The sequence below is a fragment of the Amblyomma maculatum genome, chromosome 2 (assembly GCF_055883805.1).
Source record: "Amblyomma maculatum isolate TAMU_Amacu chromosome 2, ASM5588380v1, whole genome shotgun sequence".
Taxonomy (NCBI): Eukaryota; Metazoa; Arthropoda; class Arachnida; order Ixodida; family Ixodidae; genus Amblyomma; species Amblyomma maculatum.
The window spans coordinates 573,133-825,000 of NC_139345.1; the positions used below are offsets into that span (position 1 = coordinate 573,133).

The following is a 251,868-nucleotide window of genomic DNA, read 5'->3' on the forward strand; positions in this document are numbered from 1 at the left end:
TTCAGACGCGTTTCCGAATGACAAGAACCCAGGCAATATAGCGCGTGCGCCGTGTACTCCGTAAGGCACGCGATAACTTGAGTGCACACCTTGAGCGCAGGCGGTGGGCGCCGCACCTGTTTCTAGAGCTGTGTTCCCGTGTTTATCTGTCCCCTGACACCGCGCCGCAGGTATTGTACGCACTGAAGATAGTGAACTTTAATGCAGCTGTGCTTTATTCATCAACAAGTTAAAATTAGGAGGATAAAAATATTCGTCACATTCCCTCTTAGAATATTATTTGACATTTAATGCGCGCCCAGGTCTTCCAAACTGCATCCAATGGATGATGTGAGCGCTTTCGTCGCCGTCGTAGGTAAAGCGAAACATGTTTTACAGTAAAGTAGTACAATAGAAAAGCTACAATTGACACGCGTAAACGTAAGAACTGCGCAACCAAATCAAAATTATCGTCCTAACCGCCACAGCCCGCGTTTCGACTTTAGGGTGCGAACGACATGCCGCTTTTCATTTTCATCCCACGCGTCGATCCTCTCCCGCCGCTCCCCAAATTTCCCGAAAGGGAGAGACGAAACCGGCTTCTTGGCATCCAAACATCTCGCGCTGGTGTTTGGCAACACATCGTCGCGCCAGCACTCCGGCAAGTCGGCCGCGCCTGAGAGGGGGAATCGCGCAGCTCGCGCGGTTTGTTGTTAGGCCTAGGAGACAGCAAAACCCAAATCGAAACTAACTTACCTGTAACGCAGAGAAGCGACATGTTGTAGTTTGGCTAACCATGGATGATGCCGTTGGGATTTGGAGGCCTCGACGCGGGTTGGAGGAGGGTCAGAGAGGGGAACGGCGCACACAGCGGAGTACTTGAAAGCTTGCTTCGTGACACGAACTACATTGCCGTCTATGCGTGGGCGAAAAGAAGCAGTCATCTGTAGCCGCCACCATGCCGCCCATGCGCTGCGGTCGGGCGTGACGTAACCATGACGTCAATGGAGCGGCCGCTCTCATTTTCGCAGCTGCGGGGGTGGACGCGCGTCGGCGCTCAGGCGCGCGCGCGACACTTGCGCTGTACTTGCGCAGTTGGGTAACCGCAGGTTACTGATGCTCATTAGTGAAAAGTTATTTAATATCGCTTACATTTGACAACTATCTAATTCATGCTGTCATCTTTCTCGCTTCAATAATCTAAGTGGAGTAGCCGGTGACGCAGCGTGCGAGATCGAAGTTAATCACAAAATGTGTGAAGCACCAAAGGAAAATAAAGTTTCTTCAAGAGGAGGAGTGGCGGGAGAGTGTGATAACGAAAAGGCGAAAAAGACTGCAGCCCGCAGGTGCAGCAAACGTAATCATTATTTATTGTTATGTAGAAACCGGAAGAAGAAAAAAATCAGGCTGGAAGTATATGACCGATCTTCTTCATTCGGATGCTGGCCGTTAACTGTGTTCGCAAGAATGTTTTCGGTGCTTATTAAAGGTTGCAGTTAGCCATACAAGCACTAGCATATGGTTTACAACAAACTCGTTAGGTCATCTCTAGCTCCCACAAATAAGTGAATGAATGGTGCGATTCACTTTTATATTCGCAATGCGTGATCAGAACAAGCTATAAGGGTATAGAATATTTCTGAGTCCGTTATTTGCCCAGCCCTGAATTTAATCTGCGGGGCTGGCAGTATGATGCCCTCGCATGGAACGTCCGTTGAAAACAGTGGCCTCTGTGAAACAGCTAGCCGGGAAATCCCATTCGGATATCGATTCCTAAGAAAACACGGCACGGTATCTCAAGGCTTTCCAGTGAGGAATCATAGGGGTAACAGTTTACTTAGTGGACGCTGCCGAGAAAAGCCTGAAATCTCAGTAGGATCCATGATTTTGAAGCATACGACTTCTATTTAGAAGGCATGTAGACGTGCTCCTTAATTCCAGTGTTTCTTCTCGTATATTGAGGCAAACTAACGGCAGAAGCGCAAATATGCGATTTTGGTGCTTCATATGTTCATTAGCCAGTAGTGTATGGGGAGTATCGCTGAATTGTGCAGCGAAGCCACTCTGCCCTCGTGCACTCTGCACCCTTTTATCGCCTATTTCCAGTTCATTTGAAGCTGGGGCTTGATTCGAAATCAAATCATTTGGCTGATTTTTTAATGGCTCCTCTAAAAGTAGCCTAATATTGCATATCATTGTATTCGCTTAGTTAAGTTCTGCATTAGGAGCGTTGTATAAAAAAATGAGTCATTCTGCCGCCATCATACGGTAAAACCCGATGCTTGTTCATTCAACACGAGATCAATTACGATCTTCCGGCGTTTCACCATCTTCGCAGCCACTCCAAATCTGCATTTGTTTCCCACCGAAAGTAGCCTTTGTGTCAATTTAGGCCGATCATGTTGACGGCATGGGCGACTAGTCGACAATGATCTTCTTCCCTTCCATGTGCCAAGCCAGTTGGACCAGATTGGAATGGAAGGGGAGAAATGGGGACCCGAATCTTTGCGCAGCCGGGCTGTCAAAGAGACATTGGGATAAACTTGCATATATGGGTGAAGGAACAGTTGCACGAATTACATGCAGCATATTTCAAGATTGTCCGGAAATTCGCCTAAACTTTTGCTCTGATTCTAAATGCATCAGAGAAAAACAGCTCACGCAGATGAGCGCAGATGATCAGTGGCACGGCCGCTCAATGGAGGCGCACTCAGTGCACTTATACTGAGTAGCTGTGTCAGTGGGTTCCATTCATCTAAATCAGATAGCTTCTTGCTTGAGAGAAAGTGTCACTGTAGTGATTGTACATAGATACTGACGAGAAGAGACCAAGTGACCTTGCAAAGCTATTACGCTAGCACTCAAGTTCCTGGTATAGAGTATTGGTATATTTATGCCGACAACACGATTAGCTGTTTTTCGTGGCTCTTATTCTCTTCAATAAAAAAAAATCTATTTCACAGTTGTCAATGGTCTTTCAAAGACCTGCACTCGCTTCAACTGTTCCCAGCAAGCGTTAGCCAGGAAAGTTGGCTTTGCTGCAAGCTGAGGACTGACGCGGGAAAGCTCACTTCTAGTGGCGTGCACAAAGTACAGATGCGTATCCATTCCTCTTCCTACAGCAGAATATAGAACCTGCAGCAGACACACAGAATGCTCATGCAGAATTTTAGCTGCGGCGTGAAGGTGTATCTATTTACTTGAAGCGGGCTCTCTGTCAACACGAAAATAACGATGGGCTATATGCAAATCAAAAGAGTCAGAAAAGTTCTTTCAAACGGCATAAGCGATACGAAGAAACATTCTACGCCGACAAGGCTAAATTCCTGTGGTATCGATCAGCCCCGAAACGAAGATATGAGTGAAACACGCGCCAGCAATATCACACCAGTAAAACGCAAACATGGAACTGTAGTAAGCTGTTCAGTTTTATGATTATCACACAAAGGCGACTAATTCTATATACTGAACCCCCAAGCAGTTTCGCGGCAAAAAATAAAAGTCTACTTTGTGCAAAGTGCTACGCCTCTGCTACAATGATGAAAACCGCGCATTGGCACACAGCAGCACATAGAAGGAAAACTTAAAAGCAAGATGCTTTTTGCCAAATACGGATATCGAGGTGCGACGAATGGGAGTCCGTTATGTTTGCCTCTTTGAACAAGTGACCTAATAACGAACCTCAAAGTTCAAATATTGTCATGCAGAATGGGGAGTTTTCAGAGGAAACTCCGCTGTAGCCGAGCTGCGAATGCGCTCTGAGTTGAAGTGGAGAGGAGAAAGAACAAAATAAACAAGCGAAACCAGCGTGACGCCTTTGTGTAAGCATTCTTCGTGGTAACGTTGCGCAAAGCCGAAGTGAAGAAAGGAGCGTAGAGAAAGTGCAGGAACATCACAAAACGCTTTCGCGTACGTTTTTTGCTTTTAACTTTCTTTAGCCTCTCTATGTGCGTCTCTTTTAGGAGACAGAACTCGAAGCCTTTCCGCGTGTCACTCAGTCTTGTACCCTTTCGCTCTTTTTCTTTTTTTCCCCCCAGAACACTCAGAGACTACGGCACGGCCTGAAATACACTTGACTCCGTAGAAACCAGAGCAGCCGTAGGGCGTCATCTGTCTCGACGGACGGCAAAGCGCGGCCAGTATTTGTGAGCCTCCGTTGCCACTGGCCTCAGTGGCATTTAAAGCGGTGGTTACACATATTGCACAGAAAACATTGTGGATGGAAAAGACTATTTGCGGCAAAGACGGCGCGAAGCAGTGCGGGGTTTCAGGTCCATTGATAGGGTACTCGCTTCTTTTCACTTACACAGCGGAGTCCATATCCGCAACCTTGGTATACCAGCAGTTTCACAGACCGTGCCGATAGCATGTCCACATGTCGTGGCCGCCAGAGAGAGATAATAGGAAATAAAGGTCCGGATGTCGGAACGCAATATTATGTACGTCTTTATTTTCTTTTTTTTTTCCCTACATAATAGACCATTCTCGTCTTTTTTTATTTTTATTTTCGATTTTTATGCTATCAGATTGAGACTGGCTATTACATCGGGTACATAACTCATTAGTTTGAGAATAATGTAATAATGCGCGAGGCCAAGGCGAAATAATACGTATGATACTTTCTCGCGACATAGCAGATGAACGTCTATTGGGGATGCTATCAAGAAAGCACGTGTTTATTCCCCAAACATCGTCGGAAAACAAATTTGTGATATAAAGTTATTCATAAGCATTAAATATTAGCATTAATCGTTTGATACGTGAAGAAACCTTTGTATATTTCATGCGAAAACACCGTGAAACCTATCGGTGCGGTTTTCTTCTTTTAAACCTTATTCTCGACGGAACTTGTCTTTGTTCTGATGAGTGCATGCGAATTTATAAGCATAAAGTGATGATTCGCTAGAACACGCCGCTAATAAGGTTAAAGCGTAACTCCACCAATCTTATTTTTCGGGTAAACTATGGTATCTAAGCGCCACATTTTAGTGCTAAGGATGCCTTTAAACATACAATAAGCTGCATTGTATTGCATTGTATTATTTGTGCTATATGTTATATGATGATCTAAGAATGGTTTCGTGTAAATAATAAATATGCGAAAAAAATAACTGTGACTTAGCCTGTGGTTAAACTTGGAGTTACGCGAGAGCTATCTGCATGGCTACGCTTAGGTTCGGCTTGAAAATAAAGACATGGCTTTTGCACATAGTAGTTTACTCTATGGTTTCAGCTTTATTTATGCCATAGGGGGCACTTTTGACCAATAAAGTAAAATAAAGTAAGTTAGCAGCCAACATATAAAGCCCCGCTTTAACCGAGCCGCATGAGCGTGCCTGCAAAGTACACACCTGCACATCACTGTTCGTGTACGAATATCATGGTCACGTTTTCAGTTAATTTCAATTGGTGTTCGAACCCAGAATCGTGAATAACCACAGCATGGTGCAATTTTACAGCATATACAAACACATACAGTTTCAACATATTTTCACTTACCGGATCCGATGTTGTCTTTGATCTCGTGGTTGGTCCAGATTTCCTCTATGCTGTTATAGACCATGTTCTCCGACGCCTCGTGGATGGTGTCTTATTATTTATGGAGGTCGACTGTACGCTCTGGCTCTCCTTCTCGTTCAACGCAGGTTATACTGGCGTTATGAACATTATGTGTTGTATTAAACAGAAGAATGCGTTGAAGTGACACGTGATGCGCCAATTCCTGAAGCCCGTGTACGCGTGTTCGTGCGTATGGGTACGATGACGAGGAATGAATCCGAGGTCAACGGAGGCTAGTTATTTGTCTATCTCGATCGTATCGGGCGCATGTCTTCTCAAAGTTCCTCACCCGGTGCTTCGTTAAATCAGAGGAGAATGTGGGCGCTGCCACTCTATCCGTACGAATCAGTCTTCCGCGTAGTACTTGCCGAATGGCGAGATATTCTTGTTACAAAGTACTGACATTATAACTCGAACTTCGTGATCTGAGCAGAGCGCGCACGTGATGGGATCTTCACTGACTAATTCGGCGCATTCTGTGACCGTTAAACTTTCTGTGGCCGATGCAACTCTGGACGGCCCGTCCAGAGTTGCAGAGTTAACCATCCAGAGTTAACCTTGCAGAAGTTCTAGAAGGCCAGTGCAGTGTACTCCTGAAGCCGAGGTAGTAAGGAACGCAGTTTGTTTCGATAGTTAATTTATCAAAGAGAGGACGTCTTGCTTACGTTGGTGCCGGTAAGTTACCGTCTTTGGTATGCTTCCCATCTAGGCCACGTCATTGTGCATTGCTTCCTCGGCGAATCTGTGATCCTGTAGGTCAACTCCGGTTTATTCTGTTCACTCTTTCCTGCGTCCTTACGCTAGACAAGGAGAATTGTGGACACATTCTCATGAAGCCAGCTTAAAGTAGCAGTTAGCTCGCTCGGCCGGAGTACGGAGGGCGATGGTTTGGCATGGACGCGATTTTTTTTTTCTTAGTTAACTTTATGATTGACAGCAAAGTGTGAACACGCTCTGCCCACACATAATGACCACTGCTCGTAGTGGCGCGCTCTGACGACGCTACTCGTGAGGCAAGAATTAAATATGTACTCATTAAAACCCTGCTTTAAGCATGGCATACAAACTGATCTGTGTGACCAAGAAGCAAATCTGGCTCGCAATTCAATGGTCCCGATGAGTTCGATTGCTGTTTTAAAGGAACAACTCCAGTTAGCAGCTCTTGTCATGTAGTGCGTATTCCTTCTGTCACACGACCCGCCGACCAACAGTGCCCTGTCATGTCACATATGTCATGTCATGCCCTGTCATGTCACCAACTGCACGAGCCGTACTTGTGACTCCTTGCTCACAGCGCCGACAATGCCTGATTTTCTGCAGAGCCTTTAACGCTGTCGAATTAGATGATGCTGTAGACGCAGATACTGAGAAAAATTATGGACGTCGCTAGGAAGTTTATGATGTGCTCGGGTGTTTGTACAAGTTCAGGATGCATGCATACATGATTATGTATACAATACATTGTGCCGTTAGTGCAGACATGCTCGCACGTTAGGAAAATGAACTGGACTCGATTTACAGATAGACGATAGTTAGCTCCAAACTGGACTTTATTCAGAAAAAGGAGTTAAATACAAGGTGAAAACATTGCACCGCGGCCGTTTCATGTTTAGTTACCTCGAAACACCACGGCAAAGAAATGCTGACGCGTGCCAGTTTGATGCTTCCATACCGTGCCCCCGAGGGCGATGAAAAGCGATAGGCTGCTGTGCAACATCTTTCTACAGTCTGATGTGACGTATTCACGTATTTGTTCGATCGTCGGAAATAAGAGCAGCAGGGTTGCTCAACGCCTGCGCTGCGGCTCAGATGTCCGCGCGCTGATGACCGCCAAGCGGAGTGCCCCGCAGGCCCTGCGGGGGCATCGGGGGATACATAAACGTGTTGTCGATAGCGGAGACTGCGGCTGACGAGAACAACAGGAAGATACAACGATTGGCGCAACTTCCAGGAGGAGACGGGAGCAACCGAGCAATATCCGCGGGAAGCGATGCAACGAACGCGGGAGTCGCTTTCTCTTCGTCTGCTGGAAATTGCCTCTTCCTCGGTGGTTGTTCGGTTCCAAGCAGGCCCACTCACGACGCTCGCTTTGTATTTCATATCTAATTCAGCGTCCGGTCCGGTTGCCCCGAATCATTCATGGCGAGAACTGTTACCGATATATACACAACAAAAAAAAAAAAATAAAAAAATAAAAATAAAGAAAGAAAGAAAGAAAGAGGAGAGTACAGAGAGCATTGCATTTTGGTTGTGGTGAAAACTACGAACGCGCATACTTATAAACATATACAGGAAGATGAGCAACAAATTCATGTGGAGCTAGGATAGCCATGTCTTAAAGACTAGGAAAACGATAGAGCCAATGCTACGGTCTATTACAGTGACTATTTTAATGGATGTAAACTTTGGAGAATACGGCCGTTACGCTTGCAGCCGTGCGCTGCAGCTTCCACTTGGAGAAAAGGAAAGGAAAATAACAGAGTACAAGAATGGAGGAAATGAGTACAAGAAACGGTTCAGAGATTTTCGCCGCAGGTTCAGAGTACTGTCACAGTGTGGCTCCCAAACGCGTGCCCAGAAAAAGGAGGAAACATCCTTTTTTATTGCAGATTTCCTCTTTCAGTGAACATTGGGCCTGATTTGAATTTTGGCTAGTTTTCAAGCTGCGTGAGGAAAAGAAACGTCTATCAGTCTAGAGCTACAAAGCTTGCATAAAATGAAGAACATGGCCTGCAAAATATAGTGAAAACGTTGTAGTGGCAACGCCTCATTACATCGTGCCGAAATATAGCGCATCGCTGCAGGGGTAATATTTGCGATTTGGTTTTTAAAAAATAAAAAAAAGAATCATATTATAGACCTGCTGAAAAGAAAAATTGCATAGATTTATAGAGAAAAAATTATGTACAACTAAACTGTAAACTTTGCAACTTTTTGAAATGGCAACAAAGAACAAAAGTTTTTCACCTCCTGGGATAGACAATTTTTTCCCCCGAAATCTACTGCGTATCTTGCCACACTAAGGGTTCATTCTTCTGCTTTGACACATTTTCCCAGCACATCAAAATTTTATTGAAAACAAGGAATGGTCATGGACACAGTATTATGTATGTATGTATGTATGTATGTATGTATGTATGTATGTATGTATGTATGTATGTATGTATGTATGTATGTATGTATGTATGTATGTATGTATGTATGTATGTATGTATGTATGTATGTATGTATGTATGTATGTATGTATGTATGTATGTATGTATGTATGTATGCATGTATGCATGTATGCATGCATGCATGCATGCATGCATGTATGTATGTATGTATGTATGTATGTATGTATGTATGTATGTATGTATGTATGTATGTATGTATGTATGTATGTATGCATGTATGCATGTATGCATGCATGCATGCATGCATGCATGTATGTATGTATGTATGTATGTATGTATGTATGTATGTATGTATGTATGTATGTATGTATGTATGTATGTATGTATGTATGTATGTATGTATGTATGTATGTATGCATGTATGCATGCATGCATGCATGCATGCATGTATGTATGTATGTATGTATGTATGTATGTATGTATGTATGTATGTATGTATGTATGTATGTATGCATGCATGCATGTATGTATGTATGTATGTATGTATGTATGTATGTATGTATGTATGTATGTATGTATGTATGTATGTATGTATGTATGTATGTATGTATGTATGTATGTGGGGATTGTGTTACAGGAGCGACGCGAAAAGTGCAGACGGGGCTGCTGTTTTGCCAGCTAGAGAACCCCTGTGGGGTCACTGCGAGAGGGAAGGGACGGAAGCCGCGCAGCTGACCCCTCCCGAAGGGAGCTCTTCCGAGAACTGTTGCCATAACATCCGTTCCGCTCTTCCTTTGTCGGTCTCGCGTCCCGATTGAGCCACCTCCTGGTGACGTAATAAGCTCGACGCGAGGCTGCGCGCGGAATACCATAGCGCGAAAAGCGAATGGGGAGACCGCCATTGATTCGGGCACCGGCACGTTCCCCTGGACTGCGGGTTGTGAACACGCGCGCACCTTGTATACTTGCTCGAGACCAGGCCCGAAAGGAGACCGGCGCTCGTCTGTGCGGCACAGATGCTTCTGAATCGGGAAGGCCTGGTTTGGCGCGATTCTCCGTCACCGCCGGCCAGTGCCGGTGGCGACGCGCGTCGATCAACCGTCATGCGACCTGTACCGACGAGATGTGCTCCGCGCATCCCTCATCCTCCCTCATCATGTGTCGCGCGCGCTTTGACCCTTTGGTTAGCCGTGCGGCCTGCGAGCGCCCTTAGCTCCGCCACGTACGCGTGAGTAGCTTTTGCCTTGTGCGCGCGGTGCCGCGGCCCCGCTTTCGTGTGCTGTCATTTTTGCTCACCTTCCTCCCTTTCCCTCAGACTTCATGCCACTTTCCGCACATGACAGCGCTTGTGGCAGCTAAACTATCAAACTAAAGGAGGCTATGACTACGCACAGTAAAAAAAATATCGAGAGCAATTTTGATGGGCTATCGATAGCATTATCAACAGTTTGAAATCAACAGCGTCAACTGATTGCGGCATAAACTTGGCTCCCTGGGTGCAGAGTATGCTGGTGGGGTTAACTCCGACAGCACTCTAGATTATCGCAGTCTACGCATCACTTAGACCTGCTGATGTACAGGCGTGCTGAAAAAGATTAGCACTAGTGATGTGTTTCCGGAGCGGCCGACAACGCTCGGCGTAGCGGTTACGAATGCGCCGATAACAATAGTGTCAATCTTGCTCACAAAGCACGGCGCCACGCCAACAGCGCGGTGAAATTTTCGCCCCTTATGACGTCATTACGGCAATCTTTTTTCTACCCAACTATACAGTAAGTAGCGTTGCTGGATGAAGTGTTAAGTGTGGTGAATGTCCTATTTGTGCAGGCAACAGCGACCCAAGACTCATCGTTTGGCGCGCCACAGCTCATGAGCTGTGAATCCGAATTAACAGAGCCGGTATGCTTGCAGAGATCAAGGCTGTCTGTATTATATTCAAAACAGTACAAACAGCTGGTTGCGTCCATCTTCTACAGAGCATTCAGCATCAGGACGTAGACGATATAGATAACGGTAGTCAAATAATTGCCAACTCTTCGGAACTCATAACAGGAGCATTGTTCAAAACCGGTTCTAATTTATTAGCTGATATTTCAGCCTGTGTTGATCTAGGGCGTTTACAGCTTAGGAGATTCCTCAAAAAGAAGAAATCGATATTCCGAATGCAGCTTAGAGTGAGTATTTTTTGCTGGATGTGGCTGGCGGGAAGCTAACGGATGTCACTTCGGCTCGGGTGAAGATACAAATAATATATATATATATATATATATATATATATATATATATATATATATATATATATATATATATATATATATATATATATATATGAAACCTTTAGTGCAATACAGTAGTGGTGCATGAAAGGCTATCTTTTCATTTCTTCTTGGAACTGGAGCCTCAGTGCACTCACTGTAAACGCATATATCCATTAATACACCGGTGGTGCGGGAGAGGCCTCCCTTCCTCATTCTACTTTGGCTATGTGTAAGAAACGGCAAGAGAAGTATATGCAAGTTAAAAGTCACAACATGGTCGCCTTTCAAAGGCTTTATCACTTGCGCAATCGAGAATTTCATTGTGGAATTAAATCATTTATTTTATTCCCCTAAAAATTGTCCTTAAATTACACGAACTGAGTAGTGCTGACAGTAATTTATCGCAAATGTTTTGGTCATATCGCTGGCCGAAACCTCAAAATTATTCAGAGCATTATAGGTAGTAATACTACCTATTATACTAGTAACACTATCGATTGTCCTATCAATGGTGCTATAAATAGTTTATAGATACCACTATCTATAGTTTAGCGATAGTAATACAATCGATAGATCGATATCTATCGATAGTTAAAAAAACTGTTTATACTATCGATAGTTATTTACCTATAGTTTTGCATCACTAGCGTGCAGGTCGAGCACTCTCCTCGTATTTAGTCATTATCTCACATCAGCCAGTTTGTTATATACCGGAATCGGTCAGCCTTCGGCTTTCAAATTCTTAAGCACAAAATACTTTTCCGTCCTCTCACACTAATATGCGCCATTTTCAACTTATGGGCACAAACAAAAACAAGCATGACCCACGGCTTCCTTCGTGCCATTGGCTAAGGTGAAAATTTGCTCAGATGTGTGCCATATACCTTGCGTTTGCGGCACCTGATGGCTTGGAAATGCACTGTGTAAACGAATTCACTTAGAAATCTCGGTGTATCGGGTGATAAATTCTCTTTGCTTCTTCTCTGCACGAAGGAGAGTGAGTGAGTGTTCGTTAGCGGCGCCTTTTGCATATGGTGTGTCTTAATCGTCAGTGCGCTTTGAGCCCAACTCTGCGCACAGGCGCTGCTTGACACCTGCTTTGTCTATAGTTGAAATTTTATTCGTGAGCCAAGATCTGCAGCGTTGTTTTTATCGAAGTGATCAGCATAGCGGCGCTTTGCGGAGCATGAACGCTTTCCCTCCGGGTAAAGCGCAAGCATTCGCATAAAAATATTTGACGTATTTTCTAAATCACTGTATCCTAGTTGCATACCTTGACATACCTAGGTGGATCACCTGCGGCAAGCACTGACTCAGCGCAATACTCCCTCGATCTTTTTACCTAACCACGGCAGCAGTAGTGATTATTGTCAAGAGAACACCACTTCTCAGTGCTCTTACCCTACCGTATACGCGCTTAAAAAGTATTCCCTTTTGATTTATATTGCCATTTCTAACGTACTGACGCTAGCCACCAAAAAAGGCCAAACTTCTTTATGGAACCACTAAGCCCACTGGTTTATGCTGATCGTCGAAGAAGGGAGAAAAAAAAAAAAAAACTGGCCTTGAAAGCGAATCTTTCGTAAATCTCGCATTAAGCAAGAGACCACGTGCTAGTCTACACTCTTTCTCTCTCTACATATATATACGTGTATATGTGTATATATATATATATATATTTGCTTTCAGAGTGCCTGTCGAAAGCTATATATGTCTGTCTGCGCTCTGGCGCACATGTCTTTTTGAATATACAATATAAAGACGCGACGTACTTTGACCCTTTTGAACCCTGCTCCTTGCATGGGCGCTACTGCATCTGGGTAAGATGTCCGGCCTTGTTCAGTTTTATGGCGCTCTCGAAAGACACTCGGAAAAAGAAAGAGAGAAAACCAACAAAAAATATGCAGCGCAAGGGGCCACTACAGCGTTAAACGTTCGAGACGTTGGCCTTCCCTGAGCAGCCAAGTATACTACCTCTCGCCGCCGTCGCTTACCGTGCTGCGTGTTCGTATCAACGTATTAATCGGTGCTCAAATTTATGGTGTTGGACGAGATGAAGCCAGGCGTATCTGCTTGCAACGACGATTTAATGTTACTGGCGGGGCTTTTTGTGCGCGTGTGCCATGTGAAACTCGGCCATGTTGTTTTGTTTGTTACCTTTTTTCCCCACTGCGAAGAATGGGCGATATCGCTGCAAAGAATAAAAGGGTAAGGAATATTGACCGGACTGAAGGAACAAAGACGTGACTTCTATGCCCACGCAGTTTCACAAGCATTTATATATACGAGGAAGGGTGCTATACACTGCAGATAAAATGAGGACAGTCGGCTTCAGCGCGCGCGACACACAGAAGCTTCATTTCTTTTATTCTTTTTAAAGCTGACAGACTGGCTGTTTTTCAGCGGGGAATTTGCATTACACGCGCCTGGATCGTCCGTTTTCTGTGCACATAGCCCATAACTGGCGCCGCACAGCTCGTCCACAGACGGTGCCTCTACAGTGGGCAACTATGGGGACTCGAATGATCGCGAGTGCGCGCATGCGGTAACGCTGCCGTTTATAAGTACAGGCACTGCAGAAAGGACCCTGCGGGTAAACACAGAGAGACAACGCTGGAAAGAAGGGGAAGAGCTGTAAAGAACGCTTCTCTAATGCTTTAAACTGGGCTTACTTTTTGTGCACTCATCCACCATTTCGCGCAGTCATTTATCGCATCATACTGCGGATAGGTACCGCCACTGAGAGTTTCTAATTTTACTTAGAGAGAGAGAGAGTAAAGAGGAGAAGGGCAGGCATAGGTGCCATCAGGGTAATGAACTGGGCCACTCTGATCCCACTTAATAAGTGGTAGAACAAAAACAACGGTGGAAGAAAGCACTTACACAGGCGCCTTTATCAAGGAGTACAAGAAAATAACTATGATTCTGGCTGAGAAATGAAGCTAGTTTCGCGTCGCCAGCGCTTCAGACTTCTTTAAGGAGATAGAAAGTCTGCTCCACCCTCTTCTGAAGATCAGGATCCGCAAGATCTCCGCTAGCTACAATGGCCCTTGTAGGTGACATGAGGTCCTGTTTATTTTGACGAATGTTGACGTCACTCACTCACTCACTCACTCACTCACTCACTCACTCACTCACTCACTCACTCACTCACTCACTCACTCACTCACTCACTCACTCACTCACTCACTCACTCACTCACTCACTCACTCCACTCACTCACTCACTCACTCACTCACTCACTCACTCACTCACTCACTCACTCACTCACTCACTCACTCACTCACTCACTCACTCACTCACTCACTCACTCACTCACTCACTCACTCACTCACTATTAGTCTATGCTACTATATATAAAAATTTGCCGCTCCCTCTGCGAAGAGAGCAGCCATTAGAGAGCATGGCAGCCAATTTACCCAGTAATCAAACCGAAGAAATCATTAGGCACTCTCTGATTCGTACTGAAAACTATATAGTGAATATCTTCATACACTCATCGGGCATACACACTGGCGCTCGTCTTAGAAAATGGAACCACTGCTTGCAGCAATATCCCGCGCCTATCGAAATGGCGCTCTCTAATGCGGCAATAGTAATGACCGCGCACGAAGTCTAAATGCGCTGTCGGCGGCTCTGGCGGCATCAGTAATGAGAAAGCGATGGCGGGGCCGCAGGAAACACGGGTGAGTTAAATCTGTGGCGTCGATTCGTGACCATGAGTGCATACGTGTTTGAAATTGAATGCACGGCAGGCGGAAGCAGCTCCACTTAGGCCAGGCTTGTGTCGGAGACAGTAGCGTGCCTCGTTATGCCACGGGCGAGAGATCTCCGGCGATGTGCCTCAATTCCTTGAGTATAGGTAAATTAAAAAAGAATGAAAGAAATTCGAATAATGCAAGAAGTGTCAAGTTTGCGGTTTCATTGATCCTAAAATGTAGGCCGAAATATAACCAGCTCGCTTATGCTCTTTATCATTTGGAAATTAATCTTACGTCAGTAACCTTTCTGTGTGTGTGTGTGTGTGTGTGTGTGTGTGTGTGTGTGTGTGTGTGTGTGTGTGTGTGTGTGTGTGTGTGTGTGTGTGTGTGTGTGTGTGTGTGTGTGTGTGTGTGTGTGTGTGTGTGTGTGTGTGTGTGTGTATATCTAGGAACCAACCTAGACAATCAATCAATCAATCAATCAATCAATCAATCAATCAATCAATCAATCAAAGTTCAGTAAAACGCAACGGGAGGAAAACAGCTCGAACACAGCCGCAACAGCGAACCATTCCCGCAATACAAGGCACACTGGTTGCAACAGCGTGGCCGGATGGCGGTACTAAGCGATGTCTGTCTACGCCGCAGCTGCTGCGCGTGTGTGCGAGAAAGGCGGGCGAGCGAGAAGCTGCCCGCTATCTCTGCTTGCTCAGACTCCCTGGCTTCCGCTACGGCGTGTGCACTGGGTGCAAAGCCAATAAGGGAACGTGACTCGCCGGGGTCTGCGGTCGGCTATCAGTGCTGCGCGAACGGCGACCTCGCCGAGCTGCTAAATCGAGTCCACCGCGCGCGGCGAAACGACGCGGACGGCTATGACGATCGTTGCTTTAGAGGTGTGCGCTTGAAAGCGACCATCCCATTCTTTGCTGCGGCAATAGTATAAGTGATGTGGCATTGCTCTTACAGAGATGGGCACCGAATGTAAGGTCACAGATGATGAGCTTACCCTTACAAAATATTACAACACAGGGAACTTTTAGGTGTTCATCAGGCGTTGATGAATCACGGAGGGGTGCTTTCGACGATAGCTTGTATTCAAGAAAAAAAGATTACGTCCGTTGCAGAACGTCGTCTCTCCAGTGCATCTTTGTATGCTATAGCACAGCTTGGAACAGCTCCTTACTGTCACCTTTAAAATTTGGTTGATACTCAATTTGTTTAATTTAACTTCAAGAGTATACACTCGCTTCAAGCTTTTCCGGTTCTTTATTATTATCGTTTAATATGCATTGCACCCGCAATATGTCAAGAGTAGAACATGTTAACCTCTCTCATGACGGAACGATGAAGCGAATTCGTATTCAAAGACGCAATGGGAAGGCGATCAATGCACAAGTAAAGCCTGCACCCAATGTTGCTAACAAGGATTTTTTAGGTCATATAAGCAGATTGCATTTTATTTCTGCTGAGAACAATTCCCATGCTAAATGATATTGCAGTAATCACGAAGGGAAAAGAATCACTTTCACGTAATCTCCGCAATTTCATGTGTACTTGCCGCTGATTCCGCGACGCAAGTGGGGCATGCGAGTTTAGTCCAAACCTCTTGGTATGAGCTTCTTTCCCGTCTGTGTCTGGGCAAAATGGCCGCTGCCGCCTGAGATGACCTAACCTGCCCGGATCCTGCCCTTTAAATATCTACAGGTTATTTAACGGACAGGATCCGTTTAATAATAATAATAATAATAATAATAATAATAATAATAATAATAATAATAATAATAATAATAATAATAATAATAATAATAATAATAATAATAATAATAATAATAATAATAATAATAATAATAATAACTGGTGCACAGGAAGCGAAAGGCGCAGTATCTGTCACACTTGCTCTGTGGACACCTGAACCGCGCCGTAAAGGAAGGAAGGTGGGAGTTAAAGTGGAAAGAGAGAAAGGGGAGCCGTAGTGGAGGGCTCCGGAGTGATTTCGACCACCTGGGGTTATGTCGAGTAATGTAATTGTTGAATTAAAATAAAAAAAATGAAAGTATTAAAAAGTGGGTTCAAACGCGTCAACATTCCCAGGATGAGAAGCAAATGCTTAACGATGCTAATTCACGGAATGAAAATTTTCATTCCGCGAATGTTAAAGGCGCTATATCGGCATCCCCTCTTAAGGCAAAACTTGAGCGTTCCCCTAATTTTTAGGTACCTAAACACTGCGTGACGCACTACGTCTTCAGTCCAAGTTGGTTTTTTGCAGTGGAAGTTAACAATTTGATCCCATAAAAATAAGAGCTGCAATATTTTCTCTTCTGCCTGCTGACGAATATACTGCAGATCACCAAAATTGCAGTATTTTTTTAAGCTCTATTTTGTAGTGGTCTAAAGCTTTTCAACCTGTTTTTTTTTTTTTTTTTTTTTTTTTCAGATCCCTTTCTTTGCGTTTCCATCTTGCTCTTTCGGTTGCAAGTAAGCTGGACACTACAACATTCACTTGTGTTGCTTGGTGCGAAAAATTCGCATGTCGCTTCCGAGCGCTCAAAGATCCAAACCAGATACGCACCGAGACGCAGAAATACTTGCAGAGAGCAATACACGAATTTCAAGGAAATACAGCCCAGCTAGCGCTGAAGCTCCGAGACCAGTACTTGAGCACCACCCAAGACCCAAGGGGAGAAGCTTACAGGTACAGTGGAGACGAAAATGTTGAGCTAGATTAACCTTTCAAACTATACGAGCTCAAGGCGGCCCTAGCGAGAATGAAACGCGGGACTGGGGAGGGAAGGGATCACGGTAAAACTCCTAGCAAACCTACCAGAGCACGCGTACCAATCCCTTCTGGAACAATTTAATTCGATCTGGACGGGCGAAGTTCCTCTTCCCACCGAAAGGAAGACGCCACTCATAAATTTCATCCCAAAGGCGGGCAAAGCCATAGATACAGACAACCTCAGGCCCATTTCTCTCACGTCGCGCGTGGGCAAACTGATGGAAGAGACAATGGTCAGAGACAGACTCTCCGAGTATCTAGAAAACAAGCGAGTTTTCGCCGACTGGATGTACGGCTTCAGGCCAACTAAATCGTCTCAGTATACTACAGCTCAGCTGAGAGATACTAAATTCGATAGAACATCCGAAAGAGGATATGATACTGGTGGCCCTAGATCTGAAGGAAACCTTCGATAATGTGACGCACGAGGCAATCCTGACACATGCTTCGGAGACGGGGTGTAGAAAGAACGCGTTCGAGTATATAAAACGCTTCCTCTCACACAGACAGGCCTACGTAAGAATTCAGAACGCAGAACACAGTCCCTTTCTATTAGGAACGAGAGGAACACTACAGGTAGCGGTGCTATCCCCGCTGTTTTTCAAGATGGCAATGAAGAATTTCCCGGCCCACCTGGATAATGTCTCGGGTGTGCAGCACGCGATGTACGTGGACAACATCTCCATATGGGCCACGTAGGGCTCTTGGGAGAAATGGAGGCCAGCTTGAAGGAGGCAGCCACCGCTGTGAATGAGTACGCGAAAAAATGCGGCCTTCATTGTCACCAGAAAAATCCGAATTCGTCCATATTCGCTCCTCCAAAAAATGCATAGACAAGATAGAATTGCGACTTGGATCAGAACTGATACTCGAGAGAGAGGAAATTAAGAGTCCTGCGTCTTTTCATTCACCAGCGTAAGCTAGCGACGACCAGGCTCGACAGCTAAAAATGTTGGGAGACCAGGAGGGCCGAATCGTCCGCAGAGTCTCAAACAAGAAAGGAGGACTGAGAAGCAAAGATGTTCTACGACTGGCCATTGCCTTTGTAACAAGCAAAATTCTGTACTGGACCCCCTATCTCCATCTCAAGAAACATGACGAAAACATTCTCGAGGTGATCACGCGCAAAATAGCGAAGAAGGCCCTCGACCTTCCTATAACCACGTCGCACCCAAGGTCTGGTCATGACGAACTCGTTCTAGCAGCTAAGAAAAGACCACCTCACCAGCCAATAAACGCGATTATCGCAGACACAGTCGGGGTGTCGCCTGTTAACCCATCTACACATACAACACGTACACGACTGCAACAGAGGAAAGAGTAGGACTTCCCCCAGGAGCGGCGATACGCCCTGCACGTAAAGCCACTCCCCACTAACATGTTCAAGGACGACCACGAGGGTAGGCGCATGGCCAGGGCAGAGACCTTAGCTCACCACTACGGAGGGAAACCCGGAGTGTACTATGTGGACGCGTCCGTCCTGCACCAAAGCGGGGAGTACACGGCGGCAGTGATCCACGAGTCCAAAACGGGGAACAGGCTCACATTTAATTCCGAAACGTAACACAGGATGAGGAGCTTGCCATCGCGTTAATAGCAACACACTCTGATTCCAAAACAATCATAACGGACGGGCGTGTAGGAACGTTCAACAGGGCTGGGTCCCGTACCTGGCTATACCGGCTGCTGAAAAACAGCTCGGACCTGGCCTACCGACTGCTGCAAAACAGCTCGTACGTAGGAAGTCCATCCCGCCGCTTAATAGTCTGGGCTCCGGCGCACTCAGGGCTAGGAGGAAACGAGGCAGCAGATGCCACCGCCCGTGCGCTTTCTAACCGGGCAACATCGTCCCCCTCCTCCTCCTCAGAAGAATTCACACCAGCCTACATTTTCAGACAAATTACTCAGCTGTACCAAACCAAACACAATCTTTACACCCGTGTAAAGGATTAACGAGAGCGGAGGAATGCGTGTTTCTTTGCCTCCTTACGAACACCATGATGTACATTTTGACAATGTCTTCTCCGGAGAGTGCCCGCACTGTGAAGAAATGTCCTTGGACCTCTTCCATATGGTGTGGGCGTGCCCCTCTAACCCTGCCTTTGCACCTAACCCAAACCCCACCCAGGAGTATTGGGAGGCGACCCTACTTGCCTGCTCCGACCTGAAAGCCCAAAAGGCTCTGGTCAAACGAGCAATGGCGGCAGCGGAAGCCACTGGGGTCCCGTATCAGGGACTACACCTATTGTTTGTGAGGGGAAGGGCACTAAGCCTGACCCCAGAGCAACCTCCATGGAACTCTCTTTTTATTAAACCTTTTCACCCCCACCACCTCCGCATTTAGATGCGCAGGGTGCCTATAAGAGAGAAGTGAGTGTCAGATCATTCCTAAGTTACAGGCAGGATTTCGACGCCGTGTAAAAGAAAAGTGTACTGTCGTTGCCAGCGTCAAACTGTGGCACTTGAACTCTATCGAAGTCGTTCGGATTGAGCTAGTGGGATGGAAGCAAAGAATAATCGGTGTAGCTTTAGGAGGAGTAGAAGGCGGACAAGAAAGCACAGAGGCTTCGTGTGACGGCTGAAATTAACTTAAGCAGTACGTGCGATGCTTAGAACAAATTGAAGGTTTCGTTTATTATTTATTTTTAAATACTGCGAGCCAATACATTGGCCCAAGCAGAGGCACTGAACAAAATCAGAAGTGAGTAAAAAGACGTATACACCAAAAACAAGTTCAAACATCAAAAAGAAAAACAATTAGGTTGGGCTTAGCTTTAGTTAAGCCCGGTAGGTTGCAAAATCAATAGTAGCATGGCTACGCTATGGCTCAGCTCGTAGTGTAGCCAATTGTTGTGTACCATGTTGACCGTACTATTAACACAGGATATACATTGGAGTTTAGTATTGTTTAGTTTTATTGTTTATACCTATGAAGACACATAGGTGATCACTGAAGTAGTGAGACTTTGTCTCCACACGAGTAATCACATAGCCATCGGGCTGTAAAGGGGGACCGTCCGGTCTTTAAGGCTCACTCGACATGTTCTACACACCACAGCACTTCTCATAGTCTCCTCGTCCCATTCTGGATAAGCTAGGCGAAAAGTAGGATACCTGAGCTCGCTTACCGGAGTGAAGCAGTCTTTATGCCATAGGCGATCACACACCGAGCACACACTTCCGAAGGGGTTATCCGTGAATCGACTATGAAATTCACGCGTAGCCGAGTCAAATTCACTAACTCTTCTCGCATACTCTGAACGTCGTTGCTCTTACAAGTCCTCCGTTGACACACTGAATCCAGCCCTCTCAAATGACGCTTCCCCGTCTCTTTTTCAAACGTACAACTCGTTCTTGCGACGTCTCTTCTGCACGCCGTTTCCTCCGGGTCTCGTTATACTTTACTTGTCGAGCAGCGCAACCAACACGCTCCTTTTCAAGCCGTTGTTGTCGTTCTTCTTCTGTTTCCTGAACGCATCGTTGCCGCCTTGTTGCATTCCAATGTTCTTGACTGCTGCATGAACACGTCGACAAAGAGTCTTCCCTGTTCAAACCGTCCATTGCGGTGTCGTTTTCCTCCTCTTCCTCTAACCTTTGAGAGAAGAGGTGCAGCAGCGCCTCCACTCAGTAGCAGCGCGGCTCCAGCTGCAGCGCGCCGTTCCTACCGACCGCCGCCACCACCCGACGGCTCGACTTAACTTGGTAGCCCATCTCGCAGTGGTATGACGTCACAGCCATCACGTGACTACGCCTTGGCTATGCGAAGGGCTGAAAATGGGAGTAGTATTGCTTTCGCAATAAAAACAACAAACAATCGTGATAAATAATGATCAGACGAACGCACGTCCCAGCTCACTACTAAAATAATCGGACCCTACAATGGTGTCCGGAAGAGAATTCTATTCTTCTATTGTTCTTGCAACGAAACTGTACTTGTGTGTTTTAGGTATGGTAAATATTCGAGTTAACGAAATGTACTTAGTATGTCTCATTTACTTGAAGCTAATCTGCTTAGAAGGAACGTAGTAGATACACTAAGTTTTCTACAAACAAATTTATTTATGAAGCAGTGTTAAGGTGCTAATCTAGAAGCATATTACTTGCACTGTTCGCTGCCCCTGTTGTGACAGTCATAATCATAATTTTACTGGAAGCACGAGTCATAGATCAGTGCACATAATATGTTGTGTTGCAAGTTCTTCAAGTTTGTCGCCGTAAGGGCTTTGATGATTAGCACCACATCGTATGGTCTGGATATGCACAGAAACTTGGGCTTCTATGCAGCTCTGACTTACCTTGGGCCTCCGGCTGCGCGCTCACCGGGTTCCGAGTCGGGTTGCGCGTGGCGGCCTCCGTGTGCTGACGTAGCCTTTCTTTGCGCGACGGCTTGGAGTTTCTGAGCTCGCTTTTCAAAAGCCCGGATCACATTTTCACTGCAGGCTTGCTCTCGGCTGGTCTGCGCCAAGGTTATCCATGTCATGCCTTCCGGGTCGTAGCCGCTTTGCTGGTTGACGTTTGCCATCTTCGCCGGGAGCGGCGTTCCCGCCGTGGAACGTCGGCGTTCAGCCAATAGGCTGAGCCACGGCTCCACAATGGATTGGAGGAAAAGTGCCCCAAAAGTCTAAAACTCGGCGCACCGGGTTGAGAGGGGTCTTCCTGCATGCCGGATGACTTGATGGTTCTTCAAGGTTCAATAGTTTTGGGATTCAACGCGTTGTTCCACCGCTATGGTCGAAAATCGCCGGAGCCGGTGTTCCTTGAGTCCGCTCGCTACGCGCGCTAGCAACGCGACGTGCGCGCCACTCGCGGCGGCGAGCGCGTCCCTGTCATGAAGGCTAAACGATGGCGTCAGCAGTGCTCTGCGCGTCGTCACAAATGAGCTCTGCGCCCCTTTCTCGGTCACAAATGCAGCATAAAACAGCCGGACACATTACTGTGTTGTTGGCTGTAGCAATATACTTACATGAATTCACTTGCTGGAGCACAATTTTACGGCTTCCCTACGCAGCTTTAGGAGACGGAACGACAGGCAGCGTTGGATTTGCCTTGTTTGTCGTGAAAAATAAGTTTAAGCACCGTTTTATTTACGAACATCATGCTGTAGAAGTAGGCACTTGTTGAAGTCTAAAAATGCGCAGAAGGGACGTTTCTTGGCATCTGCCGTGTAGCTGCACATGCATGACGTTGGATAAAGGCGCCGTAGATCGTTCATTGCATGCGCGTCGCAGAGTATACTGCTTATTTGTTTTTAAATTTACCTCTTCAGCGAAGATGGCACGAATTGGGTGCCTTCGGCGAAATCCAAGATATATGCAGCAGCCATTTTGTGGGAAATTAAAAATCGAATGAAGAAGGGCACCCGCCCTACGACACAAGTATTTCCCCTTCAGCCTACAAAAGAGAAAATTCCCCTAAAGCATGGAACAAAACAAGCGGACGTCACACAAACGAGCAAATACCGTAGCGCGGCGGGCGTACACTGCGAGACATTACAATGCAAGAATGGCTTAAAAAAAACAACGTGCTGGACACAGAGCCGCGCTCACACAGGAGGACCTTGCTGGAATCATATAGTAGGCGCAAGGAAACATAAACCTGTACCCAAGATTCCTCTACGCCCCCCCCCCTCTCCCCATTTCATCATCTTACATCCACGGGCTACATTCGGTGACCCGGCGTATGATCGCGGGATAAAAAAAAAAGATAAGCTGCAACTCTCCTGCATCCTGTCCCTTTTCTTTCCGCCGTCCGCAGCTCGGGTGCTTAAGATATTAGATACCAAATGGCCGCTGCCAGCAACATTCCTTTACTTTTTTTTTATTATGTTTAATAAATCACCACCCCCGCCACCACCACCACCACCACCAAGAACTCATTTGCAGTTACACCTGATAAAGGAACCGAGTAACTTCCGAAACGTCGTGTTTTTCTTCCCTTTTCTGTTGCCGTTGCTCTCTGTCACAGTTTAAGTTGCAAGAATATAGCGGTACTATGGGCCGGTAGTTACATTGCCTTAAAGCTAGCAGCGCAACAGTCAGCATGCTAAAGGCCAGCAGATAAATATACTTCTAATGGTTTTAATGGCGCTCTGATGCTTGTCTGCGCAACGCACTCGACTGTTACTTCGACCTCATTAGACAAAATTATCTCATTCACGTCGTGCACATTGCCTTCTTCAAAGTGCTTCGTTTGTTTCCTGATGTTTGCGCCTCGAAAGAATTTTCAACCCCATTAGCAGCGCCAAATCCCGCCTCTGCCCCGCCGGGGTGGTGCAGTGGTAAGACGCCCGACTACTGTGCCGGAGTTCCCGGGATCGAATCCCGGCCTCGGCGGCTGCGTTTCGATGGAGGCGAAACGAAGAGGCGTCCGTGTGCTGTGCGATGTCAGCGCACGTTAAAGATCCCCAGGTGGTCGAAATTACTCCGTAGCCATCCACTACGGCCCCCCTTTCTCTCTATCCACTTTCACTCCCACCTTCCTCCCTTTCCTTACGGCGCGGTTCAGGTGTCCACAGAGCAAGTGTGACAGATACTGCGCCTTTCCCTTCCTATGAACCAACCAACCAACCATCAGCGGCACACCGATAGCAGAAGACATCCCTGCGGAGACGCGGAGGGACCCTTCATGACAGGGACGAGGAACCGACCGCATGGGGCGCTGAACTCAGCTTCTGCGGTGGCAGTATCCATCTAGATATCAATGCGGACATATTCACTCTAGCCAATGCCCTGGGGTTTTGATGTAACAAAGGAAGCGTGAACGAATCGGCGGTAGAGGTAAACAAGAGAAGCTTCGAAGGTTGGTGGGTAAATAGCAGGGAGGGGACGCATGGAAGCTAAGTCGAAATTAAACACGGGTATTAAGACGAAAGCCTATATTGCCTCATTGTTGTCGTCAGCAAAAGCGTCACTTTTTTGCGGCGGCTCTGACAGGTCGAGACGGGACGATGTCATGGAGGTTTCGACCAATCACAGAACACCATCACAGTATGCACGAACGCGTGCCTTATATGGCCATATGCCAATCAATGATCAGTTACCAATGAATGACTAAATAAATAATGAGTAATTAATTAATAATTACTGTATAATGGTCACTAATTAATAATTACTAAATGAATAATTATTTAAGAATTACTAATTTGCGACAGTTGCGTAAATAATTACTTACTAATTCATGTCGCGCACCCGGTAAAATTAACCACACAACTGCGAATATACAAGGAGCGCGATCTCGTCGCTGCCAAACAGAATTGACTGAATAAATGCACTCGCAACGTGAAAGCGTAGTCGCTCGCTACTAGTAGCAGCATTCATCGCTACATGCGCCACAGTCACATAGCAGTATGCAGCACTACGCTTTCGCCTTTCATCACCTAGTCGCCAAAGTGTCCTCGAAGTTTTTAAAGATAACCCGGGGCTAAAAGGGCAGTCGTTAAAGTTGACGGATTATCTAAATTAAAAAAACCTACAAAAGAGTTTGAGCGTGGTGATGACTATCACCACTCTGTTTCAACGGGGACGCTCCATCTATCCGTCCATCCGTCCATTTCACCCCAAACATTCAACGCCAACATTTCACCCCAAAGAGCCGAGTACCAGGCCAGGGAAACGCTTGTACCCATTAAAAACCGGTGGGTACCCGGCGGCACTAGGGATCGAACCTGGTACCTCCCGAACGCGAGGCGGATGCTCTACGGGTACAGGCTGCCTATAGCGTAATGTTGCTTCCTCCTCACGGATACTATAATTGGCTTCAAGTCAAGCGTTGCTGTTTTCCCGTTCAGGCATTAATCAGAAAAGGAGGAATTGCCCTTTGGAATCCATATAAAGGGACCCAGGAGATACATAACAGGAACAGCCAAAAAAAAAAAAAACATTATCCTTCTATTTCTTGCTTCTACAGGATTTACAGCTATTTGTGTAAATAAGATGCGATGATGGATGCCCTTCTCAAGCTCACTTAATTTCTAACTTCTCCTCTAGCAGAGGAGATGCTGGTATATGCCGACACCTTTCATTTTTTTCGCCCACTTCTCTCACTTTCGTAAACGCTTCAATCAGCGCTGCCTTGATGCAGATAATACCCGCTTATACTGGCAGCACCATGTCATGTGCCACCATAATGCGCATCCTCAAACCGCTCGCGAATCGCGCACTGCTGTACATCGTGTCGGTGCCTTTCGAAGCAGCACAAATTGCGGCGGTGAATAGGGTTCGACGAACGGCGCTCACCGGCGACGCCAGCTGCAACGCTGCCGGAGCCAATCGGTCAGGCGCGTTGCACTGTCGCTGCGTTACACCTGACACGCGAACAACGGCCCCGCATTTCACTCACAAGAAAAAAAAATAGAGGCCCAAACGTGCGCGCGTCAAGAGAGCACGCACTGCACTCCAGCGGTTTATCTCCTCTGTCAGGAGCTGCCTGTTGTCATTTTCGCTTTCGCTTGCTCTTTCGCTTCATCTCTCTCTCTCTCTCTCTCTCTCTGTTACTATCATTCTATTTTCTTTCTCCTCCTGGGTGCTGACTCACTCTACTACGGGGCGCTTTGATTAACACGAACCAAAATCATACCGCGAAGCTAAGGGCAGCAAGCTTAAAAACAAAAGGAAGAATAAGCTAACATTCGGGGCAGGGGCGGGCTTCATAGCAGCGGCGCACTGCATAGCGCGTCGCTCTCGGGCGTGCATTTAAAGGAGGCCCCCACTGTATAGGAGTCACCGGCAGGGCACACCACCGTAAGGGGTCAATAACCCGTCCGAGAGGGAAAAGCGAGCGCGGGAAGACCTGCGGGTAAGAGGGACTGCACGGAGAGAAAGCCCGGAGGCCAGCGATGGTGACGCGCTGCTTGCCCGGGCATATCCCGGGCATTCCCGGCCGCAGGCTCACGAATCAGGGGTCTTCGCTTCCTTCTTTTCCTCTTTTTTCTCACTTCCTCCCCTTTTTCTTGCTTCCTTTTGCCTTAAGGCCAGAACGAACGCTACCCCGTTCCCTTCCTTTAGCTCAATTTCCTGGTTGGCACTTTTTATTTGCGCGCTTATTCGGATGGCCCATTCTTCGTTTCTTCAATATCTTTTCAAATTTTCGAGCCAGCCGGGCCTTCGGTCGGAGACTCCGTAAGGCGCGTGGTGTGTTTAGGTACTACAGAGTGAGCTGAGCGTCGACTCGGACAAGATTTGTTTTCGGGAAGATTTATCGGAATACCCAAATAGTGAAAGAATAACATCGCTCAAAAACGTCCGCGACGTCATTATTAGATGCACCCGCTGTCGCTCGGGAGCGCTGCAAGAACAACCAATTAATTTCGCGCTGAGGATGAGATCTTTCTCTTTATTATTTTTTTTTTTTTTCACATGCCTCTGGAGGGATGCGCGTAGTCACGTCTCTCTTCGAGGACACATTGGTGGTCTATCAGGGGACTGTTGCTTTATGCTTTATAGAAGGCACAAAAGGGTTACTTCGAAGACTTTTTTTTTTTTTTTTTTTTACCCCGTTTAGTTCGCGCGTTTGTTTGAGAGGGCACCAGAGTTTGGCGAGCATGTGTTTCGTTTTATCTGTTTGTTTTTTCACCGTCATCTCGAGTAGCCTGACAGGTACACTAACCCAGGAGATTAAAACGGCAGAACCCCGTCAAAAATATAAAATGTTTCGCAGTTCTTTTGCAACGTCAAGGTTTTCAGTTGTTCTGTACCATTTTTCTTATTCTGCAGTTTTTCTTCTCTGTGGTGCTTTTCTGCAGTCTGTAGTTCTGTAGCACTTCTCTGTGATGACAACAAAAAAGTTCTGTTGCTACTAGATATTCCTGTTGTCCTTTAATATCACGGCTAAAATCCGCGCAGAAATTCCGATATGACAATTTTTCTTCTAGTCCTTTTATGATTGCGCTATGGTGAACTAAACGATGGTTTGGTTTGGTTTGGTTTGTGGAGTTTAACGTCCCAAAGCGACCCAGGCTATGAGAGACGCCGTAGTGGAGGACTCCGGAAATTTCGACCGCCTGGGGTTCTTTAACGTGCACTGACATCGCACAGCACAGGGGCACCTTGCTTTTCGCCTCCATATAACTAAATGAGTGGCCATTGAAGCGTATCAGCTCCTTGTGCTGAGTATGTTATACGTACTGTACTGATAATTCGGCTTTTGATAAAGGAAAAGAGAGATGTATGCCAGAATACCGGCAAGATAGAAAACGCTGCAGAAAAAAAAAAAAAAAGGATTCAAGCAAAGAGTGCGCAAAGCGACACGGCTGTTTAATACCAGTGCACGAATGATTGTGCGACGTACAGGGACCTGTTTGCATTTTTACAACGTGCTCGCATGCATGTTTAGTGCTCAGCAGCAACATGAGCAAAACAGTTCATGTGGAGCCCCCGTAAGATAATTTGCTTGCTCACATTAATGGCGCATAGTTCTAGCGATCATCCGTTTATTCGAATAACAAACATTCTTCGAACATTACTTTTCCACGGCAGTCACGCATCCTTTGAATGCGGGTAATCAACTGTATAGCGAATGCACACCCAAGGTACCAAAAGAGCTTAAGATGTTCCAGTGTACGGCCTGCGCATTGGTCTGTGTTCGCCTATGCGCTCACACAACATATTTGTTGATTTATAGGACTGCGGCATTAATTTCGCCCAGACAGCTATCGGTACCGATCCTTCGATGGAAGCTTCGCCTTTCCGAATTTCTCGGCCTAAGCATTGCAGCCGGGATGCATAGTCTATAGGAGAAGCATCAACGGTGAAGCTATTGGTCAAACAGAATGAGATAAGAGATACTCTAGGCTTGTGAAGACAAAGTTCTCAGCCAGGCTTACATTTCTTTCTGCCTTGAGCAGAGAGTCAAGGGCGGAGAGAGAAATGCTTGACAATGTGTAGAGAGCGACAACGGATGCAATTCTAATAGATCGGCGAATTAGTCTGAATTTGAGAAAGATGCTCAAAAGATGATTGGTTCAAATGAAAAAAAAAAAAAACCCGATTATTCAAAGCTTCAACTGCAAGTGCGTGCTCTAAATGGATAGCTTTATATAGATTTTGGATGAATATTTTAGTTTCAGTTTGATGTTAGAACAAACAAGCTTATATGTATAAGGCACTTTCATCAAAGTTCGTCACGAGTGAGCGCTTAAATTGCGCCCTTATTTTTAACCTTGTATATTATAGAAGGTAAGCTGCTGCGCCGCGTGAAGATGCCATGCGAAGCCTGGGTGACTTGGCACGCATACTTCTGTCGCGGGCTTTTTTGTGGCGTGAGTGCTGGTGCTTCGGTAAGTTGCGGCGTGCAAGGAAGACCGGTAGTCCGTATGAATTCAGTGAGGACAGGACTATCACCACAAGTCTGACTCAAAAACGGCTCCAACCTTCTATAATTCGACATTTGCATGTAGACACGGATACAGCGCGAAATAATTTATTTTACCGGGCATCGCGAGCTTGTGCCGTTGCTTACGCACCCAAGGAAGCTGTTAATGACAGAGACATTGACAAAGCAGCTTGAGAGCGTCCAGCGAACAAAATGTAATAAAGCGGCGCAAAGAGGAGCTTGCGTCTGCGGTTCAGTTCTGTATTAGCGCTCCAGGCAGGGAGGGTATACTCATTTAAAATTCTGAGGCGGAATACTAGTTCACCCGTCTTGTCACTCGTCTGACGATCTGAATTCTGAATAAAAGCAAAAATAATGTAAAACGTACACGTGCTTGTCGACTTAAAACAACTCGCTCAAATAAAAGTTTGGTTTGGCTTGTGGGGTTTAACGTCCCAAAGCGGCTCAGGCTATGAATGACGTCGTAGTGGAGGACTCCGGAAATTTTGACCACCTGGGGTTGTTCAACGTTCACTGACATCGCACAGCACACGGGCGCCTTGCTTTTCGCCTCCATGGAAAAGCGGTCGCCAAGGTCAAATAAAGCGCTTGCACAAAGTTTATACAATGGCTTAGTGCCCAGAAATGGGTCATATCGGAGTAAACACTATTTTCAGATAAACGATACCTTAAGCGCTACGAACAAATACTGTGTATGAAGCAGGAGTCGTAGTTTGTTGAACACTATGAAAATATAGCTTTGGGAACGATTTTGGCAAAAATAACAGCAATCAATAATATTCAATTATGGCTCCTTTAGTGATGCCTGCTGCGTAGCTTTCTAGTTAAAGCGCTGTTTTTGATGTCGTTTAAATGGCAGTTCGACGTTGTTGAACGCTTTAATGTCTCACTTCCACAAAGCCACCACTTGCGTTCTCCGAGAGATACCACTGGAAGCAGGCTAAGCATGTGTGCACACTGCGCTCAATGACCTGCCCATGTTGGCAAATCACACTGCCACAGTTGGTTAAGGATATATTTAAGGCCTCATTTTAACCACATTGTTCCTGGATATCCTATTACCTCTTGGCGGTATCCAAGAGGGGTGGGTCGTCTGCAGTTTGAACCGACTTCATTTGTCTACGCTTCTTCTAATTATCAGCCATAATTATCTTCTATTGAGAAGACACTCATACGATCGCCAGAGCCAAGCGAATATTATGTTTGTGCCGCGTCCGTTGCCACGACTCTACGACACCACTAACGGACCTCCACGCGATGCCAGATTTGCCAGCCTTTCTATAAGAATTGTGACGCAACCGGCTAATTTTATACGCGAACGCTGTAACTGCTTCGCAGCAGTCGCGTAACCCGAGTGGGAAGGAGGAATACATCGCACAACGAAGTGTCGGCTGGGAGAGGAGAGCAGCCAAGTGCGAAGTTGGTACCGTCTTTGCCAAAAGTAACCAGGCTGCATGCTTTGCTTCTCGCTTCTACTGTAAAAGCAATAAGTATTCTCAGAGGATCACAACTTGCTAAGAAGTAAGGACAGGAGCTCGCCTTACTTTGCACAGATTTACAGTTCCAGAAGTGGTACGAATTCTCTACTACTCGTCTGAGAAGCGGAATATACACAGCCTGGTTACTTTTGGCAAAGACGGTGCATAGCGCTCACGGTATCGAAATTGCGGACAGCCGTATGGCGGTGAAGGCGTGGTGCTGGCGGCCCGCATTTTTGTTAAGTTTGACTTGTAGCGGCCGTGGAAAGTGAACCGAAACCCGACGGCTGCAGGGCTGCATCCTGCTTACCATTTTGCTCCCGTCTCTCTTTTTTGCTGTTTTTGCGTTCTATACGTCTGTCTATCTCCCCGAACGTTTTTTGTCATTTTTTGTGTATCACTTATTTTGCTGCTGTTCTTTGCTTCTCCGATTCTGTTTCCTGTTTTTGTCTTGTTTCCAGGTCTGAATGCTACCTTCTGTTTGTTTTTTTTTCTTCTTTAGGCCAGCGTGGACCACACTGCGACTCGGACCTCGTCTTTCTTTCTTTTTTTTTTATCATGATTATTTTTATTTCGCTGTTTTAAAACGTTTTTGTTCTTTTAATGTTGAGCGTTTGCTCATTTTTATTTATCTTTAGTTGACTTTGCGCCCGGAAAATTTTTTTTTTCTGGTCCAGGCTCAATCTCCTTTTATTAGTATTATTATTTTTTGTTCGAGAGGACAAATAAAATGAGGTGCATATGATTTCGAACCTCTCCATAGTTTTACCCATTACTCTTCTTTTTTAATTCTCACCATTTTGTTTTTAATTTTAGCTTTCTTGCGTTCCCTCGTGGAGAAGTTAGACTGCGCTATTTCCTTTCCTCAAAATCAGTTTAAAGAGGAGCGCTGGCAGTTTAGTGTCATTTGTACTCGCACTTACGATGCTTTCGAAACGCGCAGTGGGATTTCTGTGTTCTCAGTTGCGTTCGAGCATGAGTTCCGTAGCCGCCCTTGATCGTACTCGCAGGTGCTACAGTAGAGTTCGCATTTCCCTCTTCATGAGTGGCATGTTTGAGGTTGGCTCATCACTGCATCAAATGTCTATCAATGCGCTATAGCGCTGCTTTACTTGTTGCTTGCAAAGTCAATCTGACCTGCCCGGAATAAGATTCTGCCAAAGATCGCAAAAAAAAAAAAAAAAGGCCTTGTGTGCATGTTGCCACAGAAATACCAAAACATGTCTTGAAGACACATTAGTGGGAATTCTCCCCTGGCATACCCAACCCGTTAGTAGCCAATGAAATTACAAAACAGGCCAGCCAACACACACCTATCGGTAGCTAACACCAACCGGCTCTAGCCGATTAATGCCCGCGTAGCCTGTGAATTTAGCTCTGCCATTTTCTTAAATGTCCGCAGAGAGCGGAAATGAAATCCCATTTGACCTCGTTGGTTGCCATGGTAACTGCGGTGGGAGGAGTGACAAGGCCGGCGTCAAAGAAGCAGAAAGATTGCATTGCGCTACTGGTCGCCTGGTGGCGCGCTGCGTACAATGTTTCTAAGAGCTTTTACCTTCATAGACGTATAGCTGGTCCGAAGCGTCTCTGCTGATCTCTTACCCTTGCAGCTTTCTGTAGTTTTCTGGGCCATTTTACGTTTCCACTAGCTTCCTAAGGTACATTCGAAGCAGGGTGTGCTGTTTATAGCAAAGTGTTTGCAGGTATTAACTACCGCTCTGTATATTGAGTTAAAGGCCCCGTTCATCTGAAAATACCTCATCTGCGTTGCCAGCATCGGAATAGTTCGCGTCTCGCGCCTGCTTCTGGCAGGTGGTATAGCAGGGGACATGACTGAACACCGACTGGTCGCCGCGAGGTGCGACGTCACAAGACCGCACGAATAGCCTAGTTGGCAGGGACTGTCAACTCGGGCAGATAGTTTGAAATGGGTGACTGAGATGTAGATGGAACCCTGCACGACTCTTACATACCGATTCTGGCATGCTTTATACCTGTGTCGAATGGTCTTTAACATAATGTGACAGCTTACGACTGCAAGTTAATGAGTATGTGCGAGGATATAGTGACACAGAATAATAGATCAGCGAGTGATTAAGCGAGTGACAAAGTACGTGTATGTGAATGAGGGTACGCAAGGGGAGCCGCAGAAGGTAGCCACTGACGTTGCAGCGTGGTGCCTAAGATGAAGCTTAGGAGTCTCAAATTTTCAGACGTTGATAGCGGTACATCACTGATCCCGATTATAATTGCGAAATGAAAACTATGCAAATGAAAGCAGAACTCATTAATGTCTCCTTCGTAGGGTGCAAAATGAAATTGAAAGAAAAATGTAACGGCCAATGACAACAATAAATGTGCACGAAAGAAGTGCAAGAAAACGTTTCGCTCACTGCATAGACCGAGAACATGAATACAAGCATTCATACGAATAACTTTCATTTAAGCAACATAAATGTTACATTTATACCAGACATTTATACCGCAATGTAACAAGCATTTCGAAGAAGGCTTCCTAATTACTTTTAAAGTCTATAATTTAGTCAGTCAGTGCAAGTGTAGAAATAATTGTCCTGACGAAAAAAACAATGAACTTGCGACCATAATTCAGGTTATAAAGCAATTGATTTGACAAAATTTTCCCTCCATTAGTCCGAGCAGAACTGCACAAGCACGACTCTAGCTGCGGTATAAGGCCGGGACGAAGTCAACAAACTTAATTGCACGTCGATCTAATCAAGTAATAAGCAACGAAGAAAAATGAAGAATTATGCAGCATGAACGTCTGCCTCTAAGAGCAGGCTAAGCGCTACTCTGGGAAAAAATAGCTGCACTGAGGGAGTGCTCATAATTGGAGCCTCACGAATTTCTCATAGCTGACTGGATGGGAAGGCAGAACGTACCTTCGAGGTCTCTCTTCTTTAGAAGCGCTTTGCAGAGTTCCATTGGGAAAACGATTATGTATCCAAAGAAATTCTCATAGTTTTTTTTCCTTTTTTTCCCGGCTTATCGTTCGGTTTCCAGCCCATTCATCGAGCAAATCGACATGGAGTTGCGTACCTGGCTTTACCTGGCGTAGTCACGTGAAGCTATCGTGACATACAGTACTCGGTCCAAAGCTAAACCACAGCTATATTTCTTTCTTCTTCGATTAAGAGACACTTTAACACTTTCTGATCACTTTCAATATTTTATTCGGCTTACTCATGTCGAAACAGGTCCACTTCCGGTTTTTTCGATTCATTCATGTCGAAACACGGCCACTTCCAGCTTTGTGACGTCACGCAGGGACGCCATATCCCGACATCGGCATCATAACGTCTCTATTCCGACGTCCTCATAGGTCATGTGACCGGAAGTAAAGTACCACGCGACAGGAAGTGAGGTATCGCATGATCACTTTGGACGTCGCCATTACTCCGGTTGGCTATTTCGACGTTCGATTGAATTACTTGGCTGTAATTAATTAAAAATCACTTCACGTGCACTAATTATTTCCTCTGGCGACATTTTTTTTCGTCCTTTATCGACTACAATAAAGCAATTCACTTTTTGCAGTCGCCCCTCACTTCGACACAATCCTGCTGATAAAGTTCTGGTGACAAACTCCTCAAACATAGCCACTTAATGCTTTCGAATTAAAAACTCTAATAATCCGTCGTGGTAATGCAGAGTATATGGCGCTTGACTACTGTTCCCAAGGATGCGGGATCGAATTCCGGCCGCGGCAGCCGCTTTTTGATGGAGGAGGAAACAAGGTGCCCGGGTGGTACGCAATGTCAGTGCACGTTGAAGAACCACAGGCGGTCGAAAATTCTGCAGTCCTCTCTTAGCCTTAACCGCTTTGGGACGTTAAACCACGTAAATCAAACCAAACTTTGAAAAATCAGAACTCACTTTCCAAAGGGAGCAAATGAAAGCAATATGTACATGGTTAGCAAGAACTTATAACCTACGAGACCGCGTCGTATATAGTTTCAACAAAGGAAGGCTATCGTACTTGGCACCAAACTGGTCGATTCAGCATATTGGATACATACCCTTACTTTGGAAATTGGAAATGTAAATTTGGAGGGACACCTAAGCGCCGCATTTAAGGACACAAGATAACGTTAGTGGTTCCCCTTTGCTAAGTCTCCTTGCGGGTCCTTATTCCTGCACATGGACATTTACACTCGCATAGTTAGTAACGCATTTTTTTCCCTCCAGTATTTCGCGTATCCTCTTTATCGTGTGAGAAAGGCCATCCAAAACACACACACACACACACACACACACACACACACACACACACACACACACACACACACACACACACACACACACACACACACACACACACACACACACACACACACACACACACACACACACACACACACACACACACACACACACACACACACACACACACACACACACACACACACACACACACACACACACACACACACACACACACACACACACACACACACACACACACACACACACACACACACACACACACACACACACACACACACACACACACACACACACACACACACACACACACACACACACACACACACACACACACACACACACACACACACACACACACACACACACACACACACACACACAAAGGGCATTGCATACTGCTATGCTGTCGCTCATTCTTTCAGATGAGCTGTCGACGCTCAGCGTGTGTTGATAGAGGTGGAATCTGCGTCTTGCCGGCGACCTACCTGGCACGCTTTCCTCCCTCACCCATTGCACTTCAACATTCTACCCATTCCCTGCCCCTATTAATTTCGCGGGTGACAATTCAGGTTTTTCATTATAAGGTGTGAATTGCTGTGGCTAGTAAATATTTTTTTTTTCAGTCACAGTTGTGATATTGGTTTCCGCCCTTAGTTACTACTTCTTTTTTATCAATATTTACAAAGCGCCCGTCGTCAAACAGATGGCGGCAAAGTGCGAGCTTTCAACGAAAATGTTTAGGAACGCCACACAGCTGCACTTTAATAATGGTACATGGAGCGAAGTGGCCAGCACAGTATTTGATGTGACCTCCTCGAGCTCCGCACTTTCAACGGAGCGCTGCGGGTAAAGAGTAGCTGTTCTTGCTTCGCTGAATATCGCCGCTGATCACACTTGGATACACCAGGCTCCAGGAGTTGCGCTCACAAATTTAATTCCTGCTATAGGCTAAAATTCAGGGGCACTTTCGCTCACTGAAGTGCTTCAAGGCGGAAGCCTTCCCCGCCGCGCAGCTTAGGAATTGACTGCGAGACCGTTTGGGATTGACTAGAATTGTGACAGATATCGCACATTTTCTTTGTTGTCAACCAATTTTAAACCAATAAGTACTTTCTTCTGGGCGAGTTGGTTCATATAGAACGTTTTGCGCTCTGTCTTGTTGTCACGTCTCTTTCTTTTTCATCTACTTTTTGCGCAAGTCTTTTACCTTTTGCCAATTTTAAACGCCGCTGATGCCTGCTGTACTGCATCTATTTCTATATATACCCTGTGGTGCGGCGTTCGAGTAAGCACCAAAAGAAATGTTCCGCACGGACGCCGGGATGGAACGCCCGGCGGGGTCAGCTTTGTATATGCGTGGTTGGTTGGTTGCACAACATTTATTTCCATCGGAAATGGGCGGCATCTTCCCTGCCCCCGGCACGCGTGCCGGGGAAGACGGGGAGTCGTGCGCTCGCGGATTAGAGGCAAGCAGGTAGCCCTTGGCTTTTTGCGGCCTCTTCTGCCAGATGGACGGTGCGGTGCTGGATCGTAGGGTCCGCGCTTCGCAGTAGGGTATCCCAGGCTTCTCTACATGTTATATTTAGTCCTATCCCTGGAGATTGTGGGCACTCCCAAATTATGTGGTCGATGGTCCCTCTCGCCCCACAGTGTCGTTGTTGTTGTGGCCGTAAGAAGAAGGAAAAGAAAATACACGGGCCTGCTACTGGCTCTGTAGCTGAGCCACCTCCGCTGCCTCGTGTGGACAGAAGGGAAAACAGAGAAGAAAGGCTTGCACAGATCATTGTCCCTAAGGTCTGGTAGCGCGTGAAACGCCCAGACCGGGTTCATGAAGGTATTAGTTTGTAGCCGCCTCCACGCGACAGCTTCTGTTTTGTTTAGGCTAACATCTGGCAGGGGTACTAGTCTACGTCCCAATTTATAATGGTCGTATACACGTGAATCTTCTGGCGACGTCATCACTAGTCATAACGTCATAGCCGAATAGGACGTCATTGTCACTTCCGGTTATTAGACATGCCCGGAAGGGACGTCATGATGGCTTCGCATCCGGTCATGACTTCACGGTCGATCACGTCACTTTGTGACGGCTGTGGACGCCTCGAAACGTCTAACCACTACTATTGGTTAGTGATAGTTAACCATGACGCACTTTCTGAGTACTAGTTAATGTCTGGTTAGTGTAAACACCCCTTAACTAGTAAGTGATGGTTAGTGATAGTTACGATGACCTCCAAATGCATGGGTTCCTATGGAAATCTGCTTAACTATTTTATTATTAGTCGTAAATTATCATGAAATTATCTGGAAAATGCCTCAAATCATGTTCCGATATCATCCTGCGCCTTTCCTTTCCTGTGAACCAATTATTATTATTATTATATCATCCGACTGCTATTGATTAAGTATCGATACAATGGTGATTGGTCTTAGCCCATATAAGGCATGCACCCGAAACGCGGACACATTTGCGGACACATTTGCATTGGGCGTTAAAGGCTTTAACCTTAAAAATTCCCTGCAGTTACTGGTCGGTGCACGACTGCGGGCGAGCCACCGCGAGCAGCTAGGAAGGCACCTTCTGCACTATCATGTACACCTCAGCTCAGATTCGCTTAGCAGAGAGAATTCATGAGCACTTTTTAGCCGTGAATAGCTCTACTTTAATTGTACCATCAAAGTAGCGCATGCAGGAAGCCAGCACGGCGAGGTGCTGCAGATGGCAAGCTGCGCAGGTCACGCGAAAATATTTCACAGTAGCGCACGCGCAATCTTAGAGCGGTACTTATTTACCAAATTTTGTCAACGCCCCATATGTGTTGCCATCGTGCAGCACCTGCTTGCAAAAGGGGCGTGGGTTTTAAGTATTCCGCTCTGAGGCGTTGGATGCGTATGTCCGACTTATGTGAGGGTAGCTTCCAAAAGTGTTGTAATTCACTGTGCTCTTCCTTGCGTATGGCGGGCCAATACGCCAGCAATTATTTTAGTGATTTCTTTTTTAACCCCCTTTTCCCTCTCTTTATGGTTTGTGGCGTATCTCATTAAAAGAAAAAAAAAAACAGTGTATAAGCTGGATTCACCAATATTTAGCGGTATACAGGTTCCGAAATATTTGTGAACCCGCTTTCGGATTATCTTTTCGGGATTATCCGCAGCCAGGGTTAGCGTATGGGTATAATTACAACTAATAATCGGTCAGAGCGTAGGTAATGACTACGGACAGAGTATATCCACACCGACCCTGAAGCGATGCTCGTTACTATCCCCTTTCTGATCCCCCAGTCCCTACTGCGCGGCCACCGTCCCGCTTTTGGTCGGTGCAAGGCAGCGCGTGCTTATTTCGGGACAATTTTGTTTTCTCTAGCGTGGAGAGAAGGTGTAACTGAATCTTGGCAGGCTAGCATTAGACGCTCGAGTAGCAATGTGGGCACAATGATTGCGAGGAGGATGGGAACGAAAGCAGGGACTCTAAAACAGCAGCGGGTCGTTAGCAGTTAACCTTTAGTGAGAGCAGGCGGGCCGAGATTAATGACGCGCACCGCACAAGGCTCGGCTATGAATAGTGCGTACCCTCTCCATAGAGGCTGCTTCGGTCGTCTGGCGCGATAAGAAACAAACGCTCCATCTGTACGAGGTCTGAGCACATACAATTTCGACCCCTGAATCGAAGGACATCCAGTCAATCGTTGAAATGCGTCACTAGACTCCGGTCGAGCTATTCCAAGAGTAGTCGCTGCGTTGACGGGACCATTTCATGCGCACATTGACTATCGTGACACGGTGCTTTCTTGATCGCCATGAATAAAAATATAGTTGAAGAGCAAGAAGCTGCGAAAAAAAGAAAAACAGCTCTATAATAAAGATCTAAGGGCACAACAATTCTTCCAAGAAGGATTGTCGAAAGGAGGGAAAATAAGTTCTGATCTCGGTTCATTCACGTAAAAGATTAGTTTGGTGTGCTAGGTGCCATGTACACGCCTTAAATTTCGGTCACCCTTTTAACGGAGGCAACCAAATGATAAAAAAAACTGGAACATCCACTAAAGAGGGGGGGGGGGGGGGGTTACAGCCTTTGCTTCCAAAAAGCGGGGGCTGTGCAGGCTAGTATCCACTGAGCAGCGCAGTGTGGTTTTGAAAATATATGTTGAATATGCAGTTTTTGGCACTGGGTTTCCAGTAGGTAAGGGATGGTATATATCACGCACTAGTGGATGACAGCATTCGTGATTGGCAGTTCCTGTTCATTTATTATGTTTCATTTTTCTGCGGCCCAGAGGGGGATATGGACAAGTTAAGAGGAGCTCTTGCTAACTAGCTTGATGATGACGTGTGAAGCTTTGCTGTTTATTTGGGAGATACGATCGAGAATATTACTAGTTTGTACAGTGCTGCGCCCTTACTGCAAGCTCATAACATCCTTGGAGTGTCATCCATGTTTCATTATTCTATTGGCATCCTCATATTTAAATTCATAAATGGATCACTTCTCATTTCAATAATAACAGTACCCAGTTCCTGCGACGTAATTTCACTCGGGTCTCATGCCAAAACAATGTTTTACTCCCAAAACCCAGAACCAATTACTGCAAATCCACAGTTCATTTCTCTGCCTCATTTTGTGGAATTCATTACCATTCGGAATAAAGCAATCATCTAACATTCATGCATTTAAGCGTAGTTTTCGTACTTTTCTGCTATTGCGCTAAATATTTTTTTTTAATTGATAAGAAATACGTATCCCACATTCAATTGTTTCCTCTGTTTTACATTTTATAACATGTTACAAATTTACCCTCCGTTTATATTTACGACATCTTGTATTTCTTTGTGTTCTACATTTATATTACATAACAGTTGTAGGTTTCACCCGCTGTTGTTTGTAGTGAATCATTTTTGTTTTGCATGCTTGTAAAATGAGGTCCCCTGTGCAGCCATTGGCTTTGGGACCTCCTCCTGTATTTACCAAATCTTTGTATTCAGTCATTGCATTGAATAAATTCTGATTCTGAAATTCTGATTCTGACTCTGAAAGAGAAAGGCCAGATAGTTAGCGGAGCAAAGCTAGATTGTGAAGTTCAAGTTCGGATTTTAGTTGGGTTGCACTGGTGCAATATGAATAATTTGAAAGAACGAATCGGAAAGCACGATTTTGAATAGATCCCATTAAATTGGTCAGATTAGTCTGGTAGTGATCGAAAACAGAATGGGCTTACTCTAGTTTAGATCGTACAAGTAATGTGTAAGCAATTAGTTTGACAGAAGGAAGATGCTAATGCAATGTTGCGCCGTAAGTAGCCAAAAACACGATTCGTAGATTTAGTTATACAATGACTTGATCAGGATAGATCACTGGAGATATAAATATATCTAGATATTCGACCGTGTCGGTTTGAGTTATAGGAAAAGCGTAAAAGTGGCAGGTAGGATATGAGTAGTTACATACATACATTATAGGTATTACTTTTCTATTTATTGAGAAGCCTTGAGAGGTTCTCAAGCCGTGCTCCGCGTGATCTATGGCAGCCCTGACACTCTGAGGTGCGATGCGACAGCAGCGTCCCGGAAACTGACGGGAACGACGGTGGTGGCCGGGAGCCCCGATAAAACATCGCACAAATGATGCGCAACGGCAGAGTGGCGGCCGTGTATATGCAGTGATTTCACACATCCGACAATAGAGAGATTTAGCTTACCGTGATCCGTGATCCGCGATCCGCCACCGTGACTCTCTACCGCTCGTGGGCGGGGCGCTCAAGCTGATTGGTCCCGACGCGGCAGGTCTATGTGCCGACATCAAGTATGTGGCGCCATCTATCGGCGTTAAGGGTATCTGGGCATGCGCAGTGGAACGCGCTGTGGCGGATCACGGTAGCGGATCGCGAATCACGGTAAGCTAAAACTCTCTAATATTACAGATACGGTCACCGGCGTTGGATCTCTTAAAGTTAATTTCACAGGGCAGAGGTGTAAGAAAGCCGCTCGAAGTGCCCGTTGCTTATGCGGAGCTAGACCGCCTCTGCGCCCGACCACAAGAAGAAATGCCGGAACTGATGAGATCCGCGAGCAAGTCGGGTGCCGCCGGTTTCCTGCCACACGCGCTTGCTTCATGCGTTGCTTGCGCGGCGCGTGCGACATAAATAGCTCGCAATTGGAAGCGGCGGCCGGCGCGTCGACTACGGACGTACATTGACCGCCCCACTACCCTGTTTACTGGCTACGCAGCCAACTTAGGACACGTGTGCGAAGTGGTTAGCGGGGAAAAAGTAACTGTAAATAAGCTGAGCGGGAAGGCGATTTTAGCTTCCGTACTCGCCGGAGAGTGCAGTGCAATAGCCCGACGCACACTTTTCTTTTCTGGCTGCGCAAAAATCTGGAAACAGGATGAGATCATAAATAATGGATAGGAGAATTAGAAGCGCCATTCACAAATATTTTCGCTCTTCTTGTGTGCCACATCATTACCCTATCATAGCCTGGAACGTACATATCATACTATAGGTAACTAGATAGCAGTGTAATACAAATCATACGTCTCGTAAAAAGACGCGAAGATTGCTCTCTAAACCCGGCTCTCGGCAGTTAACTTTAAGGTGAAAACCTTACGTGCCTACTCAAGCAGGAAGTATAGCAAGTGTGGACACGAACTAGCAACCGAAATATAAAGTGATTTCAAATCGGAATTATCACCCAAACGTTCCCCGCGGAACTTCGAGTGTTGTGTTCTATCATTTGGTCTACCATTTAATATCCAACTGCTAGTTGTAGGCTAGTGTGCATGCGATAGGTACTCGAACAGACAGCGTGTGTATCTCGAATCGTATGCTGTTAATGGAAGTTTAGGTGTCCACAGAGAACTGAGACAGATATGGTGCTTTCTATTACCTCAAAAACCAAACAAAGTAAAGACGCTTAACACTTTGGCAAACTACGTACCAGTATCTCAACGCTATGAACCGCCAAGCAAAACCACGCCAAAAAGCCAAACCAGTTTAAGAGAAATTAGACCCCGGGTTATCTTTTTTTCTGAGCTAGTTGCTGACTCATTTTGAAGCTGATCAGATTACATATACTAGACTGAAGGGCGCTGAAGCATCGCCTTTAAGAGTTGAACGCGATAGCATTTAAACCTTGTTGCTTTGAATACGATGGATGGATGTACAAGGCTTTGAATCGGGTGACGGCTGAAGCCATCTGTTGCCCCGTATGATCGAAAGGATTTGACAATACAATATGTTGGACGAGTTGGTTTCGGACGAGAAGAGATGACCCAACAGCGCTCTTCTCTCCTCTTATCATTTGTGCTGTCAAGTGTGCTGTTATTATGGATGACGAAGGAATTTTCCAGTGAGCACCGCATCGCAGGTAAGCAAAGCGGAAATGTTCTTTGATACTCGCTTAAGCATTACTTCCGTAATTAGTTACTTTCTAATGACGCACGTAAGCATCAGCTGGCAGTCATAAGGCAATGCATACATTAGGTCCACCTTCATTCGGAGAGAAGCAATGGGGTTCTGTGGCGGAGTGGTTGCGTGCTCTCCTCCCACTGCGAACGAACCGTGTAAGTTCACGGGTTTCCGCAAAACGTTTGTAGTTTCTTTCCTTTTTTCTGATTTTCGCGTTACAACCACAACGCCGACACCGGCGTTGCTGCGACATGGAGCTTTTAACGCTATCGCGTAAAAACAAAAACAAAAACAGAGTAGATTCGTGACGTGCTGTAGCAGGGCCAATGCGAAAGTTTGAGGCCTACAGAGTGTCGCTATTAACGATCCTTTGCTTCCAAGAAATATGGTCGAGAGCGACACTATCTCCAATTGTTCTGGCCAATTTTCTTTTTAAATCTTACTTTTCAGCAGGGCTGATCCCTTTTGCCGGTGCTCGATAATCGATCGATTCCTTTCAGTTATCGACATTCTTACAACAGTTTTCAAAGTTAAAAGTAACTTCAATCCCTATGAAAGAGCGGGTAAATGCAATTCAGGTGACTGCTGCGTTCCGCGTGATCGCTTTGGGTGCCTCGAAGATTTAAATAAAAATAAAATTTCATTAAGGAAAAGGCACAAGCAGGAGCTTCGCCTCATATATGAGTCAGGGAAACATTGACGCTCAGAAAAAAAAAAGAAAAAATATGTTTAAAAACATTGAAATAGCGATAAAATATTGGATCCTTTGCGGTGCCGAAAATACTACACTAATATGTATAGAATCAAAAATGTTTCCCCCCTAGAATGCCGCAGGCTTTCAAAATAAGAATACGTTCTTCATTGTTGAAAGATGCGAAGAAACGCTGGTTATTTTCGACAGCTGTAACTTCATACGAGTTTCTGAATCCATCGCGTGTTGTGAGACCTGGTTTGCTGATGCGATCAGAATAGTGCAGCACAAAATAGAAAAGATGGGAAATAATGTGAGACCTCCAGAACCGGTCTCTCCGCACTGCTGATACATCGCGGATGAGTACATATTTGGCCAGCATCAATTTATCCCATTGAAGGCTCCTAACACACAAGAAAAAGGCCGCGAAGTTTTGACAGAAAGACAGCGGTGATCTGCTCCTGCGAAAACTTCCACGTCGTAACTGCCCTTCTATAAACGAACAAAGGAGCGCTTTTTTTTTCTAACATTCATTCGTGCATGCAGCGAAAGTTGCCAATTTGTTCCTTAGAATGAAAAAGGCTAGACTTAATTGTGACAAATCTACCATACAGTCACCTTGGTTTATTTTTTGCTATTACCTACAACAAAGATTGTTGAAGACACTAAAGTTCCGCCTTAAAGGATATCACGCGCGAATGTCTTAATGGCTTTCCGCCAGCGGCTTCTCATGAGGATTCCTGCTCGCGTACATGCAATTTGGTACTCGCATAATCATCAATCCCTTGATTTGTGCTTGTATTATTCCACGAATACACATTAGCCTGAAGTCGTACGATACCGCATTGTTAAAACACTCCCGACATATATATTTCACCCTCCCAACTCAAATGAGCTGCCTGATTTGGCAAATGCTGCCATCCTATAGTGACGTCACACAGGTGCCGACCAATCAATTTCCAGCCATGACTCCTGCTAACAGCATCTGTCAGAGATTTTTCGCTCGCAACGCTACTGTGGACAACACTGACGCCGGATTTTCTGGAGAATGGGGCTCTTAATATTGTACGAGCGATGAAGAAGAAGCGGGCAATGGCATGGGCAGGCGCGCTCGAGCTAGGTCAGCCATCTATCATTAAACATTTACCATCGCCATCGGTCATATGTTCCGTCTCCTTTCTACATCGGCTTGTCGCCCCGTAGCATTTGGTTGGAGGCGCGGGGTACGTCATCATCACTCATCAGCTTGGCCCGGAGCTTCGGCGCCCTTTGTTTCTTGCGCCGCCTTCAGCGGGTTTCTGGGACGACGCATCACCTGGCGGTTCCCCAGCCTGCCAGACCCGACGCGACATCGCCGTTATCCACCCCTCGCCCAGTTCCCCGCTCGGACCACAAGACACGAAAAATGACAAGTAGCCCGACGTTAAGACCCCACCAACCCGAGACGCCACGAACATTCGATTATACACCGAAAGACACAACGCACGACAGACCCGACCAAAGGACCCGACAGACCCGAGACGCCGACTAGACGACGAGCCCACTGACCCAGTACTACACGTGAAGACATCACCCCCGACTGGTACCCAGTGGTCAAATCCTGACGACCATTGTAGCAAAGGCTTCCTGGGCCAGGCTTCATCGGTCATCATGGCGGCAAGCCGCCATCCTTTTTTTCTTCTGTCTTCACCGATCCACACATCATCGTCCTCTCATAAATCTGATCGACTTTGACTTCTTCGTCCACCGATCGGGGCGATCGCTCGGTGGCCCCGAGTAGTGTTACGGGCGATGAAGAAGAAGCGAGTACTGGCGTGGGCAGGTGCGCTCGTGCTAGGTCAGCCATCTTCATTAAACGTCATCTACCATCGCCATCAGTCATGTTCCGCCTCCTTTCTACATCGGCTTGCCACCCCGTAATAATATTATCTGGTCAAAATGGTAAAGGTGATAAGAAGCGGCCAAAGCCTAAAAAATGGTGTTCGCGCTTACGAGAGTGAACTTACAGCATCCTTCTGAGCATTGAGGAGTTGCCTAGGGTGGACTCGAGTGAAGCGACGAGAAGGAGCACTCGCCCATTATGAGAATCGGTCATGCGGCAACAGCGAAAAGGTACGCAGCTATGTGGTACCTTTGATAGCCAAAAGTGAGTTAGTTAAAGTAGTGTTTTTTTAAACGAGAAAAAAACAATACAAGGCCGTGCAGGTGGTCTTGGGTTGGTATTGAGTATTTAGATGTCAAACTGATGAAAAGAAAGAGCGCGAGATATAGTATCGGGTAATTAAGAAAAACAAAAACAGCGCAGTGTTTGTAATGCTTCTGCCATCGTCAGTTTGTTTGCGCTGTTTTGGGTCTTCGTTTCCCAAAACGTTTGTACTGCACCATGGAACTGAAGCTGGCAGAAAAGTAGGCATAGATTGCCTGGTACATTAAATCACTCAGCTTGAAATATCAAATCGTAATGATTAACCTATGGTCAGTGGCTCGTTAAGCAAAGGGACAGAAGAGATACTTCAGTTCAGTTCAGGCGTTCAGTCGTGTCCGACTCTTCGTGACCCTATGGACCATGTCACGCCACGCTTTCCGGTCTCTTACTATCTTCTTAACATCACATAGCTTCATCTGCAATGCCTCGAGAATGCCATCTAACCATCGCGTTCGCTGCCTACCCTTTCTCCGGCGACCCTCAACCTTTCCCAACATCAAATCTTTCTCCAGCGACTCCTCTCTTCTCATCAGATGACCAAAGTAGCTGAGCTTTAACTTTAGAATTTGACCCTCCAATGAGCAGTCAGGGTTTATGGTCGACAATATCGACTGATTTGATCTTCTGGCAGTCCAAGGAACTCTTAAGAGTCTTCGCCAGCACCACAATTCAAACGCGTCAATTCTTCGGCGGTCAGCCTTTTTCACAGTCCAACTCTCGCATCCATACATCACAACTGGAAAGACCATAGCACGGGTTATACGGATCTTGGTTGGCAGACTAATGTCTCTGCTCTTTACTAGGCGGTCAAGGCTAACCATTGCTCTCTTTCCCAGAAGCAGGCGTCTCCTAATTTCATGGCTGCAGTCTCCTTCCGAGGTAATCTTGGCGTCCAAGAACAGAAAATCTGTCAGAGCTTCCACTTCTTGTTCATTGATGCTCCAGGACTTGATAGGGCAAGACGCCATGATCTTCGTCTTTTTAATGTTCATTTTAAGCCCAAACTTCTCACTCTCTTCTTGTACGCGCATCAGAAATCTCTTGAGACTTCTGAAGAGATACTTACGCTTTGTCTATGAAAGCTTTGTTGCTGGGTGGCATATAACTATTTTGAGTAACAAACCACTAGCGACAGCGGCTTGGACGAGGTCATTGCTATATATTCATTCTGAGGTGGTTGTAACGAGATATGGTAGTCGCGAATACAAAGCTGTGTTCTGACGCCAGTAAAAGGAGTGTGGTATAAACTGAACGCTATCACACAAAGACGTACCTGGTAGAAGAAAATGCTGCAAACAAAACACATCAATGCCGAACGGGCGCTATCGAGTAGCCCAGCATTGAGCTGCCCTGTGGTTCACTGAGGTATTGCTTTTCATCATCATCAGCAGCAGCAGCCACTGCTGCTGCTGCTGATGCTATAGCCACTGCAGGGCAAAGGCCTTTCCTATTTTGTCCAATTAATCCGGTCATGTGCTAGCTGCATCCACCTGAGCCCTGCGAATTTCTTATTCTCGTCCACCTACCTAATCTTCTGCCGCCCCCTGCTCCACTTACCTTCCCTCGGAATCCAATTGGTTACTATTAGAGACCATCGGTTATCCCCTCTTCGAACTACATGTCTTGCCCATGCCCATTTCTTCTTCTTAATTTCCACTAGAATGTCAGTAACCTGAGTTATTTCTCTGACCCACTCTGCACGCTACCTATCTCTTAACGTTACACCTACCATATTCCGCTCCATGGCCCTCTGCGTTGTTCACAACTTAAGTAGAACCTTCTTGGTTAGCCTCCACGTTTCAGCCCCATAGGTGAGTACCGGTAGGATGCAACTGTTATACGCTTTCCTTTTGAGAGCTGCCAGTAAGCTGCTAGTCATAATGTTTGAGTACCTTCCAAATGCGCTACATTCCAATCTTATTCTCCTAGTTATTCACTTTCGTGGACCACTAAGTAAACGTATCCTAAGTAGACATATTCACCTACCACTTCCAACGCTTCGCTACCTATGTTAAACTGCTGTTCCTTTCCCAGGCTGTTCAGCATTACCTTAGTATTCTGCATATTAATCTTCAGGATCGTCGTTCTTCTTCTGTCTATATCATTTATCAGTATTTGCTGTCGGTCCCCTGAGTTGCTTAACAAGGCAATGTTATAAGCAAATCCCAGATTACTGAGATATTCTCCATCGACCCTGATGCCTAGTTGCTCCCATCACATGCCTTTGAATATACTCTCTAACCAAGCTGTAAAAAGCGCTGTGGAGATCGTGTCTCCTTGCCTGTCACCTTCCTTAATTGGAATTTTATCACTTTCTTATTCAGAACTATGGTTGCTGTGAAGCCACTTTAGATATCTTTCAGTACTTTCATATATAGCTCACATACACCCTGATTTCGCAACGGTTGCATGGCCGCTGGAGTTTCGACCGACTCAAATGCTTTCTCGTAGTAAATGAACGCTATGTATGGTTATATTCCGAGCATATTTCTATCATCTGTTTATAGTGTGGATATGATTTATGGTAGAGTACTCTTTCCGAAATACTGCTTGATCATTTGGTTGATTAAAGTCTAAGGTTGTCCTTATCCTATGAGCGATTACCTTGGTAAATACCTTGTACGTAACTGGTATACTGAATGGTCTCTAATTTTTCAAGTCTTCAGCATCCATTTTCTTATGAATCAAGATAATGATAGCGCTCTTACATGATTCTGGTACTTTTGATGTCACCAGGCATTGCGTATACAGGGTGGTCAGGTTTTCTAGCCCGATATTCTCTTCGTCTTTCAACAACTTTCTAGTTAATTGATCCCCTCCAGCTGCTTTCTCCCTTTTCATAACTTCGTCCTTCGTTACTGGCGGGACGTCTGATTGCTCTTCTTTACAGCCAGTTTCATTCTTGTCTTGACTACTATGGCTACTGTAGAGGTCCGTATGGAACTCCTCTGCTACCTTGATTATCTTGTCCACGTTAGTAACGACACTGCCTGCCTTGTCCCTCAGTGCATAAATCAGATATTTGCCTATGCCTAATTTTCTCCTTACCGCTTTCAGGCTACAACCATTCTTTAGAGCATGCTCAATTTTCCCCGTGTTATACTTCCTAATGTCGGCTACCTTGCGCCTATTGATTAGCTTTGATATCTCTGCCGGCTCTATCCGGTCTGCTGGGTTGGAGGCATTTATACTTTGACGTTACTATATCAAATCTTTCTTCTCCTTAGACAGTTTACCGGTATTCTTTCTAACAATACCATCTACTCTATCACGCAGTCAGTAATGATATCTCTAAAAGTATTGTCCATTGCTTCTAGGCACTTTTTTCATACAAAGTGCCACTAACCGGCGCTGGCAGGGATACACGAAACCTCGATGGAGGCGAGTTGAACGTTCCCAAGATAGGACCGTGAATGTGGAGGGCTCAGTCCAGCGAGAGTCAACAACGACCCTAAGAGAAACAGAACACTCGCTATCAGGGCTCACTGCACTCGCGCCTATACGGCAGCATGCACTACGGCTCTTTTTATTTCTTGCTGTCGTTCGCGAACTCTGGGATGGACGCCCACGTGCGCGAGAAAGCAAAGTCACAGCGCCAACGAAAAGACAACGCTCTGAGAACACAATAGCCGCACATTTCCCCAAAGGGGGTCAATGGCGTGACCTTTTTTTGCTCCTGGGTCGGTTTTGTTTCCTTCACGAGGACAGGCGCGTTGTATATTCGATCCGCTTTTGCTCGCACGTGTAGTTTTCGGCTGCTGCGGGTAAGGGCGGAGCGGTAGTTATTGCGAAAACTATGCAGCTCTATGAGAGTTGCAGAACTGCGCGGCTGCAATGCGAGGTCGGAAACCAGGAAGCTGCCAACAGACACTCACCATTTGCGGTCAATAGACACACACCATCAGACATTACGAACCAGCGGCGGTTATGAGTCACTTCCGATGGAGAGGTCTAGAAATTGCAGAGCGTATAGCGTGGTTTTCAGGGATAGCCGGTATAGTACGCACAACATGCTTCCAATTTTAGTTATCCTACAGATGGTCAGAAAGAAAGTCAGTGAGTAAATACAATCACTCTCCTTGAGACAAAGCCAATTTCGAGCGAGAGAAGTAATGTAATCACTGCCGCGCTCGCGACTGCGTTGTTCTCATCACCATGCCTGTGGAAGCGTCACTCTTCAAACCTCGGAGCAGCCGCCGTTCAGGATCATTCATTTTATTCACTATCCTTACCCCTCGTGATCCTAAATAAATGTATGCGCATGTGCCGAAATCAATTTTTTCTGTGTCATGACTCATTATTGCGCGTAGTCGTTACTTTAAGCAAAGAACGTGCGTTTGACTAGCCCATTTGATAGCTTTACTCTTTGGGTTTTGAATTATTTGCGCTACAGGGAAAGCTAAGCTGCAGCAGAATATTGATAGCTTTATACAAGCGATGTTAGGAATAAATTACTAAATTACCGCCATGAAGTTTTTGGCGAAAACCTGCCTGGTAGCAGTACTCGACAGAAAGAAAAATACGAGTTATTTCTATGCTGTAGATCCTGCTTTCGAACTTACTTCTATTCCCTTACTTATTACTTACTTCTATTCCCAAATTTCCCTAAACAACGGTCCTTTTTCTCGGGAGACGTGGGTACAGTCTGTAATGCATGTTTTTACTGAGAGAGAGTGACAGAGATAGGGTGAGACTGAAGCCCATGGGCAGAGTACTCCGACCTCGAAAAAATCAAGAGGTTGTGAGTGTTCACGGCTCTTCTGGTTAGCGGACTGGCTCGTGTTATTTGTAAGTTAAGCCAAATTTAATCGTCTGCATACAGCACTATTGTGGGAGCTAATTTCGAGAGTAGTCGGACGGTTTTCAGCAGGGAATTGCTTAACCGAGGAGCCCCGATATTTGCGCGCGCAGTTTAATGACCCCCCTCCAGATGTATGTATGTATGTATGTATGTATGTATGTATGTATGTATGTATGTATGTATGTATGTATGTATGTATGTATGTATGTATGTATGTATGTATGTATGTATGTATGTATGTATGTATGTATGTATGTATGTATGTATGTATGTATGTATGTATGTATGTATGTATGTATGTATGTATGTATGTATGTATGTATGTATGTATGCATGCATGCATGTATGTATGTATGTATGTATGTATGTATGTATGTATGTATGTATGTATGTATGTATGTATGCATGTATGTATGTATGTATGTATGTATGTATGTATGTATGTATGTATGTATGTATGTATGTATGTATGTATGTATGTATGTATGTATGTATGTATGTATGTATGTATGTATGTATGTATGTATGTATGTATGTATGTAACTGAAGATGGTCACGGCGAAAAACACTTTAATAGCGACGTGAGGCCGGACCACGGCCGAAACGTCAGTATTAAAGTGTTTTTCGCCCTGACCATCTTCATTTATTTGCTTACCCTGGATCCAACAGCTTTTCCCTTCGGATATATATATATATAGTTCTCACTTTGCTCTAAACGATCTAGGAGAGGGGGAGGGGAAGGCGCGGCAGCGCCAGCGACGCAGCAGCTACATTTCCCTGACGTCATTTTCACTCGCCTTTGCCTTGTCGGCGCCGGCCGTCGGCTCCTTTGTTGGCTCTGCCGCTTATCTCGCTGCGGTCCGTATTTTGACACCACGGAGGCCCGCTTATCATTCTACACGGTCGTATACGCGGCGTCGGACATCGGCGATGCGGCTGTCCCTAATAGAAACAATTGCAGCAAAGCGTTGAGACGGCAAAAACAGGTAAAAAAGGCAAGATAACGCAATTAATAAACGTCAGGAGGTGTACCGTGTGGAGAAAAACAATGAACGACATAAAAATGGCAATATTATGAGAGGGGGGGGGAGGGGCAGAAATTCACGCGTAGCGTGGCTGGCGACGCTGAATGGTTGCAGAAAATGCCGGAGCGCGAGTGAAAGAGTTGGGCAGGCAGCATAGAGAGCGAGAAAGGATCGGGAAAGGATGGAGACGAAGGGTGAAGGAGGGGAGGATAAACAGAATAAAAGAAACGCAAGGGAACTAAGCATGCGCCATGTCTTGTTGGCTACGCTGTTTTTTTTTCTTTTTTTTGGGGGGGGGGGCGTGTAAACAATGAACGAGGTGAAGAAAGGTTGGCAGTGTGCTCTCAGCGAGAGTGTATATTGAGCGTCGATTCAAGGAAATAATCTAAGAAACTATGCTCGAACAAACTTGCCGGTAATGACTAGGGCTGCTTACCGTAAGCGCCACCATTCTACCAAATTGCGCTGATGTTTGAACTGAAGAATTGATGAGCGCGACAGACGACTAGTGAACACTTTACAAGCTTTAAAGCAGCTTCCACGCAAAAGTATGGGGCGTTAGCGTTAAAACGGAACGCACAGTGCTGTAGGAGGGTGGGGTTGCTTTTGCAAACTAGTTGAGGAAATAACGATGAGATTGAGCAGATGTGGAGAAAAATATCAATTATGCTTTCTGCATCAACAAATTGGTGTCAATATAGAAATGGCAAAAGTTTGAACTAGACATCCACCAAAGAACGAACGTGTTGAAAATGAAGATATCAGAAGGCTTTGTCCTCACTCGGTTTCTTTGCATTCCACGGTGACCCCGGCTTCGCATTGAACGAATTCTCATTGCGCATCGAAAGTGCCTCGGAGGAGATGGAGAGGAGCGTCATATCCTTTTCCGTACTCCCGTCTTTAGAAGGAGGTCGGTTGGTCACGTTATGAAACCTAGAGATGCTGGGATGCAGTCGAAGCGCCTACATACCCCCCTTTCTCTCCTCTGCCTCTACAACCCACTCTCTACGCTCCCTTCTCTTCCTTTTGAACTTCAATTTGGCTCCTTTTAATCCTCTCTGAAAGAAGCGTCGAAGAATGCAGAACTCCTCGTGGTGGAATGCGTGGAGAAATAATGGAGTGCAGTTTCACCGTTCTCTCTTACTGTGCCCCTTCCTTTATATAGTTTGCTCGGCTTCCTGCGAACCTTTCTCCCCCCCCCCCCCACACACACACACGCGCGCGCACACGCATGCACACACGCACGCACAGATATATATATATATATATATATATATATATATATATATATATATATATATATATATATATAGTTCTATCCTTTGGCAACAACGGCCAGCTTTTTTGTTTGTATTTGCTCAGCTCAGTACGCCCAGCAACCGGTTAGTCATCTACAACTCGCGGAACGCCACGCGACAGAAGTGCCGATGTACCGTCCATGTTAAAAAAACATTTATTGGGGGAACCAGGGTAGATTACAAGGATTGTGATGGTTCCTGATCCCGGTTGATGCCTGTCAGGCCCTGCCTGGAAGTAACCGTTTCAGCCGAATCAACAAGCATCTGCTGGGAGCCTCGGCTCCGAGCTGGAGGCCGTGATCTCCAAACCCTCTTGATTCGAGCGGCCCCAATGGGGCGATGGCTGGAAATCACACAGCACCCACTGGGAAGTGATCACTACATCATTAACATTTAGCTCCCCTTTAAGCAACCCCGTCACACGTACATACCCCACAAACTGGTGAACTGTAACGCCATCCGCGCATTGCGGAAGGACGGCCCAAACACACATCTATGAATGGGTAGAACTACGACTGACCTCCAACGAAATACCCAGCACATCACAACCATATAGGACACCACCATCTTAAATTCGCGCCTCGCCTACCTCTGGCAGGCGTACCACAACCTCCTCGAGCGCTGGAAACGCACAAGTTAAACAGAACGGCCAAAAAGCGGCTGGCCGCACTGCAGAAGCAGATACAACAACACACAGAGGAGCTCTGCCGCTCTGAGGGCAAGTTTGCGACGGACTTGCCAACAAACTGTATCAAGCGAGCTTGGCAACTTCTGAGGCATCTCATATATCCCACACAGTCCAAATCTGCTGCACAATACCATGTTGCACGCGTCGTACACGCACACAACAGCGACCCGGACGCTCTTCTTGACACCACTCACCGGACATGCACTTCACCCGGCACGTCCGATCCCATGCCCCCCTACTCAAGTTACCCTAATCCGGAACTAGACGCCGATATTTCGGACGCGGAAGAGCTGCCCTCCTGACTCTCCGGACGAATTCAGCACCGGGACTTGACAAAATCTCCAATTCTATACTCCGCAACCTGGATTACAAATCAATCGCCGAGATTAGAGTGCTTCAACAAACGGTGTGCGGAGGGCACCCTTCCCCAATACTAGCGAAACGCAGAAGTGATATTTATACCAAAACCGAACCAGCCTCTTACACTGAAAAATCTGCTCCAAATCTCGCTCACCTCGTGTCTCAGGAAACTTTTCAAGCACGTGGCACTCACGAGATTGACACTTCATATGGCGGAGAACGACCTTACTCGCACAGCATGATGGGCTTCCGTCCCCGCCTCTTTGCTCCGGACGTCACGCTGCAACTCACGCACGACATCTTCGACCCGGTTATTCAGGTCCTGGCTTTGGATCGGTCCAAAGACTTTGATCGCGTCGAACATCAGGCGATCATGACTGCCCTCTCTCGCGTGAATATATGTGTATGAATGTACACTTATATTCCTGCTTTCCTCACAAACTGCACGAATGAGGATCATTTTGGCCCCCTTGACTCACCATCCTATACCCTCAGGATCGTCGGTATTGCGCAGGGGTCCGTCCTCTCTCCTTTCCTTCCTCCTCTCCTCTCTCCCCCCTCATTCCCCATCGCCTGGAAACTGTCCACAATACCTCATCCAACTTCATCTTAGACACTCCTTTTATGCGGACATCACACCATGAAGCAACCCCGTAGTCATGGCGACATAGAGGATACATGACAGAACGCCGCTTCATTCACACAAGAACACGCCCAAGCCATCGGAATCTCATGCCCTCCGAGACGTCTGAGCTCCTTATACTTCGCCCTACGACCCGCAGGTGCCACATCACATCCATTGTCATTGAACTCGATGGCCGTCCCGTCCCAGAGGTATACCCTCCGGGTTCTGGGACTTCACGTCCAGAACATTGGAAAAACTATGTAACCCTCAAGAAACTAAAGCAGGTGACAGCTAGGCGCGATATCGCACCTCATACACCGCGTTTCGGGCCACCACAGAGGTATGAAGGAGAACGATCAATGTCGTCTCATTCACGCCTTTATCCTCAGCGTTTCTTATATACAATTCCCTTTCTGACGCAACAGGCAGGAAACGGATTCCTTGGACGTCATATTACGCACGGCGTTCAAAACGGCCCTACACCTGCCAATCAACACTTCCACACAAACGCCTTCTACAGCTGCGTGCGCCTCCACAGCACAGTTGCAGAGGTTATGGAGGCCCATCGCCACGCTCAATACTTGCATCTCCCCTAGACCTCCATCGATCGACATATCCTGGACTATACTGAAGTCGCCCGCCGCCGACCTGACACGCCATGTGGGACTGATATGGGTGCGTCCACAATCTGGGAGTCCCGGTAACAAGTGCACCAATGCGTTAGCCCGAAGGTCTTTAAACCGAGCGCCGGCGGGCTCGGGATTCACACGGTATCGCAAGCACTCCTTCAGTGAGCTAACGGACTCCTATCGGGCTGAACGACTGCTCTAACCCCCATTCCACCCACTTCTAGATCACCAGACGCTCTGGCGACGACTCCAGACGCGCACCCTCCCGTCCCTTTATAGTACGTCTCGCTATCACTGGACGCTCACGGATCCCTCCTGCATCCTGTGCAATCACCCCTGCGCCACCATCACCCACATCCTCTTCCAATGCCCGGTGGATCCTCCCCCTGGATGGTCTGGAGCACTTCAACACCTGGGAGGACTGGGAGACCCTGCTGCACTCTGAGGACCTGGTGCGGCAGAAGATCGCGACAGACAGGGCTGTCGACGTCATGAACCATAGGAACATGAAGGTTTGAGTGTAGTTGGATCGTGCGGGGGCCCTGGGGCATGCATGCCCCAAACTCATTTGTTTTAATAAAGTTATTGCTACTACTACTACTTTGGATATAAACATGATATGATCGAAGGTGGCTCTAGGTGCGCCGCATAGAAAGCATGTGGGGCCATACCGGCCCGTGGCCAATCATGCTGGGGAGGGAAAGGTTTTGGCTTGTAGCAGTCGCCAGATTATTTGATAGGGTTTTTAGAGAGGTATGAGGCGGGGGACAGATGAATCGTTTTTCTTGGTAGTGAAGAGTTATATCATGATAGGTGAGAAGTCTGTCCCGCGGGCTTCCACAGTCTTCTCTATGTCCCGCTCGGTGTACGTGCGCTAGAGCAGTTGAGTGGGCTGCCTCGTTGCCGAGGTTGCATGAATGGCCTATCACCTAGACGATGTGAATCGGTCGGGGAGCTTTGGGGCCAGAGGTTAAGATTTGATGGGCGACTAGGTGTATCTGCCCTTCTGCGAAATTTTGGATGGCTGGTTTAGAAGCACTGAAAATTAGTGTGGCAGTGGAAGGGGAGATGGTTAGCGCTATGGCTGCCTCTTCGGCCTCTGCCGACATTTTCGTTTTGACAGAGGCAGAAACGGTGTGACGGAAGTTATCGAAAGTATACTGATGGCAAATGACGTGGGTGACTATTCGGCCGCGTCTACGTAGACCGCTTCGGTGTCAGTTGTGTGGGCTTTGTGTAACGCCTTAGCTCGAGCCTTTCGTCGTGTCTTGTGGTGAGCAGGATGTATATTCTTAGATAATGGTTGTAAAGTTGTCCCGGTTGTTTTGGAGGAATAGGAGCTGTTATCAGAGGGTGGACAGATTGGTTGAAGTTTTACTGCGGCGAGGATGAACCTGCCCGTTTTTGTGGAGGAAAGCTATTGATTTGAGCGGTAAGATGAACTTCCACTAGTTCTTGGAGTGCGTTGTGGACTCCTATGTTTAGGAGGCGTGTGGTCCAAACACGCACTTGACGAATAAAGTGTGACAAATACCACGCCTTTCCTTTCCTTTAAACCAATTATAATCATATGGAGCACTGCAACGTAAGCACGCCAAGGAAAGGAAATTTCCACAGTGTGGCACGAGCCCTGGCCTTCCTACCAAACGATCTACAAGGGCGCGCGATATACCGTGTGCAGTAGCAACGCTCAGGCTTTCGCATTTCTCCACTGCAGATTCTGCAGTGCTCTCCGAAGTTTTGTTCCCTTGACGTCAACGCCCCCCCCCCCCCCCCCACACCTATTCCCCCTTTAATCAATGTACTACTTTCCCACGTCGTTCAATGAATGCCGGAAAGCCATGCGGGGGCTTCAACAATAAAGCAACAAATTTCTCCTTCCAGATGGTGGCAACGGATCATTAGGCATATGGTCGTGTTGAAATACGCAAGCCAGCAGTTTCTTCTCGGTTTCCAATGCCGAAGACCGCACCATAATTTACCCTGGCCCAGCCTCGTTCTTGCTTTCCCTTTCTTTCTTAATTGAATTTTTTATCATTTAATAACATTACAGTTTTCTTAATACCGAGCGAACTACCCGATGTAATAATACTCTTGTAGTGTCTTTCGAAATTGCAGGCTCCACTCATGTATTTCGTTCAGTTCAAACGGCTTTATCTCGGAGAGGGACTCTACTAGATTCCTCAGGAAAGGGTACTCTAGACACGTGGACGGAAAAATCGGAAACCATGATAATTCGCTCGACAAAATGGCTGCGCACGCAATCTATGCACCCCTACTTGCTTCCGGTTTATTCGACGAAACATGAATCAAGACGCATACAATTGACGCAGTGTTTGCACTGGTTTGTATTTCTCTTGGCAATAAATCTATTATAGTCGAGGAATCAAATGCATGCTTCACTGACCGAGTTGTTAGGTAATGATTGAATAGGGCCGCTCGAACGGCTGTTATCAGGTGAGAGCTGATGGCAGTCAGTCAACAGGTGGGATCCATTTATTGCGGGGGACACTTGCGATGTCAGTGCACGTTAAAGAACCCCAGGTGGTCGAAATTTCCGGAGTCCTCTACTACGGCGTCTCTCATAGCCTGAGTCGCTTTGAGACGTTAAACCCTACAAAACAAAACAAAACAAAACAAATCAAGACTTGCGGGACACAAACGCTTTGTTGTTGGGAGTATGACACGATAATATTAATAGCTACCGTATGCCGGGTCCTCTTGCGGACCCTTGTTCAGGCATACGTGTACTTTGCTATTCGCGTAATCACCGATATCGTAATTTGTATCTAATATCTCAGACATACTCATTAACATGCTGATGTATGCTGCCAGATTGTAATAATGAAATACAAATACAATGAACACTCGCAACTGCTGCTCCATTGACATGACATTCTAATAATGAGTTCGGTTCCGAGGTCGTGAGTTCAATTCTGGTTAAACCAACCACGTTTTCGAGTAATGCCGTGTCCCCGCATTGCACAAACCGAGAGTGTTACAACTTTACAACGTTAGTTCTGCTCCTTCCGTGCACTACCCAGACAGCACATTTCATCGGCCCAATAACGGGGATTGATTGGGGATTACTGGCCCACAAGTGGCCCAATGGTGCCATTGAGCTACCAATAATGTGCAGCCACGCTATACCATAATCATTATTGGCCCAGTGAACTTCACCCATATCCGTTATTGGCATTCAACCGGCTAAGAGCGGTCAATAATGCCCATTCATATTGAACAGTTTGCCATTATTGTATACACAATGAGGCAGCCTGGTCATTATTGGCCCACCAGCTGCAATTGTTTGCCAATATCTTCCACACCATGGTATAACCTGGTAAATATTGTCCGGTCAATAACAACGGCTTCTCAATATTGAATATATCTAGGCATACAGTGGTCAATAATGTCCAACCAACTTTGGCGGCTTCCTAACATTGTAATATTTTGGTTTCTAGTGGTCGATATTGTCTAATGAGCCTTGATGGCTGACCAGCATTGCACATATCATGGCATAGCTTGGCTAATATTGTCCAGCCGTTATGGTTGCCTCGTCAACATTGAATATATCTTGGCATACATTGGTCAATATTGCCCCACCAGCTTTGGTGGCATCCTAACATTGTATATATCTTGTATTATAGCGGTCAATATTGCCTAATGAGGTCTGATGGCTGGCCAGCATTGCATATATAATGGCATAAATAGGTTAATATTGTCCGGCCATTATGGTTGTCTTGTTAGCAATAAATAAATCATGGCATATATTGGTCAATAGTGACCCGCCTGTCATGGCGGCCTTGCAACAATGTATACATATGCATTATATTGTTCAATATTGTTCGATGGACTGTGATGGCTAGCCAGCATTGCACCCTAATGGCATAGGTTGGGCAATAATGTTCTGCCAACATGGATAGCTTGTCAACATTGCATATATCTTGACATAGATTGGTCAATATTGTCCCATCAGCTTTGATGGCATCCCAACATTGTATATATCATGGTTTCTAGTGGTCGATATTGTCTAACGAGCTTTGATGGCTGGCCACCTTTGCACATTTCAGGCTGCGGCGGCGCTAAAAAAACAGTAGAGGCAGCTCGGACAGACAGAGACATTTCTAATACTTGCATCTCAATATGACAGTGTGTTGGTGCTAATTTCGTCGCAACTAAATTTTTCGCTGTCCCGGACGTCAGTTTACGTTCAACTGTAGAAGATATTCATATGCCATACGTAATTTGGGCCACCATATATATAACGTTTATTGGGATTAATGTATAGATTGTCCTAAAGTTGTTTGACTGAGCTGACCAGACAAAATGAACAGAAGTGCCCATCACGGGAAACGTAGAATATATTTTTCTGAGTACATTTTTCGTGATTCGCTAATTGTTGTGGATGACCTGCGAATATACTTGACAATTTTGGTAGAGAACCCTTTTATTTACGACTTTAGGCACGATTAATTTTTATGTAAAATTCTGCATGTAATATCTTCGAGACAATTCCTGCAGACTAGAGGCCCGGATGTCGATCACGCGTGGACGTAGCTAACACAGATAGCGTTCCAAACTTTAGCCAAGTGTTGAAAAAATTCTGACAGCACGTGGAATCTGCACTGCAGAAATTAGCGAAGGCGAAATTAATGCTACGGCATACGGTGCATTACGTATTATTATCGTTATCAACTAAACGCAGTGTCATTACCATTGATTCTGTCACCATTGTGATTTTCACTAATTGCAGCGTCATTCTCGTCGCTATCCTCACGGTAGACAATGAGAATTACGTATGGTGCTAGTTTCGCGATCCAGGGTTTAGCGCTGTTGGTTAAAGCGTTAACTAGGCTAGGAATTAGATTCCCGGTGGAGACGATTTGTTTTTCTGATCTCGTCAAATCAGGATGATTGAAAGTGATTGACACATCAATGCACAGATCCGATGCACAGATATATCCATGCACAGATCTCGAACACATCTCGCGCACAACTCTCGCGCACGGGATTTCGTTCCATGGGCCTATTTATACGCATACGAGTACAAGCATATGCGCGCGCTCAAGCACACATCTGATCTGACAAGCAAATGTTTAATAGATGCGTGTCCGCGAAAAAATCCTGCGCAGTCAAGAAACGCAAGGTACTCAAATGCAAAGAACGCAACAGAACGTGTGTGTCGCTTGAACAAGCACCAGGGGTTACGTTTGGATAGTAAACGCAGAAACGATCGAATATATCCGGTGAATCCACATCCTATAAACGTTTGCCCATGATTGGAAACACGCACGCGTAGCATCATTATTTCCGCCTTTTTTTTACGTGATGGAAAGAAACCCAACATGTTCAAGCTAAGCAGAGGTGGGAGAGATCGATCGCGCTAGCCAATCAAACACGCACTGCATGATTCGCCATTACCCTAGCTGTTTCCGGCATTCAGCATAAGCACCGACTATACCACGCCTCAGTACTAGCTGTTCTTATAGACAGGGCTGCTTTCAGGGCCTTCGAGTTCTAATATCTACTAAACACAAATTTGTACTGTACTCTTTTGCGCTCTGCTGCGGGCTTCAGCAACAACTACTGAACGACTTTGGCCATCGGTGCAGCAGCGCATAAAATATTTCAGCTCAACGAAAAAATACAAGCAACGTTATGTCTAGCTAATTCACTTGACAAGAAAACAAATCTGAACTGTCCTGGAATGGTTCGTATTCTAATGCGACGTAAATCGCACACTGCCAAAAAGTAGTGTACATGTAAAAGATAATAAAAAAAATCAACAGCACTGCATGGGGCAAGGCAAAGGAAAAAAAATAAAAATTTAAAACAATTACCTACAGTGTAATGAATGCGCGCACATGTGTCGCCAGCATATATGGTAACAAAATTGAAATTGCATAATAACGATGTTCTTTACGGAAGATATTTTTGTTCGAAAGCTGTAATATACGGCTCATAATGATGCATTTGACCACAGCGTTTGACAGCGCTCTCCTAAGCATTGTTCAGAAACTGTTCTTCAAACATTCATTGCCTTATTATCCAACCATATAATCACCGCACCGAAGGCGTTTCCTTTCAGAGAACTAAATTCTACCCCATCATGTCAACCAGGCAGCTAATTGCAATTCATATATATTAAAAGTAATGCGAGTGCGTTACTTTAGCAGTTTTGAGGCATTTTTAGAGAACACCACTCTCGAAGAATTTAACACATGATTGAGAATTAGGGTTCCTTTGTGAAATATTCTGCCGCTTTCACAAGTCCTGCTTCCGCGGGCTGAAAGATGATTATACCGCGCTTCTTTCTGAGGACAACCTTGTCCCAAGTTCGTAGATATAGTTTCAATGTTGACCCTTGCTTTCTTTCTATTTTTTCTTTACTGCAAATTTAGTTCTTCAGATCTTAGCTCGTCGAGTATTTTGTATTTCTTGATATGCCCACGGTTAGTTCTACGCGGATTTTTTCTTGCTCTAAATGTCCACCTGATTTGAAAAAAAAAAAAATGAATAACATGAGAATTTTTAACCTTGAAGTGCTCGTAGTTATGGTCGTTTTCGCTTTTCTTTTCCTTAATAGGAATACAGCAAGTATACGGGCTGTTGAATCGCTCAGTTGCGCGTGATGACGTTTCAAGAGCACTCCGTCATGAACAGCGACCTGTGTGCCATCTTTAATAAAAAAAGATATGTCCATTTGTTCGAACCGAGGACGATTCCGTGAAAACTGAAGATTGTTTTACGTATGTGATTATTCTTTAAAACTATGAGGTAAAACGTATTTTTCATTAACAAAAAAAAATACAGCGAAATTATCATTCCACTGAAAATGTTACCGAGCCAACAGTCGAGGCGACCAAAGAGCTCCGAACGCACTCCTCGTTGTTTTAGCGAAGCTAAGGGTAAAACTCTGCGCATTTCTCCTCACAAGCTTGGCGCAAAGAACATATGGTTTTCATTCTCTCGTCCTTTTGTCGCCTCTCCGCCCGAGGGCCTTGACTAAAGCAGTTCTCAAACCGTTTTCAACTTCCCGTCTTGTAGCCTTTTCTCCCCGTAAAGCAGTCATCCCAGAGGGGCAGCGACCTTCACTGCCCTCTCTTTCCTCCCGGCTAGGCAGGCGTTGCTCACAATGCCCCCCACTCTACTCCTCCTCACTCTTCCCTTCCTTCCCGCCAACTTTCCTGGCCGGCAGCCTTCTGGGCTCACGTGGTCCTGCGAGACCTGTTTCATTTCTCTCACCCCCTTTCGAGCTTTATGCCTACTCTTTCGACAGATCTCAAGCAAAAAAAAAAAAAAAAAGAGGGAGAAAAAACACAACCATCTTCTGCCCTCTTCCAACCGTGCCTCAAAACTCGACACAAGCCTCTGATTCAGAGGCGTCTGGTTGGCCACAGAATCCCCACCCGCTCGAGCCCGCAGCTTTGGACAGCAGAACCGAAAAACCAAGCCTTGTGAAAGTTCCGATTCGTCTTAATGGCCATGCCTGAAAGAGGATATTTGTGAGTACCACTAGCATTTTAAGTTGTTTGTTCATAACTGAGCTCTCTGAGATTATTTCTTGCTTTGTCTCCTTGTAATTGATTGATTGAATGTCCTTTATTGAATGGGAAGGCTCATGGCCATGGATGGGGATAAAGGGGAGTAGACATAATCTTCATTGTTTATTTAGGTCGTCACTCGAATCACATTGCTCTAACCAGGCCACTAAGCGAGCCATACTTGGCAAATATCATCTGTGTGTTTGCATCAGTTTCTAGAAGGGAACGGTAGTTCAGGCGGTAGGGTTCGATCTCGGGGCGTCCAGTAGAAAAAGCAGGGCATTCCCAAAGTAAATGAGATATGCCGCCGCAGGTTAGAGTCGTACAGTGGGGGCACGTAATCATTTTCTCTTTATACTGACGCCAGCGGGCCATAATACGTGGCGTGTAAGCCGCATGGGCGATGAGCTTATTCAAAAAGACTTCTTGACTTCGGGTGAGGTGGGTTCTTCTCGTAAAAGGTGGGTCTGGTGTGGCCACCTGCATGCGATGCTGACTGAGGCTACGAAGACTGGTCCGATTATAGTGCATAAGGGCAAGAGAAGGGGTGAGTTGCCCGCCCAAGGTCGAATAAGGATGAAGCAAGGGGGGTGGGGAAGTAAATGTGGACATCCCACCTGCCAAGGCAGCCGCGGCGTGTGCCGCCGCATTGCCCCCTGATTCGTCCGAGTGACCTGGGGTCCAGTGAATAGCGACAGTTCTGGTCGCGAGTTGGTGGCGTTTAAGGAGGCGCTGTATAGCCGTAGCTGTTGCATCTTGTGAACCCGGAGTAGCGATTTCCTTGTAAGCTTCAAAGGAATCAGTAAGAATACGTAGTGACCCAGTTCCGGTGCAAGGCACTCCTGACAAGGCTCCCCAAATCGCGAGGAGTTCAGCGTGAAGAGGGGTACCCTGAGGTAGATGGCAGGCATAAGCGCCTGAAAGGGAAGGGTTGTCATCGCATACCCAGGCCATAGATGCAAATTCGCTTGTAATGGATGCGTCGGTGTATATGTCAGTCGTATCGGGGATTCGCTCTTGTCGGTGATGGGCAGCTAGGAGCTCCCGGGGAATGACAAAATCGCGGTTTATAGGTCGGCGATGGACGCGTGTGACTACTGGCATCTCCCAAGGGGGAAGTGATGCATATAGGGCTGGTGTTTTGTCGTTACGCTGTTCATCCCAGGCCAGCAGGCGACGCCCCTGGACAGTGTTCTCTAGACGTATTCGATGACGCGTCTGTGACTCGGTAACGATGGTAGTGAGCGGTGGAAGAGCGGCCAGACGCTCAAGTTCGGCTATAGGAGTGTGCTTAGGTAGACCGGTAATAGTGCGTAGTGTAGCGCGATGAAGGCGTTCGACCTTAGCGAAGTCAGTCTTCGACAGTTGGAGGACCGGTGTACCATAGAGGATTTTTCCGACCGCCGCTGCTCTGGCCATCGCACGGCAGGCATGCTGCCGCGCACCGCCGTGCCGGTTGGACAGGCGACGAATAGTATGTAGCAGTGCTGGCCAAAGGCGTTGTAACTGACGAACCCATTTCTGGGGGCTGTTGCAGCTTGATATGGGCAGGCCAAGAATGCGGATTTGCCCATTTGAGGAGGTGATGGTGTTGCCTCCGATGTGAAGATGGATCTGCATACTGGGGTTGGTTTTATGTTTTCCGTCGATACTAATCAATTCTGTTTTATGTGGTGCGAGTTCGAGGCCAATTTTGGTTAGTGTATCTTCAAGACAAAGAAGGGCCGCCTGAAGTTCAGTCTCCATAGAATATTTGTCTACGTAATCCGCTGCCTCAGTCCAGACGGTAATATCATCGGCATAAATAGCGAATCTTGCGCTTGTGCTGATTTCCAGATTCTCGGCGACGCGTGTCATGGCCAAGTTGAACAATATGGGTCCGAGAATGGAGCCCTGAGGTACACCCCTATCCAAGTAATAGGTTTTGGGCACCCATCCCGGAGCTTTGCCATGTAGCTGAATGGGTCTAGATGTCAAAAAATTGCGGATCCAGATTTGGGCACGATTACTAGGAAAGCGTTTGGCGAGTTCCTCCAGGATAACCTCATGGCGAACATTGTCAAAAGCTTTGTGTATATCGACAGCCAGGAGATAGTCAGGTAGCGTTTTACGATGAGCTCTATTCAGAACTCTTCGCAAAAGCCATGACTCCTTGTAAGATCGCTACTTTTTCTTACCAGGTGTATAAAGCGTCAGATGCCTGGGATGAACTTTGCGTGGCAGCATTCATTTTGGATTGTTGCAACTGAGGTCTGCAAATTTGCGCTAGCCGTATGGTAAGATACTTTTTTTTTGCATTATTTGGTGCAGTATGTTGTCAGCCTTGATGATCATGTCAATAACCGATATGCTTGCGAGAACGGAAAGTCATTTATTTCGACCGCACCACGCCAGTCAGTTCTGAACTGTATTTTCAGCGCACTATTTTGTATGCATAAACTCTGGTCATAATGACAAAATTTACGGCGCAGAGGTGGCCAATTTGTATTGCAAAAGAAAAACGTGGTCCTGTAAAACATGACGCGTGTTTTGTGTGATTATCAGGTTACAACTTCATCGCTCGTGTGTTGTGTGTCTGAAGTGGTCAGTTTCTTTTACAAACTGTATACAAAACTCAGAGTTAAGTCTAGCTTTCTGGGACATGATTTTTAGTTGCGAGCGAATATTTAATATTGTAATTTGCCGTTATGAATGCGCTATTGGAATGGTCTAAACGACGCGTAGCTTATTCACGTGTTTGATCTTTCTCTTGCGCTAATTCCGAGTAGTAGAAGTGTCATAAAATAGCCGCTTAAAATAGGTTATTTGCAGTTGCTACCATAGTTCTTATACTTTACCACACGTACAAAGTTGTTCCCACAACAAACGTGATGCTAAGTTACGGATTTCTTTATTTTTTTCAGTTCGAGTGTATCATACAAACCCCAAAGCATCTGTGTCGTACGTTGTTTTGGCTGCAGCTTTGACAACTTTTAAAACGATCTGTTTGCAGTAATGATGCGGTGCACACTAAATTTAGTAGCCGCGGTCGGAGTGCGACTGCCATTTTTTGTGTCTGTTTTTTTCTTTGTAGTTTCTTTTTAGTTCTTGCGGCAGTCTATTCAAAGGAAAGCTATTGATTTGAAGCTTCCAGTTATGACGACGTCTTTCTTCTACAGGTGTTCGATCACAAAGGCACTACAAGTATAAGGGGGCAAGCACTGACTACCGTTTAACGAATAGATAACGGCAAATGTCATTTTGTTTCATGTCTCCAGCGTCAACAACACATCCCCGTGGGAAGTCGTGCACGGCCAGATGTCGCAACCAATGTAACCAAGTTAATATGGCCGGCCTCACTGAGCATGCAGCTTATTTCAACCTGAGAAAATCAGACAAGAAAGTTGCCTGAGGGCCAACAGGTAGTGATTTATTTTGCATTTTTACTCCACGGTCAAGCTGCACTTACTTTCCAAAAGTTTTCTGTCTTAATGGGATTTATGAATGTTGCTTTTATTTCCAGGTGCCATCTGCGAAAGGAAATACATTGTTATGCACGCTGCTCAAGTCCTATATCTTTCAAGGCTGCATGGAGCTGCTGCCCCTACAACCGACCACAAAAGAAGCTGCGATGAACGCAGCGCCTTCCTCCAACCTGGGACCTGAGAACACCTTGCCAAGGGACGCAAACACAGGAGGAGCACTGAAGTCTAAGAGTTCTGCCTAAATGTTTCCATGCCCTGTAACACGTGCACACCTAATAAATCACCATGCTGTGAACCTTTCAGCTGTATTATTTTCTGTGCATGGATATTCTCAGCATGCTTTATTTAAATGAAAAGCTGCATGAAAAATATCTTCACTGCATAAGTAGGGGATGGCTTTGCAGGTGCCTATTAGTCATAGCACGAAAAAAAGCAACTAGCCGGATTGCCAATTGATCTGGCTGGATGCCAATAATCAAAACCACTGAGCAAGATTGGATTGGAAATATTGGGTAGCCGATAAATCTGGCTGGATGCCAGTTGTGAATATCCAGTGAATAAGCATGGATACAAGATATTGGATGGCCAGTGAGCTTGGCGGGATGGCCGTGGTATAACAACCAGTGAGTGAGCTTGGGTGGAAGATATTGAGTAGCCATTGAGTGCCGTTGAATGCCAGTAAACAAGGTAGTATGCCAATACTGGTTTTGATAGGAGAGCCGATCAAATTGGTTGGCATATATCTTGGCTCTTTGTGCGCCCCAATCAGACGCCAATATTGACCAATATTTGGACCAATATACCCCAATATTGGACCATTGGCAGTCCATTGACGGCGTGCTGCTTGGGTAACCCTAAGGCCAGTGGACAGTGCAATTTTGACCTTGGACTCTCGTGCTGCGCAGCAAACATCGCCATCTTCATCGCCATGCCCAGGCACGAGAGCACTATGCCATCGCCGCAGCCGTTCAGGTCTCGTGTAAAACTGAAGTACATAATCGCGCTGTGCACTGAACATTGTCATACACAGGAAGTTCCATCTGCGCCGATCCTTCACTTAACCTACGTAAATACGCCGTACACATACGCAATCTCGCTAGAAAGAGGCAACGCCGCCATGAGCCTGAGAGGCTAGTCTATCAAACAATGACAAAATAGGCTAATCGATTGCCCTAGAAGCTTATCAAGCACGAAAGCGTGCCAAGGTCGAAGCGGCAGCAGCGACTGCGGCTCTGGCCGATAGCTAACGCTCGTGAAACTTGGTTCAAGGATAGTTGAACCTCTACAATTTTTTCTTGAACAGTGCACTACATAAGCTTCCTTCAAGGGCGCCTTTACATTTGTACGTAAAATACAAGCATTAGTGAACCACAGGAATAATTATCAAGGCATACGCATGCATACATATATGCCGGAGACAGGCGCGGAACCATGACATGGAGACTCCAGTAGACTGCCTTATGCAACGAGCGTAAGCGGCTTAGCAATATCAGACGGCTGGGGAGCCTACTCTTTGATTGGATGTTGCATGGACAGTGTTTCTGGCCAGAGGGATGAAAAAAAGTATTGGGTATGACGGGAAGTACCCTTGATTAATCGATAAAGAAAGGGGCATCCCATACTTTGAATGCGTTCTGTCAAGAACCTGACGGAAACTGTGCCGCCGTAGCCGCCTGCGAAGAAGTAAATAATCAGTGGCGATGAGACAGCGCTAGTGAACGAAGGCTCTCCGGCAGCGTCGTTCCCAAGCAAGCACACACAAGTAAGTTCCAGGTCGAGTTGGGATTCTAGTAGATGAGTTTCGGGTAAGCGTCGCTAGTCACTACTGCACATGCGCTGTAACCGTAACTAGTTGCTCCGAGCTACAGAAGAAGGGAAGAGAGAAGAGGGAGGAGAAGAAGAAGCTGACCAAATGGAGCGAGAAGACTCGGAAGACGCCAAGAAGAAGGAGAAAAAGAAGTAGTAGAAGAAAAAGAAGCAGGCCAAATGGAGGAAGATTTGGAAGATGCCAAGAAGAAGAAAAAAAAAGACAAAAGAAGGGAGGTAGAAGAAGAGTGCGGGAAAGGAAAGAAGATGGAGAAGAAGGAGATGGGAAGGGAAAGAAAAGGGAGAAGAAGAAGAAGCCGGTCAATTGAAGCAAGAATAACAGGAAGACGCCAAGAAGACACGCCGAATCGCCGATCACACCATGCGGTTTGCATCCAGTGCATCGGCGACTAGCATATTCGAGTCGTACTTTGTGAACAATCTGTGTGGTAGCTGTCGCTACGCATATCCATGTTTACTCGAATTGAACCGCCAATGTTTTTCATAGCCCCGTTCCTAAGCTCTAAAATCTGGCGCCTGGTATCTCGTAGGTTTATCTACGAATTTGAGTCCTTCCAGTTTTCTGCAAGGAAAAATAAAGTTTACCTAATCCCTCCACATCGTCGTTGCAGCTGGAGGTAATATGCAACTGGACCCATTCTGCCTACTTGGCCCCATTAACCTCAACAGACTCCTCTTACGCGCCCCATCTTCCTCTACTGCTTCTGCTCTTTCTCTGCATGAATGCCGAATGACGTCTGCATGAATAAGCAGACGTCTTCTGTCGCGTGCTCTGACCATGCAGCTCACCTCGCTCAAGCGTTCCACGCGCCTCGGAACGGCCTTTTCCAATTAAAGATTTATTTATTTATTATTTATTTCTTTATTACATACTGTCAGCCTGAGTGTCAGGCATTAGGCAGGAATGTGTGGTACGTTGCAAAAAGCTCTACAGCAATACATTGTTCATTCGGTCGAGCGAAGTAGAATGGCGTAATATCGCAAGACGTAGAAAGCAAAAATGAAAGAATAAACATTTATGGCAATGGGAAACAGGTTGGTTTGTGTTATAGAATGCATTCAGAAAAGAAGACACGGTAGAACACTAAGGCTTTAAACACATTTGTTTTACAAGAAAAATCTTACTTTCTTTGAATGAAAAGAACAGGTTTGACGTGGGTGGATCACATTTTCCATGTCATTGCCAGCACTTGAGCCGCTGAAGCAGTGACATGCTATGGGGACTCAAGCACTAGCTTCACTCGGATTGCTGCGCAGCAATGCATGCTACTCTATATCTTTCTTACACTCGATTGAGACGACTAACTTATCGAAGATTATGACACTTGCGTCTTTGTCTTGCGCGAGACTTAAGTGGAAGCCACTGATGAATATAGGTGGCGAATTTCAAAGTTCTTCAAACGTTACAATTGCTATAGGTTCTTACCGAGGGAGCGGAGGGGTCTCTACATGGACGGCAATAAAGTACCTTGAACTTGAATTTCATGCGATGTAAGCAACTTGAAGTGGAAATGCGGCGCTGATATTATTCGTGGCGTCTAAAATCTGATAGGCACCCGAATAATTTTCCACGTCACGCAAAGCAGCTAGTGTTAACCAAGTAACTGAGAAGCGCGAACTAACCTGCCAGGCAATGCACCTTGTCGATTGTTTTCTTCTTCATGCTTCTCTGCCGCTGGTTAGCCACGCTTGCAATGACGCCAAGCCTAGCGACTGTGCTGCTCGCGAATGAACAGCTGTGATGTCCCATGGCGGCTGCTATACCAATAGGAGCTCTGCAAAATGTAAAAACTGGAAATAACTGATAAGAATACTGTCTGTGTGCAACAAAAACCTCATCTGTTATTTTTATGCGATGATTTCGCATGCGAGCATTCGTACCCAACAATTTTCTAAAGTAAGAAAATATAAATTGTCGGATGTGAATTTCGTACTGAGCGAAGATCATTCGCATCGCATGCGCTGGCCACGAAACAAGAACCAGTGGAATCTATTTATTTCGGCATACCCTGGGACCTGGAAATCGCAGCATTATGAAATCGCGATCTTTAATTGCGAGAGCGCGCTCAGGAAATCCTGCCCGCTCTAGACTCATGAAAGATTCGCTGAGCAGTAGGTATGGTTGGTAGATGGATGCAGGCCAACTTTTTGCACTATTTTTTGTTGCGGTCGCAATGACGAAAATGGGTTGTGGAAGGAAGCCTTAATGACTGGGGTCGATCATTACCGCAAACTTTATTCCTACACCCCTAACATGGTTACACCGTTCGTGTTTTTCAGAATTACCTTACAACAGTGATTTTATAAGAGGCTTCCGACTTTTTGTCCGCTTTTTTTCGAAAAAATAACATAATAATTTCTTTTAAAGCTAAGAACAGGCCGGATAAAAAGTTACGCCAAATGAATTATTGCAAAGGTACTAAGAAGTAGTGCGCTGCAAAAAAAAAAAAAAAAACAACAAAAAACATTGGGTTCAGTTTTAACCATGCGCTGTTTTCGAGCTTCGACCACTATAATCACTATAGGACTCACAGGGCATTGCGTTAAATAGTCAACTCCTGGAATACTATTATAAAATGTTAGCAGGGTGGAGCGGACTTTGGTCTTACAGCTGAGGGCGAAACGTGTGATTTTTTTCTCCTCTGCTTCAAGCTGCGTATCATGATCCATATATGACGGCAGCCTAGCGCTAAAAAATCGCCATGGAGTGCAAAAAAGCACTGATTAAGTGCTTTGGTCAGCAAACATTTGTAGTCGTTTGAGTAAGGGCTCACTTGCGACATATTGAGAGGCTGGAGCGATTGTTTTTTTTTTTTTTTTTCGTACAGTACCGCGAGTAGTTGCCGGCGGCATTTGCAAGCCTAAAGTTATTTTTGTGTGTGCGCGCAAACAAATGTCGAGGCAAGTGAGCGACCGGACAGTGTGCAAGTATTACGAAAACATGCAAACATTGCAGAGGAAAACAAGAACGGAAAGGAAAAGCTGACAAAAAGCACGACGAATGGATGGAGACAGGCAAAAAAAAGAGGAGAAACGCATTAAAAACCAACGGGTGCTAGTGGACGAAGAGGCCGAGCAGGCCCGCCTGCTTCGCGAGTGTCGACCAAGAGCGAACGATGCGCACCAACAATGGGGAGCTCCGGGAAACGGAGTCTGGAGGGGAGGGAGGCGCGGCGGCCATTGTGGAGCCGGGGCAGTATTGGTTTCGGAAGCACCTGTCGACAGCATCGAGAGAGAAAGAACGCCCCATCTCCAGGCAAAATCAGGCGGCAGCGGAGACGGTTTGGTGGCCGGGCGAAGAGGAGCGCGTAACGGCTCGCACTTGGAGCCGCTTGCACGCCGACTGCCGCTGGTGCTGGCGCGAGGCCTCTTTACGCATGCATCGCCCGCTGCATGACTGGTTGGCACGTTCAGGAAAGCTGTGCCGTTACACACGCGCTGTACAGTATCGAGTGCGCAGACACTGACTTCACTACTCGAACTGGGAAGGCAAATGGGCGCCAAAAAGTCCCCTTTCATTCCAGGAGATTGCCTCTGTCTTTGTAAGATGGAACTCTATCTGTTGAGACGGAAATGAAAGGCAAGAAACACTCCGCTTTGGCAACCGGCACATGTCTATTCAAGAAGCAACGTGTACGGCTTTGGCTCTGAAGAAATTGAAGATTGCGCAAGGCGTTGCAGCACGAGGCCGCTGGTAAGACGGCGTGCAGCTACGGAATCGGGCCGAATGCTGTTTTGTAGTAGTATATGTATTCAGTGCCTTCAGTGCGACCAATGCACGGTCGAAGTGAAATTAACAGAATAGGGCGAGCGTTGAGGCAGCCTAAAGAAGCTGACCTCCACAGTGCAGTGAGAGTGCATTCTTACTTGATAGGAATTTGCGTTAAATGGAAATGAAAGGAGTCGTCTTTTCGGCCTCCTTTTAACGACAACGTGAATATTTGCAAGCGTTGTTGTTCTGAAACACAGTGTTCAGGACTGAAACTTGATGTTAAACGAACAAAACAAAAGTTTCTAGCGCTCTTGTCGTCTTCATTGATATTTGCGTCAAAGAGGACATGTTACGTACCGAGAAAGAGTTTCGGTTGCAGTTTGTCACAGAACTACAGCGAGCTCAATAATCACCCCATTGTTCTCTCACTGTTGTTCTCATCACGCAGAAACAGTCGTCTCAGTAACAAACGCGTGCTTATACGTCTGCATGTGTCGTTTAAATAAGTATTTCAACAAAAGCGCGCTAAATTTAAACAGTGAAGCATATCTTGCTGCACAATGCGCCTCATTCCGATGAAGCAGTAGGCTTTTCGGCGCCGCAAATTGTGGCGGGAAATGCACTGGCTGTAAAACATTCGGCAAACATCATTGAATACGTAGAAAAAGCTAGAATATCTAAACCAATGACTAGTTGCGTTTAGTGACTTGTCCCATGCAGCACCACTAGCTTTTGAACTTTTTCTTCGGATCGCTAGGATATTCCTTTTTTCGGCAAATGCTGGAGTCAGTTTCCATCGCCTTTAGAATTATTCTTCTGCGCCATTGCATTGCCATATAGTTTCTCGAGAAAGCTTCTCGCAACTTCCTTATCAAGCATATTTCCTCACGAACCCATTTCTCATACCCCGACTATATGATGTCGGCGGTTAAGCACGGTTGAAGAAAAAAAAGTAAATCTATGCTGTCCATTAAAGAGTTTCCTCATTCTCATCAAAACGCCGTTCATGGAAGATTAACTATCTGTGTAACAAGTGCAGTAAGTTATTATCTAGCTGCAAGTACGGCTGAAATAAAAACAAGCTAGCCGAGCTCAGAAAGGCCATGGACGAGCTTGCCCGTTTCTTTTGTTTTGACAATGAAAAACGTTTTAGGCGGAACAATGTACGCAGGCGCAAGCAAGAAGAACGCTGCCTCGCGAGTAATAAAATGAATTGGAAGATTGATGTTAGGTAGAAACTGGTCAAAACCGCTGTTAAGGGTGACGTGTTTTGACATCTTCACAACTTTAGCGAGTAATGCATGTATGCGGATTGTCGAGGGCTACGAATGAAGAGAAAACCCTGCGCATCACCTTTGGTTTCTCTGATAATCGCGATTGTGCTTCTGAATGAAACTTTGCTGCGGAAAAGGCCCCGAAAACAGACAAAAATGCGCAACCTTTTCTGATGCCCTCTGGCCTTTCAATTCGTAGAACCGGCAACCGGATCTCACATTAAAAGGCTTTTGTCTGCCTTTTGTTTTTCCCCCCTTTCTGCCTTTTGTTTACATGTTAAGGGTTGCTACACCAACTTTCAAAAATATTTTTCTTACGATCTTCATTGTACACCTCATATAAAATGCGAACCCATGGGCAGCAAATCTGCCAGTTCTCGCAACACTGCCCTCTAACATTTCCGCGTGCACTCCAAGAAGCCTTCGGTTTCACTTCATAAAAAAAAAAAAAAAAGAGCCAAATAGCTGTTCATCCCTATCACGTGCTCTTTTTCCTTGGTTCTATGCAACAGTAGCAAGTGTGTTATAATTCCTTTATTTATATCTTGAGCAAGATGAAACTAACATAAGGACAAAATTAGGCCATGCTCAACTACATCATCTCATTCCCTACTAGCTTAAGCGCTGCGCATCTGCGAATATATTAACTTCTTTTACTCGTGTTTAATCCTGAGCATTCCGCGATGCGGCGCCGAAGGACACGGCGTATAAGAAATAAGGCGCCATGAATGCCATTGAAAAGAAGTGCTGAACTTTAACGAGCGTGGAGGTGGTGAGCAGATTTTATTTGGTTAAATCCAACTTTAACGGGCTGAAGGGGAGATATATTCAAAGCTTACTAATACGCGCTACGTCCGGTGAATTTATCGTTTCATTTAAATGCTGAGTTACTGCCAACATGTACCCTGGTTTAAGAGCCCGTACTGCATTAATAGGAGTGACAAGGGCTTTAATTAGTTCTGCAGCGAGGACAGGGTACAGCTGCCGCTGTTGATGAGCGACCGCCGGTGATAGACTCGCAGGGTGTCCGATAATTTGTTTGCCATAAATAAAAATATTGAAATAACAAAGTGCAAACACGGTGGATTGAGCTTGGAAGGCGCCTTTCTTAACCTATTGCCTAACACCGAAGACGCTCTATCCCATTCGCACATTCTATGCTATGTTGCCTACGTACAAAGGCCTTCATTGCAGCCGCCACCGCTTAGGTGTTGGACGACGGCTGTTGCGGCGCGCGTCTTTCTTTCCCTCTACTTTCTGTCTTCTGTTCGCACGAGACAGCGGAGGTGGCTCATCAACAGAGCCAGTAGCAGGCCCGTGCATTCTCTTTTCCTTTTTCCTACAGCCACAATAACTTCTCCGCTGGGTGAGTCATCGCCGCCACCAAGTGATGAGGAGGATGTCACGTCGATGCGCGCAAGGCTACGTGCGGAAAAGGGGAGGTTTCTCTAATCTTCTCGACGCGTCTACGCGACTCCGTGCGCGCGTTGACTTAACAAATATGTGCGGCGATTTTCGTGACAGTCCATAAAAATCAGCTTCAAAATCGTCTTTATCTCCTGCTGCATTCATCACCTTATCTTCGCTACCGTTGGACACTCGGCCACGTATGCGGGTCTGAAAACGTGTCTCTTAGATGTCTCTTCAGAGGAAAATGGCGAAAGCCTACCCTTCCTATCCTATAATTTGCCTCCCATCGTTAGCTTCTTGTCGGCATTCGTTGCATTGCTTTACAGGAAAGGAAAGGCGCAGTATCTATCGCACTTCCTCCGGTAAGTGTGAGTTTAGATGGTACACCATCGCTCCTGTCGCGTGGCGTTCCTTGGCGCACGTTCATGTGTACATGGCATTGCAGATAGAAGGGACGTATCCCGCCTCGGCCAATCACAACACCGCAAGCGCGACACACTTTGTCCACGACAGCATGAGCCGCTAAAGGCTTCCGCCTTAAAAAAAAAAAACACTGCCATACATCAGTGTTTTCCCTGGAGAGACTCGTCTTTAAACGCGACAATTGCACAGCAAAATTTCTGCTATGTCTACCGGAGCCCGCTTCAGAAGACGAAGTGCACACACGCCACGTATTGTCCCGGCCCTAAGCGTGCGGTAATGATGTAAGGCCATTCGAATTTCGCAGCGAGCTTTCTGCCCGCTCCCCCAGGCTCCGCACGTACATCTCTTGCCAATTTTGTAGCAGGGTGCTGGACGCTCTCTCCCATGCTACGGGCTTCCCGTCCTGCCACATGAGTTCCAATGTTCACTGGAATTTTCAATTTGAACGCTGCTGTCAACCTCATAACGCGTAATGCCGGTAGAGCTTTGTAGGTTGGAGATGCTGGTCCAATGGGGGCTGCAATTAGGTTAGTCTGCTTCGTGAGGTCATTTGCTTGCGGATTGTACGCCGATGCAAAATGATACTGAGCCGTTTCATACCCCCTTTAAGGTGCCTGTAATATATATATATATATATATATATATATATATATATATATATATATATATATATATATATATATATATATATATATATATATATATATATATATATATATATATATATATATATATATATATATATATATATTACAGGCAGCTTCCCCTACAAAACGGTATGCTTGCAGCAGAGCACGCTTTACAGGCAACTTAAAGGGGGTATGAAACGGCTAGAAAGGTACCCGCATACCAACGTCTGCCAACTCGGCATCGTTGCTTCGCCAGAGATTTGAAGAGCAAGATACTCACCTGCCTCAAGGGTCCATTTTAGTGTACGTGGATGCAAGCCTGTAACGCTGTGGAGCCAAAACAGCAATCTACTGTCCATGAAGACCTAGCCTGAATCAGACCTCTATGTTTCAGCTTTCTGCGCTGAGCTCGTGGCAGCTCAGGAGGCATTCTGCTCCGCGGCAACCATAACCATGCTCCCTGTAGCCGACGTTGTCATCCGCACTGTCGCACTTCAAGCAGTTCGTTTGCTCCGACGTGTCAGCCATTGCCCTAAAATATGCCAAGACATCCACCAGCTTGCGGCACGCATACCGCAGTCAGTACACATTGAGTGGGTCTCACGGGACCTGCAGCCTTTCCAAAGTCAAGCAGATTTAACGACCCGCCTCGAACCAAGACGCATCAATGCCACGGCTCCTTGAAGTGGACCACGCTACCCTCCTTTTATCAAGAAAGGAACACCTCCGGCGCCGCACACGTGCACTTATGCCTGTGTGCGGTATTCCTTTCCCGCGGTCTCACCCGTGCAGAGGAGGTTGCGCTTAGGAGGATCCTGGTCGGTGTTGCTTTCACACCAGCTGTCACTAGGACGTGGTCTCATTTTCTACTTTTATATCCCTACCCAGGGTGCCCGATCTGTAAAAACGAAAATGTTGAAGCCGACATTCACCACTTGTTGTGGGACTGCCCAGCACTGAAACGAACACGAATCCGGCACCTGACGATTGCTGGCCTTTCAGCAACCAATCCTGCCTCATATACCGCTTGGACGCAGGGACCTCATCATCGCTCACTCGTAAACTTCATGAAATTAGCCAACCTTTTTCCATTCATTTAATCATTCACTCATCCTTTTTCTCATACCCTACTGATGCCCTGAAGCAATAAATATCGTTAAAAAAAACTCACTAGGCCGCTGAGGCAGGAGGCACCTCTTTGGATGCTGGAAGGTAGCTCTTGTGTCCAGGCGGCCTCTTCAGCCAGTTGGACGAGGCGGAGCTAGAGCTCAGTTTTCGAACTACGCGGCAGGGTTTCCAGAAATTCTTTAGAATCGATATCTACTGCCCTCACAGGATAATTTAGTCATTCGTTATAGGGTCGCTCTCAACCCGCTATGTGTGTACACTCGCCTGATCTCACATCCGGATATATGTGTTTTGCTAGGATCGGGTATGGGTACGCGTAAGGTTTGAGTCATGCTCACACTACTGCCACTGTGTTAACTATGGGTCTGGGGGGGGGGGGGGGGGGGGGCACTAGTCTACACTTCAATCTGTAATGCTGAATAATTTACCCCATATTTTGCAATGCATTCACCGCTCCCTTGACCAAGCGGATCATCATTATCCCGGTGGTATAAACTTCAAGCTAGCTCGTGAGCCTCCTCGTGGCTGGGGACGGCGGCATGCGTTGATGTTAAGACCAGCATATTTTCCCTCGAACTTTGTCGCTGGTGGAGGTTTTTACCGCTGCGGGTGAGATTCTACCTGCACCTAAATTTTGGATAGCAATTTCACTGTTTCCTTTGATGAATTTGCTTCCTGTGCTGACGCAAGCCAATGCAACCACAAACTCCTTCGCCACTGCAGTGGAGCGCACCTTTAGGGAGGCAGCCGTAACCGCATTTCCGGGGCCCCCTACTACAGCGGCTACCGCTCGTCCGTCGTAGCCACTCACGGCGTCCACATAAGTTACCTGCTCCAAGGACATCTTACTATAACGGAGACTAAATAACCTCCGCTCTCTTATGATCTCATTATGATCGAGGTGCGTATTCTTAGGTAAAAGGGAATTAGTTAAAGGGGTCGCTACCTGTACCCTTCTTTCAATTTCCGAGTCACTACACAGGTTAATGTCGTCCGCGCAGAGACTGAATTTTATCCTTTCAATATGCTTCAACTGCCCGGGGAGCGCACCACATCGAAGAATCAGTGCTCGACCATGTCAGTTGCCAGCTCCCACCCGACAATGCCATACTCGCAATTTTTTGCTTACAACGCAGACGCCGGATCTCCTGGGTGACGAGGCCTTTAAGGCTACCGAGCTAGTAAAGCATGTCGCTGGTCATCGATGATGATGCGGATGATGATACTTCGTCAGGGTCACGAATATTCTCGTATTTCAGCGCATGCGCACAAGCAAAGATCAGGCGCCGGCGAATGTACCCGCCTCGGCTACGGGAGGTAGTGGGTTCGACTCCCACTGCCGGCCGGACACCCACCGGTTTTCTCAAATGGGTACAAGCCACGGCCCGGCCTGGTGCTCGGCTTACTAGGGCTCGTGACTTGGAAAAGGAGCCCGCGCCTTATAAGCCCAACTCTGTGAGCCCCATCCTGTCAAAGACGACGATAACGAGGCCAACAGCCTCAAGTGGCGCCAGGGCAGAGCAGCACGTGCCCTGCCGTCGCCCGCGCCAGTCGCTGCATGCCAGCGTTCTTCTCGACTACTATCGGCCGACCTGTGACTTGAAAATGGTTGCAGGCGTCCCGAGCAGCGACAGGAAGCCAGTGGCAACAGCGGCACAAGCGGCGCCAGCCGTCTACAGGCCGCCCGCGACTCGCGTGGCTCCCGCGGCTCCCGTGGCAGCAGCAGCATGGCCCAAGCCGCCCGCCGCTGTGCCCCGGGCGCCCGCCCCGGCGGCAGTGGCCACGGCCCCCGCACTGCCACCCAAGGCTGCGGTGGTGACTCCCACTTCAACCTACACAGCACCCACGAGGGCGTCGCCTATGACAGATGCGTCCAAGATGTACAGCGACACGCAGGTAGGCCTAGCAAAAACGCCGCAATGCATGGCGGCAATAGACGAAGGTCCGTTGTTTGAAACCAGCACCAGCCCGAACAAGTTGACGCGTACCTACTCGTCGTTTGGTGCACGCGCCTCCACAAATAGTGCTACGGCGCTTGTGTGGCTCAGTGGAGGAGGCTTGGGTATACTGGCCGGAGTGTACACCTAGGTTTGAACCCGACCGCGGCAGCCGAGTTTCGATGGAGGCGAAAGCGAAAATTAGCCGGGGTTTAACTCCGCTCAAACCGATCAATACGGGGTTTGCTTGTGAAACATTTGATTTCCTACAATCAAAGAGGACGCGTGCCGGCGAAGATGGACGCCATCGGGACGACCGTGCACGTAAATTCGAGAAAAGCTTCAGCGGACGTCCGGACGCGTATTGCCAAACCATATCCCGTAGGCGCACTGGAGCAGACGACGCTTTCAGCGAGTTAAACGGCGATTATGCCTGGTGGCGATGCTCAGAGGAATCACGCGCCAGAGCGTCGTCTGCTCGAGTGCTATCCCCCCCTCACCCCAACCCAACCCGGGAGGACTGGGAGGCGACCCTGCTCGGCTGCTCCGACCTGCACGCCCAACGGGCCTTAGTCGGGCGAGCCCGAGCGGCGGCAGACGCCACTGGGGTCCCGAACTAGGGACCTCCACCTAGTGTTTGTGAGGGTTGGCCCCTTCAGGGTCAGCTCATGCGTAACCTTCTGTATTTGTATCCTATATAAATGTTTTCGACCACCACCACCGGACGCCACGAATAAGAACGCCTCTTACCGCCACTCGAAGCCAGCGACGGTGACGGTAGCTCTCTGCCTTCACCGCAGCTGGTACACAGCCTGCAGCATTCGCAATGTGGAAACAGTCACCGTAGCAGAGGAAATTGCCATTGCGCTAGCGCTAGTCGACCCTAATAACGAGAAAAGTGTTGTTGTGTTTACATGTGTTTCTGCGGGTCGCCTTCCCAACTCGCACCCCCATACGTTTCACGGTGTTTTAAAAAACACTTCGCCTCGGGGAAGTTTTAGAATGTTGTAGAATGTTTTAGAATGTTCATGGTTGCTCTGTGCCGAATAACGATATCATAGGTACTTCGTGAAATGAGAAACTGCTCTGGAATCTTTCGGTTGCACGGGCGCTAACCCTACTTTTCGTCCCCAGCTGGCTGCGGCGCCATGGGCGCCCCCTTTGTTTGTAAACTCGATGTTGGACTTTTAGAGATGATGTGATGTGATAACAACTTTATTTTTCCGCCAGATAAGGAGGCCCCCTAGTGCCCGCCTCCGGCACGCAGGCCTCTGGGACGGGAGCTAGGACCTCCGCGATCAGAAGCAGGCAAAGAGGTCTTGGTTCTTCGTGGCTTCATCCGTCAGGCGGATGGCTTGTTGCTGTGAAGCAGGGACCTCGCTCCGCAGCAGGGCTTCCCAGGATTTTCTACAATTTATATTTGTTTTAGCCCCTGGGGAGCTAGCACATTCCCAGATTATGTGCTCGAGGGCCCCTCTCTACCCACATTGCTTGTACGTATCGCTTTTCCTATCGTCCATCTGGACATAATATGCCCAGACCGAGTTTGCGAAATTACTAGCTTGCGGGCTCCGCCATGCGACTGCCTCCTTATGGTTCAAGCTTTTATTCGATGGTGGCACAAGTCTCCTGCTTAACCTGCAATATTCGAGAATCTTCGTGTAATTTTGCAGACGCTCGTCAATGTTCCGGCAGTCGAGCGGCTCCACAGTTACCCAGAAGTAGAGAGCTCGGGCTAACTCGCGGGCCGCTTCGTTGTCAGGAACGGACGCGTGTGCAGGGGTCTGAATTCGGCTAACTTTCCTGTTTAGTCGTCTACTGACGAGAATCCTTGCCGCTTTCGGCGAGACCCTTCCCTTTCCAAAATTCCAGATGGTCGTTTTGCTTTCGTTAATTATGAATTTGGCTTGCGTTCCGACGCAAGCGACCGCGATTGCGACTTCAGCCGTATTCGTGTTGCAGCTTCTAATGCTGGCGGCCGATACCGGGGCACCTCGGCTGTCGACCACTGAGGCGACCGCCACCCCCGTTTTGCCATTTGCCGCGTCTACATACGCAACCACTTTGCTGTCCATCGAATCGAAGCATCTGATTAGTGCTCCTGCTCTCTTCTCCCTCCTCTGAGTGTGAGGGGGGGATCATTAGATTTTCTCTACAGTCCTGCGGGATGCTTGATTTTTCTCGTAGTCCCCTATCGGTCGGCAGGCCTACAATTTCGAGTGTAGTTCTGCCGGTGGTCGTTCGACGTAAATTTCCAGCTGCGAAATTCTGACAGCCTCCGCTATTTCGTCCCAGCTATTGACCAGATGTGACGTCATGATGGCGTTACAACCTGATCATGACGTCGCGTCAAAGCTGATGTCACCATGTGTTGGCGTCACAATCATCTCTGCCATTATCATCACTGTCACTATCACTAAATACCACTATCATTATCGGTCATTATCTACTACTGGTTAAAATTCTGCACTGACAGATTTAAAGGTAAAAAGCGGCAGTGGTCTTCATGATTGATTGATTGATTTATAGGAAGCGAAAGGCGCGGTAACTGTTTCACTTGTTTTCTGTGGACACCTCACCCGCACCGTACGGGAAAGGAGTACGGTGGGAGTGAAAGTAGAAAGAGAGAAAGAGGAGCCGTAGTGGAGGGCTACGGAGTAATTTTTACTACCTGGAGATCTTTAACGTGCGCTGACATCGCACAGCACACGGACGCCTCTTCGTTTCGCCTCCACCGAAACGCAGCCGCCGAGGTCGGGTTCGAAGCCGGGTACTCCAGCACAGTAGTCGGGCGTCTTACCACTGCACCACACCGGCGGGGCGCAGTGGTCTTCATGACAGCCGCGTTGGCGTGACGCTAGACAAGAACTATAAGATACGTTGCTGATGTGCCCGGCGGTGCTGTGAGAATGATCGACAGCTATAGTGTGACCGGGTGGACACCGACTTAAGCCATTAAAAGCTGTCGCCTTAAAATACCGTCTACGACATTTGGACTCTATGTTACCCCAAAAAGACTTAAAGGTCCCCAGAAAGGGTCACAAAGAAGGGTAAACAACGCCATAACACTGATAGTTATTGAACCACCCATCATTCTCCCGCAAAAATTTTCGATCTAGCTTCTGCAACACCAGAGATATCGGCGATTAAAAATGACCCTTCCAATTTTCCCTCTCAACTCGTACACCGAAGGGAGCCATAAAAAAACAAAGAATACAAGCAAGTTCAAAGCTCCGCCCAGACATACGTCACTTCGACGAACTTCCAGTTGCCGCGCGCTCGCTCGCTGGCGTAGTCGCGCCAACCCGTCCTCGCTCGCACATGCCTCAGTTCGCGCAGCGACGGTTAGTGTAACCGCGAACCCGTGGTTATCCTATGTTACACGGCGGACCAAACCATGGTTGCACCACTAACCGCGGTTACCGCAAACCGAGCTTGACGACCTCGGTTTGCGGCGTTAACCGAGGTTATGACGGCGTCTGTTGACGGAAGCTACTCGTCGGCGCCCGAGTGCGCGAAACGTACGAGCGGGTCTGCTTCACAAAGTTATTCATTTGCCCACTGTATCACGTTTAAAGATCGATATATAGATTATGGTGCCGCCCGACGTCTTCGATTACGGCCGACAGCGCAGCGACTGCGTACTGAAGCCTTGTCTTGCCTGCAGTATCGTTTGAACGGCTTGTTGCTGAGCAGAACGTCAAAAAATACGCGGCCTTATAGCTATGAAAGTACACGAGTTTGCAACGGTTGCAGCACGGGATGCCGCGAGCAGGCTGAGCGTTACACAATTACCGCGGGGGTGGAACGTGCGAGCGCGGCGAACGCCGGCGCCGTGCGTGACCGTCCCTAGTCGTCGCTAGGCCTACATTGTTTCGCTTCGAAGCCGCGGCGGTCGGCGCTTTGGAACATGATCAACGCTGTCGTAAATCGTCTACTTATGAAACTGCCTTATAGTGATTCCTATCCTGCCATAGTAAAATAATTATAGGATTAACTCTGCCGACGCATTAATCGCAGAGCTAGTACGAGCAGATCGGATCAGCCGAAATGCACCAGCGGCAGCTGGCTTGAGCAGAAACGGCTATCGCTCTTACCAGCAATTTGCTGCTGGTCAGCGATCCTCACGAGGGCTTCATACTTGATATTCGGCTCAGTATTCCAGACGCCAACAAATTTTAGCACGCTTTATTTCGGACATCGGTGCTAACGATCCGCCGTGTCGTTCGCGAACGGTATGCGGGAGGAGGGGCCACAGCGGCGGTGTTTACGGCGGTCGAGGAGGTGCTGCCATCGTGCGGTGCTTGACCGTGCTGTTGACGCCTCGTCGGACGACACTCCGATACTCCTGAAACCACGTTATATAAATAAGATATTTGTAAATGCAGCTTCGTTCTGCCGATCCCTGCGTCGCTTCGGTTGTTGCACTTATTGGGCAATGGCCACCTAACCGATAAGGGCGGTGAGCTGTGTAACAGTCCGCACAGAGTTCGAGCAGCGCACGAGCAGACGACTTTCGCAGCTACCGGAAGTGTGTCCGTGACGTCATGGTTGCAGTGACCGCAGCGAATGGCAGCTTCTAGCAAGCCTTGCCAGTCAACCGACCCGTGAAGTCACGGGACTAGGAAATAGTTCCATGCGACACCGCCAAGCGACAATCTCTCTGCCCGCGAATTTCAAAAAACGCTGTTTTTAAAAATTAATAATAAATCGCTGGCTTTGTTCCAAGGAGTTATACTTTGCGTTATTGCTCAAAAGGAGGTGTTCTACACACTGAACACGTTTATCAGTGGTTTCTTGGGGGCCGTTTCCGTGGACCTTTAAGTGTCCACAGAAACAAGTGTGATAGATACTACGCCGTTACCTTCTTGTGAACCAATTAAGTCGAAAGCCTTTCTATCGCTCATGGTGATCTGGCGTCGGTGATATTTGTCCTTTTCTTCCGGGCGTGGCTACGAGTCAAGCTACGCAGTTGTTATGGCTGTAGGAAGAAGGAAAAGGAAATGCACGGGCCTGCTACTGGCTCTGTAGCTGAGCCACCTCCGCTGCCTCGTGCAGACAGAATATTAATAATTGGTTCACTGGAAGGGAAAGGCGCGGTAACTGTCTCACTCGTTTTCTGTGGACACCTGAACCGCGCCGTGAGGGAAGGGAGGAAGGTGGGAGTTAAAGTGGAAAGCGAGAAAGAGGAGCCGTAGTGGAGGGCTACGGAGTAATTTCGACCACCTGGGGATCTTTAACGTGCGCTGACATCGCACAGCACACGGAAGCCTCTTCGTTTCGCCTCCATCGAAACGCAGCCGCCGAGGTCGGGTTCGAACCCGGGAATTCGGGACAGTAGTCGGGCGTCTTACCACTGTTCCAGATATGCCTCTGTGAAGGTCGCGAGGCAGGACACGGACGCTTGGTGTTCGCATCAGCTCCTCCAATTTTCGACTGTGAGTGCGGAATTCTTGACTGTTCATGTTTCGAATAGCCGCAATCGACGCATGAAGGTGTTAAGCACCTGTCCACCCTCTCTTCGGGTCCGTCTTCCCGAATTTGCGGATAAACTTTGAGATTGCTCTGGGAGCCGGCCACCGCCACATTAGGCCTAGGCCTAACCCTTCACTCCCCCGACTTCACGGCCCACCAACAGCGGCATGGTGCGCACTGAAGATGGGACTACTGATACTGCATCAAGATGGGACCGAGCCATGGAGGCTCGACGTATGGCTCACCCCGATGTCCTCTCTGCCCAGCAAGCCGCCACGAGCTCGACTCATCAGCCCCCGGCCGGCACAGCCACACCAACGCAGCCCACGCAAGGCAAGACTTCCACCGTTCTAAAGCGTCCGCCACCGTTGCCCAAGCTCCCGACACGAGACCTTAAAATCGTGTTCCGCCCCGGTGGAGGCCTCGACCTAAGTAAACACAACGGGGGCTATATACTGTCTCTAGTCACCAGCGCTCTGCAGCTACCGATAGACGCAGTGCGAACACAAGACGCCATCCGAATCAACCCCAGGCACAATTCTTTCACTATCAGCACGCCAGCCGAAGACCGCGCCCGCAGATATGTACAACTAGAATCTATAAAGATAATCGACCAAGTCTACCCAATGAAAACGTATATCGCTCCTCCGGACAACGCCATTCGAGGCATCATTTATAATGCTATCTACGACCAGACATCTGAAGAAATTTTTACAGAGCTAAAAACGTTCAACCAAAGCCCCTCCTATCTCATCACCGATGCACGCCGACTCGGCCACACCAAATCAATTCTGGTCACCTTCATAAATACCAAATCAGTACCTAAACAGCTGCGCTTCTATGGAGCGGTCTACCACTGCCATCCATTCATCGCCAAAGCAGAAGCCTGCTTCAACTGCCGTCGTCCGGGACATCGCAGCGACGTGTGCACGGCACCCAAAAAGGACTTATGCCAACGATGTGGGGAGACCCATGTACCGACCGACCCTCCAACGTGTCCACCCCAGTGCATTCTATGCGGCGGCCCCCATTTTACGGGCTCCCGCGATTGCTCGGAGCGATTCAACAGACCGGGCAACAAGAGACTGACACGCTCGACAACTGGTGCAGATGCCGAGCAAACAATCCGGCAATCCCGAAGCAAGCACCGGACGAGTTCCACTAACCGCGTCCGCTCCCGGTCCGCCGCGTCCGCCGCTTCCACCAACGCCAGGAACCGCTCGCCATCTTTCCCGCCCCTGACCGACCAGCCTCCGCCGGAAAATAAGGTGAGCTGGGGCCCACGATCTTCCTCCCTTGTCCGAGAAAATAAGCAACTTAAAGAAAAGCTAGAAACTCAGGGCAAGCAAATTCAGCAACAGAATGATCAAATAAAAAAACTCAATGATCATATTGCAAAGCTCACTCAGCAAATGCAAACGCTAATTCACAGGCTCTCCCCCGCAGAGGGAATGGAAAGTTCTTCAACTCCCCTCCCAGGTCGTTCCACCCCACTTCCGCCTCCTCCTCCCACATGCAACAACACAGCATCTACTACTAAAACTCACACACCCGCCAAACGGAAGGCACCTCACCAAGACATTCCTACAGCGGTCGACTCCCAAAAGCCTGATCTGGTCGCCTCCATAGCTTTACTCGAAGAGAAGCTTGCGGAAAAATTTGAATCTATGACCACCAGCACGAACGCATGGGCAGCTGGAGTAGACGCGCGGATAGCGATGCTCGAGCAGCAGATGCAGCAGCAACAGATCCAGATTCAAACTGCTCTAGAAAAGCTACTCTCTACCACAGTATCTCAAATGATCCCACCCGAATCTCAGCCCCAAGATGGCAGGACGTCGACAGGACATTAAGGTGTGGCAGTGGAACTGCAGAGGCTTTCGTTCCAAGCGTAGTAATCTGCAGCTCTACATTCAATCCCTTCCGGCCGATGAAACACCAGTGGTAATCGCACTGCAGGAAACAAACTCCCCTGTAAAACTGCTCAATTGCACTCCTCATACACCAACAAACTGTACTCAGTACAGAGTGGCGACGTTGGTTCACCGCAACTACACAGCAACTGATCATAACATGGACGTTGCAGATATCGACTTCCATTTTATAGAGCTGCTTCCCAAAGAGCGGAAAGGAACGAGTCTATTCATTCTGAATATCTACAGCCCCCCGAAAGGAAAAACTGCTCCTCTAATGGCGGCCATGAAAAAAGCCCTTCAAATCAGCGCTAACCAACCATTGATAGTTGCAGGAGACTTTAATGCCCGCCATATCACATGGGGATACAAAACGACTTGCAGTAAAGGCGCCCGACTCTGGACACTTCTCCAAAATGAGGGCATAACCCTTGTCAATGATACACAACAGTACACGCGCATCGGCAACAGTGTACAGAACAACACCACCCCCGATCTTACACTCACGAAAAACATAACACAATGCTATTGGACAAACACGCAAACCTCTCTTGGTAGCGATCACTATATAATTGAGACCTCTTTCTCACTATCCTCCATAACCCCCCGTGTAAAGAGGAAGCTCAAAATCACCAACTGGGATCGCTTTCGCGATCTGCGTACCGCGGCCCCGAAGCAAATAGACCACCTTACAAATTGGCTGGCTAACCTCAACAAGGACGTGAACATGGCCACATCGGAAATGCCGTGCACACAATCCTCGGAGGTGATTGACAGCCGATTACTCCATATGTGGGAAGCTCACTCGAGCTTACAGAAGCGATGGCTTAAAAACAAACACAATCGCGCCCTGAAGCTCCGCATCTCCGCTCTCATAAGGGAAATGGAGACGCATGCGGCACAGCTCAGTCACCAGCAATGGGGTCAAGTATGCGACCGCCTTGCTGGAAACCTAGGACTTAAGGACACGTGGCGGTTGCTACGATGCCTTCTTGAACCCGATCACGCCAAGAATGTACAGCAGAAAAATGTGACGCGTCTTATCCATGGCATAGACATGGACAACGACAACATTATTCAATCCTTAAAAGATACATACCTCACAACCACACCGAAGACACCCTTACCACAGTACCTTGGAACCCAAAACCATGAACTAGACGAAGACATCACAAAGTATGAAGTCAGAGCAGCCATGCTCCAACTCCGCACTACGTCTGCTCCAGGAGCCGATCAGGTCACGAACAAAACACTTAGAAACCTCGATGAAAACTCCATCCAGGCAATAACAGAACTCTTTAACAAACACTGGCAAGAGGGAACGCTTCCCTCAGAGTGGACACACGCTCAGGTTACCTTTATACCTAAACCCGGCAAACCGCTCACTCTTTCAAACCTTAGGCCCATTTCGCTAACTTCATGTCTTGGTAAACTTTTTGAACACGTTGTCTTGAATCGGCTACATACACACATGCAAACCCGCGACCTTTTTCCTCACACAATGCTGGGTTTCCGCAGCCACCTATGCACCCAAGATGTCATGCTACAGATATCAGAAGAAATTCTCCATCCCCGACACTGCAAACGCACAAGAGCATTGCTGGCTCTAGACTTGCAAAAGGCATTTGACAATGTCTATCACTCCTCTATATTGGATGCACTATCCACTCTGAATGTGGGAAACCGAACACATGCCTACATTTCAGCATTTCTCCGGGATCGCACAGCAGAAATTCGGTTCGGTCCCCTAAAATCCCCCACTTTTACCCTCGGTAATAGAGGCACCCCGCAGGGATCAGTCCTTTCCCCCTTTTTATTTAACATCACACTCATTCCCATGGCTAAAAAGCTGTCACAGATCCCAAACCTCTCCCATTCTCTATATGCAGATGACATCACCCTGTGGACCACCACTGGGAATGTAGGTAGCATGGAAGAAACTCTTCAGGAGGGGGCAGACATGGTGTCAAGATGCGCAGCTTCAATAGGCCTTGCATGTTCCTCCACCAAATCCGAGCTCCTGATACTCCACCCAAGCCCGCGGAAACAACCCCCACCCCCTATGCTCATCACCGTAGATGGTCAGCCAGTACCACAAGTTCACAAACTTCGAATACTAGGTATGTTCATACAAGACAACGGCCTTAACACGGATACACTCTCCAGACTGACTAACACAACACATCAGATCACCCGCCTAATCAAACGTATAGCCAACAAGCACTGTGGAATGCGCGAGCATGACCTCAGACGCTTAGTACAGGCATTTATTATAAGCCGTATTCTTTACTCGATTCCATATTTATATCTAACAAAAACAGAGACCGACAAGGTGGATGCTCTCATCAGACACGCTTATAAGGCAGCTCTCGGCTTACCTAAGCGCACCCCAACCTATCGACTCTTAGGCATGGGAGTTCATAACACCCTCAGCGAACTGGTGGAAGCCCACCGCATCGCCCAACTAGGACGGCTCTCCACTACCCCTACTGGTCGCCACATTCTTTCCTTTCTCCAACTTAGACCGTTAGATGCCCCTCCAGTAGAAACTTATGCAGTTCCAAAGACAGTCCGCGATAACCTCACTGTCCACCCACTTCCGAAAAACATGCATCCCCTTCATAACCAGGCCAGACGGAAAGCGAGAGCACGTGCTCTACACATAGCACATGCGAACGAACCCGACACGGTCTACGTGGACGCCGCAGAATATCCGCACCGCTCAGCTTATGCGATATGCGCGGTATCCAGCCGCTTCGAACACATCACATCAGCCTCTATCATTACCCGAACGTCCGTAGAAGCGGAAGAATCCGCTATAGCCATCGCGATAGTCTCTTCCACTGCCACCCTTATCCTCAGCGATTCTAAAACTGCCATACAAAATTTCGCCCGAGGCCAGCTACATGCTGCCTCTCACAAAATCTTAACTACCAACGTTCAAACACCCCGACCCATAGACCTTGTCTGGGTACCAGCCCATTCCGGCAACCCCGGTAACGAAGCGGCCAATTCTGCTGCTCGAGCATACGTCGACCGAGCAACAGATACCGAGGACCTAGGCAGTGTCAGAGATCGGCTGATCACCTACAATGACATTACACTACACTACCGGTCTGAAAGACTTCACTACCCTCCCCCACACCCCTCCTTAACTAAACCACAACAAATAACATGGAGACACCTTCAAGCCCGCACCTTTCCCTCCCCAGCACTGCTGGCACTCTTCTCCCCCTCTACTCATCAGTCCGTATGTTCCCTCTGCGAGGCCCCGAGAGCTACATTCGAACATATTATGTTCAGATGCCCGGAGTTTCAACCACCGGCCGAATGGCGCCTTACGGACAACGAGGCTTGGGAGATCGCGGTCTCCAGCTCAGAACCGGCTCCACAAAGGAGACTGGTCGCCTGGGCTGAAGCGGTCGCCGTCAGGCACTGCCTGCTGGCCACCACCCGTGATCAGGAGCCGGCCCAGCCCTTGTAACGAGTATTTCGCGGCTCCACTAAATAAAGTTTTTCACCACCACCACCACTGTTCCACCCCGGCGGGGCTCGTGCAGACAGAAGAGAAAATAGAGAATAAAGAAAAGAGAGAGAGAGAGAGAGAGAGAGAGAGAAAGACGCGCCGCAACAACAGCCGTCGTCCACCACCAAAGCGGTGCCGGGTGCAATGACGGCCTACAACAGATAAAAATTCGGTGGCAGGCAAACCCCCGCCAGCAAGCAGCGGTGACCTACCTGTCCCATCCCCATCAGGAGAGCCGACTTGGTAGCCCATCTTCGCCTCGCTTATGGCGTCGTGTTACCTGTTAGACTACAGCGCACCTAGTGGGAGAAGCGCGAAACGCCTGGCGTGGCTACGAGCCACGCTACCCTGGAGAGTCGAGCCCAGCTCTCGCGCTGGTATGACGTCAGTAGTCACGTGGTGTAAAGCGTAATGCCCAGCTCTCGCGCTGGTATGACGTCAGTAGCCACGTGGTGTAAAGCGTAATTACCGGACCACGCTACGCTGAAGGCTCGAAACCTGGCGTAGTATTTATTGCTTGCACAATAAAATAATGAATTGGTTCACAGGAAAAGAAAGGCTAAGTATCTGTCACACTTGCTCTGTGGACACCTGAACCATGCTGTAATGGAATGGGGAACGTGGGAGGGAAAGTGAAAATAGAGAAAGAGATTCCTTAGTGGATTGCTACGGAGTAATTTCGACCACCTGGGGATCTTTAACGTGCATTGACATTACACAATATACGGACGTCTCTCCGTTTCGCCTCCATCGAAACGCAGCCGTCGGCAGAGCGTAAAAAGCGGAGCATAACGACAGCACAGAGAGTGAGCGTAAGAAGGCGAAGAGAGCAGCGGAGACTCCTGAATAGAGAGAAGAAAGGCTAGCGAAACGGTGAAGCCAGATTGCCGCCCGTAATAGCGGGGCATAGCCGCCGAGATGGGGCCTGTGGAAGAGTTAAGTTAACGGGAACCAACAGAAGAGGATCTGAAAGCACGTCGTGTGACTAATCACTCCATTAGAGTTTTCGAAAATGCATCTGCGACCAGGATGTTTGAAGTAGACTGTGAATAATCCATTTGGACACATGTGTAGTGTGTGTGAGAGACTGTGGTACCAAATGGACTTGACACCGGTGAGTAATGCAATGTATGTGAGTTTGCGTTTGGAGACTGTCAAATCGAGAAACTGTATAAACAAAATTTAGACCACATGCTACCTTACAGATCATCGGGAAGTCATCGTTAATGTCAAGCAAATTAATAAAAGCTGTTTGTACCCAATGTCTTCCATTACTTAACATACATGACTCCAACAAGCTCAGCCAGGGAAATGCATACATCGCGCTACGGATCCCGGCGTAGCTGAGCTAAGCCACTGCCATTTTTATCGTCAAAATTCGAATTAACCTGTTGATGGTATCACTCTTTTTGGGCATGGTTATGTTTGTCTGGTTAAAAAGGGCCCATTAATCTAAAACAAAATCACATTGAGTTTTCGCGCCACTGGAGATGAATTCAGTGATGAGCGTTTCTTAATGAATGACGAGGTAGACTCCGGCATACACCCCAAGAAAAAAGTCGACGCACTCGGCCTACTTGCGAAACTTACAAATAATGGCGAAACCTCACATCAGCTCTTTTAAATTTAATAACTTCCGTTATCAATGAACGCAGTTCCTTTGCCGTAAATGCGCGACGAAGGAAAATACATACCTGCCATGCTGTTGCGTGCCGAGCACTACTAAGTTTGCACGGTTTTAGTCCGCAAAACTTTTTATTCGTGTGTCAAAGTACCAACATCGATATCTACGACGGCCTTGATGTCAAGCAGTGAGAACCAGTGCTCTTAGTAAGCATGATGAGTGAGGAGCATTCTGAAGTAATGCCGCCTAAGCAAGTAAAGTGCTACGTTGTTTTTAAACTTAGATCCTGCACGTAGTGTGTGTGTTTCATTTATTAATTTTCCCTTTCAATATGTTATACTGCCTTCCGTCTGTCATGCATCATCATCATCATCATCAGCCTGACTATACCCACTGCAGGGCGAAGGCCTCTCCCATATTTCTCCACTTGACCTTGTTCTGTGCTAGCTGCATCCACTTGACCCATGCGAACATAACTTCATCTGCCCACCTAACTTTCTGCCGCCCCCTGCTACGCTTTCCTTCCCTTGGAATCCAGTTTGTTACCCTAAGCGACCATCGGTTATCCTCTCTTCGCACTACATGTCCTGCCCATGCCCATTTCTTCTTCTTAATTTCCACTAGAATGTCGGTAACTTGAGTTATCTGACCCACTCTGCACGCTTCCTGTCTCTTAATGTTACCCCTACCATTTTTCGTTCCATAGCCCCCTGGGTTATCCTCAACTTAAGTAGAACTCTCTTGGTTAGCCTCCAGGTTTCAGCCCCATGCATAATGCGAGGTTGCAAAGAAAGCGGTACAAATAACGCTGATCATATTCAGACTTTTTTCTGACTTTATCAACACATTGGTACAAGTGGTGTATTCGGAATAAAAAAGATTCGAGGCGTCTACACACAGGTGTTTCTGGTGGAGAGGGACGGTGAAGACCCGGGCATGTTCAGCGCGCTGAACATTTGCTGCAACCTCTTCATGGGCGCCTGCATCGGGGCCACGGCTGTGCTGCTTGCCATGTTCTTCTTCACCGACTGCCGCTTCGTGCTGAAGACCAAGAACGTCACCAGAAACCGGACCCGCGCGGCGCTCGAAGAGTGGGACGGCGGCGAGGCCCGAGGCGCCACCGAGCTTGAGCCGGCCACTAGCACTGTGTCTGTGGTCGCGCTGGACGACACGGGCGAGCCTCTGACTACCGACGGAGCGAGGTGCGTTCTCGCGAATCTGAGTAGTGCAGACTTTTACAGCGGTAGCTGTCGACATCAAGTTGTCTATTTATGCGCCGTGACTATCGTTGTCGTAGCAGTACGCATGACCTCAAGACAGACACACACATTAAATATTTATTTTCAAGTGAATTCCAGCCTGGTGACAGCCACGCTGACTGATCTCAACAGTTTGACGCCATACATAACGCCATAACGCGCGCCGTGAATCAGCCAGAGCGTCAATCCCTGATAGGTCCTAACATATAATGATGACCTTGCTGATGCCCCTAGTTTCTCTCTCTCTCATCCTTCCATCCATCATATTTGGTCCTAGATACGTTTTTCATTCCAGAAGCCAGCCTTGTATACATGGATTATTATAAGCGGCCTGGTGTGACCGTGCTTGACCGCAGAGTCGCGAACGTGACGATTCTACGTCAATCACGCGTTATTATTCACAGCGCTCTAATAGCACGAGAATATCACGTCAATCAACTTGTCGCCGAAGTGCGCGTGCAGCGAGGCGATCGTGTGGTAAATTTTGATAAGGGAAAATGCGTGAATTGTCGCTTCTGCCTTATTCGCCAGCTGCGCGTAAAGAAGACTGTTGCTACTTTAGGTTCCTTTTATAGAGTCCATGATTTCGCTCCCAATAATAAACATTTGTGGCTGTGCTCACTCTCGTATTCACGCAGTCTTAGCTTATAGACTAACACTGACATGTGACGTAAGCAAGATGGGGTGGCTTTGCTGTCGTCAGGCTAGACAGGCAGGAGCTGAAAATAATGCTTAGCGCCCCTAGAAATACATGGAACAAAAAGATTTGGAAGCAGTTTTACGATTTCACAGTGCACCTATGATGTCGTCACTCGGTGCAGAGTAACTATGGACACTGTAAGACTGCAAAACTTTATTACACAGGCGGAGTATATTGAAAACACCGCGAAACGCATGGGATGGGCGTCGGGAGCATGGCGCATTAAAAACGTGCAAGAAAAACTTGCCAAATTAATTTTTCGGTCTCGGGGAGCATCAATAAACACCGCAGATTGTTAAAGTTAGCTGATGTTTTGAAGAAAATGTGTGACAAAGTATGCTATGTCATTTTGAAAGAAACACATTTTTTAAGTGTGTCGATAAATGTGCCATTAAAGACCAACATACGCATGAAAAAGTAGCAATCCGCTGGGTGCTTCTCGCAAACGCTACAGCTTCTCGTGTTGTCCGACATGCTGCCGCGCAGGTTGCCTTCCCTCTTAGATACTGCCGCTCAAGTGATACAAACCTTTAAGCTGCGAAGGCAGTCCGCACGCAGCGTGATCAACAAATTTCGTGCCCCAGCAGAAGACCAAAATCCCTCAGCTGCTCACAGGCCTCATTTGCGGACTCCGGTGTCTTCCGCGCTCGTATAGAGCGTCGTCTGCGCCTCCTTCTGCTGCAGTGGGCCGTTTACATTTTTTCTTTTGCCCTGCCGTTCGAGAAGTGCTTTCCGAATGTAGTTTTTTTTTTCAGGCTGCACACCTTGAACGACCGCTGTAAGTAAATTCAGGGTGTATGGCAACATACCAGGTTACGAAAAAAGCTTGAAGAATTCGGAGAAACACAAAGAGGATAACGAGCCTGTGAGCAGTATTTACGGTTCTTCTACTACACATATTTTAGCGGCGATTTAGGTACACATTGCCCCCGGGATGACGTGGCATACTTTGTCACATATTTCTTCAAAATTCTCGCCAACGTTTTACGACCGGCCACCTATTCTGGTGCTCTGCGAAACGAGCAAAATGTAGCCGGAAATGGTATTTACATGTGTTCATATGGGCCGCATTCCCAACGTGCACCCCCATACGTTTCGCGATATTTAAAAAATACTGCGCCTCTTAAATGACGCTTCAAGCTTTCACAATCTGTTGTAGGAAGTTCATGATTGCTCTGTACTAAGACACGACTTCATAGGTGTCCCGTGAAATGAGAACGGCTGTGAAAACTTTCGGTTCCATGCATTCCTATGTGACACGAAGCTTACTTTTCATCTCCAGTCTGCTGCGGCGCGCCACTTTATGTGTAAACACGGCTTGGTCTGTAGGACGCGAAGCCTTTAAAATGGCTTACTGAAGCGTCACATTCTTCTGTCCTTCTTCGGGGCTCCCTGCAGTGCTTGTGGTTGCGCCTGCAAGGTGCCTTTCAGTGCCGTCAACGCACCCTCGTATTGCTTACTTTGTCATGTCTGCACCAACACTTTATACTGTCACCGCGCAGGTCTTCTACGAGAAGCATGGCGACACCCAGCGTTCGGGCCTCGAGGAAGGGTGTCAGGAAGCGCCCGGCCACCATGTTGGCGTCCAGGCGAACGGTGGCGCCCCTCGCGGTGCACTGAGCAGTGGCACATGTGCGAGCCAGGCACGCAGTGGCACGGCCCGTGCAAAAATAAAAGATGGCCCCGAAGGCCTTACAAGCGGAGATGTGTAAATAGGGAAAACGTCTATAGCAATGAATAAAGAGCACGGATGATGCTCCGGACACTTTAGGCTGCCTCTCTGCACTATAGCGAGGAAATGGATTCCTCCGCATAGGGCTGCTCCCCAGTTCCAACCGTAAATTTTCAAAAGAACTTCCCGACAAGTAACCGGCTTGCTGAGTACTTAATACTGCGCTAAAAGAATAAAGGAGTTTTCTCTCTCTCCTCTCCTATATGAGGGACCCCGCTGAGGTAGCGCAGTGGTTACGGCGCTCGACTACTGTGCCCAAGGATGCAGGATCGAATACCGGCCTCGGCGACCGGTTTTCGATGGAGGCGAAAAGGAAGGCGCCCGTGTGCTGTGCGATGTCAGTGCAGGTTAAAGAACCTTAAGTGGTCGAAATTTTCGGAGTCCTCTACTATGGCGTCATTCATAGCCTGAGTCGCTTTGGGACGTTAAACCCCACAAACCAAACCGAATCCAATACGACAGCGCAAACCCACTATAGCATTCGGCTGGTGTAAAAACAGTGCTGCTGCCTCTCGGTATCTCTAGACTGTCGAGAGACAAGCGAAATGGTAAGGAAAGGCAGTAACAGAAGAACCGCTGCAATGTTCGGTGTTTGCGGGGACTATATAAGTGGTTGAAGCCAGTGTTCGGCAACTGTCAAGCGCCAGATCGTTCCAGAGACCAGAACTATACTACTCACTCCTGCAGAGGTTTAGCAGCTATAGCTGCACACGCAAGTCCAGCGGATGCAAGTGCTCCGGTATTAACATCGTAGACCGTCGTCACTGAAAACACTTTACCAACCGTTGACGCCACAAAATTGCAAGAAAAATGATACAGCTAGATAGTGGTCTGGAGACTACGATGTTTTTAACATGAGCTAGAAAAACATATCATCGCTCCTCTATTGGCGAGGACTAAGAAATACGTACGATAGTTATGGCAACAGTTGAGACGCAAGCGATGAAGTTGGCACGTGAAATGTTGGAGGAAAATAAAGAAGCAATCTATTCTAAAGAAATCTGTCCAGTAGTGGGCTGCCGTAAGAAGGAAGGAAGTAAAACTTCATTATTGAAAAAAAAAATAAAAAAAAAACCGGTAGGGTTTGGGAAGGGGGTCAGCTCGTGCCTCCGGGACGATGAAGATCCCGGGGTCGGTGTAATGATTGCCTATATCCAACGTTGAGGTGCCAGTGAACATATATTTTATGCCTCACCAAGCGTCTAACCTGAAGACCAGTCGTGATTGCGTCAGAAGGTTCATCCAGACTTCTAGAAGTTATCGACTATGCACACGAATTCCATGTAGTTATCTCAATCATGGAGCATAAATTATATAAAACAACAGTGTCCGAAACTCTGGCACAATTTGTAAGAATCTATTTTGTGTATCATAACTTAGCTATGCTTTTAAGTGATAGCTTATACACCTTGTTCGGCTGAAAGGCCGTCGGCGTCTTAGTTGTAAGAGTGGTGGGCACTGCGTGTAGGAAATAATCGGAGGCGGCGTAAATAACATTTTATGGTAACTTCTGATTCCAGTGATAGGTGACTGGTGCGCGCTAGGTGATAGCGAGTTACTGAAATCATTGCAGCTGATTAATTGAAAAAAGAAAAATAAATGACAAATTTGGAAAAGGGGGTTCAAAGTTGTCCAAGTGCTCAGAATAAAAAGCCAGTGCTTCATGATGGCAATAAAGTTTCGTGTCTGCGATTGATGAATTAATTTACCAAATTGAAAAAATAAAAAAGTGGAAGAAGGTTTCAAAAGTGCCAAATTACTCAAATGAAAAAATAAAGCTTGCTGGTGCTAATTAAGAAAATGTGTAATTAATCATATAATGAATTGGAATAATCTAAAACGAAAAATTGGAAAAAGCGAGTTCAAAGGTGTCAGAATGCTCACAATGAAAAGCCAGTGCTTGATGATGCTAATAGAAAAAAATTAAAGCTTTAATTGATCAGAAGAGAACTGAAAAAATTAAAAATTAGGGGTTCAATGGTGTCAAATCTTCAAAATGAAAACACAATGCTTGATGACGCTAATTAAAAATATTTAGGGCATATTATAGACCAAATAATTAAAATAATAAAATTAAAAAATAAAACTAGCGAATCAAAGGTCTCAAAATACTCAGAATGAAAGCCCCTATGCTATTTAATGTTGCTTAACCTTTAAAATTCGTAATTGAATAAATTGAAATAATTGAAAAATGAAACAGAAAATTAGCGGGGTACAAAGTCAAAATGCTCAGGATGGAAAGCCAATATTTGCTGGTGTTAAGGTTGGGTGTAAAAAATTAAGTAAAAAAAGTAAAATAACGACATTGTACCTGTGTTTCACACGATTTTGCGTCATACACTTAAATCCGCTCCGCCACATGGCGCTCACCTGAGTGCCTGCGCACTCGGGGAACCCTGTAAACGAGGCCGCCAACATCTTAGCCCAATGTATGATATGCCGGGCACAGGCGGCCTCCGCGTCGGAGTTCTTCCGAGAGCACGTGAGCACTTTCAATGAGTTGACTCAAGCCTACCGGGATTAGAGAAAGCTCTACCCTCCCCCCCCCCCCCCCCCCCCTTCCTTCCTAGACAATTACAGTCAAACTATGGCGCTGCCTCCAGACACGAACCCTCTCATCTCCTTATAATGAGTCCTAATACCACCAAACCCTCGCCAAACCTTCCTGCACCCTTTGCAATTACCCTTCGCCACTCTGGCACACATTCTGTCAGCCCGGCCTTTGCAGGCCATTAGTTGTTCGAAACTTTAAGCTCTCGAAGGAGCACAGCAGGGTTAGCAGAGCCTCTTCCAAACGCACATCCCTGAGAGAGCCGGGCTCCGGGCCGGGGGACACTTGTACCCAAAGGATCCTCACTCTTGGTGTTTGGAGCACCTCATGACCTGGGAGGACTAAGAGACCCTGCTGCACCATGAGGACCCGGTCTGACAGAAGACCCCACTGACCGGATTGCCGACGTTATGTACCGCAACATGAACCTTTGAGTGTAGCAGAGCCGTGCGGGGACCCAGGGTCTCACTGCTCCAAGCTGCTCTGTTTCAATGAATGTTTTTCCGACTAACGGTGGGGTTCCTCGGCGCTGCATCGAACACGAACACCTCATTCCTCTGAACGCGCACTGGGACGCATCAAGTTTCAAGAAGCGGCATCCGAGCTTACTGGTGACGTCATCGCCCGGTCGGTTATAAGCTAAAGATGTAAAACAAATAATTTGTTTAACTTAAAAAGTGAAAAAAGCATCGTCTGTGAGAGCTTGTTATCGCGTCATATCCATTACTGTGCAGCTTATGTGTTCCCCCCCCCCCCCCTTTTTTTTTTATCAAGAGATTACTTGCCACGACATTATGAAATGAATGTTTACGTTGCATCGAGTGACTGCATCACGCCAGTAGACGAAGTTGTCTACTGGCATATTCGGAAAGCATACTCTGTAAAAAACCGGCACAAATAAAGAAATAAAATTTATTTATAAAAACTAACTTGTAGTACTTAGGTTAACCCTGGAGTGAAGCGAAACCTTCATGTGCATCACTATACTCATTGCCAAGCTTGGATTAAACACATTGTGCGTTTCTCCAAACGTAAAGCCCGTTCTTCATCTTCGGCCCGCCGCCTTTTCAAGGCCTCATTTCAACCTGCCTTATTCTCGTTCCGACGCTCTAGTGTAGCAGTGTGATCGTCGTCCCACATCTCGCGCAGTATTGTAACCTAGGAAGGAGCCCCGGGGTTTCTATTGACACACGTATCGCTCTTCTAGCGCCATCTACTTCCGCGTCACTGACGTCACCTCACGTGAGCTCGACCTTGATAGTATCGCCTCTTCATTCACTACGGCAGAGCACCTGTAATTCGTAGGCTAACGATATTTTGTTTTTGCTTTGCGCATGCGCGAGAACATAAAAATAGTTATTTAAGCAACGAAGATTATAATTAAAACCAACCGATTTCGTTGATAATGCGGAGTAATGGATTGCTTTTCAGCTTTTAAGCGTGCAAAATGGCGGTTCGAATCCACCTTTTGCAATATCTTTTGTTGCATATTTCTTAAAACTAGGGTTAACATGATATTTATAACTTGCCTAGAGGAAAGGTTTCATTATTGCTTTAAGGCTACATTCAGTGACGCTTGGGTGCCGCAGTCGCCGGTAAAACCACACATTCGAAATTAATTCGTTTATCATTCTTTCTTTAAAGCCTTCAAACCATTCCCTTCACGCAAATGATTTATCCTACAAATCGGTTTGTCGTTCAAGGACGCTTTCCAGCAGATATCTCCTCTTGAAATGTATGCAGACGAGTTAGGAGGCAGGAACCGGAAGTTGATGCCCTATACCGTCGCGCATGCGCACAAAACAAAATCGAGCGCCGGTGAATGGCAGGAGGGCAAGAACCGCCTTCGGAAGCAGCATCGGAATCAATCTGTAGCAGCATCACACGCGGCGTCAGCACGCTTGTCATCTGTGGTTAATCCCACATCTAGAGTCAGCCATCGGCCGCGCTTCATTCCGTTCTCTCAACGGTTTTTGCAAGAGTCGAGTGCGAGGCTGGAAAGCATTCGGGAAGTGATTACTCTGAGTGTCCTAATCGAATTAAGTCACCGTCATTACAGCTCGCACACAGAGCGGCACGTCGTCCCCACGAGGGATGATGCAATGGAGACGGAATGCCCATCGGGTTGGCATCACGATGGTAAGCGCCCGCTTGGCGGCAAAAAAAAAAAAAAATAAATAAATAAATAAAAAAAAACCGAGGAACTCTGGCAAAACCTATATTTTAATTATAGTGTGGTGAGGATAATGATGATGATGATGATGATGATGATGATGATGATGATGATGATGATGATATTCATCCTGGCAACCCTTTGGAATGGGTGGTCGCGTTGTTGTGACCGGCCAAAAAATCAGTACGGTCTTCTGAGGAGCGCAACCCGGCGACAAATAGTATATATATCGTTAAAACGAAGAGAAGGCTGCATAATGCAAGCCCAGTGATTTGAGGCACGAGCTGTTTTTTTAGTTTATATGCCTCGGAAGTTTCTTCATGCAATAAAGAAAGAAAATTCTTGGCGCAATTGATTAATGCTGCGTTTCGGAACGCTGAAACAGCGGTTCGAGTCCACTTCTTGCGATTTTTTTTCTGCAGCCTTTTTTTTTTTTTTTTTTTACAAATCGCAACAATAAAATCTTCACATATTCCATCGAGGTATTTCCCCTTTTAGGTTGCATTATGTGATGCTTTTGGTTATCAGTAGCTGCAAAAACCAGCCGTGAACGAGCCGGGAGGCGACATCAAATGCTCGGGTACGGCAACGCCCCCAGCATTTAATTCCGTAATTATTTCCATAACTATTCCTCGCTTTCAGTGGGTGTGTGTTACCTTCAGATTGCGTTCAAAGAGACGTTTGTGCTAAAATCTCCGTTTAACTCGCTAATATGCGGCCAGTAAGCAACCAGTGAAGGGAAAGAAGTTGTGAGAGCCTACCTTTGGGTTCAATATGCGGGATGCTCCACGATTGTATAATTGCGACTGGTAGGTTGAATTATTGTCGTTGTCCTCATAAAAATGGCGCATACTCACAAGGGGGATTGGTCACAACAAGTCGGGGATTACAGGTTTTGAGATTCCATCCTGCAGAACTGAGATTAGAAATTTGAGCAAATCCGGTTCACTGATAGTGATGGTTGAGGGTAATGCATGTACTTGCTGCAATTTAAGTTTGTGAGATTTAAAAAATAATAGATAAATAAGGAAAACGTAATTAGCAAACGTAATTTATAATTAGGGATAAGGGTAGATGGAGAATACCTTAGTAATTTGCGATTTGCTGATGACATTGCCTTGCTAAGCAACTCGGGGGATGAACTGCATATAATGATTGATGACCTAGACAGGAAAAGTAGAAAGGTAGGCTTGAAAATCAATATGCAGGAGACTAAGGTAATATTTAACAGCCTCGGGAAGGAACAGCAGTTTACATTAGGTAGCGAAATACTGGAAGTAGTAGGCGAATATGTCTACTTAGGACAGGTAGTAACCGCAGATCCGCACCATGAAAAGGAAATAACAAGAAGAATAAGATTGGGATGGAGCGCATTTGGCAAGCACTCGCATATTATGACTAGCAGCTTACCGGTATCGCTCAAGAGGAAAGGATACAACAGTTGCATCTTGCCTGTACTCACCTATGGGGCTGAAACGTGGAGGCTAACCAAGAGAGTTCTACTTAAGTTGAGGACAACCTAGAGGGCTATGGAACGAAAAATGGTAGGGGTAACATTAAGAGATAGAAAGCTTGCAGAGTGGGTCAGAGAAATAACTCAAGTTACCGACATTCTAGTAGAAATTAAGAAGAAGAAATGGACATGGGCAAGACATGTAGTGCGAAGAGAGGATAACCGATGGTCGCTGAGGGTAACAAACTGGATTCCAAGGGAAGGAAAGCGTAGCAGGGGGCGGCAGAAAGTTAGGTGGGCGGATGAGATTAAGAAGTTCGCAGGGGTCAAGTGGATGCAGCTAGCACAGAACCGGGTTAAGTGGAGAAATATGGGAGAGGCCTTCGCCCTGCAGTGGGTATAATCAGGCTGCTGCTGCTGCTGCTGATGATGATGAATTAGCAATTACAAAAATGAATATCAAAAGTAAAGGACAAATAATTATAAGAACCAGTTACGACGGAAAACGTTTTGATTCTAGAATAACATTTTGTATGCCAGAACATACAGTTCCATCGGCACGTCCCAGCATAGAAGTACGATGAGACAGAACAACCGCTGACGACAAGCGCAAGCTAAGTTTCTGTAACGGCGTTTCTAACAACTGCCTCCTTAGAAATGTATATCGGCGACAAAAGAGCAAGAAATGCTCAATTTTTTTCTGGCTCAGCTCAACACTAGCACAAAGTAAAAGTTGTAAGACCAGGCCTGTAAAGAAAAAAAAAAATAGCTTAGGCTGAAGAGGTGGTTATTGCCCTTGCGATAGCAGGTACAATGGCTACTGCAAATATAAGCGATTCTAAAACAGCAATATGCAATTTTCTCAAGGGAAGGCTATCTCCACAGGCGAAGAGGATACTGGAAGCTTGTCAGGATGACAGAATAATCCGGCTAATATGGACACCAGCCTACTCCTAGCTTCAGGGAAATGAGGGAGCTCATAAGCTTGCCCGCGATCTCACCTTCCGGGTATGCTTTGACCCTCACTGCACTCTGAGCAAGGATAGGCTGCTCAGTTATAAAGAGATTACAGAGTACTATTGGCTAAACAGCTTAGAATACCTACCGGCAGACAGGACAGTAAATAGGAGCCAAGAAACAGCTGGAGGCGCTTACAAACAAAAACTTTTCCGAATCCAGCTACCGTTAACCAATGGTGCCCGGAGCAATTTTCTGATAGATGTAAACTATGTTAGAATAAGGCGGACCTGGTACATATGAACGTGTCCACAAATCGAAAATATAAATCAACAGACAGAAATAGAAGAATTTTGGGAGACTACTGTTCAGCTCACACACTGACACACCGCTAGGAGTAATCTGATTGGCCGAATACGCCGCCCAGGTCCAAGCCCTCCAGGCCGCCGGTAGGTGGATAGGTTGACGCCTATACTGCATCTGCACCACCACTTAGGAAGACGATAACGAAGTCTCGTGAAGGAAACCTTAAGTTTGCGGGACCACCAGGGTTTACTTCTCCAAGGGAAAAGAAGGTGATGGAAATCACCCAGGGAAGTGAGCGCAGAAGTGCCCAATTCTTGCATTAAAATATAAGTACGACAACGTGCTGCCTTGACGATCGCACAGGTTGGAAAAAGGTCAAAGATCGGACGACTCGTTGCTTTTGCTAAAGCATCAGCAGACTCATTGAAATGAAGGCTCCTGTGACCAGGAACCTAAACAATCCTAATCGGTAGAACGTGAAGAGAGGTGAGAAATTTAAATGGATGAATTAAGTGCGACTCATTAGACGCAGATAAGGAGGTGCACAAAGATAATGAGTCTTTTAGTATTAAAGCTGTTCAAAAATAATTTGGGAGCTTGCGCATGGCAAAAACTACTGCTAGGAACTTAGCCAAATAAATAGGAGTGAAATCTGGAAGACGGAGAGAAAACGACCAGTGAAGGGACTGGGAGAAAATGCCAAGACCTGCCTTTTCTTCACACACCGAGGCGTCTGTGGCAATTATGACATGTGAGCGAAAGGTCATCAAGTAGTCCAGTAGTATGCCGTTTATCAAGGGAAAGGGTAGTATTTTGGAATTACGCGGCCAAATGTCATCGATGATTATATTCAAAATTATGTGATTAGTCCCACCGGAACAATTACAGACATATTCGCAAGGATTCAACGAAACAAATTTGAGGAATCTGAAAGCGAGACCCCCTTGCACTAAAGAATTCTCTGGGTGAGTAAAGAAAATCAACTGGGTCACATGACACTCCGAATGGCATAATTTTAAGAATGCTCGGGCCGTCAGAAGGCGAAACCTTGAGGTAAGAGATAGCAACCATGCTTCAAGATATAAAAAAAATTGTTGGACACAAACTTGGGAAGTCCCAGAGACGAAGAGTAGAAGAGGACGGAGTTGATATGCAGCGGCTCCAGATAATAGGACACAGCCAAATTATAAAATTGGGTGAATATATATTTTATTAATCGTCAACAGAGCGCGCCTGCGCTTAACGCAGCGGGGACTGCTCAGCCCATGTAGCATTATAACCTCCCTGACTCCTCTCGCAGCAATTTGCTCTACATGAGCCTTCCAAGTCAGAGAGGCGTCATACGTGACACCGATGTACTTTATATAGTACGCCTTAGGTATCAAATTATGCCATAAATGAATGATATGTTAACTGGCTGAGCCTAATTAGAAATGCGGAAAACTAACAATGAACATTAATGTACATTAAGGTATAACAGAATATCCGTTAACAATTGATCAAGATCATCTAAGTATGACTACAACACCCTGTAAAGGGAATATAAGTCACCCGCTGCTGCAAAGAAAGCCATGTCATTAGCATACACATATGTAGACACATCAGGAGTGGTCGGAATAGAAAGTAGAAGATTGAAAAGCACGGGAGAGAGAACCGCCCTTTGCGGCTCCCTCGAGTTTGTCGGAATGTGGCTGAGGATAGCCCACGCTGATAGCAGTAAAATTTCCTGTCAGTCAGGAATGCTGACACCCATGCAACAAAGTAACCTGGCAATCCTATTAATTGCAATCTGCCCAGCAGCGGCCTATGTTCAACACTGTCGTTCATTTTATTGATGCCCACAGTATACAAGTGTAGCATATTGGTGATGACGGCGAGTTAATCGGACATGGCCTTCTAGATCAGTATATGCAAACCATAATGAGCAGCATGGCCTAAAACCAATTTGACATGATCTCAGCCTTTCCCTTTTGGCGATAAAAGGCATGGCTCGACCATACAGCACATGTTCCACCAATTTCACTAGATTCGAAGTTAAAGAAATTGGTCTAATATTATGCCAAACTCCTTGTTTTGCATTTTTAAGAACAGGAACAACTTTTGAGAGACGCCAGACATCCGGAATCTATGGGGTCCTAATGGAGTAATTTAAAAGCTCCAGTAAATTACTAGGTGATTCGCAGAAAATTAGTTTAATCATCCCAGAGGTGACCCAGCCAGGGCCAGGAGCTGTAGCAGATAACCGATTTACAACTTGGGAGAGGTCAGAAACACAGACACAGTCGTTGTAAGGGTTACCTATTGTGAAGGGACGCGAAACAACCGCCGAAAGGCGACGCTCCAGGCCTCTACCTATTTCTTCTAATGAATTTCTAAGTTCTGCTGGGGTTAAGATAGTTGAGGGTGCAGTGCAAGGCATTTGCAGACTATTCCTTGATTTCTAACTCCTTTGATTTTTTTTTATCTTTTTTCACCACCGAAATATTATTTTTGATATTCTACTTAAAATGCCGTTCTGTCGTTTTTCATCACGAAATGTTTCAAAATTCCAGATTGGCGCAATTATTTTGTCGTAATCGCCTGTGGAAATTTACATGTATACACCACTATACTGTGACCAATCCCCTTATGCCGGTATGTGCCATGTTTTAAAAGGCCAAGAAGAAGAAGGAGAAGAGATCGAAATTACGCATCGGTCGCCCAGGCTCTGCCCGGCCGATCCCCCTGTGTGGGTATGTGTCATCAAATTAGAGGAGAACAACAACAGCTCTGCCCGGTGTATTGGTTTGCGTTGCAGAACAGGCGCCCAATAAGCGGAAGAAGGGGACGACCACAGTTCATTCTCAGGCGCCTCATGGACAGGTTCTTGCTGGCCGAGAGGTCCACGTACCTGGGAAACACGGGTGCCGAGAGGTTCGAGTAAGTTTCGCCTTTCGAACACCTTGAATCTCTGCGGCACCTTTACAGGAGGTTGTGTAATGACATCCGAACGTTTTAGTGCCGACGGCATTCGCCGTAAGCCTTCCTACTACCACCACTGCAGTACCGATGGATATGATTTTATGAAATTCAGCTTTTTTAGCTGGTATATTTACCCTAAAATTGCCTTGAAGCAAAAGATAAAAAAATAAAGCTTTTCAAGGACACGTTTGCTAGTCTTTTCTATCTGCAGCGGCATGTTCATGCCAGTAGATCAACAGAATAAAGTAAAATGGTTTGGTTTGGTTTGTAGGGTTTAACGTCCCAAATCGACTCAGGATATGAGAGACGCCGTGGTGGAGGACTCCAGAAATTTCGACCACCTGGGGTTCTTTAACGTGCGCTGACATCGCACAGCACACGGACGCCTCTTCGTTTCGCCTCCATCGAAACGCAGCCGCCGGCGGTCGGTATCGAACCCGGGTACTCCGGCACAATAGTCGGGAATCTCAATCACTACAGCACTGTGAATGGTGAATTGGTTTGCAGAAAATTAAAGGCGCAGTATCTGACAGACACTCGTGTTGTGTCCCCTCTTTGTTGTGCGCTATGGAACCTCATGTAGATTACTGGCGTAGTGTCTGTCAATCTAAAGTGTTTTAGCAACTGTAGTCATACTTTTCCGTGGACACAAGAAAGCGCAGTAAGGGAAGAAAGGTGGGAGTGAAAGCGGAAAGAGAGAAAAAGGTTGCCATAGTGGAGGGCTATGGAGTAATTTAGACCACCTGGGGATCTTTGATATGCACTGATATCGCACGGCGTACGGGTGCATATGTGTTTCGCATGCATCGAAAGACAGCCGCCGCTGGTCTGGTTAGAACCTGGGGTCTTCGTTATAGTAGTCGTGGGTTTCAACCACTCAGCCACCTCGGTGGGATCAGAATGGCCCCGATGCAAATTTTACGCATTACGACTAGAGGAGTTGTGTCTAAGTTGCGTCTTGTCTAAATTGGTTGTCTAACGCACTTATTCCCAGACTCTCGGCCATTCAATTGGTTGCTTGCTGTCGAAATCCTTTCCCGAGGTGGTTATCAAAGTAAATGTGGCATGCAGAACGCTCATAAAATCGTATTTTAAGGGTTTTGAGCGTCTTATACAATGCACGAAAACTGAGGAAGGGACACGGTTCAATGCTAGTGAAAGCTTTATGGGCTGACCTGAGCATCCATGTAACAACTCTGCGGTCCATCGCATCGTCTCACCACTGGACTTCGCCAACTTGTTTGTTTTCTTTGCAGCCAGGTAGGATAGGTAAATGACATCATCATAGCTGCGGTCTAAGTACTAGAAGACTATCAAGTACTCCTTATTATAACACTACAGAAAATAAAATTCTGAATTTCATATCAAATATATTTTTCTTATGAACTGAAATGTTAAGGTGCAGTCAGACCAATTTACCGAAGTTCGAGGAGTGAGATTCTATCTTGATGCATCAAAACACTACAGTCGTATTTTCTCTCAAGCTGGAATACCTTATATGACAGAGCATATGAATCAAGGTCCCCTTCATCAAATTATTGCACGCCGCAATGAAAGTGTCTTCCCTACACGGTGCTACAGCAAGCTGCTGAAGCTCCTGCCCATCGTGACGCTCGTGGTGACCCTAGTGACGTTCGTGGCGTTTGTGGTCGCCTACAAGAACCGCCAGGAGAGGCCGGCCTACGTGGTGCAAACACACGACACGCAGGTCGAAGGCAAGGCCTTGCAAGTGGAAGGTATGGCCACACACTCGCTGATCACTTTCGCACTGATCATATTCTTTCTGAGGTCACTATTGTACTGAGGAAATTGTATATCGCGAAATTCTCTCACGCTGTTGTTGTCTTCAGATGTTTCTGTGCATATATAACACTGAAGTTTAGGCATATATGTCCACTCAAAATTCCATCCGAAGGTAATCGCTCATCGACCCAGGGAAGGAAACAAGTAGCTAAACCTGAGAAAACACATGGCGATTGTTTGATAAGTAAAATAGTTTTCTTCTCATTGCCGGTATTAAGACGAGAAGAAAATGTCAGATACTTTTTGGAAAAATATGCAACACTTCTAAGCCCACATATGCATGCTTCATCGGTAGGTAACTGGCTACTGATCAAATGCAACATGACATTTTCCCATTCATGATAGAAATAATACATCATTTTTTATATTGATACCCAAGAAAATAAAAAGCGAAGAATGAAGATGCGTGTCACACTAAATCCGTTCTGCGACTCGTTCTCTGCGCCCGGATAACCTTACAGCGATCCGAACACAAACACAGTATGGCAGCAGACATCGCGAAGCCCGTTTTGTAGCCACCAACTCTGACTGAAACATTGCCCACATGATTTGCGAACGAAAACTTACCACCAAGACAGAACCAAGCGCCGGAGGGCCTTTAAAATCCGCAGGCTACTTCCATAACACGAGGTCCTGTTTGCCACAAATACTGCGTGACGCGCTTTGCTGATAGCGACCGTATATGGGATTACCGCAACATCACACACAGTTCCTTCTAGTCATTTTTATTCCTCTAACTCAAACTCCCCGTTCAAACACGTGCTAGTGGATCGGTGTTAGCAGCCGAGTGCAGGCGTCACACTTGTTGAGAGTGGCGGGATGCCGCTGGTCTTCCCCTCCGTCTTTTTAAGGCGAACACATTTAACGGCTCCTACTATTGGCCATGATTCTGTCACACACTTTCGTCGCATTATAGCTGTCAATCACTCCTACTTGCCACACCGGGCACGTGAGAAATGTATTAAGGCGAAAGCCTTTATAGGCTCATGAGTGTCCGTCTGCAAGATGTGTCACACTTCTCGAGATTCCGCGGGACACCGCGAGATTGTGATGTCATCACCTGTTGACGCTATCAACCATGACAGGATGTGACTTCATCATGATGTCACATCCAGTCACGTATAATAACCGGAACTGACGTCATTATGACGTCACACCCAGTCACGCGGTCACGTCTGGTCATGAGAGATGCATCACCAGACGTATCGGACCTACTAAGCTGACCCCTCCGGGCATCCGATCCAGGCGTCCGTACTGCGCCTTTCGTTTAACGCTTCTTTGAACGCCGCACCAAGTATACAGAATCAGATGCAGTAAAGTAGGAGTAAGCGGCGTTTCAAACAGAGGCTATCGTCTCATCGAACTTTAGTGGTCAAAAGTGCCCCGTAGAATTTTTTAAGTGCATGCATATTTCACCCCCACGGGCGTATGAAACGCAGGTGTGCTCGTGGTGGAGTTTTTAGGCATTCCGTTCGCCGAAAGCACGGCCGGCGCTAACCGCTTCCTCCGACCCATACCGCGCACACTGCCCCGGAAGCTGAGCGCTCGCCGCTGGGGGCCACCGTGCGTCCAGAGAAAGGATGTTAATTCGACAGCCTCTTTTTATGCGCCAATGCCGGCGTGGCGTGATCCAACTGCCTCTGCTGACAGCCAGGAGCCGAGTGCTCCTGACAGCGCGACCCGCTACCCGTCGTCTGCACCAGCTGCCGGGTCTGATGGGAGGGACAAGGGCGCCAGCGCGGAGGCACCGGTGCGCGAGTCACCCTCCGAAGACTGCCTGCACCTCAACATCTGGGTTCCCCACACGGTAGGAACCGCGGCTTGGATTTGAGATCTACCTTTACCCGTTTATGCGATGTACACACCTGCAGTAGGTAGTGGCAACGGTCTATTAAAAACAATCAACAAAGGAAGGAAAACAATTTTGTCGTCAGCTGCAATTGCTAATATCTTCAGCCATCAAGCTGCGGCCTGCGGGAAATAAAACGGATAGGGAGGAAAAGTACAGAGGGGAGTGATAGAAAGAAAGGACCGGGGAAGCTTAGTACATTATTTGCAAAATACAAAAGGTGAACAGGTTCGTGTCGCTCACGTGCAAGTGTTCAAGCTCTGTCGACAAAACGACTGCGCTCGAGCGGCCACTGCCATTGTTTACACAATATATTAAAAATAGGCCGCATGCTCATAGCTGCGCGCACAAAGCGTCCTGTCGTAGACTGATCGCGCGTGCGACACAATGCACAAGCTTCCGGGGTGGGCACTCGGCAGCAAACGCTCGAGTTCGGGGTAGCACACACTCAGAGCAGCGTTCATGTGACTCGCGCATTACCTGGCGAAGGAGCGCGACTTCAAACTCGCATGCTCGTTGAACGCACAGAGGCTTACCATTGTCCTGTGTTGACAGCGCGCACTGCCTTGCCGTTGTAGGGGGGTAGAGCGGAGTGGAGGGGAGGTAAAATGTCAGACAAAACAGGCACAAGAAAATCGACGAAACAAATTGAATAAAACAAACTCGATGTGGTAATGTCTATATGTCAAGATTACCGGGCCCCCCACTTAGCCACGTAGCCTGTGGAGTAACGCTTGAAAGCATCTTGAAAAGCTACGCCTGTTTGACGCCTTTGCATATTAAGGTGATCAGAAAAGAACCCAAGACGCGCTTTGTGGACTAATCTTCTGTTTTCGTAGAGTATATGAAACAACTGTGAATGTTAATAACCATCTGATCTCCAAAGCCGCAATGCCGACGAAGATGTATGTCGCTAGACTCGCTACTGGAATTATAAACTATTGCTAAGCATGATTTAGGCTAGTACTCGCATTGCAAGTACTCGTAGATTATGACTAGCAGGCACCGGCTTCACTAAAGAGGAAAGTATATAACGGTTGCACACGGTTGCATCTTACCTGTACTAAAATATGGGGCTGAAACATGGAAGCTAACGAAAAGGATTTCCCTTAAAGAGCAGCTGCATCACTTATGGAAAATTTCGCGATATTTATGTATTCAAAACTACATAGGCTGCAGATAATGCACGCAAGGTGTTTTTGCGTTAGCATTTAAACTGATGGCGTAATCGACGAATAAACATTGAGCTTCTCCTCATGGCACTAAAGTTCTGCGGAGAAGCTCCGTGATGACGTCATGGACGGTAATATTAATGATGTTTGTTGCCTTCGCCCACGTCCTGCTGCGCCTTTTCTGACAGTGCTAATCAACATTTCTAGGACTTTGATTTCGGCTGCCTTGTTTTCATTTCTTGAAATCATTATTGTCTATGCAACGTACCGGTACCGTCAATGACGTCATCATGCGTCTCCCACCCGTCACTCTGCAGTGAGGTGAAGCCTGATAGCCGTCACGGCTTTAATCGCTAATTGCGCCATTGTGTCAAATGCTATCACCAATATATTTCACATGCCTTAACTTCAAGCTATAATCATTCAACCGCTTGAAACTCATCGAAATCTAAAACCAGTGCAGCTTCCCTTTAAGCTGAGGACAACGCAGAGAGCTATGGAACGAAAAATGGCAGGTGTAACGTTAAGATATAGGAAGCCTGCAGAGTGCGTCACTCGAGTTAATGGCATTCTAGTGGAAATCAGGAAGAACTGCGCATGGGCAAGACATGTAGTGCGAAGAGAAGATAATCGATGGTCGCTTAGGGTAACAAACTGGATTCCAAGGGAAATAAAGCGTAGCAGGGGTAGCAGAAAGGTAGGTGACTGGATAAGGTTAAGAAGTTCGCAGGGGTCAAGTGGACGCAGCTATAGCACAGGACCGGTTTAGTTGGAGCCTTATGGGAGATGCCTTTGCCCTGCAGTGCGTATAATCTAACTGCCGCTGATGATGATAATTTATGCTAAATATCTGCCCGCGCTTCATGCTCAGGTCTCTACCAACGCCAACTCGACTTCCGATTTGGACGAACCAAACAACCATGCTTTCAAGAGACCCGTTATCGTGTTCTTTCATGGCGGAGGCTTCAAAGGGGGATCCAACAGCGACCCAAGATACGACGGCAGGTAAACGAAAGGAACAGACAACCGAGATGAGTGAAAGCAATGACTCTGGGAAAGCTGTGAACACGGATACGACTATGGTACCTTCTATTATCACTCTGATTCTAGTGCACGGATCGATTCTGTATTCTTTGCTTATTCGAGGTAGTTAAAACGAGACGCAGCCTTATCCTATCCTTTGTTGTAGAAGATGCTTCGAGATGTATCTCGAAAAACTCCAACCACGCACGTGTGCTTCTACAACATTACTGGGTATGTTAGCGACCGATTGCTGTGTTATCTAGATCTTTCTTAGCCGCCTACAAATGGAGTGCTGACGAGTGAAGTGGGTATTCGCACTTCCACCATTGACGAGCGCGCTTCCTGCTATTGCCGACGCCGAATTGCTGAGTTATTTTGCGCGCGAAATTCACCTCAATAAAGAGTTTCTTTAGTGCACTACCAGACACTTCGTTTGTTGTCATCAGCCTCGGTACCACCTCGTGACACTATAGCTGCACTTCGCAGCCTTCTTCCGATTTGGAGACAGCCTATGGATGTGCATCAGTTAAGGAACCTTTGTGCTCCCGTCTCTTGGATACTATATTTTTAGATAGACCGATAAATACAGTGGGTAGCAAGTAGAGTAGTTAGATAGGCAGACAGTAGGTAGACAGATAGGTATATAGGTGAGGAGCAGGGAAGGCAAGGAGGTTAACCAGAAAGGATCCTGGTTGGCTATCCTGCATAGGACGAAAGGGATGAGGAGATTAAAGAGGCGAAGCGAGAAGGTACGAGGAGCACGGTCACAAAAGCCGGTGGCTGTCTGGTAACAAAGCAGTGCATTGTAGGCCTTGAAAGCAGTCGACTGTTGTGGCCACGGGCCAGAGATCTTATCCACCGTTAAAGGGCGAGGATCGAGGATGCCCAGCATAGAACACAACTTATGTCTATCACTTACGAAATACAGGGCATTCACACAGGAGACGTTCAGCTGTCTCTTCACAACCAAAATTTTCACAGGCAAGGCTGTCGGCCTATACACTCCGGAAAACGTACTTGTTTGTGAAAACAAAATCGAGTCGTCAACGGCACAGCAATGTGCTTCTTGACGGGCTATCTTAAAGGGAAGGCGAGGGCGCAGTGCAGGGTCTAATGCGCTGAGGCGGCAGTTGCAAAAATCCACCGTGTTTCATGCTGAAAGTGTGATCTGAAGGGCCAGAGAGCGAAGCACAAACGCTGCGTCAGCCCTCGATATGGGGTTCCGACTGGTACTCCGTCGTTGTAAGCAGAACGGGCAGCCTCGTCCTCCATGTGATTTGCATTGATACCGTCGTGTCCTGGCAGCGACTGAAAATACTATCATGACCTTTTTATGGGGCGCCGTGGAACACCTGGCGCATCTCTCCAACGAGCTGTTTATGTGACCAGTTGCAGGTCTTGAAGGGCTGCTTTAGAATCTGTGAGCAGTCATGTGGATGTTCTTGACAAATGAATCAACTGCAGCATCGGTAGAAGTAAGATATCACGTCTTAACCTTTATCAAACTAGATTTGGCCGGTATTATCACAGACCCCGCGGAACTAGTGGGATTAACCGAGTCACCTACGTAGGCATGCATCGTTGTTGATGTTTAGAATGCAGATAATCCGTCATTTGTTTAAGATCAGGCGATGATATAACGGCTATCTTTGTAATTACAGGAATTGAATTTATATCCGAGGTTCATGTAGACTTATGGGCAAGCATGGTGCTGCGGCATAAGCAAACAGCGATGTGATATAGGTGCGATGAACTTTATAACTTTGACGAATGCAGTGCTTGGAATAATTACTGGAGGAGTTGCTAGATAATGACTGAGGGCCCTTGCTAGGTGCTGAATATGCGCTATCACTGTGTCAGCAGCAATGTGTGTAGTAACGTGATGATCCCAGACAACAAGAACAGTCACTGCTGTTGATGCACATTTAGGGAATCAAGGGCAGATACGAAGAGCTTGAGCTTGCAGGCTTTGAAAGGTACTGAGGTTTGCTTTTCTAATTTTAATTAATATGGCGAAGCTGTACCACATGTAGCCCAGAAATAATGACCGGCACATTTGGAACATCGAGTGCACTAGTGCGCCCCAGGATTTTTCCCCGAGGAATGAGAGAAATTAGATAGAAATATATATATATATATATATATATATATATATATATATATATATATATATATATATATATATATATATATATATATATATATATATATAGCTTCCCCATAGTAATTAAAATTAGAAAAGCAAACCTCAGGACCTTTCAAAGCCTGCAAGCTCAAGCTTGCAGGTCCTGATAGGTCCTTAGGAAATATATATATATATATATATATATATATATATATATATATATATATATATATATATATATATATATATATATATATGGGCGCCAGCCCAGTGAAACCGATCCAGAGCTAATCAGAGTCGCCATGCTAACCTCCAGTATGTTTATCGTTCACCAAGGTTAATTAGTAAGGACTAATTAGCTATTTTAATAACTGCCCTGAGAGAAAAAAGGCAAGTATCAGACACCTAGTAACAATCATCTGCCCAGAGCACGCAATTTTTAATGGCACCTGACTTTCTGGCTTCTTTACAATTTCCTTTCTGTGATCTCGCAAGTTGTCTTTGTCATCGCTTATCCAAACTTCAAGATACTGTGGGCTTTAACTATAGGCAACTGTGTTTTGTAGCATGATTGTTCTGGACTCACCATTAACAACCACAAGTGTTGATATTTCTCCGCTAAATCTTGATTCCTCCGCACTAGCGCCTCATTGCTGATTTCTGTTACAAATATTGGCCGAGGATGTATGCAAGCCAGCCATTTAATCGTGCGCAGTGCACTCACTTCATTCGCCACGCTTGCATTCCTACATTTTGAAGCAGGCACCGTTCAAGACTCTAGACATCGAAACAACGTGCGAGAACGAGCAGCACACAAATTTACATGCAACGAATGGTGCAAGGCCGTTCGCCAGTACTAGCAACACGCAGCGAACAGCAGCAAAAAAAAAAAAAAAAAAGACGCTGTCGTCTTATAGAAGTTAGTGGAGTGGGCAGAAGCGCGCACTGGCCCTATACACGTTCAGTGGAGGCAACGCGGGACGAGGTAGGCTCGTGGATGCAGTGGAGGGTATGAGCGAGCGCGTCATCGCCAGCTGCGTCCTCGCAAGACGAGGCTGCGTTTATTCCAGGAGCGCCTTCGCCGACGAGTCCGTGATAGGCCGATTACGACAGGCGCGTCGCAAAAATACAAGAGTCCCTTGCTGTGAATTCTGCGCTGCGTTCCTCTCCACTTTCTACTGGGTTCCGCTACCACGAATCAGCTGGCCGTGCGCTGCCGCTTGCAAAATCAGCACATGGGTCTTGCGTCACAAACTGCATTCGACCTCATTTCATAAACATAACACAGACAGCGAGGATGGGCAAGTGTGAGCCGATCGCGTTGCGGCGCGATTCTCATAGCTTGGCGAGTTGCAGATAGGATGGGGCGGCCAGGGTTTGCCGCCTAGTTTAGACCGCCTTTTTCTTGGCCCCACTGACAAGTGGCCGAGTAAAAATAGTCTCGGTGTTTTGTAACTCTGTGTATTATTTCCAAGGAAACATTAGTTTAATGTAGGCCCTATTAACTATGTGGCATTTCACCTCATGTAGCCGGGATGATGCGCTCTTCAAACCGGTTGATGAAGGCGGAGGCACTCGTCCTGTGTTTCTTTGCTCTGGTGCTTGTCTTTTGTGCTGCTTTTCCATCCAATATGCACCACCAATGTCCTACTCCGTCAACGTAAATGCTCCCTTGAAGGTCATGTTCACCAGAATATTGCACGACGTTTTTATTAAACAAGACAATTTAGGCACCATTCGGAAGATTAATGCGCGCTCTGTCAATTGGTACTCACTGCTTCAGTGTGGTGCGTTATGAATCGCACAAGAGGTGATATTCCAGATGACGACATTTTCGTTGCTATAGCTTCTTCGTACAACGTTTCTGAAATAACTAGCAATTAGGTCATTTTTATATGACCTATATGTAGACTGGACCTAATGGCATGACTGTGATCATTTACTGCATTTAATCGGCGGCCTTTTAAATATAACGAAATTTTTTTTTGCACCAATATCTCCATTGTACAAGGCACGCATCAGCAACATTTTTACCACTTTGGGCGGACATGAGGCTAATGCAATGTGCGAAGTTTTACTTCATTACTTCGTTTTCATTTGATACCAATCTGAAGATTTCCGTAATTCTCCCTCACGATTGTATCACTTCACTAAACAACCGCTTAATGTGCAACCTAGGAATTACGCATGGTAAAACTAGAATAGAAGTTATAGTGCCAAGTGCTGTTACATAGGGTTTTATACAATTAGCAAATATTACCGAGGTTATAAATTTAATGCATATTTTCTGCACGACATTCGTTCGAGAGGACCGCCCTACTCAACAAGGTAAGTCCTGTTTAAATCTAACTCCTTTTAATATTATAAAACGGTAAAATACAGTTAAGAGGCAAAAACTCCAGTAATAATTGGTATCTGTCACCTGTAATCGCTCTTCAAAGCGTTTTCACTGCTAGAGCCACCCAGGAAAAGCCCACCTTGAGAACTGCTCTGTACAATAACTGTGCTCAGTAAAAAATAAGTTGCTGGCTCCTTGTGGCTATTTGAATATTTTCCAAAGGTAAAGGACGCATTTATACAAAACGGCTGCTTTCCACCACTTTGGATGAGTGGATGAGTGGATTCTGGAATCCGCGGTAAAAAAAATGATTTTGACGCGTGCACCTTAATTGCAAAATCGGCTGATAATGGCTGCTTGTGCGTTTTTTTTTTGCCTTGCGCAGTTTAATAAAACATTGTTTTTCTGTTTTTAGCGACAGAGTTTGTTGCAGATTCTATCATGGTGCTTATCGGCACAGATTTATTTTTACTTAGAATTCCGGTCCTTTTAAATCAGATTATACGCTAAGAAGTGGAGATATTTCGCAGGAAAGTGTTATTGTTGGCTTTTATGAGTCTACTCATGTTTTATCCAAGCGGACCGGAATCACTGAATCAAGGCGACATCACTCATTTATGCATTCCTTAATGTGAATAAGTAAAACCTCGCTTACGTTTTAGCGTCAGAGACACATTGCCGCAGTCGAAAATGGTTCTTCGAGAGGAAATGAGCTAAACAAACTTTCTTCGGAGATGAGGGCACATTCGTATCCAACTACCCGGGCAGCCAATTAGGTTCAGAATGCGTTCTCTGTTTTAATTGTTTACCCTGTTTGAGAGCGGAGATTGTGATTTAGGCTCCTTTCTGTGTTCTTTTCTGGATCAAGTCTTCTTCCACACATCTTCACAGGAAGGTACCGCTCCTGATATCGATTGTGGCGGAGAGTGAATTGTTTTGCAGCCCTCCGACCTCAATGCACTAACGCAAGCGTGCTCTCCTAGAGGGACAGCCTAATCAACCAGCAAAGGGGTGGCATCATAAAGTAGGCTGTGCTCGCGCAGGTTCCTGGCTGCGCTGAGTGGTGTGATAGTGGTGGTGCCCAACTACCGCGTTGGGTCACTCGCATTCGTCGCGGGCCCGCTCGAAGGAGAAGACGAGGAGCCGGGCAACCTGGCGCTTCTCGACCAGCGGTTGGCGCTCGAGTGGGTGCGCTCCAACATCGACGACTTCGGCGGGGACCCCGCGTGCATCGCGGTTGCCGGCGCTGGGGCTGGCGCATCTTCTCTGGCGCTGCACTTGCTCAGTCCCGAGGCAGAGGGAACTACGATGGACCTGCATCGCTTCGTGCTACACAGCGGCTCGCCCGTCGGTCCCTTCTCGGACCAGAGGGCGTCTCGGCAGGTAAAGCTACTCAAGTATTTCCAAGAAACGTCTGCAGTCACGGACGAAAGTTTGCTCGATGCGGGTTTATGGTAAACGATTGATTTCTGTGCGGGCAGGCAAATGAGGTCAACGGAATGCGTGGAATTATTGAAGGAGATACCAACTCGCTGGCTAGACACGCGCAAAGTAAGGATTAGGTCTCAATTTAACAGCGTTATTAAATGCCTTGTTCGACAGAAAATCAGGCGTTGGCGTTGTCGCCATTGTCACCGTTGTCGCCCTTGTGGGCGAAAAATCGAGGCATGCCTCTGACAGGTGGTAGTTGGCAGGTCACCTGGCATTGGTTGGCTGACGGACTATATAATGCCAAGACGCATGACCCAGCTGGCAGCAGTTGACGACTCGGGAAGCTTGTTTGAGATGCGAGGGTGAAATGGTAATCAGAGGTGTCGCCCTTGGGTTTAGAGTTAGACCGTGGGACACGCTACCCTTAAGGTACGCAGGGAGGCTCGTGTGGTTTGTCTAAAGTGGGGCTTAGTATTTGTGTAGGGTGGACACCTACAGTATGGTAGCTTACGACAGTATGCCATTTTCAAAATAACAGCTTGAGGGGCTAGTTGGTGCTGCATCATATTCAGAAATGTGGCGCAACAAACACAAACACAAGAGAAGATACACAACACACGCGCACACTACCAACTGTAATAAGAATCTGAAAACACTTCCTCTTCACCACTCCTCCTCTTCTACACTCAGGCACGTCTCATCTTCCTCTTCTTCTCATCTTCCTCTTCTTTGCCAAGGGGATAGTGGCACTTTCTTCCTCGCAGACCATAAACATCGTCCAAACATGGCAGTGACCAATCTCATCTGCCTCTTCTTCTCTTCTTCCCCTTATTTACCAAGGGGATAGTGGCACTTTCTTCCTCGCAGACCATAAACAGCGTCCAAACATGACAGTCACAAATTCTACACTGTCTTGTTACTCCATCACCTCTGCTTTGCCCAGTAACTCATACCACGCTGGACAGGCAAAATCACCGCATAGTCACATAGTCATACACTAAAAACCACCGCCACACATATACAGTAGGACATGTCCATCCACACCACATAACTTGTGTAGTCCCTATGTATTAAAAAACTTTAACCTGCCAACGTCTACGAAGCCCCGAAGCCCATGTACTTGCGGTAAAAAGATTCTTTTAACTACCTTGGCCCCAAACTGTAAGAGGAATCCAAGAATAACAGCTTTAGGCCAAGAATAACAGCTTGAGGCCCGATAATAATCTCGTTCTTTGCATTACTCAGGAGGATTGCTCAATAAAAGTAACTTCTTTTCTACGTAAACTCAACGAAGCTTCACTAATACATCTATCTTTTTTCTTCTGTATCCAGTACGCCTCTAAAATTTCGCGCGCCATCTTATCCGGACTCTTTCCTAAAATGTTAAGCCTGCTAAACATCGGCTCACACTTGCACTTCTGACAGTGCAGAGGTAAATTTGACCCCTTGCCATTTTCTATGGACTTCTCGTGTTCCCTCATTCTATCATTGATACATCTTCCAATTTGGCCTATATATACTTTACCGCACGTCAGAGGAACCTCATAAATCACTCCCACCCGACATCCAATAAACCTCTTCACATGCTTCTTATCGCATTGACCTATCTTTTTCCTCCCTATTAATGCACATAACCCACCCAGTCTTTTTGGGGGGCAGAAAACATAACTGTCACCTCAAACCTACCTGCCACCTTTTTCAGGCAATGTGCAACTCTATGTATATAGGGGATCACTTGTGGTCGTTTATTTCTCAACATATCTGGCGTTCTTTTTTTCCCTTTCATTTTCTGAAGCAGAGACACTGACACCCCACATATAATCATAACCGGGAAACCAGCCACCTCAAGTCTTTGTACTTGATTATTGAAGCTTTCTTCTGCCATATGTACACACAATTTTAACAAGGCCGACTCCAAACAAAGGGAAGCTATCCCTCTTTTAACAGTCTTATATGCCATTTTCGTATGTGTGGTTTATAGAGGTGCGAATCAAGCAATTAGTGATGGAGTAGCAAACCGTATATACTCTAATGTCGGTCCTCCGCAAAGGGAGCAGCAGACGGAAGCCATTAATGTTGCTGTGTAATTCCTTTAAAGACGGTGCATAAGTGTCTCCCTTTTTTTCCCCCAAATCCGCATTCCTCGAACTTCTATCCATGACTATACATTCAAGCTAAGTGGTACCGGTTATTTCCCAATTAACCCGACTTGTTGGATTACTCCGGAATATGAATTAACAGATTGCAGCTGCGTTACGTTACAACATCTATTCAACTTCTAAAGTTCAAGAAGTTTCACAACATATCCTTGTAGCGTATTCACCACGAAGATTGCAAAGAAATTATCTTTTTGCTTCATGTTAAAAAAGGTTATAGGGCGGGTAGTTTTGTGTCACGCGGTGACCTTTCTGGAAGCGGTTGAAAAGAAATGAGCTGCGCACATTGCCGCTTAATGATGCACATGATTTGGCAAAAGGAAAACGATCCGCGTTCGTTTAGGCCCTCGCTAATTGAAGCGTGAAGTAATAAATAATTGCATAAAGGTTTCTATGGCGTACACAGTACAAAGCACAGTTGATGTTGAATGATGGGGTCACGTCACAATCGCTCGTGGCGTGCCTTCTTGAGTCGTTTACGGGGTCACCTCGTCAGATATCATTCCTCACTTGTCTTTATTTCGTGCCGTTGCCTTCATAAGTCCCAGCTGAACCTGGCACCCCTTGCCCGCCGCGTCGGCTGCGCCGGGGCCACCGCAGCCGAGCTCATTCGCTGCCTACGCACCGTTTCCTCGGATCTTTTGGCGCGGCTCGAGCCCGGCGTGGGCTTCGCGTTCGAGCCCACTTTTGAGAGCCAGTACCTGCCCGACATGCCCTCTGGCCTGCTCCTCAAGTCACCGCCCTTCAGAAAGCAGGCACGTGACACTCTAGAGGCTCGGCCCGATTATTGTTCTTTTTTTATTTTTTTAGTTTTGACAGATCGTTATCTTGAACCCTGCTAGAGATACGCCGGTGCGGTCTATGCAGGTGAATTGCACAGCAAGGCGGGCATTATATACGTGATAGATCTCAGTAATTAAGACAATAATTAACTAACAATAAATGATTATCTTTTTATTTTTAACTTATGAGCCAATATTAAGAAAATGAAGACCGTCAGCATGAAAGCTGGGTCTATTTTGAAAAATTTCGTTATCGGTAATGCAGTTTGAGATATTTGACGTTGAAAATTCGCATTTTTAGCTCGAAAGATGGCTTCTCGCAATAAAATTTTTTTTACGACGGCGTCGCTGGGCGTTATATTGCCGCGGAAATAACGCTCGCTGCTTTTACACGCAGTGAAGAATAATTACCTCCTAACAATCCCTGGGTGTTTTCTGGCCTTTTAAACAGTTTGAAAAACAAAAAAGAAACAGAAAAAGATTACCTCTACAAAAAATGCATAAAGCACCCATTAACATGACACTTAAGCATGCTCCCTAGCACAGCTAGAAGAAAGCATTACGAAAGAGAATTAAATCATGCTGGGAATAACCTTTATAAGAAATCGAAAGTTATTAGTGTATTCCTAAATAGAAGCTTTAGGAATTATTTCAGGCAAGAAAACATATAGAAACTCGGCAAACATTGTTTAAGCATTTATTGATTCATTTGATTTCCGTTCAGGTAATTCAAATGTCTCCACTAGTCAAACATTGTAACTATCTCCCCAAATCATTTTTTTTTAGCCTTTGTCCCCTGGTGAGATTTGCAAAACAATACGCAGCTAAAAGACGCTAATATTTATATGGATAATATACAATCGTCTCATATAAGGTTGATTGCCCATCTTATTTCCGACGTCATCGCTCATACTGTTCAAATCCGCCATTTCTCCTACGGCTTCGAAAAGGCTAAGCTTATTCCTATCTTTAAAAAGGAAGATAAGCATAACATTTCCAATTACCGCCCCATCGCCATTCTGTCATTTTCAGCAAATGTATCGAAAAAGCTGTGGTCGTTTGACCAAACAGCTTTTTATCAAAACCTGGCATCATTTCATCCAAGCAGGTTGGCGTTAGAATGGGGTTCTGAACCGAATTAGCCGCGAATGCTTTCACTGACCAAATTAAATTCTTTATTGATGTGATCAGCATTGCTGGATGGATGGATGGAATATAGGAGCGTCCCCTTTGAAACGGGATGGTAGCAGTAGCTATCCTGCTCATTGTTCTCCCTATATCTTAATTATTGATTTAGATTGGTTAACTAAACCATCATTCTATTTATTAAATTTTAGTTTCTACATTACTAACCTTATCTCACTTCTCTGCTTTTAAGCCACCAATCTTCCAGTCGTTTTTTGCTAGTTTCCACCGCCGGTTTATTCACCCGGCCACTGGTATCTCTAAACCCCAGAGCTTCAGGAACAGTTACTGCGCCTGCATCAACTTCCGGATGGATACCATTACATTCGAGTATAATATGGTCAATTGTTTGGTGCTGGTGCATTATTCATCCACCTCTCCAAAACATTTCATTCCCTCCATCATATCATTCTATTCAATAAGCACGACGCTATCGGCATATCTGGGCCTGCACTTACGCTAATCTAAAGATTTTTATTCGACAGAAAATAAGCTGTATTCATATCAGGGAGATATTCAAAAATTAAAGACTATACACATCGAAGTTTTGCGAGGTTCTTCTTGGTTCTGTCTTGTTCTTTTCATATAATATTGACCTCTTTATGTGCCTTGATAATTGAAACTGCCTTCTTTACGCAGACGACACGACGACCTTAACCTTCATTGCACATATAAACAAGGAAAAAAAGTTGAAAAACTGAATGCCGATGCAGAGAAATGGGTTCAACTGGTGCCGGAATAGTATTGCCACGAACCATTCAAATCTTTATTTTTTTTTTTAAACAGCCGCTGGCATGCGGCCTTATCACTGCAATTCCAGTGCACGAATTTATTATGTATTCTTTGTTTGTTGATTTCTTTGGTCGTGAGACGCAGCCTTATCATTTTCTTTGTCGCGAAACATGCCGCGAAATGTATCTCGAAACTTCCAGTCACTCGCGTGTGTTTCTACAATGTTCGAAGTTCGCGGCCTTATCTAGATGCATCTTTGCTGCCTTTAAATTGAGCGTTGACGGGTGCGACGTACATTCGCAGATCGACAACAGCCGAGCACGCTTGCTGCTATTGCCGTCGCCGGTTGTTTGGTAGTTTTGCGTGCGAAAGTCAGCCCAACAAGGAGTTTATTCCAGTTAATTTCGAGCCTCCTCATTTGTTGCCAACGGCATTTTTACCACTAGGTGACTATATGCTGCCCAAAAATTAGTTCTATAGTCTTCAGCTGACCACATAAAGCTATTTGCGTAACTCCGTGTGTTAGCATTGGTTCGAACTCGGTTATTGCATCTGGGGTGTCAAACGACAATCATAAATTTTGGACTCCCATGACATCTATTTTTTTCGCAAAATGACTTACGACATTAGCATGTATTAACTAAAGTTCGCCTGTATTTTGATATTCCCACGCTTATTTCTCTTTATTACTCGTTTATCCACACCCACATTCAGTATTGCATGCCATTTTAGAGAAACACACACCTTTCGCGTTTTTTTTTATTTCCCTGTTAAGTATCCAAATTAAGCTATACGTATTATTACTTATAGTCACGCACTGAAAATGCTCTTCGTGTGCTCCAATCACACAGTAACTTTTCAGTGCCCAAAATTATAAGTTTAAAAATAATAAGTGTATGTTAAAATAATAAGATTATGTTCAGTTCAGTTCAGTTGAGTCGTTCAGTCGTGTCCGACTCTTCGTGACCCTATGGACCATGTCGCGCGACGCTTTCCGGTCTCTCCCTATCTTCCTAACATCACATAACTTCATCTGCAGTGCCTCGAGGATGCCATCTAACCATCGCGTTCGTTGCCTACCCCTTCTCCGGCGACCCTCAACCTTTCCCAACATCACAACATCAAATCTTTCTCCAGCGACTCCTCTCTTCTCATCAGATGAGCAAAGTAGCTGAGCTTTAACTTTAGAATTTGACCCTCCAATGAGCAGTCAGGGTTTATGGTCGACAATATTGACTGATTTGATCTTCTGGCAGTCCAAGGAACTCTCAAGAGTCTTTGCCAGCACCACAATTCAAATGCATCAATTCTTCGGCGGTCAGCCTTTTTCACAGTCCAACTCTCGCATCCATTAATGTATAAATCGGTTAGAGAGTTTCTCCTATTTTAACTAATCACCAATGACCGAAACCGCGTCTACGCAACACGTGTTTTGCAACAGTAATAACTTCTTACTGTCTGAACCAAACACTAATCACGGAAAACAAACAGTTCGAGACTCTAGTACCACTCTTCGAAATTCATTCCCATTTACTGGTAAATATATATGCTTTTAAATTTGCTCTTCGTCATTTTACTATCACTCTAATTGCATTTTCAAGCTAAATTATTCCTGTGTTATCTTATATATCATTTTGCGATTCTTTTTGCGTTTTCTTACGTAATTTAGTGTGTTATCGTTTTCATTCAAAGAAAAGTAGTTAACATGTATCGCTCACCACAACCCATTGATGCTGAATTCGAGGGGTATTCACAAAATTTGTATTATGGGCATGAAGAAAAATAATTACAAAAGTACGCCTTTACTTGGAGTTTAATCATTATATACATATTCTTCATACAAGACAACGTAATTTTGCCACTGATGGACGAGTTCGAGCAGACCATCCCTCTAGACCTCTTCATTACTTGTGTTCCGGAAGGGCATTTATTTGAACAACCACTTCCTCGTCGTCCTGTTAGTGTTCCCGCGCATTGTGTTCTTTGTGGAAGAGGAAGAAGTTATTTCGCGTGAGATCGAGTGAATATGGAGAATGATTCAATATTTCGTAGCCTAAGATGACCGCGTGTATCACAATCATTTGTGCTGGGTAAAGCGGAGTTTGTCATGGAGCAGGAAAAAGATTTTCGCAAGTGTGCAGGGACTTTAGTCATGGGCAGGTTGTTGTAAAAGCTGGTGAGCACTGAGTCTTCACTCACAATAAAATGTTCCACTATTTGTTCGACAGTTATCCACTGGTCAGCGAGCGTTAGAGCCCCAGATCACGTTGCAATCTTTGGTAAACGAGCCAGAGACGGCCGGCAACTTCATTCTTGGTCGCCAGGCTTAAGTGACCTAAAATCGTCTTCATCATCTAACGACATTCTTATAGTATTGAACCTTATCACTGTACAATGTCACTAGCTCGGCATGAGTTTTCTCTGAATGGCGGTCCTTCCAGTACAGAAAGCGGATCACTGGGAGTGATTCCAATTTGCCGATAGATGTTATATAGAACACACTTTTTTTTTGTATTGCGCTGGAAATAGATGTACCGGTGCGGACAAAAGTAAACGGAGCACGCTATTTCTTTCTAAAAATTTTCATGCGTTGCATAATTGCAACTGGCAGTCATGGTATGTGCAGACTGGTAGCAGATGCCATTTCCAATTTACTTGGGCAAATATTGGTTTCTTATCTCCTGCACAGAAGGCGTGATTTGAATGGCAAAGCGTGCTCCGCTTACTTATGTCTGCACCTGTACATTTATATTGATGCCTCACATGTGCGCCTGCTTTAAAGTTATGGTACTGATAATACGCACTTTATGAACGCCCCTGGTATTGCGCAAATTTTGCAACTGCTTGTATATTTCACTTCAACAGTTCTTACAGGAGGTCCCGTCCACAATCCTCGACTTTGAGACCGTCTTCTATAGCGTGCTTTGAAACATATTATCTGCTACATTCAATACAAAACTTCAAATAAAATCAAACCTCCGGTGCGCTTGACTCTAAAACAGTTGCCAATGCAAAAGTTGCGCGACATAGCGTCGGTAATACTGTTAAGGGCCCGGTGTCGTACATTGTATGTGTACTCTTGTAGCCTTATTATTCAACGGGTGAACTTGTCCATTAGATGCTGTTTTGTGAACATCCAGGAGATTGCGGAATTATCCGTTACGACCATGAATTTCCGCCCGCATAGGTAGTCCGAAGCTTATCGTCGACTTAAATACCACGTGGGGCACTCCAACTCGTTGGAGTGGTAATGACTCTCTGCGGATGAAAATTTTCGGTTAGCGCAGGCGACGATGTGTTCAGATATTGTGGGTTGCGCTGAAGCACAGCCGCACCGCCCCAAGGCCAACCTGGGTAGCTTCGGTGCGCACTTCTGTGTCTCTCAGCCGTTTTGTTGAAAGTCAGTAAAGCTATTTGCTGCATCTCGCAGCAAAAAAACAAAAAAAAAAAAGAATTCTCGCCCTGCTTCAACAAATTTGTTAGGGAAGCCGCCGTGGCAGCAAAGTCGCCAACAAATTTGCGGAGACAGGAAGCCATTCCAAGGAACGTCTGCAGATGCTTCGTAATGGCGGGTATCGGTGCGTAGCGGCAGGCTGATATGTCTGCATTGGTTTCTTCACCCGCGTTAGCCAGTCGATGCACGTGGCGGTGTAAGTTGCAGCGAGCCCTCCGCGCTCGCTGCAACCATCGCCAATATATCAGCTTACCTGTGAAATTGGGCGGCCGAATCACGGCAACCGCAAGGTCCGTATTTCGAGTTTGCGTCATTATCGAAAGCGTCGTTATACCTGGTTGTTGGAAACGCCGGAGCCAGAAAAGGTAGCCATTTCCGGTTCCGGCGTTTCCACCAATCAGATGACTCGAGGTCAGGGAGATATCCGACACTTTCGGTAACGACGCAAACTCAGAATACGGACCCTGATTTCTTTCGCCCAAACTACGATATAGAGGACCACCATCGTGGTGCATGAATGCGCTAATCACGTGATAATTGTTTATTTCGCAAGCTTTCTTTGGGGCTCGGAAAGAAATATACACGTGATGCATTCTTTATCGCAAATAATTGGAATAAAGATTTCAGAAAGTGTTCCGCAATTTGCAAATTACGTTTGTTGTCTCCTATTTAAAATCAATATCTAGTAAATTAGAAACATGATCTTAATTACTAGTAGTTATTGCAAAATGAAACGATTTTCGTGGTGTGCCAGAGGGCTGGCACCTGTATGCAAGTGGTTTCTCTGGCCTCCCCAATGTGTTATTTTTTAATCCTTGGCAACTGTAAGCTGGGACACCCTGTATACTACAGCGGATATCTAATGCAGGACCACTCTTCGCAGTTGGCAATCTGCGCCCCTGCTGCTTATCGCAGGAGTGCTTGCGCCTACTTTGTGAGGGTGATTTCAACATCGCCAATCCTTGCTCGTTGTGAACTGCGGGCAGATTTCATCGCTCAGCCTTGATACTAGGTGTTGCGGCCATTGGCCGGACCTTTTCGTCTGAAAGGAAAAAAAAAAAATCTTCTTGTCACAAAAACAGAATCCTTCACATAAAATACCAAAGGGCTCGTACGTGTTTTGCTCAAGATATATTGTCCCTTGATATATTGCAACAGGGGGCGGCAGAAAGTTAGGTGGGCGGATGAGGTTAAGTTCGCAGGGGTTAAGTGGATGCAGCTAGCTCAGGACCGGGTTAATTGGAGGAATGTGGTAAAGGCCTTCGCCCTGCAGTTGGTATAATCAGCTGCTGCTGCTGCTGCTGCTGCTGCTGCTGCTGCTGCTGCCGCTGCTGCTGATGATGATGATTATGATGATGATATTGTCCCTAGATGTGACTGCAAGAAAGTGATCTCATTCATAAGTGATCTCGCGAAATACATCCATACGTTTTCCCAAGCACGACATCCCTTTCACTGCCTGCTAACATCGTCGTTGGCTTAACAATAATTTGCTCCTCACTTCCGCCGCTTTTCTCTGCCGCTCCTCAGGTGCTCATCGGCAACGTGGCTGACGAGGGCTTACAGACGCTGGAGGACTTCAAGAAAACCTTACCAGGCGGGCTGTCTGCGGAAGAAGCTGTGCACCGGTTCCTGCCTCGAGAACTAGCAAAATATGGTGTGCGTGATGCCAAGCTAGTGATGCGTATCTACCTCACCGACTCTGCTGGTATGGAGACTTCTCAAACACATGCACTCACTCACTCACTCACTCACTCACTCACTCACTCACTCACTCACTCACTCACTCACTCACTCACTCACTCACTCACTCACTCACTCACTCACTCACTCACTCACTCACTCACTCACTCACTCACTCACTCACTCACTCACTCACTCACTCACTCACTCACTCACTCACTCACTCACTCACTCACTCACTCACAAGCCCTTGACGCATACGTGTGGCAGGGTTCCCATCTCATTTATTTTTTGATTGCGTTTCATTTCTTTACCATGCTATTTATTCACTATCTGGCATTTGAATTCTTCATCATTGCAATCAAAATTTTGGATTTTGCACATGCGCGAAATGTGTATGAAGAATTGAAGCTGGAACTGCAAGCATGCTCGCGTGACCAACATCGCCACAAGTTACAGTCAGGCGGTAATAAACTAATATAAAGCCAAACTATCGAAACTGCTTAACTGTTTGACCTCATCATGATCTACATCGTTGGTTTCTGTGGCAATCTGAGCCGGTGCAGATAATTGCTATAAAAAATGCAATAATAACAGCCGCTCAGCAAATAGCATTTCCTATTCGCGTTATAAAAAGGCCACAATTCAGAACAGTATTTTCTCACCAGAACGACCACTGCTTCTGACCTGAATCAAAATTTCAGCTGTATGGCGCAGTCGGGCTGACGTCGTCTTTTTCGGGCGGCGACAATAGACCGCGGATCATCCGCGGCTCGTAGCCCTTTGCACGTTCGTTCCCCGCTCAGTTGACTGAGCGCGCAGAAATTGCGCTGCTCCTACTCTATTGCGGCCATTCCACGAGCAAAAACCACGCGACGCCACCGAAAGAAATGAGGGAGAATAAAAAAAATGAAACACGAAAACACACCACTCGGCTTCTCCATTCGCTCTCGGCCCAGAGCTTCCCCTGCAGGCTCTCGAGAGAGTGTGTGCGCTAGCGAGTGGCTGTCTGGGCGGAACAACGTTTCTTTCTCCCGCCTCCGGGATGTTTTTCTTTCACGGAACCGCGGAGACGTCAACAAGCTCCAGAAGAGTGCAAACTAGGTTAAAAACAAACGAAGAACCCTTCAGTGATACATTGACAGGCTCCGTTTCGGTGTCGAGGGGAAGTAGGGTTCTTTTTTTCTGCACCACCGAGCGCCAATGTTTGAATGCCCCCCAGAATCATAATACATTTTGATGTCAGTCAGTTGAAATATCTATGATAGTGAACTAATGTCTATGATAATGAACTTCAGCTGCAAAAAAACAAAACAGGAGATGTAGCTTAAGCGTCCGAAGAAAAAAGGGAAATATATTTTACTCCGTTTATTTTTTTTTTTTGTCTGTCAGCAAAGTTGAACAGTTGAACACTGATTGAAAGAAGACCTGGCAGAGAAAAATTTGTGCGAAAGCAATCATCCATCCTGGGGAGGAGAAATGCCGTCAGCGACCTGTAGGCAGCCTAGCCGCCGTAGCAAAATTGTTTTCCTAGTGTGCGTGACCAGCAAACAAGCTCGCTGTCAAGATCGGCCAAAAAGAATACCGTCCGAGCGCGGTGGATTTTAACCCAGAAAGTCATCGCTAGAAGCGAGTACGGGGAGCACATATAGCTATTGCCACAACCGGTTACCCGCCTAATAAACGGAAACACTCTCGCGCTGTGCATTTCACGTCGCCGTCTCCGTCAATTATCTGTGTGCAAACGCTTCCACACGTCCTGTTGTGTTCAACTACGTTAGAACCCTGCCATTTCTTTCCGATTGTACCACAGTTATCGCTCAGCTCAAACGAGATGCATTTGGTTAACGTGAATCTGATCTGAATGCTTCTTCGTAAAGAAGTGGAGTTCTTATTGCCGTCGTTTTTTTTAACTACGCATGATCTTCCTTGCGCGAACTGCAGCCATTGGTCAAACTGAAGGCACATTCGCAGAACGTTCGATTCAGCATGCACCAGAGGCAATGTGCATTGTCTTTTTAATTCCGAAGTATCATTGCGAATATAGCTATAATAATTTAGCACTTGTCTCTTCCTTTCTGTCCAGTTTGTGTAGCGGTTTGTTTAATACGAAGTGACAGTTAAGTTCGATGATAATGTAAAGTTCTCAGAAGGAATGCTTTAAGAACCACAGTTAGAGTGGCGAGTTTTTACAGTAAAGTTAATCCGTTCGGTGCTGGCCAGGAAAGCTATATCCTGCAGGAGTCGGCAAATGAGGCAGTTAGCCACGTGACTAATAGCAGGGCAGAGCCAGATGTGCTGCACCGAGCCAACTCGTTTTCAATTCATCTAATTGTTCGAACGCTTCTGTTTCAGGGTTATCCAGGGAACAAGTGTGGAATAGTGTCTCTCACCTGCTTGGCGACCTGCTGTACGTGTGCCCTACTGCCTACATGGCACAGTACCTCAGCAGGGGACCGGAAAACCAGGTTAAACCCACAGCGAACACCACTGCCTTTTGACAGCGACAGTTTGTGGTCATCATAACGACTATATGCAGAGCAAAGCAACACCTCTCCCCACCACCCCTAGCTCCACATACATATAAAATTGGGCGGTAAATTAATTAGGAATTTGTTTCTAGCTCTTGCGACGTCCGATATAATGCTTTCTTTTTTTACACTTATCAGTGTGACTGTTTTCTTGCTATCGCATATCGTACCTCGAAGATTAGCAAAAGTCGCGTGAGGAGAAATAGAATTCTCAGAATTAGCGGAGTTGCTTCGTATTTAGTCTTGTTTACTATTCCTATGCACCTTGTCAAATGAATTGCCAAATGCGGACATTTTTTCATCTCAGCTTCCTTTTTAGACAACGTCAAACCAAATTTTAATCAACTGGATGTTTCTTTTGGTTTGAAGTCAGATTATAATTTTGTTGCTCCTTTCTGCGCTATTGAAGCGGAAGTATTGTTCAGTCACAAAGTTAACTCGAACATATGTCCCTATTCTCGAGCTCTTAACTTACAATATTGCCTGTATAGCGAGGTGCTGGCTATATGACAAAACATAGAAAGCCGAAAAGTACCCTTTCGGGGAAATAGCCTCTCTTTTATTTAATTTACGCGTAAAACCCCGTCAGTGGGTTTGTCTAATACCAATCGCAGCCGCTGCAGCTTGATCAAGTTGACCGCAGCGTGGAACCATAAGAATAGATAAGCTCGATGTTTTGAACGAATGTTCTTAGTCAAACAGGCTTCAGTTTCAGAGTGCTAATACCGGCGTTGCAAAAACTCCTTTATTAAAGGTTTTCCTGCACAGCTACGGCTTTCTTAAAGACACTTTTCATGCTTGAACATAAAAAAAAGTAAATAAACGAGAGTATCTTATAAAGTAAGCTGTAAATATATTAACCCCGCCAGGCAGCAATATATGTTTTAGTGTTGCACTTGAGAATGAACCGCACTTTCTAAAGAAAGGATAAATAAAATTTCGAACTTGTTACGTAACATAGGGAATGTGTTCTTGTGGTTCACTGTGCTGAAGAGAATTTGGTAGAAGCGGGTTTACAGCACAGACGTAGTCGGGATTTCGTCGTGCTGCTGTCATTAATTCCCACGTCTGCCGAAGGCACAGATACGCGCGCTGCAAGCAATTCATCGAGTGTATAAAATATGATGCCACAACGCAAAGGGAAACATAGTCTGCCCTAATAATACTCATTTTGTGACGCCAACTTTGGCTAAGCTGAGGCAGTTGTTTTCGTATATACGAATAATTACCCCTTCAGTGATCTCTAGCGGCTAGGGCGACATGTGATGTCCATATGTGAAGTGTGTAGAGCGGCCTAAGCTTCAGCTGTAGCGCTTGTGTGGCGAAGTGACAATTATCTAAATGATGACAACTGTTTATTTGTTACGATAAAATTTTTAACGTAACTGCTGTATGTAGAAGTAAGTTTGGCCCCCGGTATAAACGGGAACTGACAAAATGGCCAGCGCTTCGAAGCGACGTATAGCGCACGTGGTGTCTTGAATCAGCGTAAACATGGCTCCGTGACCCAGGAAAGGCTACCTGCCTCGTAAACGTTTTCTTGCGCACGGCATCTTTCTCCAATACGGCCGCCACTGACATATGAGCCAGACGGGGTCTGCGCCCAAGTTCGCAGAAGTGTCACATGCTTGGGCGCCTCCTACTGTATTTTCCCGTATTTTCTCTGTCCGAATATCTTGCGATCATTCACTGTTCCGATGGAGCGAGGGAGTGCACGTTTTCTGGAATTACTCCTCGGCAATGAGATTATTATATATGCGCAATAACCTAGCGCATACATAATATTGTTACGGACGAAGGAGGAAGAAGAGGGCAGTGGCGTGGGGCAGGAGCGCGCGCGCTAGGCCCACACACAGATATTCATTAAACGTCATCTCACGACCATCGAGCATCTTCTCTCTGTCCTCTGTTTTTCTGTTGTCATCGCTTGCCGCCACATAACATTTGGTGGATGTGCTGGGTTCGTCATCCCCATCCTCGCCTTAGAGCATCGACGCCATCTGTAAGCCGGGACCTTCGACCGAGGGCCCAGGGACATCGCCGAGCAGCTTCGCCCCAGCCCTTCAAGCCCAGACCTGATCGACTACCACCGCCCAGCCCCCAGCCCGGACCTGAAGACAAGGAGAACCGACAGACCAACTAGAACCGACACGAAGGACCTGAAAGACCCGAATGACCCAAAGGAACCGATGGACACGAACACGCAACCCACGCCCAAGCTGCCCGACGTGACCTCGAGCCATCGGTCCCATGGACTCTGGTGACGGATGGTTGACAGCTCCAGGGGAGGCGGATCACCCACGCATCAGACATCGTACCGGCAAGCCGTTCTATTCTTACTTCTTCCTCTTCTTCGAGCATCCAGACACGCCCATCATCATGCCATGGAATCATCAACGGTAAACTTCCTCGTCTACGATCTCGGTGGCCCCGGGTCATGTTACGGACGAAGGACGAAGAAGAGGGCAGTGGCGCGGGCAGGAGCGCGCGCGCTAGGCCCGCACACAGATTCATTAAACGTCATCTCACGACCATCGAGCATCTTCTCTCTGTTCTCTGCTCTCCTGTTGTCATCGCTTGCCGCCACATAACAATATGAAAAAGCAGCAGAACATTTAAAAACATCGGTGCTCACAAGTGTGTGCCACTGGCTTTAGCGGACTACTTTCGGACGGGAGGGAGGGGGGGGGGGGGTCAACTTATTTTGATTGCATTACCTTAAGCCGCGCACTGGCGCTAATCTTAATTCAGAGCCCCGGACTTCATTTGACATGTCACACTGCAGTTAGTACGTTGCGTGGATTGCGCAAAATAAGTGTTCATGTGGCAGTGCTCCTCATGTGAGCTTTTAGTGCTGTATTAAATGACAACCTTAGATGTATCAGGATGAGGTTACCCACAATATCGTTGATGTATGAAATGAATCATAACCGTGACCTCAGCAGTGCGTAGCGGTATTTCCAAAAAAGACGCCAGTGTACTTGCATTGACGATCTTTTTTTTGCCGGGCATTAGCAAATAGGCAAAACTTTAAATGCACTGCTGGTAATGCAAATAATTGGCTCCAATCCACATTACGATGAGCCAAAATCCCAGGAATAGGGTAAGCTGTTTCTGTATGGCGAATTCAGAAATTTAATAAGTCTTCCTTTCAGAGGATCAATTTCCTTGCTTCCGTCAAGCAAGGAGTTAAGTACCGCATCTCTTGGTATATACAGTCCTTGACTTCATCATCATCATCATCATCATCATTATTATCGTCATCAGCCATACTATATCCACTGTAGGGTGAAGACCACTCCTATACTCATCCACTTAACCCGGTCCTGTGCAAGCTGCATTCATTTGACCCCTGCGAACTTCTTCACCTCATCCCCCCCCCCCCTAATTTTCTGCCGCCCCCTGCTACGCTTTCCTTCCCAATTGACACGTACATTAGCTATGTATGTTCAAAAGTTTAGAGCTTGTTCATTGAGGACTGCCTGCACTGTGTACATCAAATACCGAGTGCGATAATTTTAACCTGGTCTGGGCAATAAAGTAAAATGAAAAATTGTCAGTACATCGAGAATTCAGCTCCGGTTTCACTCGATGATAACTCTGGCGTTTTTAATCAATGAATCCTCATTACGCCCGAGTGCTGGTGCACCCGATCAGTCAGAAGGAAAAAAAAAAAACATTGACCAAATACCTGAGGATTTATGTTCGGATTTGTTCGCAGGTGTACATGTTCCGAATGAGTCAGCGTCTGTCGTACAGCAAGGCTGAAGCCATGACTCGATACGAGGACGTAGACCTCGTGTTCGGATGGCCACTACGACACTCAGCTGCCACTGAGGCGGAGAAAAATCTCAGCCGAGAGGTTATTCGTGCTTGGAGCAACTTCGCCAGATTCGGGTGAGCTCTGGTATTTTGTGTCAGAGAAAAGAACGTACAGAAAAAAAAAAATACAGCAGCATTATATGCCAGTAGATATCGGTGGCGTGCGGCGCCACGTTTTCTGACTCGGGTAAGGAACAATATATGCACAATACAGAGTTGTGTTAAGTCCACAGCAGAGCACCTGGCTATAAAATTAAAATCGACAAGGTAGCAGAGTTTACTGTGAAGAATGCTAGACTGTACAACTTCGTAACGCTTTGTTACTTACAAGAGAACAAGGTGGACCATATGCGTTGACTTCTGGAGATATGTTTGATTCTGAAAAAAAATAAATTCGATGAATTTCTCTGCTGCCTAATGAACCATTCTTTCTGATTGGTTACTCTGAAAATATAAATAACATATAAAAATTTCCTGAACTGTAGCACTACTGCAGCTTTCTGTAATTCCATTAGAAAAACATGAGTGTTATCGCTATATGGAATGAGCTGCTCGTGCTGAGGGCACCACTGTATGCACTGATGCGCTTTCGCAGTTACTGAGCTCTTAAATGTAACGAGAGGTCACAGTCGCACATAAGTAATTTGCATGTTCTCCAAAGATATGCGCTTTTTCTTTTAGGAACCTTCCGCTGGTGAGTGACAACTCGTCTGGCTCCACGATAGAGTGGCCGAAATATACCGACGGCGAAGGAGCAGTGGTCGATATCAGTGCCGCAGGGTTCAGCCTGGTTCCTGACGAACACCGGAGCCACTGTGCCCAACTTCTCACTCTCGCGGCCGCCGAAGTGGTGTGAAGATGTCGCCTTGGCCACCAACGAACGGCTCGGCGCGAGCGGCACTCCTGGTTAACCAGTGTCTTTCGCGATGCCGCAGATGACATGACGCGTCTTTTGTTTTGTTTATCATCTTTTCTTTTTTTACTGTGCGTTTTTATTTTGCATATCGACGACGGTGAAGCTGACCTAACTTCCCAGCCTCAACTTAAACGGCTCACGCGACGCTAGCGCCATCATCTGAGCGCTTGAGGTGATAACAGCAATTTCCCACGTTTCGATCAATATTGTGCTTCGCCTGACCAGGATAACCCACTACGCGCGCCTCTTTTGAATTATTTATCCTCGCATTATGCACTGGTCCCCGAAGGAATAAAATTTTTTAGAGATGAGGTCGAGAATAAAGCTTATGGGTGCTTGTTCTAACTTTTTATAGTTGCACTTGTAAAAAGGCGCGAAAGAATGAAGGTGAAATTATATTGCGAAGATTACCAAAGTGAAGCCTAAGGCGATTCTTTATTGCAATGGGTTTTCTCGCAGCGGTGTACAGGTTGTTCAAGTAAACTTTAGCCAAGGGTAAAAAAATGTAACATTTTAGGTAGGCCAGAGAAACCACTTGCACGCTGCCAGCCGTCTGGCGCACCTCATGCAATTCTTTATTTTGCTATAACTGCCGTAAATAAGGTAATTTTCCTAATTTGCTGACTATTTCCTTTAGATAATATATGTGATTTGCAATGTGCCTTCCAATGGTTCCGAATGGGGTTGCGCTTTTATTGTCGCCTAAACGGCGGACTGCGGCGACTCTTCAGTGTGATGTGGAATAATGCTCTTGCTATGGCGAGCGGCTTGAGGGGCTACCCTATAGCGTGGTGTTCAGTAGTAACCAGTGCTGGAGAGCAGTCTGTCTCTGCTATCGCAGTGGCTCCTGCCTGATATCCTGGCAGTGAGGACGTCAAGGATGCGTCTGTGCATAACACGTACTCTAAAGCGTCTCCTCACCCATAGCGCGTCTGAATCCATCGTGCGCGGAGTTGTTTTCCGACTTGGTAAATAAGTAGTCCTAAGTGCATATTGCACGGTACAGTTCAGACTCGAGTTCAGACGGACTTGTAGCAGGCGAGTTGTGCCGTTTGGTCGATAGCCTATAGTGCACCGCGCAGTGCAGGAGCGTGAGGAAACCGCTGCTCTATTGGTCTACACACAGGCGCCGTATCTGGCTTGCCCTTACACTTTGTCTAGCGTGTCTTGACTCATGTATGCAGATAGGAGGGAGTACACTCTTTATTAAAGCGGTCTTCATCCGCCTCCGTTGTGAGGTACTCCTTCCTAGTGGAATTGTGGCGCGGGAGGCGGTAGGTGAGGTGCGAACTAGCTAAGAATTGTGTCAATTGGAACAGTTCTGGTTCTCTTAATCAGCGCCGCCGTATGGAAAGGTGCCATGCGATGTTCATGACCACCCACGTACATTTGTAACTGGAGAAGCTAGCTTAAAGTCAACTTTGCCCTCGCATTGGATGAAGAGTCCGCGGGCATGGATCCTGTGCTCGCGGTGAATATGTGTCCCATTAATGTGTGGAGGGTCGTGCGGGTATGTGTACTAGGAGCAGTTCTGACTGCTCGCTGGAACATGTCAAGGCCACACGCTGCTCGTAACATACGGTGGCATTTGTTCCCATGTGGAGCGTATTATCGGTACGTCCACAGCCGAGCCCATCTATATGGTCTATAATTATTTATTTTTATTTACCTAAGTGTACAGAGTACATAACATAGAGGGGGGTAATTCACAACAATAAAACGATCACGAATCAATTTGTAAATAATGCAGAACAATGGAGGAAAATAATTGTTAAGCACGTTTCTTAGAACATAAACAATTTGATGAGCAGTAGTTTGAAGTGATCCACAAAATAGCATATCAAGTCACTTAATGAATATAAACACAGTACTTAGTAATTAAGTGCTTTAAGAACATGTTTAAACTGAATGGCGCCACTGATGTTAGTTATTAATGCAGGTAAAAATTATCTTTAAAAATACTTTGTGCACATGTCACTGTATTGCAATGGGGTAGTGGAATAGTTTTGCTGAATACGCTGATGAGAAATAGAGGGTGAAATAGAGGAAAGAGAAAAATGAGTGTGCTTTCGTCGGGTAGTTAATATCATGAGGCTTAAAGGCGATTTCATTTTGGCGGCGCTAGCTGCATGACAATGGTAGTTAGGGAAGTTAGAACGCGTTGCTTGGGGTGGGGCATTTTCAGCACACGATATGGATTATGCATATCCCATTTATAGCCACATATTGGTGCTGTCAAAACATTGTAGTGAACCTTGACAGCCGCATCTTAGGAAGACGACGAGGAGAACGACCAAGAGCCGCGGCGCTCCTTAAGCTCCCTTTGGTGCCAAAACTGGCCTTATCATTAAAACCATTTCTGATAGAATTTTGTGTGGACAATCCCCCTCCACCGATATCCATACTTTATATTGTAAAGTACAGAATTACCTAACCGATCTTAAATCCTGGCTAGATACTCTTTCCTTTACTTGAAATGTCAAGGTTTCATTCTAGTGTTTCCGGCTAATAAATTTGTTTCTATTACTATCTCATGTTATCAAGAGCCATCAGTTCAGGTCACTGCTCTTAAATATCTGGGTGCTTTTTATGAATCTCCAATGCGTTGGAGACTTCATATTAAAATATTAAGCGTAAAGGGGAACACGCCTGATCGTGCATTGGGTCTACTTCATCGCATAAGCCACAGGAGATATGGAATGAGAAGATCTGTTATGATCTCCTATGATCTACATACAAACTTTATGTGCACCTTATTCTTGAATTCGGCTGCGCCTTGTTTACTGGCTGCGCTGCTTACAAGCTTCGATCATTTCTTCTAATTGAACAGCAAGCATTGAGACTTTGCCTGAGCCTTCCTAGTTTTGTGGCAACAAACGTCCTGTTTCGTGAGGCTTGGATATTTCCTTTGGATTTTCGATTTCAGCAAATTACGGTACAGTCAAATCTAAAATTATGTGATTTTCCTATCGTGTTCGCAAACAATTTTCATAACTTCACCTCATGTTTTCGTACTCACTGGTCTTGCTACCAAATTACACAGGTCATATATGTGCAGTCGCTTTTATCTCCGTTGTCAGAAGACGTGTGTTGTCTTTCACAAGTCAGTTCTCCTCCATCTCAGTTTAGTTTGGTCTATGACGACATTTACTTTAACCATGACAAATCTTTGCCAGTGTCTACATTTGTTTCCATTTTGGATGACGATTTAGATACATATATGGGTTTATTGATAGGAAAGGCAGAGAGAGGTTGGCCGAAATGATTAAGATCGGGCCTGCTACTTGGAACAGGGGAAACTACTGGGAAACTGGGGAATGTTGCAAGTAGATGACCACTTGCAACATTTTTCACCGTTTTTCGTAGTTGCCAGTGATAGTGCACAGTGTGAGGGAAAAGCCGGGTTTGAGATTTTTTCTACTCAGCTTGATTGGGCTTTTTCACTCTGCCTACCTTATTATATCCCCATTTTGTTGTGGAATTTCAGCTGTTGGTATAGCCATCCGCAAAGTTCGTTTACAGCACTGCAACGTTATTGTGGTAGCGGGTGCTCTTTCAGTTCGGACAGCCTTGACTTTTTCGATTGAATGTTTTTTTTTTTGAGTCGGCAGATTTATGATCTCACGCCATTTCATATCCGTGAAATCAGACTTGTGTGGGTTCTGGGTCATTGTGGTATTTCAATGAATGAATCCGCGGACTTTCTCGCGTCAGCTGCCATGAAAGGCTCTATCTGTTCATTACTTCCCTACTTCTCTTTATGGGTGGCTGCGCGATTCAAACAATTTATTTGACTCGATGTCCTCCAATTCACCCTTTCAATCTTTTGACTACTTCCGGCATTTGAAGTATAAATGAAATCCTGGTGAGTGCCTATCCCGTCAGTGCGAGGTGAGTGTAACAAACTTCAGGTGTAGAAGTCCTCTCCTTAACTTTTATCTTAATAGATCTGGCTGTTCTCCCTCAGTCATATGTTCATACTGCAATGAACCCGATACGTTGGATCATTTTTTCCTGTCCTGTCGCCGTTTCACCTCCCTCCGAAAACTCTTCCTTGAAATATCTTAGGTGATTCATCTCAGCTAATTAGCGAAATGAGTGGAATATGAAAGGCACTCTGGAGAGCCCCACATGACGACAGACATGTCATTGGTCTCAGCCAACTACAGCGTCGCTTATTTGTAAATCCGTGTTCACGTTACGTGAAACATCCTATATATATATATATATATATATATATATATATATATAGGGAGGGGGTTGAAGCTCGAATGGGTCCGGTAGGGCATAGACTTAAAGTAGGTGACACACGGTAGAAAAAACAACACTTTATTTCGACGTTGCGGCCGGGGTCCGGCCTTTGTCAAGGAATGTAGCTACATTCCTACATGCTACATTCCTTGACAAAGGCCGGACCCCGGCCGAAACGTCGGAATAAAGTGTTGTTTTTTCTACCGTGTGTCACCTACCTTAAGTCTATATATATATATATATATATATATATATATATATATATATATATATATATATATATATATATATATATATATATATATTGTGAGCCCTCCACGGACCTTCTTTCATTTGTACGTACCATGATCTTCTTCTTCCTCTTGTACATACCATCATCATCGTCCCGCGGCGCCGGCTCCGGCACACGCGGGGGTTTTGTCCATCGGAATAAGCGCCAGACACGGCATCCCTTGCCTTGGCGTCTCGACCTGGCCGTCTCAACCTCGCCTTCTTCCACAATATTTATATATATATATATATATATATATATATATATATATATATATATATATATATATATATATATATATATATATATTGTAGGATGGGGGTTTATTAGAGGTATTGGGACTCGAGAAGCACGGCAAGAACAGTCCGCATACAGGAAGGCAGAGCCCAGAATGTTTTTCATCTTTTCAAGTGCATCTTCATCTTTACAAGGGCTCCCGGGGAGAAGAGGAGCCACCCTGCTGACTTACAGCGTCGGTAAGATGGCAGGATCGTAGTATTCCTTAAGGCGCTGGACGTGGAGAGTCTCGCGGCCGTGTCGGCGGAGAAGATCAGGTGAGGGCGTCAGGGGGTTTACAATGTAATCGACAGAACAGATACGCTTTAGGGAACGATATGGCTGTGGTACTTGGAAAGAAATTTAGAGGATAGTCCGGATGTACCTGATGGAATTCAGAGCGACACAAGACTGTCAGAGGAGAACTGCGGTGTCGTATGATGGTTGCCGCGGCGGGTTTTCTGATGGCACTACGTTTAAGTCTCGGGAGACCAGGCAATTCGGCGACCCTCATCTGGTGTCGGGCAGCTTCAGAAGCAAAGGGTATACTCAGATGCGTCTGGTTGGTACGGAAGTATGGTATTTAGTGGAGCAGAAGGGTGACGGCCATAAGGAAGATAGAACGGAGAGAAATCGGTAGTTGACTCTGTAGCAGTATTTAAGTTTGCGTCACACATGGAAGGAAAAAATCCCAATCAAAGTGGCCGGAGGAGACGTACTTGGAAAGAATTTTAACCATACCAGGGGTACGGTTAAAGTGTTCGGTGAGTCCGTTAGTATGCGGATAATAGGTTTTCGATTTTCGAAGAATTATTTGGCACCTGTTCCCAAATAGTTGCGCCGATGTGGCAGTGATCCGTTCCGCCATCGGACAACAACAAGTCCGCCTCGCGCGGCAAAAGCCCATTATGTGCCCCCCCCCCCCCTTTTTTTTCGTCTTGTTCGTTGAATTGCTTTTTCTTTTAAGCCACGGAATCGTGCCTTCAATATGGAACTGCTCGCAGCTCTATGCCGCACAGATACTGACGCATCCAACGCGAACATCGTTCCACAGAGCCAGCCAAGCAAGCGATCTCTTTCACCGCCTTACTAAACACGAATTGAGAACCCTCGTTTGGCCCCAGACTATACGAGCAGAGTTTTAACAACGTCAGATAAAAAGACGCATTTTCTGTCACTCAGTAGGTCACGAGGTGCGCCGTGGCGAAGGACGAATCGTTGCAAAATGATCGAGGCTACATCTGACGCTGTGGGAGATGGAAAGGTAGCAGTTTCGGCATATCGCATCAGGTGTTCAACCGCAACGATGTCCCAATGGTTTCCAGCGGCAGTGCACATGAGTGGTCCGTACAAATCAATACCGACGCGATCAAAGGGGCGTGGTGGGCAAGGTAACCATTGCAACTCGCCAGCAGAACGATGAGGAGAGGATCTGCGACATTGACAGGTGAGGCATGAGCGAATATATTTGAGGATGTGCATGCTCCTCCAGCATCGTATGCCGACATTACACCTTAAGCATTCCCGCATGGCCGCATTGTGGATCAGCGTGGAAGTATTCACAAACTTGCGAGCGTAGGTAGAGGGGAATTACTAGCAACCATTTGCGGCCATCAGCACTGTAGTTCCGACGGTAAAGGAGGTTGTTATGAATGGCGAGGTGTGGTGCTTATCGGCGAAGCGCACGCGATAGCGAAGCAGCCGATGGATCAGAGGAGAGATCAATAAAAGAAGTGACCCAGGGGTCTCTCCACTGCGCAGAAGGCAAGTCACTGATGTGAAGTGACGTCATGGAGATGTCCAAGGTGGAAAGCTGGCGACGTCAGCTGGAAGGGGGCAGCGAGAAAGGGCATCGGCGTAAGACGACCCACCTGGTAAGACGACCGAATGGGTCTTTCAGGGAGAAAAGCCAGCGCAGTGCGTTGTGGTCCGTCACAACTTCAAAAGGGCGGCCATAGAGATAAGGGCGGAATTTGGTTAAAGCCCAAACTATAGCCAAACATGTTTTTTCAGTGACCGAGTAATTTGAGTCCGCCTTCGTGAGCGTTCGACTTGCATAGGCGACGGCGTATTCAGCAAAGCCAGATTTCCGCTGAGCGAGTACAGCGCCGAGACCGACACCACTGGCGTCTGTGTGGTTCAGTAGGGGCTGTCGGTTCAAAGTGACGCAGGACGGGCGGTGTCGTGAGGAGGTGGCGCACGTATTGAAGGCGTCGTGAATAACGGTGACCAGAGCGAAAAGTCGGAACTGCCCGACAGGATCTGCGTCAAAAGGGCAGCAATGGAGGCGAAGTTTCGAATGAACCGATGAAAGTAGGAGCACAGGCCTAGGAAGCTGCGCAGGTCTCTGATGGATCTTGGCTTGAGAAAGGTAGCGACAGCACGAAGTTTTGCCGGATCTAGAGAAACCCCATCCTCCGAGACAAAAAAAAAAAAAAAAAAAAAAAAAAGTCAGCTGATGGGTGGCAAAACGATATTTTTTTTTTAATTTTTTTTTTTAAGTTGAACTGCAAGCGGCATCAGAAAGGCAGGTCAAGACGTGCTTCAGACGGTAGATATGATTGTAGAAGTCAGGAGAAAGGACGGCGATGTTGTCAAGATATCGGAGACAGATCTTCCATTTCATTCCATTTAAAATGGTGTCCATTATTCTCTCAAATTTCGAAATCGAATTTAGGAAACGGCCCCACTTCGATGTTTATCGGGACCTCATAAAAAAAAACAATCATAGGCACATTGCAACAATCAGGCATAAAATTCATTTTATTATGTGAAATAAAATATGTAATGCCTTATGTGATGCCCTCGGGCCTTTAAGGCTTCAATACATGAAATGAAATGAAAAGAAATATAAACAGACAGGACATTTTAAACCTATAGACGTGCTTGTGGCTTTCCCATCGTCACAGTTTGTACATCCCAATGCCGTCTGTCAGAAATGATTGCTTTAAATTTAGTTTTTTCCCGAGAGCCATTAAGGAATGGAATATGTTACCAAACTCCGTTGTCACGTCACAATCACTTAGCGAATTTTTAGATAAACTGCACAATGTTTTATGTTCTGCTTGATTTCTATGACAAAGTTTTTGTTTTGTTCAAGTGGCAAACACAATTATGTATGAAATTTAGTGTTGATCTCAGTGTTTGTTTGATGTGTTCTTTTTCTGTTTCAAGTTTGATATCCACTCCTGTAATAGCCCACCCAGGGCTGACAGTATGAATAAATGAAATGAAATGAGGAGTAGGCGTCAAAACTTCAATTTTATTTGACGGATCTAGCTACATTTTATCTTATGCAATATTCAAATTTTTCTCAATGCTTATAAAGTTTTTATGCTTGTTGGCAGGGTTTAGGATAGCATAAAATGGAATAAATTCCCTATTTCTAGCATTTTAATGGATAAACGCAAGCAGCGATTGAACTTTTTCTCTATTCGGTAATCTATATATATATATATGGAATATGTTACCAAACTCCGTTGTCACGTCACAATCACTTAGCGAATTTTTAGATAAACTGCACAATGTTTTATGTTCTGCTTGATTTCTATGACAACGTTTTTGTTTTGTTCAAGTGGCAAACACAATTATGTATGAAATTTAGTGTTGATCTCAGTGTTTGTTTGATGTGTTCTTTTTCTGTTTCAAGTTTGATATCCACTCCTGTAATAGCCCACCCAGGGCTGACAGTATGAATAAATGAAATGAAATGAAATGAGGAGTAGGCGTCAAAACTTCAATTTTATTTGACGGATCTAGCTACATTTTATCTTATGCAATATTCAAATTTTTCTCAATGCTTATAAAGTTTTTATGCTTGTTGGCAGGGTTTAGGATAGCATAAAATGGAATAAATTCCCTATTTCTAGCATTTTAATGGATAAACGCAAGCAGCGATTGAACTTTTTCTCTATTCGGTAATCTATATATATATATATATATATATTTTTTTTTGCTGGGTTCAGTGCTTAAGAATATTATTTCATTAACAAATTAAGGAATAAAAAAAAATGAACAATCGTTGATTTTTGAAGGCCATTTTTCTAATGTGGGCAAAAGTACAATCATAAGCAAACCGCTTTACGGCATGATAGTTTTGGTGGCATTATATGTTTCTTTTCGCTTTCGTTTTGTCTGAGATAGATAGCTCTGTCGACAAGGTACTTGTCATCTCGGCTCACTCGTGCTACTTCCATAAATAATTATTTAATTGTAGCAAAACTATCATTCTGCCAAGCTTTTTGCTTAAAATCGTACTGATGTGCACATTAGAAAAATTGCCTTCAAAAATGCAGTATTGTTCATTTTTGTCGTAACTGAGAAATGAAATAATATTACGAACTTCCCCCCGCAAAAAAAAAGAGATAACATGATAGAGGAAAAGTTCGAACGTCACTTGCGTTCTCGGAGAAATGACAAAACAAAAAGCGAATTTATTCCATTTTAAGCTATCAGCAACCTTATCAACAAGTTGATAACGACATTATAAGCATTGAGGCTTCAAGAAGTGCATAAGATAAGATGTAAATAAATTCAGCAAATATTAAATTCAATTTGTGTCGCCTAGTTCTTAAGGGGAAGCCATAAGCACTTCAAGAGAAAAAAATGCGATCAGTTTTATAGTCATATATATTTTTTTCAAATAATGCATTACTATTAGTGTCTGATATAATGTACCAGCCTCGCTCTGCAACGTCGAAGTTTCATATGTTGTGCTCATATATCTTTGGCACTTCGTACGACGTTTTGTTTCTATAATTGCATCCTTACGAAACTACTCAGGGAAAACAGGGACTTAAATGTATGGTCGGCCGAGTGCGATGAAGCGTTCACTACCCTGCACAATATTTTTACTTCACCACCAATCCTTCGTCACAAAGACTCATAGCACCTATCGAGGTCCGTACTGCTGCGAGTGGCGTTGAAGAAGCTGTTTTGACTCAATAAAAAGATGGATTTCAAGAACATGTCGTCGCGTATCGAGTCGCGTCCTGTCAAAAGCTAAATTAGGCTACTTTTTCAAAGAAAAGGAGTGTCTAACCATTGTGTGGGCGATAACAAAATTGCCTTAACAATACTGAGTTAGGATGGACCTCGATTCTATCAGCATTGCTTGGCGAAAATGTACGCGGTCCACATTTCCATCTTCAATACCACAAAGCAATCCTGACACCCTAATTCCTTTTTTTACTTACCTTCCAAAACGCTATGTTTCAGGGGAGATTAAGGGAACCCATGATCACCTGTATGTGGTTTCTCCAAGTAGTTTTACATGCCTACCTTCTGGTGTGCAAAGTCTGAATGGTCAATTTCGGACTCTATTGTTTCCTATTGCAATCGCCTCTTTGCTATGCTTGTAGCCTTGGAAGGCAGTATTGATCTTATTTTACGAAATCTCGAATACGTCCTCTGTGGGCATGAATACCAGGAGCGGCCAAACCTGATATGGGTAGAAAGCTAGAAACTTCTTCATGGCCAGCTGCATATGTCGACAATCGGAAACCTTGAGGTGACGACGCTGCAATTGGTTGAACGAGAGTGAACATAATCATTGCCCCTGCTGGCCGAGGTGGCTCATCATGAATGGCCTTGGTCGCCGATCGGAACCCCGCGCTCGCCAAGTCGTGCTCGATCCGGATTTGCGACTGGGAAACGACATCGTTACCATTGGCGGCCGCAAACATAGACGCGCCGGACAATAATTTCGCGACAAGCGGAAACTAGGACATCCGGTGACCGAAAAGTAGCGGTGATAAGCTAGCCCCGCAGAACTTGGCACAAAAAAAAAAAAGAAAAAAAGAAAAGAAAGCGAGCGAGGGAAAGTAGCCAGAGCGGTAGAAAAAGAAGAAAAGCGGCAGCTCGGCAGCTCGAGAGCTCACAAGGGCTGTACAGGGCTGCAATGGCCAGAGGACGAAATGCGGCGGCTGCTAGCATCTAGAGTGGGTGGCGCTCGAGCTCCGGTAGGGACGCGGCGCGCGTCGTGGGTCGCGGCCTCATGCGGTGGGGACACGGAAGTGCACTCGGAAGCGCCTAGATGGGATTAGCGGTGTTCGGATAAGGCAGCCTTAATCGCGCTCCGCTAGCGCCTCAGTAATCAGCCATTGCAGAGGCTTGGCTTGTTGGCAGGGGAGTTATCCTGGCGGTCGTGCACCTTTCGCTTGGTTGTGCCCGCTTTCTTGGGCAAACAAAAGGTGAAAGTACAATCGGCCTTTCACGTCGTGCAAAAATAAAGGAACTAGGTCAACAAGCGCGCGAAAAGACATGCGCGATTTGTGATGGTATCCGCTGTTTCCTTGTATTGCGATTAATGTCTTCCCTAGATGAGGCAATCAGTTCGCCCTTGATACTTCTATAGGAGTTTGCGGTTTTTCAGGGACTTCAGCGAACGTCTGAACAACAATAACAACAAAAAAGAATTAGTTACGAACTCTGTAGGAGCCCAATAGCCGCTGATAGTCTTTGAGGATACAAAAATTTTCGGATATGAAGGCGGCCCGGAATCGAATAGAACTGGTTGTATGGAATGGTGTGGACACGTTGTGATAGCTAAATTCTTCTGAGTTCTACCGGTAACTTTAAGGAGCGCTTGGACGCTTGACTGGCGCGCCCAAGGATACGGGATCGAATCTTGGCCGCGGCGGCAATTTTTCGATGTAGGAAAAAGCCTGGCGCCCGTGGGCTATGCGATGTCAGTGCACGTTAAAGAACCCCATGCGGCAGAAATTTCCGGAGCCCTCCACTACGGCATCTCTCATAGCCTGACGCGCTTTGGGACGTTATACTCCGCAAAAAGAAAGGCGTTAATTTTATTCCCAAAGCCTCCTACTTGTTTCACATACTTTGCAAACAATTCTGACAGCCTTCTCTGCGCAGCCCATTGTCGACAGAAATGTGGAAAATAATCGCAAAAGTTCATCCTCAAGTTTAGACACGTGGCTCCGGCAGAAGCTACATAAGTGCGCCTCCCGCTGAATTGATACTGTGCCGTTAAGAGCTTGAACTCGACATTTCCGATACGGGAATTACTCAGTCGGTGAACGGCGCATTACAAGGCTGTACGCGAACTGCAACGCGATTGTTTTCGAGTATTTATAAATCACTATAAAAAATTTTTCTCAACGTCAGCTTCGTTTTTATGCGATTGTAATACCACGGCGAAATAAAACAGCTAAAACGATCCGGAAGCAATCTCACCTTTGTATTTTGTGTGTGTGCGGGGTAGTAGGTATACCTTGTTCGACATGACGCAGGAAGGAACATATGGATGAGCGAAGATATCAAACAAGGTTCCGTCCACCGATGTTGTTTGCGCTATTTTGTCAACATTTTCTTGTTTTCTACTCTTTTTCTTCCATGTGGAATCCTCGAAAGAAGTTCAATGGTCACCCATTCTGTCAAAAAAAAAGAAAAAGAAAATGGTACTTGTTATTCTTTTAAATTTAGCGTTTGAGATTATATAAAAAACAAATAAATTACTGAGTTTGCTCCATTACTCTAGACGAGAGATTTATTGCGTACATATTTCATTCGAATGGCTCTGAAGTGAGCAAGCATTTTGTGAGCTACACTATGGTTTAAAAATTAGGCTCACGATTACATCGCCACAAAACGCTCAAGAAGCTGGAACTTCTCAGGCATGTTTGGCTTGGTTTGACCTGAAGAGTTTTTGTAGTTCTGTTTATCGCGCTTCAGTTTTTGTGCACCATTACGGTTATTGCCACATATACCCTGAAGCGTTAAAGTGATTTTACACTTTCGTGCTATCGGCAAAACTGGGCTGAGAATGGAAAATTTAATCACTGTTCCGGCTGCCTGCTTTTATATTTATGGATCCGGGGGATGGCAACGAATGCGCTACACGTGCACAGTAAGGGAGTGAAAGGGTTTCACTAAAAGACAATGTCAGCTCAGAAGGAGTGATGGGTTCCGACAAAATAATCGGGAAGCTTAAGTAGGAGTGGTATGGGGTATACCATGAGGAGAAACGTTGCTGCTACATACTTCTGTCTCTGTGCCCGGTAGTTCACCACACATGAAATGTTGTTACTGTCATTTACCACCATTACAGAAAAACAGACGTTAAACGAGCATATATTATTTTTTATTTATTTATGGACATGCCTACAGCGCCCGTGGGGAATTATAGTAGGGTGATTTCTACCATTGTATGTCATAATAAAAAAAGGTCAGGGACAAAAACAAAATTCCAAACATAACAAGAACAGACATAAAAAAATAATGCACCTTATATACAATGAAATTTATATTAAACAGTGAAAAATGTAACAAAACTCACAGAAAACAGACTTCAACCAGGGCGGAGGAAAATATGGTCCCTTCTTTGCCCTTCTTAGGCGCTTGAGAACAACTCTGTGTTCATCGCGGTTTTAGAGAGGCTTCCATGCCATTCGCAGCAACTTGTCAATCTTTCAGTTCTGACTGTTCGAGCCACTTCATCTTGTTACGTCATATCAGCTGGTGAGGTGATTTTGTGGACCCCTTTTCGACCAACTAGCGACTTTCTTTCTAACCCAGGACAAACCATCGTGTGATGGGGCTTTAATGATGTTGCATACAAATCGCACTCAAGAAAACGGTGAAAAGCGTAACAATTCTGTATTACAATGCCAGTGACTGCGCTTTAAAGAAGCCGAAAATTTTACTCTACTTTTTCTCACTGAAATTTGTGCACAAGAAAACATCCTGAGTTTTCTCTGAGTATACATGCACACGCGCGTACACTCACACGTATGAACGCATGCGCTCACAATGGAGCACGCAACTCCGCTTACGGTGGCTCATTGGCTGCGGTTTTGGGATTCTGGCCACGCATTGGCATGTTCGATTTCTACAGCGGTAAACGCCTTCAGAGATAATCAAATTGATAATCAAAACAGCTAGCAAAGAACCGGGTTAAGTGAAGAAATATGGGAGAGGCCTTCGCCCTGCAGTGGGTATAGTCAGGCTGATGATGATGATGAAATTGCTAAAACTATCGAGGAACTTGGAAAGTCCGTATTTTACAAACAACTGCAAACGGTCGAAACTGGGAATCGTCCCCAGTGCTGTCTCTTAGAGCCGATGTGCAGATTCACTTCGTAGAGATTAACTCATTAACGCACGCATGAAGTCAGGCACACACGCACGGAAACTCAGGCATGGTCATATGCCCAAAAATACAATCTTTAGGTTGTAGCAAAGCTTTGTCTTTAACTATTTACAACTACTTTATGTTAGTGTAGGCGCGTTGTGATTATATTTCCCATCATAAATGTTCGCGGATGCGAAGTTAGAAAGCTCTACTATGCGTGTAATGCAGTTCCGGCCGACCCTCAAAGCTCGCGTGCTCCTTCGGCAAATACATTTCTAACTCTTATTACCAACTGCATATCATAAGTTTACAGACTCTTGTGTAGTGACGTGCCCAGGCAAAATATTGCAGAGAATAAAGTAAGCCCTCAATTCCAATATAAGCGTAGCTTCCCTGTCTTTTTCTGCTTTACAGCCCAGGCGTCTGCAGCATTAAACCGAGGCATCACAATTACTTATGCAATGCTTCCAGAACTTTGAAGTCGAAAAAACGAGGAAAGAAGGTTTGGTTTGTGGGGTTTAAGTTCGCAATGCGACTGAGGCTCTGAGAGACGCCGTGGTGGAGGGCTCCGGAAATTTCCATCACCTGGGGTTCCTTAAAGTACAATGACATCGCACAGCACACGGGCGCCTTGCTCTTCGCGTCCACCGAAAAGCGACGGCCGAGGCAGAAATTAATTTCCGCACCCTTAGGAACAGTACTCGAGCGCCTTAACCACTGCGCCACTACGGCGGGGCCGAGGAAAGAAGGGTTGCCCCTCGAAGGTGAGAAAATACTGAAAAGAAATGTGCGCTCAAAATTTATTGACATTTGAGCCAGGTGTTTTACAATTAAAACATGTTCTACGGATCAGCGTTGAAACGCATTCAATATTTCATGGCACCCTGGCCACTGAAATACTGCTGTTTACAGGCCCCCATCGGCCTTAGTTTGATCAAGGCGGCGTTTCAGAGATTCCGTCTGATTAATCCTGCTCCAGGAGCCATTATAAGGCAGCTAGTGAGATTCCAAATTGTTGTGTGTGTATGCGACGTATGCGAAAATGTGAAATGTTATTGGAGAGCTTGCCACAGTGCATGAATCGGCTGCTGTTATAGGTAATCCGGACAACATAAATGCTGGAAATGGGACATCGCAAGCAAGCATACCTCGATCGTGCCAAGCCCAGTGCTGCTGGGTCCGTGCTCCTACCTTGCGTTTTCTCGAAAGCTGACGCTGAAAGGAGTTGCGAAATCGAAGTGTGGGATCAGTAGAAAAAACACTCTCACGTAACATGTGTTTACTTTGATTTGCTTTGCAAGAAAGTATAATTCAATTTCTTATAATCTTAAAAAATTATTATTTTATTCTCTATCGCCACCAAGCACGGTAATTGATGATGACGAATGTTTACAGAAATTGTAGAAATGCGTTGATATTTACAGGACCAGAAAAAAAAAAACTAACCATAATTTGTCATTTAAGCATGATCTCTCGTTGAGGGGCGAAAGTGATTTTGTCATTCTGATAATCGACTTTTAGGCTCCGCCGTAGTGGTTTGTGGCATATATGAACCCAAGGGTGGGATTCCAAGGATCTGTCGGCCTAAAATGTAGCATTCATGAGATGAGCGCAGCTGATTGTCACTAAATAAATTGTAAAGATAGCCACAATAGAAGCGGTAGTGCTTGGACAAGTTTATTCAGTATGAGAGCTCTGCGTTTCTGACTTAATGCTGCTTCAGAGTTTAAGCGCTTTTTCGTCCACATCAATCTATAACAGCCCCAAATTAGTCACCAGACAGAAGTGTACAAAATAAAAAAAGGAGAAAAATTTAGTGGTGATTTTTGCAAATGAATAGATGTATATCTCTGGGAGATTGCCTCGTGTCCAGTTTATCGTATGTGGCGTTGATTGGACGTACATTGATTCTATGAGCAAGCGTTTCGGTAATGATTTTTCCTTTGCAATCAGACGTGATTGACAGGGCACCCGGCACCCGTATGGGCGCCGAAACGTCAATATTTTTTCCTTCACCTTTTTAACGATTTGGCAAATGTATGTGTTTTTAAGTCGATATGAATTTCTTTCACCAGGTGGGATTCCGCCGAACCTTGGACTTCATTTAATCACCCTTGAATGCTGAAAATTGTCTGAACCTTATTCAAGGACTCAAGGCTTTTCCACATTTCAGTTACTGCAGGATAGCAAAATTTTCGAGACGCAGTGGCAAGCGGGAATCCCAATTTCTAAAATAGGAAGTCTAAAGGAAAACGGAAATCTTTTATAAGCTCATCTAAACCTTTAGCAAAAGTCAAACAAAATGAAAAATACGAGGTTTCCTCGCCGTTTTTTATCTCTTGTATGGAGGCGCGATTGCTTCCCTTGAAGGTGGTTATTTTGAAGGTTTACACTTTTGCTTCGAACATAAAAGCATGCATTGGGATGTTTTTGGGCTATTTAATTCCGTACGGTGTCTACTGTAAGCAAAACTTCTCATTGCCTGCGCTTGAAAGACCCTGGCCCGTAATGTGCGCATAAAAGCCAGATCTCGACCGTGCCTTTTGCGCACAAATAATTGACTGAAAAAGATGACCTCATGAATTGTCTTTTTCACAGCGGCCAGTTCAGCCAGAACTTTCCAAGGATTCTTCATGGCTGTGCCCTAAACACAAAATAGTCGTTTAACCCAGACGCCTGAAAAAGTGCCCCCCAAAAAATGCTTTCTTGAAATCATACATTTTCGTATTACCTCTATAGGGGCTCTTATCTCTCTCGGTGATAACAATTATGGCCTGAGTTAATGCCTGCAGGCACCTGATGCATTATCGGGCTATTACGTCACGATGGTTGTGTGAGGTTAAGCGTTGTCGAAAGTACTTTGCTGGATTAGATACAGAGCTGGTCAAAAAGGGTATCATAAGATTAGAGCGAGAAAAAAGGTCCTGAAACTGACAATGTGATCGACCATGGGGCTGGTGCAGAACAAACAAATTCTTAAGTGCATCTTATTTGCACCACGAAAAGTAAGACGATTCTTTTTGCGAATTCGAGATGAAATGCTTTGAAATATTATTACATTTCTGCAACTAAAATGATTAAAAATAAAAAAAAAATAAATGTTTGATATTTTCCTCACATTTCTCTACACACAAGTGAAAAGCTACTGAGCTATTATGAGCAAACTACAATGGCCAGGCAGCGCCCCTACGTTGCAGAAACTGAAACGTGGTATTGGTGCAAGTAATGCAGTAGTCAACAAGATTCTCGCGCTTTTTATTGTCCAGATGTTTTACATGTTACTGGCGTCGGAGACTCGCGCAGCACCTTGTCTGATCGATGCATACTTTGACGCAGGACAGGGCAATATGCTTGTGAAGTCTGAATAGCAACTAGCCCTTTTAAAGTCTGTTCCAAAACTTTCACGAAAGAATGGTGGCTCTATTCCTGGCGTGAACATGATTTTTTCTTAATTGTCCGTTCATGAGTACACGCTCTGATAACACGCTTTGGTGACACACTCTGATGACACCATGAAGCAAGAAATGTTTTCATATTAAAAATGGCTGAGATTGAACACTGCTAAACCTAGTTAGGCGAATCGAAATCGTTATTTTGCTTCATTTTGCATTCGTTAGGCTTAGGTGTAGACATGGGCACACAAGGTTCGGTAGCGATTAAATTGCCATGACTAAGAAGTTGAGTACGCCGTCCACTACAAGAAGAAACACGTGATGCTGTCAAAGGTGAAAGGATGAAAGTTAAAGTCAATAGTCAAGTGGTGGTACACCATAGGTTGTACCATGATTGAGCAGCACTGTGACCTCAAGCTCATTGACAGTCAATCGACCATGGCTGATACATCGCTTTCGCTTCGGAACTGAAATGAATTCCGATCAAATGCAAGGCGGGCAGACTTGCCCTGCCATCCTTTTGAGACGACCGACATATCCCTTGGGACCTCGCACATCAAAGCTTGTCTGATGATGGTCCTCTGCTCTTCCAGATTCTGGTTGCAAAGCCTCCCGTGCCTCCATTACTGTACGCTAATGGAACGGATGGTGCTCATGTCCGCCCACATCATAAACAAAGGCAGCTACGATGAGCCCTTCTTGGCCGCCTCAGCGTTGCTACTCGTGGGTAGTGTAAATTGCACTGCTCGTTGCCTATAACGGTATATTATGCTTTTTCTAACAAAACCTTTACTATCAAGAAGGCAACAAAAAAATATGGCTTCATGCAAAAAAACAAAAAAGAGTCATAACAAAACTTTGATTACTTGCTCAAACCTGTATTTATACCTCATTTGAAACACGAAAAAATGTGGAATTGTAATTTTCGGAACACATCACATCCCCTAATTTGTGACCTTGTTATCTGACACACACTCACCAGAGTACAGGTAGGTGGAAGCTACCTCATTATGCGAAGCCCCACTCGACATAGATATAAAACTCGCTCAAAGAAAGCCATGACACCGCGCCTACGTAACCTATAAGGGTAGAGTACGTTCATGACTCAGCATTCACGTGGTCCTAGTGGGTACGATTCCCGCCCTCTCACCTGAAAGGTATTGGCGGACTTGGTAGCTCCTTCCATCTCTACCATGCCATGTGATCTCTTAACGTCGCACAACCCGCCGACCGATCAAAGCCAAGGGGAGAAGAAATTTTCTCGATCAGGGAAAAATCTTGCGATCGCCTTGTTCAGCAGCGCTCGTCAGCCCGGCCACAACTGTAATATGAAGCTTTAACACCTGCACTTCGCTCACTTGTTTTTATGTATATCAATGCCGTACAGAAGCCACGCCAGCAAAGTGCTCCCCTCTTATTTTTTATTTCCCTCGTTACCCCACCACAAATGCCCTGCTACTGTAAATGCAGAACAGCGTGGTCATATAGTCAAACCATTAATACATTTTAACGTAACTGAATAAGCTCGCATAGATAGATAGTTGGGTTTATTGACAGGAAAGGCAGAGAGGTCGGCCGGAATAAACTCGGAGGTCTGCATTGGCCACTGCCGCTGAATGGAAAAGCTTCCACTGGGCATCTGTGGTGTAGCTTAGAATATATATAAATGCGAATGCTGGCTCTTCGTGTTAAGTACACCATGAAGCCACCAGCAGAGATGCTGAAGTTTTTCTGGGAAATGCGAACTCAGGTGTTTGCTCTGAGGGACATCTTGTACAAATGTCAAATATAGTGCGGTGTTCTCTCTAAATCCCGAAACATTTTTTCCACTCACAAAACTCCACATTGCGCATCACTTTATCCAGTCAGGATAATTTACCGCGCCAGTGGTGTCTCGCTGAATTGACTCAAGTAGCGTTACTATCAGCGCCATAAATTTTGCGAAATTCTCGGCAGTAGCTATGTGCACGGAATCTCGGCTTCACGGGAGCGAAAAATGCTAGATGGTTAAATAGGTGCCTTGGATGCCTCGGTGCGCACGTCCCTCTCCACCGCTGCGTAGGAGAGGGCGCATGCACCGAGACGCCCTGAGCAGATGGCATGCACAGTCTGCCATCTGCCAGAAACAGGTGGAAGCGTTATTGATTTTCTCAGGCAAGTCAGTATAGCTATCAAGAGAGAGCGCCACTTACACTTGCCAGTTACTAGTCTAGGATCGCGCGGAAAGCTTGTAATATCTTTCTATTTTCCTCACAGTTAATAGCAAAAGCAAACTTGCAGTGCGAAGGAGAAACAAGCAAACATGTATCATTTCTTACAGAGAAAAATTATCAACCAACGCTACAGAACCAAGCAATTCCTTATTTTTGAATGAAATAAAAAAGCAAGATGAAGTTGCTTGTGCGCTGATCCCTTCAACTAGATGTCCTGAATACTACTTTTTTCAAACCGATTCGAACACGAATAGTTCAAGTAAGCACCGAATCGGACGCAAATCGAACGAAAGTCGAATACTTAAAAAAATTTCGCTCCCTTGGTAGAGTGCTAAATCTCATGCAGGCATTGCTACAGCTCTCTGAAACATTTGGGGGACACTTTGGCTCCTTCAATGAGGGTGTGAGCCAACAGAGTTAATGGCTCCCCTCTGCGCTTCGCTTGCGGATTCGAGCTTTCAAGGAATTGGGCAAATCTCTTAATTTGTGCATCTGCAATCTTTCTTATACTAATTTGTATACAGCCGTAAGCTTCCTTCTATTGAAGGACTAGGAGATATAAATATAAAGCCCCACTTTAGCCAATCCTCACGACTGTGCCTGCGCGACCTAGAGGTAGCGTGAGATTTGATTCCATCTCACCATTCTAGCTCATAGGAACTACCTGAGTTGGCAGGTTCCACTGTCCCAGTTAATAATTATAATACATTAACGATGCGCCACTATCGGTGCACACACTCCCAGACACCCTCAGAATGAGTCGCGGCAGCTGTTCCGATCTCAAAGGAGATGCCCTCGACTTGCGTGGCAAGCTCAGCCAGAAGTCAGCTTTCTGTAGGGACAGAAGGGGGTGGCCGTTTGGTGCCCAAATTTTGTCGGCTCAAGCCAGAGTAAGGTTCGGAGTCAGAATGAACGAACAAAACTACCTTTATACAGCAAGAGACGATACGGAGAAATTCACATTAACACTTAAAATACACCAGCAAGAGGTTTACAGAAAGGCAATTCAAAGCATGCAACTAAAGGGGCTTTCAATAAATACAGAGGCTTTGCAAAACTGAACAATACACGAGTGTGTCAGAGCAAATCAACACAAAACTATTCACTGCGCACAGGCACAGACCGACGCTTGGACAGTCATGACGTGGCTGTCCCGTAGACGAGCGCCGTTTCCTCTTAGATCAGTGGGCTTGCCGAGCAGCGGGTTCACCCTGGGAGCTGAGCAGTAGCACCGCAACGCTCGCTGCAACACTGACTCTAACACTGGTTAGCTTGACGAAGTGACGTGACCTGTCTGTTACGCCGCGCCAAGGCAGGCGCGCACATAAACGTAACTTTCACAATATAAGCGTCCTCTCTTCCTCCTACCGAGATGCGCGTCGTCATTGGTCAGCTTCAGCCCAACCTTGTAGATGCATTTGCAATTGCTTCTCCGGCTGGGCGAGTCATCGTCGCCGCCAAATGATGAGGAGGGGATGACCGCCGATGCAGGCGAGGCTATCCTGCAGGCAAGGCTGTCCTGTGCTTTCCTCGCGCGGAAAAGGAGACATTTCTCCAATCTTCTACAACCCTCTACGCAACGCCACGCGCGCGCTTCCTTCGCGCTGCGCTGACTTGACGATAAAGTGCGCCGATTTAGTGACACCAAACCAACTCGACTATGTCTCATGACATCGTACAACCCGACAATTATTCAGCGCACGGCCATGTTACCTGCCTTTAATGCCATTATTCTTATTCGCAGCTCTACATATTTCATGCGCGCAACGTCCAATCAATAGAAGAATCGCTATGTAAAATGGAGAAAAATTAAGGGGCTCCACCTTTAAGTGCTTTACGCAATGTCGTTAAGGGCACCCGCCCGAGGGTAGCTCCGTTTAATTTCCTCGTCCACCTACATGTAGTTTTTGCTCGTTTCATTAAAAATCCCTTAACTTGTGCCTATGATATCTCGCACATGTTTATGCAGTACCAAAGCTAACACGTTCTTTAGCTGCCGGTCGCAAATGGCTGCCAGACATAGATATGAAGCCCCGCTTTATCCAAGCCGTACGAACGTGTCTTGCATGACCTAGGGTCCTGACTTGGCATCCAAGATGCCTGGAAGGTCGATCCCGATCCCTCCTTCCACCCCAGATGAACAATCCGTGATGGCATCTACTCCCAACGCTTTGACAGCATGTGGTGTCGTTACATCACTCAAGCCTTCGGCGAATTAGTGCCATGTCAACATCCAAATACCAGCTGCCAGAACCAAGCCCGTGACCTTTCATTCACAATGTCGACAACGCGGACGCCGACAACACCGACACTGTAAATGCCGATGCCAGATTTTCTGCAGAGGGGGTCCCTAACGCTGTTGTGTTAAAATTTTATTTCGCTTTCTTGATGGCATCGTATTCACTACGGCCAGATCTGGCTAGATAAGAAGCCGAGAACTAAGTATGAGAATTCCATTTTATCACGCATCAAAGCTAGGTTAATAAACATGTCTGAAGAATGAATCGCCAAATCCTAATCATCTGGAATGAACAATATACAAACGCTGGTTCTCGAATAGACCGCGTCGCGGGGTGGAACCGTGCATCTAGCGAAGATCGATCAAGGCGGCACGCTGTTTGGTGTCGGACCTTCTTTCTCTTACAGTCCTTCATGAAGCTATTCTAAATTCAAGCCAGTCACTCAAAATATTTTGGACACTCGAGGGCATAATCCGTTCAGTGTGAATAATTATGCACATCCACTGTGAGATTAGTTAAGCGGAGGAAATAGAGTACGCTTGCTGTGCATACTTGGTTATCAGGGCACCGGACTACTGAGCCAGGAGACTCCGGTTTCATCACGGCTATGTTCCGTTGAAGGAGGATGCTGTGCAATCTCTGATCAAGTTAAAGGAACCCAGGTGGGTGAAATTATGCGGAGCCCTGTATTACAGACTCATCTAAACCATGGTTCGCTTTAGAATGGTAAACTCTGAAACCAAACCAAACATGATCGAATAGGAGGACATTCAACTTCCTAGACAAAATTTTGCGAATATTCGCACAGCCCACAATTACAACCGTTCCTTGCCGTTTTGCTGCCAATTTCGGTTGGCTGGATGCGATAACACGAGTGCCTACCCACATATATTTTTATTTTGCGAGTGCACAAGCACTCAAATAACATTTTCACAGACAGGCGTAAAGAGTTTCTATCTATAAATGTACAGTATGCGGACAGAAAAAAAAAAATAAACTAGCTTCACAACCCGTCATTTCCCGGAACATTATGGATTTAACGTCTTTCTTTCGTGCATGGTCAGCATATATTTGCGAACATATATAATGCAAGAAATATGATTATATAGGTCGATCATCCTTTAGTTATTCCACCTCCTCTGAAAACTGACATTTGCGCTTAATTAGGGTGGTTTTTATTTATGAACTAACCATATACTCAAATTGAAGAATATCTTGCGCAAAATGTTCTCCGTTCAAATATTATAGCCTTTTTCTTGCCGCCTATATTCTCGGCTCGGCTAAATAAACTCAGCCACGGTCTGTGGGCGTTCAGTCCTTAATTATTATGTTGATGAGCGTCTAACAGAGCGAAAACCTACAAGCACCTTTCAAATCACATCTTAAACGAAGTGAAATCAGCGTATAGTGACCACTTTTTAGATGAAAATTTAACCAAACGGCAGCATGGGAAATTTCACAATGCAAACGAGTCTTTTGATAGGATGGTTTGGGAGACAGCTTCTTAAGATCTCCATGTAAGCTTGCCCAGTAGCATAGTCTCTATGATGTAATAACTACAGTGCGAGAAAGGGAGGCCCATCAAGTATCTTGAAGAAAGTTGGAGTTGAACCTGACCACTCTACCCCACGAGCTGGCGTAAACAGGTACTGATAACGCGCGAAGAAAGCAGATCATCAGCAATGACCCTGACGGGGTTCACCCTCTTGAAATTATGCCCACAGGAAAACTAGGATAATAACGAATCTATTTTTTCTGCCCTCAGAACTTAATTTTCGACGTTTCGCGTCATGCGAATGCGTGTAGTAGCATTTTAAAATTAAAAAAAAAATAAATTCTTACACATCAATGCACTGCGAAATGAAGTAAACTATTTGAAAACTATGGATAGGTTTTGATATTATGACTGTTCAACTAAAATGTCTCCGCCTGAAATAACATTATTTTAGTTTACTTTACTGTAACCCGCTTAAAACGCAAAACAAAGCTAAGATTCTAGTTCTTCACACACGCTGTAATGTTTGGACGAGAGTTGTAACTGCTTGAATTTCACGCACACGATGGGGCCATTACATTGATTAGCAATATGTATTATATCCTGATCGCCTAACACACTTGAATGACCTTCGAATGCTATTAATAAGGCTACACAAAGAAAAAAAATTATGATCAATTTTTTTTTTTCATTTTGGAAGATCGGCATCTTCTTTAGGATTAATAAAGCACAGGAATAAATTAGTAAAGTGGGGAATAATAAGAGCGTCATTTCGAAAGCATAATCCGGTGCAGGCTTCAAGAAACTCTTTCGCAGAGTAGTGATTAGGAAAACGTATTGGGCAGCACCTTAGCTTTCCTTTTGGTCTCTTTACAGTGGTTTTAATCTTGAATAGGATGCCAGCGGTGCCTTCTTGCTTCATATTTCCCCCCAAAAAAGTGATGACTTTCGCATGATATTAACAACTTGCATGGCAGGCTAAGGACGACACTACCGCGGTTCATTTTTCAGCGAGAATAAAATGGTTAAAAATCGAAAGGTCTAAGAAAAATATAAGACAACATTTTAAGGAAACGGAAGTACGTTACCTACACTGTGAAGTCGGCGCAGCGGGGCAGCTTTCATTTTCAGTGAGAATATCCTAATTAATTGATTATTCCTTTTTACAAAGATGACTATCTGCTTTGAACAAGATCTATTCAGCATGTCCTAGCGCTAAGTTTATTGAGGGCTTAAAGCTTCCTTTCCATGCCTGAAATTATTCTCGCAGGTGCAGCAGAGATGTCAGCATGCGGTAAATAGTAACTAACACTAGGGCCCTCCGTGTGACAAAGATAGTTATATGAGGTTTTATGGCGCATAAACAACTGTGGCTATCATGCGCCAAACAAAAGGTTTGATGACCTGTTAGGTGCATAGGGTTATGATACTCAAATATGATTTAAAACATTGACATTTTTCAGAAATGTGCACACACGAGAAAATTCGACGAGTGCTTGTACGCCTAAAAGCAATGCAGGAAGCAATGGAATGTGTTCTCTGTAAAATACAGTAAAATATATTTTTCCTATATTCCTGAAGTCTTGGGCATGAGAGTAAATTGTGATTAACTGTGACCTCATGACAGCACATTTCACACATGGGTACGTCTTGTTTTGTTAGCATGAAGCTATGGGTTGGGTTGTGTGTGTGTGTGTGTGTGTGTGTGTGTGTGTGTGTGTGTGTGTGTGTGTGTGTGTGTGTGTGTGTGTGTGTGTGTGTGTGTGTGTGTGTGTGTGTGTGTGTGTGTGTGTGTGTGTGTGTGTGTGTGTGTGTGTGTGTGTGTGTGTGTGTGTGTGTGTGTGTGTGTGTTCGATGCGTAGACGATATATGTAAAATAATTTCTATGAAACATTCCTGATATCGGCACGATTTCAATTCCCTTAAAAGGGGCTTTACAGAATGTAGCTTGTTGTTTTCTTCAATTTCATAACTGCTTGCCACTTAGCTCTTAGTTTGTTATGTACCAAAGATGTGATCGATGACAAACCGTTATTTATTAATACTCGTCCATAAGGAAAAAAAAAAATCTCGGAAATCGGGTCACCCCCTCTCCTCCGTCCTCATCTTTAATACCTTGTCGCAAGGCCGCAGCTTTATTCGGTGCAACGAACGAAGACAGGGTAGGTGCCGGCGTAGTCCAAAACATAAATTACAATTTAACTGAAGTCGCACAGGCCAGCACGAAGATATGGGGACAAATTAATAGCTCATCAGCTGCGTGCGCCGGCTGAAGACGGAAGCCGAGTTCTTTTTCTCGGTCTTGAAAAAAAAAAAAAACAGATAGGAATGAGTGAATTATTCATACTTCGAAAGCCTCAAAGGCGTCCTACCAATGTAACCACAAAGATAGTGGCAGGTAATATTGCCCAAAGCCGGGATGCCGCATTTTAAAGACGAGGTTTCCTTTTTCTGAAGCTGAAGACAGGAAGACGACAGCATCGAACATAAAAAGATTTAGTAGCAGCATTACGGCTCAGCATCTAATACGGACCAGAAACTCTCTTGTTCGAAATGTGATGGGAATTTCCAAGCAACGTGGCACAGTATGTATTCTGCCAAATATCCTTGTACCGAGGCCTTTGAGAATTGCATGCAGCATGTATAGGTACGGGCTGGGAAAATATTTTCGGGATCACTAAGAGCGAAGTGCTTTGAGTTACCATGATGCAATATTTAATGGGACCAAGAATCAGTACACGATGGTATATAAAGCGCTGTATATAGAACAACGCCGCAACTTTGATTTAAAATCAAAACCAGAATCCGTATATAAAAGCCAATAGCAGTAAGAGAGAGTGCTAGGATCACTTGTAGCAATATTAGTTCGACTAACGATTAGCGCCAGTAAAAACAGTGGTAGTAACAACAGCGCCTGCGTTACTGTATACGGTATGTAACAGCATGGGGCCGTTAAGATAAGGCTATTTTGAAGCCAATGTTCCAAAATCGCTTGGTAGTTATGTGTCCAAGAAACAAATCGCATGTGCATGGTCCTGCTCTACTACTCGCCGCTAGAAATTTTTATTCTTTTTTGACAAGGTGTACGTCAACTTACCCGGGTCGTCCGGGGGATGGGTAGGCGGAGGTTCTGTACTCATTGTAGAAATTTGGTAGATAATTTATACTTATTTCATTCAAAATGAAACTGTTATCAGGGCTCAATCAGAGCTGCCCAAACGTAACGTACCAGCTTTAAAAGAGAAAACGGCTGCTCTTACTTAATTTTCATTTTAACTTTTCATAGCGTAAGACACGAATTAGGGGGCTTCATTTCAGCTTCCTTGATTTGTTGCCTGTTTCGATTCATATGCTGTAAACCTTCCCCAGCAGTTGTTATTCGAAGTTTTCGTCTGTACTTTTACTGCGTTGCCCCTCGCAAATATAAGCAGTGACGCTGAGTATCCTTTCGATATGCACGCGCTAAAAGAATTAGGCGGACCTGTAGCGCATGAAAACCACATGCTCCAGCTTGCGGTTACACGAAGCTATTGTTCCCGCTCTCAGTGGGCTGATGTCGAGCTCTTGAAACATAACATTCTAGTATGCCGCCATGAAGAAAAGCTCTCTAAGAAATTCGAACTGCGAAACATGGGGTTATATGTATTGAAATAAAGGTGCGTGTTTAATGCATGTCCAAACATCTTTGTGCGCGTGGCTTTTCCCTGGCCCAACCTTAGTCCAACATCGCGAAAGAACACTTCGCTCTCCAGTACTTCAAAGTTCAAATTCTTGTTCCTGTATCTGGATGGCGATTATGACTTGTTTTTCGAGCAGGAAGTAGCCGATTGCTATAGTAACCAATTGTTTAAAAAAATTGATTTCAGAAATACTCAATGAATTGAAAAATTAAAAAAAACAATTTATCACTAACAATTAACCACCTAAAACGCATTAGACGTCGCTTTTGTATAGGGAAAATGGTCACTGTAACAACTCCAGTGCTCCGCAAGAGGGAAAAGGGTTTTGGGAGCTTGTTCATTTTATTTCTCTTCTCAGCACCTCAACCTAGCAAGTATAGGACAACAAGAAACGATTAGACAGCTTCAAGTGGCTACTCAAAGTACCCTCGCATGACTTTACAAGCATTTGGATGGTAGCAATTCTTATATGCTGTTTTTGATTATATTCAAAGAAGATTGTGTAATGACATCAGCGTAGCATGGAAGCTATATTTCTCTTTTAGCAATCCTGTATGCATTTCTTACGCAGAAGGCGGCCACGAGTGAAGTACTCTTACACATTCCGATCAGGCCGAAGCGAAATTGGATTAAGCAATGCAGCCTTGGCTTGCGTATGAAAAAAAAAGTGTGCTGATATGCAAAAGCGCTTCATGTTTAAGAAAAATTATTCCGATAAAGCTTCCCGTTAGCTTGTCTCTAAGATTGAAAGAAAAAGAAAATGTGCTTTGAAACAGAAAAAAAATCCAAAGACCGATAAAGGCCGCAGCGTAGTTTCAGGGCAAAACAAGTAGTGCTTGAAAGCATGCCTGAAAGCATATACACAAGAGTATATTTTAAGTGTGTGTATGCAGGAGAACTGCGATTGATTATGCACATTATGTTTTCAAGGCGTTAGCTTTACTACTCACGTCTGTCGCGTTCGCGTTATTCTGCAAAACAATGGCGGTCGCCGTAGCAACGACGTAAATCCATCCCATAGCAACAGCGCTACCACTGACCTTGGGTGAAATAAAATTGTGAAAAAAAAAAAACAAAAAAAAAAAAACATTGGCGCGGCAGAGTATCGAACCCGTGCTAGAACGAACAGATCAGCTTCCCTTGTCCAGGCACGGCAGCACTACGCTACATCGCCTTTTTTTTTTTTTTTCTTTATTTCCTGGCTTTGGTTCATACCATTTCACAAGAACACAACACGAATAACACAAAACAAAGTACATATTGGAAGGTCATCATCAGCCAATGTCAGGCTGGCTTCGTCTCAGTACATTAAAACTCCCGCAACGACAGCAAAGGCTCTACCCTTGAGAGCCATTCGGGAGGTTCAGCAGCCACTTTCTGTATGGCAATAAACCAATTCACACTTTCTCGAAAGTATATTCTAGCGGGTCGAGCGTCCCTGTCGCAGTGATAGCCCGCCATTCTGGAGCGCCATATAGAGTGGAGGCCCATGAGCATGATTAAATCATACGGAACGCCATCTTCATTATCAATGCTTAAATACCGGATGCCGTGGGAGTCTAGTGAAAATTCTTTCTTTATCGTACGTTGCAAAACATCCCAGAAATAAACCCCTTCCCAACAATGCAAAAAAACATGGTCTATTGTTTCCGGCTGCTTGCAGATTAAACAGTGCGCCCCCCACGGTAAAAAAAAATCCCTTTCCTCCAAAAACTTCTTTACTGATAATGTTCCGGTGTGTAATTTAAAGAAAAATGTCTTAGCTCCTGGCGACACCTGCATTTTCGTTACTCTCTTCAAGACATCTCTGCCCGGACCTCCACTGTATAAGGTTCTGTACAAGGGTTGTGGCAAAACAATGTCACATAAATCGCGATACAGCTTTTTTCGTTTTACAGTGGACAAATATTCATTAGAAAAACGCACTGAAAGAAATCTTACACTAGCGACGACCTCCCTGTAATAACCAAAAATCCCACCCGTAGCTTCTTCGGTGGAGACAACAAACTCCGGCAGTAGACGCCGTAGCCTAACTTGGCAGACGGTGCGTAAGAAAGGGTCCGAAGCATCCCGAAAAAACAAAAACCGGTTGACCACCTGCCGTAAAAACAGATGGCCGAGTCCCAAACCGCCGTCTTTTACCCGACGGAACAAATTCGTCCTGCTGCAGCGTTCCCATTTACCTGCCCAAACAAAAAACGGCGAAAATCCTGTGTAACTTCTGTACGTTTACGCGCGAACAACTCAAAACTTGCATTGCGAACCAAAGTTTGCTGATAAAAAAAAGATTGCATACAGTAGCTCTGGCAAAAATCGACATGTTGGCGCCTTTCCACTTCTCGGCTCTCTCCCGTAGTTCGGTCATTTGCCCTTTCCAATAATGTTCGCTTTCGCGGTAGGCATCCAGCTCGACGCCCAAGTACTTGGTCGGTGTGTCTGTCCACGTAACATTGGCAAAGCGATCTGGTTTCGACGGCCACTGTCCATGCCAGAGCCCAAGGCACTTGGCCCAGTTCACCCCGCTACCGGTAACTTGAGAGAACTCACGGATACATTTGACAGCCTCGGTGATACTCTCCTGGTCAACCGTAAAAATAACGATGTCGTCTGCATACGCGAGCAGCTTCACTTCGGCTGCTTGTAACCTAAACGCACTAATGTTGACATTATTCATAAGTTTCATGCACAATGTTTCAATATAAATGCAAAACAAAAGAGGGCTGAGGGGACAGCCCTGTCGCACCGAACGCTGCAGTCGAATGGGGGCTCCCAGACTCTTATTAATAATCACTCTCGTCGTGCAGTTACGGTACGCCAGGGCCACACCCTTACATATAACTGAACCAACATTCACATGTTCTAAAAGGGAAAACAAAATTTCGTGATCGACGCAGTCGAATGCTTTTTCGAGGTCGATCTGAAGCATGGCGACCCGGCCATCCCAGTCATCACAACACTCAAGGACACTTCGCGCCTTTTGAATGTTGGTCACTATTGACCTCCCTTTTATCCCACACGTTTGGTGTGGTCCTACTATATCCTTAATAACCGTTTGCAACCTTCGGGCCAAAACCTTCATAAAAATTTTATATTCAACGTTTGTAAGTGCTATGGGTCTGTAAGATGTTACCAGGCGTAATTTGTCTATTTCATCAGTTTTAGGAATGAGTACGGTGTGGGATGACCCATATGACGGAGGCAGGGCATTTACTGTGTAGGCATCGTTAGAAATTGCGTTCAAAATAGGTGTGATTTCGTACTTAAATTCTTTGTAAAAACCCGCGCTGAACCCATCCGGTCCCGGCGATTTACCGGCATTTAAACTGTCAATAGCGTGCTCCACTTCTGTTTCAGTTATCTTTAGTTCTAATCTCTCTTTCACTTCATCGTCCAGACGCGGTATCGTCGCCAGAAACTTATTCTTAAAAGTGATAGCGTCTACCGTGTGGGATGCGAAGAGGGTTTGGTAATGGGCGTTGAACGCTGCTTTGATGTGGTCGTTGTCCGCCGCCAAGATACCCCCCCCAATCTATTTGGTCGATGTGGTTCCGTTGAGCGTTTGCTTTTTCGAACCCCAGCGCTCGTTTTGATGGCGCCTCCCCTGCAGCTGTGTCTTCTGCCCTTGCCCTCACTAACGCACCTCGATAACGATCTTCGTCTATCAATTCTAGTTTTTGCTTTGTTTTCCGTATATCTTCAATCCATTTCCCCGGCGCTCGAGCCATAGAGAAAGAGATTGGTAAAGAGCGGACACTCCCATAGGGCCCAGCGGCCCATTTGACTGTAGTGCACCAAGCGGCCGGCGGCAACTACATCCGGTCTTGCTGAAGGGCGCGCGATTTGAATGCTAGCCATGCGCTGCGCCCTTCCCTGCCCTTTTGGCACATTATTTTGGTTTTAAATGGTCTGCTAGTGTTTCTATTTATTTTCAGCATGCATAACAACAGGAAAAATTCCCAGTTCTCTAAACTGCCCATCAACGCAGCTGCGCCACAGCCTTTGCAAAACAGTAGTGCAGAAACGACGCCAAGTGCTTCGTGAAATGTATTTATTTTGCTGCATATAAAACACGAGATGCAACAGATGTAGACGGATGCATTGACAATACTTGACACACATTAAGCGATGTGCACAATACAGAAAAATAAAAATACACAAGGTGAGAAACAGTACTTAGGTAGAGACAAAAAATAGCATAACTGATTTCCGAATTATTGCAAATGATATGTAACAAAACAGGCATTATACATAAACTACACAGTCCCAGTCGCGGCTACCTCAGCAAGGGTAACTTGTATTGTCCAGGGCAGAGAGGAGTACTGACGCTTGAGGAAAGGCCACACCATTTCCTCGTCGCATCTGCCGTGCTTCGGCTACAGTCCGTGGGTCCATGCAGTGCTGTTGGAAAAGGAATGAATATGATGCAGAAGGTTGCAATGAAATGTAAGGCCACTGCACCGCGCACACATCTGTGCATGTGGGTGGGTACTGAAAACTTGGTGAGCAGCAGTTATGGTCCAGAACAGAAAAGCTGTCATTAGTAAAATTGATACAAAAGCTACTCTTGCAACGTAGAGGTCAGGAAATGCAGGCTAACCGAACCTATCTGAAAATACATTTCTACAGAGTTTGAAATAACAGCCACTAAACTATCAATATTCTTCAAGAGCACTGAACAGCTGAAGCAATGAAGCTTGCCGCATAATAAAACATTTTTCACTTTAACGTTGTCCTGTTAAATGTAACGCGACACCACGCAAAACTAGCCGTTCGCAAAACCGCGGCCTGGCCTCACCGCGGCCGGCGAGCACGCCATGTTGGCTTGCCTTTCATACACGAGTTTGTGAAGCGCAGACCACCGCGCTGATCTAAGCTGCCCGAAATGCCTCGCAGTTTTACAAGAATGCAACATTTCTCACCTTGCGGTTGCCCTGTTAAACGCGACACCACGCAAAACTAGCCGTTCGCAAATCCTCGCGCCATGCCACATGTCATCGCGGCCGGCGAGCCATATTGGCGAGCGCCTTGTCATGCCTGTTGGCTGCCCTTCATGTGCGACTTTGTGAAGCGCAGACCGCCGTACTGAGCTAAACTGCCTGAAATACTGCGTAGTTTGACAAGAAAGTCAAGAATGAAACGTTTCTCACTTTACCGTTGCTCTGCTAAACGCGACACTTAGCAAAACTAGCCGTTCGGCAAACTGCGTCACCATGGCCGCACCGGCCGGCGAACACGCCATTTTGGCGCAACGGCGTGCCTTGATGCCTTCACATGCCACTTTGTCAAGCGTTACGAGCTAAACTGTTCGAAATGAAGCTGTTTCCCGAGAACAAAACATATTACACCTCGCCGTGGTTGGGAACCGCCAGAGTTACGGCGTAACGAACTGCGCCTGAACAGCTGGCGCGCCTGTTCACGAGCTGCGAAACTTATTGGCACCGGCCGGCATGGTCAGCGTAAACTGCTTGAAATGCAGCGTAGTTAAGCAAAAAACATTGCTCACCTCGCCGTCGTTTCAAACCGCTGTCGTTCCGCGCAGCAGCCCACGAGAAGTCTGTGCCGCACAAGCGCGGCGAGGCACGAGCACACAGCTTCCTTCGACAACTTCTTGTCGTCTGCTAGTGCTCCGGCGGGCTACCGCTGCAGCGAGTGCCGTCGCGCGCGCGTCCGCGCATGCGCTCGTTGGTGCCGCCATCCATCAATCGGCGGCAGCGCAAAAAGTCGCGCGTCACTTCCTGGGGCCAGTTTTCGCCGAGTGACCGCTCTTTACCAATCTCTTTCTCTATGCTCGAGCTTCCTGCCGCGATACTTCCTGCCGCGATAGCGAACGGTCGCAGAATCATGAGCTCCGTCGGAGCGGCGATAGCGGCCGTTGCTGGCCGCGGAAACAGGTTTAGCGCCGAAGAAGATAAGGACTACGAGATCGTTTTGCCTACCCTGCCCACCGGACATGTTGTGTTAAACACGATGTTTTTGCACGGCGACGTGCGTATGAGGCCCTACAGGGTCGAGGACTTCAGGGATGCCCTCGCTAACGTCGGTGCGCTCCCCGACGTCGTGGCGTTGGGGGCGTACCAAATCAACCATGTGTGGGCGGTAACCATGAACAGCACGGAAGCCGCGAAGAAGCTGGCCGCCTTAAAGGAGCTGGAAGTCAAGGGACGCCGCTGCCTCATATTCGACCCTGAAGACCAGCAGGTGAAGCTACGCCTGCACTGGATGCTACACGGTGTCCAAGACGAGGACATCCGGACTGCTTTCGCGGCGTTCGGAAACGTGACCGAGGTGACGCGGGAGCGTTGGCGCGTCGTTGGAATGAAGGAAAAGGGATCCACCACGAGAACAGTGCTGCTCAAGTTGAAGCCAGGTATGAAGGTGGACGACCTGCCCCACCAGCTTCGCGTCGCCGGCGAGTTGGCTCTCGTGGTGGTTCCCGGGCGGCCGATGCAGTGCCTGCGGTGTCACGGCGCAGGCCACGTTCGCCGTGACTGCAAGGTGCCCAGGTGCTCCAAGTGCAGGCGCTATGGACACGCGGACGAGGACTGCGTCCGCACCTACGCGTCAGCGACCGGGCTCGGTGCGAAGGACGACAACAGGGAGCTGATGGACGTCGCCGAGGCTGAGGAAGCAGCAAAGGGTGCCGACGTGCTGGACAAGGTTCCCGTGTCGCAGGGCACCTCGGTGACTCCGAGTGGCGACGCCCCCCTTGCCGATAAGCCAGAGCTCGCGCCAGCTACGGTGAATTTGCCACAGCCAAGCGAGGAGGCCTCAGCGGACGCGGAGAGCCTGCCGGCTCCCAAGGACGCAGAAGCAAAGGAAGTGAGCGAGGTTCACCGGCACAACTGCGGTGGTCGGACGACCACGGCCGCTACCCCCGGGAAACGCCCACATGCCGACACCAGCACCGGCGACGACAAGGAGGCAACGCCCACTTCCGAGGAACCACCAGCAAAGGCGCCTCAAACAAGGACGCCCACGTTGAAGCCTCGCCAAAACCTTGCGAGCGAGAGGCGGGCCGGCGACACGGCGCCTCTCGAGCACGGCCAGAAGCTCGAGGAGGACGGCGCCAGCAGCGACGGAGGCGTCTAGCCTTGTGCTAGGCGCGAGAGGTAAGCACCGTGCTTTCGGTCTCTTCTTCTTATTTAAAAAATGGCTCCTGCATCACCGTTGAAGGTCGCCACGCTTAATGTTAGAGGTCTGGCAGGAAAGAGAAAACAAGGCCAGGTGTACCGACTTTTAACGGAGCATGATATTGATGTATTAGCTGTGCAGGAGACGAAAGTTGACGGTGAGGAAGAGACCGAGAGCATGGTGCAACGTTTCACGCCTAGGTTTTTTGCTGTGGTTAGCCACGCTGTAGGCACATCGGCTGGCTGTGTTCTTTTTGTGAAGCAGTTGCCGGGGCTTGAAGTGCTTGGTCATTTTTCTTGTGAGTCGGGCCGGTGTGCACTTCTAGATTTTTCGCTGAATAGCACGGATTGGCGGATTGTCTGTCTCTACGCGCCTAATGTAGCAGATGAAAGGGCGCAGTTTTTCCAAGGCATCCAGCAGCGGCTCTGCACCGATAGACAACTGATCGTCCTAGGTGATTTTAATTGCGTCCTTAGTGCGCGAGACAAGACAAGCCGGCGGCCATACTGAGACGCAAGCACTGAAGTGCTATCGCGAATTGTTGAGGAGTGTAACCTCGAGGATGTGGCAGAGTGTCTCGAGGGAGCCCGCACCGTAAAGCTCACGCACTTCCAGGGTTCGAGCCATGCAAGGCTGGACCGCATTTATGCATCCCTCGACATCTTACCTGAATGCAATAGTTATGAAGTAGAGCCGGTATCGTTTTCAGACCATTGTTTAGTTAAATGTTCTTTTGGATGGGTAAAGAGAGGGAATTCTTTTTCGTGGGAAATGTGGAAATTCAATAATAAACTCTTGCAGGATGAACATTTTACCCGCATAGTAAAAGAAGAAATTGAAAAAATAAACCCAAGTAAAAATATGCGCCTTTGGCAACAGTGGGAGCTGTGTAAAGAAACTATAAAAATTAAAGCAATAGAGAGGGCAACCTGTATACGGTTTGAGGAAAAACAGAAAGGGACGGAGTTAAGGACACTGCTCCGTACGTTGCTTAAACTACGCTACATCGCCGTACTTTTTCAGCATGGCATGTATTACCTTCGTTTAATGCAGAAAAGAGCTGTACACATTATTTACAAAGTAATTAGCCTATAGTAAAATAAGTTGAATTGAAATTCACAACACAACACCACGCAACTAAAACACGTCTTAACACAACTCCACTAAAAAGGCGGCAAAGAAAGGCAACACATATATAATGGGAGCCAGTATGGTTGATAGCCACTGTTGTTAGGAACGGCGAAAGCGAGCTAAGCACGAAAGCACCCTCCTCGGAACTCGCAGACAGGAGCCATCAAGCTGAAAGCTATGGAAGACGGCGGCAGCGGGACGCGACTTGAAACAGTCATCACATAAAAGCCGGAGAGGAACGCGTTGTTGTTTGGCCGGTCATCGACAGCGGCCAATGAGCGCACCGTAGGGACTCGAAAAATAGCTGTGGTTTAGCTTGTTGTTAAACCTGGAGTTACGCGAAAGCAATCTGCATGGCTACGCTTAGGTTCGGAGTCAAAGACATGGCTTTTGCGTATAGTAGTTTACTCTATGGTTTTAGCATTATTTATACCATAGGGGAATCATTTTACGTATAAGCATCCCTTGCCTTCTGTCGTTGACCATTCTCATTCGGGTGTAAAAGACCTCTAGAGGTATGACATCGTCTCTGCGTCGAACTCGGGGCACGCCGCCGTCACAACGTTCGAAGGAACCTTCTGTCCTAGCAACTCGTTGTTGTTCGCCTCTACCCACTACCGAATTATCTGTCGGTCTTCTTTTTCTTCTTCTTTCTCGCTTCTTCTTCTTTTCTTTTTCTTCTTTTACTTCTTCTACTCTTTCTTCTTCTTATCCGTCTTTTTTTTCTTCTTATTCTTCGTATTCTTCATCTTCCACGGTGCCACGGTGCCACGGTGCCACGCCGATGGCTCGAAAGCCTACCGCTACAAAAAGGCTCTAGTGTCTCGGCATGGGTCGGTACCCTCCAGGCGGCTGCGAGGGCATTCCCCCTCTGGGGAGCCGAGCGGAGGGATAGAAAGATCATTTATGGTTACATTTCTTCCTCGTCTTGTTGTCGGTGCGCGTCGGCTCCTTTGATGCAGGTGTGCGCCCAGAATATAAGCCATTGAAAGACACTGGGCGCTTCTTGTGCCGCCATCTTCACCGCCACATCAGCTTCCTCCTTACCACTTAGTCCGAACTAGTTCGGGAGTAAGGGGAGGGTGGGGGGATGTCTGGAATGCCATCAGTAGTGGGAGTGCGAACAAGTGCGTGATATTGCAGTGCTCAGGACCCTTCCTCGACTGCGGGCCCACCCTTCACTTAGGGAATCTAGGAAAGACGAACTCTAAAAGCTGAGTGTGTTCGGGCCCCATCGTCACCCGTCTAAAATGTAAATAAACACAGCCGTCTTTATCCTCCAGCTTTGAACTGCATTCACTCGCCACCACTTCTTTCCAAGGTGGAACGGGTGTCATCGTGACCGAGGAACCGTCAAGCGCATCCCCCGAACCCCACATCTAAACTGTCTTCGATTGTCTCTTAGCCGATGCACCACCTGGATGAAATGAATACTGGGGGAAACGAGAGGCTTAGCAATTCGATAAAACATGTCCTTGTGGAATGTCCCAAGGTAATACTGCATGTTAACAGGCAATAAAGAAGTGTTCGATGGTTTCAGGTGTACCGCATAGGTGACAATAAACAGAAGAAATAAATAAGAAATACATATTTTTTGTGAAGACACACCTAAAAGGAAGAACCTCGTCATAAAGTTTAAATGAAAGCATTTTAGTGCAAGGCGAAATCGGCATTTTACGTACTCTTCTCAACACATAATGCCCCATACAACTAGACTAGAGAGAACGATATAATGGAGGCGGTAACAGAATAGATATCAATTCTTGGTATAAATGTTTACGTCAAACAGAGAATAAGTGTTTATAAGAAAAGCGAACTGCCAGAAAACGTACTGAATCATAAACCTCTTTCATAAAACTAAATAATAAGGGCTGAATAGTAAAATTAGAAGAGACTACTAAGTTGAGACGGAGGTACACAAAGTTAGTTTGCAGGAAAGTTTTGATAAATGATTGGGAGCTATTACGGAAAAAGAAGAAACGAGCAACTAACTGTTTGGCATGGAGATGTGTCAAACCTAGTTCCCCGGCAGAAACTGGCCTGAATAGTTTATGGCATCGCATGGGCCCAAAACTGGAAGACCATATGCACATAGCAAACGTTCGGTGAAAGCTTTGAGCTTAGTTTCCATTGCGTTAGACTCTACGCTATTGCCGCAGCCGATCACGACTTGTGTTAAACTGCAGCTCATTCACGCGCTGTGCATCAACCGTCATCGTTTTCAAGCTTCATTTGTGGCCCTTCTATACCCTATCCATATATGCCCTCTGGAAGAGTGCGGCCGAGACCGCGAGCTTAGTATCGGGCAAATCCGCAAGCCAGCGTGACAAAATATTGGTCTATTTGGTTTGTGGGATTTAACGTCCCAAAGCGACTCAGGCTATGCACACGCCGCAGTTCAAGGCTTCGGAAATCTCGACCTCCTGGGATTCTTCAATGAGCATGGACATTGCGCAGCCTTGCTTTTAACTTTCATCGAACAGTGGCCGCTGGGGTCGAGTTTGACGCTGGGGATAGATTTGACTCAAGAATTGTTGAACCTCTACAATTTTCTTTTACAATAACTCTTCCGGACACATCACATAAAAGACCAGTGGTGAGTAAGGATGCATCTTCTACATTGAAGGTGCTACGCACGCACATAAAGTGCGCCGAGGAGAAATAAGTGTGCCTGAAAAGTACGAGATTATCTTGCATTAATGTAACAGAATAAGGAGACACAAGTCATGTTAAAGAGCAATAAGAAAAATATGACCTATGCTGAACATCGCGTTAGGTTTTTGACAGTTCCAGAAATTATACGAGAGAAAGCAAAACACGTTATTTTAAGCTCGCACTTAAGACGCGAAGCGCAAAACAGAATGAACAGAATCGAATCATTGACTTCTTCCTGTCACTTGGGTCATTTCACAAAGGTGCAGACCAACCGACCGACCCACACCAACCCCTCCCCTCGACACCCCCCCCCCCCGACCCACACACACACACACACGCACACGCACACGCGCGCGCACACACGCACACACACACGCGCACACACACACACACACACACACACACACACACACACACACACACACACACACACACACACACACACACACACACACACACACACACACACACACACACACACACACGCGCGCACGCGCACGCGCACGCGCACGCGCACGCACACGCACACGCACACGCACGCACACACATATATATATATATATATAATTTGAATCGTTTCTTTCGTTCTTCATGCTGCATGAAGTATCAAGAGCGGGTACTGGAAGAGGTCTACTCATGTGATAACGCTGGTTGCGCTCCTTGAAGTGGCTGAAGAGGCCAGTGGGTAAATCCCCTAAATTAGCCAACGGAGGATTACTTACGCCCGCTCCTTGCTCCCCTTAGCGGAGTGCGCAGCGCGGAATAGCGAAGCTCTGCATGATGGCAATGATTAGGAACGTCGACGTCGTCAGCAACCACGGCGCAAGCCCGTCTGCAAGCGAGAAAGTCGCGCAGGTGTTTTAACTCTCGCGAAGACCCCCAAAATGCTTTGGGTGAGAACAAGGATATCAGTATCGGACTGAACAGGCCACCGTCTATCGCCTCGCCGCATAACGCCGCGTTAGCGTATCTCGCGGAAGGATTTACAGAATCTTGTTTGTTTGGGCAGGATCAAAGGCAACTTCCACACGGTTGTCAAACAACAATGATAATTGCGCGAAACTGTGCTGCAGTAGTAGGAAACAACTTGGTAGAAGCTTGGGCAACTTTAGTGTGTGAGATTGACTTCACTACCGCATTGAGGTTGAGAGTCAGCTTTATTGTTCAATATAAAAGGCTTCTTCGTACCCTAGGCCTTCCCCCCTAGAAGAGAGGTGCCTTAGCGTAGGTGGTAATCCGCTTCAGATGCTGCCCGAAATCCCTGGGATCTCGGCAGCCTCTTCTGCCAATCGAACCGCTATCAGCTGGTGTTCCGGAGTCGGACTTTTTAGCAAACCCTCTCAGGCTTCTCGACAATCAATTTTGTTTGTCCTGCATGGGGAATACAAACACTCCCATATTATGTTCCACACTGTGTGCCGCATATTGTGTGCCACATTAACACGTACTGACATTGACACGAACACGTGAGAAGCTCAGCAGTCATCATCATCATCGTCGTCGTCATCAGCCGGACTAGATCCACTACAGGGTGATGGTCTTTTCCATAATCCTCCAATTAACTTGGCCTTGTGTTAGCTGCATGAATATGATTTATTATTACTTTATAATAACTCCAACTCCAGAAAGTATAGGTGGGGCAGCAAAGCGTCCCGCTTTGCTCCGCTCAAGCAGGCGAAATAGATGCTGTACTAAAATTTCTCGTGCGACGCGCGGCCTTGCACAGGAAAAAGAGCGAACCGTAATCCAAGTGAAGAATCCATAACTCAGAAGTTGAAATTCGTCGGTCGCCAAAACTCTTCGCCTCACGCGAAGGTGATCGCTCCAATTGGCTACCGTTCAGTCCTAGCGCACCCGAAGTTGTGGCTCAGCCAATCCACAGACTGAATACAACTTAGCGAGGTCAAATCCTGGCCACAGGGTTTCTAGGCAGGCAACACAAGATATTTTTAATGACGATCACATCCATGGTATATGCGGATAATCAGCATTTAGGAATTTTTTTTTTTTTGCACACATTAGTCCGAGACAGTTGCGTTTCTGATGTGGGAAATGGTTAGCGCTATGCACCCTCTGAGCGCGCGGAGCAGTCACGTGAGCACGCACCCGCGCGAGGTGCTTCCTCCATCTAGTCACACTTGGCTGAAAGGACTTTTTTAAGGCGCTGGCTTATCGAATCCTTGTCAGGAAAAAAAAAGTGTTGTCATAAAGTTCGATGATTGGCTGGGTGGAAGCGACGTCCCCAGACCGCAAGCGACTAGTATTACGGCGACAAGAGGTACGGGGATCGACACCCTTCACATCCACCAAGTTGTTACGGTGAAATGCGAGAGGGGGTGTTTATTTACAGTGCTGTGGCAGCGGGACAAGGTGAACACTACTAGTCCCCAGAAACCAACGCCTCTTCCTCCTCTTCTGCCACACCATCACAATCCTTCATCGTCGTCAGTAGCGTGACAATATGTTTCGATGCATGTTCACCGCGTCCCAGTCGCTCTTTTATTGTGAAACCTTCAAGAAAAACAAAATAAAATAAATAAATGAGAGAGAAAGCGCGTACTGTACCACAGGTTAGACAGGAAAAAACCAATAGAAACAAGAGAAAAGGGGCAAAAGCGCGCTCAGAGAAAAAAAACAGTCGATTAGAAGGAAAAAGACTGGATGACATAAGTGACAATGGGAAGATTAGGCAGAAAGGCTCTGAAACGTTAATCATTATTAATCGAAAGAGAAAAAAAGACTACCAAGCTGGATCCAATGTGCCTAGAAACTTGAGATGTGCTCGCAGGCGGCCAGGATAAGGGAAGGTGCAGGGAACTGTGGGAAGGAAATGAAGTCAAGAAAGGAGATGATCGGAGTAAAAACAAAAGCGGGGGAAGATGAATGGTAAATGGGTTTGAAGAGAGCAGAACGTTAAGGAGAAAAAAAATGCATGCCAGAGAAAAGTAAAGCAGCAAAAGTAATAAGTACGAACGGGTGAAATGATGCCTAATCAGGGAAACAAAAGAAAACAAATGGGAAGGGTATCATCGCAGCAGCAAGCATATCAAAGAAAAGAAAAAAGGAAGAAAAACTGTCCATCTAACAGTCGTTAGCAACAATTAAATTAGAAACCTGAACAAAAAAAAAACAACGGATATACGCAGGGCGAGCAAGCAGGAAGCCACTTTGTCCACATTTCAGGGCCAGAGCCGCGGCACACCAAGATTGACCGTTTGGTGCCTCGACAAAATGAGACACGTAGCAGATTGCCGCTTAGGCTTATGAACCATCAGGGCGGGATACGCCACCACTGACCGTTACCCTCTCTAGACCCTTCGGAGAAGTATGATATTACCAGCTGGATGATCCGATATGAAGACAGATATATGTAGTGGTCCACGAATGAAGTCATGAAGAAACTGCAAAAAGCTCAATTTAAAGGAATCAACAGATTCTGATGCTATCGAATTGCCAGTAGATATGCGATTAAGTATTCCTGCGAATTTTCGATGCCGGTGAAGAAGTGTAATGGCGGGAGAAAACGAAGGCGAAAGCGCGCAGTACGCAGGAAGGGGGCATACTACCGATTTTATTACGAGACAATAAAAAAAAAAAAAAAACGCCACCAATCACATCTAGCACACGCAGCATATATTCGTCCTTCTTTTCTCGCGCCGTTGTATACTCAGCCACGTGTTACCACGAACGACCTGAAATGTCTTCTCTGACGACAATAGCAAACATAAGTTGACCGGCAACCTTCGGATAGACTGCCAGCGCAGTTATAGCTCTGCATTAGACGCCAGTACGCTAGTGCGGTGTGAGTGCACGTAAAAAAAAAAAAAAAAAAAAAAAAAAAAAAAAAAAAGAAAAACCACTCCAGATTGCAAAAATTAAACCAGAACGCTCCTCCTCTAAGGAGACTCTCGTGTTTGAGTAAGTCCCTCCCCTCGTGGAGTGGTAGAGGAGTTCGCGAAAAGTGAGTGAGTGCAGCATCCTCCTTCGCTCAAAACCAGCTTCCATATTACAACGAGCACTATCACCTGTCCTCTTTCAAAAAGCGCATCTGCTGTCACAAGTGGCCAAATGCCGTGAACATGTCGTTCTTTCCGAAGCATGTGTACATAATCAACAGGTCTTGAAGGGTGCACTCAGGGTAAACAGAGCGCACGTATACGTAGTGACAATTTCTACGAGCTTCCAACAATGTACCTTTCTGGCGTTGAAAGTAAGCGTTAGCAACCATGTTGTATATCACCAAATAAAGGAACGAAAGAAAACTTCTTGTTGGGCTAGTTGGCAGATTTTAATATTAAATATAAAGGCATCAAACACCACCCATCCATAAACACAAGAGAACGCTCCGTCCTGTTTTTCTTCTCTTGCGTTTATGTGTGTGGTGTTTAGCGCCTTTAAATTTAAATTGAGCAGGAACGTAACACGCAGAAGTTGAAGGGAAATCATTTCGTTCTGTTTTCTTCATTCGTTGCTATACAATAACATGGATCCTTAAAAACTTGCAAGTTGTGCACCGCCGGTAGCATGCCGAGCATACCAAGACCACATGCAACGTAGCAGGCTGAGTCGATCGACCCCTCGTCTTTGTTGACGTTGACTGTGCACCTCATCACGGCGGGACACTTTATGGCCTTCGTCTCAGAGATTTACGGCCGTTCCGACCTCGCGCTGAGTCGCGGTGACCGCACGCGTCGCCATTGTTTTCTGCCCCCCATTTTTCATGTGCCTGTGCCGACCAGCCTACAAGCTGGGAAACATGTACTACTCGCGCTCTCCTTAGCCTGCAACTGGCCGTAAAGCGGAGTTATTGCTCTCCCCACTTCTAAACTCAAGAAGCTCGCTGGAACCTTCTACAGATGCGCATGCCATGACGTGTGGAATTGAACTGCAGTTCTTGAGTTATCGCGCAAGGAAATGACGCCAAATCTAGATTTCAGGACAAACAATCAAAAGAAAAGCAGAACTACAGCGCACTGCTTTTGCCTCGCATTTTACCTCGACAACAGAGAACGTTTCTGTTGGTTTTGCTCCCTAGCTTGAGTTTCTTTGTTTAAATTTGCTTTTCATTATAACCAAAATTTTGCAGTTCTGCTCGCCTGAAAGTTCTTACCTATGCCGATAGCTCTAAGAAAATATAAGTAGTACACTAAAACCTAGTGAACTGACACTGTAAAATTTTGTGATTTAGCCCTTCGTGCTTAGCGCGTGAAAAAGTCTTATAGTTTTGACCCGCCGTGGTGGTGCAGTGGTCAGGGCGGTCGACTGCGGGGCCTAAAGAAGACACCATGTCCAGCTGATTGCATTATTCCACGTGCCTTCGCTACAGTGGGACCATTCCTGTGTGTTCCAGCTCAGGTGGTTCCCACTGGGCAGTCCCCAGCGCAGCAGAAACAGCTCTGCGACAATGCAGCCGAGCCATGTAAAAGCATCGCTAACACCTGCAGCCCCGCACGGAGAAAGGTCGCTGTCAATTACTCACGCTTTTCTCCTTTTTAGGCGTCGTGGTTTCCCTAGGGGTTCGTCTTTGGAAGTTCTTAGACCGCTAAACCACTCTTGGGTTATCAACTCCTGATCAGAAAAAAGCCACCAGGGTTTGGACAACTGTGGATCAACTTGTAGGCGAGAGGGTGCCATGAGGAGAGGACATTTTTGGGAGACTCAGTCAAGGAAGACGATGGAGAGAAAAGCGAGGCGAATGAATGCCAGACATCGGTCAGCTGAGAAAGCAAGTCAAAGAGCATCGCTGACCCCAGCCGAATGCGGCGACAAGGACCAAATTCCTATGATTGGCAGAAAAAAGAAAAAGGCGGGGAAATAGACAAGACAGGCAATTAAAAGCGTCTGACACTCTCATCTGAAGGAGATTCCTATAAGCTGATTCTTGAGCGGCTCCCTAAGCAACCGTCTGAGCTCTGAATTTGTTAGGTTTTGTAACCCTTCAATGCTGTAAACATATAAATACAGTTTTCCCTTGATCTTCCTACTCTCCTTCTCCGGCCCACTTTCCTTCCTCAACCAGCGCAGCAGCGATAGCCCTGTACCTGATGCATTACGCTACTAGACCGACCACTCTAACGCTGCCCGAACACTCCGCCAATGAGTTACGGAGTACCGACGCTGACGAATTTACGGTATCGAAACTAATGTCGTAGCAAAGCAGTAGTGGAATTATCGTGCGTGCATATATGCTGGAAGTTCTTCGGCAGGCCAAATATATAAAGTCATTAAGTGAGATACCAGCAGCCCATGAGCTTTGTCAAGTTGAAAATTTGGCCTCCTCTCAATCTTCCCAGAGCAACTATTATTTTAAACTGAGTAAATAAAGAAGGAGAGATGCAAATGACATAACTTCCTTCTTACACGACCGAGCCATGTAATTATACAGAAAACACGTGGCAGTAATTTCTCTGAAGACTTTGCTTGTGTGCACGTGGCGGTGCTACACCGATAAATGCATTTCCTCACGAATGTGAGATGCCAGAGCGCATAACGAAAGGCGTGAGTAAGCCTTTTCAGTACCTCAGAAAGCCTGGAACCTTCGGGCTTCAAATTACTTGAAAATATGCGTCGACGGATTCCCGGTTTTGCATTGCTGGTTAGAAGCTCGCAATTGTAAACTTTTCTCAGAGGGGAGGGGTTTTTACGTGGCGTAGAATGTTCAAGATTATTGTTCATTTTGACAGAAAAGCAGAGGATTTTCTGAGGGGCGATATTGCAAGGCAAGTTATTGCAGCTGTTTGTCTGTGGAATTTAGACGGAGTACTAACCAGCGGTGATGCAAACTCGTATGCTCGTCAACAAGTGAACTAGGTGAGAGTGCGAAGCCGTCTGATGGAACGCAGCACCGCTTAGAGTCAATCTCTCGACGGGAACCCAGCTACGGAACAGCTGGTGCATTTTTGGGGTGCAGAAGAGCAAGCAGGCGCTCGGAAGCGTGGCGGGGATAAAAGTGAGCGCGCAGACTGACGCAGAGAGGAGAAGCGTGGTTCCTCGCCGGTGTGCGAGGAGCTGTGATGCTCCCGGTGGAATTTGTGCAATTGCCAGAACGTTCAGCGGCACTAACGTGATGAATTCAGCGTATTGAGGAAGCATTTTTTGAACGTTTCTTACGCTCCCTTTTCGGTGAAAGCAATCACCATCTTTAACGCACATTTTTTGTTGTTTTAATAGCCGGTGACATCCGGCCTTATTTCTGTGATTGCAGCGCACGGACCGATTCTGAACTCTTTGTTGTTCATGCTCGTTTTTGGCGAGACGCAGCTTTATCATTCATTTGTTACAGAAGATGCTGCAAGATGTATATCGAAAGATTCCAGCCACGCGAGTGTGCTTACACAATGCTCCAGGGTATGGTAATGACAATTGGCGGTTTTATCTAGATATTTCTTCACCGCCTTTAATGCCCGTACTTCCAGGACCGACGAGCGCACTTCCTGCTACTGCCGATACCGAATTGCTTAATTCTTTTTCGCATGCAAGTCAGCCCAATAAAGAGCCCAATTAATTGCAATACCAGCCTCCTCGACGTTGCCTATGGCATTATTACTACCATGTGACACTATAGTTAAAATTTCGCTCAGTCAACCTGCATCAGGGCGAAAGCCTTTCATGACTCATATTGTCGGCGTTCGTTCGGGTCCACTATAGCTGTCAAACAAATGACGTCGTCATCCATAGCCGGAACTAATGTCATCAGAAAAAAATCTGGTCCTCACAGGTCATCGAATCTGCATCCCACTGGTCTCCAGCCGAGCGCTTTAACCAATTGCGCCATGCACGGGAATATTTTTCGTTCTGACATGGTGTTTATTACACGCAGTTACGTACAGAAAGGGTTATGTACACAAACTATTTGCAAATCACTCAGCCGTTGCTGAGCTGCACAACAGAAAACGCATCTAAAAGCAGGAAAAGGTAAACACTGTGTCACCAGCGGAAACCAGTCAGGTTGAAAATCATTTTCTTCATAAATACCCTTAAGTTGCAGCACCATTTTGCTAAAATGCATTCTAGGTGGAACAGTAGGTTCAGTGTTGCGATCTAACATGCGTGTCTTCCACAAGCTATGAAGTCCAATAAGAAAAAACAAATGTCATATGGTTCGTAATCCGATTGTGTAACAGCATGGATACTGCACACTGTACGAATTTAGAACAGAGTCTTTCTTTAGAGTTTTTTGCAGCACGCCCCAAAAGAGAACTGCGTCTTTGAAAATAATGAAACAGTGCTCAATTATGTCAGACACATCCCACAGAAGGCAGTTTACAGAAGATACAAAAATATTTGTCCTGTGGAGTCGTGTGATAACAAGTAGAGCTTCGGTGGGTAAATTAAAAAAAAAAAATGTTTTCGTGCAAGGAGAAATCGGCATTTTGCGCACCCTCATTAGCACATCATGATTCTTAAGACCAAAGTATAAGGAACGATACAATAATGGCGGGAAAAGCATTGTTATCAATTCCTTATATAGAATCTTGCACGAAACAGAATGTAAGTACTCATTCTAGAACCGTACTCTCAAAAACCGCACCGAATCATAAACTTCCTGCCTAAATCCTATAATTTGAAGAAACCACTAAGTTGGGAATCAAATTGATGAAAATTAACTTGTAGAAATGCTCTAATAATCGTATGTAAACAATCACGAAGGAAGAAACAGGCAACCAACTGCCTCACATGCAGGTGCACTAAGCCGAGCTACCCTGCACAAACAGGTCTCAGTAGGTTATCACATCGAATCGGTTTAAAATTTGATGACCAAATAAATTTCGCGAATATTGGGTGAAAACGCTGGATGTAATGTGTAGCACAGTGGAGGACCTGAAGCAAGTAATAAATGTTCGTCACCACAAACATGTTGCTGGCCTGAGCCCGACCGAGGATTGAAAGCCGATGGGAGACAAGCGTATTAGCATAACGCTGGACGACTGGAACTCGAACTTTCCACTAATGTGCACTTGACGTAATTGCATGCAGTTGAACGCCCAGATATTTATGGGGCACACGTGACCATTCCGCTTCTGTACATAGGGGCGGTTCGGAAAGGGTACTCTACTATCGATCGATCCTATTTATGCCTTCAACGAGGTAACAGATAAATGCTCGGAACATAACCAGCCCTTATACATACCATTCATTGATGAGGAAAAAGCATTTGACTCACTAGAAACCTCGGCAATCATGGATGCATTGTGAAATCCGGGTTTAGATGAGCCGCATGTGAAATCATTGGAAGATATAGGCTGCACAGCTACCATAGTTCTGCATAAAGAAACTAACGAAATTTACATTCAAAAAGGTATTATAGGCAAGGAGACACGATCTCCCCAGTACTTCACAAGCTGTCAAACCTGTGCAGAACGACCAATCCAAAGGTAACCCAGCAAAGAAAATCTGGCAAGAAGCACAGGAGGCCTTTCATTCAATTTGCAGAAGGAGATGCTTTACGAAATTCGCTTGTAAACTGCGGGAAAAAAGTTTATTTGATCTAATTGTAGGTGCGCGAATGATATCTTAAGACGCCATGAAAAGGACGTAAAAAATGCTCGTGAATAGAAAGTTTTTGAAGGCTTTCTTCCTAGTCACTGTCTGACTTGCAAGGAATGTTTCCCTTATCACCTTTGTTAGTAGCGAAAGTAAATAACATGTGCGGGAAGCCTGCTGTAGCCACCTGCGAGGGGCAGGCATCTTCCCATCTTTCCCCTACACTGCGCCCTGACCCCCTCGCTTTGTCGCTTGGGCAGTGGAAACCAGTTTATCCGCTGAGGTATGTATAAGGAAGACGCACGATCATCTAGGGCTTTTCGTCCTTCGCCTTCGTGGCTGTCTCGCCTGCTGCCCTGCTGTCGGCTGCTACCCCTCTGACCTCAGCCTCGAACGGCCGCCATTAAGTAATAACTTGTTCTTATGTCCCTCCTCGAGCGATCTGTGTGCCCCTTGTGGAGAGAGGAATCGCCCACACATGCAACACAAAAATTATGAAACCGGTACAGTCATGCAATCTGGGAGCAATCTGCGTCAGCTCCGCATCTATCGCCCTCTCCAGAAAGCAGCTATCCTACTTGCGCATGCGTTGAAGATGGCCACGGCTTGCACATAAGGATATATACGCGTGAATAATTCATTATAAAAGTTGTTGGAAGTTCAGCGCCGGACGCCATAAAATAAAGAATGCAAACCAATGCATTCCACATTTTTCACATTTTAAGCAATGTTAAAATCACAAAATACTAAGTTTTTATATTCGGTGTGGAGCAAGCCCCACGTTCTATTACACTCCTTTCAAAAGTCTGGACGAATTAGGCCAAACTTTAACAGCGCCTTACCCGATATACAAGCAGTGAGAGACAGCGGCACCAGTGACAGACTGAGCCAGCGAAGCTAGATCATAATACCATAGTCAGCAAAACATGTGCTACTAATAGAGCCATAGAAAAGAGAGCTCTTGCAAAGTTTTCTCTTCTGGAGAAAAAGTTTCCCCTCTCTGTTCAGTACTAATCGATTCCTTCGTTTCCTCTTACACATCCTCAAAATACCTGGATAGTTGGAAGCTTTCCTTCTCTTTTTCCATAACTGACAAAATCAATTTGATTTTTTTTTTGTTTTATTCAGATGTGCGCCGAAGTGAGCAAAACAGCTATGTGGCGCCGTTTCTCTTATTTATTAAACTGCATTTACACATAATTTTACTTACTTAGTCTATATTTAATGAAAGTGCTAGTTCTATTCTAGCGCGTCGCTGTTTCCCTCTGAAGTGCGGTGCCGCTACGGTACGCAAAATAATTTCTTTAAATATAAACCGACTTCCCCCCCCCCCTCCTTACTAACTTGTTACATTACATAACATAGCTATTTATTGCGGATGCAAGGAGAGATGACCTATCATAACAGAAAACAAGATGGACAAGTGCTGAGAGAAAGCATCCCAGCGCTAGCCAATGCGTTAAGAAGAGGCCTTCTTATCGCCTGGACGAGACCACTGCAGCAGTTATTATTCTGCAAGCCCCACTGGCGCTTCTTACGAGGTAAAGCAATCATGGTCCTTACCGAAAACAGAATAATGCTAATGTTGCCGCAAAGAAAACATGAGGGGATTTCCCAGGAATTGAAATCGATATACAGAAATCGCATTGTGGCACTGAAAAACTTGAATTCATGAAGTGTCCGTGGCCAGGTGCTACATTTTTTTGTATCTTGCGGGCTTTCTTTAACAGGCATGAAGAAAGAGCGTCGTGGGTGGTACGCTCACAAAAAAACAACAACATTGGATTGGTTGTTTCTTAATTAACCCTCTACAGCTAGCTTAACGAAACACATTATGTTCTAGAGGGAATGCTAAAACTACTGGGTCATTATTCCTAATTAATTAACTAAGTAAGTAAACTATAAAGATGCTTTCATCAGCTCCATGTAAAGGCAGACAATGTTCATTCAGGTTCACCCAACAAAGGTGTTGCGCTTTCTTTAAATCTTTGGCTCAAGTCACCCTAAACAGAGACACCGTTATTTTCGTAATAAATAGTTATAACGCTACCCCCATGACTTTCGGATGGCTGACAAATCTAGACAGGTTGATTTTATTCACAGGGTTTTGTACCTAACTTACTTCCTGACCTCTTTTTTTTTTTCTTTCGGGGTCGAAGATCTGACCTCAACATCACAATATGAGTTTTAGGTGTAGTTGAGTGAGATCGCTAGTACGCCCTGGGAAATTGAGGCGAGGTCGCCTCAGGAGACCTCAACTTCAAATGGCGAAGTTAAGGTTGGGTGACGCCATGAATAGTTGTTTGAGTTTGAGGTGAGGCAGAGGTCTTTGCGGTCGAATGCCCACCTTTGGCCCTGAGGGCTCTGTCTATGGCCACGTGAACATCATGCCAGAGGACTTTCAGGCAAGCCGAAAATAAATATGAAATTTGAGAGCAGCAGCAACTCTCTGTACCATGTCCAACGACGCAGTGCCAAGGAATACTAGCCTGATATACACTGTTTCGTCAACTTGCGTCGGAGAGGACAAAAAATGAGTCTGACCTCACATATCGCATATGCCGATAAAACCCATGGCTCGTTTGATGCGGCACAAAGTTCCAGTGTGAATTTCAAGGTTTCTAAAAAGAGTTACAGTGCCTTATGACATGCATGTTTTCGGGAAATGCCGATTATTTCTCGGAGGCACCGTGGTCCATGTTCAAGGTAAGGACCGGACGTCTATAGACTGGTATTTGACTGGATAAAGCTGTGTGCCAGAGTTGATCGCATGGCCATCTGCGATGCAGGGCCCTTCGGTACGTATTCTAGGCAGATTGAGACGATGTCCGAGTTACTGATGCTCGCGCGGACTTTACTGCAATACGTAGATGCATTACGGCGCTCTGCACCCGCACAGCGTTTCTATCAACCACTCATTACATAGGGAGTTTACAAGCTTCTATACCGAATGAATTGCCGTTGGAAGTCATGAAGCGATGCCAACAGGCAACATGTTTGAGCGGGAGGCATAAGCTGTAAGTCAACGTGATCTCTAAAAGCTATCAAGGTGACTGTCATTGTTAAAACATGACCCGCTTTGTAAGGTTAAGTATCAGGTGCGGTAATCGAAAAGAAACGGCAGCGAAAGGGGCAGGGAATAGCGAATAATAAGTATTGGTACGTTGTCACGAGGTGTCGTGCTGTTCTGGGGAAGTTCCAATAACGCTATATTGTTTTTATGGGCATCCTATAAAGTATTACCTGTGAAATCCCCCTCTCGGGTGAAATACGGAAAATAATGTGCCAAGTTCACGCAAAGAAATATACTGGGGATAACTAAGCAAAGAAAAAAAGTCTTGATCTTAATTGCTTTCCCCCAGCTATATTTGCCCTAGAAGGTTTCGACAGCTTTAAGATCGCACAGTGTACTGAAGAAGGCAACGTCAGAGAGAGAAGACAAAAAAAAAAATCTGTGCTGCAAACATTGCTGGACCATTGTCAGTGTGGGCTGCAAACAGTCTGCCCACACTGACATTACTGGTCCTCAAGCGTTTGATTTTTGGTTACTGTTTCCTGACTGTTGCTTGCTGCTTGAGCGGCCTCTCTTGCAGACGAACAAGGTGCAGAAGAGATAAACGCATCAGGGAAAGAAGAGCCGAGGGGTCTCCAACTAGTAATGAGTCCATTGCGTTATAAGAGAATACGAGGCACAACTCGACCCTCGGGTGGCACGAAAATAATGGAAGCAGAAACGAAGTGATGTTAAGCTAGGCGCTTGTCAGCGTCGTAAGACCCACTCCCAGAAGATCGAGACAAATCTCAGCACCGGTACAAGAATAGAAACAAGGGGACCAAGACAAAGCACTGCTGTTACGAAACACTGTGTAAGGCTGCCCTTTTCGAGTTAATGGCATATCCCATACTGTGGCATTCGCCGTCTCGTGTGCTGGTAACCCTGCCTGTAAGTGTTACGAAAGTTGTCTTTAGCCTGTCTTTGTCGTGATATATCTGTTTTTCACCTTCTGGTAAGAGTGGTCAACCTGTACACGTAAGCCATTAGCATTACTAGGCTTCAATCATTTTTTTGTTTTATTTTTTCAGTCAAGCGATAAATCTAACATACAAAAGTCCTTAAAGTGACATCCGAAGGATATTCAGTTTACGAATACGTGCTGTTGGGCTAGTTGGTGACATTGCGTTTTTAAATATTTAAAGGCGCAAAAACATAGGACGAGTACAGAGAAGACTACGAGACGAAGCGCCACTTCGAACTAGTTTATTGCACACATGAAATGTATATATAGATTTTATTGTCTGCATAGACATATCATCGAAGATCAGATTTTAACGTGATAACACATGCTCACTTTTCTTTTCCGCCGTGTACGAAACAATTGAAGTATCACTAATTCACGAAAGATTGCTTTACTATATTTTGGTTCCGGGCTCAGAAAGTCATGCCGTCACAAAATGTAGCACAGTTTTAATCAGCAAATGGCTAGGCTATTGGTAGCCGCATTCCATGTTCGCTCATGACAGCAGTGGCCGAAAGTCTCCTGCAAGAAAGAAAGAAAGAAAGAAAGAAAGAAAGAGAGAAAGAAAGAGAGAAAGAGAGAAAGAAAGAGAGAAAGAGAGAGAGAAAGAGAGAGAAAGAGAGAGAAAGAGAGAGAGAGAAAGAGAGAAAGAAAGAAAGAAAGAAGGAAAGAAGGAAAGAAGGAAAGAAGGAAAGAAGGAAAGAAGGAAAGAAGGAAAGAAGGAAAGAAGGAAAGAAAGAAGGAAAGAAGGAAAGAAGGAAAGAAAGAAAGAAGGAAAGAAGGAAAGAAGGAAAGAAAGAAAGAAGGAAAGAAGGAAGGAAAGAAGGAAAGAAAGAAGGAAAGAAAGAAGGAAAGAAAGAAAAAAAGATTACTAACCGTCATGAGTATACCGCTGGTTTTTTAGAACCCAGGAAGCTTAGAGGCCTTAGTTCCTGACCGAGAAGGAAAACAAGCAACGCGGATGCGGAACGAAGCATAGGAGACCCCATGTTCAATGTGGGTGGTGTACAACATCTCCCTGTCCTGCCGTCACTGCCATTTTGTACAGAGTGGTCGGTATATCAATTAGGGAACGCGAAAGCATGAGCAAAATATGAAACAAATGAAGGAAGGCAATGCATTCAGGGAAGTGCATTAAAAGGTGCTTGCCGCTTAATTGTGATCCATGCTGTTCCGACATAATCATTCTTGGTAAAAGCAGAGATAAGCCAGCTAGGGAGCTGATCGAAGCATTTTGTATCAAAAAGGAAGGCAGCGCGTGCATAAGTGATAGTGAATTGCTCTCTATACGGCGGAAAAGAAATTGCTTGAGTTTGCGTTATCCAATTAAAACTTGATATCAGCTGACGTGTCTGCTGATGTGCCCATAAAATTTATATATGCATGTTTAGTGTGTGCAATAAACTAGTTGGAAGTGGTGCTTCGTCTTCTGCTAGTTCGTCCTATCTTTTTGCGCTTTTAAATATTTGAGAAGGCGAGGATATTTAGATTTATTGGTAGATAGATTTCTTGGAAGGACTCTCAGCATGCATCATCATTTTCTTGGTTGGTTGGTTGGTTGGTTGGTTTGTGGGGTTTAACGTCCCAAAGCGACTCAGACTATGAGAGACGCCGTAGTGGAAGACTCCGGAAATTTCGACTACCTGAGGTTATTTAACGTGCACTGACATCGCTCAGCACACGGGCACCTTACTTTTCGCCTCCATCGAAAAGCAGCCGCCGAGGCCGGGATTCGATCCCGCGTCCTTGGGAACAGCAGTCGAGTGCCGTAACCACTGCGCCACCCTGGCGGGGATCATTTTCTTCTATATTAAGAAAGAGCATTGCCGCGTATAGTTCAAGGGAAGAAAAGGCTATTGTGCGCACACCGCTTCACTCATGTGCACCTTTTATAGTTGCCCTCCTCAAACTGTTTTGCGCTAAAAACAACGTCCTGATGTCAATCCGGCGCTCAATAGTTCGTCCCGTGGAGTTGCATGTTGGTTCCCATGCGCCACATGGCGCATATATTTTCGCGCAATTACTTCCGCTGCTCGAGAACAGAATACATTTGGTAAATATGCTTTTCAATGTGTCCCTTACATTTAGGGGAGGTTCTAAACCCGATCACGGTTCACAGAAAACAAGATAATCAATATTTTCAGCTAGGCTGTGCAGATGCTGTAGTTTTGCTATGCAAGTAGAATTTCCTCTTAAACACATCTTTTGCATCACGTTAACGTCGCTCCCATGCTAATTTATTTTGTGCACGTACTGATTCACAGTCTTTGTGTTATATTATTAAAAACGAAGAATGTTGGAGCTCAGTCATACATGACATGTGCTAGGAGCATGTGTAAACTCAAATACCACGAGTAACCTCTTTGTGGACTCTATTGGAGCCTAAGATACTTATCTTTGTTTCCGCTCAATATGCATGCTTGTGGACAGAGACGAAAGTAATGGAATGTACTCTGCATTTCTTGTGCGCTTAAACAGTCCTCCATTTCTAACCATATCATAAGAACAACGATGTTTTCGGCTCATACAGGGCGTTGTTCTGCCTGCGTGACATGTGGAAGCATTTTTATGAGACGGTGTGTAGAAGCGTCACGTCAGTACAATGCGACGAAGAGCTGTACTTTTTTTTTTCGTAAACTTTGGGCCTATCAAAAAAAAAAAAAAAAAAAACATGCCGGGAAATTTAACTTCGTCACTCATTTTCTGATTTTTGAGTGCAGGACGATAGTAGAATACAGAGACGATTTTTATGTCCCTGAGTGATGTTCCTTTTGTTTTTTTCTTTAATTTCTTACCGTGCGGAGTGTCACACTAGAAGCTTGTTACCATTTGTCGTATTGCGTCAACGACTGCTACGAAGCCCCCCCTCTCTCTCTCTCGTGAGTTTGTACCATCTAGAACTCCTAATTCAGCAGTCGTCGTCCGACTGAGTCGTGGGGTTGTGGGATGCGAACAGTCGCAGTAGAAGTTAGGCCTCCTAGTGGTGAGAAGTCATCAAGCATTAAATCATGCCTAGATCATCAGGCACATAAAGCTGCACCATATGAGTTTGCAGCTCCCCAACACGTGCAAATTTAAACTTACTTGACTATACCGATGTGCACAGGAACGGCCTAATCATAAGGCGTTTTCTTTGCCTAATTATGTCTTCTCAGAGACTCGTTAATTATTATGGACGACTAACTTCATAGTCTACGTAGACCCCGCAGTCGGGTCCACGGGACACGACTGCGGGTGGTCGTAAATAAATGATAAAAAAAGTGCGGGTCTTTCGGCTTTTAGGCCCTGTTTTATTTGCACCTACCGAACAATTAAAGTGCTTATTTAGGTTGCAATGTTATCCTCCCTGTATTCAGTCTGTGCTTCGACGAGATAGTGTTAAAGTCCCCGTTCCCCGAAAGTCCGATGTTGGCGTCCGGCGTCGTCATTGTGAGCGAAAAATCACGAGAATGACCCTGGAAGACTAGCTGGCAGCTGACATGGCCGCACCCTAACTAGGCGTAGGGTTGGCTGACGTTACGTTTGGCAGGAGTTACTAACTCGGGTCCCTCCTTTCATATGGGAAGCTGATATCAGAACAGGCTTGCCGGGACACTTGCATTCACGTCAGCCGTATAGGCCACACAGGCGCGTTCATATGGCTTCCATAAAGCTTCAGGCTTTATACGTGGGATGGAAGCCTCCGTTATCGCGCCATGAACTTATAGGCGGAGCTTAAGTGTGCCCAGTATTTTTCTTTCAGCAGTTAATTTTTATCGTGATGTTTAGTATGTACGTTGTATATTCACCGTGGGCAGTCAACCTTGACATTGTTATACTAAACATTTTTGAGTATTTTTGAGTAACGCCAGCCCGTTGACTACAGCGAAAAAATGAAGACGAGGTCGACGCAGTTTATTGTTATACAAGCCTCGCTCTAAAGCGTCATTGCTGTCTTAATTTAGGGCTCTGGCTTCTTCCCGGTAGAGCGCAGGGGTCTCTGCTGGTTGGCGGATGACGACAACGAAAAAAATGGTGATAATATATCAATGTAAGTGTGGGAAAAGGTACCCTGCTGCTCGTTTCGACTTCCATGCTCCATTAGAGTAATGATTGCTTTTTGATGTCTTCGCTGTAATACACTCGCTCGCTCGACATTTTGTTTTGGAGAGATCTTTCTTTTGATAAAAAAAAAAAGTGAAAATGATATTTGGACGTTTATATAAAATGGGAAACGGAATTCACGGCATGAATCACCATATTCTTTTTCTTGATCCTTTTCGTTCTTCAAGTTAATGTTTTCGCACCTTTGGTTTGGTTTAGTTTTGGGGCTTAACGTCCCAAAATGACTCAGGCTATGAGAGACGCCGTAGTGGAGGACTTCGAAAATTTCGACCACCTGGGGTTCTTTAACGTGCGCTGACATCGCACAGCACACGGGTGCCAAGCTTTTCGCCTCCATAGAAAGGCAGCCGCCGAGGCCAAAGCGAAAGAGAAGCTGCAAAAGCTTTGAAGCCTTGAACACTTTTTTAACCCTAAGGTGATAGGACGATTAGCTTCATTTATTTAGGGCAAACGAGTGTTTTTACCGCATTTTTGTGTCAAAGCACGTCACGATATAATTCCCCCGCTAAACATATTATCAAAAACTCACGAGATTGGTTACAGCGTTTTGCACCAGTAGGATTGCCGTGCTTTTTTTTATGGGCTCAATAATCGGCTGTGTGCTCACTTTTCTTTACCTTTTGCGCCAGTATGACGTCCTCCCGAATGCAGTTTCGAATGCAGTGAGACGAAGTGATTTTTGTGCATTTTTTATATATCATTTGACGTGAACAAGCGTTGGGTGAACTTACCAGAGTGGACGTTCGCTGATCCATGGTCCATAATGTAATGTTCTGCTCTCATCTGTTTCCAATAGTCTACACAGCTTCTTCTGATTTCAATACACTCTTCTCGTAGATTACATAAGATTGAAATTTAAAAAGAATCTAAGAAATGACCGACGCTCTGAATACTGCCGCGCTCCCCTCTACGGCGTCTGACATAGCCTGAGCCGCTTTAGGGTGTTCAACCCTGCAGAACCAGAATTTTTGATTGATTGATAAAATTTATTGCGGAAAATCGGGGTGGGTTCAGTTCAGTTCAGTTGAGTCGTTCAGTCGTGTCCGACTCTTCGTGACCCTATGGACCATGTCATGCCACGCTTTCAGGTCTCTCACTATCTTCCTAACATCACATAACTTCATTTGCAGCGCCTCGAGGATGCCATCTAAACATCGCGTTCGCTGCCTACCCCTTCTCCGGCGACCCTCAACCTCTCCCCACATCAAATCTTTCTCCAGCGACTCCTCACTTCTCATCAGATGACCAAAGTAGCTGAGCTTTAACTTTAGAATTTGACCCTCCAATAAGCAGTCAGGGTTTATGGTCGACAATATCGACTGATTTGATCTTCTGGTAGTCCAAGGAACTCCAATGGTTAGGAATAGTGGGTTAGGAAAGAGCATTAGTCGGCAGTCCTCTGCCCAGAAGTCCGTTGGCCTCAGCAGCGGCTCTGGCCCGCTGCACCAGCATGAGCTGATGCTGTGCGTCCGAGTTGGCTAGAAGGTCTTCCCACTGCTCAGGACTAGGGCTATCTATATTAGGCATTATGTGGCTTGCCCTAAATCTCCATGTTGTGTGGTACAGTGTAGCAGTGTCTCCGCATCAGACACGTTCGTTTTTGTACTGTGTTGGCCATATCTTGTGGTACAGGGTTCTGTTTGGATATGTGTTTGTTTGTAGGCATCTAAGTGGCTTTTCTCGGCTTAGTGTGTCATGTGGAAGTGCTTACTTTCTACGCCTCTCCCTATACGCTCGTATTGTTTCCCCGTATATTTCTTGTGCTGTGAAAGGCTATACCGATGGCTCCACCGCCCGGCTAGTGAAACCTCGGACGACGGCATCTACTCTAATGTTACCGTCCACCCCAGCGGCGGGGACCCAAACAATCGTGTGTTGCCTAGTTGGGTCTTTTCCTTCTGGCCGGCCGGCTAGTAACGTGCTTGCTAGGCGATGAATCCTGTTATTTTGGAAGGCTTGACAGGCGGCTTGCGAGTGCGAGACTATCCAGTAACTGTGTTGTCTTCGGTTTGCTTCTGAGATTGCTAGGGCTATTGCCACTTCTTATAAAAGCATAAATAAAATTCACGCACATACGTGCCTGGCACCACCTATCACGGTAAATGCAACAATAGTGAAACCACAATATGCACCAGCTAGCGCTCATCACGCGCATTAATAGGGCTGCAGTCGCTGTTTACTATTCATTTTACAAATGAATCTACCTTACTGTCACAAAAAAAGAAGATTAAAAGAGCACTTAACAAATATGATGAATGCATCTATTATAAAAACTGCCGCCTACCAAGTAAATACTATTTAACAAAAATGTAGATGAGTAGTCTGAGATGAAAACACTGCCTCCAATTGAGCGAAGAGGCCTCGATGACATTGTAGGATTTATGTGCGGACAAGAGAAACAACTTTCGAAGCTTTATCCTCTTAGAACTTCATGCAAACTACCTCTCGCATCACTACTATTTGCCACACACCGCTCACTAAAGTACACCGCGAACGCAGCTCTGATCATCTCAAGGCATTTTCTCGAACTACGTTGAAACAGTAATACGAGAAAAGGAACGTCGCCTCTCGGTAATCCCAGCCCTGACTTCCACTGGTCCCGCAAACATCGACTAGGGCTGCGATAAATCTCCTGAAGAGGCAAATACCGATGACAAATGCAGCCAGAATGAGTTCCAATTGCTGGCGAAGACTAAAAAAAATAAAAGACATTTTTTGTGATTTTTTTTTCATCGTCTCGAATTCTCTCAGACTGGCAGAGAACGCGATTGCGTTTGTGAAATGACTCCTCCGTGATTATGGATTGAAACTACAACAAAAAGGAAGCCGCGCTTCAGTGTCGTTAAAACAAAAAGCAGCAAGAAAGTGCCACCCTGATTTCCCAACGACGTAAATTTATTTCTATTACATTTTGAGTTATCGTAATCGCCCCTGAATTCTCTCTCAGTCGTATTCTGCTATTATTTTGGTCGTTTTGAAATATGAAAATGGCAAATAATGTAAAAATATACCCACAACACGTATATTAGCGACCGCGCGGCAGCCGTATATTTATTTAACTGCTACCAAGAACCTTTCCTACATGTGGATATTATAGACAATTTTCGCGATCGAAAATCGACGCCTGAATTGATCCAATAAGCGGTGTTTAAAGAAACGCCTCCTGAGATCAATTTTAGGATACATTTATGCCCATTTGGTATTGTGCAAAAATTGCGTGGGCTGAACAGCCTCTCGCATGTCGGGATGTTTCTCGTTTCACTACACACGGACGAGATTGTTTTCTCACGCTTGTAAAGAACTGGTGTGAAAGCGGAATGGTTGACAGTCGACGTGCGCTTGTGAGCGAATTTAAAATGGATTGTATTGAATATGAATTTATAAAACGGGTGAATGACAAGGCAGGGAGTGTAGTTTTCACTGTAACTGCTGAACTAATGAGGCTGCGTGCTATTGCGTTTGTTCTCTCTTGTTTGATAGGGGGTTTAACGTCCCAAAGTGACTCAACCTATGAGAGACGCATTAGTGGAAGGCTCCGGAAACCTTGACCACCTGGGGTTCTGGGATTCGATCCCGCTTCCTTGGGTACAGTAGTCGAGCTCTGTAACCACTGCACCACTACGGCGGGTCTGTTCTCTATTGTGAACTTTGCGTATGTATGGTACCTTTAACTAAATTTTGCTTTAAAAATTAAGCGGGTGCTTAAGCTTACCGTTTATATTTTCAACCCCTACTGACTGCCCGTCAGGATTCCGTCCACCAAGGCAAAACGACGTCAAGAAATGCACTAGCGACTATCATAGGATGTTTTTGAATCCCAGGTATGATATTGTAGTAAATGACTTGTAAGAAAATAACTAGTGACTAGTAAGTGAAAACAACACCAGATGAACGAATACTCTCTACGAATAATATTTTGTTACTTACTACATTCAATACCGACATTGCAAATATACACAATTGTTAATTTGGGACAGTTTATATGGTCGGCGAATGATGGGACAAGAGGTGCCATCGGGCGAAAAAATTGCGCACCGTATCTTTATTTGAATTGCTCTAATGACGTAAGATACAAATCGACTAGCCAACGTTAGCATTATTATTATTATTGTTATTTTTAATATTATCATCATCATCATCATCATCACCATCATTTCCGCATACCATGGAGGAAGGTCATATAAACAGGTTGTGTTTGAAAGACCCCTTTCTCTTTTTGGATATCCCAGTCATCAACTGCAGAACCATTTATGACCTCATGTAATGGTGCCGGTTTCGGCGGAAGCTTTCATGAGTGCTGCTGCCGATTGATATCGTAAACGACAGGCGCGGGTTTGAGGACAGAAGAGGAGCAAGGTCAACAACGCCTTCAAAAACGACAGGCGAGAGTTTTTGACCTCAAAGAGCAAGACGAACAAGAATGCCTTCGGAAGCAATGAGCCAGAGTGTCTAATTCAGATGTCAACGGTCAGCGAGAAGAACAATGCCTTCGCAAGGTGCGGGCGAGAGCCCTCGGCAGCCAGTTAAGGGAGTGGGCAAACGAGCACTGCGCAGGCACTTGACACTCCCCTCGCATTTGGGGCGTCTTTAATTAACGTCGACGCTAAAGATTCAAACTGGTTGGCAATGTTCATGCGCGAACTGGTTGGGGTCACAATTGTAAATATCTCACTTCAATTCCCTACCAGAAGTGCATCTTGCATTGATTACATCGTTGCACGAAACGTCGATGTAACAGCGCGAATTATGTGCATGTGTGCTGCTTCAATTACCACAGGCCGTTACTCTCTGTCCTGCCCGCGATAGCACAGAGCATGTTTGTGAAAAGAAAAAGTGTCTTGCATTTCGCACTCGCCCTTCTGCATCAAATCGCACACAGATGTCAGAGAAGAGCCGAGCCGAACTTTATATCTTCGGGCGGTAGCTAGCTCCTTTAGTGATCCTTTTGGAGATGCGCCAGATGAGACTCTAGCCTCTATAACACGGGCCGTATCATCTGGTTCGGCGCTGATAAGCTTTTCAATAAAGCGGTTTGCAGCTTCAACATCTGGTACAGAATCAAAATTCTAAACGCACAACATCGGTGCAGTTATCACTGTAAAGAGGATACAATAAATCTGACTTGATCGCATTGTCCAGGGCCTCACGAATATTTGGACACATTAAAAATGAATGACAAATCTGCAAGCAGACATTACTGAACTTTGTTAGCTAAATCTGAAAATGCGCCATGCGCATACTTGTATCACGGTAGTTTGTTCGATGGAATCGCACTGCATCGCCCTGGGGTGACAGGACTCATGCAAACGCAAACCATTCCAGAGTAAGCAACCAATAGACAGTGCCAGCCAAGCCCACTGTTTCGCAGATGTCAAATCTTGTCGCAAACTTTTCAGACAGATCTCGCGCCGCCGGGATCACGTTTTGTGTAAGGGGCCTTTCCAGTATGCCGCACCGCCAGTCGAGCAATGTTTTTCCTGTGAGTCGAGCGAGCTACTACGTTTGTGGAAGCCGTTATACGCAAGTATTCCAGTATGGAAGTGTCCAGCGAAATAAGTTCTTGTTCTTGGCGCAAACCAAGACAAAACTAAAGGAAGTAATGTGTGCTGCTTACGACTAGGTTTAATGATAAATAGTCGGGAATAATGGATACAAACTCGCACAGGCTCTGAGCTTACTGTTTAATGTCCTAACGTTAGGTCAAGACTAGCATGCACAAACTAGATGAAGAAGGCGCCCTCCGTGGCGATCGCCTAATTCCTTCATTGCCTTCATAAGTCTAGCTACGTCCATTAGAGGTAAACGGCCCTTTCCATATCCCTCCAATTAACCCTGTCATGTACTCGCTGCAGCCTCGTTACCGAAGCAAATTTCCTTTCTCGTCCCTCTAACTTTCTACCCCCCCCCCCCCTGCCTCATTTTTTCTTTTGATTCTAGCCCATTGCCTTTTACGACCATTAGTGATATTGCCTTCAGATTGCATGATCCGTTCCTGACCATTTCGTCGTCCTAATTACTTAGGTCCTTAAAGTAAGCAAAGCTTTATGCTATCTTTCGCTCGAGTGAATATAACATGGCAGGACGGAATTGGCCCTAAAGCTACTGCTACGCGTATACTGCACCTCAGGCAGACAACGTTCGCAGGGAGGAGAAAAAGCCACGTTAACCGGTAGCGAGAAAGACGCCTTGAAATGAGAATCGGAACTGCTGACAAGCCGGTCAGTTCAGCGGGTACAGCAGCCCTGAGAATCCCACCAACAGATTTTAGCAGTATGGTGGTTATTGCCCTTTTTCAGGGATGGTTAGGTGGTTTGGGGTTGATTAGAAAAATTAAGTTGCGAACCGGGTTCTGTCGCTACAAAACCAAACGTGTAACAGCGATCAAGAAAATCTATGCTTTATGCTGCGTCCGGAGCATATACTCCAATGGGGCGCCAAATATCTGCCACGGAAGAAACTCATCAGTGTTTTATGTTTGAAAACGTTTTGCGCATTTTTTAAATTTTTCCGCCCCGATGGCTGACTGATTTTGGCAACTGGCTGATGACATCAATGTAGCAGGTTCCATCTCTTCTCATTTTGAAGGAGGCAAAGTACAAAAGCGCCCGTATTCTGTTTGAAATCTGGTGATCGTTGGTGATTTGAATGAATTAGCAGCCATTCACTAAGGTGTTCCGCACAAGTCAGCGTCGCTTCGCAATGTTAGACCTAATGTAAGAGCTCTTTGCCATTGAACTTTGCTTTTATATAGTTACAGCTGCCGCCTGTAGAGTTCAGACTGCCACCTAGCCAGATTAGAACTCTGGTAAAGAATGTAGAAAGCTCAATGAAAGTGCGGAAAGACATACAGCCTACGATTAAAAATAGATAACCATAGACCATAATCTAAGAAATAGGTAACCATAACCATAGATAACCACTTTGTGATGCCGGAATCCTATTTATCTCCGGGCTGCGTCTCCTAACCAGCCTAATGTTATACCCTACGTCTGATCCAACCTCTTAAAAAATCAGGCATGTAGATGCATTCTATTAGCGATGTCAGGCGAGCATCGGCAATACATAGAGCTGTCTATTTTTCATGGCAGCAAATATTCGTAAAAAAATGATTGGATGAGCACATTTCTTATCTTGCAGCTTGTGCAGCATGAAAGCAACTTAAACAATCGTATCCTAATCAGAACTGGGGCCCTATTCGTATTGCTTAAGTAGCGAGTGGCCAGTCACAGAAATCACAATCTAGTGGGTCCCGCCGGCGGTGATAGCCACCGCCGTTCACTCTTGCTACTGATGGGGGCGTCATGCAACCAAATTTGAGGTGCGGTTGGTAATAACCCATTGCTCCGGTCGCTTCCCACGTTTACTTGAAAGCCGCGGCTTCCTGACCCAACCAATACTAGGCCATAAAATTGATATTCCCTTTATGCTTGCCCGAAATCGCTGGTATCTCATGAAGGTTAATTGAAAGGGATTAGAGGGGTGACAATCGATAGGGCAAAATAAAGAGCAAATTCAGAGTTATCTCTCTCTTTTTCCCACTGGTGTCGGTACTGACTGCACTAATACAATTTGGCGTGGCAACGTAACATATTACTGCCCGCCCCTGCTGTCATGCAGATGCCTCCGATTGGAAAAGTTGGAGAGGCTACAACGTATACGGACAGGGTCGCCGCGAAAGACGTTTGCTTTGCTGAGTTATCAAAAGGGATGAAAAGCCGTAAAATCATGTTCCGCTAGGTCTTCGGCTCATTGTGCGGATCGTTGATTGCTTAGACATTGCTTTTTGTCAAGTACGTGACGCTCAGATTATCTCTGAATACTGAGAACTGCGGCTACTAGAGCAATTTGACGTCATACTTGGCCTGACAGATGCTGTCTGAAGAACTATTTGGCCTTTTCCTTCTGAATTTGAGGTCTGCGCAGAAAATATTGTTACGGGGAAGATATTATGGAAGTGAGGCTTCATGAAATAGGTCTCTTATTTCAATTCGATGCTCTCTGTGCACGCATCCTCAGCTTTCGTTCCTTTGTAGCGAAAGCTTCGTGACGAGTAGTGAAAACTTCAAGCAAACGGTTGTGGTCATCTGCATCAATTATCATGAGCTTGACTTCTCTGATTTGATGCGTATGTTCGGGGTGAGGAGCGACCGAAACTAGATGTAGTGAGACGAACGTTATAACATCGCTCTCTTTGTTATGTTTGACGGGGGTTACAAATATGTAAATAAGTGCTTCTGCTGCCTCATTTGCACACTTTTAATGTTATTGATATCGTGATTGTGTGACAATTTATGCTGAAAGCCCCATTACGGCTACATTGTTTGACAGGTGAAATGCGCTCATAACGGCATTATAACTCGACACAAGATAGTCGATTTCTGTAAATTTTCTGTAGTTCTTTTCCGACTGGGACGTTACGACTACGCCGTCCTCCCAGAGCCAAATAACGTTCGATAACATAAACGCCCGTAGCATAATGAACAAGATTGAGTCTTTAGAAAGCATAGATTTCGGCATAAAAGCAGACTTTATGGTGGTAACAGAAACCTGATTGACATCTGATATAAAAGATTCTGAGGTTACTCCCCCCAATTATGCTCTTTCGAAAAGAGAAAAACACATGGTGGAGGAGTTGCTCTCTTCTTCAACAAAAAAATACATTTCATGATACTTTCAGATATTGAAGGTGTGGAAGAAATATTTGCAAAATCTATACTTGGTGCCTGCTCTATTGTTATAGGCTGTTTACCGTAGCCTGTCAAATGATCGAGACGTGTTAACACTACATCGTTAAGTGTAATATCATTTTTAGGAGCTAGACAATTTTTTCTCAGTAGTTTTGATCTCCCTGATATTGACTGGTTCACAATGAAACATCCCAGTGCTTCTTCCCATGCTCTCTTTGATATGCTGCAATTTAATCTAACCCAGATGGTAAACCAACCAACACGTCAACAAGGATCCGCACTTAACACTCATTGATCTGGTTTTTATTAGCGATCACTTTCTTGTTGATAAGTCTAAAATAAAAATACTTGAAAGAATCTCTGATCATAAACTTACCATATGCAGTGTGCCGCGTACTGGAGCACGTTATGTCCCAAGTTCACATTCTACAATTGTAGATTTTTTCAAAGCAGATGACACTAGCATTTTAGACCATCTTTTCTATCACTTCGACTCCTTCAATAATCTTGCACCCGATTCTTCCATAGATATTGATGTGCTATGGAATAGATTTACAACTATTGTATCATAAGGCATTCATAATTTCATCCCACTGAAAAAAAAAAAAAGCCATTAGAAAACGCAACCCCTGGATAATATGTGACGTAATTGATGCCACACGAAAAGTTAATCGTCTTAAAAAATCGTTGAAGCAAATATCTTGCTCGGAAACAGAAAGTAAACTGTCTCATTCAATACAAAGCCTGCAGGTGCAAATGAACGCAGCCAAATTACACTACTTTTCCTGCACCCTACCAAAATTTATAAGAACTGCTCCAACAAAATTTTAATGTTACTTAAACCTCAAGACAACCAATGATAATCCCCTCGCAGAAGTAGAAAGCACTAAAAAAGGGAATGCACTAAATGATTATTTTGCTTCGGTATTCATTAAGGATAATCTTTTAGTCTTTTCTCTGAGTAAACAAACACCAAAACAAAAAGTATTGAACTTTTAACTATAACTGAGAGTGAGGTACTGAACCTATTACTAAATCTGGACACTAAGAAGATCTCAGGGCCAGATAAAGTCCTAAATTATTTTTTGTATAGTTATGCCGAGTGAGTACCCAAATACTTGAATATAATATTTATTAAATCCCTCTCAACCTGTGCTCTTTCAAATTAATGGGAAATAACCAAAATAATATGGGTACACAAATCAGGAAACAGGTCCGATATTACTAATTACAGGCCCACCTCCATCACCTTCCCAGCATCTGAAATACTTCAGCACTTAATTCTTAAGCACAAAAATGCATTTCTCGAAATTATCAACACATTGTTTTTATTTCAGCCTGGCTCCCGTCAGGTGTTTTCAACCGTAACTAAGTTATTATAATTATTGCACGACCGATCCAAACCATAGGGAGCCTGAAACAAACAGATCTAATACTATTAGACTGTTAAAAGGCGTTTGATTCGGTGTCGCACAGAAGCTTGTTAAAAAAGCTACCATCGACCCTAGGCCAAGACGATATAGAAAACTGGATTACCAACTACTTAACCGACAGGATACAGTTTGTACAAACCAATGATCAAGCATCTAATATAGCCCACGTTGCATCAGGCGTACCCCAAGGCTGCGTCTTGGCACCTGTCTTATTCTTAATATTCATCAATGATATAGTGACTAATTTTAATGTTAAAATGCGACTTTTCGCAGATGACTGCCTTATATATATCGAGAATTTAACTCAATCGATGTCCGAAAAGCCCTTAACAGTGCACTAGAAGCTATAAACAACTGGTGCATTGACTGACAGATGACACTGCAACTCAATCTGCTGTTATGTCAGTAACTATAAAGAAGCATATATCAAGATTTCAGTACAGTATAAACAGCAACCCTGTCGCGGCAGTTAATGAACATAAATACTTAGGCCTATTAATAACTTGTGACCTCAGACGGGCTCTCACATCAGCTATATAACCTCAACTGCACTAAAACGACTATTTTTTATCAGGCGGCACCTGAACATAGTTCCTTATGGAACGAAATTACTAGCTTACAATGCGCTGATTCGCTCTGTCCTCGGATATGCTAATGTCGTTTGGTTTTATTTCATCAATCAAGACATCAATTAAATTGAAGCAGTACAAATGCAGGCGATTAGTTTTATATTCAATAAATACAGAACAACCGACTCATCAACTGAAATAACGAGAAAACAGGGAATAAAAACACTTCAAACCAGAGCTAAAATCGCACGCCTCAAGCTCATGGACCAACTACTTTATCGGAACTTAAAATTAGATCCTGCTAAATACATCGCTTTCTCGACAACTAGACCTACAGCTATTGCTTATTAAAGCAGCAATTGAGCAGCAGCTGTATCGTCCACGAAAGCAGCTTTACTGGAGATTTACGCTGAATCACCTTTCGACTTAACCGCCACTTCTGTCATTGAGCTTAACGAGACGCAATTGAAAGTTCCACCGCGGTGATACCTGACTTCCTTTTTTCCGAGTCAGCTCAAAATGCATTATCAGAGAAAACTCAATATACTGATACATTTCGGAGAGTCATTCATAAAAGTATTGATTTTAAGTGGGTCCGGAGCGTTGTGAGCTATCACCGAGGAGTGGCTGCAGTACTGTGGGACACTTACTTGGAAGCATATTGCAATTATCGACCGATCCAGACGGGGTTCTCCGACAGTAAAGAAAGCATCGAACCAGTAACACGCGTTGAAAGGCGGGCAGAGGCTTCTGTGCAGCTTACAAGCAAGATTGTTTTCGGACTGCCAACAAAAGAACATTGCGAACGAGCGCAACAGATTAATCCTGTGCCTGACGAAGTAACGGAGCGGTCATCCAAAGAAATGGACTTTAACGGCCTGGGGAGGTACAGAACTTGCAAAGAGGAGCTTGAGATGTAGCGAGGATGACCTCCCTCAAGACCCCAGAAGCCGTCAATCGAGAACGATGGAAGTGCATTCAGTAGCTCTGAGCAAGACAGGAAAGAGAGCGAACAGCGTACATCTGTGTCCGCAGTAAAAAGCGCACATTCCTTTCATGGCTCTTGTTCGGTCTTGTGGTTATTTTCTACTACACTCGAAGGGTTGCTCAACTCCCCTTCCTATTTTCATGACACGTGTCCTGTTATCGAACCTTTGTGCGCACTTTCAGTTCGTAGCTGTCCAATGAAGGCCCAAGGTTCATCTCTCGTTGTTCATTTCTGATCATCTGACTTGAAAGGCTTCCGAACGACCTGCAGTCACTCAGGCGCTCCAATTCAGTTTCGCTGTCGCAATATTCGTGTCATTTCGACAGGCAAAGGCGTGCTCTGTCGCGATCGTTTACAGACATATTTATTTATTTATTTATTTATTTATTTATTTATTTATTTATTTATTTATTTATTTATTTATTTATTTATTTATTTATTTATTTATTTATTTATTTATTTATTTATTTATTTATTTATTTATTTATTTATTTATTTATTGTACCCTCAGGGCCAAAGGCATTACAGAGGGGAGTGGGTTAATTAGGATAAAGAAGCAAACTGCACGCTGTTTATAATATCTTCGAGAAAATACCTTAGTTATTCTTGTGAGCGCGACGCACACTCCTCTGTATTTTTAACGTATAGACTGAATGCAGTGTTTTCATCGCGGGGTCGAGAAAAAGATGTCGAGGAGGATTGTGCTGCAAAATGTCAGCGAGCTTAAAACGGAAAACATGAAACTTTGGCACTTTGCAGCACTTAGAGCGCCATTTCGTAATCACGCTTCTTCAGAGAAAAAGATGCCGTGGGAGGTAACATACACTCAAGCATTCAGCAAGCGTGAACGGAGTTTCACGAACCTTTCTCTCCAGGCCCCTCGAATAACGCTAAAGGCAGCTTTCACTAAGAGAAAAGCAATGAGACTACAATGGAAAAGGTCATTTCAGACAATGAATGTCCAAATGCAGACAGGAGAGCAGGCACGTGTGCAGGCTGCGCCGGAGAAAAATATGTCCTCCTCAGACGCCATTCAAGTGAATCAGAGGAGACGGTGAGCAACTATACTTCGTCTCACAAGATGTTAGCAGCACTGCGAAAGGTAGAGGCTCCCCAGTCCAATCAGGATCACGCGCTCTACAATAGGCAATCGGGCTCTATACGCACCTTTCGCCCCCAAATTGGCGGGGGTCACAGTAAAGGAGCACAATTCTCTATTATAGTGCGCAGGGCCGAGAGGCACTTAGGAGCACAATTGCAAGGGCACCTCTGCCTTTCGCAGTGCTGCGGATATCTTGTGAGACAAAGTATAGAGCACAGCGAGGTACTTCATGGTAACCGAGGTTAGAATTTAGCGTGATGTAATTGGTCTTTCCGCTATTGAGTGCTAAGAACTATTTTTTGTTTTTAAGTTAGGTAAGAAAAATGTTTGTAAAATTTAACGAGCGCGATTTTCGATATTGTTGCTGTCTCCGTAGTTAACACATTGTCTTCCATTTTTATTCTTGTTGCCTATTTTATTGCCCTCGAATGTGGATTAGAAATAAAGCGAAGCCGATTTGCTGTTCGACTTCGAGGATACCATGTGCGTGCTTGGGCTTAAGCAGCGTACATAATGTCGGACTCGCAGCAGGCCTGCCGGAATTACGTGTGGGGTAGAATAGCGCCCCCTCCCCCTGAATATAAATGGCAGATAAGAGCAGTTCAGACAACATAGGTGCACAATCACCAGGAGATGGAGGAGAAAGAGGCCGCACACCCCGACGCTCGAGCGGGCCTCCCCCGGAGCTCCACTCTATCTTTCAGTACTAACGCAGCAACCGTGCCAAGCGCACTAATAGCTTGCTCGGATAAACTATTTACGTCTCGACATATCAGAGGAGTGCCACACCTCAGACGGTTCGAAGCCGTGTCTTTCCTCCGCTCCCCAAAAGCATGCACCCCGTTTACCATGAGAGCCGGAGGAGTGATAGAGCAAAAACGCTACAAGCCCATTTTGAGGGAAGACAGGACGTCTTATATACAGGGTCGTGAATATTTGGGGGCTGGGATTTAAAAAATTCCTATGCAAAATCTACTAACCCATTCGAGCTGAAATAACGTTCATAAAGTAGCAAAATATAGTCTACGTTATCTGATAAGTGATTCAACATCGGTACTTGCCTAGATTTCTCGAAATCGAGAAAAAACTGCTCTCGGTGGCGTGCACAATTTTCGCAGAAGAGAGTCGAAAAGCTAGTTTAACATGATGCGTCATCTGTCGAGCAGTGAGACAAGCTCCATCCCGGCCGTTGGCGCGCTTGCCTCGCTGCCCGACAGATGACGCACCATGTTAAAATAGCTTTTCGACTCTCTTCTGCGAAAATTGTGCACGCCGCCGAGAGCAGTTTTTTCTCGATTTCGGAAAATCTAGGCAAGTACCGATGTTGAATCACTTATCAGATAACATAGACGATATTTTGCTACTTTGTGAACGTTATTTCAGCTCGAATGGTGTAGTAGATTTTGCATAGGAATGTTTTAAATCCCAGCCCCCAAATATTCAAAACCCTGTACAGTTGCCGCACAATGCGCGAACGGTAGGGGACGTGTTTCAGTAGCAACTAGAGAAGACGGGGGCTCGGTAGTTTGCTGCAGCACCCGAAATTCGACCACAACGGAGGCGGAAGAGGTGGCCATCGCACTAGCTCTAACACAACAACAGGTCAAAATTATAGTTACAGACTCGAAATCAGCGATTAGAAACTTTGACGCGGGCCGCATTTCGACCATAGCAGCAAGAGTGTTGGCCAGTGGTTCACCACCGGCAGAGCAGGTCGCGCTCATTTGGACACCGGCGCACCAGGGGTTGAGGGGGAACGAGAAAGCGCACGTACTGGCCCGAGGATTAGCTACATTCCGGGATCCCAGTGACGACTTATGCGCAACCCCGTACCCCTTGCGCGATGAGGAGCCCCTGCAGTTCGACGATGACCTTAACACCTACTAAGATATCCTAAATCATTACAAATTAGGCAGAACAGTACTACCAAAAGCGTGTAAGCAACTCACCAAAAGCGAGGAGGTTATGTGGCGTAAGCTACAGACTGGAGTATTCCCGAACCCCCAGCTTTACAGCAAGTGGCACCCAGAAATGTTTAGCCCCAGGTGCAAACGTTGCGATGGCATAGCGGACATGATCCATATGATATGGACGTGTCCTAGATTTGGAGAACCTGACCGAACAGATGAAACAGATGGAAAATTACTTTTAGGAACGACGGTGCAAAATAAAGTACATGAAACGTTAGAGTACAGAAGAGGCAGTTAGAATTTGGCGCCGTTCGCACTGCATCCCGACATCACTGGATGCCGCTCTGCATAAAACTACCTGTGCGTCTCTTGCCCACAGTTGTGGTTTTGTATAAAAAAAAAAAAAAACAGAGTCGGATTTCTTAGCACTATAAGACTTTAGAAAATGGGATTTCTTCGTTTCAAAAACTGTTCAGTCATTGCCGTCTTCACGGTTTCGAACTTCTCTTTGGGACAAAGCACCAAAAGAAATAATTAAAAAGTTATTAAGTGGAATTTGGTTACATTGGTATTGAGAGGAGTTTTGCAGCGTATTGTGTCCGCCGCGGCAGAGAGTTTGTTTCAGCGAATACTTTTTTTTTTTTTCTATTTTGAACCAGTATTCCTTAAAATTACTTAGCCTTCTCTGAAACATTCTTAGACAAACGTCAATCAACTGAGGAGGGCTGGGACGCGGCCTTGTACAGCTCGAGCCTGGAGACGCAGTGGGCCGTGGTCCATGTAGCTCGAACAGCAGCGGCGGCCAGTAGTGTCTAGGAATAGGGCCTGCCACTCAACGTCACAGCCATCCAACTGCAAATTCGTTTAAGTGCTGAAGTAAACGTATTCTTCTCCACCTCAGCATAATTCAATGAATATTTGCTGCGTTCAGCTCTACAGGCCTACACGTTATTCTCTCCGTGATATTCGCCAAGTCAATGCCAACATAAAGGACAGAAATCGTGTTTTTTTTTGCTTTTTAGTTTCATTAAGGTATTTCCGTCCGGACTGACTTCAGCTAAGAGATTTATTACAAGTCTCGTTATAGAAAAATAAAACCTTAACACAAAACTACAGCAAAGCGATCACTAAATCTACCAGGTGGTGACGACTATACAATGCCCCAGATTCTGTCTTTGCTTATATTCCATGACGGTCACAGTTTCCTACTTCTTTAAAATGAAACATTAATTAGGAAGCACTCAGCTAGTCTTAGCATTACTGTTACATCAGCGTTTATATGAACTAATGTAGCGATTTCCCCTCTAAACAGTGTGCACCCGAAAGGGTATCAATTATATTTACAAAAACGATAACGCAGAATAAATGATCAAAAGTACTCTTTTTCGCATTCGAGATCAATAATACGTTACGCCATAGAACCACTGAGTAGCGCGTCTGATTGCGCTTTAACTCTTTTCGAGCGCAGCTCTCACGCCCGTTCCTGCGTTTCGCGTCGTCGTCGGCGTCGCACTCGTCGGCGTCGCACTCGTCGGCGGCGCAGTCGTCACTGTCCGCCTCGTAACTAGCTCCGCCCCCCTTTCAGCCCCCGAGCTCAGCCCCCCCCCCCCCCCCTTCCTTTTTGGCGGCGACCGCGCGTGTTATCTGATTGCTGCGCGCGCTCCAGCCACCCCCGTTTGCTACTGTGTATACCCCCCCCCCCCCCTCCCCTCCTCATCCTGCGTGGCGGCGAGGGTGTTCTCTGTAAAGCCCCTTGTTCTCCGGTTGCCGAAGCGCCGGCTCGCTATCAGCGGATCACGGTGCGTGCATCCGAAACCGAAACGCAGAGCCACGTTCTCTTCACTCGCTAGCGGCGTCAGCGGCATCCGTCAGTTGAGTGTGTCTTCAAAGAATACGTGTGAAAAATAAAAAAAATCTTGTCTGTAATTGTATATACATATCTCGAAATCTTTGTTTCAACCTATCGAGAAGGTGAAACAGCTGATGAGCTGTGCTCAAATTTCGCATTAGGAAGTAACGTAATCGTCGGCAATTTTTTAATAAAACTTTGATTTACCGCTGCCGAACCAGTTTGTAACTGATCTTCCTCCGATAGGAGTTGGGCTACGCTGTTTCGCTGACAGCACGGAATTCCACTGATGCATACTTTTCGCTCACGCCACTGACTACATACGGAGACGCCAGGTTTTCTGCGATGTAAAGAGATGCGCTGAAAATTCGCATTGCCGAGTATCGCAATCTCCAGGGTCAATTGTTTGTCCGGGATAGGAACAAGCGTAGGTGTGGATGTGTCACAGGGCAATATACAGCAGAACTATAATGTGGCTGCAAAGTCCTCTAGTTTGGAGTAAATTCGCGTAGCCTTAGTGCTGTGATGATGTTTAACCTACACACGAGAATTTTTCTTAGAATCTCCTTGCGATTAGAGTGAAGATTCCCTCATAAATATTATTTCCACCTCCGAGCTCCAAGGGATACCCACCGACGGTTAGAGGTTGCGGCTAAGTTCAATTCTTCCCTGTCATTTTTGAAGGCTGCCAATAATAACTTATTTCTTTCTCTCTTGAAGAATACATAGAAGGTCGATAAACGATTATCAGATAAACGCTTAAACGGAAGAAACACTTGGGTGTTGGTTGGCCTTGTATTTGGAACTGAAATTTTCCAAGCACCGCACAAGCGGAGCCGAAAATAGCCTCTCAACCTCAACTCATTGGATGAGGGCGGCGACATCGTGGAAACGCATCACTGCCCCCGTCTTGCTTTTCGTTTCTCGCCTGCACCACCATCGCTTGCTTGCAAGACGCCAAGTGGTTACAGTTGTGTTCAGTTAGGCCTAAGCCTCGCAACCTTTGTTCAGTGCTGTGCGTTCCATTTCGTCACGAAGTCAGCATTCGATGGCAGTGCATGCACGACCGCACAATGCCCTTGCGTTGGAGGGAAAAATGGATATCTTCAACGATGCAGACAATGATTGTTCACGGAAATGGCACTCGCAATGAAATACACCGTCTCAATCAGAAACCTAATGACAATATCAAAGTTTGAACCCGTTGTGCACCGTTCTTATTATTACCTACATTTAGCATATCGGGATCCACTTCCGCCGACAATGCCAACGGCACGCGCCCACCTTTCGCGTCGGATTAATGGCGCGGAAGCTGATAGCGCAATGCGGAACATACTATTCCTGCAAACGAAACTCGTGACAAACTCAACATATTTTTTAAGTTCCTTGAGGTTCGGTTTAACGCGTGTCCACTTTAGTTAACTAATGTTTAAAATATATTTTAATTAACTGATGTAGCCGGCGGCAAATAACAAGGTACAAAATTTCATGTCGAAAATATTGCTGTTTTATCTCCGGTAGGCATCAACAGAGCCCCGCAAGTTGCTTATGAGGATTGGACCGGATTAATGTTTCTCTTTTCCTAAATCGGATTACATGCCGGTGTAGCTGCCGGATGCCTGACGCCGCGGCTGGGTATTTTTGGATGAGCTCCAGATTAAGACTAGCCGCCCAGCTGCTGTCAACACCCCAGCGAACACAACACGGAGATAGTTTGAGCATTGCACCCGGTTTGCAGTCGTTCCAAAAGAAAACGCGGCTGGCTTCAGCCGTTCGCGATGAAACGGCTTGTGACGTCGATAAATCACTTACTTGGTTTTTAGTGCCCTAGTGTGTCGATGTCTACGGGTGCCACTTGCATTACTTCCTGTTGTGCTGAGATTGTATTTGACACTCGTATCGACAATGGAGAACTTTTTCTGATGTTCTTTATAGCCGTGGCACTTTGAGAAGCACAATGGTAGACAGGTCTGACCCGGATTGCCCAAGGGCACTTGTCAGATGAGGAAAAACAGCTTAGGCAGCTACGCTCGGTCGTAGAATAAAAATGTGTTTTGCGCAGACTTCGTCACCGCTAAGTCGATCGAAGCGGGAATAGACTACGTGCTGGGACATTCTTGTGGCTGTGACAAGTAAAGCTGCATTCCCATGCTTGTGCTAGCTTGCAAGATGTCCATTGACCTGAACACTTTAGTCCCATTTGCGCCTTGCGACTCCTAAACAGGCGTGCAGATGGTTGCAGCCCATCAAGCGACAGACGTGGACTGCAGAACCACACTCATTAGAACAAGTCACTGGGCACTTCATGACTCTGTGGGCTTCTCCACCGGCGTCGATCGCCACACGGGAGCTTGTACGGATCCGCAGACGTAAACATAGACGAGTAACACAGAAATCGATGTAAAAGCATCAACAGCTCCTAATGTTATGACATCGCCAACACATGGGGGAACTACAGTATTTCCCGCTCAATTTAATCCAAACGCCAGAGTATTTAATCATAGCGCCATAGAATTTAATCTAGGCGCCACAAAAAATAATCCAAGCGCCAAAACATTTAATCCTGCCGCCACTGATTTTAACCTGGTCGCACTCCAACAGTTCCTGGACAGCCAAGACCATTAAATCTATTTCATCAACCCTATAATCATGCGTATCAAATAATGGAGCTTTCCGAGCGTATTAATATGAATAATGTTGTCAAGCGATTTTGGTGAGTCATGTGACAGTGTAATGTGATTTGGTGTCAAATGCGCGATAATGCGCCCATTTTTCAACTGTATCATCACGGGTGTCATATGAAAGGGCTTTTCGAGCTTGATAAGGCGAATATAGCAGTAAAACGATTATGCTGAGTTACACGACAGTGTAACATAATTTCTCTTGACATGCGCGATAATTTGCTTTTTCTTTAACCTTATAATCATGGTATCAAATGATCGGGCTTTCTGAGAGTATTAAGAAAAATAAGGTTGTAAAGCGATTTTGAGGAGTCATGTGACAGTGTAACGTGATTTGGTGTGACATGCGCGATAATGCGCCCATTTTTCAACAGTATCATCACGGGTGTCAAATGAAAGGGCTTTTCGAGCTTAATAAGACGAATGTAGCAGTAATACGATTTTGCTGAGTTACATGACAGTGTAACATGATTTCTCTGGACATGCGCGATAATTTGCTTGTGTTTAACCCTATAATCATGGGTATCAAATGATCGGGCTTTCTGAGCATATTAGGATGAATAAGGTTGTAAAGAGATTTCGATGAGTCATGTGACAGTGTAACGTGATTTGGTGTGACATGCACGATAATGTGTTCCTTTTTCAACAGTATCATCACAGATATCAAATGAAAGCGATTGTCGAGCTTAATAACGCGAATATTGCAGTAAAACGATTTTGCTGAGTTACATGACAGTGTAAGATGATTTCTCTTGACAGGCGCGATAATTTGATTTTTCTTTAACCTTATAATCATGGGTATCAAATGATCGGGCTTTCTGAGCGTATTAAGATGAATAAGGTAGTAATGCGATTTTGATGAGTCATGTGTCAGTGTAACGTGATTTGGTGTGACATGCGCAATAATGCGTCCCTTTTTCAACAGTATCATCACGGGTATCAAATGAAAGGGCTTTTCGAGCTTGATAAGGCGAATATTGCAGTAAAACGATTTTGCTGAGTTACATGACAGTGTAACATGATTTATTTGGACATGCACGATAGTTTGCTTGTTTTTAACCCTATAATCACGGGAATGAAATGATCGGGCTTTCTGAGTGTATTAAGATTAATAAGGTTGTAAAGCGATTTTAATGAGTCATGTGACAGTGCAACGTGATTTGGTGTGACATGCGGCCCCTTTTCCAACAGTACCATCACGGGTATCAAATGAAAGGGCTTTTCGAGCTTATTAAGGCGAATATTGCAGTAAAACGATTTTCTGAGTTACATGACAGTGTAACATGATTTCTCTGAACATGCCCGATAATTTGCTTTTTCTGTAACCTTATAATCATGAGTATCAAATGATCGGGCTTTCTGAGCATATTAAGATGAATAAGATTGTAAAGAGATTTGATGATTCACGTGACAGTGTAAAGTGACACGTGATAGCTTTAGCTTTTGGCACCCTATAGTCATGTGTTCCAAATGATTCAGATTTTTTAGAGTAATGAGGCGAATGTTTCAGTAATAAAGCTTTGCTGAGTTACGAGGCCATGTAGCGTGATATGGTGTGACATCCGCGATAGTTTCCGTCATTTTGAACCGTACAATCACAGGTATCAAATAAGTCGGTGCTTTGAGAGCAGAAAGATGAGTACTGGAATGAATACATATTGCTGAAATATGAGACATTTCGACTTGACACGGTTCACATTCCATTAATTAAACACTTTTTTCATCCCTATCAGCGCCGGTATCCAATGATGAATAGTGTATTATAGCACGCCAAGGCAAATATTGCAGTAATACCCTTTTTCTGAGTGATTTGGCACAGTTACGCTGTTTGTTTTTAGATACGCGGTAATACACCACATTCTCAATCTTATCTTGATGTTTGCCAGAATCATCCACTGAGTGCAGCAAAACTATTTTGCAGTAAAGCTTTTCTGCTGAGTCATGAGACGATGTTGGGTAATTTGGTTTGACATGCGCGATAATACGCTTTTTGCATCCCTATTGCGCTTGGTGTCGAATAAATCGGCGTAAAATACGCTGAGAAAATAGAACACCTAGCGAAGGAGCCATCAGAGAGATTCCTTTAACAATAGTACGCCCTCTTAGTTGCCTGGCTTACCTTACAACACATCACACTCTCCGTTTTTATTCGATTGTATTTAACAGTTTGGCAGTATTAGACTACTGCCTTCAAATGTCAAGGCAGCTGCGGTCAATAGCACTGAACTTCCTGCACTTGGAGAAAGCCCAAATAAGCAAAATCCTCTCACGTTGTCGCTATCGTAGCAGGTGTCCAAAAATATAGGGCCGCGCATAGCAGGAAAACAATTTTTTTCTTTTCGCAACATCCGCTACATGTCGAGAGAAACGTATTTATGGTATAACATTTTCTAAGTCAGTTATCTGTAGCAGCTCCGACGTGTTCATCCAGAGCATTGTCGTGTATGTAAAAAGGATGCTGAAGTGGTATTACTCTTTTCGCTTGTATTTTGATTAAATTTGATAGTCTGAAGGCCGGAGTCAGTGACCTATTGTAGTGTAATTGTGCAGGCAGTCCTGGAAGTATGTTTATTTGCTTTTCCTACCATAAATATAATCCTATTTTTGCCTTGCTTGTTTTTTTCTCCTTTTCCAGCTCTCGTTGCTAGGTTCAAGCTGGAATGTCATCGGCTATTATACTAATAATGGCTGCAGAACCATTTACTTCATTTATAGATAACAATAACCGATTAATTTGGCAATATCATCACAGTCCTTAGAAAGCATTCCATTGGTAGCATTCTTACGGTGATAAAGTCGATCTACCTCAACATCATGAGAAGACAATAAAAGGTTCATTTACCGCATGTCAAGCAAAAATGGGCAAATTGAGAAAAATCAAATTATTTCACTACATTAGGATAAACGCTCAAAAAGCCGAGTAAACTTATCCCCTTAAAAATATTTGAAAAAGAAGCATATTATCGGGTATGTCCAAGCGAATGACGTAGCTTCATACAATAATTTAGCAAAATTATTTTGCTGCAGTATTAGCCTTTTACGCCGATTTATTCGACACCAAGCGCAAGAGAGATGCAAAAAGCGTATTATCGCGCATGTCAAACCAAATTACCCAACATCGTCTCATGACTCAGCAGAAAAGCTTTACTGCAATAACAGTTTTGCTGCACTCAGTGGATGATTCTGGCAAAGATCATGATAACATTGAGAATCTGGTGTATTACCGCGTATCTAAAAACAAACCGCGTAACGGTGCCAAATGACTCAGAAAAAGGGTATTACTGCAATATTTGCCTTGGCTTGCTATAAAACACTATTCATCATTTGATACCGGTGCTGATAGGGTTGGAAAAAGTGTTTATTTAATAGAATGTCAACGGTGTCAAGTGCAAATGTGTCATATTTCAGCAATATGTATTCATTCCAGTACTCATATTTATGCTCTCAAAGCACCGACTCATTTGATACCTGTGATTGTACGGTTCAAAATGAGGGAAACTATCGCGGATGTCACACCATATCACACTACATGGCCTCGTAACTCAGCAAAGCTATATTACTGAAATATTCGCCTCATTACTCTCAAAAACCTGAATTATTTGGAACACATGACTATAGGGTGCCAAAAGCTAAAAATATCACGTATCACGTTACCCTGTAACATGAATCATCAAAATCTCTTTGCAACCTTATTCATCTTAATGTGCTCAGAAAGCCCGATCATTTGATACCCATGATTATAAGGTTAAAGAAAAAACAAATTATCGCGCATGTCCGGAGAAATCATGTTACACTGTTATGTAACTCAGCAAAATTGTTTTACTGCAATATATTCGGGCTTAATAAGCTCGAAAAGCCCGTTCATTTGATACATGGTACTGTTGAAAAATTGACACATTATCGCGCATGTCACACCAAATCACGTTACACTGTCACATGACTCATCAAAATCACTTTACAACCTTATTATTCTTAATACGCTCAGAAAGCCCGATCATTTGATACCCCTGATTATAGGTTAAAACAAGCAAATTATCGCGCATGTCCTGAGAAGTCATGTTACACTGCCATGTAACTCAGCAAAATCGTTTTACTGCAATATTCGCCTTATCAAGCTCGAAAAGCCCTTTCCTTTGATACCCGTGATGATACTGTTGAAAAAGGGACGCATTATTGCGCATGTCACACCAAATCACGTTACACTGACACATGACTCATCAAAATCGTAATACTATCTTATTCATCTTAATACGCTTAGAAAGCCCGATCATTTGATACCCATGATTATAAGGTTAAAGAAAAAGCAAATTATCGCGCATGTCAAGAGAAATCATGTTACACTGTCATGTAACTCAGCAAAATCGTTTTACTGCTACACTCGTCTTATTAAGCTCGAAAAGCCCTTCCATTTGACACCCGTGATGATACTGTTGAAAAATGGGTGCATTATCGCGCATGTCACACCAAATCATGTTACACTATCACATGACTCCTCAAAATCGCTTTGCAACCTTATTTTTCTGAATACGCTCAGAAAGCCCGGTCATTTGATGCCCATGATTATAAGGTTAAAGAAAAATCAAATTATCGCGCATGTACAGAGATATCATGTTACACTGTCATGTAACTCAGCAAAATCGTTTTACTGCTACATTCGCCTTAATTAGCTCGAAAAGCACTTTCATTTGACCCCCGTGATGATACTGTTGAAAAATGGGCGCATTATCGCGCATGTCACACCAAATCACGTTACACTGTCACATGACTCCTCAGAATCGCTTTACAACCTTATTTTTCTTAATACGCTCAGAAAGCCCGATCATTTGATACCCATGATTATAAGGTTAAAGAAAAATCAAATTATCGCGCATGTACAGACATATCATGTTACACTGTCATGTAACACAGCAAAATCGTTTTACTGCAATATTCGCGTTATTAAGCTCGAAAATCGCTTTCATTTGATACCCGTGATGATACTGTTGAAAAAGGGACGCATTATCGTGCATGTCACACCAAATCATGTTCCACTGTCACATGACTCATCAAAATTTCTTTACAACCTCATTCCTCTTAATTTGCTCAGAAAGCCCGATCATTTGATACCCATGATTATAAGGTTAAAGAAAAATCAAATTATCGCGCATGTACAGAGATATCATGTTACATTGTCATGTAACTCAGCAAAATCGTTTTACTGCTACATTCGCCTTAATAAGCTCGAAAAGCCCTTGCATTTGACACCCGTGATGATACTGTTGAAAAATGGGCGCATTATCGCGAATGTCACACCAAATCACGTTACACTGTCACATGACTCCTCAAAATCGCTTTACAACCTTATTTTTCTTAATACGCTCAGAAAGCCCGATCATTTGATACCCATGATTATAAGGTTAAAGAAAAAGCAAATTATCGCGCATTCAAGAGAAATCATGTTACACTGCATGTAACTCAGCAAAATCGTTTTACTGCTACATTCGACTTAATTAGCTCGAAAAGCCCTTTCATTTGACACCCGTGATGATACTGTTGAAAAATGGGCGCACTATCGCGCATGTCACACCAAATCACGTTACACTGTCACAGGACTCCTCAAAATCGCTTTACAACCTTATTTTTCTTAATACGCTTAGAAAGCCCGATCATTTGATACCCATGATTATAAGGTTAAAGAAAAAGCAAATTATCGCGCATGTCAAGAGAAATCATGTTACACTGTCATGTAACTCAGCAAAATCGTTTTGCTGCTACATTCGTCTTATTAAGCTCGAAAAGCCCTTTCATTTGACACCCGTGATGATACTGTTGAAAAATGGTCGCATTATCGCGCATGTCACACCAAATCACGTTACACTGTCACATGACTCCTCAAAATCGCTTTACAACCTTATTTTTCTTAATACGCTCAGAAAGCCCGATCATTTGATACCATGATTATAAGGTTAAAGAAAAAGCAAATTATCGCTCATGTCAAAAGAAATCATGTTACACTCGTGTAACTCAGCATAATCGTTTTATGCTATATTCGCCTTATTAAGCTCGAAAAGCCCTTTCATTTGACACCCGTGTTGATACAGTTGAAAAATGGGCGCATTATCGCGCATGTGACACCAAATCACATTACACTGTCACATGACTCACCAAAAACGCTTGACAACATTATTCATATTAATACGCTCGGAAAGCTCCATTATTTGATACGCATGATTATAGGGTTGATGAAATAGATTTAATGGTCTTGGCTGTCTAGGAACTGTTGGAGTGCGACCAGGTTAAAATCAGTGGCGGCAGGATTAAATGTTTTGGCGCTTGGATTATTTTTTGTGGCGCCTAGATTAAATTCTATGGCGCTATGATTAAATAGTCTGGCGTTTGGATTAAATTGAGCGGGAAATACTGTAGTCTTCCTGTAGATTTGTTTTCTGTTCCTTGCGGTTAGTGATTGCTTTTATATAAGTTGTTTTGAGACAAATGTAGCTGGAATGATCACCTATCTCTCACACAGCAGCCCACTTTTGCCGTCCTTAGAAATTCCTTCCGTGTTGCCGGCGGTTGTTTCTCATTCATATATTTCCGACTGAGCCATCTTCGTTATTCCTTGGGACAAAAGCTCGGCGGACAAAGTCCGACCTCGCGTGCTATAAGCTCGCACTAGCATACAGGGCTGCCCTACGCCGCATTGAATCAACGCAGGCGTGAAAGGATCCACCGAAAAGACGCGTACGGGGATCTGTTCGCATGCTGTTCACTCATGCGTAAGTCAACACTGCGAGAACTGGCAAGGAATTTCGTTATCAGCATGCTATCAGGAACACCGAGCCATTTCCACGTGTAGGTAAACGCGGAGTATCTTAGAGCCTTTTTCTTTTAGGGCGCGTCGTGAAAGAACAATTTCGAAGCGCCGGCGTCAAGTCATTGAAAAAGCATCGCAAGTATCTCAGCAAGAAACCTATAACTTAGGAGCGCCGAGTTCTATATTTTAGGAGCGACGTGTCGCTTCTAGCAATACCCGTAAGTTGAAATAGGTTCAGCAGAAAACTTGAACGGGGTTTGCGTCAATGTAGAATTAATATCCAGGATCACGCTTTGAAGAATTTGAGAAAGAGCTGAGCGAAACGAGATTTAAACACGACTTTCCTTCATAGACCTGACCATGCATAAACTTCGCGAGGTTTCTTACTAAACTGAGTCCACTTGCACGTTAAACCAGGTCTTTATTTACCCTTGATTCATTCGTAGCTTGAATCTACTCTTGGGACTGGGGAAAAAAAGGAAAATTACGTAAATGACTCAGGTGATGTGCACAACAGCAAACTGAGATCCTTATGCATCTTTCCTTTCTTTAACCCTAAATGACGTTTTATTGGGAATAAGATCGGGCTTAAAATTTTACTTAAACGCTTCGTGCAATCGGGCTAGAGGTGGGTTGCGGCAGTTTAAAGCGCTCCATGCGTGAACTCAGCTAAGGTGACTGACTCGCATTTCTTCACCGAGGCACGAAGAAAAAAGTCTGCTGCAGGTAACGTGCATAGTATAGCTGCCAAAGAAATCACTGCAGTTGAGGGGCTCATCTACGATAACTTATTACAAGTTTCCTGTCCACAGATAAAGAGCATGAGAACTACAGTTTCAAGATAGATGAGTCATAGGAGATACTACATCATGTTTTCCTCATTATCCCTCAAAAGTGGGATTTGAAAAAAGCCATAAAGCTAAGGTATATCGGTTAATTGCAATGTTTGTCAGCTCCCGAACAAGAAACATTTGCACTGAGATGAACCACCACGCTTCTCCGTTTCTATTTCTAATGAACGTTTGTCAGGAGTTGTGTTTTTATAAAAATAAATGAGGAAAAGCAATAGCGAAATTCCGGATTATATAGACCCTGGAATTATCTTCTCTAATATGCGTACCACCATTTCAGAGAACTGGGTCTTGAGGCACCTATCTGCGGTGTTTATACCGGCGAACGGTCGCGCACGGCTAGACACACGCCATGGCATACCTTTCCCTATCGGTTCGCGAATTGGCCAAAATTGTTAACAGGCAGTGGAGTCAGCGATTGAAAGTAGCACATGGACGCCCCAACGAGACAAGATCGATAGTCGTACAGCATCTCGTGTCACCTTCTTTGATCTCGAATTCGCATGAAATAGAATAGTTTTGAGGTGTACCAAGAGAAGGGTGCTCTGAAGAGGAGGATGTCATATCGTTTTCATTGAACGTTTTCACACAATTGAGGTGACGCTTCCGAAGGCTTCGCAGTCACCGCAGCCGTGAACGAGCCATGCAGCCATGTATTACTATATATATGGTAGCTATAATGCATTTCAAAAAAGATTTCTAGCACCTAGTACACAATTCGGGGCAATAAAAATTGCACACTCGCCAAATTACAATATTTCTCAGCAATTTCCCAGCCTTTCTAGCTTTCTGTTCATTCAGGAAAGCTGCATATTACCAGTATCTGTAGCAAATAATTAGCAGGCCTCACTTAAAGTAGGCAGTCGAAGCGGTAGTCGTCTTTGCATGATACATGTTTTATTGTCATTTATTAAAAAGGAGCAAAATGGGATTTTTCCATCCAAAAATTCTGGCTGCTACACCCCCGCCTACAACTTCTTCAAACTCCGTTCATGGTTACCTGAAGTCGCCAAGATAAAAAAGTGAATGACGAAGTGGCTTTGACGTTCATCACATCTTGTACTCTCCAAATGAAATAACATGTTCCTGATGAATAAGTGTTCGCAATATTCAGATTTCAAAAGGGAGTAGATAGGCGAAAACAGCGCCTACATGTCAGTACTGGATCCGCGAAAATGATTGGAAACCCTTTATTGCCGATACTACCTCCTGAAAAGGTACGCGAGGAGGCAAGTCGGCTCGAAAAATATACAATATTTTTTCGATAATTGTTACAACAGTAAAATGCAGTATGCAATAAATTTGAAAAGAAAGCGGGAACCAAGGGCTTATGCAGACGGCAATCTGAGCCACATGAGAGGAGCCACGTTTTCTACTATGCACAGGGTTATGAGAGCAAGTGTATGTTTTGTGTTTGCAAGCTTACGAGCACGCCTGGTGTTTGAACCGAGGAGAGCTTATGGATCGCACGTGGGCTCGCAGCTGAAAAAAAAAAAAATTTGCTTGCATGAAAATCACTTTCCGATAAGTAGCCAGACCGTACTTTGAGCTGGCTCCGTATCATACCAAAAGTACCACAAGCAGCAGCCGCGTTGAGCTCACTCTGTTTTGCCGAGAGCACTGGCATTGGGTTTCGCAAAAGCAACCAGGAAGATATTAATTTCCAACTACAAATGGAAACCAAACAAAAATGAAGGCAAAAGTCGAACGCCTTGCCAGGTCATCGCCTTTGCCTTCCTTCCATGACAGTACATATATAATGTCGAAAGCATAATAATGAAATGACAAATAATAGTTCTATCTCTGCGAAATATGCGCTCAATAAAGCGCAACTAAATTCCGGAGCAGAAAAAAAGTTTCCAAGCTAGGCCCAACAAAGCTGGTGCTTGAAAGCTTGATTCCGCGCGAAAGAGCCGATCAATTTTTTCCCGTTGCTACGGAGCTCACAGGCTGGGCGGATCTGCAGGAAGGCAACTGCATACAGGAAATTTGCCCTTAGCCAAGAGCGGGATCCACACGGAATTGGCTCGAGAAGCACAAGTACCGTACCGCGTGTGGGAATCCGATATACCGACTTGCCAGTAAGCTGGTGGAAGGAAAGAAAAACTAGCGAAGGAGCAGAGTGTCTCAAAGGATTGGTCAGTATCCAACGCCAGTGGAAAAGCATTCGTGCATCCTCAAGATTTCCATAGTGGGTGATAGCAAGCTCTCCTAATGCCTTGCAGCTCTGTGTACAGTGCCACTGCACAGTTCCGGTTTTCTTCTGTGTGAGTGAGTCTCTTTCGTTCATTCGTTCGTTCGTTCGCTGGCTCGCTCGCTCGCTCGCTCGCTCACTCACTCACTCACTCACTCACTCACTCACTCACTCACTCATTCACTCATTCACTCACTCATTCACTCACTCACTCACTCACTCACTCACTCATCCACTCACTGACTCACTCACTCACCTACGCACTCACTCACTAACCTACTCGCCCACTCAGTGACTCACTCACTTACTGCGTTCACTCATTCGCTCGCTCGCTCACTAACTCACTCACCTACTCACTCAATCACTCATTCGCTCATTCACTCATTCGCTCACTCACTCACTCACTCACTCACCTACTTATCCACTCTGTGGCTCACTCACATGCTCACTCACTCAATCACTTACTTACTCATTCGTTCACTCATTCGCTCACTCACTCACTCACTCACCCCCACCCACCTACCTACTCACTCGCTCACTTTAAGCTTCACCGAGAAGACTTCAGTTTCATGCATAAACTTGCACCTGGATGCTTGTTTACGCCGTAGGCTAAGCTGGCGTTTCTGCGCTGAGAATACCGGTAGTTTAACGAAGTATTTCATTTTAACTTGCAGAAAAAAACTTCGACCTTGTCATTGTAATTTCTGCGCGCATTGAGCACGTCGGTTTTCTGGGCGCCCAATATTGCGTGCCTTCAGCATTGTGCGACGCAGCTACTATGCTCCCATTGGCTCCACGACAGTACGCCATGACGGTTTGCATTGGCTATGCTGTTTGCGACGTCATGATTATGAATACCTTCTCTCCGAGCGAATAGCCAAATGTTCGGTTTACCATTCGTTTAGCTAATTTTTGCTTCGCTTACATTGCTTTGCGTTCTCTTGTCATGATTTGCTGAGTTTGCTTTGTTTGACTTCTATACTTCTCTCACTGTACAGGTGCCATCAGCACTGCCAGTAGTAACAGACGCAGCACAGCGATGAAACAGGGGCCCTCTGGCTCCAGAGATTGCAAGGAACCTTCTGTCACGAATGAGGATTGGGTTCAAAAACAGGCTATTCACATAAAATGTCAAAAAAAAAAGTGCGCAAAACAGATGACACGGAGAGAAGACGAACACAAGCGTATGTTCATCTTTCTTCCCTCCGTGCCGTCTGTTTTGCGCATTGTGTCTTTTTGAAATCGTGCACCAACTAGCCCGCCAGAGCGTATCACATAAGATGTGATGCTACAAACCTCACGTAACATAATTAACAGGATGATATCCAATAATAAGCCCATTCTCGAACTTCACCTTAAAGAAGGTTTTGACCCTACAGCAGACTACAACACTAGAGTATCTGGCAGAACGCAATCAAGAAAAAACTATCTAATTACATCAAATATACATCAAATTATATGAAAGCATTTTTGGAGAACCACGCAGTGCAGCTCCAAGGTGGTCCACTGAATTTTAACCCGCTGAAACTCGGGAACAAGGCTCACCACAGGCGGCGGTCGTACCCCTGTTCTGTTCAACCTTGCACTTATTAAGCTACCTAACAAACTTAACGCCGTCGGAACATAAACCAGAGCCTGTACGCCAATGATCTCGCTACCTGGATCAATAGAGGATCAGATCGAATGATAGAAGAAGCACTCTGCCAGTGCATATGAGGAAGATGTAACGAAGGAGGATTAGAGTGCTCATCGAGCAAGTCGGAACTGACGTCTTATGCAGAATGCTCAGAATTCTGTACTCACCTGATTTTTATCTGAATCTTCTCGACGGCCCTTAATGAACGATGATAACACGAAAAGCACGAAAGCATCAGAAAATAAAAAGCTAAGATAAAGCTTTCGCGCTGCACGTTCCTTTCCCTCGTTTCTCGTTCGTGTGACCACAGTGCTGTAGTATACAGTAGTGGAGTTCTCTAGATAATATATCGACCACCTGGGTTCTTTAATAAGCAATGACGTCACACAGTGGTCGGGTCCACAGCACGTCTATCATGTCTGCAATTCCGTTACAATGTTTACACCGTGGGTTCTGTATCGCCGGATGCCATCTGCTTAGTGCGAGCGGGTTGGGAAAGGCCCCCGCCTGCAATTTTCTCTATATAACGTCTTCCTTTCTGCATAAAATTTTGTCTGCTTGAGGCAGTGTCTGTCTTTCTAATCAGTAATGATTTAGATTATAATGATATGCTTTCAGCTCCTCGCTCTGAAAGTGCTCTATGCTCATCGAGAGCGCACTGATATCCCAGTGCGTGAGTCCTCGGGCAAGTGCGTGCGCCGTCTCGTTTCCTCGCCGGCCCAGGTTAATTAGCTTGACGAGGTTAATTAGACGAGATTAATTAGCTCCGCCGGTGGATGTCCGGCAGCAAGAATGATGCATTTCCAACGGTGTCCAGATCATCCACTGCTTGGAGAGTTGGTTCATGTCTTCCTTAAGCAAAACCCATCGGACACAGGACGAACAAAAGACAACTCGGATACGAAAGCGCCATTGTGTAGGTTTTTTCTTTCTGTATTTTTGTATGAAACGATACAAAACACAGGAACAAAATCCTACGCAATGGCGCTTTCGTGTCCGAGTTGTCTTTTGTTCGTCTTGTGTCCGACTGGCTTTGCTTAAGGAAGACATAAACCAACTCGCCCAACGGTGGATGTTCTGGACACCGTTGGAAATGCATCTCCTACTGCTGTATGCCACGGTACCATACGCTACGGTTGTTTGACGAGCGTCCTGAAGCACAAATTTGCACGCAATTAATTTTCTCAATCCTTGATCAACAAGAACGTGACTTCGCTACTATCATTATTAAAACAGATGATGGCATATCTAATGACAGAAGCCCGCTCTTGTGTTTACACTATAGTGTTTGCTTGTTCCGCGAAAGTGACTGCTGTCATGTAGCAGCTCATTGTGTTCCACGCCGTCCTAATTTGGGCGTAAGCAACTGCGTAGGAAGGCGAACTGTACAAATTTGGAAACTGTGCCACCCTGCCACCGGACACAAGTCATACCGGTTTATGAATTTAAGGGTAACGTTTCAGCCCTCCTGCTTACTGGGCTTATTATTACAGCATGCTCGACCAAGGGGCTTCATAAAAAATTAGCTGCTGCATATATCATGACCATGTAAGTATCAAAGTGCATACTTAGTGCCGACCGCATTTGGAAAAGGGCGATTTTTTGTGCATTGAGCTTTTTGTATTGGTGCCATTTTATGCGGGTTCCCCTTGTATATGAATAGATGTACAAAACTCTTCATTTGCTCCCAGAAAGCTATTTTAGAGCTGTGATGGCTATACCTCCTAGTCCGGCAGTCCATGGGCCTTCATCGCAGCATCAGTCCTGTTCACCAGTAGTCACAGATCTTGTGGGTCAGAGTAGCCTTCCACTTATCTCTAGAGGAGTTGAGGATTGATTCTTGCGGTGTGTCCTGCAATTCCCATATCATGTGGCATATGTCTGCGATTTGGTCGCAGTTCCTACTCTAAGGTTTGCGTAGGCGCGTGGTACCATACTGATGTAAATTTGTCGGCGTGGGGAGTGTGTTTGTTTTTATGCGCTCAAGTATAAGGTAGCAATTCGTCTAAAAGTCCCTTCAAATTTCCAGCGTTTCCTTTTTGTGTTGTCTGCCAGTCGCCATCTCTCTATCGTGCCACCATTACGAGCATTCTGCGAAGTACGCACACTTTAAAGCACGTGGGAATAAATTCCTGTTTATGCGTTAGGTATGTCAGGTGGCGGCAGGAGTGCGATAAACGGTTAAACCTGCAAGTAAACAACTCTGACTACACACAGCTGCACAAACACTGGCCAGGTTTTACAGGTACGAATGATATAGGGCACCCCTTTACCGTCAATGCTCTTTGCTTATAAAAGATAGTTATTACACCCAAGAGGAAATCAGCACCAGCGAAATAGAAATTCGAATGAAGTAAGCTGTTCATCTTGGATTATTACTTGTCTCGATGCAAGCATTCAATAAATTCAATGATTCTTCAAAGAAAGACGCACCGGAGAGTAAGAACAATTTACAGCTTTTCTGCCTAATCTATCAGGCCGGCTACTAAAAATGCAATGCCCTGTTGGAGTGCGGCTGAAGAAGGATCTCTTGAAGTGTGTGGTATGTGGTTCATAATGACGGGTTAAATAGACGGCTGTCGAATAACGTCTTGTGCAGCCAGAAAGGGGAATGCGAATCACGTTTGCTGCGGACGCATGTGGCCCACAAAAATGCGGAAGAAGACGCTGGCGTGTGTCCTCAGTGTACGCCACATGCGGTGGCTGAGGCTACGCGAGCCGTGATCAGTGATTTGTATGCATGAAATTTCAGTGATTTGTATGCATTTGAATGTATGAAAGACGCGCAGGGCTCAGCTGGTGCAGATGCCCCAGTAAGAACTGAGTAACCACCTGCTCCGTCACTAGCAGTCAGAAGGGTAGGAATGGCATCACCAAAACCTTGAAGCATCCCAAGCGATAATGGCAATCGGCCTTGGTAACCTGGATGCCATGAAAGGGAGCGCTTTATACTCTTCCTAAAAATAAAAGAGGACATTAAATTCAATAATAAGCAACATTTTATGAGTTAAACATGGATGAAGGTATCCCATTTCACATTCTGAGCAGGCGAGTGAAGAAGCATTTGAGAGAGCATTCTGCAGCACGATCACTTTTTCCAAGGAATATGTCCAAGGAATGGAGAGCCTGTTTCGTAGTCAAATCACGCACAAAAAAAATTATTCCTGTCCACACAAGCCCACAGGATGACAACAGAGAACACAAAAAAAGTTCTTCAATTCACGCAAATTATAAATCTTGTCATCTTACAAAAATAAACGGGTGCGTTAAAGGTGCACACGTTAAGTTGTCTATTCTGCACAGTGCCTATAGAAGGGACACATACAAGCTTGAATGGAGAGGTCAATTAGCAAAAAAAGAAAGAAAAAGAATAATAAACGTTAGTGGTTTAGTTAGTCGCTGCTAAACTGAATGAGCAAAAGCTCTGTTAAAAAAGATTCAGAGAACTTTCTCTCGAGGAACTGTATCGACCGGATGATCGGACAGATCGGCCTGGTGTCTATATCGAAAAGAAGACATATTCTATCCGTCAATCATGGTTAGACAAGACGAAGTTAAACTCTGATGATTTTGGCATGCGTATGAGCGTCGGTTGAAGTTGGAAACACTATGTCGACGACGCCGCGTCATGCGCAGTGGCAGCAGCTGGAGAAGCGCATGCACAGAATGTGAGAAGCAACGACGGGAGATTGCGAGTGTGCGGACGACCTCGCCAGAGCCCACGCCAAATACAGGATGCTGCATTCGATGCCGGGTGCTATCGGACCGCGCCGGAAGCCGCCGAACACGCCCGCGGTCGAGCGCTGCCGGAGAGTAGCAGATCATATACATGGTGTAAGAGCTTGGGATAATATAGCGTGCCCGATGGGTGGTCCCGCTCTCTCGGCGCGCTACACGTCATTGTCGACATCAGGTTTGATTCCGCGCTTGGCTTCTCGGCAAATGGATAGTTTGGCCTCTCACTGTTCGATTGCTTGGGTAGCATATCTGGCACGGCTGCGGTCTCTGTCATAAAATAGTGTGGCTTCCTCAACGCCACGTCGTCTCTTTTCTAACACAACCTGGTGGATTCGCTTTACACTACGTCCGCGATCTCGGCCGCACTCGCCCAGATGGCATTTGTGATGGCGTATTTACCTAGGTTAAATAAAGAAGCGAAGCCGCTGTAACTTCATGAAGGCGAAGATTTTTTACTCCAAAGCGCGATAGTGTGTTGCAGTTGGAACTTGATGCTGACGACGATGTTTGGTACATAGCGCGAGAGTGGATTGCAGTTTTACACGAGGCGTGATCGGCTGCGGCGAAAGCATAGTGCTCTCGTGGCTAGGACAGGGAACCATATAAGTTCGTTCTGGCGCGTGTTCGAAACACAGCCAAAGTAACGTTTTCTCACAAATGTTTTCGAATTTAGTTGGAACCGGGGTCACGAGGTACGCGCAGTTGCTATGACCGTCATTGTTTACACATTGTGGAATAACGCTACCTTGACGAACATGAACAGTAGCACTAACGCTCTAAAAACATCTCACTTTTTTTTTCTCTGGACATAACTAGAATAAGCGCAAAAACGAAATCAGAACTTGCCTGAGCACACCATCTGTCAGTGTCTAAAAAGGCGAGCTTGTTTAACATCGTTCCCGCTGACTGCTTGCAAATCTTGTGATGTCACTGCAGTGATGGGTGTATAAAACTTGCGTGGTTTCCAACGGTCACTTCTTTTGTCTTTTCTTGCGCCACAGCTATGGACGTAATACTTACTTCCTTTGCTGCCTTTGCTGTGGACGTAGCACATGTTTTAGCACAGCGATAATTAGCGCGCATATTGCATAAAATGTAAATCAATAGTTTCTTGATTCACAAGCGTTATTACAAACACAAGCAGGTTGAAGATCTTACCTTTTTAGTGAATATCGTGAGAAAGCAGAGAACACGGTTCAACTGTTGCGGAATGTACACCGTTTTAATACAGCAACGCACTAACATTAGCTTATTGAAATTTGTATACTGCATAGTCTCTAATCCCTTATATGCATTAACGTCAACATAAAAAGCAGCTCTTTTGTAGCGAGACCTACATTGTATCGCCATTTCACCGTGCCTGTCCGTGAGAAGAAGAAGGAGAAGATATATATCTTGGTAGCCGGTAGAAGCGAACCACAACAGCTTGTTCAAAAATTGCAGTGTCAATATCCCGTGTGTGTTACCACTTTTCATTTTATATTTCATTTATTTCCCTTTTCATTTCCTTTCCTCTACCCCTCAAATCACTTTTTTTTTTCATGCAAGTATACTTCAAAACTTTTCTTTGCTACCCAATTCTTGGCTGAACCCCTTCTGTGGGTACGTGCCATATGTTACTTGGTCAAGAACAACAACAACGACAACAGCCAGTTGCTAGGAAAGAAGGTTCGTTCAAACATTGTGATGGCGGTGTGCGTAACTTCAGGTTTAACCACAAGCTAAACCACAGATACGTTTTTAACCTCGGAAATTTCCGCGAAGTCAAGTGGTGTCCATTTGTCTCGTCAAATTTTAAATATCGAAATGCGTTTTCATTCGGGAGATTTAACATATGAAAAATCTTCGAGCTATTCAGAACTCCTCACAGCACACCAGCAGCCCAATCTGTACCCAGCTCGCAGGCATAGAGCAACTCAAAAACCAACGCTGAGATGGCACGCGTCAAGCATGTCTACGATGGCCGCTCACGCGAGACGTAAATAGGGTGTCTCTGCCCTCGTCCACAAAATTGCAGCCGCCGCGCCCCTCGTTCACACTCCCTGTACTGTCATGGCGCTGCTTTGCAGTCTTTGCAGTCTCCGTTAATTCGTTAAAAGTTTGGATCATTTTACCGGTTTTCTTCATAGGTGGCAGTGCGTTTATCCACGACCTAGAAGTGCGCAAGCACCTTTACCTAACTGTTACGCTTGGCCAAGAGTTATTCTGTAGCTCCCAGGAAAACTTTTTTATTTGTGTGGACAAGCCACTCTCGACGTCACTACTGGTGTTAGTCTGAGTAAACTTTCGCCAGTAATCTCTTTAGGTGTGCGCAGAGCGGCTATTGTGCAAATGCCTTTTGTTTAGTGTACCTCTTGGCAGTAGATATGTAGCTAAATAGCTATTTTTCTCTTTGCTATTCTTTCTTTAGCCTGCATCAGTGGAATTGTGCCTGTTTTCTTGGGTGCACCTCTACCAGTGCGCAACGGCTCCTTCTGTCCATATTTAAAGCACAAATATAAAATTGCACTCGCAGTACATTTGATAAATTACATTTCTCAGAAATAAGGGCCACGCCTCATAGAGGATAAATTCTGCAATGCCATATGTATGTTTGTGCTGGTGATGTGCAGCTGCAATGCGTCGCGTCTCTCCGCGCCTCAAGGCGGCACCCCCTCCGTTTACGGCGGAGGAGTGGAAAGCATCCATTACTTGCAGCATGCGTGAAATGTTTTTTTTTTTTTTTTTTCTAGGGCATGTCTTTATCCACGTGAGAGCCTGAAGAGAAGAAAAACGACAATGAAACTGTCGCGTCAAAGGAGACTTTCGCGCGCAGTTTCCTTTTCGTCAATGGAATGACAGCATTCAAGCCGATCATTTCCGTTTACCAGCCTAGCTCGAAATAAAGCGTTGTGTACGCCCTTGGCACTGTTTGCATCAAATATTTCTCCCGTCCGCTTGTATTATATATTTTTCAGCTATCTTTTTGGAGTTTTGGACTTTTACGAAGAATGCCTGGGTGTTGAAATATAGAAGATGTTTTTCGGGTGCAGGGCAAGCGCTCGTTCCGAAAGGCGACGTTTATCCATGGCATCCGTGAAGCCCTCACAGCAGTGCGAATAGTTGCCGTGCCACGTCGGTCTCGTATCGGCTGGCGCTAGAGTGGTAGAATTACGTTCCTCTTCAACGCGCTCATATTTCACCACAGTACATTAGGCATCAGAGCGCACAAATTGAGCGTAACCCATCTCGCCTGCTTTGCGCCGTACTCGCCTTCTCCCGTTTCCACCTTACGCTGTCGCCTTTCCTTTTTCCCCACATTTATTGTGAAAGCAATACATTGCGCTCATATTTCTCCACAGCACCATATGCATCAGAGCGCGCAAATTGAGCGCAACCCATCTCGCCTGCCTTCCGCCGTACTCGCCTTTTCCCGTTTCCACCTTACGCCTTCGCCTTTCCTTTTCTCCCACATTTATTGCGAAAGCAATACTCCGACAGCCAAAGTCAGACATCGGATGGACGCAGCTAAGCCGTGAAGAGACGTAGACGGTATCCTTATAAGAAAATCAGCATGCCATGACATTTGAGTTCACGTTACCTCTATGCAACGGGCAGGAGCTGCCAACTGCGGGGTGCTCCTTTTATATGGGAGGGTGATATCAGAATCAGCTTGCCAGAACCGTTTGCATTCTCGTTACCCCTACGACACGCAAGCACGTCCATACGATTTTGTTGAAGCCTGACTTTATATGTGGGCTGGTAGCTTACACTCTCACGTTAAAGGATGAGTTTAAGTGTCCCCAATAATGTAGCAACTTACACTGATAGGACGTGACAGGGAAATAATGTAGCAGACAAAACAATCTTCCGCCGTTGCTTTCGCAATTCAACTAGGGTGAACCAGAGCTAAACCACAACTAATTTGTTTTCTTCTCTCTTCAGCTGCAATGCCCTCCTCCACCTTTCATTCTCGCCCTCACTTTGTGCCATTCCTTCGTTTCGCCACAAACCGCTTTTATGGTAGTCAACTGGCCTTCTGCTTCTTCCCGAAGCACCGCTCTGTGATTGCTCATTATTCGCCAAAAATGGCAAGGAGCCCGCACTGCCTGGACACCCCTTGTCCTGCCAAGCGCAGCAGTTCCTCCGACAGATGCATATTGGCCAAATGCTTCAAGGAAACGGCTAGCAAGTTTCTTTCACGCGCATAACTGAGCACACAATATATATATTGACCACCCGGGGCACCTTATCCCTGCTACACCGGTGTGTCGCCACTTACTCCACGATGTGATCGCGCTATATGGAACCTAAGGATTGCAAAGCTGCCATTCTTCAAATTTATCGAGACGTCTCTGTCCTGGAAGACCATGACGTCTTGTGGCAGGCCGAGTAGAATATTGCGTGATGAGCACAATTCCGCTATGAGAAGTCCTCGATCTGTGACTGCCATGTTTGGCGTGACCTGCCACGCCCATTTAGTCAGACAGTGATAGAGTGTTGAGTTTGGACTGTTGCAGTGCTGACAATATTCGAGGTATTGCTTGATGATGAAAATGAGCTTGTAAAGAAGGGTAAGGTACGTGACGCTCTAGCTAGCACCATACGATTGCGTCGGCCTTAATGATATATTGATGGAGTGGTGGAAATTCCCTTGTTGCGCTTTAATGCGTTAAAGTTAAAGGAAGTCTGCCGAAATAGAAGCATGGGCGAGTTGGTATGTATACATTCTAAAACAGCGCAAAAGAACAGGGACGAGAGAACGAAACGTACAACACGAGCGCTGACTTACACCTGATTTATTGAACAAAAGTGAGCAATATATAAGAAGAAAACCGGGCGATAAAACCACAAGTAGTCGACGTCAAACATGGTGTAGGGGGCTGTAAAAGCGATAAGAGCGTGGTAGGTTGATGAGGGTAAAAGACGATTGAAGTGAACAGATACATTCGAAAGATGGGAAGCAGTTAATGTGACAAGGTGTAAAGAGCCCAAAAACGATAAAAGCGAAGCATCGAAACATGATAAAATTGATAAAATATACAAAAGGTGTGGAATGCATAAAATTGACAGGTTACTGCTAAAAACTGCTTAAACTTTAAACGGCGAGTTAAACGATGGCGATCAATGTTCTGCAGATAGAAACCTTATTTCCTTGTCGGACAGAAGCACAGACGGAGCACTGACACAGGTGTATTTATTCGTTTTTATGTTAAAAGCCTCAATCACTTCCCTAGTCAGTTGATCAGCGTGATGTCCTATGACTCTTCATTGTTGAAAATCTGGTAGACATTCGCTGCAGTTTTTGATACGGTCTGCGATATGTCCTTTGTCACCTTTTTGCACATCTTTGTTGTGTTCTCGCAAACGATCATTGATGCATCTTCCTGTCTGTCCGATGTATTTGTCACCACATGTTAAGGGGATTGAATAGATGACTTCGTTTTCACATGGGATGAATTGCTTTTTATGATTCGTCCTGCAGGTTCTTACGGTCTTGGTAGGATGGTTGACACAATGGCAAATGTTAGCCAACTTTTCTGGTGCGGAAAACACTACTTTTACTTTAGCCCGATTCATAATCTTTTTGAGCTTATGGGACAAGGCGTGGCAGTACGGAATGACTGCGACCTTCTGTTTCTGATTATCCTAATTATTATCACGAACTCCTTCACAATGCCTGCCTTGTATATTTATCTGCTTTAGAGGCTTCTGGGAGACAGATATAATAAGGTGCGTGGGATAGCCTGCCTGAGATAATCTACTGCATTGTTTTTCATAACTTAAAAGCATGATTTTTTGAGCGCATTAGACAAGCACAGGCCAGCAATGGCTCGCTTCACCAATTTTGAATGAGCTGAATGGTAAGGGACAACTGGTTTCTTATTTCGTGGCTCATAGGTCCAACAAATGTGGTGGTCTTGGAAATCCAGCTTGATGTCAAGAAATCTGATAGTATGTTCCTCAGGCAACTTATGTGTAAAGACAAGAGGAGATATAGCTGAAGTGAAAACATTCATAAGATTCTGTACGGTTGACTGGAAAGGCTGGCTGTGACTATTTATGATCACTAGGTAATCGTCAACGTATCTGAATATACGTACCACTGACTGGCTGGGAAGGACTGAGGCCAAAATCCTGTCTTTGGAAGCTAGAAATATGTCACTCAATATGGGGGCTATACATGACCCAATGGGTATTCCTGATTTCTGAAGGTAAACGCGATTATTCCATGTACAAAATGTTGAGGATAGATATACAGACATTAATTCGAGGAAGCCTCCAACGGACATAACCGAAACGTTCTGGAAAGCTATGACACCATGGTGATCAATATATATTGCTCACTTTTGTTCAATAAATCAGTTGTAAGTCAGCGCTCGTGTAGTACGTTTCGTTCTCTCGTCCCTGTTCTTTTGCGCTGTTTTAGAATGTTAAAGGAAGGTTCCGTTGGGAAGGAAATAACGAGAATGGCTCTTGCAAGTGTTTTCTGGCAGGTGACTTGGACGATCACGGGCTTTTCGTGGTTTATGTGACGTAAGGATACCAAATATTACAAAATTGGAAAGAGCTGCCAAATAAGGTTTCTTATTTGAAGTGGGAGGGGGCGTACGGATACAACCTTCTGGGGCTCTGAATGTAATTCAAGCAGGCTGCTCCTGGATCACGCAAGCACGTTTACAAGTGCGGCTTGGTTATAAAGCGAGGCATTATATATGTGTGGTGGTCTACCATCAGTGACTGGATAACGTGGCAAGCTTAAACGTTTACTAACAAGATTGCGTGAGATTTTACAAACACAATTTAGTGATTTTTGAAAATGGGAGCAGCCATTGCACGTAGATGAACGAGTAATCACAAGGGAAGCCCCATCAGTACCCCCTCTGTGGTGCTCACCGTAAAGACGTTCCTCGGACAGCTTTAGAAGTTATCAACGCCCAAAATTTTTTGTCCAAATTGGTTCTTGTTTGCGTCTCGACCCCATCGTCCCTTGTTTGTTTTGTCATTATCTCGTTGCCGGTGTATCAGCCACGTTTCATCACGCACTGGTTAGCTTTTTATTCCTTCGGGATGGTCCTTTACACCATCCGCATTCACTCGTCTTCTTGTTTTAGAGCGCAGCCCTTTGGCGCCCGTTCCTGGGTTTCGCGTCGGCGTCGGCCTCGTAACCAGCTCCGCCCCCTTCAGCCCCCCAGCTCAGCCCCCCTCTTCTGGCGTGGTGCCGACCATGCGGGTTATCTGATTGCTGCGCGCGCTCCCCCGTTCGCCGCTGCTTGTACCCCCCCCCCCCCCTCTCTTCCTGCGTGGCAGCGAGGGTGCTCTCCGGTTGCTGAAACGTCGGCTCGCTGTCAGCGGATCAAGGTGCCTGCATCCCAAGCCGAAACGCAGAGTCACGTTCTCTTCACTCGCTATCGGCGACAGCGGCATCAGTCAGTCGCTGCTATCTGTTCGTCGCGCAACGTTCCTACGGGCACACGCGCTGCTTCCCGCAATCTCTCAATAAATTAATTGATCTCTTCATTTCTTCGACCACAAAGCTTCTTTCATAACTGCCAAGAACTGTTAGTGGAGTGTTTCTTGAAGGAATACGTGTGAAAAATTAAAATAAGTTGTCTGTAATTGTATATACGAATCTTGCTCGAAAATATTTGCCTCAATCTATCGAAAAGGTGAAACAGCTGATGAGCTGCGCTCAAACTGAGCGTTAGGAAGTAACGTAATCGTGGGCAATTTTTTTCCTTTATCCAGTGGCGTCGGCTTCATCTAGTTCATTATGACTGAGTGTGTGTCGTGTTACCGCCCCTCACTCCCTCTCCCTTTCGCGTTTATATTTTTCGCGGCCTTGATTGGAAGATGAGTTGTTAGTCAGCCTCGTGTCCTGTTGTCTTCCTTGTACGTGTTATTCTGCTAGGATGCAGTTCAACGATGGATGCGTTGCAGGCTAAAGAGGGCCGAAGTCTCCCATGCCAGTTGAAACTAGTTGAAATTAGAATGAAAAAGCGAGTTATAGAAAATCAATTTAATTCGCATTGATAGTTGATGCTTCATTCGGCTGATAAGTCCAACGACTCTAGATAAATTTCTTGTAAAGTAGTTTATATGATCATCGCAGCGCAGAAGAGAGAGAAGGTTACACCAAACCATTTGAAGCTTGATACATTTCTATACGGAGTGTTATTGCTTGATGTGGCGGGGTGATTTTTCTCCCTGTCATGAAATGACTGCATTAGTTTTCTGTTCGTTTATGCACATGTAGTTTGGTGTTGGCTATTAACCGGAAATTATAGGGCATTGTTACATGTTAATATAATTTCTGATAGGTCATGTACAGAGAAAAAGAAAAAGAAGAGAAAAAGATCATTTGCATAAGTGATAAATCTTACATTTGGGTTAATGGTATATATTAAAGAGGAGAGGTTTCATTGTGCTATCTTGCAGTACAGCATAATGGACACATGTGACTGCCGAATATACGTTATTTAAGTGAACCACTAGTTTTCTCTGAGATAAGTATGGCTGTATTAGCTGGGAAGCCTGTCCATGATTACCATAGCGACTGAATGTTTGCAGCGAGATATTATCATCCACTAGATCGAAAGTGTCTGAAAAAAATTGAGAACTACACCAAGTGCCATTTACTTATATTTAAATTCTTCAATAAATAGTTTCTTTTTTTATGAAGTGCCGACTCAGCTTTGTTTTTAGTGAACCCAAATTGCAATGGCGTCAGTAGTTTGTAGGTTTAAAAATAGTTTGCTTGTAACAGGATTTGCTAAAGCTTTTCAAAGCCTTTCGAGTATTGGTTTTATAGACCCGCTTGGACGCGTCACAAGCAAATGCCAGGTTAGGCGTCTGCTGTCACTTCCTTAAATAAAGCTGAAAGTTTAGCGTATCCACTTTTGTGTTTGCCACAAATAAATTTAAACTATAGCTGTATTTCTTCCGTAGGTTATTGTACCCGGAAATCATAGTTCTCTGGCATTGATTGGTGCACGACGTATTTGTAGCAGTTCTGACAGTAGTCGCCCACCTTACAGTGACGGCATTAGAGGATCTCCTTGGGGAAAGCAGCACGGATTAGTCTGCTTGTTGCCTAATGCCGGCGAAAAAAATTTGTTTAAAAATATTATTTCTCTTGGTTTATATTTTCATTGATTGCACATCGATTCCTCTACTCCAATCTGATGAAACATTTCCTTTTTTACCTCAGCTAAGCATAGGTTTCGCGCTGGTTTTTCGTTTGTAACGCAGCTAATGGAATTCACGCATGCCATTGCAGCCGGTTTGGACAAAGGGGAACAAATAGATGCGCCATTTGTTGATTTAAGAAAAGCATTTGATGTCGCCCACATAATCTGCTTTGGATTAAATTATTATTCCTGAATATATTCCTTGCTGGATAAAAGGTTATCTGCACATGAACAAACAGGTTATTCTAAACGGGGTGACATCGGCTGCGATCCATGTTCTATCGGGAGTGCCTCAAGGATCTGTGCTTGTGTCATTATTATTTCTGATTTATATAAATGATTTAGTACTAGGCCTCCATTCAACCATCACACTGTATGCAGACGATAGCGTCCTGTATCGTCCGGTTAAATGTTGTGTTGATATGTCTGTTCTGCAGGGCGACTTAGAAAAAGCGCCCATCTGGTGCAATCGTTGGCAGATGACTGAATACCGAAAAATGTGACGATGTGAAGTTCACAAAGAAAATGAACAGGTTCCCAAAGTCATATAGCATGAATAATAGTGCACTTAATGCCACCAAACATGTCGGATACCTTGGAGTAACGTTTTCTCAAACGCTTGACTGGTCCAATTATGTTAACATAATTAGCACGAAAGCTTACCGTCGCCTTCATTTTTTCCAGCGAAATTTTAAGCATTCTCTTTCTTCACTGAAAGCTAACTTGTATCTGACTAGCGTTAGACCTATTTTAGAGTATGCGCGCTTAACATGGGATCCGTACACAAAAAACGTAATAGATAAAATGGAGCGCGTGTAGAAACAGGCAGCACGCTTTATAACCGGAAATTATCGTTACACTGTCAGAGGGTCTGATATGCGGGAAGGGGTGGGCTGGAAAACTCTCTCCTCAAGCAGAAAAATCCTAAGGCTAAAACTTCTTGACAATATACATCAAAATAAAATTGGTATTGATAAGAAAATGTTATTAAGCAGCCATATTACTTGTCATCTAGAAGTGGCCACAATAATAAAATCAGAGCCTATGAGTGTCGTACCAACGTGTTTAAGTATTCATTGTTCCCTTGCACGCTTAACGATTGGAACCAGCTCTCTAGTGATGTAATGGCTGCGTCTAATATTGAGAATTTAATTCATGTAATGTTAGTTTATTGATTCCTGAATTTATGCTATTTTGCGTACCTTAGTTCTGTTATTATGGAAAGATAGTTTCGTTAATTTTCAGAACAACTGTATGTTGTGTAAGTTTGTTTTCACTTATTGGTTTTTTTTTTCTTGCTTGCATGTTGTTGGATTTACTTATTTGTTTCCCCGCGCGACCCCATGTATTTATAACCCTCTACAATAATGCCTTTACCAAATAAACCAAATACCAAATAAATAAAAAAATAAATAAATAAACATTGCCGCTGCTACAAAAGCAATGAAAGAGCACCTAGCGACCGTTTGTCCAAATGCGCTGTAACATGCTAAATATAAAACGGTGCAGAATGGTAGTACTTCAAAGAGTATGGCAGTATGTTTCATACATAAAGAAATAAAAGTGATTTGTAGTATTACCTTTGTTTATTTTCTATATTACAGGCGGCAATGTCTTTTTCCTTTCGTTAAGGCATGATGAAAGAAGACTGGTCAATCGTATAGTGCGTGCTTGAGCAAACACCTTCAACAAAAATCTAAAAAATTGTTGCTGATCGCAGATGCATGCAAATAGGTTCTATTCAAAAGCTTTCCGTAAGAGATCCCCACTCCTGGCATGGATCCTGTGTTCTGACGACGTTGCAAAGCACCCTAAACCTAAGTTGTTGTTTTTTAGCCTAGTAACTGCGTTGGTTCCCAGCTGCTGCTTACCGTGGGCGATTGCGCGCTTGGTCGTTTGTTGGCGGTCTCACTGTCAGCTATCCGCTTTCAGCCCAGTTTCCACGCAAACAGCACAGCGGCTGCCATGCATGAGTAGCTAGGTATCGCGACCTCGAACAGCGACACCGAGAAGTGTGCCCGCCATTAAACCAACAATTAAGAGGCCGAAAAATCAAACAATTTATGAAACAAAATAACATTAATTTCAGTGAGCTTGTGGTGGCATTTTTCAAAGCTGTAATTCTGAGTGCTTTGTAATGCCAGCGATTGGCCGAACTGCGGGAATTATAAAAGCCCGGATTGAAATTGCGCCGAAATCTGCAATATTAAGAGAACCATTAATAAGCCCCCGTAACGCGTCTTACAAACTGATAAAAATACACCAAAAACATGATCTTGCAGCCTGCTACCTACGGTGATTGGACATTTCCCTCGCCTAAACACTCTCCCCTCTTCTTCGGGGGCGGCCTTCCTTTCCCGACATCATTCTATAGGAGCTACTGCTGAGAGGGTACTGGCGCAGCATGCCCTCCCCTTTCCTCATTTCGACGGAGAGCTTCGGCACCGCAGAGAGAGGCGACTCATCGATGTCGAAGTGAGCCGACGTGCTGCTACGACCGAGGAATATTGAGAACTCTCAATGAACAACTTGGCCCGCTGGCTGGGCCTCGGTGTGTCGTTCTTGCCTGCCATGGATGTGGGCCGATCTAGCGGCGTGGCTTTCGGCTCTGAGAGCAGTGCCTGAGCCACGCAGATCTCCCCCATACCTCATACACGTGAAGTAAACATGGCAGTGGAGGGAAGGAGGTCAGTGAAGCTGGTGATGATGATCCCCTGCAGTAAATGGCGTGATTGGCGTGATAAATGCGATGCGTAGGTGGGACTTGAAAGTATGGTTATTGTCTATTGTTGCCCAGTGGCTGTGAATATTTTACAACCAGGTAACAAGATTCCACATTTTTTTGCTCTTCCATGCCTGCTTGGCATAGTGAAAATATAGTGTACTCTTACTGGCATATTCGACCTAGGTTAAAAAATGGTCCCTAATAGAAACCAAGGTAGCCTAAGAAGGTATATGATTTTAACTCAGTAATGACATCCTCCAAAGTGGATGCTTAAGATCATATGCTTCCCCAAGGCTTGAAGTTCCAGCTACCAATATTTGTCCTGAATGGACGTCTGCGGTTAGTTACGCAAGACTAGCTTCTTAAGCGCTTGCGCAGGGTTCCGAGCTTCTTGCAAAAGTTTCAAACGGGGTGGCAGGTTTTTAGACCGGTCCTGCTTGCTTCACAAACTATATGCTGAGTAGATATATTGTCACGGTGTGAAGTCTCTGATCAGAAGTCACCGCGGGACACAGGAGTAACGGAAGTCACAGTGCGGCAGGAAACTAGCAGGCCCGCTTCGACAGGAGAACTTCAGTTTCTTCGCCTCGAGGAGACGAACGTCGGTTTCTTCGCCTCGAGGAGGCACACGCTCGCGATCAGCACAGAGGGAAAATAAAGAATGCAGCGTGTCATTGCCCCCCCCCCCCCCCCCCCCCCCCCCGGGTACAAGAAGCATCGTCCCGATGCTGTGAGTGTGGGTAGAGATAAAAAAAAAAAAAAACATTGCACGAAGGGCAGTTGCTCACGCACAGAAAGAGTCAACACTATCGGTCGTAATACGGTTTCAGGCGGACCACGTGGACCACGTCCGGGAGCGTGGATCGTCGGGACTTTTTAAAACCATCAGGAACAACCTCATAGTTTAGGTCCCCAACTTGGCTTACCACTTTGTACGGGCCAAAGTAACGACACAGCAGTTTCTCGCTGAGGCCTCGTCGACGTACAGGATGTTGCGAAACCGAAACCGAAACAAGACAGCCCCGAGTCGACAGACAAGCCAAGACGAGAAGGCTTCAAAGACAAAACCAGGGAGAGACGCTTGGGGCGTCAGTCGTCTGCTGTAACCAAAAATAAACGGATGTCGTTTGTGCTCTGTTACGAAGTTGTCTGATTTAACGAACGCGACATAAAGATAAAGTTGGTGCCGAAACCCGGGATGTACGCCGCGACCTAACGAAGACAACTGCCAGTCCTGGAGGCGACTAATAACGAAGAAAAAGCCAATTTCTACCCCGAAGCCGCCGCCCAGTGCTACCAGAGTACAGCGACATGGAACGACACAAAGCGAAGAGAACGGCTCTTCGGTCTCAGGTGACCCGCCTCTTTTCCGATATTGACTCCTGCATGAAGAGCCGCATGGACAATGTAAAAGAACTCAGTGTTTTGTTGGCGAGACTTAGCGCTCTGCAGACCCAGCTGAACGAAGTTAACGCCTCTGTCGAGACGCTAGTGCCAAAGAAAGAAGCTGAGCAGGACTACGAGGAATCTATCGAGTATGACGACCGGGTCGTTACATACATCGCGAAGCTCCAAGAGGAAATTAAAGAAATTCAAGGAAACAGGCAGCCGAAAGAAGCATCACCCCCCAACGACGCAGCCACGACGAATGGGGCCTGCCAGGTGAAGCTTCCAAGGTTAGAGCTCATAAAATTTGACGGCAAAGAAGTGTCATGGCAAGAATTTTGGGAGCAGTTCGAGCAAATGATTCACAAAAACGACCGTCTGACGACCTTGGATAAATTTGGATACCTAAAATCGGTGGTGACAGGCGAAGCAGCGAGAACGATACAGGGCCTCCCTCCCACATCGCAGTGCTATGACGACGCCATATTGCTGCTCACCAGACGTTTCGGCAAAGCGGACGCCATCGTGCAAGCGCACATGGGTGCGCTCTTGGACCTCGAGCCTGTGCGGAGCGCCGAAGACATACGCTCCCTCCGGAGGTTATACGATACCCTCGTCTCTCGGATCCGCGGCCTGCAGGCGCTTGGCCAGGAGCAGGGAACGTACGGAACACTGCTCTTCCCCCTCGTACAGCGCGCTCTGCCGAAAGAATTATTGCTCGACTTCCATCGGACCGTGGCGAGGGAGGAGGGGTCGGAAGCCATAACACGGAGCCCGGCCGGAGGAGGAATTCCGCTGCGGGAGGACGACGCACCGGGAGAGTCAACAGAAAGAGAAACAGCTACAAAAGGTACGCTGTCATTACTCAACAAGCTTGTTGACTTTCTGAGGATCGAAGTGCAAAGCCGCGAAAACCTGGTTGCGCAGCAAAGTATGAGTAAGAGGCAGCAGGCGTCAAAGCCGAAGATGTTCAGCCCAGCAGAGAGTAAAAAGAACAGCGCTGGAACGAAATTTAAATCGTCAGCAGCTCTACTTCACCAAACCGCAAAACCAAGTTGTTTCTTTTGCAAACAGAGTGACCACGAAACTGCCGCTTGCTGTGCTAGCATTCCATTAGAAGAAAAGAAGAAAATGCTACGATCGGGAAGACGTTGCTTTCGTTGCGTGAAACCGGGTCACCGTGCTAACGAGTGCAGAAGCAAGATTAGATGCACAATTTGTGCAGGACGACACGCGACAACCATGTGTGATCCGGAATTCACCCATCCGAAAGTCAAGGCTAATGTGAACGATGTGACGACTGTCCCCGTGAACTTGCAGTCTACGTCAGAAGTACCTAAACAGCGAGAAGTGATGCTACAAACGGCAACGATATTGTGTGTCGGCGAACGTAAAGCCCTCTACTTACGTGCTCTCTTTGACAGCGGAAGCCAACGGTCATTCATCACGGAGAAAGCATCTGCAAAACTCGGTTGTAAAATTGTTGGAAAAGAAACGCTGAAAGTTGGTGTGTTCGGCGGACACCAGTCAGAACGAGATTTCAACAGAGTGCTGGTGTCGCTAACCGCGCACAATAAGAAGATGTATCAGATCGAAGTTCTTGAGACCAACATAATCTGTGAGCAAAGGATCCCGATCCCTGACTTCAAGATTAAAGAATTACTTGGATCCCTGACTGCCGCTGACATGACCTGCGATAACGAAAGAGGTGACGTAGACCTGCTTATCGGCTCAGAGCACTACTGGGAACTTGTAACGGGAAGAAACAAGAAGCTCAACGGGAAACTGCGAGCAGTGGAGACACCCTTTGGGTGGTGTATTCAAGGCCCAGTAGGGTACAAGACTTGTGACTCGCAATGCATGCAAATCACTGCTCTTCGCGTTTCACTTGCCGAGAGAGAAGCTACAAACTGCTTGGAACGATTCTGGACTCTCGAGTCGATCGGAGTCACGGATGATGACAGCTGTGCGGAGCACAAGCTGCTTGATTCTTTCGAAGAGAATATCAGGCGCAATGGTTCTAGATACGAGGTAGCCCTTCCATGGAAGGAGAATATAGATTTAAGTGACAACAAGGAAGTTGCTGAAAAACGCTTGTCACAACTGACAAACCGACTTCGAAAAACTCATCTCTTGGAGGAGTACGACGCTGTCATCAGACAGTATTGCATGGAAGGCATAGCTGAACCGATAGTAGAAAAAGAGGAAGAGGGAAAGCTGATCTACTACATGCCCCATCAGCCGGTTTTTCGGGAAACGAGTAATACAACGAGATTGCGAGTAGTTTTTGATGCTTCATCGCATGGACAGAAGGCAAAATCCTTGAATCAAAACCTCGAAAGTGGTCCGAATTTGAAAGCCGACCTTGTAGCACTGTTACTAAATTTCAGAAGCCACAAAATAGCTTTGGTAGCCGACATTGAAAAGGCATTTTTGCAAATCGAGATCAGAGAGAACGACAGAGATGCATTGCGCTTTCTGTGGCACCATGAAAAACCGGATGCAAATGGAGCAACAGGCGAGATACAGACTTGGCGAATGAAGCGAGTTCCCTTCGGAACCACCGCAAGTCCTTTCTTGTTGACAGCGACTCTCCAGCATCATTTGAAGATAATGGAACGAGACTACCCGGAGACTGCTTCGCTACTGGCGCAGTGCTTGTATGTGGATGACCTTTTAACGGGGGCAGAAAACGAAGACGAAGCGCTGAAGATCTATGAAGAAGCTAATACAATATTCAGCGCGGCATCTATGAAACTGCACAAGTGGGCGTCCAACAATCCGGCATTGAACGAGCGATTTGTGGCGGATGACTGCGAAGCAAGGCACCTCGGGTACCTCCCAGGAGTTCTCAAAGTGCTGGGATTGACGTGGAACCCAAGCACAGATAACCTTACATTCACCCCACTGGCAAGCGATCCATCCGAGCCAGGTACAAGCACAAAAAGGTCTGTGCTCAAGACTACGGCGAGACTCTATGACCCACTTGGATGGCTAGCTCCATTCACCGTCAGGGCAAAGGCTTTATTCCAGGAGTTGTGGCAGAGAAATGTGGAATGGGATGATATCCTACCAACGGATCTGGACACGAAGTGGGTGCAGTGGTGTGAGGAACTAAACGAATTGGAAAGAGTTCAAGTGCAGCGGTGCTACAAATCCGACACTGTCGAGCCTACCACGAAAACAGTCCTACACGTGTTTGCTGACGCCAGTCCTGTAGCATACGGAGCAGTGGCCTACATTTGCGTAACAGATGCGGATGGGATTACAACTTCGAGCATCCTAATCAGCAAGTCAAGGGTCGCCCCGATTAAACAACTGACTCTGCCAAGACTGGAACTGATGGCGTGCCTCTTGGCTGCCAGACTGAATCAATACATTCTGAACAGTCTGAAAGAGCCACCGCAAACGACGTATTTCTGGACTGACTCGATGATAGCACTGCACTGGATTGTAGGAGAGCCGTCGCAATGGAAGCAATTTGTGAAGAATCGCGTAATGGAAATCCAGCGTCTTACCGATACCTCAGCGTGGAGGCATTGCCCAGGGTCAGAAAATCCGGCGGATATCATGACTCGAGGAGTTACAGCTGATCAGCTTGTTGAGAGCTCCACCTGGTGGGAAGGAACGCACTGGATGAAGGTTACGGAAAACGCTTGGCCACAGATGTCTTCGCTTCCAAGGAACATTCCGCCAATGGAGGAAGAAAGACGAAGCATAGAGGTCCTTCAAGCGACGAATACCACAGAAGTTTCCATGCTGTTGGACACAGATCGATACAGCAGTGCCACACGACTGTTCCGAGTGACTGCATGGGTATTTAGATGCATCAAGAAGTTGCGACGTCTGAGCAGTGACAAGGGTCCATTGACGGCGGTTGAACTGAATGAAGCCGAAAAATATTGGATACGGCAAACTCAGCGAGATGACCTGAAAAGAGAAATTGAGTGCGTGAAAAAAGGCGAACGCTTTCCCTCAGACTCGCCCCTCAGAGACATTCCAGTGTTTATTGACAACGATGGTATCATGCGCATAAGCGGCAGACTTCAACAAAGCGGCAAGCCGTACAACGAACGTCATCCAGTTGTACTGTCAAGTCGACATCGACTAGCAGAACTGCTCGTGCGTCAAGCACATCAGCAAGTGCTTCACGGTGGAGCAAGAGATACTCTGGTGCAGTTGAGAGAGAGGTATCATGTTGTGCGAGCCCGTCAGCTAGTGAAAAGAATCATCAAAGGGTGCATAACCTGTCAGCGCTACAATGCTCGTCCAGCCACTGAAGTGACAGCCCCGCTTCCAACTGATCGAGTGAACGAGGCTCAACCATTTGAGGTAACAGGAGTTGACTTCGCGGGACCACTTCTTGTTAAAGGAGAAAACTCGCTGCACAAGTCCTATATCACACTGTTCACCTGCGCTGTAACAAGAGCGGTGCACCTAGAGCTCGCAAAAGACATGTCCGCAGAGTCTTTTCTGATGACCCTCAGACGTTTCATCTCAAGACGAGGTGTACCTCGGGTCATTTACAGTGACAACGCGCTTTCCTTTAAGAAGGCCAACAGAGATCTCCTTTATTTATGGAGCTCTATCCGAAAACCAGAAGTTCTTGACTACGTCGCAAAAGCACGAATCGAATGGAAGTTCATAGTGGAGCGCGCCCCATGGTGGGGTGGCTTTTATGAGCGCCTCGTCGGATCAGCCAAACTTGCGCTCAAGAAGGTGATCGGATCCAAGTTTCTGACCTTCGACGAGCTAACTACTGTACTGGCAGAAATTGAAGCAGTCTTAAATTGTCGACCTTTAACTCACGTCTACGACGAACCCGGAGAACCGGAACCCCTTTGCCCTTCATTCTTCTTGACGGGAAGACGCCTCACATCGCTGCCTAGCGTGGGGAAAATCGAAACAGATGAGGTCAACGTATCAGTTCACAGACTATGGGTACGACGCCAGCAGACTACAGAAGCCTTCTGGCGCAGATGGACAAGAGAGTACCTCGAGGAACTGCGAAATGTACAAAAGAAAAATGAACGCCAAGGAAAAACACTCAAGGAAGGGGATTTGATACTCCTTCGTGATGGCCTGCAGCCACGGCAACAATGGAAGATTGCAAGAATTGAGAAACTGTTTCCGGGAAGAGACGGAAAGGTGAGATCGTGCCTGCTGAAGCTACCTGGAGGATCATCTCTCAAGCGACCAATCCAACTCTTGTACCCCCTGGAAATCACGTAAACGAAGAAAAATGACAAGTCATTTTCGGGGGGGAATGTGTTGCGAAACCGAAACCGAAACAAGACAGCCCCGAGTCGACAGACAAGCCAAGACGAGAAGGCTTCAAAGACAAAACCAGGGAGAGACGCTTGGGGCGTCAGTCGTCTGCTGTAACCAAAAATAAACGGATGTCGTTTGTGCTCTGTTACGAAGTTGTCTGATTTAACGAACGCGACACAGGAAGCCAAACCCAGACACGGTCTCCAGCTGTGTACCGGGCGTCACGGTGTCGGAGGTTGTAACGCTGGGCATCGCGGCGTTGCTGATCCTGAATTCGCAGCCTGGCCAGCTGACGGGCCTCTTCGGCGAGGTGCAGAAAGGTGTGAACATCTGCTTGTTGGTTGCCGTCGTCTAGATGTGGTAACATGGCATCAAGCATTGTGGTCACTTCGCGGCCATGGACCAGACGAAAAGGTGTCATGTTCGTTGTTTCCTGGACCGCTGTATTGTATGCAAAGGTAACGTACGGGAGCACTTCATCCCACGTTTTGTGCTCTACGTCGACGTACATTGAGAACATGTCAGCGAGTGTTTTGTTCAAGCGTTCGGTCAAGCCGTTCGTTTGAGGATGGTAAGGTGTTGCCTTCCTGTGTTCAGTATGACTGTGAATTAAAATCTGCTGCAGAAATTCGGCTGTAAATGCGGCTCCTCTATCAGTAATCAAAATCTCCGGTGCGCCATGGCGCAGGACAACGCAACTGATGAAAAACTTAGCAACCTCTAAGGCAGTACCGTTGGGTAGAGCGGAGGTTTCCGCGTATCGTGTAAGGTAATCCGTGGCAATAATGACCCACCGGTTACCGGAGTGTGAAAGGGGAAATGGTCCCAGCATGTCCATGCCAATCTGCTGGAAAGGCCTCGACGGTGGGTCTATTGGCTTCAAGAGTCCGGTGGGCTTAGTCGGCGGCACCTTACGACGCTGACAGTTGCGACACGTTTTCACATAGTGTGAAACGTCTGAGTGAAGTCGAGGCCAGTAGTACTTTTCCTTGAGCCTTGCAAGCGTGCGGGTGACTCCCAAATGTCCAGAGGTTGGTTCATCGTGGCAAGCTTGTAAGATTTCATCACGTAGACACATATGTACAACAATCAGGTACGGCGTTTGGCTGGCGGAAAAGTTTTTCTTCATGAGGACACCATTGCGCACACATAACGATGACAGAGCACGCTTGAAAGCTATCGGAGCGGTTGTACATGCACCGTTTAGATAGTGCATGATGTGACGAAGTTCGGGATCTGCAGATTGTCTTTCAGCGAGGCACTCTGTGCTGATGGCATTTAGCAGTATGGCCTCATCAGGAATTTCATCTGCGGGGGGATCTACAGGGGCCCGTGAGAGGCAGTCTGCGTCCGAATGCTGACGGCCAGATTTGTACGTGACAGTTATGTCGAATTCCTGTAATCGTAGACTCCATCTTACAAGACGGGTTGAAGGGTCATTTAGGGTTGCAAGCCAGCATAGGGCATGGTGGTCAGTTACTAACTTGAATGGTTTCCCGTAAAGGTATGGCCGGAACTTCGACGTCGCCCACACAATGGCTAGACATTCTTTCTCTGTTGCGGAATAGTTCGATTCCGCTTTAGATAGACAGCGACTGGCGTAAGCGATTACACGTTCTTGGCGGCCCTGGATTTGAACTAGAACGGCGCCCAGGCCTATGTTGCTTGCATTGGTGTGAAGCTCCGTGTCGGCGTTTTCGTCGAAGTGAGCCAATATGGGAGGTGTTTGTAGGCGGCGTTGAAGCTCTTTGAATGCTTGTTCCTGTGGTGCGTCCCAAGTGAAAGGCGTGTCTGTCTTTGTCAGACGTGTTAGGGGCTCGGCGAGTCGAGCGAAATCTTTGACGTAGCGCCGGTAGTAGGCACATAAGCCAAGAAACCGTCGAACAGCTTTCTGGTCTTTGGGCGGAGGGAAGTTGGCAATAGCTGTCGTTTTCTCTGGATCCGGCAGGACACCAGCGTGGCTTACGACGTGCTCCAAGAACTTGAGCTCCGTATAAGCAAAATGACATTTCTCGTTCTTTAACGTAAGGCCAGAGGATGTTATGGCTTGCAAAACAGTTCAAGGCGCCGAAGGTGCTCCTCGAACGTTGGAGCGAAGACCACAACGTCGTCAAGGTAAACGAGACATGTCTGCCACTTGAGATCTGCAAGTACGGTGTCCATAAGCCGTCGGAAAGTAGCCGGAGCAGAGCAGAGACCAAAGGGCATAGCCTTGAACTCGTAGAGCCCATCCGGAGTAATAATTTGGATTGGATTGGAAAACATTTATTTCGTCGCTCGAGCAGGTCGATGGAGAGACGTACTAGATGGCCGCTAGTCCATGGCTGGCGGCGACCTTATTAGCCCGCTCGATGGCCCGTAGTTGAATCTGCGGGTCCGAGCTGACCAGCACGGCTTCCCACTGCTCGGGAGAAGGGAGCTGTATTAATTCCACCGCAGGTGGATCATTTGCACAGTTCCAGAGAATATGATCGTATGTCGCTCTTTCGCCGCATTTACTGCAGGTTGGATTGTACTGGCCTGGGTACATCAGGGCAAGCACCGCCGGATTTAGGAGAGAGCGTGTTTGTAGTCGGCGCCAGGTAACTTGCTGTGCCTTTGTTAAAGATTTGTGGGGGGGGGGGGCGGATATGTGCGCCTTTCCAGCCTGAAGTGATGGGTAATGTCATGAAAAGAAATTAACCCGTCCTTCGTGAAATTCGGGTCGGAGGGCGCGCTCACTGCCCGTTCGACGAAACCTCGGGCTTGCGCGTGAGCCTCCTCGTTCCCCGGATTAGACGAGTGGGCCGGGACCCAGATTAGTTCAATTTCCCTAACCGGAGTAGGGGTGCTTTGGAGGATGCGGAGGGAGGTAGACGGGATGCGACCCCTCGCGAAATTGCGAATGGCTGTTTTAGAATCACTGAATATAATATCGGCGGACGTGTTGGCAATAGCTAAGGCTATGGCCGCTTCCTCCGCCGTCTCGGAGGAGGTGGATGCGATTGATGCGGCCGCCAACGGAGAACCGTTCCCATTCACAGCGGCCAGTGCGAACGCTTGTATCTGGGTGTGCCGATATTCCGCCGCGTCCACGTATGCTGCATTGACGTGTCGGCCGTACTTGGCATGTAGGGCGCGAGCCCTCGCCATGCGTCGGCCTTCGTGGTGCGCGGGATGCATATTCTTGGGCAAGGGTTTACTGAATAGAGCTGTCCTAATGTGTGTAGGTAAGTGTGTTTTCGCGTCCTTCTCTGGAAGTTGTTCGCACATGTGTAGTCTGTACAGGATGGACCTTCACGCGTTCGTGCGAGTGAGTCGTCCGAGCTGGGAGACAAGGTGTGCCTCGCACAGCTCCGAAAGTGTATTGTGAACCCCCAGGGCCACTAACCTTTCCGTAGATGTGCTGTGCGGGAGCCCAAGGGCAGCCTTGTAGGCCTGTCGGATTAGGCTCTCGACCTTCATGCTTTCCGCGAATTGCAGTTTCAGGTACGGGAGAGAGTAGACAATTTTGCTCAGTGCGAAAGCCTGGACTAATCGACAGAGATCTTTTTCTTTTATTCCTTTTCTTTTGTTGGCGATTCGTCTGATAAGTCGTACAGTCTGACGCCGTTTTCTCGCGGTCCCTCTCATCTACCTCTATTTAAGGGGGTTAAGGGGGTTCATAGGAAGTGAAAGGCGTAGTATCTGTCACACTTGCAGCTGAGGACACCTGAACCGCGCCGTAAGGGAAGGGAGGAAGGTGGGAGTTAAAGTGAACAGAGAGAAAGAGGAGCCGCAGTGGAGGGCTGCGGAGTAATTTCGACCACCTGGGGATCTTTAACGTGCGCTGACATCGCACAGCACACGGACGCCACTTCGTTTCACCTCCATCGAAACGCAGCCGCCGAGGTCGGGATCGAACCCGGGAGCTCCGGACAGTAGTCGGGCGTCTTACCACTGCACCACCCCGGCGGGGCCTACCTCTATTGGCCAGTATCCGGATTTATCCGGATTTCAAGTCCATTGAAGAGAAATATTTCGCGGAGCAGAGACGATCCAAAGCATCGTCGATGCGTGGCAGGGGATATACGTCTTTCTTTGTAACTTTGTTTAGCCGGCGGTAATCCACACAAAACCTCAGCGTACCATCCTTTTTCTTCACAAGAACGACAGGTGCAGCCCATGGACTCCGCGAGGGCTGGATGACATCGTCGCGAAGCATCTCTTTCACTTGGCGGGTGATAGCGGCGCGTTCAGTCGGAGACACTCGGTAAGGTGACTGTCTGAGAGGTGGCACGGTATCATCCGTAATAATGCGATGCTTGGCGAGATCGGTTCTGCCAACACGTGAAGAGTTGGAGAAGGTCGCCCGACAGCGCTGGAGGAGCTGGTTCACTTGGCGATGCTGCAGTTGAGAAAGCGCAGGGTTAATGTCGAAGTGTAAATCGGTGGTAGTCCTCTCCATTTCGGTCAATGACAGCGTCGCAAGTCCAGAGGCTTTTCGCACATGCGTGATACCGCAAATATGGGCCACTACAGTCCCAGTGCTTAAATGCTGGTGCTCACCGCCAAAATTTGTGAGTAGGACGTCTGCTTTGCCGTCTTCGAGGCGAACGACTCCTCTGGCTACAGCAAGACTGCGTTCGAAAAGTAAGATATGTTTACTCTCCACGACACCTTCAAAGTTTCGCAGTGTATTCGCAGCCACAGACGTCATCACGCTGGAACGGGGCGGAATAGTGACGTGATCATCAAGGATGTGCAGTGCTGTCGGTCGCTCTGAAGCACTGTGTATTGCGTTCTCAGTCGATAAGGTCACTGACTTAGTCTGCAGGTTGATAACGGCTCCATTCTCTGCTAAGAAATCCATGCCAAGGATGACGTCGCGGCAACACTGGACAAGTACGACGAAGGTTGCTAAGTACGTTTCTTCTTGCACAGTTACCATAGAAGTGCAGGTACCGGTCGGCGTTATCAAGTGGCCTCCGGCGGTACGAATTTGTGGGCCTGTCCAGGGTGTAATCACCTTTTTCAGAGTGGCGGCGAAAGGCCCACTCATCACAGAATAATCGGCGCCGGTATCCACAAGCGCTGTCACATCGGTTCCGTCCACTGAAATGTTCAGGTCGGCGGTTACGGCTGTGGTGTTGCCGGAACGTCGCGGGGTCCGGTCACGGCTGTGGTGTGGTACTAGCTGATTTTGTGTCGTCGGAGAACTGGAGCGCCGAGGCAGCGGATCATTGTGGGGCGCGTCGTGTCGTCGTGAAACGGAGTGGCCATCCGGTTGCAGCGGTGGAGGAGCTTGAGAATTTCGTCGATGAGCAACCTTCCCTCCAAAGGTTGCCGCGTCTAGTTTTCCAGATGGGGGCTAGGGGAGCGGACCCGCGTCAGGCCGGCATTACCACGTGTCTGCGAGGAGTATTGGCGCGGTGAAGGCGACCGCGAGTCATAGGGCGTTCCGTATGATGCAGCCAAGTACGCGTCAATGGCAGGGGGTCGTTCACCACGCTGCGGCTTTCGCGCGTCGGCGCTATATCCCGGCAGACCCATTCGTCGGTAATAGCAATCGCGGAACAGGTGACCAGCTTCGCCACAGTGGAAGCACAGCGGGCGATTATCGCGAGTGCGCCAGACGTCGCTTTTGCGTGGACACACCTGAGAAATTCGAGCGGGAGGTGCTTGACGAGTGTATGCAGGGGCTGCTTGGTGCTGACTGGGAGGTGGATGCTGACTGGTAGGTGGACAGGCACGACGAGTGACTGCGGCGTAGGTCATGGCCTGCTGTGGTGGCATTGTCGGGAGTGGCTCGGGTGGGTTGAGTGCCTGTTTGACCTCTTCCCGAACCATCTGAGAAAGGCTGGATACTTGAGGGGGTGCTGCCGTCGAAAATAGTTTTTGCAGCTCCTCGCGTACGATGGCCCGTATGGTCTCACGGAGCACGTCAGTGCTACCAGTGTCCGCGATGGCGGCAGCAATAGGGATGGACGGCCGCTCGTAGTGCTTAGATCGCATTTCTAGAGCCCTCTCAATGGTAGTGGCCTCGGATACAAATTCCCCGATGGTCTTGGGGGGACATCACACTAATCCAACGAAGATCTGTTCCTTAATTCCCTTCATGAGATAGCGAAGTTTTTTTTTCTTCGGACATGTTTGGATCAGCGCGACGGAATAGCCTCGTCATGTCCTCGAAGTAAACGAGGACGCTGTCGTTAGGGAGCTGAACTTTCGTCTGTAGGAGCAGCTCGGCGCGTTCTTTCCGAAAAACGGTGGTGAAAGCTTGCAGGAACTGGTCCTTGAAGGAACTCCACGTTGTGATAGTAGTCTCATGATTTTCAAACCATGTACGAGCTGAACCGTCGAGAGAAAAAAAATACATGCTGCAGTTTCTGGTCGTCACCCCAGCGATTGTACTGGGCTACTCGCTCAAATTTATCTAGCCAGTCTTCCGAGTCGTCGCCGGGAAAGGCTTGGAAGATGGGTATCTCCCGCGGCTGCTGCAACACGAAGGAGGGGGCAGTGGTGTCTACCTGCGTCATTACGGGTGGTTGTGTTGTCTCCGAAGGTGGTGCTGGAGAAGATGGTGGCGGCCTCGCAGTACGAGAAAATTGTAGAGGCGCGAATTCAGGATCAAGCCCTCGGAGCCGTCGGCTACTCTGATGGGTAGGCGTAATCTCGATGGTAGGAGATCCTTGAGGCCTGGAGTCCCAGCTGGTTGGAGGTGTTCGGAGCATGGGTTGCGTTACTCAGCAGCTCCACCAGATGTCACGGTGTGAAGTCTCTGATCAGAAGTCACCGCGGGACACAGGAGTAACAGAAGTCACAGTGCGGCAGGAAACTAGCAGGCCCGCTTCGACAGGAGAACTTCAGTTTCTTCGCCTCGAGGAGACGAACGTCGGTTTCTTCGCCCTGAGGAGGCACACGCTCGCGATCAGCACAGAGGGAAAATAAAGAATGCAGCGTGTCAATATCTTATGTTCTTCTTTGCGCAAGTTTGTTGAAGCAGAATAGAAAGAGCTCAAAGCATATAAAACTTGGTTCCTACAAAGCGCAAGAAATAAGGAGATCAATCGAAGTATAATAGACGCAGTGTACGGGCACATAGCAGCTCTCAAAGAAACGAAGAGACTTCCACCCGCAACCTTAAGTGTCGCGGCGTAAGCACGTGTCACTCACAACTCACGGAATACGAGAAGAAAAAAAGAACGACAGCGAAATATTAGGTAACCACGCGTCCAGGTCAAACAGGCACAAGCTTTGCTAAAGATAAGCAAAGAAAGAAGCCGTATCCGCAAGCTTCATTCTTCAACCAAGAATGCCCCAGACGGATGGCTTAACCACATCTCCTTTGAGCTTGCTATTTCTCGAGCATCGATGGTCTTCCTGGGTAAACTGTGCTTTCGCGAACCTTCGAAATAACATTTCTTTTTCGGTCCCAGAAGAAATGCTGCTTGCCCAATGCTTTTGCTGTTGACTTCTTTTTGTGCGTGTTTCGACTTTTTCGTATCAGTACTAACAGTTTATTAAAACCCACACAGTGCTTCTACCAAACATGGAGCACATTTGTTCGCTCTTTGTTTTTAATTCAGTTCATTTGCAAGCCAGCACGTAATACGTGCTTCCGTGCATCTTCAGCATGTATTCTACTATTCTGTTCTGCCTCGGCCCAACAATGCTAACACAATTCTGCAGCTGATCTTGGTAACATTAATGTTTTTCAGTACATCCTTGTTAGTGTGCCTCTCCTTAGCAAAAAAAGGCTGTACCAAAAATGCATTTTAAGCGTGTGTTGAAAATGGCGAGGAAGCGGGGCGATTCAGACCGGCACGATAATCTGCGCGACAGCAATTCCACCGACTGCTTCTTCTTCGTCAACGCCCAGCGAAAAAGTCCATCTTCTTCTTCACAACATTAATTTCCTGTTGCTTCGTCCCATACTTAAATACCAGAATCAATACATTCAAAATACAGTAGGGAGTAAAACTACGAACCTTTTTGCAAATATGTTGAAAGTACAACGTTTGATATTTCTGACACATAAAAAACGCACTCAAGTCATTTCGGCTTATTACAAAGCGATTCAAAATGGACCGACAATGTAGTGCCGGTATACCATCGAAGCAATAGTACTTTACTCGGGTACTGGTTTTATGTTTGCAGAAAGTATGATGATAATATGTCAAAGGTATGATTTTCCAGCATCTTTTGAATACGATATATATTCACCGGAAAAAGGGTGCGCTTATATTTTGAGAGCATTATAAAATATTTGCACCTATATTTTGAAACTCTAAAATATACCAAAAAGGACCAGCTGGTTACGAATTCCGTAAAAAGTAAAAATGCACAAAGATGTTTCACTGCTGTCGAACAAGAAACGAAATGGCATTATTTATAGAGGTATCAATAAGCCTCTTGTTTCCGTTTTCACTTCCCTTGCTAGCCATCTTTCAAAATTTGTTTGACATCCCATTTTTAGGTCGAAAGCTTTTAAGAGATAAGACATGTATGGATGCGTATGGAAACTCTAGGACACATACCGATGACATGGCCTGGCGGACGTCAATGTGGCGCCAGCTTTGGGGATTAGTCGTTCTTTGTGAAGCGTTTGGTGCTACGCCATACAGTTTCTCGTTTTAAATAGCAACTAGTCAAGTTACACACTAACTTGCGACGGGGGTTAGATCAGATGACACAAGTCCTTCCTGTCATGAATATATTAAGTTGTTACCGAGATTTATATCAAACCAAACCGTTTGTCGTACGGCCTTCAAGGAGGTGTCATGATTTCTCTTTGCCACATCACACGTCTCTTAGTCAAGTTTCAGGCTAACTGGCGATCATTTCGCCTAACAAAATTTCATGAAAACATTGGTCGCACAAACAAGAAATGCTATAGCATTTCCACACGCAAGCGCTCTCAAGCGTGTAACTGATTTTGTTTTCTTTGTTTTTCATCCCTGTATTTTAATCATCTAGACTTAATATTCGACACATCTAGTGAACAAAGCACAAGAGAATATCCTCCGACGCTGAGAACAAGTGAATAATTTAGCTGTTACATTAATGTTTGAAACAGAGTTCCTGGGTTGAAGAAGTATCCAAACTTTTTACTATACCCGCTATCGTCTTGTATTATTGGATTTACTAGGCTAGCTGAGCGGAACTTGGCCGCAGGGTGGTAGGTGCCTGCCTGTCATACGTTATCTTAAACGAAAGGACATGCATATTATGTTCACCAAAATAGGAATTTAGGTGCTAGTCCTCTACAGCAGCGTCCACTGCACTGCAAATATGTTTTTTAGAACTACACCGTCTTGATTAATATGGAGTATACCTCAAACTAAATAATTTCATATTAAAAAAAGTACTTTATTTTCATTGCCAATATGCAAAAACCGGATATATTTTTGCGAAACATGCTCGAAGCATACTTAAATTGTCGTATTTGTGACAAATTTTATATATATATATATATATATATATATATATATATATATATATATATATATATATATATATATATATATATATATATATATATATATATATATATATATATATCGAGCAAGAGGAGGTATGCATGATAAACGAGATCCAAAAGAAAAACGAAGACGTAGAAAAGACAACATGACACAGGCGCTGTGGCAGTTTATTTTGCCTCGGGTCATAAAAGGAAAATCATGAAGGATGAAGGGCGTGCTCAAATAAATTAAAACAAAAAAAGGTTGGCTGATGTAATGAAGTCTAGAAGTGAACGATGATGCGGTCCCTGCGTCCAAACGGCATATGACGACGGATTATGCGGGGAGAGGCCAGCTGCCACCAGGTGCCGGATCCGCGTCGGCTTCAGCGCTGAATATTCCAACAGCAGGTGGTGAATGTTGCATATACAGGGTGGCCAGTTCTCCCAACATGATATGCCCCTATCATTCACCAAATCTGTTGTTACCTGCACCACCCTAGCTGCTTTCCTCATTTTCATACTTTCTAATGCCTTCCTAACTTCGTCTTTCGTCACACTGGCGGACCGTCGGACTGCATTTCCCTACCGCCAATCTCATTATTTTCCTGACTTCTTTAGCTACTGTAGAGATCGGTTTAGAACTCCTCGGCTACTTTGATTATGTTGTCCATATTTGTGATGACTTCCCCCGCTTTGTTCCTTACCGCAGTCGTCAGAGTTTTGCCTATGCCGAATTTCCTCTTCACCGCTTTAAAGCTTTCCCCGTCCTTTACAGCATGCTCAATTTTTCTCCATGTTATACTTCGTTATATCGGCCACTTTACGCTTATTGGTTAGATTTGATATCTCTTCCAGTTCTATCTCGTCAGTGGGTTGG

At 45.7% G+C, this 251,868-nt stretch overlaps 5 protein-coding genes across 9 annotated transcripts in view; 4 read left to right on the forward strand and 1 right to left on the reverse strand.

Annotated features, from left to right (window-relative positions):
• LOC146197787 (protein unc-13 homolog B-like) overlaps nucleotides 1-941 on the reverse strand; it is a 363,959-nt gene extending 363,018 nt beyond the window's left edge. For 2 of the 5 annotated variants that reach the window (XM_084593024.1, XM_084593021.1), the window contains exon 1: nucleotides 736-941. In XM_084593024.1, the coding sequence (XP_084449150.1) occupies nucleotides 736-757 (22 nt within the window). In that variant the 5' untranslated portion in view covers nucleotides 758-941. The remainder of the gene's footprint in view (nucleotides 1-735) is intronic. The other 3 variants (XM_084593022.1, XM_084593020.1, XM_084593023.1) reach the window with 2 other exon arrangements.
• Nucleotides 942-70,123: 69,182 nt separating this feature from the next.
• On the forward strand, nucleotides 70,124-93,757 carry LOC146197793 (uncharacterized). The gene is made up of 4 exons (XM_084591809.1): nucleotides 70,124-70,407; nucleotides 76,993-77,479; nucleotides 90,959-91,260; nucleotides 93,520-93,757. The coding sequence occupies exons 1-4, from the start codon at nucleotides 70,124-70,126 to the stop codon at nucleotides 93,635-93,637; spliced, it is 1,191 nt and encodes a 396-aa protein (XP_084447935.1). The 3' UTR covers nucleotides 93,638-93,757.
• Nucleotides 93,758-103,825: 10,068 nt separating this feature from the next.
• On the forward strand, nucleotides 103,826-133,092 carry LOC146197794 (acetylcholinesterase-like). The gene is made up of 13 exons (XM_084591810.1): nucleotides 103,826-103,921; nucleotides 103,987-104,108; nucleotides 105,732-105,886; nucleotides 107,393-107,516; nucleotides 107,604-107,760; nucleotides 109,846-109,979; nucleotides 115,504-115,843; nucleotides 118,590-118,806; nucleotides 123,621-123,628; nucleotides 125,731-125,908; nucleotides 128,239-128,351; nucleotides 132,136-132,311; nucleotides 132,918-133,092. Exons 1-13 carry the CDS (start codon nucleotides 103,826-103,828, stop codon nucleotides 133,090-133,092), a joined length of 1,995 nt encoding a protein of 664 aa, XP_084447936.1.
• Nucleotides 133,093-165,874: 32,782 nt separating this feature from the next.
• LOC146197795 (uncharacterized) lies at nucleotides 165,875-225,926 on the forward strand. Its single transcript, XM_084593027.1, has 2 exons — nucleotides 165,875-167,170; nucleotides 225,748-225,926. Exon 1 carries the CDS (start codon nucleotides 165,903-165,905, stop codon nucleotides 167,148-167,150), a length of 1,248 nt encoding a protein of 415 aa, XP_084449153.1. The 5' UTR covers nucleotides 165,875-165,902; the 3' UTR covers nucleotides 167,151-167,170; nucleotides 225,748-225,926.
• Nucleotides 225,927-236,296: 10,370 nt separating this feature from the next.
• On the forward strand, nucleotides 236,297-241,528 carry LOC146197796 (uncharacterized). Its single transcript, XM_084591811.1, has 2 exons — nucleotides 236,297-237,146; nucleotides 237,522-241,528. The coding sequence occupies exons 1-2, from the start codon at nucleotides 236,297-236,299 to the stop codon at nucleotides 241,526-241,528; spliced, it is 4,857 nt and encodes a 1,618-aa protein (XP_084447937.1).
• Nucleotides 241,529-251,868: the final 10,340 nt, after the last annotated feature.

Bases quoted from the DNA above. Each gene is read 5' to 3' on its own strand.
- LOC146197796 (XM_084591811.1), top strand. From the start codon at position 236,297: ATGAAGAGCCGCATGGACAATGTAAAAGAACTCAGTGTTTTGTTGGCG. The intron at 237,147-237,521 runs GTACGCTGTCAT...CAATTTGTGCAG, and splicing joins AAGAGAAACAGCTACAAAAG to GACGACACGCGACAACCATG.
- LOC146197795 (XM_084593027.1), top strand. From the start codon at position 165,903: ATGAGCTCCGTCGGAGCGGCGATAGCGGCCGTTGCTGGCCGCGGAAAC.
- LOC146197793 (XM_084591809.1), top strand. From the start codon at position 70,124: ATGCGCACCAACAATGGGGAGCTCCGGGAAACGGAGTCTGGAGGGGAG. The intron at 70,408-76,992 runs GTTGGCACGTTC...TCGGCTTACTAG, and splicing joins CATCGCCCGCTGCATGACTG to GGCTCGTGACTTGGAAAAGG. The intron at 91,261-93,519 runs GTGCGTTCTCGC...GTCACCGCGCAG, and splicing joins CTGACTACCGACGGAGCGAG to GTCTTCTACGAGAAGCATGG.
- LOC146197794 (XM_084591810.1), top strand. From the start codon at position 103,826: ATGTGCCATGTTTTAAAAGGCCAAGAAGAAGAAGGAGAAGAGATCGAA. The intron at 125,909-128,238 runs GTATGGAGACTT...CTTCTGTTTCAG, and splicing joins CTACCTCACCGACTCTGCTG to GGTTATCCAGGGAACAAGTG. The intron at 132,312-132,917 runs GTGAGCTCTGGT...TTTTTCTTTTAG, and splicing joins AGCAACTTCGCCAGATTCGG to GAACCTTCCGCTGGTGAGTG.